This window comes from Ctenopharyngodon idella, chromosome 19 (assembly GCF_019924925.1).
Source record: "Ctenopharyngodon idella isolate HZGC_01 chromosome 19, HZGC01, whole genome shotgun sequence".
Lineage (NCBI taxonomy): Eukaryota > Metazoa > Chordata > Actinopteri > Cypriniformes > Xenocyprididae > Ctenopharyngodon > Ctenopharyngodon idella.
The window spans coordinates 12,501,912-12,745,704 of NC_067238.1; the positions used below are offsets into that span (position 1 = coordinate 12,501,912).

The window sequence follows — 243,793 nt, forward strand, 5'->3', positions numbered from 1 at the left end:
TATGTTATACAATACATTATGACATTTAATTAATAACAATTCATATATTACTTAAACTATTAATCATATAGACTCTTTATTAGTTGCTGATGCAGTAATCATTAATTAATGGTTAAACTCTTCATGTGTCATACATTAACTCATACATTATCTGTGCATTAGTTAAGCATGAATTAATACATATTAGTGCACCCGTATTGTAAAGTGTTACCTGCATTTTTATCCAAAGCGACTTACAAGAGAAGAACAAAGCAATTCCTCAAGGAACCAACAATGTAATATACAATGTTTTATTTGACAGCTAGATTAGAAAACAAGCTAGAAAAGAGAAAATGTCGAAAATATATTGTGTGTGTGTGTGTTGGTTTAAAGGTGTGGGGTGGTTAAGTGCTTGTGAAAGTGGTGTGTCTTCAGCTGCTTCTTGAAAGATGTTAGAAGCAGTTAGAAGCTCATTCCACCAGAGAGGAGCAGAGCGGGTGAAAGTTTTGGAGAGTGACTTTTTTCCTCATTGTAAAGGAACAACAAGGCATTGCTCACTCAGTGTCCTTAGCGAACAAGAGGGAGCGTAAACTTATAGGAGTGAATTGAGGTAGGGAGGTGCTGTTAAAGCCTTAAATTTGATTTTGGCCACAACTGGGAGCCAGTGGTGTGAGATCAGGAGGGGCGTGACATGGCTCTTAGGCTGGTTGAAGACCAGACGTGCTGCTGCATTCCTGATCATCTGCAGAGACTTAGATGCGCTGGCTGGAAGGCTTGCCAGTTGAGCGCTGCAATAGTCCAGTCTTGAAATGAGAAGAACTTGGACAAGAAGTTGTCACGTACTCTGACAAAAAGGATGTGGTTTTCCTGGTGTTGTAAAGATCAAACCTGCAAGACCGGACCGTTATTGAAATATGGTTGGAGAAATCAAACATCATCAAACACAACACCAAGGTTCCAAACAACCCCCGTGCTGCAATGCATTTCATGGGGGAAAATTAATAAAATGATTATGGAATTAAAACTTTTTTTTTTTTTTTAACAGAGCTAATGTAGGCAATGTCTTCCTCTTTTGCTGGCATCTTTTCCTCTCTGTCCTTCACAGAGACAAATCATAAAACTATTATGGTCCAGTCTTCTGTAGTAAGATAAAACAGACCTGCTACTGTGTGCGACCCACTAAGGCTGTTGGTTCAGACCAATATCTTTTATGCAGGCATAATTTTTTTGATCCAATCTTAAAATCGTTATGTCCACCCTTGCATGTATTAAAACACTGGGCTATTGATTTATAATGCATCTCTCATCAGTTCTCCTCTACAGGGGTGGGATGAATCTAATGGTGGATTCTGCACCTGAATGCAACACGAGTGTAATATCACTGTTCAGCTACTGCGGCTACAAATTATGTATGACTGCTCAAATATTTAGCACATGCTGCCCCTCACTTTAGTCAAACATTTTTGTAATATATTACATACTAGAATAAAAAAAAAAAAAAAAACGTAATCTAAATGATTGTTGCAAACTGCATGTATGCTATTATAAAGCATATCTTCATCATAATCTTTTTGTTTTCAATTAGCGCCATTCAACGCGAGTGCTGTGAAAAGAGCTATTTTACAAACACACAAAAAATGAATCATTCTCAAGTGATTGTATTATTAAAACAAGAGATGAATCACTTGATTTTGATGTTGATCCAAGTGTCATTTTTGCTCATAGTGATTTCAAGAAACCTCTAATTCTTGGCATTTAACTTTACCACACACTTAAAGAGATAGTTCACCCAAAAATGAAAATTTGCTGTTAATTTACTCACCCTCAGGCCATCCAAGATGTAGGTGACTTTTCTTTCTTCAGTAAAACAGTAAAGAAGATTTTTAGCTGAAACAGTGGTCCTCTGTGATTCATGTAATGGAAGTCAATGGGCGCCGTCACTTTGAGATTCCAGAATGTCGTGAACGTGCTCAGGACCATTTGCCAAGGCTGTTGATTAGAGGTAAAAATGTTGTAAATAATGTTTAGTTTCTTGCATAGACCAATTGTTTAACTCCTTAAAGGATTAGTTCACTTACAAATTCAAATTTCCTGATAATTTACTCACCCCCATGTCATCCAAGATGATTATGTCTTTCTTCACTCGAAAAGAAACTAAGATTTTTAGGAGAAAAACATTCCAGGATTTTTCTCCATATAGTGGACTTAAACAGTTACCAACGGGTTGAAGGTCCAAATTGCAGTTTCAGTGCAGCTTAAAAGGGCTCTACACAATCCCAGACAAGGAATATAGGTCTTATCTAGTGAAACAATGTCATTTTCTAAAAAAAAAAAAAACGTATATACTTTTTAACCACAAATGCTCGTCTTGCACTAGCTCTCTTCTTCTTCTAGAATTCTGGCAGTGTAGATGCTGTTAAGTGTATTACTGCCCTCCACAGGTCAAAGTTTGAACTAAATTCTCATATATACGGAGCCCTTCACATGACATGCAGAAAAAAAATAGTAGGCGAAATCGTGCGCACGCTTTACTAAAACGTTCCCTCAATTTACAAATCATGCGCATGATTTACTAATTCGTTTTAGCAAATTTTTTGCAAAATTAGCAAATCAAGGGAACGAAATAGTAAATCGTGTGCACGATTTAGCAAATCGAGGGAACAAATAAGTAAAGCGTGCACATGATTTACTTTTTTTTCCCTGCATGTCATGTGTGGGGCTCCATACATATACAATATGCTATTGCAAGTATTTAAGAATTAGTTCAAACTTTGACCTGTGGAGGGCAGTAATACACTTAGCAGCATCTATACTGCTGGAATTCTACAAGAAGAAGAAGAAGAAGAAGAAGAAGAGAGCTAGTGCAAGACGAGCATTTGTGGTTAAAAAGTAAATCATTTTTTATTTTTTTTAGAAAATGACAGATCGTTTCACTAGATAAGACCCTTATTCTTCATCTGAGATCATGTAGAGCTTTTCATGTTTTCAATTTTGAGTGAACTATCGCTTTAAGGTGCATCCCAATTTGCATACTTATGCACTATTCTATGACGTTAAGTAGTATGAATAGTGTGAGTAGAGTGTTCACAATAAAAATTCCAAATAAAAAAAGTACACTTTAAATACCCCAATAATGCACTTAATTAACTGAATAAACAAAGTGTGGAAATGTTGGACACTTCATGCACTCAAATATTGCAGTTTTAATTGCGTAGCAGAGGGGGAGGGGCTATCAGACTCCTATGTTGAATGACAAGATAACCTTATAAAATCCATACACTACATGAATGAGTAGTACAAGTGCATAGTGTATAGTGCGTCATTTGGTACGCAACTTCCAGAACACTCTAGAAACTGCATAGCAACACATATGCAATTGATTAGCAACACCCTGGCAACCAATCACAACACACTAGTGTTGTGGCAAGTTCTGCATAGACACAGAAAATGTGAATATCTTGATTGTTTTATATTACCTAACTATAGATTTGAATCTATTTTTCGTAACAAGTACTTCTGTTTGTTAAGTTACTATAATTATAATTAAACCCACATCTCCATAATGTGTTGTGTTCCAGCAATTAAATCCCATGAGCCTGGCACCTTCATCATCATTTCGGTAAACATGATTACCACATGATTCCTGCCCTTGGCTACACTTTCATCAGCCTCGGCTCTAAACAAACGTACTATCAGTTTAATTTAATTTATTTAGCACCTTGATTTTTCTCCTCATTTGCAGAATCTTATGCTTGCATCGACTTGAGCTAAATGTGCCACTACATGGACAAATGGCACTTTAGATAACACAGTATTTAGAGCTGTCAATCAAACGTTGCGATGGTGTTCAGGCCAACTGCAAGCGTTAGATAGCTCTCTGCCGAAAAAATTGGGTCACATCCAAACACTGTTGCAGAGCTCATGGCAACTAAAAGTTGATAGTATTCTCTGACTGTTGTTAGTTTCAGAAATAACTGTGGTAGATGTATAACTGAGAGACATGCATGTAGAAAAGATCATGGTAAAAACACTTAATCAACCTAACAAACACTGACCTCAATGAAACACTTAAAATGTCAGTGGGTCAATGAACACATTTTAGTATCCTTAAAATATGATAGATAATGTGATAATGCGAAAAAGGATAATGTGAATAAACTTTGATAAAGTCCACAGGATGTGACAGCTGTTTAGTGCTGCCAGCTCTTTCTATCTGTCTCATTATCACCTCTTAGCCTTTCAACAGTACCTGCCTGAGCTTTCAGCTTCAAAAACAGCTGTTAGCAAGGAGACTTAGCTTCCGCTCTCCTTCCCCTGTGAGTTTAACTGTTATTAGCTTCTGCTATTGTCCAGGGTTAAGAATTAATACCGTAATGGAGCTTTATTGGGCACATGTCCTCACCACAGTCCTCTAGGTCAAGGATAAATCATTCTCGGCTTTATAAGAGCAGTGGCTTCTCAACATTGACCATAAAGGGGACTTATAACTTTACTTTAATCAGAGCTAAAGCACTAGACAACCGGCTAGCACTTACTGAAATGAAAACATATGTTGCTCTCATCTGTAACAGCCTTTCCATGTGTGTCCATTTGCAGTTCTTGCGTCAGGGGACTGAAGCGCTATAATTTGTGTTTTTATCATTCCCAGGTCAGGGCAGTTGGCGCGGAGAAACAATGAAGCTAATTACAGAACAGTTTCAAGGACAAAATGTGCATCACTTTGTATTTGAGCCTGCTCTGAAGGAGGAAAAAATGCATTTTCTTAATCATTTTTTTGTCATTTTTATCAGCATAAAATATTTTAGTAAGAATGAAATTATATAATGACAATTACCTTTATTTTTCTCACCACACTGGCAATTTGTTTTTGTTAAAACACAAATCTGAAGAAAATTATGACATACCAAAGTAATAATTCTGACATAAAAAGTTGGAATTTACATACTAAGTCATAATTATGAGACGAAAAGTCAGAATAAGATAAAGAGTCAAAATTGACATACTGAGTCGAAATTATGCCTTAAAAAAGTCGAAGTTATGACATGCTAAATCGAAATATGACTTACATATTCAAAATACGACTTGCATAAATGAAATTATGACATACAAAACATACTTTTTATGTTATAATTTCGACTTTTATCTTGTAATTATGACTTTTTATGTCATTTAAAAATTTAATTGTGACTTTATCTCATAATTATTAGGGCTGGGTAAACAATATCGATTTCTCGATTTTAATCGATTCTCATTTTTACGAACCGATATCGATTCTTAAATCTTAAGAATCGATTAGTCTAGTCTGTTTTCAGTTGATGAATGAACAGAACATGTAGCGCGCCTCCCATCTAATAAATCGCAATAATCTTTGTGCTTTGTTACTTTTGATATGAAGCAAAGTCTCAGATTTCAAATGACGTCCATCTTATCATGAGATTCAAAAAATAAATCCCGTTTTGGCGCTGTTTAATGTGACGTGACAGATCGCTTTAGCGCCTCAGTTAAGGAGAAGCGGCAGCACGGAGCGCATGTGAACATCCTCTCCTCCGCTTTAATACCAGTTACAGCGCGAAATAAACACGACTAAACATCTGAAGGTATGTTAAAATATACAATACAACTTACCGAAATCCGTATCAGGTCTCGTGTAATAGCTCAATCAGTGTTTCAACCTCGGAAAGACGTCAATAAAACAGCTTGTAAACAATGTCACGTAACGTCATATTTACCTCAGAAAAACATATTCAATGACCATAAACTCATTAGTCAGTTAGAAAAGTGAACTCTAGAAAGCTAGAAAGCAGCATTCTGATAAATATAGCTATGCACCATTACATATTCATTATGATGTTCTTCAATATTTAATGCATGTTTGAAAAAAAAACAAAAAAAAAAACAAAAAAAACGAATTGGAGTAGAAACATGATTATGTCATTTTAAACTTTATTTATTATAAAAAAACAAAAAAACAATTGAATGTAATTTAAGTGTTTGTATATAAATAAGTTATGTATGTATGTATGTAAATAAGTTAATTTTAACCTTCATTATTATAGTAAAGTAGTACCAACTGACTCACATGTGTAGTTGAGAGATTTTTTTCCTCTAGAAAATTTGCCATGTATTGTAACAGATATACTACATCCAAAATAATCGATATCGGATGGAATCGAATCAAAATCGTAATCAAATCGAATCGCAAGCATGTGAATAGAAATCGAATCAAATCGTGAAAATTGTGTCAATACCCAGCCCTAATAATTATAACTAATATATAATATATATAAGTTATAATATATAAGTTACTCTAGGTATTTTGACTGGACAACAAGTTTACGAAATTTGTTTTGACTTATTTTTGCTTTGTTCTTGAATCTTTACAATTAGCAGTTATACCTTGAAACAAGCACTATTTGAGTGGCGATTTACTTCTCCAAGATCAGTCATACTGAAAAATACTTCATGAAAGCTTTTAACACATCTCTGTGACTGTGCTGCACTGAGCCATACTCTTAGTGATATCTTCCTGTTCCAGTCCTTTCAGAGGAGAAATCAGCAATTGTCTCACCTTTTATGAAACAAACAAAAGTCTCACGGTTAGTGAAATAGCACTTTCCGTGATTGAAGTCAAGGTTGCTAACTGTTTCCGGCACTTTCTTCTTCTTTGTTCCTAAGTGCCATTTACTGCTGCTTGTTCTCAATGCTTGTTCTCACTTCACTTTAATAAAACCAGGCTTTTAATAGCATTCACATTGAGAACATTGAGGCAAAGCTTAAATGAGATTAATGCTGTCTGTGTTTGCGCAAAACCCCAGAAGTCAATCAATGTGATGGGTTTGGTTTCTACATCTAGTGAGTCTATATGTAGCAAATTGAATTAATAATAGAGAGCAATCAGGGTAATACTTACAGGATAATTAATAAATTAGATGGTTGATGTTAAGGGCATGAGGTTGATGTAGCTTGCGTTGTCTTTGCTTGATTTATGCTATAATAAATGACTCAAAAATACAGAACTTTTAGAGAACTTCATAAAAGTTAAATATATTTTGTTATTTTTTAAGCTACTTGCAATCCAGCTGTTAGTTTCAGCTGAGGTCTGGGTTTGTATTTCTTCAATTCTACTGCCATCCACTGGCACCAGATAACTTTACAACATGAGATTTATTGGCACAGTTTTCAACTGAGGTGGATATTACAAATTTGTATTAGATCTTTGCATTAGGCCTTTTTTGTGACCCCAAAGTTCACACAAAAATGAAAATTCTTTCATCAGTCCAAACCTGTATTATTTTCTTTCTTCCAAAGAGCATGAAAGGAGAACTTTTTACTGGATAAATCTTTTCCATATAGTTATAAAAATGGCTTAAGAATGTAATGTAATGTAATTTATTTCTGTGACGTAAAGCTGAATTTTCAGTATCATTACTCCAGTTTTCAGTGTCACATGATCTTTCAGAAATCATTCTAATATGCTGATTTGCTGCTAAAGTAACATTACTTATTATTCATGTTAAAAAAAAGTTGTGCTAAAAATGTTGTGCTTCATTTTTTTCAGGATTATAAAAAATACACCGTTTTAGGTTTTAGGGGACAGCACTTAGTTTACTGTCTATTTTACAGTTCAAAACCATAGAATTTAAAGGTTTATATTGTAATAATTACGGTTCATAACTGTTTATTTTACACACTGTAAAAATTTTTCGTTAAATTTCTGGTAAAAACCTGTATTTCATTAACTGATATAATGTTAATTTACCACCCTATTGAAGCACTAATATCTGGTTTGTACCTTTGTAATACACTGACAACCACCAAACACAGTGATGATGAGAGTCACATGATAAATAAAAGCTCATCACAAGTAGCTTTTCCACAAGCTGCAGAAGGACAATACTAATGTATAGAAGGTGCACACAAACACTAAACACCATCATAGTAACACACATGAAATTTTAAAAATGCTATAAACATTAATTTAACAGCATTAGATGGAACATAAAACATAAAACTAATGTACATAACTGATTAGAAAAAACTAAGAAGAAACAGTTATTTCAACGAAAATACATCAAATGTGAAGTGTCACGCCGGGAATTGTGGGAATGTCATTTTAAGTTTTTTCACTGTAAATTATACAATGACTTATTTTTCACTTCCAAAAACTGTAAATTTAATGGTATTTTACCATAAAATTACATTAATGTACCATTAGATCTATTACAGTTATTCACCGTATATAGTACAGAAACTTTTTGTAAACCAATTAACTGTTTTTCACCGTATTTCTACAGTCTTTTACTGTTAAAATCACGATCATTTTTTATTGCAAGTTTGCGTGATATTCTGAGTTTGCATTTCACTGTTATTCATTTTGAGTAATACAGAATCTGTTTTTGTGCCAGTGAGATGAGTAAATGCCTGTGTCTGTCGACACATGGGAAAACAAAGTAACTTCACTCTAAAAAATGCTGGGTTGTTTCAACCCAAACTTGGGTAAAAAATGGACAAACCCAACTATTGGGTTAAATTTTTTATTAAATTTTTAATTTGAGTTGAAACAAGCACAACCCAGAGTGTTGCGTCGCTTATTTGAAATAGTAACTCAGATATTTTGTTGTAAATAAAAGTAAAAGTAATACATTACTTTACTAATTACTTGAAAAATAATCTGACTACTTAAAGGGATAGTTCACCCAAAAATGAAAATTTGATGTTTATCTGCTTACCCCCAGGGCGTCCAAGATGTAGGTGACTTTGTTTCTTCAGTAGAACACAAATGATGATTTTTAACTCCAACCGTTGCAGTCTGCAGTCGTATAATGCATGTCAATGGGAACTCCATCTATAAGAGTCAAAAAAACATGCACAGACAAATCCAAATTAAACCCTGCGGCTCGTGACGACACATTGATGTCCTAAGACACGAAACGATCGGTTTGTGCATGAAACCGAACAGTATTTATATCATTTTTTACCTCTAATACACCACTATGTCCAACTGCCTTGCGCACGGCATCCGGTGCGTGAAGTGTGTATGCGCTCTGGCATAGTTTAAAGGATTAGTCCACTTTCAAATAAAATTTTCCTGATAATTTACTCACCCCCGTGTCATCCAAGATGTTCATGTCTTTCTTTCTACGGTCGAAAAGAAATTAAGGTTTTTGATGAAAACATTCCAGGATTATTCTCTTTAAAGTGGACTTCAATGGTCTCTCCAAACAGCTGAAGGTCAAAATTACAGTTTCAGTGCAGCTTCAAAGGGCTTTAAACAATACCAGGCGAGAAATAAGGGTCTTATCTAGCGAAACGATCGGTCATTTTCTAAAAAATTCAAATGTATATGCTTTATAAATACAAATGATCGCCTTGCGAGTGCTTCCGCTTTCCGTATTCTTCAAAAAGCTTACGCTGTATATCCTACGTCTTTCCTATTCTACTTACGGAAAAAACAGAACTGGCGCCGCGGTCGTTCCGTAAGTTGAATAAGGAAGGTGCAGGACATACAGCGTAAGCTTTTTGAAGAATACGGAAAGCGGAAGCATAAAATTTTATTTGAAAGAGGACTGATCCTTTAAACTACGCCAGAGCGTGTACACATGCTGTGCGCAAGGCAGTTGGACATAGTGGTGTATTAGAGGTAAAAAATGATATAAATACTGTTCGGTTTCTCGCACAAACTGATCGTTTCATGCCTTAGGACATCAATGTGTCACATCACGAGCCGCAGGGTTTAATTTGGATTTGTCTGTGCATGTTTTTTTGACTCTTATAGATTGTGTTCCCATTGACATGCATTATATGACTGACAGACCGCAACGGTTGGAGTTAAAAATCATCATTTGTGTTCTACTGAAGAAACAAAGTCACCTACATCTTGGATGCCCTGGGGGTAAGCAGATAAACATCAAATTTTCATTTTTGGGTGAACTATCCCTTTAACTTGCGTTACTTGTAATGCATTACCCCAACACCGCTGATATAGATGTATATCTGGAGTCATTGATTCTGATTCATTAAACTAATTTATTGAAAAGATATGACTCAAAAATGATACGTTCACATGCTATGTATTAGCTGTTATCATATATTTTCAAATTACAGAAAAAAATCATACAGGTTTGTGAGTAAACAATGACAAAATGTTCATTTTTGGCTGAACGATCTCTTTAAAAACTAATTTAATCCTTTCTCTTTATGTGTCCGTACCATGGTGATCACCAAAGTAGAGTTTATCGATGAAAGCACGCTGTCACCTCCCAAACTATTAGATCAACACAAAGCTTCAATTCCAGAGCACAGTTAATGCAAGGACTTATTTGAGGGACATAATGCCATTAGCTGTGATAAAACTGCATCTCCTGCTAGTGCCATTCTCTTTCCCTGGCTTAGCTTTGATGAAGCCATAGAGCTGTTTATGGGTTGCTGTGGTCTAGCTGAAGGAGCTCAGGGTGAGGAAGGTGAGCTGAGATACTGTATGTAATTGCACATCATCAGATCAGAGTGCACCATTAGAGAGACATCAGTGCATTAGACCTTTAGAATATGTGTGCTGTTTTTAAGTGTGTGTGTGTTTGTTTGTGTAAGCAGGATAGAGACAAATGAAGAGGAAGGGTTGGTGAAGATTGACTCTTTTAACTGTTCCCATTGGTAAGATTGTTTCTTTAATACCTCAATTGTTTTTCCTTGACAGCAATGAGATTAAGCGGAGAGCAAATGGAGACTTTTTCCTCGCGTCTACTGCTTGTCAGATTTTTCTCCTGAGAAAAAGGCTCTAGTAATCTCATGTTTTCGAGGGTTTCTGAAGTGATCTCAAACAATATCACAAGCTGTGCTCAGAGGAGACTGAATTTTAAATGCATGGTCTGCTGAAAAAGTAATTTTGTCAAGTTTTAGGATTAGCATATAGCATAAGCATATGATATCACAGATAACAGACATGGCATAAGGGCCAAAAAGGAGTCCAATTTTAGTCTCATGAGCTATGAAAAAAGCAGGGTTGATAATGCCATATGGAAATTAGTATTGTGAGGCTGACTTATATCACCATTGCAGCACTATCCACCAATCGCACACACACACACACACACACACACACTTCATCAGCTCTATGCAGCAGTGTTTGAGTCATTGTTCCTCCAGCTCTCAGGTCAACATGAGAGAACCTCATTAGTGAGTGCCGTTCATAACCTATGAGAATTAATAAAGGGATTTCAAAGGCTAGAAAGTGAGGATGAGACCACGATGACTCCAGTGCCCCAATCATGGGTGTCACTTTGTTTTTAAAAGCGGTGGAGACAGTTGTGAGGTCACATCATGTTGAAGGATTATGAATATTCAGTTTTTCATAAACAATTTAACATAACCAGTTACTATTTTTGATAAATAGCTAATGCGAAGTGAAATGTAAACAATGGCCTTATCAGTGTAGAAAAAAATTATATGACAGCAAAGCCATGCTGTTCTTTTGAACTTCCAATTCATCAAAAATCCTGAAAAAAAAATAAATAATGGTTTCAAAAATATTAAATATTAAAAAATATTAAAATAAATGTTTCTTGAGCACCAAATCCGCATATTAGAATGATTTCTGAAGGATCATGTGACACTGAAGACTGGAGTAATGATGCTGAAAATTCAGCCACCACAGGAATAAATAAAACTATAGTCATTTATAGTCAAAAGAAAGTAGTCATTTTAAATTGTAATAATATTTCACAATACTATCATTCGTACTGTATTTTAGATTAAATAAATTCAGCCTAGGTCAGGATAGGAGACTTTAAAAAAAATCCTACCAACCCCAAATTATAATATACATATCATATTATGTATATTTGTATGTTTGTATATTTATAATAATACAAATCTACATAAAATAAATATTAATGGAAAAATGTTCAAAAAATCATTTAAACAGCAATTTCAATAACTCATTGAGTTGCTATTTCTGACATAAATTATGTTCTCATTACAGTGATTGAGGGATCAATCAAGCTTGTCAAGTAATTCAAGTGCTCAAATGAACTTGTGACATACTTAATTTGATAACTTCATTCTGCTAATGTTAGTCCTGGGATTTTAATGTCAGTGGAAAAACGCACCAGTAATGGATTGTCAGTTTTGACGCTTTGGATTGGATTTTCACTTTGAATTTGAGAGGTTTAGGATTGTAATTGGCCCTAATGTAACTTTTTCATTTGATTTCTTTTTCTTTTATTTTGTATTAGATCATTCCCTGCCATGGGATATTTTATAAAGTGGTGTGGGCATATCCTAACAATTTACAACAAAATATCTAAGTTACTTTTTCAAACAAGTAACGCAAGTTACTTTTTCTCATTTATTGACTGACACCTCTCCTGTCCCCATGTTAAGAGAAATAAAGTGCAGCGGCATTGTGTGTGCTGTGTAAACACGATTATTGTAGTTCTATACTAAATGCTGAAAGTTTTGTTTGAGCTGCGCCCTCTACTGTACAGGTATAAATTTGCATTTCCTTCAGCCTGAGTTTTATCCGCTTGTTAAGTCGTGACGTAAGGAACGCCATTTCTGGTTCCAAGACTCGACTTTTTTTTTACTTGAGAATGCCATTGCATCGGTCGTTTATGAGTGTTATTTATTCATATTAAATATTTAACATTTTAAAAAGTTAAACATTTAAAATACTTACAGTCTACACAACAGTCTCCATGCTCACAGCGTCATAGACATTAATATTTTAACGATTTATAAAAGATGAATCACTGTCTGGCCATCTGGGATTTTGGTATGGAGAAAGGTTATGATTATAATTTTTTGGTAGTATTACACCACATTGTGTGTGTATATTAGCACCGTTTGTTGTTTTCTTGTGGCATGAGATAGAGCGTTTGGACCCAGAAGCGCTGTCGCGTGACGTCAGACTTAACAACCGTATTCATTTCACTTTTGGCGTGACAGGGCCTTAACATTTGCCAAAAATAGAACTTTTTTTGTTGTTATTAAAAAACAAACAAGCAAGCCCAGCCCAGATGAGAAAAAGTAACGCAGAAGTAATGTTACGCATTACTTTTCATAAAAAGTAACTAAGTAACACACAATTAGTTACTTTTTTAGGGAGTAATGCACTGCATTACTTTTAAAAGCAACTTTCCCCAACACTGCTAAACTGACTCCTAAACTGAGTGACAGAGAAATAATCATAATAATGAACCACTATTGAGCTCAAATACAGTACTAGAGCCAGAACACCAACTCATTTGTTTGCCACAACATTCATCAGGCTGTCTCGCCATCTTTGTGCCTGTCTGTCTATCTCTGTCTTTCCCTTTGCTGCAATAAGCAACAAAAGATGATTGATCTGGCAGGCTCCCTGATGGCTGCCGGCACAGCGGCGGTATCACACGCTCAGTGGACGATGGCGGCGAGCTCTATTGTCTTACAGTGATGCGGCTAAATGAGTCTCTTTATCAAAGCCAAACGGCGGCTCAGGATTCGCTTAATTGAGACACACGACGATTGTCCAGAGCCAAACGCTGCGAAGCGCTATTGATCGCCGGCGTCTTGTTTATGTCACATTTGACTGAGCATGATCAATGCTGTCCCTGCATTGTAATTGATCACCGATAGCCAGTCACCTGTATTGATTGAGACTCATTCTAGCTGTCAGCCCTGGCGGGAGGAGAATTCTGCCTAGCTCTGGTCTTTATTCTTTCTGTCCAACCCCTGTTACGCCTATAGTCCTTTCACACTTAAAGGTGCATTAGGTGATTCTCTACACAAACATTTTTGTTATACTGGTTGAAAGTCTAATCATATACTCATAGCAATCACTATGCTAAATGGTCTAAATGTATTTTTATAAATATATATCATCTGTGGAAGGCGTAGGACCAGTGTTGCCAAGTCTGCGGTTTTCCTGGGCTACTTTTACAGTGTTGCGGCGGGTTGTTTTTCATGTCCGCGGGTTGAAGCGACCACAAATAACATGATATTTAGCTCCTGGAATGCGAATTTTACCAGGGGAACCCCACCAAAAACGTGGAATTTACCCCCCTGAAACGCGATTAGGCTAGTTTTGGGCTAATTTTGAGTAGCAATTGGGCGGGTTTTGTTGTGAAAACCTGGCAACCCATAGGACCATAAAATGTTCATCCAATCACTATATTCAGTCCGAATGAAGTAATATGATGTCCTGTTAACGTATGTTTTTACATACCCTCGCACACCCTGTTCATGCAGACATACGTCATCAGCGTGTTTCATGCTATGCAGAGTACAGACAGATGTCGGGTGTATATGAATATCTTCTTTCAGACGAACACAATCGGAGATATATTTAAAAATATCCTGGCTCTTCCAAGCTTTATAATGGTAGTGGATGGGGGGCATTATTTTGAAAAAATGCATCCATCCATCATAATTATAATCCATACGGCTCTAGGGGTTAATAAAGGCCTTCTGAAGCGGAGCGATTGGTTTTTGTAAGAAAAATGTCTACATTTAAAATTTATTAACTATAATAACTAGCTTCCAGCAGACGGCCGTACGCATCGATTTGCAGCGGAAAAGTAACCTCTGACCCAACGCATGACATAATGGTGAATGCGGTAACGCAGAGGAGAGAGCAAAACAAAACACCGGTCACGAATTAGAAGTCTAAAACGAGAAATTTTAAAGAGAAATGTCAGAGGATTTCGATATAAGAGAAGAGGAGCTTGAGTTTGTTACCCAGCCCTAATTATTTGAACCGCGAGAGGTGTCAAAGCTTACAATACTCCTACATCCTACATCCTATATCATACATCGCGTCAAGGGTTACTCTTGTGGCGCAAGTCGACGTGTGCAGTATGTGTATGGTCGTCTGGCGGAAACTAGTTATTTGAATTTATAAAGTTTTAAATATGGATATTTTCCTTACAAAAACCCATCACTTCGCTTCAGAAGGCCTTTATTAACCCCCTGGAGCATGTATGGATTATTTTGATGATAGACGGATGCTTTTTTCACCCCCCCCATTCAATACCATTGTAAAGCTTGGAAAAGGCAGGATATTTTTAAATATATCTCCAACTGTGTTCGTCTGAAAGAAGATAGTCATATACACCTAGGATGGCTTGAGGGTGAGTAAACCATGGGACAATTTTCATTTTTGGGTGAACTATCCTTTTAAGAAATGTGAAATGAGCAACTCAAATTCAATAATCAAACACCTAAGAATTTCAGAACAAGTAAATGGGGAGGACAATTTGTCAGTATATTTTTATCTGATATTTGTATGTGAAACTGTCATGAAATATTTGATTCCTCATGATATAAGCCCTTTAATTTTTATCCTCTAAGCTCTTCTTGGTTTTTCATTTAATTCTTCAGGACTCCAGCAGCTTTATTGAGTCCATCTGTGAAATTCTCTCCCTTTGGTCACTCATTCTTTCTCTCTCTCTCTTTGTGTGTGTGTGTGTAGACTAGTCCTAGTCCATCCATCTCTGTCTCACTCTTTCCATTCTGTCCACCATCATCCATCTTTCTCTCCCCATGTGCTATAGCTTTATCCTGCCAGTACCTCCTAATTCTTCTCTTTTCGCATGTCTTTTTTAAGCCTGGTCTCATTCGCTTTGGTAGGTATTTGTACATAAAGTGTACATTTTTCTTTACTTTCAAACAGATATTGAAATGTATTGTGTTCGTCTGTATATAGTATGCATCATAAATAAGCTGTATACTGAATTTGATATTTTAATATCAACGTTTTTTAACGTTAAGCGATTTAGAAGCTGTTTTTAATGATTGAAATACTACGGCAGGTGCTGTATATTGATCACAAGTGCCGGAAAATTGCATTTTATTCACTTTATTCACTTTTTTTTTTTTTGCTTTTGAGAGGTGATCTAAATATTTGTGTCTTGAAACAGATGGCAAATTGACAGGCCTGTGTTGCAGTTCTATAGACACTCCAGGTCTCTGCATCAGTCATGTGACTGCAAACTATGAATTGGCAGAATTAATGCGATTAATGGGTTTAATGTCAAATGAGGTAAACGCATTAATTGTTTTAAATATGATGGGGTTATCTCATTTATTGTAAAAACTAACCAACTAAACAGTGTTGGGGGTAATGCATTACAAGTAACTTAAGTTACGTAATCAGATTACTTTTTCAAGTAACTAGTAAAGTAACGCATTACTTTTTTAATTTACAACAAAATATCTAAGTTACTTTTTCAAATAAGTAACGCAAGTTACTTTTTCATATTTATTGACTGACAGTTCTCCTGTCCCCATGTGGAGAGAAATAAAGTGCAGAGGTGTTGTGTGCTGTGTGAACATGATGACTATTGTATTTCTAGACTAAATGCGAACATGCATTTACTCATCTCACTTGCATGAAAACATTTACTGATGACGTGTTTACTGGCGAGAGGCGGGACAATTTGTCACTCACATGAGATCGACCAATAGCAAACCACAACCATCCAATGATCCAGTCAGTTCCAAAGGACAAAATCAAGTCCCGCCCTACATTTTTTCACTTGGATATATTTCACAATAGGGAACAAATGACTATCGCAACTTCCGTTTCATGCTGACTTTAAAAAAATAGATGCTATTTAGTTTACACTGAGTATAAATAATGTTAAATACTATTTGCATAATGTATGAATAACAACAAATAGCATCTTGTTTTTCACTAAGTGGAAATAGTCATAGACTCTATTCATACAAACAGAAGTAAAAATAGAAATGTAAACAGAAGTAATAGGCTATTTGTACAAAAGGTCAAATTTAATCTAATTTATTTTTATGTTTTAGATGCTAATATTGAATGTTTTAGGTGTTATCCGCATGCACAAAATGTATGAGAGCTAAAGGCACACTTGAAATAGGAATGTCTGTGAATACAAATGAGATAACATTGTTTTTTTTTTTCTCTTTCTTTCCCATCTCTATTCTCTTCTGCCATTTCAAAATTATGACAAACACCAGTGTTCCCTCTCGGCTCCTTTTGCTGTACAATCCTCCATCAAACCTTCCCCTCATTTGCGCTCATACCTGTCTCTCTCCCGCCCCCTTTATGTGCAAGGCCAATTAAAGTCGATCCAGGCTTCCTCTCCGGCTCTCAAGGGTCACTCAGTAAGCACAGGTCATTCCCCCCCCCCTTCCCCATCTCTTTTAACATTTCTCTCTGTCTGTTTCAGTTTTCTCTCTCTGCATCACTCTCTCCATCAATGTCATATTTGTGGAATGTATTACAATAAACAAGACATGCTAATCAGTTGTTTTGTAGGATGTTTTCTATCATGTCAACCTGTCTCCTTCCTCTCCAGTGCTCCCAGTTAAAAGACAGACAAGAAGTTGCCATGGAAACACACAACAGATACAGCTTTCCATCTAGCGAGGTTGTAATTTGAAAATCAAGATGGGGTGATTCAAGGAGCCATAAATAGCATAATAGAAAGCATGAAAATAGACTGTTTAAATAGTGATTTTTTACATGACACTTCGGTGGAAATATTTAATTCCAAAAAAACTCACTTTATTGTTTTGCAATGAGCTGAATTTAATTAATCGCATATCGCAATAGATTTACAGTTGTGTTGATTCACTTCTTTTTGTATACATGAATGATCAGCCTGTGACAATAGAATCACAATATTGTGTTTTTACTGTATTTTTGACAAAATAAATACAGCCTTGGAAGAGACTTCTTTCAAAAACATTTAAAAAAATCATATAGACCTCAAGTGTATTAAATATAAATAGACAAACAAAATATATAGGATTGGAACATTTTTTGAACATGTCCAATCTAAGGGTTGTGGTTTATGTATTTTATTCTCCTATTCTGTAAATCTGAGTTTAGCTGTAAAGTGCAGTAAACAGTTTTAATTGAGGGAAAGTTCATTGAACTCATCTTCAGTGAACAGAACAGAAGGCCCGCCTTCTTTGATTTAAATGGCCATCTCAGTCATTTCGACATTGATGAGCGCTGTTAGTCCAGCCTAAAAATGCAACTTTTCTAATTATTTCTAATTAATGGGAGGCACTTGTCCCCCTCAGGATAGGGGATTTTGCACTAGAGGAACATTTTCATATTTCCTATAACTAGTGGCGGACGTATTGGCACTTTTTGGCGGAAGCACTCGCATTTGCACCGCAGGAACTGGGAACGATTTTAGTTATAGGAATGCCTTTTGGGGGAACTAAATTAGTTCCTACTGCAGAGTAGGGTCTAACCCAGCACAATAGGAAATATCAGTGGTGTAAGTGTATGTTGATTGGCCGACAACATGCCATTCGAAACACCAGCACCTGCCATTTTTAAAAAGCCATGTAAACACACGGTTTATATATACTTACTCCGCAAACATGGAAAACAGCGATAGATAGCATTTACCTGTCGCCTTTGTTTGTGACGTTGTGTTCTTTTCTCAGCCCTCCTTTCCATCTCATAACTTATATGTTTACATTTCATCCCTGTTAACATGAAAAAAAACAAAGAACCATCCCACAGTTGTTGACGTTATTGAATGACGTCACTGTCTGCCAGCTTATGTCACTTCAGAGTTCCTACTGTCGGTGCGAATGCAACCAGGAAAATTGCTCTAGGGGAACATTTAGTTGTCGGGGGACCGCCCTGGTGGCTAGTTCCTATAACTGAGTTCCCATATGTACCCGGTGTGAAAGCCTCTATTGTCTATGGTGCCCTGCTATGAATCAACCATCACTCTAATTAGACTTTAGCCAAACACGCACAAAATAGAAGAACCAAATTTTAAGAGTTTAACATCTATATACCTGGATGAACCATTTCACAAAAGACAGAAAATCTATGGTGTTACTTGGTAAGGATGTGAACAATATCACCTTGCTAGATGAAGAAAAACATGTTGTAGTACCAGAAAGAAGAGAGATCTCAGAGGTACATGGCTGCTTACAACTGCCTGAACAGAACCAAACCCTCAGCTGATGGATGTACTACTTTTCTGGTACATCAAATGAACAGTTATTGATAGAAGACACTTTGTAAGTGACTTGAAGTTTAGAAAACTTTAACCTTTTTGGTCTTGCTCAGAAGATAGACTTTGTTTAAAAACTATTTTCAGTTGTACCTTCAGCATTGTGCCACCCTGGAAGTGTAAGAATTCACAGCTCTTCCGTGTATGATGCAAGCTGAGATCAAGAAATGTTCTCACATCCTCCTCTCGAGCTCTCACTCCTCGAGCAAGACTAATCCCTACTGAACTCACAGAATTCCTTATATTCCAGGATCCCCTTGCACCCGGTAAAGCCCACATGCGCACACACATACCATCCCTCTAGTGGCACTAATCCTGCTCTTCTCCCGGTTTCATCTCTCTTCTCGTCTCGACTGTTTTTCAGATCTGTCACTACCAGAGCAAAACTAATCTTGCCCCCATCCACTTCCTGTGTTGTGCATCACTCTCTCTCTTCACCCTTATCTCTCAGCTTCCCTTTTCTTCTCTTCTGCACTCACAGTAGGAATGATGTTCCAGACCATGTGATTCACTCTTAAAAATAAAGGTTCCTTATTGACATCTATGATTCCACAAAGAACCTTTAACATCCATGGAATCTTTCCATTCCACAAAAGGTACTTTATAGTAGAAAAAGTTTCTTTAGAATTTTAAAATGTGGTTCTTTTAAGATACACTGAAATGTTCTTTGGGGAAGAGTGTATTTTCAGAGACATTCACCTTTATTGAGTCATAAATTTACATTTCCAGAAAACTCTATTGGTTAGGCCATGAACGACACCCTTTTTAAGCTTCAAAAGTTCTCAGAGAAACTGAGTGTAGGTTTACATATTAAAGCATTAGCCTTTACTCATAGATGTATATTAATCCTTCCACATGTGATAGTTGACCTAAACAGCTTAAGTATCTGTCATGCATTTGTCATCTTTGGCTAAACATCAAAGTAAACTCACCTCCACGTTTGTGACTTTTCTAAGCACCTCTCATCTCATCCTCAGAGTCTGCTTCCATCCAGCTGGTAATGAATTGGTGCCAGTCTATTGATGGTCAAACCACCTGAAAAGCCCCTGCGATTCACACTTTTCAGTTTGCTAGCCTAAAATTGGTGATTGTTTACAATGAATGACATTTGGTGCATTGTAACGGTGCTTGAAACTGTTTTACGTTTGGGTGCTTTTGGTGGTCTTGCTGATAAATGCAGAAAAAAAACCCATAACATTACATGACTATATTCACACTGACATAAATTTACTGTGGAGATATATATATATCAATGCTGAAAACAGATGTGCTACCTTATATTTTTGTGGAAATCGTGATTTCGTGAATAGAAAGTTCAAAACATCAGCATTTATTTGAAAAAGACATTTTATGTATGTCACTTTTGATCCATTAAAAGCATGCTTGCTAAATAAAAGTATTAATTTCTTTCAAACAAATACTTAGTATTATCTTATAATATGATTTAAGGATTTTTTTCTATAGAACATTTTTATAAATAATGCATTTAAATAGCTAATACTATAGCTACTTATTGAGCTAATATAAATAACTAGCCAAACAAATAAATAAATGCCCTAAAATAATGACTTGAGCAGCAACTTCCAGTGGGATCGGCTATAGTGTCCAGCAGGACAATGACCTGCTGACCTCCAGCAATTTAATGGCTGTCAGAGTAAATCTTTTAGACTCTTTTAGTAAGTAAGTAAAGCTTTGTTAGAGCATTATAGGACTATTTCAAAACACTGTTTACAATGTGCTTAAAGGATTAGTTCACTTTCAAATGAAATTTACCCCAAGCTTTACTCACCCTCAAGCCATCCTAGGTGTAACTATATGACTTTCTTCTTTCTGATGAACACAATCAGAGTTATATTAATAAATATCCTGATGCGCCCAAGCTTTATAATGGCAGTAAGCGATATCAACGAGTATGAGCTGAAGAAAGTGCCTCCATCCACATCCATCCATCATAAACATGTGCTCCTCATGGCTCCGGGGGGTTAATAAAGGCCTTCTGAAGCAAAGCGATGCATTTGTGTCAAATAAAAATCCATATTTAACAAGTTATGAAGTAAAATATCTAGCTTCCGCCAGACTGCCTTCCATATTTAACTTAGGAAGAAAGTGCAACACCTCTTGCAGTTCAAAAAGCTTACGCTACATCCTACGCCTTCACTATTCAACTTGCGGAAAAAGCTTATCTGATACGACGCCAGTTGTGTTTTTTTTCATAACTTGAATACGGAAGGTGGAAGCTAGATATTTTACACATCGACTCGCTTCAGAAGGCCTTTATTAACCCCCCCGGAGCCGTGTGGAGTACGTTCATGATGGATGGATGCAGTTTCTTCAGCTTCATACTCGTTGGTATCACTCACTGCCATTATAAAGCTCGGATACGTCAAGATATTTATTAACATAACTCCAATTGTGTTCATCAGAAAGAAGAAAGTCATTACACCTAGGATGGTTTGAGGGTGAGTAAAGCTTGGGGTAATTTTCATTTGAAAGTGAACTAATCCTTTAACAGATATAAAAATACACGCATAAAAATATATACATTTTAAATGCCACATTTTTCTTTTCCTGCTGTTTTGATCAATAACAGTGTGTTTTCAAACTATCTGATCCCCTGTAGCTCGTCTGCCCATACAATCTCTCTGCCTTTTAAGGTCTCGACTAATAGCACGTCTGTCCCCTCACTAATCACATGTGTTTTTATATGTCTGTGAAACTACATTTCTCTCTTTTTCCACCTTCTTTTCTCTCTAATGTTCTCTGAAGCCTTTCTTCTCTCTCCCACTCATCTTCTTTTGTGTCTCAGGCTCTCTGACAGGCCTCGGCGAGCGACGCTGGACCACGAGAGCTGCTTGTCAGCATCCTTCTCTAGCGAAAGTGGATATCGAAGCTGGCCACATAATTACAGGTCTTATCTTAGCCATTCACGGCCCCTCATACGCTGACAGCAAATGAAAAGGCCCCAATTAAGCAATTATCTTTAAAGGTGCTGCCTAATGCAGTCATCTGAGCAGCGGAGAGAGAACTGGAAGACTCGCTCGCCACCGCCATGCCTGATAACTAAATGTAGTGGAGCTAAGATGGGACTTTTTAATGAACACAAAAAGGGGGTAGACTGCCAGCCCCCTAAACCTGACAAATCTGTCAGGAGAGATACTAAATAGAGGCTACCAATGATGAGAACGCACACACATGCTCTGGTACAAAATCCAGTGCTACTAGCTGCTTTACAGTCTACATAGGCAGCTGCCCTTAAGGGGCTGTTCATACAGCACACATTCATATGTTTAAAAAAGCTGGAATGAGTGCAATGGAATGGAACAAAACAAGTTTTTTAAAGATGCTTTTTAAAAACTGTTTATAACTTCAATTCAATTCAATTCACATTTATTTGTATAGCGCTTTTCACGATACATATCGTTTCAAAGCAGCTTTACAGAGAATGCATATCAACATTACAATTTGGAGACTGCAGTTAGCTAATAATGTAATAATTTAGGCGATTAACATACAATCACTGTTAGCAATTTAATTGGAGGTAGAAGCAAAGAGCTCCTGGAAAAATGAATTACATATTAACAATAATTAGGATTTACAGAATGTGAATGTGCGTGTTGATCCAGATGTTGCATCTTCTGAAGTCATCGCAGGAGTTGGCGCCGTCTCTTCCAAAGTTTTAGTCATCTGAGGTCTTCTTAAGAGGCTGGATCCAAACTGAAACTGATGTACTCTCTAGTCACCTCGGGACGGGCGTCCCGAGGTAAAACAGAAAAGCAAATGGAGAATAATTAGCATAGCTGCTGTTCATAACATTAAGCAAAGATAGTCATGTGCAATTGATCTGATATGAGATGGATTATGTGAATGCTTGGCTGAAGAGATGTGTCTTTAATCTAGATTTAAACTGGGTGAGCGAGTCTGAGCCCCGAACATTATCAGGAAGGCTATTCCAGAGTTTAGGAGCCAAATGTGAAAACGCTCTCCCTCCTTTAGAGGACTTAGCTATCCTAGGTACAACCAGAAGTCCAGAGTTTTGTGATCTTAAAGAGCGTGAAGGATTGTAGGGCGATAAAAGGTCGGTTAAGTACACAGGAGCTAAACCATTTAGAGCCTTGTAGGTCATTAGCAGTACTTTATAATCGATACGGAACTTAATAGGTAACCAGTGAAGAGATGATAACTTGACTTGCGCGATGCTGTAAGATCTAATTTAATACATTTTAAAATAATCTGGTTTAATCACAAATATAGGGTAAAATTATACATGCTACTTAATTATTTCTCTTTTCAAAAAAAAAAAAAAAACATTTTAAGCATTATTACGTTATATTATTATTGCATTATTATTTGGTTAATTAATTTAAATTATTCAAATAATAATTTTTAAAAAGTTATTGCGTTTTTTTTTTTAAATAATCTGTTTTAATCACAAATTCAATGTAAATTATACATTTTATTTGAATATTTTATTAATAATTATTACTCTTTTCAAAAATATATTACATTTTAAATATTATTGTCTTATTATTACATTATTGGTTAAATAATGCATTTTAATTATTTAATTATTAATTTAAAATTTAATAATTTTGTTTTTGAAATAAACAATTTTAATTACAAATACTGGGTAAAATAATATAAATATTGGGTAAAATAAATTTTGAAATACTGAAGTATTAATTTTGTAAATAATAAAAATAATATAACTTTTTAAATATTTTAACCACACAGTAACCAGGCAATATTAAAATAATATATATTTTTAAATAATTATTTAAATCACACAAATGTTGTGTAAAATAATTTTAATTATTTCATTAATAAATTAAAAATAAAACAATAAAAGTTACATTATTAAAATAATCTGTTTTAATCACAAATTTCATTTATTTAATTTTTACTCTTGTAAATTAGATATATATATATCTTAACCACATAAATACTGCTAAATTAATTTTTTTCAGAAGTATTTTAATTGAAACTTTTTGGCATTGAATGAAATGTATGTTAACAGTAAACAGTTCTCTTACTTTTTCTTCGTTGAGTTTGATGTAGTGCATTTTGGGATTGCTTTTCTCTGTGAATTCTGCCTTTGAGTTTGGCCAGAACATATTTTAAAAGGCAGCATAATTTACTTTTGGAATATAAAGTAGGCAGCTCACAAAATTTTGAACAGACCTACAATTAGAGGCAAAAACTGTACTGTTGTGATATTTGACAGACACGTGTGATCAAAAGTGTAGATGCAGACAGTGAATTGAAAGGAAGCCATTAAGTGCACATTCAGACAAACAAAGACCCCCGCTCCTCTTGGCTCATGTCCCTGCATCTGACAGCAACGAGACACTAAATAGTTCTGTTGTTTTTGTTATTTTCTCTTTGCTCTTCCTCTCCCTCATCTTCTCTTCCTGCCTTTCACTGCCTGCCTGCTCATTATAGACATTTTCTCTCTAATTGATCCTCTCTCTCTCTTTCTCTCTTTTTTTTTTTTTTGTCTTTCTGCCTGCTGTATGTAGCTTCTAATGGTCAGCTGTGCTCCCAGTATCACACAACCCATGGCAACAACAATACGGTCTCTCTCTCTTTTTTTCAAACATAAATATATCCACCTTTTTTGTCACCCTCCTACTCGCTGTCTATTTTCTCTTTGCCACATAAATCCTCCCATCACCCCGTCAGCCCCTCTGTGCTCTTTCATCATTGGGCTGATGGCTGGTTTGCTGAGAGATGCATCTTTGATGTTAAGGGATCTGGTATGTTCTTCGTTTGTGTCTTCGTTTGTATCTGTTCTTGGACTACAGAGCACAGGATGTGAACAAGAAACAAACCTAGAGAAATGAGAGAATGAGCTCTACACATCACAAAATAATACTAATACTAATAATAGTAGTAGTATATTAGTCACAACATTAATATTCATGGTTTATGCTTCTTCTATTCTTTAACTTCATTATTGTTTTATATTGTGATGTTTGTAATCTTCTAGGACACAATGATTTTTTACATTGTGACATTTCCAGAACAATAATGGCACATTTTACCCTTCAATTCTATTTACTGTAGTGATGCTACTGTAATGTGGACATTTTTGTATTGTATTACAGTAAAATACTGTTTAGCAATTATTTTTTTAACCTTTGTGCTGTCTTAAAATCCCTATAACACCCCACACAGCAGGAGACTCCTAGGCGGATCTGCATTCAAGTCGCCAAACCCGTGTGACTGTCACATTCGTTTTGGCACCGCCCAGAGGATCAGCTCCGCCTCCGGGCGGTGCCGTAAATTCTAATGTCAATCAGCGGATCCTGAGCGGACCCATGTCGGATCCGTGGACGCGCACACGCTTTTACTGTAACGGTTGTATCAATTTGTGGGTCCCAAACGGACCCGCCGCGGAGGAAAGGTTTTAATTGTGGATGCGGAGCGGATGCGGAGCGGATGCAGCGCGGAGCCACGGCGGGTCCGCGATCCGCCTTCGTTGCAGATCCGTCACTGCGTGCAAGTGGACGCCGATACGGGTCCGTTCACGGATACGTTCCGGAAGCCGCGATACCTCCGTGGCCAATCCGCCGCAGAATACTTTTGTTGTGTGGCACCTTTGTTGTTCTCAATCAAAAATGGCCGGCCTTTTTTAAAAAAAAAAATGCTTGTATATCACTTATGCTATATTGTCACCAAATCTTGGATTCATTCTTTTTTGTTAACTTGTTTCCTTTCAATTAGGACAGGTTTTGTATTTCATTTTGGAACTGATTGATCGAAGGCCTTGTTGATCAGAGCTTATGCACCTCAGTTTTTGAGTGAAAAAAAGCATTATTTGTAGATAATTTTGTCAATATTCAATAAAATATGGGGGGAAAATGCACTGTTTATCTGTCACGATCACCAGCTGGAGTGGCCTTGATAGCCACCAGAGGGCATTCCACCACTGACTGTTGTCACTCCATCAAGGACTACATTACCCATAATCCTTTGCCCAGAACTCATCAGGCACTCATTGTTTTCAGCTGTGTCTCATTAGCCTGTTTAGCTCACCCTATATATACCTGGTTTAGGCATATATAGGGTGATGCATAACTGCATTTCTGAGCATTCTCTTCGTTTCATGTATTATTATTATTATTATTTTTTTTTATTTATTGCCTGTTATTCTTGGATTTCTCTGTCTCTTTATTTTGCCTGTACCCCTTTGACCATGTTTTATGTTTGGATTGTTTTGACCTCTTGCCTGATGTGGCTTACCCTTCTAATAAATACTGCGTTTGGATCCTCAACCTAGTGATGGGAGAAACTAAGCTTTTCACAGCTTTAAATTAATTGAACCAGTTGCTTCGCAAAATGATTCACTGTTCAAAGCGTTCAAAACACCACATGCTGGTGACCCCTCCTGGTCAAAACTGTAAATCCAACAAAAACTCATGCCAAACATGCATAAAAACAACTTTTACGAACCCATTGCAAATATATTGAAAATATAAAATATAAGATGCAATTAACTAATCATCTAATACCATTAAATATTAAGTGTCTGTATAATATGTATTCTTTTATCAATTTTCAGGGCTTTTTTTTTTTTGTTCTATTAACTATTAACTACTATTATTCCGTTTAATTATACAAATACGCCATTAAAACGTCTACAAATGTATAAAACTCATCAGAGATCAGGTAATAGACACTTTGACACTTAATACTCAGGTAATAGGCATAGACTTGTTCAACTTGTGGACACTGACTTGTGGACATTGACTAGGGGGCGATCTCAGTCAATCCGCATGATTCAATGGTTCACAGTGATCGCCCCCAGCAGTGAACCGTTGAAATTTCGAAACAGTTATGACATAACAAAGCCTCATTTACTGAAATCACATGACTTTGGCAGTTTGAAACACGCTCCAAAACAATGATTCGAAACAAAAGATTCATAAATGTTTCAAAGCTTCATGAAGCAGTGTTTCGAAGCACCCATCACTACCTCAACTGAACAGTACATGACATTATCATACTAGTGTGCTTTAATGTTTAACTAGGAAGTTTGCATTGAAATGATTTTATTTTGTACAAAATGGAACAGAGTCACACTTTAGGTGTGCCTGGTCAAAAACGACTGGCCGACTAGAATGAATGAATGAATCAATCAATGAATCAATCAATCAATCAATCAATCAATCAATCAATCAATCTCTTGTTCTGTTATGTTATCACCAAATATTGGATTCAATCTTTTTGTCACCTTGTTTTCTTTGAATTAGGACAGGTTTTATATTTATTTTTGAAACTAATTGATTGTAGGCCTCATTGATCTGAGGATAAAGTTCATCTCTGTGAGAAAGAAAGCCTGCAATACTTAAAATAGTTTGTTTGTGTTCATGAGCGTGTGTGTGTGTGTGTGTGTGTGTGTGTGTGTGTGTGTGTGTGAGCGCAGTAGCGTGAGTGTGCATGTATCCACGCATGCACAGGTCTGAGGCCTTTATCTTTGCAAGCACACATGTAAATATGTGAACATGATGAACATGCTCCAAAACACTAAATGTTTCTCTTATTTTTGATCTCCCCCATTCATTTTCAAAGGATGGTCATTAATGACCAATATTACTTTAGATCAATGAGGCCTACAGTCAATCAAAAATAAATACAAAACCTGTCCTAAGTTAAAGAAAACAAGTTGACAAAAAAGACTGAATCCAATATTTGGTGAATAAATCCCCTCCCCAAAAAATACAAAAATTATCCAAAAACTTTGGGGAGGTATTTATACCATGTTTGAGCAAAGTCAGTAAGTTGTAGCCCAATGCGATAACATTAACTAACACCTTCGGGAAAAAGAAAATCCGGGTCAAAATTACCAGAACACAACATAAACTCAATTACTTATCAATTAAAGCAAGGCAGTACAATAAATGCTACCATTTAAAATTCAGCTTTCCATCACAGCAATAAATTACATTTTCAAATATATTAAAATAGAATACACTTATTTTAAATTGTAATAATATTTTACAATATTACTGTTTTTACTATATTGTTGATTAAATAAAGGCAGCCTTGGTAAGCAAAAGAGACTTCTTTTAAAAACATTAAAACATTTTACAGACCCCATATATAACTATTTGCCCCAGGAGGATTCATTTTCAGATGCCCAGCAAGGTTTCTGTGTTTATAGATAAACTTGCTTCCTTGATATATTTTTCAATTTATTAAACATAAAGAGCTCAGTTTAGCAACAAGTATATGGTACAGTCATGCTGTGTATGGTCTCATCTCCGGCAGTTCATTAGCACACTTTGGTTAATTACGCTCAGTGTGGCACCTGTCGGGTGACAGTCTGAAGAAGATGATTCAATATAACCACCACACCGACTCAAGGCTGATCAATAGAGTGGTCTCCAAGTCCTTCCTGGTGTCATATCGAGGCCGGCGAAAGCTGTGCGGTCCTCCGGATCAATAGATACTCAACTCCATTTAAACACCTTTTTTAACCCACCGTCACAGTGTGATGCAGCCATTTGTGGAAATGAAATGACTTCTAGCAAGAGGGGCACCTTGTTCGACATAAAGAATGGTCAACCGCTTCGATCCATCGGAGTGAAATATTGTGTTGTAAGGAGGGCTTAATGACGAGCACTTTGAAAGGAAATCTGAAGCTAAATGCGTCAATAGATGTATTCACTGTCGAGAGAGATAGACGTTTACTTCGTAGTATCCATTACCCTGACACTTGGCTTATAAGTCTTCTCTGTGAACCTTTTCAGCCAATGTCTTTTAAAGCTAAAAGGGAAAGATCAGAGTAGTTATACATCCATTAGCTCTACATTTACATTTTAGCTTAAGCTTTATAATAAATATTAACTTAATAGGGCAACTTTTAAACTATATCTTGAATAATATGTCTGCATCATCAAGGTGCAATACAATGTGTGATATAATCTATTTTTATATTTGGTAATAAAGTCTGTAAAGTCTTTGAGTTGTAGGTATTCTGACAGAGTATCAGAGCTCCTCCATTAAGATTAATTTAGACATCAACAGGTCACAGGCCTTAGGATCAATAGACAGTTCTTTCTGCCTCACTCGTATATTTGTATAATAAAAGCAATCAAGTTATATTGTTTTGCTTTTATAACATAGTTTATAAATTAAAAATATAATTAAATATACATGTATTTATGTTTGATATAATTATTAAATTGTTAATAAAAGCATCAAAAATGACTAATTTTATGTTCAATACATTATACAATACAGTGCATGACTCCCTCTAGTGGTAAACTGTGTTATCAGTGAAAAGTCATAAAACCAAGCACTGCTCACAACAGTCAACTGCTTACTTTGTGAGGTTAGGCTGTCCTCTAATGGAAGAAACAAATGGCAGGCCAAAAGGTTCTAAAACAGAGGTCTCTAAACTGGGTCCTGGAGGGCCGCTGTCCTGCAAAGTTTAGCTCCAACCCCAGTTAAACACACCTGAACCAGCTAATCAAGGTCTCGTTAGGCATACAAGAAACTTTCAAGCAGGTGTGTAGGAGCTGGTTGGAGCTAAACTCTGCAGGACAGTGGTCCTCCAGGACCAAGTTTGGAGACCTCTGTTCTGAAACAACAGTAATTACTGCTGTGCGAGGAATGTGAGTCGCCCGTGGTGTGTCAACTGCGTGAGGAAAGTGAGTATATAGATCCACAGCCGGCCTATCAGTGGAAAACTCAGTAGCTGGCAATAGTTGAGTGACTTCCTGTGACAAGTCATTAGTGTTATTTTAAAATCTTCTGGTCTACTATATCCGTGGTGTAGCAGGACGTGCATGACGCTGTGAGTTAAAGGGATAGTTCACCCAAAAATGAAAATTTTGTCGTCATTTACCCACCCTCAAGTTGTTCTAAACCTGAGTTTCTTTCTTCTGTTGAACACAAAAGAAGATATTTAAAAAAATGTTGGTAACCAGACAGTTGACTGTAGCCAATGACATTCCATGGTAGGAAAAAAATACTACGAAGTCAATGGCTACCGTCAATTGTCTTGTTATCGACATTCTTCAAAATATCAAGACATTACCATGTGGAGTATGTACATGCTACAAAATGTGGATATTTGATGTCACTCATCTTTTTGATTGAGCATATAGACATTTCAAAGTAAGAGTTCCAATGTAATTTGAGCTTGTTTATAATTAAAAGTCTCACATTATGCAGAAAGTTTTTTCCCCTTTGTTATTGGTATTTTGGTTACACAGTAAAATGTATCTGCCATTTAATTCAAAGAAAACTCTTGTAGCTTCTGTCTGTTCTGACCGTGACAGGATGGAAAGACTAAAAAATATATTTATTTAACACATATTTCACTAGTATAGTATGTTTATTACAGTTATCACAGTTTTTTAATGTGCTCCTTGAGAAAAAAGTAGGTGTCATCAGATCTGTTGAAGATGCGGTTTCTGTTCATGTGCCAAGACATTTTAGAAATCCTGATCGGACATTGTTTTACGGCCATGTCCAGAGTAAAGAGTATGTATATTCACCGAGTATACATACAGTTAGGCTGATATTAAATGACTTAAACAGTGATAAAAGATTTTGGCCATACTGCCCATCTCTATGTCATTCATTCCCTGTGTGACTTGCACAGGCATGTCAGCGTTTCGTTTGGTAACACCACAAGGTGTCACTGTGGCCTCAAAAGCTTCAGCACTTGATTGCTATGTCTGAGGTAAAACACGCATATATATATATATATATATATATATATATATTAGTGGTTCAACGGATCACAAAACTCACGGTTCGGATCATATCACGGTTATTAAGTCACGGATCGGATCATTTTTCGAATCAGCACAAAAAAAAATAAAAAATTGGGGGGTGGGGGGTAACTTTGTATGTATATATATATATATATATATATATATGGAAAAAATAAACGTAGAAATTATTAAATTAAATAAATAAACGTGGAAAAAATACAATAATATTTAAATAAGGAAATAAAAGTATAAACACTAATTTATTTTATTTTTTGTTTAGAGTAAAATTTATAAGGAATACATAATGTTAACACGTTTTTCACTTTAAATCCCCTGAAAAAAACACCTGAAAGTTCCTTTTTATGTTTTTTTTTATTTTATTTTCAAAAACAAATATGAATAAAATTAAGCTAAAGACACCATTGAAAAACAAAAGGGCATAAATATTTAACTCATTCAGCATTTAAGGTTAATCATGCATTTGCCAGCATTGTGTTTGGCCAGCTATTTAACTTCTATTGCATGCTGAAAAAAATACACTAGTCGATTTTGTCCGGATTCACCAGTCACCATGCCTGTTTCCTCCACACACTACATTTCCCATGATCCTCCCTGGTCATCACCTTAACACCCTTTTTTATTTTTTATTTTTTCTTTAGTTAACAGGGACATTGCACATTAATAAAACATTTCTGTAAATGCACCAGAATTAGCCGAAGGCTATTTTTCATCTGTAGTCCCAGGACAGAATATATGGAAATATGTGGTTATACAGAAATATGTGGTTAAAATACATACTAGTAAAACAAATACATAACACACTACATAAAACCCATCTATCAATATAAAAAAACTCAATAAAATAAAAACAAAACTAAACAATAACAGGACAGCCAGCAGGTGTAAATTCTAATGTTGACAGAGCTGATTATTAATAAACCATTTCTTTACCTGAACTCTAAATAATTGATATGCATCTAATTCTCTTATAGTTGCTGGAATAGCATTCCATTGTCGTGCAGCTTTAACAGAGAAAGCAGACTGACTAAGATTACTTTGCCTGAGTGGTATAATACAATCTCCTCTCAGCGATAAGCAGTTGTTCTGATAGTAACTAACTGACTAAGAGGGGGAGAAGTTAAACCATAGATAATCTTATACATCAGGCATACATTTGCATAGCTAATCATATTTTCCCAACAAATGTGTACGTTTGTATAAAGACTCTAATGGTTTTAGAGTCACTGAACTCGCCTGAGACCAGGTTGTTAAACAATAAATAATGGGAGAAATAACCATTAAGAGTGCATAAACATCTTAGCTGCCTATAATGACATATTATAGTGACATATAATCTAAATGAAATCTGCATCTCCATAAAGTTGGTCAGCAGCAGGAAGCATGAAGTGCTCTAAAACTTCCTGGTATACGGCTACGTTGACCTTGGACCTCAGAAAACACAGTGGACCAACACCAGCAGATGACATGGCACCCCAAACCCTCACTGACTGTGGAAACTTTACACTGGACCTCAAGCAACGTGGATTGTGTGTCTCTCCTCTCTTCCTCCAGACTCTAGGACCCTGATTTCCAAAGGAAATGCAAAATTTACTTTCATCAGAGAACATAACTTTGGACCACTCAGCAGCAGTCCAGTCCTTTTTGTCTTTAGCCCAGGCGAGACGCTTCTGACGCTGTCTGTTGTTCAAGAGTGGCTTGACACGACAGCTGAAACCCATGTCTTGCATACGTCTGTGGGTAGTGGTTCTTGAAGCACTGACTCCAGCTGCAGTCCACTCTTTGTGAATCTCCCCCACATTTTTGAATGGGTTTTGTTTCACAATCCTCTCCAGGGTGCATCTCTAGTAAACCTGAAATTATAAAGATTAAACTTAACCTGCTTACAGACCTTTTTTACCTGAGCTTTGAATGTAAGTTTAGAATCAATCAATACTCCAAGGTATTTATATTGAGAAGCTAGCTGCAGCCTCACCCCAGACTCAAAAACATCTGGCTCATTACTGATACTGTTTGACACTGTTTTAGACACATTTAGATAAGTGTTATAGCTTCTCTTCCTTGCAAACGATAGCATGAAGAATGTGAATATTTAACCAAGTCAAAAACAAAAAAGGTAAGCAGGTATCCATATTCATTTCAAAATCAGCAGACGCAAAACGCTGTAAAAAGGCAAGGCGACAACTTTTAAAGTAAAAAAAATGATATAAGTTACGTAAACGATAAAAGCTCCTTGTGGTTTCTCTGTTTGATAGATTTGAGCAACCATAAACAACGCAAAACAAATTTTGAGTTTTTGATAGGATTCCTATATAGAAAAATCACTCCCTGCCCTCCAGACACATTCGCGCTGTAGCAATGACGTCATGTGCAAACAACCTATTGCACTGCGAGGAATAAGGAAGCTTCCTGAGCAGTATGAGCGGTGTATCCTTTGCAGAAGTCTTTCTCATTGAGAAACCTGACGCACGTATACATTCTCCTCCTTCATATCTGTCACAATAATTTAAATGTATGCTTACTTTTGCAGTTTAAATAAACTTTACATCTCACATTTCAACTGGGCATCTTGCGTTATTAAAGTGCCCCTATTATGGATTTTTGAAAATTACCTTTCATGTATTGTGTAACATAGCTCTAAGTGAATAAAAACATCCTGCAAAGTTTTAAATCTGAAAGTGCACCGTTTATAAAGTTACTTTCTCTCAAAAGTCACTGCAGTTGTTCTCCCTCCACCATGTTTAAAAGTTTATGGCCCGCCCATCTCAGGAATTTGGGTGTCAATTATTCCCGAACTTTTAAGGGTAAAAACGACATCAGAGGATGTTCATGTGCAGTTTTTACCTTTTAGGAAACTTTTACGATAATTCCGATAGCACGTGAAAGCAGCAGTAATCTATTCTAACCTGCTGATTCTAAGGAAAGTTAAAAGGTTAGTTTACCCAAAAAAGAAAATTCTGTCATCATTTACTCACCCCCAGGTTGTTCCAAAGCTGTATAAATTTCTTTTTTTCTGTTGAAAACAGAAGTTTGTAACCCGGTCGCTTTGGGCCACCATTGACTTCCATTGTATTTTTTATTTACTATGGAAGTCAATGGTGGCCCAAAGCAACCTGGTTACAAACTTTCCTTAAAATATCTTCCTTTGCATTCAGCAGTACAAAGAAATTTATGCAGGTTTGGAACAACCTGTGGGTGAGTAAATAATGACAGAATTTTCATTTTTGGGTGAACTATCCCTTTAATTCTCTGTCTATTTGTACATCATCCGTTGAAGATTCCCCCAGGGACTGTAATGTCACCCAATAGTCATATGTTTGACATCTAATTTCACTATTGTAAGACTTCATCTGTCTTAAAAAAAAAGGCAAAACCTATTGAGGGAACAATGAAAAAGAATTAAATAATGTGTATTAAAAACTATTTACAACAAATTGCATACATTCATGCTAAAACCACCACTGTCATACACCTGAAAACCTGTCCATGCATGTAGTGATACCACAGTCATACATGTTCTCCAGTATGTCATTATTTCCACCAGCTAAAGGGAATATAGTTTTTTTTTTTTTTTTTTTTAAATAGAAACATTGTAAGCATTTTTACAAAAACCAATATTTACATAACGTCATGCTAGTTTAGTACATAGCATATAGTCCTATACAAAATTAATGTTTAATCTTAGCAGTTAAGCTTACAGGACCTATGAGTAAATAGGTCCCTGAAGTAGCACTGTCCAGCAGTGTGGGAGAAATCACTTCTGAAGTCACACCTGCAGGGGAAGTATACAAAGTATACAATAATCTTTAAACTAAAGGTGTGTTTCTTAACATAGAGGTATGCCTTGACTAAACCATCATGGAGAAGATCAACCTATAGAACATATGACAACATTACATAATATCACTTGCTCATAATATCATTATCACTCACCTCCACAAACTCATGGTCTCTTCCGACCAATTCGATCAATTGTGTACCACAAATAATTTTTTATTTCAGCTTCACAGTCTGCCCTCAACACACTCTGCTTTGATGCAGCATCTGAAAGAGGAAACTCGAAGAATGAATTGGAAATAAGTTGGATGGTAGTCCTTCATATTCGCAACCGCTCTTGTACACTTTTAACATCAAATTGGCAGACATCACAGAGTTCACCAACTGATTTACAAATACAGACAAAACATAAGTAAATACAAACTTTCTTAGTATGTGGAAAGTGATCATGCAGCAGTTCGTTTACCTCGGATTACATCTGTTAAAATAAGCTTAGAGAAGGCCTTTTTATCTCCTCTCCCCTGCCAGTTGAACTCCATAGCCAGATCATCTGTTAGGACTTGCTGCATAATATTCTTAATCACATCCTTGGCCCCAAAACCTCCAAGCCTTGACAGATATTTTACCTGTAAAGAAAATGCTTTTAAATATTTTATTGAGTGTTGTTTATTAATGTCACGTCTTGATACTAAATACTTAAATACTTGATATTATTAGTCAAACAAGGCATTGAGTGGTCAAATATTTTGTCTGGGTTACAAAGGGGACAGGGCTTACACAGAGAGTGACCTCCACTGCCGTTCTGTGATAATATTGGATAACACTGGGAAAGCATGCCCACTGACTGGGAAGGGAAGGCTGTGGTAGCCACATTCTTCCCCGAAGGAGTTATGTGGAGAAGTACACATGGACTAACCCCGTAGGGCCATACTACATATGGAAGTACTGGGGTGACTCCAACCTGGTACAAGGTGGGTTCTCCCAAAGGGAAAGACACGGGCTTCCTTTAGAAGCACCAGTGGAATTTACAAATATGGGATCTCCGCAGGGTCACACATATTGTACTCAGCCTAAATCCGTTTCTTAAGGATGCAACGGGGTATAGGCCTAGCGCCAGATGCTCTGCCACGTCCGGCTGCCGATGGTGGTGGAGAGCTCAACAGGCTCTGCCTTGTAGGGACTCTCTCGAGCAATAAGTGCATATAGCGCAGCAAGCCGACACTAAGCCGGGCCTCTCCGTGTCTCTGACTGGTTGAGGTGATAACACAGGAGGTGACCGGCTCAACAAGAAGGCTATAGAATCTAACGAACGTGTTAGTTGTCGCCCAGCCCGCAGCTCTACAAATATCTGTTAGCGAGGTGCCACCAGGCAGTGCCAAGGAGGATGCAACACCTCTCGTAGAGTGAGCACGCAACCTGAGCGGGCAGGGTACGCCTTGTGCTTGATAAGCCAAGGCGATGGTGTCCACTATCCAGTGGGCCATCCTCTGCTTGGAGACAGCCTTTACTTTCTGCTGGCCTCCGTAAAAGACAAAGAGCTGATCTGAGGTCCTGAGGCTTAGAGTTCTGTCTATGTACAGTTGCAGAGCACGGACAGGACAGAGCAAAGCCAGGGCTGGGTCTACCTCCTCTGGGGGCAGTGCTTGCAGGCTCACTTCCTGGTCCCTGAAGGGAGTGGTAGGAACCTTGGGCACATAGCCAGGCTGGGGTCTCAGTACTATGTGGCCGTCAACCGGCCCGAATTCTAGGCACGATTCGTCGACCAAAAATGCCTGCAGGTCCCTTACCCTCTTCATAGAGGCCAAAGCAACCAGCAGCAAAGTCTTCATGGACAGAATCTTTAAGTCTGTTCACTGCATGGGCTCAAAGGGAGCATTCTGAAGTGTTCGAAGCACTAGAGCAAGGTCTCAAGAGGGTATGCAGGGAGGTTGAGGAGGAATTAACCATCTCTCCTTCATACGACCAGGTCGTGTTTCCCAACAGACTTGCCATCTATGTGGTCGTGATACACAGATATTGCAGCAGCATGAACTTTGAGGGAGGAGGGAGACAGCCTTTGCTCCAACCCTTGCTGCAAGAAGGAAAGCACGGCTCTAATCGAACATCTAAGGGGGTCTTTTCTGTGAGAACTCCACTCGACAAACCGGTTCCACTTCAAGGCGTAAGCACGTCTCATAGACGGTTCTCTTGTAAAAGTGATGGTGTTAAGTACCTCAGGGGATAAGTCAGCTAGAACCTCCGCGTCCTGTCCAGTAGGGACCAGACATGAAGTTTCCAGAGGTCTGGACGTGACTGCCAAAGATTGCCCAGCCTCTGAGAAAGAAGGTCTTTCCTCAGAGGAATGTGCCAGGGAGGGGCTGTCGTGAGGAGCATGAGCTAGAGGAACCAGGTCCTGTTGGGCCAATAGGGCGCAACTAACAAGACCTGCTCCTCTTCCTCCCTGACTTTGCACAAGGTCTGTGCAAGTAGGCTCACTGGGGGAAACGCACACTTGCGTAGCCAATGCATCTGTGCCGAGCGTTCTGGTCAAACAGGTCTACCTGAGCCTCTCCGAACTCTCTCCAAATCAGCTGGACCACCTGGGAGTGGAGTCGCCACTCTCCCATGAGCGCAGCTCAACACAGTTGAGCACACCCGAAGTGACCTCAGATGCTTCTGACTCCAAAAGAGGGGATGGCGGGAGAGTCACGACATGCGACGGGAGCGAAGACCACCTTGATGATTGATTTACGTAACAGTCGCAGTGTTGTCCGCACGGACCAGCATGTACTTGCCCTGTAACGGCCTCAGACAGATCAGTGCAAGATGTACTGCTAGCAAGTCAAGGCAGTTGATGTGCCAATGGAGTTGGGGGCCCGTCCACACCCCTGACACTGCATGTTGTACGTGGCACCCCAGCCGGTGGCAGAGGTATCTGTGAACACCACAGCATGTCGGGGCACCTGCTCTAGGGGCACTCCTGCCCGAAAAAACAAGGGGTCCGACCATGGGCTGAAGGCTTGACGGCACTCCGGAGTGATTGCCACTCGGTGCGTGCCACGTTGCCACACCAATTTCGGGACTCGGTCGTGAAGCCAGTGCAAAAGTGGTCTCATTTAAAAAAAACTGAGCAGGGTTACTGCAGCTGCGGTTGCCTTCATCGCACGAAGTGCGAAGTCCATTGTGGCACGAAGTTACTGAAGAACTTGCCCGCCATCAAGGGTGGTGAGGGAGGAGGAGCCACTGGAATGGTTTCGAGCAGTAACTGAAGTCTCGACCGCAACTCCGAGATCGTCATCTTTCCGCAGTGGGTGCATGACTCATCCACGAACGCTGCCTCAGTGTGCTCAACACCCAGACACGTGAGACAGTGATCGTGATTATCCCTCATCTCCAGGTAACAACCGCATCCAGAAACACACAAGTAGAATGTCATCTTTAAAAAGACGCAAGCTCTAATTGTGTAAGCTCTTTCAGGGACTTGATCTTTTTAAGTGCTGAAGCACGCATGGGAACGGTCGCAGCAACACAGACAGGGAAATGTGCAGCCTGTCATGTGCTTCCTTCTCTTTAAAGGGGCTCTCTTATTCTGACTGAATGGGAACGGAACTGTATATGTAGAATATTGCTCATTTGCACCATCTTGCACCAACTAGTTGAACAAGGAACCAGAGCTGGGTGATTGAGAACTTGAAATAGTTATCTGTGTTATGCTAATCCATAGAAAGTTATTAAAAGTTATTAATAATAATGCAGATTCATAATGAATCTGCTTTAAAATTATAACACTGTATTTAATGTCCATTTTATTTATTTATTTACTAAGTACCCATGGAATAAGCAGGATAATGTGTGTAATTATTGCAAAATAAACCATTTACAGGCATTACAGTTCAGAGTGTACATTACAGCTAAGTGTACATGATCACTTTCTTGAAGTGCTGTGTTGACTCACATATTTTTGGCGTGTTGTTGCATTACTGAGCTCCATTTCAGTCCTGACCACATCTTCAAAAGTTGTAAGAGGCAGATTTAGGCTTGTTTTAACATCTTTAGTGGGAAAGCTGGTACTGCTGGGGGATTCAGAAGCCATATTGTCTTTCAGTAGTTTCTTTAACATGGCAGAGTTTTCCTGAACCGTGCTCTTGATGTCTCTCAGCATTTGGAGGAGATCATCATTGTCTGTTGTGTAAGAAGAGTTGTGTTGTAATTACAAAAAAAAAAAAAAGAAAGAGAGAGAGAGAGAGAGAGAGAGAGAGAGAGAGAGAAAAGAAAAAAACTTCTCAAACTGATTACGATAAAAGAAGCTGACTCACCATCAGCTGACATTCTGGATGTAGATGGTGTAGGAAGAAGTGGATTTTTTGACATTTCTTGAGTGCTTTCAAATCTTTGTCTTTTTAGCATTCCAGGGAATCCAGTGGCTAATTGAAAAGATCTTTATTTGAAAATAAACAATATTTTAACTAAACGGTACAAATAAATTCTTTGACCTTTTAAAAATCCTTTAAACAAATTTTGTTTTTGGAAACAAAGTGCAAGTATCTGATACTTACCGCTCTTTCTGTTCTGTAATTTCTTTTTGCCCCTCTTTTGCCTTATCAAAAGAAACTGCAATAAGATAAATATTTTGTTATATTATTTGAGAACTTAATAAAAAAAAATTTACACAATTATTTTAAAATAGTGACCATTACCATATTCTTTGCGAAAGCTAATATTTAATTTCTCCCATGTTTTCCCTCCTGTTTCAGGTTTAACTCTGTTCTGAACAGCTTCCATGCACTTCTCTGGTGATTTGAATGGGGGCCAGTAACTTTGTTTCTTGTCTGTGCTCAACCAGTTTGATGCTACCACCATCACCTCATCTGAGTCATGCAAGGTAACAACTGCATACATGATCAGTCTAGTAAAGGGGGAAAGAACTATGTTTAGCTCTGATTGAAAAAAAAAAAAAAAAAAGCTTGATTTTTTTACTTAATACAAGACAACCTCATCTCAGTGCAGAAGGTTTTGGGAGTGATCATGACAGTAGCTGATTTTTGGGTACTCGACCCTTTGACTGAAACTAGTTGTTTTGCCAGAATAGTTGCAATGATGAGATTGTCAATGTTAAAAAAAAAAAGTGTTGACTATCATCATGTGGACTGTTCACAGTGTCATTAAAATGTTTATCAGAGCAGTTGAAAGCACCTCTGTGGATTCTGTCATAGAGTTTCTTTATGTATGGAATTAGATACTCAATGTTGTCTTTATAGAAGGAAACTTGGATGCCGTCTCGGTGTGTCTGACATTTGAAGAGAATGTACAGCTGACACAATGTCAACCTCACTGACCGAATTTGAGCTTTCTTCACCCAGTGATGAACCCGTCTCATCTGTCAAAAGGCCAATTTTTAGATTCAGCAATTGGAAAACTGATTGTGTCTGGGGATCTTTCTGAAAAAGTTTTGTGGAAACATTGTTGATCTCCAAGTACACAGGCCGATGGTCATGCATCTTTGAGTCTCTGAATTCATAACTTCTGACACGCCACATACATTCTTCTGGAAAAAAAAAAGTAATCCAGCCTGGACGCAATCATTTGACTGGAGTGTATAATCCTGCTTTACAGGGTTCTTCTCCAGATGTCTATTAGCTGAAGCTGTTTCATGAACTTATTCACACAACAACGCAGCTTTTTGTGGATTGGGTTGTCTTTCATCTCTTTTAAATGGATTTTGTTTCCTTTGTCGATAAATTGAAATTGAAAACTATGTTAAAATCTCCACCAATCACCAGCATATAACTTTTTTTAGTTGCTAAAATGTACAATATTGATGTATTGACAACATCTTAAATGTAAACATTATGCATTGTTTTTTTTTTGTTTTTTTATTTTATTGATTTATTTTAGACCCTTAACCCTACCCCATAACCACTTTTATTGAGTATAAAATGAATAAATAAAATGTAACAGGTACAGTTAAATGTACAGTATTGTTGCAGTATAGCATTAAATAGATATGTTTGAGAAGCTAATCTCACTCCTACCTCTAAACCTAACATTAAAGAATTTCTAAATGTAGTATAAAGGAAATGGATTGCATTCACAGTGCTCTCTGGCAGTATACAATAGTTTTGTTTGAGGTACATAGCTAAATTTCAGTTGTTAGTCACTGACAATCTTATTCCAATCTACTGTCTAAACATAAAAGTAATTGTATGTGTGGTAGATCCACACTTTACATAAAATCATTTTTGTAAAATATTTACAATTTGAAGGAAAAGTTACCTTTTATCTCAGGATAATGTGTGGGATGTCGATTCAGCTGTCAAGTCAAACAGAGTAAGATTTCAGAATAAGGTTATCTGATTCACCTTTGTGTGTTGTCAGGATTATGTTTTGTTCATAATGTTTTCTCCACCATGGCTCCTCCCTCCCTCCACTCCCCCAACTATTTTGCCTGCTCGTGACCATTCTTATCCTGGGGAAGGCCCCACCTTCACCTTCCCCGTCTCCGTTGTCGTGTTCTCTGTATGCAACAGTCACATGTTATAGGTGTGTTACAGGTGCGTTAAGTAAATGGAAAGATAAATTTTCTCCATTTTACATTTTATTTGAAATTATATTGCTCAGAATAATTGTAAAATCAGGTGTATGTATTTATTATGTATTTAATATGTATGTAGTATGTATTGATTGCTTGTGTTTCATTTTATTCCTTTATTTCTTTCATTTTTATTCCTTTCATTTTAATTTTTTAAATCCTGAAGTTTAGTTTTCTGAAAAGAATGGGAACAGGTTTAGGGGAAAAGTAAAGCAAAATACATTAAAGGATTAGTCCACTTTCTAAAATTTCCTGATAATTTACTCACCCCCATGTCATCCAAGATGTCCATGTCCTTCTTTCTTCAGTCGAAAAAGAAATTAAGGTTTTTGATGAAAACATTCCAGGATTATTCTCCTTATAGTGGACTTCAATTGGCCCCAAACGGTTGAAGGTCAAAATTACAGTTTCAGTGCAGCTTCAAAGGGCTTTAAACGATACCCGATGAGGAATAAGGGTCTTATCTAGTGAAACGATCAGTCATTTTAAAAAACAAAAATTAAAATGTGTATGCTTTATAAACACAAATGATCACCTTGCAAGTGCTTCCGCCAGACCGCACTTCCGTATTCTTCAAAAACCTTACGCTGTATGTCCTACACCTTCCCTGCTGTACTTACGGAACAAACGCGGCGCAAGTTCGTTGACCTTCAACCGTTTGGGGCCAATTGAAGTCCACTATAAGGAGAATAATCCTGGAATGTTTTCATCAAAAACCTTAATTTCTTTTCAACTGAAGAAAGAAGGACATGGACATCTTGGATGGAATGGGGGTGAATAAATTATCAGGAAATTTTAATTTGAAAGTGGACTAATCCTTTAAGTGAAAGCAAATTTTGCACTTTTAGGTCTGTTTGCCCTGGAGATGATCAAAGTTGCTGAATGGATGCATGCATATTAAACAATCAAATATCTTCATTATTGCATGTAAAGGCTTCAGGTCTGTTATCATTCAATGAACTGTTGTTATATTTCTGAGGTAACTGAGAATGTTATGAGAAAGAATATAATTATGAAACAATGATATCTTCAGGAAAAAGATTAAGAGTTTTTATCATTAGGACAATACATAGTGAATTCATTCACGTTTATAGAAAATTGGTTTGGTTCTATTCCTGTTCCCTCTCATAGTATCTAATTTCTGTATTTAGCTCCTGTTCCTGTGGCCTGGGTCCCTGCCTGGCTCCTTCTGCCCCTGGCTTCTCCCTCCTTTCACTCCCCCATTGACAGTTTTGACTGTTTTCATCCCTCTCCTGTTCCAAGTTGTGTTTGCTTAGTTTTCTTTGACCTCCTATGTTTCTCTGTTGTTGATTTAATAAAGAGTTTGTTTGCTAGATAGTCCTTTGTTGTGAGCTCTCTCTGTATACAACAGTTACAGGCATGGAATTATTTGTGCGTTCAGCAAATGGAAAGGTACATTTTCTCCTTTTTACATTATATTTAAATTATATTGCTCAGAACAGTTGTAAAATCAGTAGCATACACACTGTTGATGTGTACAGTATGTATTTATTTGCTTGTTTCATTTTATTTCATAATATTCTTTAATAATAAAGCTTACAAAGCTTTTACACTTTAGACTTATTTTCTAAATAAGTCTAAATAACTGTGACATAATTTTCTTCAGATTCACTGTTATTTATTAAATCCTGAACGTTTGTCTTCTGAAATAATAGGAACAGGTTTAGGGGGAAATTAAAGTGAAAAAACATGAAGTGAAAGCAAATAGTGCTCTTTGTAGGTCTGTAGGTAAAACTGAGATGCTCAGACTTGTTTAATTGTTGCATGCATATAAAACAATCAAAACATCTTCATTATTGCATGTAAAGGCCTGTCTGTTATTATTCAATGAACTGTTGTTATATTTCTGAGGTAACTGAGAATGTTATGAGAAGGAATATGATTCTGAAACAATATCTTTAGGACAGATTAAGAGTTTTTATCATTTGGTCAATAGGCTAGTGAATTGATTTACATGTATAGAAGCCTTAAAGTGCCCCAATTACGGATTTTTGAAAATTACCTTTCATGCAGTTTATAATGTAGCTGTATGTGAATGTAAACAGACCGCAAAGTTGTAAAGCTGAAAGTGCATCATAAAGCTGTCTCTCAAAAGAAAGAGTCAACTCTGAACCGCTTAAATAAGTCATTTTTAGTTCAAATCCCATTTCGCAAAGTTCACACATAGCAAGTTAACACATATGCATAATGCCCTCCTACGTTCTATAGAGAGATTTAAATTTTCTAAGACATTTTTTGTCAAGAACACAGTATGCATGGAGGCGTGAATCTTCATGAATAATGCCGTGATTCACACCTGAGAAGACAAAAGATTTGCATAATGACCTCTAATGACCTGCATATTAATGAGCCCTTTCAGTCAGGTAGGCTGTGAAAAAACTCTCTGTGATCATGCTGATAACAGGATTAATGTCCACTCTTGACAAAAAAAAAACATGATTTTTGTGATGCCTTAGTCTCACCCTCTGAACTTTTTTGTACCTCTGTCAAGGCGGTGGTGGTGAAGTTACAAGAGGTGAAGGCACGCTCAGCGGCTTTTTAATCATGCATACCTCACCGGTCTGAGTCTAAACCCAGACAGCCAGGGGGACATGGCTCGTCCTGTTCTTAGGATCATAGACAATGCCAGAAATCTAGCATTGCCTCTTGGGCCCCTCCTGCTCCAAGGAGCAGGTTGCGGAGAAGGCAAGAAGCTAGAAAGAAGAAGCAGGATCTAAGGGAAGTTATTCTCCATGTCTCAGGTAGAGTTTTTGTAGGTCGCCTCTCTTCCTGTGAGAGCTGTTGCATTTTGCATTGACCTCAAACTCCTTGCTTTACGGCTTTTTTGGGGGTACTTTTTAGATAAGGCTTCTTTTTTAGGGGCATTTTTATACTAGGGCCCTGGAGCTCCTTTTTTTTAGTGAAGGTTGATTGTGACACCCTTCCTATATACCTACTCTCTTTTAAGAATTGTTTGTAGGTTTTATAGTGGGTACTTTTCAGAACGAAAATTTTCCTATTGTGGCAAGCCATTTTTATGGTCACCACTCAATCTGAAGTCACTTTTCTGTTGAGCTTCAGCAAAGTTCATGATTTTCAAGTACAGTAGTCAACATTTGAAGTGGATCAAAAAAGTACATCAAAGTTGTCCTAAGAAGAAGGTTTTAGGACAACTTTGATGAAAGGTTTTGATCCACTTAAAATGTTGACTACTATAGTTGGCCTTCTTTAGTATGAGGCCTCCTTGATTAACCTTCCCTAAGGTTGAAGCGAAGTGGTTTCCTCTCATTTTGAGAGTGTATATGTCAAAACCTTCCGCTTCCCTGAGCTCCAGCTATATCATGACTTTAGCTGTGGCTTTTTGGCCGTCCTTACATCACCCTTTTATGCGTGTTGACTTTCTATCTTAGCCTCCGCTCTATCAAGATCTAGTATGCCTTGGTCTAGCGTCTGCCTTTCTTTAGGCTGTCTTGATACTTTATGGCAGTGTGCTGGCTTCATTTTTCTCAGTATTTTTTATATTTGAGGCTTTAGCTATGAGCTTCGGGTTTTGTTTTGTTTTTGTTTTTTTTTCGGGGATGTTTTTCTAGTGTTGGCCTGTGTTTATGCCACCTTGAGTTTCTACCTGTGGGAATGTGTCCTTATTTGAGAGTCGTTATATTGATGCCACCACTTTTTAAGCTTCAGGTTATTTTTCTGAACCTGCTGAACATACCAGCCTGTGTTTTGAATATTGGCAGGGATTCTGCATTCCGGATGAAGGTGAGGAGATCATTCCACCAGCAAGGAACAGTGAACGAAAATGTTGTGAAAAGCGATTTTGTGCCTCTCTGTGATGGTACAACGAGTCTTCACTCATCTATCGATCGCAGGCTTATGGTAGGGATGTAGATTCTTAAGAGCGAGTGGAAATAGGAGGGTGCTGAGCCTGTGGTAGATCTGTAAGCAAGCGTCAATGCCTTGAACTTGATGTGAGCAGCAAGTGGTAGCCAGTGAGAAGTGTGACATGGGCCCTTTTGGGCTCATTAAAGACAAGACGTTCTGCAGAAGAGTAAAAAATTAAGAGTAAAATTTAGAAGGAATACATAATGTTAACACTTGCTACCAGATTTTTCTCACATTAGATCCCTTAAAGATAACACCTGAAATTTCCTGTTTTTTTTTTTTTTGTTTTTTTTTCACAATCGAAAGATAAAAGGACATTATCATTTAATTAATTAAGCATTTAAAGCATATAACGTCAGGCATTTGTCAGCATTGTGTTTGGCCCTCTATTCAACTTCTGTTGCATGCTGAAAAGATATACTAGTCTATGCTGAAGTATACTGAAACTCTTTATAACAGATACTGGAGATCTCATATTAGTTGTTGAACTATAATGAGGGATGATATAGCAAAGAAGCACACTTGATTTTTATACTTTAATATTATGGTACAATGTAAATATACTAAAATTATATTTTCAGCACTTGTAGCACTGCAATTTTATTGCAATTAAATCTCTTGAATCAATTAACCATTTTCTCAAAACAGTTTATACACTCACACAACATATTCTCAGATGAATTTGACAGGAAAAATAAATATTGTTGATATGTTGATATTTTTGTTTTGAGAGCTAATGGTTTGAGATTCTCAGTATAACATCCATAACCACTGAGACGAAAAACAGCCTGCAAAACATGCTACTTACCTAAATCTACTCTAACTTGCTGATTCTAAGAAAAGTTATTTATTTGTACAGTCTGTGAATTTGTACATCATCAGTTGAAAATTACCCCGAGTATAGTAATGTCACCTAATAGTCACAATAGTTTGACATCTAATTTCACTATTGTAAGACTTCATTTGTCTAAAAAAGGGCAAAAGCAATGTAAATGTCATGTAATTATGGTTTATTCTAAAATAAAATTATTACATCTTATTGATGAAACATTGAAAAAGACAGAAATAGTCTATGTAGATTAAAAACTATTTACAACAAATTGCATACACTTGAGTTATTTGTTATTGATGAACGTATGTAAAACTACTATCTATACCTGAAAACCTGTCCATGCATGCAGTGATACACAGTCAAACACTTTCTCCAGTATTTAATTATTTCCTCCAGTAGCTAAAGACAAGTTAGCTAAAATAAATTAAAAAAAAAAAAAATGAAAAAAAAAAAAAAAAAACATTGTAAGCATTTCATCACAAGAACCAATATTTGGAGCACACAGTCATGCTAGTTTAGTACACCTAGCCTATAGTTCTATACAAAATTAATGTTTAATCTGTAAAAAGTTAAGCTTACATGACCTATGAGTAAATGTTCCAAAACTCAGTCGTCAACAAAAGGCACTCCAATCTCTGACTGGAAGGCTCTGTCCATCATTGAGAGAGAAGTCACTTCTGAAGTTAGACCTGGTATATATACAACGTATACAGTGATCATCATTTCTTAACATAGAGGTATGCCTAAACCATCATGGAGAAGATCAACCTATATAAAGTATGACACTATTACATAATATCTTGCTCATAATATCATTATCACTCACCTTCACAAACTCTTGGTCTCTTCCGACCAATTCGATCAATTCCGTGCCACAGATAATTTTTCAGTTCGGTTTCACAGTCTGCCCTCATTACACTGTGTTTTGATGCAGCATCTGAAAAAGAAATGTGTTGGATGGTAGTCTTTCATTCTCACAACTAGTTCTTAAAACCAAATTAGCAGACATCACAGAGTTTACCAAGTGATTGAATTTACAAACATAGGCTAAGTAAAATACAAATTTTCTTAGATTGTGGAAAGTGTTCATTCAGCAGTGAGTTTACCTCGGATTATATCTGTTAAAATAAGCCTAGAGAAGGCCTTTTTATCTCCTCTCCCCTGCCAGTTGAACTCCTTAGCCAGATCATCTGTTAGGACTTGCTGCATAATATTCTTAATCACATCCTTGGCCCCAAAACCTCCAAGCCTTGACAGATATTTTACCTATAAAGAAAACATGATTAAATATTTTATTAAGTGTTGTTTGTTGTTGCGAGTGGTTAAATATTTTGTGTAATGACCACAAAAGTGTATATAGCTCATTTGCACCATCTCTTCATGCATAATTTAGAAATCATGCAGTTTCACAATGTCAACACAAGGTGGCAGTACTAGATTTTAGGCCAGAGTGTCTCGATCACTAAACAGCCAGTGAGAAGTGGTCGAGTTCGGCATAGAGGTCTCAGGTACAAGCTGCAAATCTCTCTGTGATTAAATCAGTTTAAAGCCATTTGAAACAGCTCTGACTTAATCAACAACACTAACGTGCAAATCAGGAGAAACATTGAGCCGATCCAGTTAGAATACTTTTCGACCAACAATTCAACAACATTTCTCATGGATGTACTGTGGTAACACTAACTGTAACGTGGTATTTTGTTAGAAATGTAGGTTAATATCTCATTTTATTTTATTTTTAAATGTGGACATGTATTAAATAATAGTAAGAATGGCCAAATTACAGACTATTGTTTTGTCATAAACTTGCAGTTTTGTGCATTTGTATTTATATGTGTTTATAGACTAAATACCATAAAACAGGGGTGCCCAACCCCGTTCCTTTTAGATCTACTTACCTGCAAAGTTTAGCTCCAACCCTGATAAAACACACATAATTAAGCTAATTAAGATCTTCAGGAGCACTTGATAATAGAGTACCTCAGGGATGACGTGTTTTTGTAGGCCAACCTGGGCGCACGGGTTCCCTCGATCAAAAGCCTATGCATTTTTCCCATAGACTTTTGGAAAATCGCAAAAAAATAAGCTCTGTGTTTAACAAAGGGTTATGACACTTACACGTTTTGTTTATCAAGATAACCTTTACAAGTTAACACAACATTTATACATTTTCAAGCCTAAATAAAGTCGTCAGATATAAAAAGCGAACAGTAGGCTATAAACGGACTACAGCACACCATGGTCGCGGATCAACGTCACCACCACCAAGCTTCCTCACACTTTATTTAGAAAACAACTTTATTTAAAAACATGCTCGCTGATTATGATCTGCACTGTGTATGAATACTTATCCACTTTTTCATGAGAAATGCTGTCCAAATGTCCTGTTTGTCATGATGACGTCTAAAGTCCCCGCCAAAGGAAGTAGTCCCTTTTAGCAATTTGTTAGCAACTGCCATTTTCAGACACAATAAAGGTTTAAAAAATCACAAGCGGGTTATAACTGGTGTGTTTTATGTCATAGATCAAAATGTGAAAATATTTAGAGGCTTTGTTAACCACAGACCTCATTTCAGGCGATTTAGCAAAAACCCACTGACTTCGGGGCGATGGAACCGGAAGTCCTAAAATGCTAACTCGCTTCTGGGTTTTGCCTACAAAAACACGTCATCCCTGAGGTACTCTATTACACACAGGTGTGTTGAGCAGGGCTGGAGCTGAACTCTGCAGGAAGGTAGGCTACATTTACACTGCAAGTCTTAATGCACAGATCCGATCTTTTGACCCAGCTACAGTTAAGCTTTTGGCTTATAAGAAAAACAACAACACGGCGGTCTCTTTTAAATTAACCGGGCAAAGGTTGAAATTCAGCTGCTGAATGTATGTGTGCGCAATTTCTTTCTGGAAAAATAGATAACGTTAGACATAAAGTTCCCACCTCAATAATAAAGCTGCAAATTTTTAGTACGAGTGCATACAAGCACGTCTGCTTCATGATACAACATAAAAGCTAACTTTTAGTGAGCAAACGTGCCACCCTCGCCTTGTAATGGCTTGGAATTCCAATGGGAATCGGATAGGCGTGTTTACACGTTGGTCGCATGTCCAGAGATTGGATATGTATCAGATTTAAAACCACATTTGGAAGTGGCTCAGATCAGAATGCAAAAAAATCAATGCAATAATTTGACTGTGGAATGTATAATCCTGCTTTACAGGGTTCTTTCTTCTCCAGATGTCTGTTAGCTGAAGAGATTTCATGAACTTATTCACACAACAGTGCAGGATTGTGTACTGGGTTGTCTTTCACCTTTTTTGAATGGATTTTGTTATCTATGTCAATAAATGGCTTGAAAACTGTGTTGAAATCTCCACCAATCACCAGCAGCCCTGTGGTCATTGACTGCAGGTAACTTGAAAGTTTTTCAAGGGTTTTTGTGTCTGTTTCATGGTTATAAACACTAACGAGAGTGTACAGCTGACCTTCCAGTTTACATTTCAACACAACATATGTTCCACAGTTATCTTTTCCATCACTTATACATTCAAAGTCTAGTCTTTTTCTGACTAGTATGGCTGTTCCCTTTTGGGAGGTATACTTTGTGTAGATAACATGCCACTCATTTTTTAGACCTTCTATAATACGTTCATCTCCTACTCCAATGTGGGTCTCTTGAAAGAAAACAACATACTTACTGACTTACTGGTCTTACTGACCAAAGGTCCCTGTCAAAACAAAGAGTGATGGAGGGTAGGAACGTATTGTTTTGCATTCTGAGAGAATTACTGAGACTGAGTTTTAAACATTCTGGTGTCCCAAAAAATTTGTTTCCTATTGTTGTATTCCCTAACTTTGTAATTTTGAGTCGTAAGGCATAAATGTTATCATGTATTTTCCACAATTGCCAGTTTCTGTTTAACAAGGCATTAAGATTCTTATAGAACCCATGGTATAGTTTTTTTTTTTTCTACCATTTTATTGGTTTATTTTTGACCCTACCCCATGCCTCAAAATTTATTTTAAAATGAATAAATAAAATGTAACAGGTTCAGTAAAATGTACATAGTACAGTATTGTTATAGCATTAAATAGATATTTTTGAGAAGCTAATCCCAAACCTATCATTAAACAATTTCTAAATGTATACAGTATAAAGGAAATGCATTCACAGTGCTCTCTGGCAGTATACAGTAGTTTTGTATGAGGTACATAGCTAAATTTAAGTTGTTAGTCACTGACAATCTTATTCCAATCTACTGTCCAAACATAAAACTAATTGTATGTGTGGTAGATCCACACTTCACATAAAATGAAAAAGGAATTCTCACAAGACCACGTTGCAGAAATGGAAGGGGAAAAAAAACAACAACTAAATAATGTTTTTTTATGTTATAGCTCTTTTAATAATGGCTTTTTAAAACTCTACATGGGTGCCTTTCTTGCTTTATTAAATGTTTGTTAGATAAATTAAACAACAATACTATTGTGTATTTCTTTGGACTGTTTTGAGTCTATAAAAGAACAAAATACATTTTTAGACAACAACGTTTTAGAATTTTAGTTAACTTTAAGCATCATAATTTGAAGGAAAAGTTACCTTTTATCTCAGGATAACGTTTGGGACAGTAGACTGTTGTCGATTCAGCTGTCAAGTCAAGCAGAGTAAGATTTTAGAATAAGGTTATCTGATTCACCTTTGTGTGTTGTCGGGATGACATACACGCATTAAACCTTCGCCCAGGCCGTCGGATTCCGTTCATTGGGCCGATGGGGGGTTCCTTACAGCTTATTGGTGCGTTGAGCAAATGGAAAGAGAAATTTTCTCCTTTTTACATTTTATTTGATTTTATATTCCATAGAATAATTGTAAAATCAGTAGTATGTATTTACTATGTATGTAGTATGTATTTATTTGCATGTTTCATTTTATTCTATTATATTCTTTAGCAGAAGATTAAGAGTTTTTATCATTAGGTCAATATATAGTGACCATATCTGGATGAGGTTTTGATGCAAGAGTCACTGGCAGTTGTCCATTTTTATTTGTTTTTTTTTCTTTTAGTGAGTAGAAATGATAAATGTTTTTAAATAAAGATTGTTTGCTAGTTAACTGTACAAGATCATAGTTTTTTTAATAGTTTTTTTTTTTTTAATTCACCAAACCTCTCTGCTCTGTCTGATGAACATCAGCAGCAGTAATTTTATAAAAAAAAAATAAAAAATAAAAAATAAATAAATTTCAACAGACAAATGCAAAAGTATTTTGAGCTAATCTGCATAAGCAGAAGCAGAGATAATTGTGAGAATTATGGTGAGAATTTTTTACCGAGAAAATGTTTAGCTTTGAACTTTTGCCTCAAGCATCTTTTTAATAATTCTTTCGCATTAGTTTAAATTAGGCCTATAATTAAAAATAAAATTACAACACTAAACACATCAATGTCATTCTAAGAATATAGTGAATCTGTCATATTGATTGTTTATTAATAATAAAAAAAAAAAACATATTTTCTGGAGCTTGACAGCCACGGGTTAATTTTTGATATCAATTTTATCTTGATCAGTTCACTGTCTCCACTAACATTTTAGACTCTTTGGCTCCTTTGTAAGCCAATTTGCTGTATATGTACCATTTATATTGTTTGGCTAAGCCAAACATTTTAAATGGTACATATGCAGCTGCCAGGGTTATCATTTGTTTTGGTTTGGTTCTATTCCTGTTCCCTCTCATAGTATCTAATTTCTGTATTTAGCTCCTGTTAGTTCCAGCTCCCTGGTCTGTCCTCCCAGGCCTTCACCATGGCTCCTCCCTCCTGTGACTCCGCCATGGAACGTCTCGCTGGTTGTGGCCTGGGTCCCTGCCTGGCTCCTTCTGCTCCTGGATCCTCGCTCCACTCCCCCATTGACAGTTTTGACTGTTTTCATCCCTGTCCTGTTCCAAGTTGTGTTTGCTTAATTTTCTTCAACCCCCCATGTTTCTCTATTGTTGATTTAATAAAGAGTCTGTTTGCAAGATACTCCTTTGTTGTGAGCTCTCTCTGTATACAACAGTCACATGTTACGGGTGTTTTCCTTTTTACATTTTATTTGAATTTATATTGCACAGAATAATTTTAAAATCAGTAGTATACACACTGTTGATGTTTACAGCATGTATTTATTTGATTGTGTATTTTTTTAATAATATTCTTTAATAATAAAGCTTTTACAATTTAGACTTATTTTCTAAATAAGTCTAAATAACTGTGACATAATTTTCCTCAGCTTCACTGTTATTTATTAAATCCTGAACTTTTGTCTTCTGAAAATAATAGGAACAGGTTTAGGGCAAAATTAAAGTGAAAACACATGAAGTGAAAGCAAATGGTATAATGAATTGATTCATGTTTATAGAAGCCTTAACATTACCGATTCTGGGTGAGGTTTTGATGCATAAGTCACTGGCAGTTGTCCATTTTGTTTGGTTCATTTAGTGTGTAGAAATGGTAAAGTTCAAATAAAACTTGATTGCTAGTCACTGTAAAAATGATTTTATGGTAAAGTAAATACTACAGAAAAAACAAATGTAATTTTTATGAAAAAGTTAGTTCAGGCAAGAATTTAAAAAACGAAGTAGATTCTATATTAGTACTCAATTTAAGCATGTAGAAATTAAAGCGTAAATATCAACATTATAAAATTAAGTAAAACTACTCAACTTTTCTGATACTGGTGTTCCCATCATGCACTGGGCCTTGAATAATTAATTAAGTTGATTTTTCACTGTTTTCCAGCTGTTTTTACACTGTTTTATCATTGCTTTTGTGGTTATGTTTAGGAACTTGACATTTTATGACATTTGGAGTTCATGTTCTACTAAAAATGACACATTCACACTCAAAAACGAGCCACCGAATGTTACCGTCATTGTATATTGTGTATCAAGTATTGAGGTCTCGCCGCGTTACTTCTATTATGTGGATACGGGATCTGTCTGTTTGTTATTGGAGTGTGTTTTACTTGTAAAATGCTCCACTCTCTTCTGGTCTTTTCCTTGAGAGAAGAAGGACCGGCAGCTGCACCTAATGGTTCAGGTCTTACTCTTGCTGAGGCAGAGTAGAGACTAGATCATGGGGTTCTCAGCTGAAGCTTGTTAAAGAGTTGAAGGGGTGAAATTCCCTGCGACCTTCAACGGCTGACGGGAGAGAGCTGTGTGATTATGATGATGTGTTGTCTATGATATCATTAGATTCAGCAGTAGTTGCTCTTCTTGTTCTAAGCCAAACAACAGAGCAGGAGATGGCTGATAAGGATGAAGATGGTGAGCCTCCTGAATCCTCAAAGCCACCCTGTCCCCGTGTATGTACAGCTGTGTGAGATTATGGAATGCGCCTCTGGCAGACTGCGGCTGCCATTGGAGCAGGTTAAGAAAGAAACCGCTCGCAGATTGTTCGTCTAACGGTTCCTTTTTTGCCATAATCCTCCAGCCACTGTAAGCTTTCCATTCCTTCTTGATCTTCATACTGAGATTGAGAAGGCATGGAAGGACCTGTATTCAGCTCGCATTCATCAACATCAGCAGGTTAATTTGCTGGTGTTGATGGAGTGAGTATGAGTACGCGTCAATGACTCCTACTGACGAGATGGGTGCAACTATCTTGTGATATAGGTAGGCTCCAATGCTCTATATGCGGCAGCAGGTCAGGCGGGTGTTGCTTTACACACAATGTCTGTTTGTAAGCATATCAGTTAGACCTGCTGAAATTGGCTTGGTAGGTCTCTTTATGTTTTTATTCATAATCAGTTTCCTGTATAGGATGCAGACTAAGGGCCCTGAAGTTCCATTAGGTTGGCTGTAACAATATATTATTAGGGTAGTACTTTGTTTGTACCCTTTTCTGGATGTGTTGGCTTCAGATAATGAAGCCACCATTCATATGTATTCAGATGTCGGCTTTAACTAAGCTGCACTGTTAGCCACCTTTTGGTTAATTAGCTTTCTCCTCTGGTAAATGTTAGAGATTTGAGATTAGCTTTCACTAACTTCAGATAGATCTATGTTTAGCGTCGGCCTTACAGGCCGCCTGACATTGTGTGTTTGGGTTGAGCCTTGCTCCTCTGAGCTTTACTTAGAAATTTAGTATTCTCAGAGTTTGCCTCCTCTCAGTTGAGAGTCGTTGGTAGAGGGTGTTGTTTCTTAGCCCCAGGCAGATCTATGCTTATGTGTTGGCCTTATAGGTCCACAGCTATAGCTGGCCTAGGCTAGAACTAGGGTTTAGGCAGTCTGCTAGTAGCATTTTACGCCCTTTTTATACTACCCTTTTATGTGAGTGTAGTTCCCTTTCGGGAACCGTCACTCGTGACAGGTGTCCGAATGCCAAAGAATCACACCACTCCAATCCTATTGGCCGGCGACAGCCTATGACGTCATCATAGCGCAAACCCGGAAGTATAAAAGAGCACCTGGGGAAACAGTCAGTATCTTCTCATCTTTCGGGACTGTTCTGTCTATGCCATTGTTTTCTACACCGGTAAGGAATTACTCTACAACATGTCTGACAAACGTTTCAGGAAGTGTGCTGATCCTTGTCCTAGGTTTTTAACACCAGGCAGAGCGGCGGCTGAAATCATGGGGCTCACAGGTGGAGCTGGCTGAGGAATTTGAGAAGGGTATAAACCTGTCTCAAACCGAAGCGGCTGACGAGGACGTGCTCCTGGATGACGATGACGTTCTGTCTTTGACGTCATCGGATCCAGGAGCGAGGTGTCTTCTGGCGGCAAGCCCCAGAGAGCAGGAGATGGCTGTGGAGGAAGAAGCGGGTGAGTTATTGGAGGTTATAGAGCGCGCATCGGGCAGGCTGCAGCTGCCTTGGGAGCGCGTCAGGAAAGAGACCGTGCACGGCAGGCTTGACGAACGGTTTCTTTCTGACCATAACCCATTAACTCCGGTGAGCCCTCCATTCCTTCCCAATCTACACGTTGAGATCGAGAGGGCATGGAAGAACCCGTACTCGGCCCAGATCCATCGACATTAGCGGGCTAGTTTCGCTGATGTCGAGGGATTGAGCCAGCATGAGTATGTGTCGATGCCCCCTATTGACGAGACGTTTGCGAACTATCTCGCCACAGGGAGTGCACCGACACTAAGAGCTCCGGTCCTGCCATCCAAACTGTTGAAGGTGACATCACGTTTGAATGGCAGGGCATACACCGCTGCGGGTCAGGCTGGTGCAGCGTTGCACACGATGGCAGTGCTGCAAGCGTACCAGGCTGATTTGCTTAAGGATCTGGATCAGGGGCAGGGTTTGTCCCCTGAAGCGGTGGAGGAGCTGTGCCGCACCACGGATCTTGCTCTGAGGTTCCACCAAGCAGACGGCCACATCGATCGGCAGGTCGATGGCGGCCATGGTGGCCACAGAGCGACATCTGTGGCTGAACTGTGCGGACATCGGGGAGAAAGAGAAGAACTTTCTCCTCGATGCCCCGGTCTCGCCTACTGAGCTTTTCGGTACCTCCGTCGAGGCGGTGGTTGAAAAGTTCAGGGAGGCGAGGGCGAGCTCTGCAGCATTTAGATCATGCATCCGGCTCAGATCCGAATCTGGACCCAAACAGCCAGGAGGTCCGGGGCCGTCTCGAGTCAAGGCTCAGAGACAGGCCCAGTAGTCCAAAGTTGCCGCACGTGCGCCTCCTCCTCCCCGGAGTAAGTCGCAGAAGCGGCGGGATGCAAGGAGGAAGAAGCAGGACCTGAGGGAGGTGATCGAGCATAGGCGCCAGCACACCGGTGATCGATCTCCTCTCTCGTGGGGGCTTCAGTTTGCCCTCGCTCTTTCTTCTTCCTCCGCCTCCCGGAAGCATTGAAAACATCTATGTGCTCAGGCTTTTGACAGTCAGGCTGACGGTTGGGCCCATGATAAATATTTTTCTGAAGGCCCGCCTTCTGGCTTGATAGTGAAAAGTACTTTTAGGCTTAAAAGAACTTTGGATTTCATCCTTCTTCATGCAAGAAAATAAGGAGGAGAAATCTTCGTTCTATGAGCCACAGGAGGTAAGCTGGGTCTACATTTTTATTCTTATAAAAGCGTAGACCTTGCTTTTCCTGTATAGTTTTCCTGAGCATGTAGTCAGTAAATTTAGAAGGGGTTCTTTTGGGCAAAATAACTGAATTGCTACGTTGGCTAGTTTCTCATAGGTTTTAGCCTATTGTGTTAGAGTAGCTTCTCAGCTCAATACTGTTAAGTCGTCACTTCAGTTATTTGCACTCGTCACTTCAGTTATTTGTGTGCAGGTTAGCTTGTAGTGCTTAATTTTCTCCTCATTTCTGAAAGATTTAAAATTAAGCCCAGGCTTTGCTTGGCCCAGTAGGCCTTAGCTAGCAGCTAGGCTAGAGCTAGGTTTAGGTGTTTGTTTGTTACATCACCCTTATTATTACTATCCCTTGTAAGGTTGTATAGTTCCTAGTTCTGGCCTCCTCCTGAGGGAGTTGTTGGCCGTATGCCCATTTCCCCTTCGTTATTATGTAGGTGCTATGGTGAGGTTAACAGCTAAGGTTATAGGCTGTTATTATCCTTCCTGGAGCTGTTTTTCCTAGGTGGTAGGCCATTATCTTTGAGTAGATGAGTTATGCAGTGTTGCTAGGCCCCACTTTCTAGAACTTTGTCATGCCTTATAATGTCTTCCCGTGAGCCCCTTGAATTATATTCAAGTTTGAGCTACGGTGCTAGTGTTTTAGCCTCCGTTCTCAAGGGTTCAGCACAGATCTACAGATCTGTCTGGTGAAAGCATTTATCCTGTTTGGATGGCATGTATTACAAAGCATTTATTTTTGCTTTGGGTTCTAAGCCTTGGCCCTACATATATAAATATATGTGAGCTTACTCTAGTGCTGCCACAGGTTAGCACCTGTTCCTGTGATTAGCCTCTATCTAAGAACATGGTGTTTTGTTGTACTCTCCGGCTAGGGTTTGTGTTTCACTGAGTGCATCACCTGTTGGATTGCACACTCAGGTTGAGTGTAGAGAGTCTTATTCTGGTTAGAATTTAAGATGATCTCGGTTAGCTCCTAGTCGAACGTGACCACAGCAGCTGTTTTACATATACTGTAAAGATTGTTGGCTCCTTATTGTTAGCCTCCTTCTAAGTACAGCTTGTATCTCGGGTGCTGTTGGTATATGATCGCGAGTTTGCTCACGTATCTTAGCACTGCCTCAGGCTTATGCTCATGTTGTTTGAGGTGGTAGGCCTTGTAGGCCTCCCTTAGACCATGTTAGCATATTTATTGTACCATGTAATTTTTGGTACATTGCCTGTTGGAATGTGTAGGCTTAGCTCAGGTTGTTGTAGCTAGTTACCCACAATTATTTTGTTGGGTCTAGAGCTGGTCCCCTTTGAGCTTGGTCCCCATTGACCACTGGCTGGCGCCACATGTTGCTAAGAGTAGTAGGCCTTGCCAGGCCTCCTTTTCAGTTTTTCATGTTGGCACAGTTGGTTGGGTTCTATATGACTCATCACCATGGATAAGTCATGATTGCCATTAGCTGACGCCACGTGCATACAAGTCGTAGGCTTTATAGGCCTCTTGTGTATCATGTTGGAGTTGTATCATGATGGCTAAGTACTCCTCTCAATTTGAGAGTAAAAGGTGCTTTTACTGAGTACATTTATGAGTGGCTTGCCTCTCAGGGTAAGTTCTTGTATTAAACCGCTCTGCTGTTCGGTTTTTATGCATTTACTTCCTTGAGCATGGTCTCCTTTAGCTCTAGTTGAGCTAAGTAGTTACCTTGTTTATAACTTGGTTCTATTTTGCTCCTAGAACTTTAGTGGCCGCTAGCTGGCCCCGCGTGTGACAGGTAGGCCTTCTGGGCCTCCGTTAGGAACATGCTGGCATGTACCATTTACACTTCTTTACTAAGAAGAGTAAAGGGAATTTTATGCCTCTGGCTGGCCAGGGCTCCGGGTGACTTATTAACCTCCTTTGCAGTTCGGTTATTTGTCCCGCCTGGAGCTTGATAACACTGCCACGAGCTGATGCCACGTGTCTGCTGAGTTTATAGGCCCGCGGGGCCTTCTTTAGCGCATGATGGCGTATGTTGTACTCCTCTTGCTTTAAAGAGTAAAAGGTTCTTTTACCGAGTACACTGCTCGTTGGATTGTGTTGGATGGACTGTTTTATGGGCACTCACAGTTACTTAATCACATGGTGTGTCGTGCGCCCAGCATGTTAGGTTTCAGGTGAGTGGCCTTATAGGCCGCCCTTGGAATACCACCGTGAGGTTGAGTTTTCTGGTGTGATATGTAGTTCTTTATCTAGAACTTTAGTTATGTTGAAGGCCCCTTTCTGGCCTCCATGACTATGTGCCTACAGTATGGTCTATCTGTTAGGTGAGCTTCATACTTCCCTTTGGGTTGTCTGTGTAATTGTGCTTAGCTCCCTAAGCTGGTCATTGGTTGTAGACTTCTATGAAGTCTCCCGTTGAGATCAGCCCCAGGCTGGTTTGTGCTCCCCTGTATCAGGGTTTCTGGCGCACAGCCTCCTCAGTGCATTAGTAAGACACTGAGTAGATCCTAGGATGAGCAGGTTATACTCCCCTCAATATGAGGGTTTATAGCACTCAGCTGAGTTCTGCTCTCCAGGATGCCCATCTCTGCGCGTGGGTTTGAGTTGCTTACTGTTCATTCACAGTCGCTCTTACCTGCTCTCTTGTCTGAAGAATGCCTTATGGAGATTCTGTGTAACAGACAGGGTTGGCCTAGACTATGTTTGTCCTTCGCCAAATCAGTTCAGCCTCCCTGGTGGTGTGGAGGGTGACTTTGTTCCCCTCTAGTGACTGGCCAGGGTTCCTTTCGGTTTCCTGGCCACATTCCCTTTAAGGGACCACTATTCCACGGGAATGCTGGTCCCAGAAGCTTGAGCAGCCTTGGAAGGCTTTCTGCGGAAGGTCTCTTTTGGGCTCAGCTTGGGCTGTTGGCTGTAGGGAATGCTGTCACTGACAGCCTTGCGTGACCCGAGGGTGAGTTGCTCCCAGCGTTTCCCTGAAACTGCTGGACGTTTGTCTAGTCATTTGGCATGCACTCTCCTTCAGCATGGCAGAGTGGGTATTTCGTTCCCCATAGCGGTAAATGCAGAGTAGAGTTCCCTTTCGAAAGGGAACGTCTCAGGTTACGTATGTAACCATGGTTCCCTGAGAACAAGGAACGAGACTCTGCGTTGCCTTGCCATGATTCGGGCTGCCTGCTGAACAGTCCCTCAAGATGAGTAGGTACTGACTGTTTCCCCAGGCACTCTTTTATACTTCCGGGTTCGCGCTATGATGACGTCATAGGCTGTCGCCGGCCAATAGGATTGGAGTGGTGTGATTCTTTGGCATTCGGACACCTGTCACAAGTGACGGTTTTCCCCCATAGCGGTAAACGCAGAGTCTCATTCCCTGTTCTCAGGGAACCATGGTTACATACATAACCTGAGATGTTTTCCTAGTTCTGGCCTCCTCTTATCAGAGTTGTCAGGCCAAGGCCCATTGTCCCTTCGGTGTAGGTGCAAAATAGATAGCAGCTAAGGTAGCAGACTATTGCTAAGTCTCCCTGGTGCCGTTGTCTCAGGCGGTGTAGGCCCCCTTTTCACTATGTGAATAGAAACTTTGTTGCTGTGGCCCCGCTCCCCCCAGAACTATCTAGTGGTACTTTGACTTCAGTTTTTCCCCTGAACCCCTTGAACTATGTTCAAGCTTGAGTGATATGGTTGTAGCTTTTTATAAAATCTCCTGTTCCCTAGGGTTCAGTACAGATTGTATCTGTTTTTGGTGAGAATTTCTGATGTGAAGTACCCACCCTGTATTTTTCAGAGTTTGGATTAATAGTACTCCCTTGTTGTTCAAGGTTATTGTACTTTAATAGGTTAATTCTGGTTCCTGGCCTACACTTTGTGAGCTCAGTAACTCTAATACTGCCACAGGCTAGCACCCGAGTGTTCTGGAGTAGTAGGCCCGACTTTGGGCTCCTTTAGAGTATGGTGACGTAGTTTGTACTCCCCTTGCTGTAAGGGTAAAAAGTGTTTTTACTGAGTATATTGCCTGTTGGAATGTATAAGCTCAGGTTGAGTTTAATAAAGCTAACCTCACTACATAGTTTGGTTTTCATATATGGCTCCCTTAGAGCTTGAACACTGAAACACAGACAAAAATAACCAAAAGATATATACATTTAGTTTTTTGTTTAAGTAAGTCAAGTTTTTGCAGTAATATGACAATCTTACACATTTTTTCAATATATTTGTTATGTCCCCTGGTGGCATAGAGGTATGAGGAAGACGCACATAAAATTTAAACACAACCTATAATCTTGTTCTCCGGGGCGTACTGTGGGTGAGTGACACAAGGACAAGCGTGACAAAAAGTGGTTTGCTTTATTTACAAAAGAATATAAATTTACACAAATGGAAACACCAACCAAAATCCCTATTTACAGCTATATACAAAGAAAAGAAATAATAAATTGAAACAAGCCACAGAGAAAAAGGAAATGAGCAGCGCTAAACAAACGAAAAGAACGAAACCAAAACATTCACTAACTAATTCCCTGTCCTCTAAACTAACTTAAAACAAAGCCAGAAAATAAAGAAGTCTTCGGCGTTCACGCCATAACTAAAGCTTTGCTATCTATCAGAACAAAACTTACACAAGGTTGCACCCGCTCCTTCCCTAGTGTGTCTAAACAGAGTCAGTCCTGCATGTTTGTAAGATGTAAGTCACGTGACATACTTTCCTTTTCTTTATCTCTGGTCTGATGAAGTTTAGTTCAGATAAGACGTTCTCTGTATCAAACACCACAAGCAAGCAAGCAAGCAAGCGAACCACCACTAATCAGCAGCATTAAGCAAATGGCACAGCCAACAAACACTCCAAGCTCCCTCCTCTTCCATTCTCCACGGCGTCTTTTATCCTGAACCTGTCAATGATTGGATGTTCTACGAGATGACTCATCATGATGGACAGATTACTTGACCAATCACAGCTGAGAGCAGAAAAACAGGAAGAAACCAATAACAAAGGGGAGAAACACAGCAACTAATAACAAAAGGGGAGGGGACAACAATCCGAACACATAACAATATTTTTTTCCAGTTAGATGAAAGCTGAGGGATTCATGATCAAAAACTACAAAAGGTTCCAATGTCCCTTCTGTGGCGAATTGTCCATCGGTGCGGGAGAAGTCACATTAAAGATCTCAGGCCCAAGACCTGCAGTGAGAAGTATTTATACAAGATATAAAAATAATAATTAAACAAGATGGTCCCTATAGAGTTAGGCATTGTTAGGCACGATGAGAAGATCATCCTATAGGATGCATTTTTCAAGTAAATACATTACATTTTTCCACTCATTTGATTGGTGTTTTAAAACTTCTTTTGGAAAAAAATGCATTAGATATGGTTAAGAGTAGACAGCTAAACACTGAGCAGATTGTATTTCATACAAGCATCCAATATTGAATGATTTATTTTTAAATGGAAGTTAACTTAAAATTAAATAACAAAGAAAATTCCTGGACATATGTCAGGAGTCTGTCTGTATTTAAAAAAATAGTCCCATGAGTGCATTGACATACTATGTATCATCACTCACCTGCTTGTTCCCTTAGTCTTTTCCGAGCGAGTCGATCAGCTAGGTAACTCAGATATTTTTTAATTTCTGTTTCACAGTCGACCCTCATTACATTTCTTTTCAGTGCAGCCTCTGAAAAAGGAAACTTGATAAATGAATTGGAAACACTCAAGATGTCACAAATTAAGCCTCTGTGGCTCCCTCCCCTCTGTGGTGAGTTCTGAGTGTTTAGCATGGTAATGGCTATGACAATGTAGATGTGTTTGGTCTTGGTGGAATAGATCTGCTATGCTGCTGCTGCTTTATTGCTGCTGCTGCTGTTGATTATTGCTGTTGCTGCTGCTGCAGAGCAAGTACGAGACTTGCTACTGCCAATACATACACAACACGCTGCTGTGAGCAAGTAAGACATGCTGCTGCTGTACAATATAGCGTACATGAATTACCCGTAGCAGATCTATACAGGTGGGCTGGGGAAGGTGGAGGGTTTCTGAAGCACGCTGCACTGCTAAGGCAAAAGCTAACTTGTGTATTTAAAGATTGAGCACGCAAGCTCATTGGCTACTAATACAGCAGGAACCAATCATCTGTGTCCTATAGATAATGAGATGATTATGAGCAGGTTGAGTTGAAGGACCTATTAGCCTGCCCATTAGAGTTTCATGCCAGAACTTTGTATTTCACATTTCCATATTTCCAGTAATGTTGAATTACCAGTAGTACTCACTGTAAATGGTAACTTAATCACTACCACGGCCATGATAGATTCCGGGGCCGCCGCTAATCTTATTGATGCTGATTTTGCTGAATGTCACAACATTCCCCTAATCCCATGTGACTCTGTGTTGGCAGTGGCAGCGCTAGATGGGTGGCCCCTGGGGAAGGACCATGTTCACCACACCACAGGAGATCTTTCTCTTCAGATTGGAGCTTTGCATAAGGCAAACCATCCGTTTGTTCCTGATAAAATCACCACAGAACCCAGTCATTCTTGGTTTCTCCTGGCTCCAGCAACATAACCCTCAAATCTCTTGGTCAGAAAAGCAAATTACCCACTGGTCAGATTCTTGTCTGCTGAACTGCATGCAGCCCGTTTCCCCTAACCAAAACACCACCATCTCTATTGAAGAACAACCATCTGTCATTTCTGATTTCCCTCCAGTATATCATGATTTGACAGAGGCATTCAGTAAAGCCAAAACTTCTCAATTACCCCCTCATCATGACAACATCTGTGCAATAGAGCAGCTACCAGGAACCATGCCCCCTAGAGGCCAAATCTTTCCTCTTCTCCAGCATTAGTAGGCTTCTTCTTTGTGAGTAAGAAAGACGGCAGTTTAGGTCCCTGTATTGATTATCGACTTAATGAAACCTGAACTATGCAGTGCCTACAACCTGATCTGCATTCGTGAGGGGCCAGTAGTCCTTATATTCCAGGCCTTCATCAACAATGTTTTCCAAGACATGCTGAATCAATGGGTCATAGTTTATATTGACAACATTCTCATATACTCAAACCCTCTTGAAGACCATGTAAGACATGTTCACTCATGATCACGGTAAAAGAGCTCCAATGATTTCTCAGTTTTGCCAACTTTTGCAGACGTTTTATCAGAGGCTTCAGTACAATTGCAGCACCTTTGACATCCATGCTTAGGAAAGGGGGAAATCAACTACCATGGTCCATGGCAGCAACCAACTCCTTTCAACTGCTTAAAGAAGGTTTCACCACAGGTCCCACACTGCACCACCCTGACCCTGAACAGGAGGAATTTGTTGTTGAAATTGATGTGTCTAGCACTGGCATCGGAGCAGTTCTCTCGCAGAGACACGGTAATCCACCCAGATTATACCCCTGTGCGTACTATTCTCATAATCTTAACCCAGCAGAACAGAACTATGATGTGGGAAATCGAGAACTACTAACCATGAAAGTGGTTTTCGAAGAATGGCGTCATTGGCTGGAGGGAGCTAAACACCCTTTTCTGGTGCTAACAGATTACAACTTAGAATATCTGCGCTCCAAATGACTCAATCCAGGGCAGGCTAGGTTGGCATTATTCTTCACACGATTCAAGTTCACAATTACTTATCGGCCCGGTTCCAAGAATACCAAAGCTGACACTTTGTCCAGGTAGTTTGAATCTTCTACAGTTTCCCCTTCCAACAATTCCATCATTTCACCCACAATTGTTATAGCCCCATTCCAATGGGATATCATAACCAAGATCACTGAAGCCCAGGGTTCTGATCCATCACCACCACACTGTCCCCAAAATCTGACCTAAGTTCTAGCTACCTTACATGACAAGGTACTATAATTAAGTGGATACACAGTACACCAAGTTCTGGACATCCAGGCATCATCAATGCCACCGTTCAACTCCTCAATAACAATTTTTGGTCGCCATCACTGGAGTTGGATTACATTGCTTTTATTCAGAATTGTACCACTTGCCAAATGTCCAAATCCTCCCGTCAGGTTCCTGCCGGTCTGCTCCAGCCTTTACCCGTACCACAGCAACCGTGGTCACAAATAGCCATTGATTTCATCACCGACCTCCCCAATTCTCAGGATCATACAACCATTCTCACCATTATCGACCGTTTCTCTAAAGCCTTTTGCCTCATCCCCTTTCCCAAGTTGAATTCTGCCTTGGAAACTGCTGAACAATTATGCAATTGTGTGTTCCGTATTTATGGACATCCAGAGGACATTGTGTCAGATCGGGGACCCCAGTTTACTTCTTGTGTATGGTCAGCCTTTTGGAAAATCTCAATGTCAACATCAGCTTAACCTCCGGATACCATCCACAGTTTAATGGCCAGGTGGAACACCTCAATCAAGAACTCTTCCAGTTCCTCAGATCATACTGTCACCGTAACCAAACAGATTGGAGTCGATATTTGCTCTGGGCTGAGTACGCTCAAATTTCCATCCGTAAGCCTTCTACTGGACTAACTCCTTTCCAATGTCTGCTTAGCTATCTCTTCCACCCAATTACCGTATCTCATCCATGTTTCATGTCTCCCTGCTCAAGGCCGCTGGTGGTCCGAGAGGAGAGAAGAACTTAGAGGGAACTGGCAACCAGGGACCTCCACCCATCATCGTGGAAGGTGAGGAGGCTTACCAAGTGCATGAACTGCTAGATTCCAAACGCCGGGACAGAACTTTGCAATACCTTGTGGACTGGGACCTGTACCTGGCGCTGATTGCACTCGCACCTGAATCCAATCCCTGTAGACTATTTAGCCAGTACTCTCTCTCACATGATTTCTGTTTATGACCCTGGACTGTTTAACTTGTTATGATTCTCTGCTGCCTGCCTTTATTACTGTGACCTGTCTGCCTGGATTACGTTTATACTGTTTGCTGTCTGCCCTGATCTACTGCCTGGTTTATGATTACATCTCTGCTTTGCCCTGTTTATACCTGTCGTCGGTGATTGACCCTTGCCTGTTTGTTCTACGAGTATCTTTGTTAAAGGTGCCCTAGAATTTAAAATTGAATTTACCTTGGCATAGTTGAATAATAAGAGTTCTGTACCTGGAAATGACATATGTGAGCCCCAAACACCATTGTTTCCTCCTTCATATGTAAATCTCGTGCGTGAAAAACACCACAGAAAAACAGGTGAATCTCAACCTAACATCGACTGTGACGCAACAGTCGGGATCATTAATATGTACGCCCCCAATATTTGCATATACCATCCCATGTTTAAGGCAAGGCAGTATTAACGTCTGGAGCTGCACAGCCAAATCATCAGACATTCTGCAGGTATTGTAAAGCAAGCAAGCAAGGATAGTAGCGAAAATGGCAGATGGATCGATAATAACTGTTCATGATACATAATATCATGATATATTTAGTGATATTTGTAAATTGTCTTTCTAAATGTTTCGTTAGCATGTTGCTAATGAACTGTTAAATGTGGTTAAAGTTAACATTGTTTCTTACTGTATTCATGGAGACCAGAGCCATGTCGTTATTTTCGTTTTTAAACACTTAATTTTTTTTAAATGTAAACATCCACAAAATACTTACGTGATCTGATATGCTGCATCACAAACAGTTTGTAAAAATCCATTTTGAGAGTTATATTTGCTGTGTGAACAACTTCTGTAGTATTTATGCAATGATTAATAGAGTCGCAAGCTTGGGGGCGGGGAGCACGAGCATTTAAAGGTGTACATGCACAGAATCAGCACATTTTTAATCCCACCTTAAAACAGGCAGTTAAAACATGGTATAATAAAAAAATCTATGGGGTATTTGAGCTGAAACTTCACAGACACATTCTGGGGACACCTTAGACTTATTTTACATCTTGTGAAATACAGATTCTAGGGCACCTTTAATAAAGCTGCACAGGGATCCTAACTCAGTTGACTCAGCGTTACACAAGCATTTATTTGGGTCAAACTGGAGGTCTTAAATATGTTTTAAGCTTATTCCATTGAAGTTTTGATTTGAAATTGAAGACAAATGCAGAAATAATATAAATAAAACAAACATTTTAAGTATGTAGGGTGTGTTCATGCAGCAGTGAGTTTACCTCTGATTACATCTGTTAAAATAAGCTGAGATAAGGGTCTTTTCTCTCCTCTCCCCTGCCAGTTGAACTCCTTAGCCAGGTCATCTGCTAGGACTTGCTGCATAATATTCTTAATCACATCCTTGGCCCCAACACCTCCAAGCCCTGACAAATATTTTACCTGTGAAGAAAATAATGGGAATTTTATTTAGTTTTTATTGATGATTATTATTATTACAAATCTCTGCAATATTTGATTCTAATTGGTCAATCATGGCATTGAATGGTCAAATATTTTGTATACTGACAACTATACTGTTGTCTGCCTGGGCTATTGCTCTTAGAAGATTTAAGAAAGTAAGATAAACATTTTGACTCCAATCAATATTGTTTTCTTTTTCTTTATTTGATAAATAGTCATGGAACAAGTAGGGCATTGTACAATCAGTCTGTCATTATTGCAAAATAAACATCTTTGGGACATTTCCAGTAAGGTTTATTTTGTGATTTTGACCAGCTGAGTGTAAACTATCCCTTTAAATTGTTATAAACGCTGTGTTGACTCACATATTTTTTGTGTGTTTTTGCTTTTTTGAGCTGTCTTTCAATCCTGTCCACATCTTCAAAGGTTCTAAGAGGCAGATTGAGGTTTGTTTTGAAATTTTTATTGGGCAAGCTGGTACTGCTGGGGGCTTCAGAAACCGTATTGTCTTTCAGTAGTTTCTTTAACATAGAAGAGTTTTCCTGAACCGTGCTCCTGATGTCTCTCAGCATACAGAGGAGCTCCTCCTTATCTGTTGTGTAGAATGTTTTTTTCTGTAAGTACAGAAAAGAAAAAACAACACACTTTTCCAACTGATTTTGACAAAAGAAGCTGACTCACCATCAGCTGACATTCTGGAAGTAGATGCGGGTGGTACAGGAAGAAGCGGTTGTAAAGTTTCAAGTTTTTGTCTTTTTAGTGTTCCAATGAATCCAGTGGATAATAGAAATGACCTTTATTTGAAAATAAACAATGCATTTTTATTTCACCTTTTCATGGATCAAATCTTTTGAACAATGTTTTATCGGAAACAAAATGTTTATGTTTTTGCTACCGTTCTTTCTGTTCTTTAATTTCTTTTTGCCCTTCTATTGCCTTTTCGAAAGTACCTGCAATAAGATACATATTATTTAAAAACCTAATAGTACAAAATAATTGTAAAGGTACCTAAATTTTAAAAGTTATTTTAAAATTGTAATTGTTACCATGTTCTCTGTGAAAGCTAATATTTAATTTCTCCCATGGTTTCCCTCCTGTTTCAGGTTTACATTTTTTCTGAACTGCTTCCATGAACTTTTCTGTTGATTTGAATGGGGGCCAGAAACATTGTTTCTTGTCTGCACTCAACCAACTAGATGGAGCCACCATCACCTCATCTGAGTCTTGCAAGGTAACAACTGCATACATGATCTGCCTAGTAAAAAAGAGAACAAGAAAAAACAAGACAGTATATTTATTTATATATTTATAAATATTTCATAGTAAATTGGAAAGTTGACTGATCAAATCATCTTAAAGTTTTCATCTTGAAAGGATTTTTTTTTTTTTTCCAGAAAAAAAAAAAAAATCACAGTTTTTATTTTCCCATTAGCTGGGCTAGCCTTGTGTTGTTTAATCAGTAGATGTCTAGGTTAATTGTCTCACTGGCACAAATTTTGGCACAAGCAAATCAAACAAATGAGATCTTGGTCATCTTTATGATCCTCACCTTCCATTACTCTCCACTGAAATGTCGTCTTCCTCATTTATTATAGACAATAAATCACTCTCTTCACACATCCTATTGTCTTTACCCATTTTTAAGTATTTTTCTTGTGCTTCTTCCTCTGTGTTATTCACATTTGTTTCTGTTTCTGCCTCATTCTCAGACTCATTTCCTAAGCACTTTAATTGTTCATCATTAACATTTCCTCTGAATAATTCCACAGTGTCATATACTTCATTATCTCTGCTCTTCACAGCTGTCATTACATCCTCAAGGTCCTCAGGTTGGATGCAAACTATCACGCTTTCTCTGAAAACCTGAATATCATTTTTTATGTTTAAATGTTCAGCTACTGCAGAGGCAAAACATTTGAGAGCCAGGGTTATGAGAACTGAGGTCAAAGGACAACCCTGATCCAGCAGTTTGTCTCTCTCATGTGAAACATCTACAGATTCATTATCTTCATCTGCTGCATCTCTGAGAAGGTTTTTCACAATGAGGAAATCCTGATACAGACTTGGGTTTGCCTGTTTTTGCTCTTCTATCTCATCCTTAATACAAGACAAATGTATCTGAGTGCAGAGTGTTTTAGAAGTGATCATGACAGAAGCTGAAACTTTTGGTATTCGCTGCTTTGACTTAGACTCCAAGAAATCCTCTAGACGTCTTGCCAGAATAGTTGCGATGATGAGGTAGTCAACATTAAAAAAGTGTTGATTTTCATCATGTGGACTTTTCACAGTTTCATTAAAGTGTGTCTCAGAGCAGTTAAATGCACCTCTGTGGATTCTGTCATAGAGCTTCTTTATGAATGGAATTAGATACTGAATGTTGTCTTTATAGAAGGAAACTGGGATGCCGTCTGGTCTCGGTGTGTCTGACACTTGAAGAGAATGTACAGCTGACACAATGTCAACCTCACTGACCGAATGTGAGCTTTCTTTTCCTGTCTCTTCTGTCAAAAGATCCTTTTTTAGATTCCACCATTCGTGTATTAGGGGATCTTTCTGAAAAAGCATTGTGGGAACATTGTTGATCTCCAAGGACAGAGAACGATGGTCACGCATCTCTGAGTCTCTGATTTCACAACTTCTAACACGCCACATACATTCTTCTGGAACAAAGAAGTAATCCAGCCTGGATGCAATAATTTGACTGTGGAATGTATAATCCTGCTTTATAGGGTTCTTTCTTCTCCAGACATCAACTAGCTGAAGAGATTTTACAAACTTCTTCAGACAACAGCGCAGCTTTCTGTGGATTGGCCTGTCTGTCACCTTTTTTGAATTGTCTTTGTCGATAAATGGATTGAGAACTGTGTTGAAATCTCCACCAATCACCAGCAGCCCTGTGGTCATTGACTGAAGGTACCTTGAAATTTTATCAAGGGTTTTTACATCGGTATGATGGTTATAAACACTAACCATTGTGTACAGCTGACCTTCCAGTTTACATTTCAACACAACATAAGCTCCACAGTTATCTTTTTCATCACTTATACATTCAAAATCTAGTCTTTTCTTCACTAGTATGGCTGTTCCCTTGCTAGAGGAGGTATACTTTGTGTAGAAAACTTCCCACTCTTTTTTTAGGTCTTCTATAATATGTCCGTCTCCTTCTCCAATATGCGTCTCTTGTAAAAAAACAACATCAGCATTTTGTAGTTCTTGAAATTTGTATTCTTTTTTTTCTTTAAGTCCATTAACATTCCATGTAATGAAATTTATGGACTGAGTAGCCATCGACAGATCTGCTCTCACAGACCAGTAAGAGATCTTCTGCTTAGTTCCCTGTCAAAACAAAGAGTGATGGAAGGTATAGGAACTTTGTTTTATGACATCCAAGAATACAAATGTAAGTGTAGATTTCAAGAAAAGCACATTTAAAAGCCTAAGTACAACTCCAAACATATTGCTTTTCTTGCTTTTGTATTGGTTATTTCAGTGTATGTGTTTGACACCAATGTTGTCTGACAGGTTATAGCTGTTTCTCCCACAACTGCTGTGTGCTTCTAAACCATGTGTTGGATTCCTCTAGATCAGTGGTTCTCAATCTTTTTAGGGCCAGCGCCCCCCAAGTGAAGGTCCCTTACTGGCCCCCACCAAAAAAAAAAAATGGACCCTTATTAATAAATATAATAATTATTATTATCATCATCATTAAAAAGGCAAAGCAGTCCATTATAATCAGTGATACCGTCAGATGCCCTGTTCATTTTCTACTCCATGTGCTTGTGCCACCTCTGACAACAGGACAAATGGATTTGAAATATTCCCTTTAAAATGTCCTCAGATGCAGCCAGAGTAGACACAGAATGTTGCAGGCCATATTATTTTGCAATTAGTTACAAGTTTCAGCTTGCCTCATCAAACATCTTTGGTATAAGCTTGCCTTAATGCCAAAAATATTGCTTCCAGCGCCCCCTAGTGTTCTCCCAATGTCTCTATTGAGAAATGCTGTTCTTGATCATGACCAGTTTTGACACCAAACATAAAAATTTACTTATATAACTTTTGGTTATACATACTTATATAAACAATATTTTTATATCATACCCCATTTGAGTGCCCAATTGAGAGCTTTGTAAGAAAAGAAATCAGCGATGCAAACAGGTAAGGGGTAAAAAAAAAAAAAGACTAAAGAGAACATTGTGTGGGACGGGGGCATGCTCCGCACGGATTTTTTAAAAAGATATTTGCTTTACATGCTTATTTGTAGTTACTTAAAGGGATTATTTTATTACCTTATATGTCCAAAACTGTAATTGTATGTAAAACATATTGTTGCAACATTTTACCAAAATCAACATTTGGTCAAAATCTCATGTTATAAAAGATGAAGTGCTATGCAGGCTATACAATACTGATTAGACAGCAATACTGAGCTAAACTGCAAAATGTTTGCCCTCTCTCTTCGCCATTCTCAGACCTCAAATACATGAAATACTACCCTTGATAGACATTGTTTTTAAAGTACCCCCACCCCATAAAAACCCTTTCTTATTGGATCTATGCAAATCCCATAGGTGACTTGTTCTGATCTTTCGCAGTAAAGAGTTGTCACTGAAAGGTGAGGAGTTTGCATCTATGTAACTTTAAGCACCAGAATAATTTGAGGAAAGTTACCTTGTATCTCTCAGGATAAAACACTGCCGTCAGTTCAGTTGTCAGGTTGAACAAAGAGTAAGTCTTCTGACATTAGATTTGCTTATCGACTCACTCTTGGGCGTGGACTTCTCGGTAAATCGCAGTCAGTTGAACATCCTGTGTTTTAAAGGGATAGTTACGCAAATATGAAAGTTCTGTCATTATTGTTTCCCAAAATTTTAAAAATATTTTTGTACAACATCAACTGTCTCTTTTAATTTTTCTTTTTATTAAAGGTTTTTCTTCCCTTTTCATTTCCAATCTAAATCTATAGATCTATCTATAGTTGATGACTTTTAATAGGTTTATTTTCTAAATAAGTCTAATTAATTGTGTTTTTTTTTCAGTGCTAAAATTAGATTGATATTACTCCACAAAAAGAATAGTTTCATGTAACAGTGAAAGCACATGAAGTGAAAGATAATAAACAAATTGGCCTGGAGGCAAACTGAAAATTACCCACACAGAATTAGATGTCTGTACAGTATGTCTTCATTTTTGTAAAGATAAAGTGTTAAATCCCCAGTCTAGGGTCAGGGAAAAAAACATGAATAAAGTTTTCTTACACCCAAACTGCTCGAATTCTCTCCTTTTTATTTTTATGTTCAACACCACCATCACCATAAAACAAAGAAACAGCGAATAGGGTTGGGCCAAGGCCAAAATAACAAACCAACGGAAAGAAAGAAAGAAACCTTTTCTCAAAGAAAACGCTATTTAAATAAGCACTACACCAAATTTACTATATTAGCCACAACAACAATCACATCCAAATACACTCAGCCTCCCACACGAAAATGGGAGTCTAGTCTCTATCCCTTTTAAAACACTCAAAGTTCAATCTTAGCCAACCACGGCACACCCTAACGTGGATCGTGGATCGTAGGAACGTGATCTCACTTGAAATGATCTCGGATCTCTTCGGGACAAAGATTAAGAGATTTTATCATTAAGTCATTATGTCAGTGAATAATGATTCACGGGGTGGTTCACTGCTATTTCACTTTTTTAACTTTAGTTAGTGTGTAATGTTGCTGCTTGAGCATAAACAGTATCTGCAAAGTTACAGCGCTGAAACTTCAATGGAAATGGAGATATTGTACAATTCTCTGTTTAAGGACTACAACAAATGGCTGGTAGGGACTACAACAAGCTTCTTCCCGGGTTGGTGACATCACTAACCCTAGAATTTACATAAACCCCGCCCCCGAGAACACGCAACAAAGGGGGTGAGGCCATGTTTACAATACGTAACACAAATGCAATAGCATGTCATAAAAGCAAGATGACAAGTTATAACTGTAATTAAACTAAACTATATCTGTTCTATCTTCATGCAGCATATATTCTCTGGCTCTGTAGGCATTGTAAGAAAAAATGATGAGAACGTTGAAGATCTTGATGAAGAAGTTTATTGCAGCGTAGCAGTGACAAAGTACACGTAGATTCCACTCCACAAGAATGTGCTTGCCTGACACTTTGTCTGGAGCCTTAACTCAGAAAGTAAAGGACAGAACTGCAAATAAGTCAGAGAGGAAACAGGCACTACTTGAAGTTTTAGGTGTGATGTCAGTTCATTGGGGTAAAATAAATAAAATTAGTGCAAATCATGCACTTTACATTAATTTTATTTTTTATTTTGAAGAATAAGTTGTTTTCTTTCTAGGTTTATTTATTTATTTATTTATTTTAACTAGGTCTGGGGCCTATGCCAGGCCTGCTGTTTGTTTGTGCATGCAAGGGCAGCTAGAACATTTTTGGTTCTTAATGTGATTTTGCATTATATCATACATATGTTTTTAAACATGTAATATCACCCACTTAATTGATGTTTTAAGTCTACAGGTGGTATGGTATTTTTTTTATTATTATTTTTTTTTTCCCCCTTAATAGTTTTGTATAAGTGTTTATAAAATAGAAACATTTCAAGTCAATTTTACAGTGAAGATTTACATTTTTCAATTTCATTCATGGTGATAACACGAAAATGTAGCCAAGTGGAAGACTGCTGCCATCTACTGGAAACACTTCAAATAACTAAATTTCAACTAAAGCCATTTACAGTCAGATATCATTCCAGTTTATTTATTTATTTTGTGTGTAGAGTTATAGTGGGGAGGTTAGTCATCAAGTGTCATGCCATTTAAAAAATAACTTTTTTTTTTAAGCAAACATAATTTGGGGTCCTGAAATACCCCCAACACTGCAGAAGTGTTAAAATGACCATTACTATAAAATATAAAAGATAGGTCAGTAGGCAAGGAAAAGCATTTTTAATCACATGCTATGTTATATTAATCCTAACCGCAGAGGGTGCTGTTAATAATAAGCTATATATCTACTGTTGCTATAGACCAGGGGTGTCCAGTCCTGCTCCTGGAGGGCCACTGTCCTGCAGAGTTTAGCTCCAACCCCAATTAAACACACCTGAACCAGCAAATCAAGGTTTTTAGGCATACAGGAAACTTCCAGGCAGGTGTGTTGAGGTAAGTTGGAGCTAAAGGAGCTGCAGGACAGTGGCCCTCCAGAAACAAGTTTGGACACCCCTGCTATAGACAGTGAGACAGCTAATATATTAGAAACCATCTGGTAAGCGGAAACATCATCATTATCCTGTATGTATTTGCTTTAAGCTGATGTGGCTCCTCATGCTTTCTTATTGACCTATAACACCTGGACCTATTTACCATTTTCCCTGCAATAATATTTGAGACTGGAGTGTCCAAACACACACGTTTGTTTGACTATTAGACAGGACATTGTTTAGACTTGCATTGATTTTCTATCAGGTTAATTATATTTTCTATCACATAAACCAATTATTACCCCCTAAACGTACTTATCATAGACACGTGCAAAATGCTAGATTTAAAAAAAATAAAATAAGCAGATGTCGCTAAGGCGCACTGTGTTAAAAGCTTCGAGTAATGAACAGCTTTTTTCGGCACAATTTGATGAAAGCATCAAACGCTTCAGAAAGCCTCGGTTTCCCATCACTAGTAATAACTTGCAAGAGATACATCTGGTCAAGATGATAAATTTACTCAGGAGGAACCAGCAGCAAACAGTAGCCTACTCGTGATAACATCACAGGATCACAGGTGGATTCTATCCAGAGATTGTTGTATTATAGGGAGATGAGAGGGTCTGTATCTCTTACCATTGGAGAAAGCGTAACGGCTAACTTAATAACGTGCAGCACCTCTCAGCCTATCGTGTAATGTCCTCTGGTCTCCTTCCCTCCGTACCACCACAGCCGGAGCGTTAGCATTAGCCGTTACACCTTTTTGACTAAAGGTTGCAGGCTTGCCTTTCAGTTGCTTGGTAAGCCTGCAACCTTTAGCCAAAAAAGCGTAACGGCTAATGCTAATGCTCCGCCTCTGGCGGTACGCAGGGAAGGAGACCAGAGGCTTTTTGAATGGATGTCAATGGATGAGAGGCTTCACTATGCTGATTAAACAGCTTTTGTGGAGAAATAGCTAATCAATTAATCGACAGCCTGTTCGCTAATCTTCAGCATGTTTTACACTAAACACTAAACTTACATTGGGAACTATATGTAGATTTTAGCTTGATAAAAATGTATTTTTTTAAGAGAAGGCAGACTAGGGAATGTTGCGACTGATGTCACTGCCATTACACAATAGGCACGTGATTAAGTTAGCCATTACGCTTTCTCCAATGGTAAGAGATACAGACCCACTCATCTCCCTATAATATACAATCTCTGGCTTTATTCTATCTACCCCTAACATGTTCTTCTTTGCTACATTTAAGCCAAGTCAAACGCCATTTGATTGCCCCCTACAGGTCAATCCGCCACAGCTCACTCTATAACAAAAACACAGACATCTGATGCAGCTTTACTCACCGCCCGCGATCTGCAAATCCAACACTGAACTGGGACTTGTTTACAAAGCATTCATCACCGAAATCCTGGGAACAAACAAACATATGTGCACAACTCTGTTGCTGTCCCGGAAAAAAAAAACTTCATCCACTGTTCCCTTAATGCTGGGTTCTTTGGAAAGCTGAAAGGGGTAATCTTTCCCTCACAACCAAAAACACACTCCTTTGGTGACAAGTGCTGCGTCTCATTCGGAGGCTGCGTCCTCCGGAGGTCGCATTTGAAGGCTGCATACGTCATCAAGGATGTCATATTTAAGAAAAGTAACCGTAATAAAATGGACTGATATTCATTGTGCGGTGTAAAATACTGTAATTTCTTTCTTACTTTGCAATCTAACGGTTATTTTTCTTACCTTATCTTGCAACTCGGAGAGTGTAGGTTCAGCCTTCCCTTTCTTTGCGACCAGAGTGCACGCTGTGCACAAGAAAGACCATTCTCTTATTTTAGATGCTGAATTTCAGAGGGTTTCTGAAAGTGCGCTGCACTGCTAAGGCAAGTATTTGAAGGTTGAGCATGCAAGCTCATTGGCTACTGATACAGCAGGAACCAATCAGCTGTGCCCTATAGACCTTATGTAGCTCTGCCCCTTTTCAGCACTGCGCTCGTTGTCTTTTGACTTCCAGTTTGTATTTCCACAGAGATCTTATGTATTTATGAATGAACTGCTCGTTTTAAAATCTTCTCTGACATTTGTTAAGACATCTGCTTTAAACATTACAATGCTCATGATAACTTTCATTAACTCTACAACAGGTAAATCCACTTCACCAGCTAATTATTCTTTGACAGCAATGCTATAGGAATAAACAGAGCTACCGCAAAAACGGGAGTTCAAAGACAATTTTATAAAGATGGTGGCGCGCTTGTTTCTCTGGCGCATAAGGTCTATAGAGAGTGATATGATTGCAAGCTGTTTGAGTTAAGGACCTGCGGGATATAGAATTTCATGACAGAACTTTGTATTTAGAGACTAACCTAGACTGGGCACCATCCCTAGATCTGGACCACACAGGCATTACACACATAGGGTGCATCTCAATCAGCTCCCTTGTTCAGTAGTCAGGGCACTGATCAGGGAGTCGGACATTTTAGGGGCTGTCTCAATCACAAAATCCTTCCAGTGCACTGAAACATTCACGCCCTAAAAAGTCACACAGTGTACTGTAAAGACCTGGGAGCATCGATGCTTACTATGATTGAGATACACAGACATTGCACTCTCTGCAAGATGAAGTAAGTGGGAGCAAGTAAGGGGAAAAACACTGCAACCAGCTGAGACTATGGTCGTTCAGCTGTATACTATGGGCAGATGCTTTGCACAAAATTATGCCACAGTTTGTGGAGTCCTTTGGACACATAGTAGCAGTGATTATTGACTGTTTTGAGATTTTCACAGAAACCATCCAGTCTGGAAGCACATGCTTAAATGTTTTGTAGAACTCTAGTGTAGAAATGTGCTGATGTATTTGATGTATCTGATCTACAAAATTATAATTTTCAATTTATGCAACTTATAGTTTCTACATCCACTGTGTCCATCTGTTTAAGAATACATTTTGTGCTGATACTTTATCCTGTTCGCCCAGTCTTGCATTTACAAAAATGTACAAAGCATGTACTGAATCAATGACAGTTTATCCAAATAACGGTTCCTGGCATCTTTGTTGAGTGTATCTCAGTAAGGAATTCTCTTAGTTTTCTTGTGCTTCTACAGTTTATTGATTTAATTGTTAACTTCTAATCTCTTTCCTTCACTTCTCTGAATAACAATTCCTTCAAAATGGTGCCTCGGTGACGTCAAACATAATAAAAACACATGACTGACTTTTGTGCATTTTACCGATGCCCTGTGATGATCCCAATTACGTCAGAACCAGGTGGTTTTCTGACATTTGTAAATACATCAAGACACTGGAAATCTTGTAAAAAGATTTTTTTAAGTATAGCACATGAGTCATATGGATTACTTTTATTAATCTATTTATTTTTTATCCATTCAGCCTGTCTTGACTGACCTATAAAGTAAATGTATCTCTAATAAAGTGTCTTGAAAATAGGACAGCTACATTTTTGTACGTTTATTTTCTGTATCTCTATGCCTTCAGATATTCTCAATCCTTTCAGTCAGGAATGCACAGCTGCAGGAAGAAATGAATGCAGACACAAAGATCTATGGTCAAACTTCTTCAAAGTTTATTGTCAGTCTTTTAATGCATATTCATGCATCATGGAACAAGACTTACAAAGTATATTGGATAAACAAATGGACAGATTATCATAAGGCCTCCTTTCTACTTTTTTACCATAATTGTAAACGTTTTTACCCTCTGCAAGGTGCTTGAAAAGGGTAAAAAGTTTTGCCAGATAAGGCAAAGTGGATACCTTTTTTTCCATACTTCCCCGAATGGGATGCTCATACTTTTTCAGGCTCCTCATCATGTCCTGATCGTAGGCTTACATAGCAAAACAGAAGAGAGTAGAGAGGAAGTTTACATGTAACCTTAAAATTCCTGCAAACTGTGAGCCCATTTATTCTTACAGTTTTTAAATGTCATTTCCAAGTCTAGCTGTAAAACTGTTACAATGAAAACACAGCAACAAATCTATATACAATTTATGTTTCATGCAACCCTAAAATAAATCCCAAAGTTCAGAGAAATTTGATCAAAGTCAACAACTTAAAACAAAGTACATCTTCTACCAAACAAATGTATAGGGAAAAAAAATAAAACAACATGGACAAATAAATGTAAGTAAAGAGATAAAATATTTGTTGTGAAATTAAAGAAAACACATACTGAAAATGTGTTACACTTTATTTTTGTGTTTGTTTCTTCTGTTTTTCTTGGGCTTCTTTTTGCTTGATGCCCATCAGTCAGACAGTTGATCTGACAGTCTCTCCAGCTGTTCAATATATCCAGAGACATCTAGAAATGACAACGATTGAAATTAATTAATCAATACTTGACATTACAAAAGACTGTTTGTTCAAACTCTTGTTTCTGTGGTGTAATAGGATGACATTCTCTCTTACCCTCTCTGATTTTGCTGGTTTGTGATTGTAAGCGTTCAATTGCATTCTTTAGTTCTTTTTCAAGAGCATCCATTATGAGCAGCTTTACAAAGAAACAAGAGAAGATTATATTTGACTTTAGACATTGTACAGCTAAATACATGATCGTCTTTAATGAATTTGAGATCAGTACCTTTAAGGTATTCAACGTTTTAAGCACTTCCATTTTTGCTTTGTTGAACATGTCATGTTTTATCTCATCGACTGTGGTTATTAGCAGATCTTGCTTTTTCTTCATAGATCCGGTTCCAGTCACTGCTGCAGCTTCTAAAATAAGAAACACTCTGTATTCATTCATTTTCTTTCTCTTGAAGAACACATCAGAAACAGGAAATAAATCAATTCTTGGATGTGTGTTTCATGATTGAAATATTTATTCATGATTATTTTATTTAGTAAATCTACTTATTGAGTGGTTTCACAGACAGGGATTAGATCAAGCCAGGATTAGGCCAATTAGTTCAATTAGGACATTTAAGTAACTATTATAAACGTGCCTTGGAAAAAAAAAAAACACATTATTGGTGTGCATCTTGAGACAAAACAATAGCCCTGAAATATTTTAAGATATGCAAGTGCAAGTTGCTTTCAGTTAAAACAGCTCAAACATGAATTTTAGTCTGGAATAGGTTTAAGACTTGTCTGTGAAACCAGGGGTAAATTTTACCCCTTGGGACTTGGGACTAACTTGTCCCTCATATCTGATTGGCTGATTGAGATGTTGTTCCACGATCAACAAAGATGTTAATCCAGGAACATGTTGCACTTGGTGAAATCACATTCGCCATAAAGGTCTACTTTCAAGTATACTTCCAGTGTAACAGTATTGAGTTGCCAGTCAACGTCAGCATTTTTCATCATTTTCACAAAACTTTCATGGTCCCCAGAATATTTTGTTGAATGAATATCTGTACATACTGTGGCAGGTCTAGTAATGTTCTGCTTGCATGTTGTTGGTTAGTCTGCACATTGATCGCCCTATCAGCAGGCATCGGAAGTGTATATAAACTGGCTGGTTAGATGGAATAGCGTCACGAGTCATCTCCCCTTTCTTCCTATCACGTTAGTCGCCATTCAGGTATGCTGTGTGATTGTTGGCTGTATTGTCAGTGTTAAATTGTAGCTAATGTTCGCTTATTTTCAGAACGCCACGGTGATGATATCGGCATCTTTGTTTGTGTAAAGTCGGAGTTTTGGGTGAGACTGATTCAGGCACGTCCAGTATGAGTGATTGCCTTACACAGTATGAACCTGGGTTTATCTATGGCAAGCCGTTTTGGTTATTTTTGATATCAGGACTTACATTTCCACTAGTAACAATGTTAATTCTTGATATCAGCATTTCAATTCTTGATATCAGGAATTACATTTCCACTAGTAAAAACTAGAATTTTTGATATCTGTAATTGTATTTTCACTAGTGAAATATCTCCATAGGCTGCCATTCAAATTCAATTGTTGATATCAAGAATTGATTTCTTAGTTGAAATTCCAATTTCACATATCAGAAATACAATTCTTACTAGTAAAAATAATAATTTTTGATATCAATAATGACATTGTTACAAGTAAAAATGTTAATTTTGATATCAAGAATTCATTTGGCACTAGTTGAAATGTCAGTTCTTGATATAACAAAGTAATTAATGATATCAAATTATGATTTTTACTAGTAAGAATTGTATTTCTTATATGTGAAATTGGAATTTCAAATAGTAAGAAATAAATTCTTGATATCAACAATTGAATTTGAATGGCAGCCTATGGTGACATTTCACTAGTGAAAATACAATTACAGATTTTTCATTTGTATTATTGTCTTTATGGAGTGACTGTTCTTGCCAGTGGTATTGTGACAGTTCTAGGTCTAGTGGATAATCTAATTCTGTTTGTTACAGGAGCAGGGATTTACACTTGCACATTCTGTGTACAGTCGTCTGCTGGAAGCTAGTTATTTGAATTTATAAAGTTTTAAATATGGATATTTTTCTTACAAAATTGCATCAGTTCGCTTCAGATGGACTTTATTAACCCCCTGAAGTTGTATGGATTACTTTTTTTATGGATGGATGCATTATTTTTGGCTTCAAAATGCCTTCACAACCATTATTAACCTTGGAGGACTAAGGATATTTTTAAATATATCTCTGATTGTGTTCGTCTGAAAGAAGATGGATGGCTTGAGGGTGAGTAAATCATGGGATAATTTTCATTTTTGGGTGAACTATCCCTTTAATGCTAACATACCTTTATAGCAAGAAGTCATTTCATTCCGAATAGTTGTTTGTATTGATGAGTAGATGAGCTTCTTCATGTCAACAATTTTTCTATTGAGCAATGGAGTCAATTGTGTTTCCTTCTAAAAGAGGAAAAACACAAGAAAAGTCAGAAAAGTCTTGAAACATTAAGTCCCTGCTTACTTCAGTCCTGCATTAAACGTTGGTTTGTGTTTCATTGTTTACTGGGTTATAAAAACAGCCTGCTTAATTATAAGGAATGAAGATTCACACAGACTTCAACAGAAGTAAAGAAAGGCATAGAGGACCAGGGTCGGTGTATGAACCATTAGTGTCCCCAAGAGGACAACTGAACTCACCTCATTTTTAATGAAGTTCTCAATGTGATGCATGGGAGATGAGGGGTTAGCAGAGTCACTCTGGATGATACTAAACTTATCAATCTGTTCCTGCACTGACTTCCCTGTTGTTTCAGTCACACTAGAGCCAAAAGAAAACCATTTTTAAAACATTTTACAGAACATGGTTGTAATCCTTGATAATCTGATACAAGAATTACTGGAAGGAAATAGTGATGGAATGGCCAAATCCTCAACCATGCAATGTTTGCTTGCTATAGTTTATCCTATATGGCTGCCTGTCATATGAACAAAAGATTCAGAGGGGACTTGTGAGGTGAACAAATCATTTCTTTCCTGTACAGATAGTATGCTGCTGGTCTAAATGACCCATCAGGAGTACCAGTACAAACCCACTCATGTCTGGGGTCCTACACAGATGTCATGAAACAAACATAAGGATATAATGTTGATCCCTTAAAAAAAAAAACATTTGGTCTCAAATTAATCTAGCACAAATTATGTTACAAACAAAACTAAACCCAATCTGTATCTTCAGGGCATCATTCTCATTTGCTTGTTTACACTCAATCTACTGTTAGTCCACGTTTACAAGCTTTGCTCCAATTTATGCTCCAATATAATATTACTAATTTGTAAACAAAATGCCAACAATATAATTAACAGCAGTGTTACTTAAGATTACTTAAAAATATAAAATTAACTTGATCATGCTAATGCCCTAAAAACAACAGCAAGCATTGTAAATAGTTTTATTTACATATTAATCTAAGAATAGAAATGGATGGGTAAAACCAAACTTACGGAAAAATCTTAATGAAATCTTCATCAATGCATGTGTGCAAATGTTTGGCCAAAGTCTTGTTCAGGTCTAAAACTTCATCCCAATTTTTCGACCAATAGCATCCGTAGTTCTTGCACAAAGCTCCAAGGATTTTATGGAACCCCCTTCCATCTTTTTTCTGAGTAACAAAACAAAACAAAAAATACATGTTAAAAGGACACAAAAATGGTCATTATGCAAAACATTTGAATCACACTCACAGTTATTAATTCTGTTGTGGAAGCAACACATGATTTCACTGATTCGTCCACTCCCTTTGAGAGACACTGCTCCAGATCACTATAAATGCTGTCAAAATATTTGTCCAATTCATTTAGTGCCTTCATTAGGTTCTTCTCTAATTCCATGACTTTCATTTTCATCTAAAACACATCCATGTAAGAATTATGAATGAAAAGACATTGAGCAGTGAATTACAGAATAATACATATTGGTAGCATTCTAAATACACTAGCTCTGACTAAAATCTAAATACCATTTTCTTGTCTGTATCTCGCTGGCCACTTTGGATTAAGAGCAAAGTTCCCTTTGCTACTTTTACATAATCTCTGACCAGTTCTCGATTCATGCTCTTGTTAAGAGTCCTCAGTTCATCCTGCAGCTTAGGGATTTCTAGATATAAATATCATTTGGTCAGTGCATTATCTCATTTGGCATGAATAAAGTGGTCAAATGAAAGCAATAGACAGAAGATAGTTTACCTGTTTCACTAGATTCCAGATTTAAACTGGGGTCAAAGAATGCTTTGGAACTTACAGTAAAAACTTGAAACTGATTGTCAGAACTGAATATTTTCTAAAAAGAAAAAAGTAAAGTAATATTAATAAAATTAGAAGAAAACTATATATCATATTCTATATATAGTTGCATCATATACAGTTTTTGAAAACGTAATGGTAAGAATAGGTAAAAGCAGTACCTTAAGTTTAGATTTTTCAAACTTTTCTTTGACCTTCGTCTTGCCATTTTTATTTCTATGAAGTATGCATACTTTTTTCTGATCCTGAATGATAAAAAAAAAAAAAAAAAAAAAAATACACAATCTGTTCATAGGTTTATAGTAAAATCTGACTCAGTGGTTGATTATGTATCTCTTTTTACTCTCAGTAAATTATTACATTCATTAAATTGTAGTCACATGATATTAGCTCTCAGTGACATAAGTAAAATCAGCAAATGTATTCATAAACATCAGTACAAACTTACAAGGGAAACTGATAGCTAAAATTAGTGCTAGTCTATGAAAACAAAGGAGCAATACTACATAAATACAGCTAGTACAGTTCTTCTATACATTTAACAAACCTTGTCTTCTGGGATTTGATCTCTAGGAAGCCGTGTATATCTAAAAATGAATATTAAAAAGGTACAAAGTGTTCTGATTTGTTTCGTACAAAAGATACAGGATTATTACAATTAGACTTAGAATTATACCACTTCCCAGCCATTTACGTCCTTTATGTAATATTCACAAAATACCTAACATAGTTTTCTGGATCGATGTCATCAGTCTTTGTACAGATGAAGTTGATGCTTTTGCATTCTCCTCCTGGTCCCAGTTCTTCAGTGCAGTGCTTTAAAATCCCCCAAGGGCCACTGTCAGTGCTTGCTCGATTGATAGCACTAATAATCCACACAGAAGAGCACTCTCTTAGTTTCTACAGGATTTGAAATATTACAGTGAGTTAGGGGACATGTTCTAAGTGGCATAATATATTTCAACATTGTGTGGTTAATCTGGCAAACTGTTCATTTGAAAGGAGCATAGTAAAATATTTACAGATTTCCACAGATCATCTCTAATCTTATTGCAGTCTCCAGATCCAGGAATATCAACAAGCACAATGTGTTCCAGAAGTTCACGACAATCAGGAATCTTGATCTTCACACTCTTCACAAGCGGCCAGTACCAGTTACCGGAACTTGACTCACTGTGTTGTATGTAACTTGCAACCTCATCGATAAATTCATTGACCTGTTGAGAAAATAAATTGCTTTGTTTTACTTTGCTGAAAAGCAATTTTAGAATGCATTATACATATAATACATATAATGTATAATATAAACTGCCTGGCCAAAAAAAAAGTCACTCTTTGGATTTAAATAGGCAAATACTTGAGAGTCTATGACTGGATCATTGTTGCTGTGATTATTATGTTTCTAGCATGTTATATGTTTAGGAAAATTGACTAAAATGTTGGAAATAAATGTTGTGATGTTTTTTCCATCAAGAAGTGCATAAATTTTTGGTCAAGATCTTGTATTGACAATGCAAAAGGCGGGCACTGTGTAAAGTCTCCTCCAGCACATTTCAAAGACTTTCAATGAATTTAAGGTCTGGACTCAGAGGTGCCAATTTATGTGTGAAAATAATTCTTCATGTGCCCTCCCAACACTTTTTTCTCAGTTTGAGCCTGATGAATCTTTGCATTGTCATCCTGGAATATGGCCATGATACATCTTCTAACATGGTTGTTTAAGAAATGAAAAGCTACACATTCCATCAATAGGGTTAAAAGAACTGTTCCCAAACATATAACATGCTAGAAACATAATAATCACAGCAATAATGATCCAGTCATACACTCTGTGGTATTTTATTTATTTATTTATTTTTGGCCGGGCAGTGAATAATATGTTAAATATTAAACAGTCTCCTAAAACTTACATCACTTTTTGAGAAAGTTTCCTTATTAGTGGACAAAAAGTATTCAATCTCAGCAAATTTGGCATCATTCTTGAGCTCTTCTAATGTTTTCTCATCTGCATCATCTCCATACAGCGCAGTTATCTTTTCTACAGCAATTTCATACAATTCATCATCCCTGTCCTCACTTTCATCTGACAAAACACTGAAAAGATCTTTGAGCTCTTTTTCCCACTCCTGCAGAGGCACACAAAACAAAATACAGAGAAAAAATATGTATTCCCTACAGTCTGATTTATGTATATATTGATAAATCTTTAGAACTCTCATTAAAAGCATATTCAGATGAATACAAATGAGGAAACCTCTTTAGAGAAGAGTTCAATCTCTGCTATGTAGTTGGAGTCAGTCAGATTGGCTTCCACCTGAGTAACAACAGCTGTACAGGCACCAAAACAACCAGATGGCAGTAGATTCTTTTTCCCCAATATTGCACTTAATAGGGAGCTCTTTCCTTCTCCTGATGTTCCAAAAATCCCAATGGTTGCCTTCTTCCTGCTGCCTTTATCTATTTGATCTGAGTTTTTGGAGAATCTTTTCATAATTTGTCTCACCCCCTCCATGATCTCATCTGTGTGCCACAAAGAAGAGCCATGTTTCTAATTAAATAACATTTTTGTAAGCAACATAAATGGCAGATGTTTAATTATATTATAGTATAATGTTTTACTAGTGCATAGTATGTAATTATAATATAGTTTCAGTCATGTGGCATTTATGGCACAGGTACTTGACTCAAGATAGTGAGATGGTAAATATGGAGTTTCCCTGTTCTGTGTTGGTGTGGGTTTCCTCCAGGCACTCAGGACAGGTGAATTGGAGACTCTAAATTGTGTGAAGGTGTATGTCTATGTGTGTTAGCCCTGTGATGGACTGGCAGTCTGTCCAGGGTGTTTCTTTGGCCTGAGATTCTTGGATAGGCTCTAGCATTCCCATGATGCTATGTAGGACAAGCAGTTTGGATGAATGATGAATGACTCTGATACCTGTATAACCCTTTTAAGATGGTGTGTGTGTCTAAATTCTGCTGACCATTTATAGGCAACCAAGTGATTCCTTACAAGTAGCAGATAAGAGGTAGACAGATTCAGATTTTACTTGCCCATTGTCAGCGATGAGTTCATTGTCCAGTCAAGGGATTCACGCTTTCTTTTAGTACCTATCAGAGAATTCATTCTACTCATTATTTTTCCTCAATCACAGACTGTACAATAATCTTTCATTTCTAATAATTTGAATTTTTAATACCTTGTCTATTCATTGTGGGATGGATGGAAAGTCCTGGAGGGGAAAAACATGCATTCTTAATAAAGATGATCTTTTTTTTTTTTTCTTACCAATCTTTTAAGATTTTTTTCACCTTTTTAGTTTTGATTATAATTAATAATTATTTTATTACTTATAATTAAATATTAATTATAACTGATATAATTAATTGGCTCACCGTAAGAGGATGAGGAGGATTGTGATGGTACAGGAAGAAGTGGAGGTGTGTTCTTCTTCATCCCATGAAATGCTTCCATCTCTTCTTTTGGAGCTCCAGAAATGGCTGATCTGTTAAATACATTAAAAATGTAAATTAAAGCATTATGTATACAATGCATGTTTCACTAATTATGATGTCCTCAAACCATGTACAGAGCTACTGTCCAAAATCAACATACTTCATACAGTACTTCCATAAATAAATTCAAATGGGTAACAAGTTGTCACCTTTATTTATAGTGCTTTTATACAATACAGATTTTCAAAGCAGCTTCACAGAGATCAACAGGAAAATAGCAGAATCAATTATGTACACTCCATCACAGTTTAGCTCATTTTTTGCTGAGTGACACAATTTTTAGCCTCAATATTTCATGGTGCTATGAATGAGCCTATTTAGTTGAGTTAGGGAACATATCTCTACTCCAGCTCACCACTTTTGCTCTAAAACAAGAACTGTGAGTGACTTTACGCCTTTGTTTAAGGCATATTAATGCATATAGGAAAAGTCATAATCTAGCATGGATTTTAACCCAAGTACTTCAGGGGCCTCATTTATAAAATATTGCATAGAAATCCTACCTTTGACCTTACAGTCATTTCTCAAATGTGCGTATATATGATTCAGAAAACGAATGCACTCACAAAAAATGTGGGTACACCTCTCTTCCAGAAGTAAAATTTATAAATTGCAAATGATCTTCACAATGTGCACAGTGGAATGGTTTCAGATCAGAAAAAAGACACTAGTCAATGTCCAAATCCCTTACTTGAGAATGGAAAGCGGCAAGAATTGCTTAGTGTCCGTCTGCTCAGACCCTGACGTGGCGCTAAGCATTTTTCCATGTCAAAGACTGTTTTTATAAATATTAATGTTGGCGTGGATTTTAGCAGATGCACATACTCCAAGATCAAATCTGTGCATGCATGTTTTATAAATGAGGCCCCAGGTTTCTCTGTCCAAATGTCCTTTCATTCATTATCCTCACCTTACGTCGACTTCCAATGATTCATCTTCCTCAAAGATTTTAGACTTTAGATTCTCAGTCTCTTCATACACCTTAATCCCATTATCCCTTTCATCTGCTTTAGAGAAATTTTCTTCTGATTCTTCATCATTATTCCCAAATATGTCTGCATTCCATTTTTCCCAGTCCTCATCCTTACAATCATTTCCTATGAAGTTTAACTGTAGCAGTTCACCATTTCCTCTGGATAATATCTCTATTTCATATACTTCACTAGTATTGTTCTCCACAGTAGCTTTGACCATTTCTAGGTCCTCAGGTTGAAAGCAAACTATCACACTTTGTTTGAAAATAAAAACCCCAGACTTTTCTAAATGTCCAAATAACTGTGAAGCGTAGCTTTTTAGAGCCAACATTATGAGTCCTGGGGTCAAAGGGCAGCCCTGATGTAGAAGTTTGTATTTCTCAACTGAAAAATGTTCTTTTGCATCACTGAGGAGATTTTCTATAATGAGAAGATCCTGGTTCAGAGTCGGGTTTGACTGTTTTTGCTGTTCTAGCTCATCCTTAATATGACTCAAACTTATTAAAGCATAATGTGTTTTGGGAGTGATCATGACAGTTGCCGACTCTTTTGGTATCCGCCCCTTTGGAAGGGACTCAATGAATAGTTGCAATGATGAGGTAGTCAACGTTAAAAAAGTGTTGATTATCATCATGTGGACTTTTCACAGTTTCATTAAAGTATGTCTCAGAGCAGTTAAATCCACCTCTGTGGATTCTGTCATAGAGCATCTTTATGTATAAAATTAGATCCTTAATTTTGTCTTTGTAGGAGGATGCTAGGATGCCGTCTGGTCTCGGTGTGTCTGACACTTGAAGAGAATGCACAGCTGACACAATGTCAACTTCACTGACCGCATTTGAGCTTTCTTCCCCCATCGATGAACCCGTCTCATCTATCAAAAGGTCCTTTTTTAGATTCAGCCATTGGAAGATTGTTTGTATCTGGGGAACATTCTGAATAGGCATCGCAGGGATGTTGATCTCTAAAGACACAGGCCGATGGTCTTTGTTTTCATTTATCTTTGAGTCTCTTATTTCACAACTTCTGACACGCCACATACATTCTTCTGGAACAAAAAAGTAATCCAGCCTGGATGAAGGACAATCTTTTATGTAGAATGTATAATCCTGTTTTATGGGGTTCTTTCTTCTCCAGACATCAACCAGCTGAAGAGATTTCATGAAATTTTCCACAAATAACAGCAATTTACTATGAGTACTGTTTATTGTCAAATTGTTCCATTTTTTGTCGATAAATCTATTGAGAACGGTGTTGAAATCTCCACCAATCACCAGCAGCCCTGTGGTCATTGACTGAAGGTACCTTGAAAGTTTATCAAGGGTTTTTGTGTCTGTGTGATGATTATAAACACTAACAAGAGTGTACAGCTGACCTTCCAGTTTACATTTCAACACAACATACGCTCCACTGTTATCTTTTTCATCACTTATGTATTTGAAATCTAGTGTTTTCCTCACTAGTATGGCTGATCCCTTGCTAGAGGAGGTATACTTTGTGTAGAAAATATGCCACTCATCTTTATAGTCTTCTATAATATTTTCATCTCCTACTCCAATGTGCGTCTCTTGAAAGAAAATAACATCAGCATTTTGTAGTTCTTGAAATTTCTGATCTCTGTGTTGCTTAAGTCCATTAACATTCCACGTGATGAAGTTTATGGTCTGTGAAGCCATTGACAGATCTCTCACAGACCAAAGATCCTCAGCTTAGTAAGTTCCCTGTCGAAACAAAAAGTGATGGAGGGTAGGAACATTTTGTTTTGTATTCTGAGTGAATTACTGAGACTTTCATGGTAGAAATTTTTATCCAAATTCAATTCAATGCTTTGCATTCAAGGTTTACATTTTATCAGGTCATGCATTCCCTAGGACCTCATGACCTTGGCTACAATTATTATGCCCAGTTCCCTTTCAAGGAAAGAATGATGCTGTGGGAACGCTTTGCGTGATTGTGTCATGAAGCACATGTGAAATCAGTCCAAAGGTGTGACAAGATGTCAGAAGCGGGTGACGTCACAGCCAGGAAACTATAAAGCACGCTCAAACAGTGAAACGCTAGCTTCTGTGTCTTCAGTGGCGCTCTATGTGAATCATATGTCTAATTTGGTGTTGTATTGTCTTGTTACACAAGCAGTTATATATATCATGGTGAGCAAACAACATTTTAGATTGTGTGTTCCTCCCTACCCACGCTACATCAAAAGTGGGCATACACACAATCTACAACTTCCACTGCGGACGCTCCGCTCCCGCCTGGCGATCTTCAAGCAGGACACTCAGACTCGCATTCCTCTTGGTTCAGGTCCAGCTGCTGCTGAGGCACAGCGGCGATCTAGATCATGGGGATCGCAAATGGATTTAGCAGAGGGGTTAGAGACGGTTGGTATGGTAAAAGCTTTTCTTCATCCCAGACCAGGTTACATCCCTAAGGTCCCCAATAATGTGGCTAGATCTATTGTGCTGCAAGCTTTCTGTCCTCCACCCTTCAGAGATGCAGACCAGGAAAAGAATAATCTGCTGTGCCCAGTTCAGGCGTTGGATGCTTATGTCTACAGAGCTGCCCTGTGGCGGAACAGTTGTTCATTTGTTTTGGGTCTCCTCTTACAAAAAAGAACTGCAGTATAGTGAAGTACAACTGCAGTAAAACTGCAGTACAAAGTAGTATAACTGCAGTATAATTAAGCACAACCATAGATTTGCAGTATAATGAAGTATAATCACAGTACAACTGCAGTACATTGAAGTACAGCTGCAGTAAAATGAAGTACAACTGAAGGTATGCAATATAATGAAGTATAAATACAGTATAACTGCAGTTCAGTGATACTGAAATGCCTGTATTAACCTACCACTCATAGGCTACTACATTATTGCAGCTGTGGTTACACTACTACTGTCAGCAAGTAAAAGCTGTGGACCACTACCATGTAACATTAACCCATAAGCTAGTTTTTAAAAAGAGTTGTGTTAATCTAAATGGCATAAGATTTGGTGACTTTGTGGACACTTGCTGACAATTTAATTTGTCAAATAAAATCACTAAATCAGCCACAACACAGAACACAAGAACACAAAAATGAAGTGGCAACAATATAACCAATGCATAAAAGATGCAAAAGGTGTGCGTGTGTGTACATTTACATGGAGTTCTTACAATTCACTAAGGTAAACATACACAATGAAATTTTACTAAATTTGTACTAAGGATTCAACCATAAAAATTATTTTCCCAAAGCATTAATTTTCTCCTCCTCATATATTACACTGAGATAAGGTCACAATAAATCTGATCTAGTTCATATGTATTTGGTAAGGGCAAAATGACAAGCCCATATGGAGTACTGATCAGTGGAGTAGAGCGTCCCATCACAAACAAACCTCTGAACGTACGCGTCTTGATTTTTTTCTGTATGCATTCCAGAATTCTATAATAAGATACGATGAGACAGTTACTACCTCTTTCACATGACCATGCATGTAGATTTGAACAGGTTGTAATGGTCTGGGTGAACAGTTTCAGATGTTTTGATGAACGAGCGTGCTACTATTGACAAGCAAACAACCAGTAAGATCTTCAGCCAGGTTGCACTGCTCTCGGGTTCGGTTGCGTCATCGCCATGTGAGATCAGAACACATGCAAGATGAGTGCCGCGCCTGAGAGTGAGGAGATTGCTAATAAAAAAGGATATGTTAGCTCGTCAGTGTGGCAGTTTTTTGGTTTCTTTTCTTCCGACCAACATCAGAACACTGTTGTGTGTAAGCTTTGTAAAAAAAAAAAAAAAGCATCCCTGCCAAGCACGGAAACACAAGTAACTTATTTCATCACCTTAACCGCTTCCATCCTCTGGAAAACGCAGCATGTCGTCCATCTACCTCACCTCAACAAACAACCCACAAGCAGTCCACGATGGAGAGGTACTCTGCAACCGTGCCTTATGAGAAATCCTCCAAGCGATACAATGATATTACCCATGCAATAGTGTATTACATTGCCAAAGAAATGCAGCCATTCAGTGTGGTGGAGAAGTCAGGCTTCAAAAGACTTCTTGGCGTGGTTGATCAGCGCTATCGCAAGTATTTTACAAAGACTGCTATTCCACAACTGTATTCAGAGTGTAGGCAAGCAGTGGAGAAGGAACTGTCCACCATCTCATATTTTGCAACAACCGCAGACATCTGGACGAGTAGCACATAAGCTCAAGTGTGCTTTTCATCTACGGCGATTGGAATCTGAAGAGTAAGTGCTTGGAAACTGCACAGTGTATTTATAATAACATGAATATAAAATTCATTAGAAAAGCATAGTTAAAACAAATAGACAACAATTATGCACGTCCTTGCCTTAATTTTAATACTAAAATGATTTTAATCATTAAACTGAAATATTATTAATTTAAAATGTAATTTTTATTTATTTTATTTTTTTTACAGTTGCAGCATGGAAGGACAAAAGAGTTGAAAGGGCCATCGGTGTGTGTAAGAAAGTGGTGGCAGCATTTTCTTATTCATGGAAGAAAAAGAGAGATCTGGCAGCAGCTCAGGAAAAACTCAATCTCCCCAAACATCAGCTGGTCACAGAGTCACCCACCAGATGGGGCTCACGCCAGAAGATGGTTGCAAGAATGCTGGAACAACGAATGGTCATTGCTGAAGTCCTGGCTTCAGACAGAAGCATCCAACACCTGGTTCCAACATGGCATGACGTTGACGTCTTAGAATCTGTGCACGAAGCACTGAGTCCCTTACTGGAGTTCACAGATTTCCCTTTTCAGGGAGTCATATGTGACTGTGTCATATGTGAAGCCTGTTCTCCAGCTGCTGAGAACAAAATTACTGACTGTTAATGAACTGGACACACAGCTAACAAAAGACTTTAAGACCAAAATCATGGCATACCTTGACGAGAAATATGCCGACCAGGCCACTGATGACCTACTCGACATGGCTACTTTAGTTGACCCGAGATTCAAAGCTCAGTACATCAAGCCAAACAAGGTAGAAGCCATTAAAACACAGGCACTGGCTGAAATGATGGATGATGACCAAGGCCTACAACCCCAGGCAGAGACTCTGGTTGAAAACAGAAGCAGCAGGTGCAGAAGGAGGAGTAGCTGCTGAACCACAACCACCTCCACCACTGTGTATGAAGAAGCAACGAAAGTCTTTGGGTAGTTTCTTCAAAAAGCAAAGCCCTAGTGCAGATGCCTTACCTCTCACTGAAAGACAAAAAGTACAAAGTGAGCTGGAAAGCTACCTGATGTCTCCTGACGCTGACAGCGAGTCTGAACCGCTGGAGTGGTGGAGGCTACACGAGCACAACTTCCCGAATATGAGCAAGCTTGCAAACAAATACCTGTGCATCCCACCCACCAGCACCCCCTCTGAACGAATTTTTAGTACACGGGGTAATGTAGTGACGTGTACGAGGGCTGCATTAAAACCTGACAGAGTAAACCAACTTGTCTTCCTGGCTCACAATTTAAAATGAAGCTATGTACATGTGAATATTGATATTTGGTTGCTGCACTTAAAAACTGAGGTTGGTTTAATTATATTTTATCTTTTGTTTACAATTTTAGAGGTTTGTAATGTTATTACTTGTTACAGATGTTGATCTACCTACCTCAAGTTTGCCTTGATTGTTCTATGTTTACACTTTTACATTGCACACATTTTTTAACATTTTATTTAAGTTCAAGAGTTTCTTACTTTTTTATCTTAATATAAGACATAAAGAAGATATTTCTGTTTACATTTTATTTTGTTAAAACTAGTATAATTTTTTGTTTGCCTTAATAATGTGGATAAATAAAAAAAAAAAAGTGGTTAAATTAATATTTTTCTACTTGTTTTTTTTGTTTTTTTTTTAAAGGTGATAAATAATGTCAATAATTATTGATTCCGAACGATATGAAACATTATATCGTGATGCATTTTTTGGCTATATCGCCCAGCCCTACACCCAGAACACCCTAGCAACCACCAAGCAATGCCCTAGCAAACACCCAGAATATTTAAGCAAACGTCTAGCAATGCTTTAGTAACCACTCGGAACATCATAGCAACACCCTAACAACTACCCCAAGTACATTAGTAACTGCCTAGAAACACCATAGCAACCACCCAGGTTACCATAGCAACCACCCGAGTATATTAGCAACTGCCTAACAACACCCTAGCAGCCACCCCGGTTACCATAGCAACCACCTAGCAACCATCCAGGATATCCTAGCAACAACTCAGAACACCTTATCAACCGCAACTGCCAGGAACACTTAGCAAACGGGTGCCGAGTTTTGCCACTGCAAGCACCACTCACATTTTCTTCAGGGAATGTACAGTCTAATTATTATTATCATCCTCATTAAAAAGGCAAAGCAGCCCTTTATAATCAGTGATACTGTCAAGTGTGTTGACACATGTGCCACCCCTGACAACGGAATATACCCTTTGATGTGTCCTCGCATGCACCCATTGTAGACACAGTGTTAGAATGTTTCTTTTGCAAGTTGTTACAAGTTTCAGCTTGCCTTGTCGTAAATCTTACGCAAATTCTGAGCCAGCGTTGGGAGGTAGTACACGGAAGCTTGCACTGCATTCACTACGTCAACTGCGCATGACAACAGTTCAAATTGTTAAATAAAGTCGTTATTTTTGTTTTGTTTTTGCGCACCAAATGTATTCTCGTCACTTCATAACATTAAGGTTCAACCACTGTAGTCACACTGACTATTTTAACAATGTTTTTACCACCTTTCTGGACCTCAAAAGGTGCAATGCTATTGCTGCCTATGTGTGGTTCAGAGACCCTCGGATTTCATCAAAAATATCTTAATTTGTGTTCCGAAGATGAACAAAAGTCTTACTGCTGTGGAACGACATGAGGGTGAGTATTTAATGACAGAAATTTCATTTTTGAGTGAACTAACCCTTTAAGATCCTCTACCGATGAGTGACATTCTTGGAGGAAATAAAAACCAGATTTTTATTACTGGAAAATAGCGTTTTGCTTAGTGAGGTTTCTTAGCCCTCTAGCATTTCAAGAAATGATATGTAACCTACTTAAAATTAACCTAAAAGCAGAAAGAGAATAAGAGATTTTTAGTTTTATCTAATAATAAGGTTATTTTCAGTTGTCTTTTAACTGCATTTCATTATTGCCCAGCAGATGGCAGTAGTGGCGCTGCAGAGAGGTGAAACCAATAGTTATCAGTAGCGAAAAGGAAAAAGAAAAAAAAAAACGCGATGAACAGGAATGAACCACACTGATTTAAATTTAAAACATAAGGTTTTAGAGCTCTTTTACTAGTTTCTACACAGAAATTATCTTTTATACGGTATCACGAGGGAAGAGGCGTTTTAGTACTGACAAGGATTTGTGGATTTTTTTCTGTTTTCTCCGGTTGTTTTTTTGTATGCATGATTTGATACGGCCATTGGATTCACCGGCATTGGACAGACGGAGGTGCGGCGAAGGAGCAGAGTGTGCAAGGAGTCTTACCAGCAGGAACTGTTCCATTCGACGTGTTTTCGGCCACGTTCACACAGTCATTTTTCGGGATTGACAATCGCATTTACTTAACAGGTGTGAGTCTCGAAATGTCTCGTTCACACAGCAACTTTCAGTAGCGTTTGGAACACTGTCTGAGCGTCAAGCCGTACTCTCTTACTAGTAACCATGACGCCAGTGATCAAGGTAATATTAAAGATGGCGACGTCCATAAAACTGTAAAGTATTATCACTTTTCACATGACAAGAGACTAACTGAACCGCGAGTTCATCCATCAAAACTTCATTAACCAACAGCAGCATTTAAACACGCGCTAGCCGGAATATTTAACCGCTGCACACGCGTGTCACGTCCTTTGCAACATCTCGCGCATAACACGGCATTTGAAAAGAAACACAAAACTGACATGAGCCGCTCCGGTGGAGAACAGTGACTGGATCTAACACCTATGATGCACAGCTCACATCTCTGTCGCAGTAAGTTATTGAAGGTGAAACCACACACAAAACACCTTAGGAGAGCGGCTCTCTCGCACTATATGACGTGACAGACAACTAGTTGTCCAGTACGGTTCCGTTCACACAGCGCGAATATTCCGAGAATGCGGTTGTGAGTCCTGAAAATTTACAGGTGTGAGTTCGGTTATAGAATGCGGTTGTTACTCCCGTAAGTAACCGTACTGCGTGTGAACGCAACCGTATTAAGGACTCAAATAGGGCTGTGACGGTAGGCATGACAACCGCGCCACAGCGGTGGTGAAGTTGCCACCGCGGTCGAGGAGTGTCACCAGCGGTAATGTGACACATATACATACACACACACACACACATATATATATATATATATATATAAATTTTCCGTCATTGATGGATGTTTTTTTTTTTTTTTTTTTAGCAGTGACGGAAAAAATCTGCAGCCCGTCTGTTATTTTGAAAGATTATGTAGCTTGTAACTGTAATTCCCACCCCTGTCCAGTAGGTGGTGAGTGCGCTCCAGTGTGGCAGCAGAGCGCAAGTTCAGTCTCCAGAATAAAATGAAAACGACGCGCTTGATTACACAGACGAGCACCCAGTTTAAGTCAATTTTATAATAATAAAGTTACTTATGCTTACTTACATAATTAAGTTTTGTTATTTTTCTCGCTGACTATAAGTTTATGGTCAACGAATGGCTTTTCTGAGGTATAATGTTACGTGACATTGTTTGCAACACTGATTTAACTGACGTGATACAGATTTCGGTAAGCTACTGTATCTTTCAACATATTTTTTGATTTTCATTAATGTTTATTTCGTTCTGTACAGTAGTAAAGAGGAAAGGACGATCGCATTCACTCACAATCCGTGACAAGTGTTCAAGATGAAAACTGAAAAGTGACGCAGTCTTTAACTTTATTTTTCATAATATAAATAAATGCATAGCCTATGCCTATTGCTTATCCTGTAAGTTCGTGAATAAAAATGAAAATGTGGACAAAATCAGAAGCTATTAAATGTCTTATCATTAAAATATAAAAATTAAAATGACGGGTAATTATTGATTATGATGGATTTTTTTTTTTTACGATCCTGTCCATCAAAATGACGGTGAAACGCAAGTCTAACGCAACCTCTGATTTTATATATATATATATATATATATATATATATATATATATATATACATATTAAAACCAAACAACCCCGCCCCCCCTTCGGAGCCCACCACCGCAACACCGGCGATTTAAAAATTTGCCACCGTCACAGCCCTAGACTCAAATACAGGACTGACAACCGTATTCTGCTGCTTTGTGAACGTGGCCTTCATTTCATCTCACAGATAAGCGCTTGAGATCTCATCACACTTAAAAAAAAAAAAAAAAGAAAAGAAAAAAAACACACTACCCGGGTAGAACATTTTGTTTAATATTTTTGGGGTTTTTTTCTTTCTTTTTTTTCTCCCTGTGGTTCAAAAACAGACACGCATTAGGCCCATAGCGTGGTCTAAACCAATCAGAGATAGTGAAGTGCGGACCCTTCAATATGGCGGCCATGATTATTTTCACTCCGAAGTGCCATTTGGAGGGCGATATATCCCGTTTGGAACGCACCGTTTGTTCATCTCAAACGAGCCTACTTGCTCGTATGAGCAGCTCTCGCGATCTCACCTGAAAATGTTCGCCTGTATGGAGAAACTTTCGCGATACCGTCTGAGAAAGCGAGACGTGAGCAATCGATCTCAGATTAACAGATCTACTACAAACATTACTATAATAAAGAATCGATTTCAGGCTAACGGCTCTATTATAAACATTACATACATTACAAACTTTACTTTTAAAAGTAATGCATTACAATATTGCGTTACTCCCTATAAAAGTAACTAATTGCATTACATAGTTACTTTTTATGAAAAGTAATGCGTTACATTACTTTTGTGTTATTTTTTTTCCACCTGGGCTCGGCTTGCTTCTTTGTTTTTTAACAACAACAACAACAAAAAGTTCTAATTTTGGCAAATGTTTAGGCCCTTTCACACTAAAAGTGAAATGAATGTCAGCGCAGATAGCCTAGTGGTTAGTGTGCCGACATATAGTGCAAATGCGTTCACGGTGATTCCCGTCTCGAGGTCCTTTGCCGATCCCGACCCCCTCTCTCCACCCAATGCTTTCCTGTCTGCTCTCTACTGTCCTCTCCGAATAAAGGACAGTAGAGCCCATAAATATAACAAAAAAGCCCATAAATATAACTTTAAAAAAAAAGTGCAATGAATAAGCCTCAGGCTAAAGGAAATGCATATTTACGCCTGTACAGTAGATGGCACAGCTCAAACAAACCTTTCACCTGTGCTGCCATTCTGGATCACAAAAGAATAGGATACAGGAGAAGGAAGTTCCAACACTCATTTCTAAATTTAATCTAAAGTAATTTTTACTTATTAGTATGGTTGAACTGAATCATTGAAGGTTAGCAGCATAGACATTGGTTAATAAAGTGAGATTAAATACATAAAGTATATTTGTGTAATTTAATATTGTTAATTATTACAGGTTTGCATAAAATTCTGAGATTGCTTTTCACTGTTTTTATTCATTTTTAGGAATGCTGAATGTTTTCGTGCAAATGAGATTAATAAATGAATGTTCACATTTAGTCTAGAACTACAATAACCATCATGTTCACACAGCGCACACAACACCTCTGCTCTTTATTCTCTCAACATGGGGACAGGAGCTGTCAATAAATGTGAAAAAGTAACTCGTGTTACTTATTTGAAAAAGTAACTTAGATATTTTGTTATAAATTGAAAAAGTAATGAGTTACTTTACTAGTTACTTGAAAAAGTAATCTGATTACGTAACTCAAGTTACTTGTAATGCGTTACCCCCAACACTGGTAATGAATACTATGAAGACTATCCATTACATGTGTACGTTTGAAAATGCGTGTACTGCAGTCAGACAGAGAGGTGAGTAGCCTAAGCCAGATAAACAGAGTGGATGTAGCCGCGGATGATGAGAGAAGATGAAAAGAACGATTGACAACTTTTTCGGGCCTGATCCGTCCGAAAATCATAACCAATGCTCTGACACGGAGCCATCAACGTCCCAGGTTATGTCAAGCCCTGGTCCGGAGAAGGCATTAGATAATGAGCCACGTGCGATCCGAGCCAGAGCCCACTGAAATTAAAAGGGGGAGAGTACATTTCGGAGTAATGTAAATGTAAATATATAATATATAAAGAAATATAAAAAGAAATATATATATAAGTAATGTAAATGTAGCTATACATTTCGGAGTATTGTAAATGTAAAATATATATATATATATATAGTAATGTAATGTAAACATTTTCATACATGTCCATAAGACATTGAGCCATGAGATGTTCAGTTTGAAGCCCTTAAAACACTTCATTTAGATTTTCTTTTTATTTCATTTATCTTGAGATGTTTTAAGTTTAAATTTCAGCTCAGTTGAAGCACTTTAAGCACCAACACTTTTTCAGTAAGTTACCTTTCTTGTAGAATTGTGCTTCAAATAAAGAACTTTATGTTGACCAAATTGTTAGTTAATCATTTACAAGTCAATATTGCCTATATGGAAAGCGATTTAAAAAAAAAAAAAAAAAAACGTGTAAAACTGCGGTGTTAAATGCGATGCGGTCGAAAATTTGGGTGCACCTAACTTTTGTGCTGGTGCACCTAAGAAAAAAAGTTAGGTGCACCAGTGCAACCAGTGCAAAAAGTTAGTCTAGAGCCCTGTACTACTGTGTTTTCAACTGAATACATTGTAACAGAAGAAAAAAAGTAATTTTTGGATTATGGTTTATTGTTAAATAAATGCCAGCTATATCTATCTATCTATCTATCTATCTATATATATATATATATATATATATAAGTGCGCAGTTGCTTGCAGAAAAATAAAGTCATGAAGTAAAAAAAGACAATTGAAGAAAAATAAATAAAATTGAATAGACCTAGGGAAACAAATAACTTATTGTGCAGAACTTTAACTGGTCAAGAAATGTGCAATTATAACAACAGGAAAAAGATATTGAAATGCAGTCTAGAATGTTGATTAAGTAATACTTCAAATGGAATTTGAGAACATATAAGTATAATACCAGATCGTTTAAGTCATTAAGAGCCTGTATTGTATTATACAAGCCAGAACAAAGCAGATAACTGAAGCATAAAATATCTCAATAACTATACCTCCCATAAACTGTAACACATTCTAAAATAGAACTATAAACCATGTCAAGACAAGCAAGATGAACACACAGACAAATAGAGATTATCTTTTTGTGGTTTGTTTTGAACAAAAGAAAGAAAAAATCAATTCAAGACTTTTTTTTTAACTACAGACACAACATGGTTAACACAGCTTAATTAACTCTTAAGGTTTAGTTAAGCTGTAGAATTTAGCTAGGCTAAGCACCAGAATAATTTGAGGAAAGAGTTACCTTGTATCTCTCAGGATAAATCACTCATTTCAGCTGTCAGGTTGAACAGAGATCAAGACTTCTGACGTTAGATTTTCTTATAGACTCACTCTTGGGCGTGGACTTCTTGGTAAATCGCAGTGTCTGTCAATTGAAAATTCTGTACTTTAAGGGATAGTTTGCGCAAAAATATAAGTTGTCATCATTGTTTTTAACCAAACATTCTTTAAAATATTTTTGTATAACATCAACTGGCTCTTTTAATTTTTCTATCTAAAGTAGAAATGGCTGTCCAAATAAGTCTAATTAATTGTGTCTTTTTCAGCTCTAGAATTAGGCTGCTATTCCACGAAAGGAATATTTTCATGTAACAGCGAACATTAAAGTGAAAGCACATGAAGTGAAAGATAATAAACACAGTGCTCTTAAATCTTTTGGCCTGGAGACAAACTGAAAATAATCCAAACAGAGCTGGATGTCTGTACAGTATGTCTTCATTAGATCTTCATTATTGTAAAGATAAAGTGTTAAATCCCCAGTCTAGGGTCAGGGAAAATAATATAAATAAAGTTTTCTTACACCAAAACTGCTCGACTTCTCTCTTTTTTATTATTATATTCAACACCACCATCACCATAAAACAAAACAAAAAAAACGCAAATTGGCAAATTTAACAAAAGAAAAAAAAGAAAACAAAACCTTTTCTCAAAGAAACTATTTACAGAGGACACTACACTGAATTTACTTTATTAGCCACAACAACAACCACAGCCAACTACACTCTCCTCAGCCTCCCACATGAAATTGAGTATCTCTGTCACTTTTAAAAGATGCAAAGTTCAATCTCAGCCAACCGCAGCATGTTCATAAGGCGGGGGGCAACATGCAAGAATGACAGAGAGAGAGACAAACATCAGCAACAGAATACTTATCTCAGATTATGTTATCTCAAGGTCTACTCTGATCACTACCGTACCCCCTAGGCCTATGGTCCAGATAACAACCAAACCAACCTGGATGTGGTGGGTTAGCCTTTCGTTCAGTGCACCACAACTGGCTCTTCGCACTCAGATGACAGCTATGCCTAAGAATAAAAAAAAATACAGTTCAAAGCTTACCCTCTTCTCTTCGGAGTATGTATTCCAAGGTAGGAAGGTATTAAGGCATGTCCGAATCCAATGTTAGCTTCACTTCCTGTCCCCTGAGATACCTTCATCTGATCAATTTTTGAAGGCAGCATAGATGTATCCTTCGCTGCCTTTGAAATCCCACAATCCTATCCCAGATACCATGTAATCGTTGAAACAATGTTGAGTCAAGTAATATTATTGATTCAACATTACAAAGTGATATTTTTTCAACATCACTTTTGCACCCTCAGCTACAATGTTACACTGTGGTTTGATCAATGTTATGTTGATTCTAAATCTTTTTTTTTCTTTTTTTTGAAACATTAAAAAAACCCTGAAATGTCAACATAAAATAATGTTCTGAATAATATTAATATTTCACCTAAACTTTAATGGTATGTCAACAAATTTCTGACCATTTCAAAATTTTGGGAAAACCTTTAAAAGCATAAATGACACCTTTCCAGCAATTGAGTCAGTTTCTTTTATTTGACAGTTTAACACAATTAATGACAAAGAGATAGAAAATTTAATTCTTTAAGAGTGGGGCAAAAAGGACAATAGCATTACAACCTTTAAAAATAGCATTACTTTCAGAAGTCTTATGTCATAAATACGAGTTTTCAAAATATGGCTTGCATCAGACTACTGCCTACTACTCCCAGGTCAGGTGATAATCCTATCAACTACAACTCATCAATAGGCTTGTTCAACTTCATGCGGCGCTGCAAAAATTGGCAAAGATTAATTTTCAGCACACTACGGAAAGCATGAAGTGTCCGACCTGACGGTCGTCTATGTACTCCTCCCCTGCCTGCAACCTTCAGATCTCGATAGCCGGTGGCAGGCTAGTGTAGTTCATCTCGAACAAGCCTAATGTGATATCAATGTCACATTTATCAAGACGGTGCTCTTTTTTTTTTTTTAATTGTCCATCCTCATCTGCCTTCATTCCTATTAAAGGAAAGAAGGCAAGGTGCTCTGCAAGTAATAAATGCAATTCATGGGCTATGTGTAAAGTATGATATTCTTGCTCACGTTCATGTCACTTGCACTTCAAGAAATGTTTTCGGAAAATCAATAAATAGGAAATTGCTAATAAATATTACTAAAGCAAGATGCATGCACTTTTTTAGAATTTAGAAAAAAATGTATCTTATTAGATTCAGTAACAATAAATCAAATGTGAATGATTGGGAAACAACCACTAGTGTTCTGCAAAGATACATACCTGCAGGATCTTGTGGTCATTAACTACAAATCACTGTTGTGCTGTTGGCTTTCATCAAATTATCAATGCTGATCCAACACACTATAAGCATTGAAATGTCAATCTCAACCAAAATGATGGTCTGAATCAAAACTCAACATTGTATAAATGTCACCATGCTATCTGGGTATCCATTCCATTCATGACAGTTGAGCTAGAAAAAGAAAGATGGCATCTGAAAGTTGCCAGAAAGTCAGTTTGTGTGTAAATGTACATTTTTGACTGTTTTCCACTTCTGAATTCATTTCTAGCAAAAAAATTACTACTGTAGTAAATAAATATTTGTTTAGTTCTCACTGTTACACTGCCTCAATAGTTCGTGAGGTGCCAGTTTTCGGATGCAGCCCATGTGACTTCTGGGGGTTGTGATCTGTAGCTGGCTTCCGCTTGCTGCTTGCTTGTATGCTCTTGCTTTAACATATTTCCTGCATGCGTTGTTACATTACTTGAGTCAATTGCTTTATTTACTTGCATCAACACATTTCCTGTTTGTGTCAATGGCATACACACATTTTTTATTGTACATTTTATCAGATTTCTACCTTTCTAACTGTCTTCATTTTTGGTATTTACACATAACAATGCTTCTGTTTCCCAGAACCCATTTTTCACCCACACACATGCACACAGGATGTGGTACAGACTACATTTGAGTGAACAGCCTGTTCTTTTTTTTTTTATGTCACCTCATGTAACCTTCATGGCCCCTAGAGAATTTCCAAAATCTATAATTTTCTGCTTTTTGTTATATCATTTCTTATATCATTATTTAAATCTTTGTCTAATTGTTTAGAAGAGAACACTCCATTTGTCTTGACAAGACTATTTTATAAAGATTAAGCCTATAGGTATCAACTTGGGTTTGCATGTTTTCTTCAAGCCATGTTCTCTCGCCCTCAGTGCAGCTTCATTAAGTCCAATCGGTTAATCAGGAAGAAAGTTGAGTTCTGCCCTTTTCTTTTCTTTTCATTTTTTTAATGTTCTACCCAAGAGGCAACCTCCCCCAGTTTCTCTTGAAGCCAATATCAGACGATCGGTCATTTTCTAAAAAAATACAAATGTATATGCTTTATAAACACAAATGATCGCCTTGCAAGTGCTTCCGCCTTCTACTTACGGAAAAAACGGAACTGGTGCTGCGTTCATTCCGTAAGTTGAATAGGGAAGGCGTAGGACATACACCGTAAGCTTTTTGAAGAATACGGAAGGCGGAATGGTGGAAGCACTTGCAAGGCGATCATTTGTGTTCATAAAGCATATAGAGTTCTTTTTTTTTTTTAGAAAATGACCGATCGTTTCACTAGATAAGACCCTTATTCTATATTCTTATTCTTATTCCTTAGTCTAGTATCGTTTAAAGCCCTTTGAAGCTGCACTGAAACTAATTTTGACCTTCAACCGTTTGGAGTCCATTGAAGTCCACTATAAGGAGAAAAATCCTGGAATGTTTTCATCAAAAACCCTAATTTCTTTTCGACTGAAGAAAGAAAGAAATGAACATCTTGGATGACATGAGGGTGAGTAAATTATCAGGAAATTTTCATTCAGAAGTGAACTAATCCTTTAATGGTGTAGCACAGGGGTGTCCAAAGTCAGTCCTGGAAGGGCCACTGTCCTGCAGAGTTTAGCTCCAACTTGCCTCAACCACCTGGAAGTTTCTAGTATCCCTAGTAAAACCTTGATGAGCTGGTTCGGGTGTGTTTAATTGGGGTTGGAGCTAAACTCTGCAGGACAGTGGCCCTCCAGGAGCAGGATTGGACACCCCTGGTGTAGCACTTTGATATCCTATTTTGCTTCATGTGCTTGACCTTTATTGGCCCAATCAGAAACTCTAGAGGTAGAACTTTTATTAAACGTGCCAGAGGTTCTGGGTTGAAATCTGCCCTCATATAACTTTTTTTCCCTTCCTCATTAAAACCAAAGATGTTCATCAGTGATTGTATATCTAAAGCAGGGAGGGACACGTTTATGTTTGTTTGTTTTTTGTATTAGATACATGATGTTTAGATGAGATGTTTCAAAAAGTGGTAGGGACAACATCGACCCTTGTAAAAAGTGGGGACATATCCCACCCCCACCCCACCCACAAATTACGCCTATGTTCATATTATTTTAACTATTATTGTTGTTGGTATGGGGTTACGTTTCTGCCACAATTCTGCGTGTGCAAGATCATATTTTGAGCACGCAAAAGGGCATTTCGCATGCACGTGAACTGAGTTTTGCGGAGAAATGTTGTTCTCGCAAATAAAAAAGTATTTCGAGCGAACGAAAAATTAATTTTGCATTTAAAAGAAGTTTATTTGGATGTGCGCGGACGTTCTCTTTCGCGTGTGAAACGTTTCACTTGCTTGGTCTCCTGATACCCATGCTGAGTGCTCTCTAATCGCCGACGGCTCGCTTGCTCAACACAACAGAGCATTTCAATATGCCATAATTCCAGCCAAACAGAGATGAGGCTGCTACATTCTGATTGGCTGGCTTGACAACCAGTCACAAGACTCTCTGCTTTACCGACAGAGGAAGAGGAAAAATACATGGTGGAAGAGACGTTTGTTCAACGGCTTGAGCACTATCAAAGTCCCTTTAAGACTATATAAAGTCTTTGACACTATTTATTTTCAAGTTCAAATGTCTACCACTCGATGTAGCTTATTTTTAATCAAAATCATAACGTATTATTACATAATGGCATGTCCCAGTGTTTCCTACACCTAAGTTAACTAGTAAATTAGTCTAACTTCTTACTGATCTGCAGGTTATGTAATTAGTGGAATTCAATAGTGACTGAGCTGGGGTCTCTAATGTTACATGCTTTCAGAAATGAAGATGGACAGACTTTTCCCCTTTTAATTAGATAAGTGTGTAAGCAAGTTACAAAACTTGCCTCTGGATATTTAAAAATAAAACACATCAGATAAACGCAGAAATGCAATGTAATAACGGTATAGTAATTATCAGAATACTTCATATTCTTGAAATTATTTAAACAAAAACATTCACAACCGAGATGTTCTGTTAAAAAAAAAAAAAAAAAAAAACTATTAGCTAGCTAAAAAATAAAGACTGGATTAGTAATCTTACTATTTAGGTTTTAGCTGTCATTCTGTACTCGCTGTACATCGACACAAAACCATCAGTGGTTGACTTTTTAATGTTGTGTTCATATTTTAATGAAGTTATTACATTTACCTAATTTGCCAGTAAACCAGTTTTATTGATTGCAATAAAGAAAAAGCTATTGGGACTGTTTAAAAATGACATGTCTGTAATTACACACGCACACACATTTTTTTCCAGCACTTCTTCACACTGCACTTTTCATTCTATTGACTTCCATTCAAACGCATGCGAATGCATCAGACCAAAAACGCAAACTTGTGTGAAAAGTTTCGCATTTCGCTGCGTTCCAAAGTTCAAGTTTGGTGAACTCTGACCTGCTAATTCCAGTGCTTTGTTGTCGGCATGAACAGCAATCATGGAGGACACCAGGTTTATTCCTGCATATTTATTGGGAAAATCTTATTAAAACCAAAACTATATTTAGTGTCCCATTCAATGACAACCATATAAACTTAATGCTATCTAGATAGTCCGCTTGCTGACGATTCTGGAATTTTGGTCAAATACGACTATTTTCACTGTGTATAAAACATACAATGCACTTCAAATGATTATTCATATACTGTATGTAAATATGCACTACATTAATGATAAGATGAGACAATCTAACTGTTGTTGGAAAACAAACTAAGAAATCATGCCAGTCACTGGCATTATTCTCCCCTCCACCATGTTTAAAGTTTATGGCCCGCCCATCTTGAAAATTTGTGTGTCAAAATTATTCCCAAACTTCCCAATTGTAAACACAACATCAAAGGGCGTTCATGTACAATTTTTACCTAAGAAAACTTATGTTTACGATAATTCCAATAGCACGTGAAGGCAGCATTAATCTATTCTAACCTGCTTATTTTTAAGAAAAGATCATTCTTTGTACAGTCTATGAATGTGTACATCATCAGTTGAAGATTCCCCCGAGAAATGTATGTCACCCAATAGTCACATGTTTGACATCTAATTTCACTTATGTAAGACTTTATCTTTCTAAAAAAAAAAAAGGCAATATGCAAGGTAAATATGTGTAATTATGGTTTATTCTGATCAAAATCATTATCTTATTTGGTGGAACATTAAAAGACAGAAATAGCCCATGTAGATTAAACTATTTACAACAAATTGCATACATTTGAGTTATTTGTTATTGATGAACATACATGCTAAAACCACTACTATTATACATTATCACAGTCAAACACAGTATTTAATTATTTCCTCCAGTTAGCTAAATAGAAATTAGAGTTAGCTAAAAAATTAAAAACATGTAAGCATTTCATTACAAGAGCCAATATTTGGAGCACACAATGTCATGCTAGTTTAGTACACATATAGTTCTATACAAAATGTATGTTTTATCTGTAATCAGCTTACATGATCTATGAGTAAATGTTCCAAAACTCAGTCATCAATCAATCTCTGAATGGAAGGCTCTGTCCATAATTGACAGAGAAGTCACTTCTCAAGTCACCCCTGCAGGGAAAGGAGGTATACAAAGTATACAATTATCATTAAACAACTGAAGTGGGTTTCTTAACATAGATGCCTTGACTAAACCATCATAGAAGATCAACCTATAGAAAGTCTAATAATATTACATATAACTTGCTCACAATATCATTACCACTCACCTTCACAAACTCTTGGTCTCTTCCGACCGATTTGATTAATTCTGTGCCACAGATAAGCTTTTATTTCAGCTTCACAGTCTGCCCTCAACACACTCTGCTTTGATGCAGCATCTGAGAGAGGAAACTCGAAGAATTAATTGGAAATATGTGGGATGGTAGTCCTTCATACTCGTGAGTCGCAACCACTCTTGTACACTTTTAAGATTAAATTGGTAGACATCACAGAGTTCACCAAGTGGTTGAATTTACAAATACAGACAAAACATAAGTAAATACAAACTTTCTTGGTATGTGGGAAGTGTTCATGCAGCAGTGAGTTTACCTCGGATTACATCTGTTAAAATAAGCCTAGAGAAGGCCTTTTTCTCTCCTCTCCCCTGCCAGTTGAACTCCTTAGCCAGATCATCTGTTAGGACTTGCTGCATAATATTCTTAATCACATCCTTGGCCCCAAAACCTCCAAGCCTTGACAGATATTTTAACTGTAAAAAAAATACTTTTAAATATTTAATTAAATGTTTTAAATTAAATTGAAAACATTTTGTGCAATGACTACAAAACTATACAGTATATGTAGAATATAGCTCATTTGCACCATCTTACACCAACTAGTTGATCAAGGAACCAGAGCTGGGTGATTGAGAACTTGAAATAGTTGTGTTATGCTAATCAATAGAAAGAGATAATAATTAAGTTTAATAATATTATAACACTGTAGTTAATGTCCATGTATTTAATGTATTTAATTTTAGAGTGTACATTACAGCTAACTGTATATCATCCCTTTCTTGAAATGCTGTGTTGACTCACATATTTTTGCCGTGTTGTTGCATTAGTGAGCTCCATTTCAGTCCTGACCACATCTTCAAAGGTTCTAAGAGGCAGATTTGGGCTTGTTTTAATATCTTTATTGGGCAAGCTGGTACTGCTGGGGGATTCAGAGGCCGTATTCTCTTTCAGTAGTTTCTTTAACATGGCAGAGTTTTCCTGAACCGTGCTCTTGATGTCTCTCAGCATTTGGAGGAGATCGTCCTTGTCTGTTGTGTAAGATGAGTTGTGTTGTAATTACAAAAATAGAGAAAAGAAAAAACTCAAACTGATTATGACAAAAGAAGCTGACTCACCGTCAGCTGGCATTCTGGATGTAGATGGTGTAGGAAGAGGTCTTTGTCTTTGTAGTATTCCAGGGAATCCAGTGGCTAATAGAAAAGATCTTTATTTGAAAATAAACAATGCTTTAACAAAATGGTAGTAATTAATCCTTTGACCTTATAATAGGTAAACTCCTTTAAACAAATCTTGGTTTTGGAACAAAGTGCGAGTATCTGTTACTTACCGTTCTTTCTGTTCTGTAATTTCTTTTTGCCCCTCTTTTGCCTTATCAAAAGAGACTGCAATAAGAAAAATATTTTATGATATTATTTGAGAACTTAATAAAAAAAATCCTAAATTTAAACAATTATATTAAAATAGTGACCATTACCAGATTCCTTGTGAAAGCTAATATTCAGTTTCTCCCATGTTTTCCCTCCTGTTTCAGGTTTAACTCTGTTCTGAACAGCTTCCATGCACTTCTCTGGTGATTTGAATGGGGGCCAGTAACTTTGTTTCTTGTCTGTGCTCAACCAGTGTGATGGTGCCACCATCACCTCATCTGAGTCTTGCAAGGTAACAACTGCATACATTGTCTGTCTAGAGAAGGGGGAAAAGAATTATGTTTAGCTCTAATTGAAAAAAAAAATGCTTGATTTTATAGTAAATTGAAAAGTTAACCAAACAAATCATCATAAAGTCATGGGAATGATGAAATTCTGACAAAATACACAGAAACAACCAATTCACAGTATTTTTTCTTCTTCATTTTTTGGACTACCTCAGTTGCACAAATTATGGCACAAGCTAAATCTCTACACTGAATGTAAATGCATGTATATTATTAATAACAAATCAGCAAATGAGAGCTCATGATCCTCACCTTCCATCACCCTCTATCAAAATGTCTTTTTCCTCATTTATAATAGACCAAATATCACGCTCTTCACACAATCTCCTCTCTGTATTGCCTTTGTCTGTTTTAGACCAACTGGCTTCTGATTTTTCCTCTGTGTTATGAACAAGTGTTTCCTCCTTCCTTTTATTCCAATCCTCATCCTTAGACTCATTTCCCAAGCACTTTAATTGTTTACCATTAACATTTCCTTTGGATAATTCCTTAATGTAGTACACTTCATTATCTCTGTTTCTCACAGCAGCTATTACTTCCTCAAGGTCCTCAGGTTGGATGCAAAGTATCACACTTTCTTTGAAAACCAGAATATCATTCTGTTTTAAATGCCCAGTTAATGCAGAAACAAAGCATTTCAGAGCCAGTGTAATGAGAACTGGGGTCAAAGGGCAGCCCTGATCCAGCAGTTTGTCTCTCTCAATTAAAACTTCTACAGATTCAGTATCTGCTTCTGGTGCATCTCTGAGAAGGTTTTTCACAATAAGGAAATCTTGATACAGAGTCGGGTTTTATCCTTAAGGCAACCTCATCTCAGTGCAGAAGGTTTTGGGAGTGATCATTACAGTAGCTGATTTTTTTGGTACTCGACCCTTTGACTGAGACTCCAAGAAATAATCTAACTGTTAAAAAAGTGTTGGCTATCATCATATGGACTTTTCAGTTTCATTAAAGTGTTTCTCAGAGCAGTTGAAAGCACCTCTGTGGATTCTGTCATAGAGTGTCTTTATATATGGAATTAGATCCTGAATGTTGTCTTTATAGAAGGAAACTGGGATGCTGTCTTTATAGAAGGAAACTTGGATGCCGTCTTTATAAAAGGAAACTGGGATGCCGTCTGGTCTCGGTGTGTCTGACACTTGAAGAGAATGTACAGCTGACACAATGTCAACCTCACTGACCGCATGTGAGCTTTCTTCACACAGTGATGAACCCATCTCATCTGTCAAAAGATCTAAAAAATTAGTTTCCTATTGTTGTATTCCCTGTCTTTGTAATTTTGAGTCGTGAGTAAGGAAAAAAAGTTATCATGTATCTGTATTTCCCACAATTGCCACTTTCTGCTTAACAAGGTGTTAAGATTCTAACAGAACCCATGGTATAGTTTTTTTATTTTTTTCCTACCATTTTATTGATTTATTTTAGACCCTAAACCCTACGCAATCCCTCAACATAACCACTTTTATTGAGTATAAAATGAATAAATAAAATGTAACAGGTTCAGTAAAATATACATGGTACAGTATTGTTGCATTATAACATTAAATAGATATTTTTGAGAAGCTAATCCCACTCCTACCTCTAAACCTAACATTAAACAATTTTTTAATTTATACAGTATAAAGGAAATGCATTCACAGTGCTCTCTGGCAGTATACAGTATTTTTGTATGAGGTACATAGCTAAATTTAAGTTGTTAGTCACTGATAATCTTATTCCAGTCTACTGTCCAAATATAAAAGTAATTGTATGTGTGGTAGATCCACACTTTACATAAAATACTTTACGTAAAATAAAAAGGAATTCTCACAAGATCACGTTGCAGAAATGGAAGGAAAAAAACAACAACTAAATAATGGTTTTTAATGTTATAGCTCTTTTAATAATAGCTTTTTTAAAACTCTACATGGGTGCCTTCCTTGCTTTGTTAAATGTTTGAGAGATAAATTAAACAACAATACTATTGTGTATTTCTTTGGACTGTTGTGAGTCTATAAAAGGACAAAATACATTTTTAGACAACTACGTTTTAGAATTTTAGTTAACTTTAAGCATCATAATAATTTGAAGGAAATGTTACCTTTTATCTCAGAATAATGTGTGGGACAGTAGACTGACGTTGATTCAGCTGTCAAGTCAAGCAGAGTAAGATTTCAGAATAAGGTTATCTGGTTCACCTTTGTGTGTTGTCAGGATTATGTTTTGTTCATAATGTTTTCTCCACCATGGCTCCTCCCTCCCTCCACTCCCCCATGGACTGTTTTGCTCCTGAATGTTCTCCGTCTCCGTTGTCGTGTTCTCTGTATACAACAGTCACATGTTACAGGTGTGGACTTATTCATGCATTAAGCAAATGGAATGAGAATAAGAATAATTGTAAAATCAGTAGTATGTATTTATTATGTATGTAGTATGTATTTATTTGCATGTGTTTTATTTTATTCTATAATATTCTTTAGCACAAAAATTAAGAGTTTTTATCATTAGGTCAATATATAGTGACCATATCAGGATGAGGTTTTGATGCAAGAGTCACTGGCAGTTGTCCATTTTTGTTTGGTTTTTCGTTTAGTGTGTAGAAATGATAAATGTTAAAATAAAACTTGATTGCTAGTTATCTGTACAATGGTTAATTTACCAAACCTCTCGGCTCTGTTTGATGAACATCGGCAGCAGTAGTTTTGTTATTGACTCACATATGGAAATGTTAATAAGGGGACACAAGAGTTTGCATATTGTTTACATTTCTCCTTTGCATGTTACCTTTTATATCTCTGTGTTTGCTCTTAGGCGAGGTTGCATGAATGACAATCACAACAAACTGCATTTCTGTTTGCCACCACCCTGTATTATTAAATCACATGGAAATTAAGCAAGTCCAAATTCGCAAAGCTGTGATAATATTTAACTATTAATATTTATTTAAAGACTATTTAGATGCCTTTAGATGGGACTTTATACCTAACCCTAACCCTATTCTAAGAATAGTTAATCAGCCATATTGATCATGTTTATTAATAAAATAGTTTTTCTGGAGCTTGACAACCACAGGCTACGGCCGTCTTTGATAGAGCAGCATGATTGTCTCATGTTCATAGTTTTACTTTAGAAATACTTTGTCCTTATTTCTTGGCCCCACCCTAACAGTGTCCAGGTGTGTCCTATTAGTTTGTAAATGATGAGGGCAAAGTCACTTCTATATTTATAGCAGGGATAGGCAACATCGGTCCTGGAGTCACGCTGTCCTGCAGACTTTAGCTCCAGCCATGAAAAAAAATCACCTGCCTGTAGCCTTGAGGCTCATGCCATGTCGTAATTACCACAATTAGGCTACATGTAAATTTTAACTTGTAAAAAGCATTTTCGTCATCGTAGAGCTCTTAATTACAGCTGGTAAGATGGGAATTGTCTCAGAGCTCCAACTTAGGTGTTGACAGTGGTGCCATAGAAACACATAATTCCCAGTCCGAGGACGTGAACAGCTCCCAATATAAAGTCACATGTTGTCATCTTGAGACTACAGTAATCATGACATGGCGGGAATGCAGCATTAGCAATCCTGAAAACATTCATTAGCTTTTTCAGGTGTGTTTTATTTGGGTTAGAACTTGGAGCTAAACTCTGCAGGACAGCAGCACTCCAGGTAGGGTTGCCAACTGTTCCCTACACAATTTATGGTAACACTTTAGTATAGGGAACACATATAAACTATTAACTATGACTTTTCCCTCAATAAACTCCTAATTTATTGCTTATTAATAGTTGGTAAGGTAGTTAAGTTTAGGTATTCGTTAGGATTAAGAATGTAGAATAAGGTCATGCAGAATAAGGCATTAATATTTGCTTAATAAGTACTAATAAATAGCCAATATTCTAGTAATATGCATGCTAATAAGCAACTAGTTAAAAACAAAAAAGCTAAAATAAAGTGTTACCGTATTTATTTACCCTTATTAGTTATTAAAGAATTATCCTACTTCATATAGTTCATGTCCAGCACAACCACCTGTAAATGGACATGAGAGAGCGGGAAGGGGTGTACAGGCTAAAGTGACAACTCATAGTAATCGCACGCCTCATTAAAAAAAAAAAAAAAAAAAAAAGATAATATTTATTCATTATAATAGCTATATAGGCTAGGACACCTTGACAGCTTCTTGTGTTTCAGAGGAAGGGACATTTTTTGTTAGCAAATTTTTATTTGTATAAGTGTTTTTGACCCTCTGGATTTTATGAGGATGTACAGCTATGCCTTTTGTGTGTATTACACAATAAAATACCAGTATTATTATACTGTACAATACTGGTAATAGTTTTGCAACCTGTAATTGTTTAGAATTTTGGGTCCCACTTTATATTAGGTGGCCTTAACTACTATGTAAATTTAAATTACTCATTTGATACAGTGCACTTATTGTGTACATGTTTTTACGTTGTAGTTATATATATATTTTTTTTTAATTTCACTGTTGACACTTTCCTTCCTATCACCAGTAGATGTCAGTATAATGTCTAAAATCACAGTGATTTTGCCAGCAAAAAAGAAAAAGAAAGAAAGAAAGAAAGAAAGAAAGAAAGAAAGAAAGAAAGAAAGAAAGAAAAGCATGGGCAGAGGAGAAATAATCTGTAATATTGGTTTATTTTAAATGGAGTCATGTAATTTAACAAACATTGTAAGACAAAAATAGCCAAAAGATGTATACATTTAGGTTTTTTTTGTTTTAGTATTAAGAAAGTCAAGTTTTTGCAGTAATATGACATTTTTCTCTCTCCTCTTTTTAGGTAGGTTTAATAGTTTTCAGGTACAGAAATAAAGTAAACAAATGTAAAATAGCACTGTATATTCTTCACTGTATAAATTAAATACATATTAATCCTTCTTTATTGTAACAGACTTTATTGTGATTAATGTTCTAATTTATTTTTAAAATCGGCCGATAAATATCGGCGCATCCCTAATATATATATATATATATATATATATATATATATATATAATATATATACAGGGGCGCCTGCAGGATTTTATCTCAGGGTACGCACAGAACTAGTACCCGACACACCCTTGAACCTAGACCACTACGAAGTTCAAATCCATTTACTAACATTTTAAATAGCCTATATAACAAAAAATATATTACATTGTCATATGTTCTGTCCTATAGCCGGTAAAACAATAAAATAACAGCACAATTTACTTGCCTTAAACAACTCAGAAGGTAATATTAGTATTATTATAATTATTGTTTTTTGTTGTTACATTTAATTTATTGCCACACTTTAATATGTGAATTATATTATCAGAAAACTGAACTCATTTAACGTCGTCAGGCTTTTTTATTTGTGCTTAATGGGTAAAACAATGGAGCTGCGCACTCGGGTTTATGGCTGTTGTACATTTTACCCGTCACAAGATGGCACTGTTTCTCTTAATGCTCTGAAACTTTTCCCGAAACATTCAGAGAAAAGCTTCAAATATTTAAGGTTTCATTTCTCCATCCCTACTCAGTAGTTTTAGGCCTTTTGCAAATGTTTCAATCAAGTTTAGCTGTTTTAGAGAGCGTTTAAACATGTTGAGCTTGTTTGTTAAATCTATAGTAATATTTTTTATGTGTGGAAAAGGTGACGAAACTAAACTATCCAATCAGATTTCTTCACCCATATCCCCCACGCCCACCCATGCACGCACATAAACACATTTGACTTCACAACACACAAAGGCACACCTTTATTTATTCTCATTCTCTCTTGCTTTCTTAATGTCATAAGTGTACACAGAAAGATTTTAATAATCAATGTGTGTGTGTGTGTGTGTGTGTGTGTGTGTGTGTGTGTGTGTGTGTGTGTGTGTGTATCCAGTTAGATAAAAGCTGAGGGATTCATGATCAAAACTAAAAGTCATCCAAAAGGTTCCATTGTACTCCCATCTTTGGCTGGTTGTCCGTCAGTGAGGGAGAAGCCACATTAAAGATCTCAGGCTCAGGACCTGCAGTGAAGAAGTGTAAATACAAGATATAAAAATGATAAATAAACGAGGTGGTTTCTATAGAGTTAGGCATTGGCTAAAAGAAGACCATGATAAGATCACCCTATAGCATGCATTTCTCAGGCAAATACATTACACTTTCCCAGCCATTTGATTGGTGTTTTAAAACGTCTTTTGGAAAAAATAAGTGTAATATGCATTAGATGTGGTTCAGAGTAGACGGCTAAACACTGAGCAGATTGTATTTCATATAAGCATCCGATATTGAATGATTTATTTTTAAATGGAAGTTAACTTAAAATCAAATAACAAAGGAAATTCCCGAACATATGTCAGGAGTCCATCTGTATTTAAAAAATAGTCCCATGAGTGCATTGACATACTGTCTATCATCACCCACCTGCTTGTTCTCTTTGTCTCTTCCGAGTGAGTCGATCAGCTAGGTAACTCAGATATTTTTTAATTTCTGTTTCACAGTCGACCCTCATTACATCTCTTTTCACTGCAGCCTCTGAAAAAGGAAACTTGATAAATGAATTGGAAATACTCAAGCTGTCACAAATCAAGCCTCCAGAGGGCGCCATCACCTGACTACTGTTTCCTCACAGACTTCATTCTCTGCTGCCTGCCTTTATTACTGTGACCTGTCTGCCTGGATTACATTTATACTGTTTGCTGTCTGCCCTGATCTACTGCCTGGTTTACGATTACGTCTCTGCTTTCCCCTGTTTATACCTGTCGTCGGTGATTGACCCTTGCCTGTTTGTTCTATGAGCATCTCTGTTAATAAAGCTGTGCATGGATCCTAACTCAGTTGACTCACAACTCAGTTGCAATCACAATCCCCATTAAAATTATTTTGTCCATACTGAACAGGCCTGTTAGGGACAAATAGGTCAAACTGGAGGTCTTTAAATATGCTTTAAGCTTAGTCCATTGAAATTTTGATTTGAAAGTGAAGACAAATGCAGACATAAATAAAAACAGACATTTTAAGTATGTAGGGTGTGTTCATGCAGCAGTGAGTTTACCTCTGATTACATCTGTTAAAATAAGCTGAGATAAGGGTCTTTTCTCTCCTCTCCCCTGCCAGTTGAACTCCTTAGCCAGGTCATCTGCTAGGACTTGCTGCATAATATTCTTAATCACATCCTTGGCCCCAAAACCTCCAAGACTTGACAAATATTTTACCTGTGAAGAAAATAGTGGGAATTATTTATTATTATAAATATGCAATATTTGATTCTAATTGGTCAATCATTGAATGGTCAAATATTTTGTATACTGACCACTATACTGCTGTCTGCCTGGGCTATTGCTTTTAGAAGATTTAAGAAAGTAAGATAATAAACATTTTGACTCAAATCAATATTTTGTGGAACAAGTAGGGCATTGTACAGTCAGTCTGTCATTATTGCAAAATAAACGTCTTTGGGACATTTCCAGTAAGGTTTATTTTTTGATATTGACCACAGTATCCCTTTAAATTGTTTAAATTGGTATAAACGCTGTGCTGACTCACATATTTGTTGCGTGCTTTTGCATTTTTGAGCTCTCTTTCAATCCTGTCCACATCTTCAAAGGTTCTAAGAGGCAGATTGAGGTTTGTTTTGAAATTTTTAGTGGGCAAGCTGGTACTGCTGGGGGCTTCAGAAACCGTATTGTCTTTCAGTAGTTTCTTTAACATAGAAGAGTTTTCCTGAACCGTGCTCTTGATGTCTCTCAGCACACAGAGGAGCTCCTCCTTATCTGTTGTGTAGAATGTTTTTTTCTGTAAGTACAGAAAAGAAAAAACAACACACTTTTCCAACTGATTTTGACAAAAGAAGCTGACTCACCATCAGCTGACATTCTGGAAGTAGATGCGGGTGGTACAGGAAGAAGCGGTTGTAAAGTTTCAAGTTTTTGTCTTTTTAGTGTTCCAATGAATCCAGTGGATAATAGATATGACCTTTATTTGAAAATAAACAATGCATTTTTATTTCACCTTTTCATGGATCAAATCTTTTGCACAAATTTTTTATTGGAAACAAAATGTTTCTGTTTTTGCTACCGTTCTTTCTGTTCTTTAATTCCTTTTTGCCCTTCTATTGCCTTTTCGAAAGTACCTGCAATAAGATACATATTATTTAAAAACCTAATAGTACAAAATAATTGTAAAGGTACCTAAATTTTAAAAGTTATTTTAAAATTGTAATTGTTACCATGTTCTCTGTGAAAGCTAATATTTAATTTCTCCCATGGTTTCCCTCCTGTTTCAGGTTTACATTTTTTCTGAACTGCTTCCATGAACTTTTCTGTTGATTTGAATGGGGGCCAGAAACATTGTTTCTTGTCTGCACTCAACCAACTAGATGGAGCCACCATCACCTCATCTGAGTCTTGCAAGGTAACAACTGCATACATGATCTGCCTAGTAAAAAAGAGAACAAGAAAAAACAAGACAGGATATTTATCCTTGATTGAAAAATAAATATTTCATAATAAATTAGAAAGTTGACCGATCAAATCATCTTAAAAGGATTTTTTTTTTTTTCTGAAGAAAAAAAATTCACAGGTATTATTTTCCCATTAGCTAGGCTAGCCTTGTGTTGTTTAATCAGTAGATGTCTAGGTTAGTCCCCTCACTGGCACACATTTTGGCACAAGCAAAATTTCTATATTGAATGCAGTATAACAAATCAGCAAATGAGATCTTGGTCATCTTCATGATCCTCACCTTCCATTACTCTCCATTGAAATGTCTTCTTCCTCACTTATTATAGACAATAAATCACTCTCTTCACACACCCTATTGCCTCTACCCATTTTTAAGTATTTTTCTTGTGCTTCTTCCTCTGTGTTATTCACATTTGTTTCTGTTTCTGCCTCATTCTCAGACTCATTTTCCAAGCACTTTAATTGTTCATCATTAACATTTCCTCTGAATAATTCCACAGTGTCATATACTTCATTATCTCTGCTCTTCACAGCTGTCATTACATCCTCAAGGTCCTCAGGTTGGATGCAAACTATAACGCTTTCTCTGAAAACCTGAATATCATTTTTTATTTTTAAATGGCCAGCTAATTTAGAGGCAAAACATTTGAGAGCCAGGGTTATGAGAACTGAGGTCAAAGGACAGCCCTGATCCAGCAGTTTGTCTCTCTCATCTGAAACATCTACAGATTCATTATCTACATCTGCTGCATCTCTGAGAAGGTTTTTCACAATGAGGAAATCCTGATACAGATTTGGGTTTGTGCGTTTTTGCTCTTCTATCTCATCCTTAATACAAGACAAATGTATCTGAGTGCAGAGTGTTTTAGAAGTGATCATGACAGAAGCTGAAACTTTTGGTATTCGCTGCTTAGACTCCAAGAAATCATCTAGACGTCTTGCCAGAATAGTTGCGATGATGAGGTAGTCAGCGTTGAAAAAGTGTTGATTTTCGTCATGTGGACTTTTCACAGTTTCATTAAAGTGTGTCTCAGAGCAGTTGAAAGCACCTCTGTGGATTCTGTCATAGAGCATCTTTATGTATGGAATTAGATCCTGAATGTTGTCTTTATAGAAGGAAACTGGGATGCCGTCTGGTCTCGGTGTGTCTGACACTTGAAGAGAATGTACAGCTGACACAATGTCAACTTCACTGACCGCATGTGAGCTTTCTTCACCCAGTGATGAACCCATCTCATCCGTCAAAAGATCTTTTTTTAAATTCCACCATTCGTGTATCTGGGGAACTTTCTGAAAAAGCATTGTGGGAACATTGTTGATCTCCAAGGACAGAGAACGATGGTCACGCATCTCTGAGTCTCTGATTTCACAACTTCTGACACGCCACATACATTCTTCTGGAACAAAGAAGTAATCCAGCCTGGACACAACTTGACTGTGGAATGTATAATCCTGCTTTATGGGGTTCTTTCTTCTCCAGACATCAACTAGCTGAAGAGATTTTATAAACTTCTTCAGACAACAGCGCAGCTTTCTGTGGATTGGCCTGTCTGTCACCTTTTTGGAATTGTCTTTGTCTATAAATGGATTGAGAACTGTGTTGAAATCTCCACCAATCACCAGCAGCCCTGTGGTCATTGACTGAAGGTACCTTGAAAGTTTATCAAGGGTTTTTACATCAGTATGATGGTTATAAACACTAACCATTGTGTACAGCTGACCTTCCAGTTTACATTTCAACACAACATAAGCTCCACAGTTATCTTTTTCATCACTTATACATTCAAAATCTAGTCTTTTCTTCACTAGTATGGCTGTTCCCTTGCTAGAGGAGGTATACTTTGTGTAGAAAACTTCCCACTCCTTTTTTAGGTCTTCTATAATATGTCTGTCTCCTTCTCCAATATGCGTCTCTTGTAAAAAAACAACATCAGCATTTTGTAGTTCTTGAAATTTGTATTCTTTTTTTTCTTTAAGTCCATTAACATTCCATGTAATGAAATTTATGGACTGAGTAGCCATCGACAGATCTGCTCTCACAGACCAGTGAGATCTTCTGCTTAGTTCCCTGTCAAAACAAAGAGTGATGGAAGGTATAGGAACTTTGTTTTATGACACACCCAAAAATACAAATTTGAGTGTAAATTTCAAGGAAAGCACGACATTTAGAAGCCTAAGTACAACTCCAAACATATTGCTTTACTTGCTTTTGTATTGGTTATTTTTTTGACACCAATGTTGTTTGATAGGTTATAGCTGTTTCTCCCACAACTGCTGTGTGCTTCTAAACCATGTGTTGAAATCCTTAAGATCAGTGGTTCTCAATCTTTTTAGGGCCAGCGCCCCCCAAGTGCAGGTCCATTACGGGCCCCCACCAAATAATGGGCCTTTATTATTAATAAATATAATTATTATTATTATCATCCTCATTAAAAAGGCAAAGCAGTTCATTATAATCAGTGATACTGTCTACCCTTGATGCAGATGCCCTGTTCATTTTCTACTCCATGTGCTTGTGCCACCTCTGACAACAGGACAAATGGATTTGAAATATTCCCTTTGAAATGTCCTTGGATGCACCCAGTGTAGACACAGAATGTTACGGGCCATATTCTTTTGCAAGTAATTACAAGTTTCAGCTTGTCTCATCAAACATCTTTGGTATAAACTTGCCTTAATACCAAAAATATTGCTTCCAGCGCCCCCCAGTGTTCTCTCAATGTCTCTTTTGAGAAATGCTGTTCTTGATCATGACCAGTTTTGACACGAAACGAAACCAAAAGAAAATTTTGGTAAAATGTTGCAACAATATGTAATTTTTTTTTTTTTTTTTTTCACTACAGACATAAAATGGTTAACACAGCTTAATTAACTCTTAAGGTTTAGTTAAGTTTTAGAATTTAGCTAACTTCAGGGATGCAAACAGGTAAGGGTAAAAAAGGTGATAACATTGTTTATTTATTTTTTTACTACCTTATATGTCCAAAACTGTAATTTTTCATACACACAAAAAAAATAAATAAAAAAAAAATAAAAATTACATATTGTTGCAACATTTTACCAAAATCAACATTTGGTCAAAATCTCATGTTATAGCTGAAGTGCTATGCAGGCTATTAAAGTCAATATTGGCTGATTAGACGGCAATACTGAGCTAAACTGCAAACTGTTTGCACTCTATCTTCACCGTTCTCACATCTCAGACCTTAAAATACATAAAATATCACCCTTAATAGACATAGTTTTTAAAGTAAAGAGTAAAAGAAACACTGTACAGTACTTATTGAAAAAAACAGTTCTTTATTTACCCTAGTAAGTACTCATCCTCACCCGATAAAAACACTTTCTCAATGGATCTATACAAATCCCATAGGTGACCTGTTTTGATCTCAAAAAGGTGAGTCGTCACTGAAAGGTGAGGACTTTGCATCTATATAACTTTAAGCACCAGAATAATTGGAGGAAAGAATTACCTTGTATCTCTCAGGATAAAACACTGCCGTCAGTTCAGTTGTCAGGTTGAACAAAGAGTAAGTCTTCTGACGTTAGATTTGCTTATCGACTCACTCTTGGGCGTGTACTTCTTGGTAAATCGCAGTTTCAATTAAACAGCCTGTGTTTTAAAGGGATAGTTTACACAAAAATGAAAGTTCTGTCAACATTGTTTCCCAACATTCTTAAAAATATTTTTGTATAACATCAATTGTCTCTTTTTATTTTTCTCTTTATTAAAGCCTTTTCCTTATTTCCAATCTAAATCTATAGATTTATCTATAGTTGATGACTTTTAATAGGTTTATTTTCCAAATAAGTCTAATTAATTGTGTTTTTGTCAGCACTAGATTTAGGCTGTTTTTACTCTTTTACAAAAAGAATAGTTTCATGTAACAGGGAACATTAAAGTGAAAGCAAATGAAATGAAAGCTAATAAACAAATTGTTCTTAGATCTGTTGCCTGGAGGCAAACTGAATATTTTCCACACAGAGTTGGATGTCTGTATAGTATGTCTTCATTAGATCTTCATTATTGTAAAGATAAAGTGTTACATCCCCAGTCTAGGGTCAGGGAAAATAACAAAGTTTTATTTACACCCAAACTGCTCAAATTCTCTCCTTTTCATTTTTATGTTCAACACCACCATCACCATAAAACAAAGAAACAAACTGGCTTCAGGGTTGGGCCAAGGCCAAAATAACAAATCAACAAGAAAGAAAGAAAGAAAGAAAAAGAAAACACTTTTTACAGAAGCACACCAAATTTACTATATTAGCCACAACAACAATCACATCCAAATACACTCTCCTCCTCAGCCTCCCGCACGAAAATGGGCGTCTCTATCACTTTTAAAACATGCAAAGTTCAATCTCAGCCAACCGCCGTGCACCCTACCGGCACGTTCATAAGGCGGGGCAACCAGAGGGAGAGGGGGGAGAAGAAGAGAGGAAGAGACAAACAACAGCAACAGAATACATCTCGTGACGTAACAACAGGCTTCAGATATGTTGTCATTCGAACTGATGTCACATTTTTAAAGTAACTGAGATGGTACTGAGGAGGAACATGATCTCTGAAACAATTGAAATGTTCTCTGATTTCTTCGGGACAAAGATTAAGAGATTTTATCATTAAGTCAATATGTCAGTGAATAATGATTCACATTTAAGCATTTGCATTTGTCCTAAGTTGTAGTTGTACATTTTGTTGTGTATATGTGCACTTCCAGGTATACATTTTATGTTGGTGTGCTTATAAATGTTTAAATAAAACTTGATTGCTTGTTAAACATGTTCAGATTTTGGAGGATCTCGTTTGAGGAACATTATATGAACATCATTAACAGGAGTCATTTTGTTGACTCATAGCATACAAATGTGTCAAAGGGGTCATGAACTGCGTTGGTTTATTGTTTTATAATGTTTTCTGGGGTGCACTTATAATGTTAGTATGCTTTTTACATCCAAAATTGTCATGATTTATAAATAAAAGGCATTTTTATCCCTCTGGTTTGAACGCTCCGTTTTAAGGGGCTACATGTTGTGAGACTTCAGTGTAAACGCCCACTGCTGTGATTGGCTAACATCTTTCCATTTGAAATAGCCAAGTATTACTCTCTTTTAACGCGTTTTTACTATTACAGCTCTCAAAGTTAACTAATCGTGAAAAGTGTTGCATTACATTTAGATCTATGGCATTATATTTAGATAGTGGCATGAAAGGTTGCAGAGATGAACATTGTAGCCGATCACAGACATGTTGAGCGCATGAAAGCAGTGATCTCGTCATTTCAACTCAATTTCTGTACACTAACAAATGCTTTCATCTTCACTAACAGTGCAAACGCAATATAACTAAAAGATTTGTTAAATAAAACGGGAGTTTTGCGCGCCAGTCACTGATAAACTCGTGCTGTTTGATTGACAGCTTCAGCGCGCGCTGCTCCAACGATTGCAAAGGGAGCTTTCTTTGATCGCTTTCTTTATATAATGTAATCACTGTTAAACAGATTACAGATCATTCTACAAAGAGAAACAACGCAAGTTGACGTTTAGTCAAGGGTTTGATTTACTGACACACAGACAAAGAGACTGTACATGAATCATTACATATCAGATCAGACATTAGAATTAACACAGTTACTTACATGTTGTTGCGTTACTGTCGAGTCCAGGCACTGCACAATATTTTGTAATCCTTAACGGCATGCTTATTGCTTGGTAGCTCGAACTGGTTTAGCACCACATAGGCCTATGTTACTTAGGCTACCTATTCTATTGCATGTCATGCATGAATTGGTGGGCAGGGCTAAACAGGCAGTGATGATGTAGGCGTTGATCTTCTTCTGCAGAGGCGGTGTTACGAGATTTTCGGTTTCTGAGATTTTCGGTTTCCGAAGGCGGTGCATACATGAATATTAATGAGTTCCCATTCAGTCGGTCACATTCGACGTACGTCGGACAGACCGATGAATAGGAATCTCGGTAGAGAGGCCAGTCTGCTTCGAGCGTAACTAAACGAGCCAATGCACATTGGCATGCAATCATATGCATCAGCTGCTCGCCTCGCAGCGCGGGTATTTCATGAGCATCTTCAGCTTTTCGCTTCGGAGCCGAACATATGTGTGTGTGTTTCTGCAAGCAAGTGTCTTCTAGACGAGTCCAGCTCTTCATACTGCTCTTTTTCTCAGTGCGGGCGGACAGCATAGCAGCGGGGTCGAGTCCTCTCTTTCTTTTGATTATTCCTTTTTTTTTCTTTATTGAGAAAAGCTGTTCCCAGCTGTAAAGGCTGTTTTCATGGCTGGTAACTGTGTGCTTTTGAGCGCTGAATAGCTGTTCTCACAGCTGGTAAGAGCATCGTCTTCAAAGGGAGGAGAGCACACGACAGGCTGCACACAATCCCTGTCTGTGTTGCCGCGGCCGTTCCCCTGCGTGCTTCAGCACTTTTAAAGAGCAAGTCCCTAAAAGAGCTTACACAAGTAGAGCTTGCATCTTTTTATAGAGGACATTCTACTTGTGTGTTTCTGGATGCGGTTGTTACCTGGCACAGAGGGATGGTCACGATCGCTGCATCACGTGTCTGGGCTTAAAGCACGCTGAGGCAACTACGTGGATGAGTCATGTACCCATTGTGGGAAGATGACCGCCTCAGAGTTGCGGTCGAGACTCCAGTTCCTGCAAAGGGGCGGAGTCCCAGTGCCGCTGCCTCGTTCCAATCCTCCTCCGAGGGTTGCTTCGGGTAGTGGCGCTGGTGATCTGAGGATTACAGTGAGCGTGCTTCCTTCGGGGAACCGACCCCCTAGAAACCCTCACTCCTCCTGCACTCCGCAGCCAGTAGAGCTGCCGGGGGAGCGCGGTGGGCTATCTCAGAGGTGTGCACCATCCATATCCTTCGGAGCTCCCCCTGATGACCGGATGTCAATAGCTGCATCGGAGGGTGAGCCAGATTTTTCTGGAGATGACGAGTCGGCGCAGTTGCCTCCTTTGGGAACGGTGTCCGTGCCCGATTTCGGATCTGGAGATGATGGCTATGCTTTCCCGGGCCGCCAACAGAGTCGGGCTCGTGTGGAACCCTCCACCATGTCCCGAGCCCTCACAGTTGGACGATTGGTATCTCGGGGTGGTGCGTGCTGGTTCTCAGCCACCCACCCCGGTTCCTTTCTTCCCGGAGGTGCATGAAGAGCTCACCGGTACGTAGACAGCACCTTTTACTGCCCGAAACCGTTCCGGTGGGTCCTCCTCCCTCACCACCCTTGATGGCGGTACGGCTAAGGGTTATACGCGCATACCCCCTGTGGAACGGGCCATTGCTATGCAACTGTGCCCTAACTCCACCTGGCGGGGGGAGCCGTCTCTCCCTTCCCGGGCCTGTAAGCACTCGTCAGATCTTACTGGCAAGGCTTACCAGGCCGGCGGGGAAGCCGCTTCCGCCTTACACGCTATGGCGTTGTTGCAGGTCCATCAGGCCAAGGCACTGAAGGACCTGCACGAGGGTGGTCACGATCCACAAGTTCTCCAGGAACTTTGTGCCACGACAGACCTCGCAGACCCGCAGCAGCAGCCTCCATCCAAGCGGTGCCGTGGAGCCAGTCGCAAGCGGGGTGCCCAGCCCGTCCAGGCCCCCGCCAAGAAGGATGGTAAAGCCAAGAGCAAGAGGCTCTAGGATGGGCGACCCAGAGATGGTTGGGACTGCTCTTCAGGAGATGGCAACCGCACCGCTCATTCCCCCGGAGGAGGGCTGGGTGGTAAATCCTTTGTTTCATTTTGTTTCTGTTCCGCCAAATTTTCAAAAAAAGAGCAGTTTCCTTCCTCTCCACTCTCATCCCCCTCTTCTATCGCCAGCGGGCAGCAGCGTATGGTTCGAGAAGGCAACCAAAGCCTCTCCTGCACCCTCTGTCCAACCGTGGAACCAGGTAGGTGTTGCACAGCACACCCTCACCCCGCTTCGGGCCGCCTCGCAGAGAGAGCCTCCCGAACCACGTCCCTGTGTTCCACCTCGCTGCCCCACTGTGGGTACGCCTACAGTCCCTTTGATCCCGCTTGTACAGTCTCTGCGAGCCTGGTTAGCGCCCCCCAGTCAGGCTCGCTGGCTCATTCGGACCATCAGGCTCAGCTATGCCATTCAGTTCGCCCGGCGTCCCCCCCAAGTTCAGGGGCATCCACTTCACTGCAGTGAAGTCTTGCATGCGGAGATCGCGGTCCTACTGGCGAAGGACACGATAGAGCCGGTCCCTCCAAACGATATGAGGTCAGGATTCTACAGTCCCTACTTCATTGTACCCAAGAAAAGCAGTGGGTTACGACCGATCTTGGACCTGCGAGTTTTGAATCGGAGCCTCCACAAGCCTCCTTCGGGCTGGCCCTGTCTCCCTGTGTCTTCACGAAAGTCGTGGAGGGAGCCCTTGTTTCCATGAGAGAACAGGGTGTTCACGTCCTCAACTATCTCGACGACTGGCTTATTCTAGCTCAGTCTCAGGATTAGTTGTGCGAACACAGGGACCTGGTGCTCAGTCACCTCAGCCAGTTGGGCCTTCAGGTCACTCCGGAATGCCGCCAAGCCTTCAGCCCGTGGTCGGACCCCCTTGTTTTTTCGGGCAGGAGTGCCCCTAGAGCAGGTGTCCCGGCATGCTGTGGTGTTCACAGATGCCTCTGCCACCGGCTGGGGTGCCACGTACAATGGGCATGCAGTATCAGGGGTGTGGACGGGCCCCCAACTGCGTTGGCACATCAACTGCCTCGAGTTGCTAGCAGTATGCCTGAAAGGGCCGTTACAGGGCAAGCATGTGCTGGTCCGCACGGACAACACTGCGACTGTTGCGTACATCAACCGTCAAGGTGGTCTACGCTCCCGTCTCATGTCGCAACTTGCCCACCATCTCATCCTTTGGAGTCAGAAGAATCTGAGGTCGCTTCACGCCATTCATGTCCCTGGTGTGCTCAACCGTGTGGCCGACGAGCTCTCACGAGCTGCGCTGCCGGGAGAATGGCGACTCCACCCCCAGGTGGTCCAGCTGATTTGATCTGCTAGTTGCGCCCTATTGGCCCAACCAGACCTGGTTCCCGGAACTCTCGCTCCTTGCGACAGCCCCTCCCTGGCACATCCCTCTGAGGAAAGACCTTCTTTCTCAGAGACGGGGCACACTTTGGCACCCGCGGAGGTTCTAGGTGACTTACCCCCCGAGGTACTTAACACCATCACTTCGGCACGTGCACCATCTACGAGACATGCTTACACCTTGAAGTGGAACCTGTTCGTCAAGTGGTGCTCTTCTCGCCGAGAAGACCCCCGAAGATGTTCGATCAGAGTCGTGCTTTCATTCTTGCAGCAAGGGTTGGAGCATAGGCTGTCCCCCTCCACCCTCAAAGTTCATGCCCCCGCAATTTCCGCATACCACGACCACATCGATGGCAAGTCTGTTGGTAAGCACGACCTGGTCGTCAGGTTCCTTAGGGGCGCAAGACGATTAAATCCTCCTCGACCCCCCCTCCATACCCTCTTGGGACCTTGCTCTGGTGCTTCGAGCACTCCAGAATGCTCCCTTTGAGCCCTTGCAGTCAGCAGACAAAATCGTGCCTAGAGTTCGGGCCGGGCGAAGGCCACGTGGTACTGAGACCCTGGCCTAGCTATGTGCCCAAGGTTCCTACCACTCCCTTCAGGGACCAGGTAGTGAGCCTGCAAGCGCTGCCCCCGGAGGAGGCAGACCCAGCCCTGGCTTTGCTCTGTCCAGTTCGCGCTTTGCGACTGTACGTAGACAGAACTCAAAGCTTCAGGACCTCAGACCAGCTTTTTGTCTGTTACGGAAGCCAGCAGAAGGGAAAGGCTGTCTCCAAGCAGAGGATGGCCCAAGACAGATACTTCGTATAACAGCAGAACACCTTCATCTACAATGAGTTCAGCTCGTTGTGCTCTTCCTTTGTACCCTGCAATGTAACAGCTGATAGGCCTATATAAATGTGTCTGTGTGGACATAATATATTTGTAACCTATAGACTACTGGTGTGATGATACATGTGTTAGCTTACCTGTTCTGACTAACATTCTCTGACACCACAAGGTTTAATTTTTCAATTTCACAATAAAACCAAGCATCCCAGAACACCTGAATGAGTTGAAGTAGATTATACCGTTTTCATATTACAAATAAATGGGAAAATAAATAAATAACATATTGTTAAAAAACATGCAGCTGCCATTTCAATGATGTATTGCTATGTTCTTCTGTTACCTCACCTTATGAAGATTTAAAACTGGGTCATCCCCCATGGAAATGAAAGAAATAATGTCCAAAATCAGTGGCCTAATAAAGATTTTTGCAACCTTTTGTTATTCTCTGCCATGCATTGTTTTGACCATGTGTGAGTTGTGTACCTGGATATACAATGATGATCAGTGATATAAATGGACAATTTATTTTGATACACAAACATTCATTATTTGGCATATATTCAGGTTGAACGGGAAACTTTTCCCCAGTCATCTCAATGGCAAAAAGTGTCCCAATCAACCTGAATTCACTGGTCATTAATGTTTATAAACATGCTTGTTCTTCATGGGGTTTTAATTAGGGGCACATTTGGCCTCATGAAAATTTGAAAGACAAAAAAAAGCATTTAAATCTCAAAACATATAACATTGTGTGAGACAGTAATGACATTTTGTTTTTGTACAAAAAGATGTGCATGGACTTGCCAACAACAAATTTTAGCTACTGTAGCAGTCCCTTTAATATATGGAAATATGACACATAAGAAAGATATTCTCAGATCAAAAAAATACATTTTTAGTCTTAAAGATTTTGACATTTTTACCACTCTTTGAATTTTAATGACTTTTTTTATTTAGTTAAAACTATTTTTATAACAACAAAACGTTATCTTTTTACAGACAGTGGCCCCCAAATAATTTGAACAAATGCAATCACTAGTTTTTTTAGTTTTTAAAAAAATGAATTTCACAAGAATGAAGTGTATTCAACAAGGATTAATTAAAAAGAATTTTGTAAAAAAAAATAATTAAAAAAAATTTTAAAAAAGAAGGAAAAAAGACATTTCTAATGTTACAAAATATTTCTATTTCAATTCTGTTCTTCAAACTTGCTGTTCTGTGAATCAACAGGCACTGTATCATGGTTTCCTGTTTTCAGCACTGATAATAGTAGCTAAGAATGTTTCTTGAGCAGCAAGAAGTTAAAGGCAGTGATGTACTTAATGATAACAACTAATAAAATACCGAGTTTTAAAACATCGCAAAGGAAGAGCACAACGAGCTGAACTCATTGTAGATTGATTGCAGATTTGATCTAACATTGCAGATTTGATCTAACATTGCTATTGAATTTATATTTAATTATAAATAAATTGTTCTTTGTTTGTTTGTATTTTACTTTGAAAGTATCATTTTGATGACAAAGTGCAGAACAAGGACTGGTGACAGATCTGGCAGAATTGTCTTCTTTGTTATTCACTTCTTGTGTGTATATTTAGCTTTCCCATTTGTTCTGTTATTTGAGTAAGGTGGAAAGAATTGTTAACACCTACTGCATTATCATAAGAAAACTGGTTTGGTAGACCATGATACTCTAAAACTTTAGTCAAACAAGGAGAGATCATTTAACAGTCAGATCACACCTAGGACACATTAAGTTAAGTCAACTTTATTTATATAGCTCTTAATAAGATTTTCTCAAAGCAGCTTCACAACTTCTAAATCAACGAAATGGTGTGATTTATAAGTCCAGTCTGCATCAATAGTATAGGCTTGCAGAGGGGCAGAAAATTTCCAGAAACTCTAAATGGGAAGTTAAGCTGAGGAATTTTGGCTATTTTCCAAGTTGGACACTTAACAAGAATTTACAGGAATTAAAAGGGGATTAATTGGAACTTCGAGGTAATTTATACAAACTTTATCATATACAAACATCATTTTTTTTTTTTTTTTACTGTACCCAGCATAATCGTGTAGTTTTGGGGATCTGTCGGTTGTAGGTTAACTGCTGAAACTGTTGTGAATAGACATACAATTTATGACCTTATAGGACCAGTTGGTTAAATGACTAAAGAAGTGAAATTAGTTCTAAGATAAAGGTTAGCTTTTTTTTTTTTTGGTCACAGACCAGTTATACACAGATTATGTTCAGTCTTGTACTGTAGTGTGTACTTGGCTTATTCAGCTTTCTGCCGCCTGACTTGTTCATCAGAAAAGTGTTTGAGCATAGAGCAGTGCTCAAGGATGTTCGAAGGCATTATACTTGTGTTGACCACAAATGTACACTAACTTATTAAATTAGTGTCATTTTTTCCAGGATTGTTTTTCTTTCAAAGTTCTTTTAAAAAATCTATAGCTCCCAAAATTTGAACTGTAGTATATATACATTTTATTTTAAAGGGGCTACATATACAATTCAGATTGACATATAGCCTCTTTAAAATAAAATAATATTAAATTAATACATTGACATTTTTTATTTTAAGACATTTTGTTCGCTTTTTGGTACTATGTTGAGTTGCCACTGAACATCTGTGAAGTAGTGTGCTGTGTGCATATGATTGAGGAATGTGCACGGTAGAAATTCAACTGAATTTGCAATAAATCTGGTTGTTTATGCTGCCAGATTTCAACTACATTTAAGTTCGGTTATAGGCTGACCTACAAATTCCAAGCTGTCTTGTACTTCCTTCAGGCCACTTTGCCATAAAGGCCAGATCAGTGGAGTGTTGCAGTGATGGTTGTTCTTCTTCAAGTTTTGACCTTTATTAGTAGGCCTTTTCTGTTTGTTGAGTTTTACTGATATTAGGGGTGAAAAAAAAGTTGATGTTCCTACAATTAATCAGTGGGAGACACTGCTTATGATTTATGGGGATTAAAAAAAAGGAGTGGGTGGATTTGCCAACACACATTTATGTCCAAACACCATACAAAAGTGAAAATGCATAATAGGTCCCCTTTAATTAATTCTAAGAAAATGATTTTTTCATGGCCACAGAAAAAATAATTCTTTCTTAACATTTACAGTGCTTAGAGTGTGTAACAAGATTATGATAATTTAAGTGACAGTTATTTGCAGGCAGGGAGTCAGAACCAAATATGTATTGAGCACAAGTTTATTAACCAAATCACAAACACATAGCTTAGACTAAACAAACACAGACATACAATTTACACATACATAGGAAATGAGAGAGTGGAAATGAATTTGAACTATAGCATAACAGGGGAAAGAAGCTTTGAAAAGAGACATTTAACGAACTGGAAGAACCATCAGTTTCTCACTTATAAAGCACCTTTGTTAACAAAGGGGTTCACACCTTAATACTAAATCAGTGTTCAAATGTACGATACTTGCAAATTGCCTTAGCTGTTGAGGAGCATCCGAATCTGCAGGCTAAGAAATTCTTGATGGTTCGGTCCGATGGTGTTGAAGTTGCAATCGATTTCTCCTGCAATAAATGAAGAAACGATGACAAACTTGCATGGTTAGTTTGACTCTTGTAGTAGGAAAGAGTTCTTTCTCTCTTCTAGGTAAGCACATGGCTGGGGTGCAGGTCGAGGCCTGCCATCCTGGCAGGCCAACAGGCAGCACTCAGCAGATGCAGAATGTCGGTCGGAGGATTCAAGAGAGTGAGGCGGAGCTGTGCGTTGCTCTTTAAAGTCTGGGAGAAGTCACACCTCTTAGGGTTAACCTGACCAATGAGAAGCGGGAAATTCCTCTGTGGGGGTTTTATGGCTTTTTGTGTTTCTAGCAGAGCACTTGCCTATATAACTGGCTGGGTTGAAACTATTAAAGGGGACATCGGATGCCAATTTTCCACAAGTTAGTATGATTCTTTAGGGTCTTCATGAAAAGTCTATAACATACTTTGATTAAAATTTCTGAATGTTTGTGTAAAAAACCACTGTTTTTACTGTCAAAAACAGCTCTGTTCACAGCGAGCCGTTTCGGTGCATGTCCCTTTAAATGATAATGAGCTACTGTTCACCCCACTCCTATCTTCCGTGGGCGTGTTGTAAACTACTTGGCAGGTATTGCATTGAACTCACCATTCTTATTTATGCAGTTATAAATGCTCAAAAACGATTAAAATACATTTGAAAATTACTTGTTAGTCATTAACTAACACCTTTATAAACCTTATTGTAGTCTTACCATGTTATCTTTACATAAAATGTGCACAGTTTGTAATAAGACAATCACTTAAATGTATTGTTCATTATAAACGTGCAGTTATGAATTACAGTGAGAAGGTTTTAAATAGAAATTACGACATGTATGTTTGTTCGACATTATTATTTTGATAATGAACAAGCTGTGATGTCACGTTTGCAGTGCTTTGTTGTGTGTGCGTGAGGCGCCGCACAATCAAACAGCAGTCTTTGCAAGGGACTTGCTAATCGTCATGGCAGCGGTTCGTGGCCAGGTCAGATTACATCAGGGTTTGTTGTCGTTTGTTGGAAAATCATACCACACTGCTCAGACATTCCCCGACCCAACAAACGGCGATTCACCAGTCGGGTGAAAACAAACTCCGACCAACGGCAACAGACGCCGACAGGGGTATCACACTAGCTGCGTCTAGGGTGACCACCCGTCCCGCTTTGCGTTGTACCGCACAGCATTTTGACTCCTTGTCCTAATATTAAATTCAATAATGTTTAAAAATATTTGTTAAATGCTGTAAAATATTTACCTTCTTATATTTATATTGTTTTATTTTTGTAATGTAATGTGCTTTTGTAAAGTCACACTAATGTTATAACAGGCATATTGTTTTGAACTGCTTTTACAGTGGTCACTATTAATCGTGTAAAGGTTTTTTGGTGAATTGTATTTAAACCAGAGCAAAAATCCTAATAATAAAACTAAATCATAATTATTAATGTAATAATAGCCTTTAAGGAACCCACAACAATTAAAAACAAAAACATTCAAAAATGTATTGTCTCTGTTTTTTAAATAGATAATAACAAATTAGATTTTGGTGATATTTTGACCACCCAAATAGGAAATGTACCCAGTTTCCATTTCAGAAATCTGGTCACCTAATTCAAAAATAGTTATCTGCATGATGCCTGCTGCCTTTAGGGTCAGTGATGTTGAATTTAAATTACATGTAAAATAAAGACATGTTATGTTACATTGTGATGTAATGGTGTTTTCTGGAAGGGACTAAAGAACAAAGTAATTTTATCAGCTGAAAAGGCAGAAAACAAATGTTGTTATTAAGTTAGATAGACATTATATAACAGCTTCAGGTTGTGTTTTAGTGTTGGTAACATGTCCCACATTGTCCCACACAAACTTAGTAATTGTCCCACATTTGGTTTGTTTGATGGTGGTCACCCTAGCTGCGTCTCATTTTGGAGGCTGCGTCCTGATCCAACAAACTCCAACAGACATGTTTGTTGGCATTTATCTGTGCGGTGTGAACTGGCCTTTAAAGGGTTAGTTCACCCAAAAATGAAAAAATGAAAAAATGCGCCAATTCAGTGTGTGTCCCCTTTAAATGCTCGCGCTCCCCGCCCCAAGCTCGCAACTCTATAATACATTGCATAAACAAAGTTCACACAGCTAATATAACCCTCAAAATGGATCTTTACAAAGTGTTCGTCATGCAGCATATCAGATCATGTAAGTATGTGTTTATTTGGATGTTTACATTTGATTCTGAATGAGTTTGATAGTATGATGCGGCTAAAGGGGCTGAAGCTAACATTACACTGTTGGAGAGATTTATAAAGAATGAAGTGTTTATGAATTATACAGACTGCAAGTGTTTAATAATGTTTTGTCATTTATTACTCACATTACTCATGCCGTTCCAGACCCGTAAGACCTTCGTTAATCTTCGGAACGCAAATTGATATATTTTTGTTGAAATCCGATAGCTCCGTGAGGCCTGCATAAGGAGCAATGACATTTCCTCTCTCAAGATCCATAAAGGTACTAAAAACATATTTAAATCAGTTCATGTGAGTACAGTGGTTCAATATTAATATTATAAGGCAACGAGAATATTTTTGGTGCGCCAAAAAAACCAAAATAATAACTTATATAGTGATGGCCGATTTCAAAACACACCTTCAGGAAGCTTCGGAGCGTTATGAATCAGCGTGTCGAATCCGCAGTTCGGAGCGCCAAAGTCACGTGATTTCAGCGGTTTGACACGCGATCCGAATCATGATTCGATATACTGATTCATAACGCTCTGAACCTTCCTGAAGCAGTGTTTTGAAATTGGCCATCACTAAATAAGTCGTTATTTAGTTTTTGGCGCACCAAAAATATTCTCGTCACTTTAGGAAATGTCATTGTTGACTATGGAGGCCTCACTGAGTCATCGGATTTCAACCAAAATATCTTAATTTGTGCTCCGAAGATCAACGAAGGTCTTACGGGTGTAAAACGGCACAAGGGTGAGTAATTAATGACAGAATTTTCATTTTTGGGTGAACTAACCCTTTAACTTAACCGCATTCGTTGTGGAACTTGCTAACTAGCACATTATTAGGAAAGGCGATTTGCAAAGATTCATAAAAAAATCTGTAACGTTAGTCACGTCTTCCGGAGACACTGATCCATCCTTGAGGAACTTTTTAGCAAAACAAACTTTTTTGCTAACTACAAACTCATAGACCCCAAACTTGGTATAGGTGAGGTTACATTAACCATTGGTTCTTATAATAAAATATGCATAAAACAAAATACCATTACAAACGACACTACACAAGACAGCTATAACCATACACACAATGTCATGGGATGCATGTTCATTTATAGATCAGTTCATCTATAACTTAATGCAGGAAAGTCTGTTTTGAGGACTATGGGTTTTTCCTATGGCCTCTGTTGGCTGCATCGTTCAGAGCAGCTTCTGCATTTTTTAAAGTCGTAAAAATCAGTCTTATCAGATGGTGTCCATGGTAACTGAGGTCCTTGCCCAAGCTGGTCCTTTTGGGGATGGGTCCGCAGACCCCAGAGTAAGTTTTAAAGATTATTTGTTAAATATGACAAATAATTGTGTCTGATTTGTTTCAGTCATTACACATAATAATCTTCATTTTTTTATTTAAAGGAATAGTTCACTTCTGAATTAAAATTTCCTCATAATTTACTCACCTCCATGTCATCCAAGATGTTCACTGAATGTCTTTCTTTCTTCAGTCGAAAAGAAATTAATGTTTTTGAGGAAAACATTCCAGGATTTTTTTCCATATAGTGGACTTCAGGGGCTATAACAGGTTGAAGGTCCAAATTGCAGTTTCAGTGCAGCTTCAAAGTGCTTTACACAATCCAAGATGAGGAATAAGGGTCTTATCTAGCGAAACGATCTGTCATTTTCTAAAACAAAAAATAAAAATGTACACACTTTTTAACCACAAATGCTCATCTTGCACTGCTCTGCAATCCGCCGTGCATGACGTAATCACGTTAGATAGGTCATGTGTGACGTAAGTGAAGAGAGGAGCCGAGAGGAGTTTAATGGAGGATGAATGGAGTCACAAATGTCTAGCTTTAACACTGTTTCTTTGACCGCAACCTGAGAGAATTAACATTCAGCCTTAGTTTGTTTGCTTAATAAGAGTTGGACCAGTTCAGCAAGAATGAGGTGATTGTGGTACTTGCGTTTGGATGCTCTTGTGAGTGCATGTTCCCTTTATGAAGTAGTTGCTGTAAGGAATCTTGGCAGCGCTGATTGGCTAGTGGTCAGTCTGGGGATGAATGGATGGTTGGTTAGCTTTGCAGGATGGAGCCTCATGTGTCAGTTGCCGGGTTACACATTGCTGCACAATGAAGTTTCTCTGTGTCTCGATGAGTTGCTGGAAGCAATGGACTTTGCAAGGGTTTTCTTCTGCAAGGTTCGACAAAGGCTCGTACAGAAGAGTTGATGAGTCTTGAGTGAGCTCTTGAAGAGCATGTAAACGTGTAAGTAGGACAATGGTAGAAGTCTGCATGAATCAACGCAAAAAACAAGGCAAAGTCAGACTTCTTATCATTGGGTTTTAACACTCTGGGGTCAGGAAACACACCGGCGCGTTTTGCTGGGTTTTTTCACATAGCAGCAAAATCAACTTAAAGGTGCCCTAGAACCCTTTTTCACAAGATGTAATATAAGTCTAAGGTGTCCCCTGAATGTGTCTGTGAAGTTTCAGTTCAAAATACCCCATAGATTTTTTATTATTTAATTTTTTAACTGCCTATTTTGGGGCATAATTAAAAATGCGCCGATTCAGTGTGTGTCCCCTTTAAATGCTCGCGCTCCCCGCCCCAAGCTCGCAACTCTATAATACATTGCATAAACAAAGTTCACACAGCTAATATAACCCTCAAAATGGATCTTTACAAAGTGTTCGTCATGCAGCATATCAGATCATGTAAGTATGTGTTTATTTGGATGTTTACATTTGATTCTGAATGAGTTTGATAGTATGATGCGGCTAAAGGGGCTAAAGCTAACATTACACTGTTGGAGAGATTTATAAAGAATGAAGTGTTTATGAATTATACAGACTGCAAGTGTTTAATAATGAAAATAACGACATGGTTCTTGTCTCTGTGAATACAGTAAGAAACAATGGTAACTTTAACCACATTTAACAGTACATTAGCAACATGCTAATGAAACATTTAGAAAGACAATTTACAAATATCACTAAAAATATCATGATATCATGGATCATGTCAGTTATTATTGCTCCATCTGCCATTTTTCACTATTGTCATTGTTGCTTACCTGCATAAAGTCTGTTGACTCGGCTGTGCAGCTCCAGACGTTAATACTGGCTTGTCTAATGCCTTGAACATGGGCTGGCATATGCTAAATTTGGGGGCGTACATATTAATGATCCCGACTGTTGCATCACAGTCTGTGTTATGTTGAGATTCGCCTGTTCTTCAAAGGTCTTTTCCACAAATCAAATTTAAATTAGAAGGAGGAATCAATGGTGTTTGAAACTCACTGTATGTCATTTCCATGTACAGAATTCCAATTATTTAACTATGCCGAGGTAAATTCAATTTTAAATTCTAGGGCACCTTTAAAATACAGACAAAAGTAATAGATCAATTGAAACTATAGAATGTCTTCTTTTATTTGTATACACTCACAGTAAAAATAAATTGTTGTGCTTTTTGCAAAATAAAGAAAACTAACACGATGCGCGAGCTGCAGTCTCTTTCTTAATGAAGTCCATTCTGATAGTCCTCCGAAAATGAACTGTAACTTAGTGAATACTAATGACACAAAAATTAGACATATGTCTAAAGAAATGTTAAAATGTCAGGTTGTAAATCATGTAAGTCAAATCGAAAACAAATATTCTCTATTTATGTAATCTGTATGAAAATAGAGACATGTCAGATGTTGGCGAGCCAGCTCATTATCCACTAATTCGGCCACGCCCATGGAGCGGGCACGTTATTCAGACGCAAATTATGAGGCAATACATGCAACAGAGTGAACGCCCACGTCAGCTCAGAAAAACACATCAAGTTTAGTCAGTTTCATGTACTTTTCATCGTTTTGAGATGCAGCGAGGAATAATTTTAAAAGGATTTGTCTCAGAGGATGCGCATAAAAAAATGAAAGGCGGTAAAGAGTGCAGCGCGTTTCTGTGAAGGAGAGTTGTGAGAGTGCGAATGATGGAGCACAACGTCATGTAGTAATTTAATGTTTATGTATTTTAAAGCACTGAATCGCTATAGAATTGACCTATTATTGACCGAAATTAACGATTCACGATTCAAAAAACATGTTTCAAGATCGATGCATATGCATCGTCAGGATTTGTAATCGATGCATCGAGAAAACGAGTGAATCTTTACACCCCTAGTAGCTGGGTAGAGGTGTCTTAGAGAGTATCACTGTTAGGGCCTGTGGTGATTTGGGTCTTGGGACATCTCCCCAAGTCTCTGTTTCCTGATAAGGTTGTGGATTTATGCATTAAGGTCACAAAGGTGTTACTTAGCCATTTGGTCTTGAAGTTTGTACAACAAAGGAGGGTCTTTTTTATTGATCAGCTCTGATTTCTCTATTATGGGTGGGTTGTAAGTAGTTACTTAAAAAGTAGAAAAATATATGCTATAACATTTGAGTTTCTAAGCTACTTTAGTGATAAATCATAGGACAGTATTGATAACGGGTTTCTGCTCTCCTCTCTGTGCGCAAGATCTTCACATGATGTGCAGCTACTGTCTTTTTTTTACAGTCTATGGTCTGTATGAGTGTTTGTGTGCCATGAGTACGGTAGCTCTATATAATAATACATATCCGATTGTCTAAAATCACTTGAATGTCCAAACTGACATGCCTTAAAACACATGGAATTGACAAAGTTTATTGAAGTCTGTGTGTGTTGACTTTGCATTTGTTTTCGCCTCTGTGTTGCTTCCATGCCATTGACTGCGGAGTCACGTGATTACACAAGCGGTTGTATGTGTTTAAAGGGGAAATATTAACAAGATTAAAAAAACAAAATAACCGACGAATTTCGGTTCAGATTCAGTTCATGCAAGAAACTGGAAATCTTGTTTAAAAAAATGACAATGTTATTTAAATTTTTAAAATGGAGATTTTTATTTTTTTGGGCAATCAGCCTGTCTTGACTGTTGTCTTTGAAAAAGCAGCTTGGGTAGTTGGGATTTAGCTTACCTCGAGTAAATACAATGTTTTTTAAAAGTAGATTGTATATTTTTACATTTTGGATTTATTATTATTTGTTATATATTGAATTTATGTTTTTAAAAAAGATGCCACTGATTGTGACACCATATCAAGATCTTGCATGCCTAAAGCAACAATGAATGTTTGAACAGATCAATTATGATAGATGTAAGAATAATGTTTAATAATGTTTGACATCATAAATGTATAAAGAACAGAGAACAAGAAATGTGTAAACATCCAATCTATAAAGTAAATCTCCAATAAAAGTTTCTTGAAAATAGGACAGCTACATTTTTTGTTTAGATTATTTTCTGTATCTTTTAATGCATATTCATGTATCATGAAACAAAGACTTACAAAGCATATTGGATAAACAAATGGACAGATTATCATAAGGTCTATTATAAGGAAAGCTATTATTATATTGTCAGATTATCATAATACATCATGTAACCTTAAAATTCCTGCAAGCTGAGAGCCTATTTATTCTTACAGTTTTTAAATATCTTGCTGTAAAACAGTTGGAATGAAAACAGAGCAACAAACCAATATGTAATTTATTTCATGCAACCCTAAAATAAATCCCAAAGTTCAGAGAAATTTGATAAAAGTTAACAACTTAAGATAAAGTACATCTTCCACCAAACAAATGTAAAGAAAAAAATAAAACAACATGGACAAATAAATATAAGTAAAGAAATAAAATATTTGTTGTAAAACTAAATAAAACACATACTGAAATTGTTACACTTTATTTTTATATGTTTGTTTCTTCTGTTTTTCTTGGGCTTCTTATTGCTTGATTCCCATCAGTCAGACAGTTGATCAGACAGTCTCTCCAGCTGTTCAATATATCCAGAGACATCTAGAAATGACAACAATTGAGAATAATTAGTCAATACTTGACATTGCAAAAGATTGTTTGTTCAAACTCTTGTTTCTGTGGTGTAATAGGATGACACTCTCTCTTACCCTCTCTTATGATTTTGCTGGTTTGTGATTGTGAGCGCTCTATTGCTTTCTTTAGTTTTTTTTCAAGAGCATCCATTATGTGCAGCTTTACAAAGAAATAAGAGATTATATTTGACTTTAGACATTGTACAACTAAATACATGATCATCTTTAATGAATCTGAGATCAGTACCTTTAAGTTATTCAACTTTTTAAGCACTTTCATTTTTGCTTTGTTGAACATGTCATGTTTTATCTCATCGACTGTGGTTATTAGCAGATCTTGCCTTCTCTTCATGGATCCGGTTCCAGTCACTGCTGCAGCTTCTAAAACAAGAAACACTCTGTATTCATTCATTTTCTCTCTCATGAAGAACACATCAGAACAAGGAAATAAATCAATTCTTGGATGTGTGTTTCATGAATGAAATGTAATTTGTTACATGCTGGGTGTTTTTATTATTTATTTATTTATTTATTTTTTATTAACCCTTACAAAAATTAAGTAAAATTAAAGTTCATTTTATTTAGTATAGTTACTTTTGGAGTGGTTTCACTGTAACCCTGTTCCCTGAAAAAGCGGGAACAAGAAGCTGCGCTTTATTCAGCGCTATGGGAAACGTCTTTAACAGTGACCAGCTGTGAATATGTGTATAAAACGTCAATAAAATTGACCTAGATTTTCGATAGCCTTGATCGTGATGTCATCAGAATGCGCCGTGTCAGAGGCTATAATTAGATGAACCACAGGTGTGTCTGCAGGATATTTGGACATCCCAGTGCGGCAATGAAGCACAGCTTCTCGTTCCCGCTTTTTCAGGGAACAGGGTTAGAGTAAAGTAACCCGGGGCACTCCCTTACAAAAGCTACAGCTGCACTTTCTCCTGCGCTATGGGAATGAGAATACCCACGCCGCCACACTGTGTGTCCGGACCCCCCGGCTGTGAAGTGAAGTCACAATAACGCAGAGAGTCTCAGACACTAGCTTTGTGATGTTGACTCAAGGACACGAGAGCCCGGAGTAACATGAACATCCTAACTATAAAACCTTATGAATGTGTGCGGAGAGGACCAACCCGCTGCATCACAAACATGTTGCAAAGGGGCGCCCCCCCTCAAAGCTTTATAAGAGGCAACCCCCCTGGTAGAATGAGCCCTGATGCATACTGGCGAAGCTTGATCGCACACGTCATAGGCAAGGGCAATAGCATCCCTCAACTGACATGTTTTGTTTCATGGCGGCCACCCCCCATTACAGCCCCCATGACGAATAGTTGCTCTGACTTACGCCACTGGCTAGTGCGGTGGACGTAGGCCTGAAGAGCATGGACGGGATACAGTCTGTGAAGTCTCTCCTGATCCGGTGTAGTGAACGGCGGAGGGCAGAAGGCTTCGAGAGTGACCGGATGCAAGGTCGAGAAAGGTACCTTCAGCAAATAGTCAGGATGAGGATGCAAAATTGCTTTCATCATTCCTGGGGCAAAGTCTAAGCAGGATGGCACGATGGACAGAGCCTGCATGTCCCCATTTCTTTTCAGAGAAGTTATAGCCATAAGAAAAACCATTTTCAGAGTTAACAGCTTGTCAGTAACTGACTCTAATGGTTCAAACAGGGTCTCAACCAGGCCCTCTAGGACAGGGGTTCCCAAACTTTTCAGCCCACGACCCCCAAAATAACGGTGCCAGTGACTCGAGACCCCCACTATCGTCGGAGGTGGTTAAAGTATACAAACGTTGCGTGCAACAACGCACACACACTAATAGGCCTATCCAAACACAAGCATAATTGAAACACAAAAGAACACAACAGTCAAACCATAATATTATATTTATTATTAATTTAATTCATTTAATTTACGGAATAAAATTGATGAACTGCAAGTCACTGTACATGTTCACCACGCATACAGAGAGGCCTGCATTTTGGCCTTTACAGAGACTTGGCTGAAAGCTCAAGACAGCGACTATTCATGGCTTTGGGACTCCTCTGCGAACCGATCGAGATTCAGTGATTACAGGTAAAAGTCAAGGAGGCGGTGTTTGTCTATACATTAATGAAAGGTGGTGCAATTCAATTATCGTAAGAGAAACACTGTGCACCCAAGACATTGAACTGCTTTCTGTGTCATTACGGCCATTTTACTTGCCTCAAGAATTTCCTCAAATCTTTCTTACGGTGGTGTATATTCACCCTAAAGCAAATGAGGCTAAATTGAAGGAGACTGTTGAACATATTGTTTCTAAGTTGCAAAATGTTTCCCCTGATGCCCCTAATTTTATCATGGGGGATTTTAACCATTGCTCTTTGAAACATACTTTGCGAAATTTTCAACAGTATGTTACCTATGCAACACGTGTTATGGTTCCATCAGAGGTGTGTACAAGTCCATTAGTAATCCACCCTTGGGACTGTCTGACCATAACACTGTGTTTTTAATTCCTGTGTATAAAACAGTTTTAAAAAAATATAAGGCTGAAAACAAATCTATCAGGAAGTGGTCTGTGGATTCATCTTTAGCATTGCAAGGATGTTTTGATTGTACAAACTGGGAGGTTTTTGAAAACTCATGTTCTGATATCGATGAATTAACAGATATTGTAAGTAGTTACATAATTTTTTGTGAGGATATGCTTATCCCCCAAAAAACTGTACGAACATTTGCTAATACAAAGCCATTGATAACTAAATCTATAAAGTACCTTATAATTGAAAGAAATAAGGCATTTCATGCAGGTGACTTGGAAAGGAAGCATGATTTGCAAAAACAAATAAAGTGTGAAATAAGGAGGGCCAAAAATAAGTATAAGGAGAAAGTAGAGGAGGATCTTAGAAGAAGCAGACTTGGCTCTGCCTGGGAGAGTATGCATACTATAACTGGATCCAAGAGTAAAAGTAATGTCCCCATAAAATTGGTTGGTTATCAATCCGATATACAATTGGCACAAGAATTAAATACTTTTTATACTAGATTTAATGTGGAGGATTTTACTAGTGAAATGATTGTGCTTAGGAATGAGACTATATGTAATATGGAGTGCAAATTTTTTAATCAGCAGGATGTTATAAACACTTTTAAAAAGTGTAAGGTGGGAAAATCCTCTGGACCAGATAAGATTGGGGGATGTTTATTAAAGACGTGTGCAGATCAGTTGGGTCCTGTTTTTTATAATATATTCCAAAAGTCGCTCTATCTTCAAAAAATTCCTAAGTTGTGGAAAGAAGCTATAGTTGTGCCTGTAGGGAAGACAAGTTATCCTAAGACTTTAAATGATTTTAGACCTGTTGCTCTGACATCATTGGTGATGAAATGTTTTGAAAAAATTGTCAGGGATGAACTTCTACTGAAAACCCAAAGTCTTTTAAATCCATTGCAGTTTGCTTACCAGGCCAGAAGGGGAGTAGAGGATGCCTCATCTACCCTGTTAAACATGATTATGAAACACCTGGAGGGAAGTAAAACCCATGTTAGACTGCTTTTTGTAGATTTTTCATCAGCTTTTAATACTATTCAGCCCCATGTTTTAATAAAGAAATTAATTTCAGAGTTTAAATTAGAATTTAAGATAGTCGGGTGGTTATTAGATTTTTTTAAGTGATAGAGTGCAGAGAGTGAGAGTAAACAGCACCTTATCAGACACCCTTATCACGTCTATAGGTTTTCCTCAAGGATGTGTTCTTTCACCCTTACTCTATATCCTATATACGAATGATTGTGTGAGTAGACACAAAGACAGGTTCATTTTAAAATTTGCTGATGATACTGTTATTGTTAGTTTGCTGACTAAGGATGAGAATTGCCATGATCCAGTGGTGAATGATATTATGACATGGTGTGACAGTGCCTTTTTGCAAGTAAATATAAAAAAGACCAAAGATATGGTAATTGATTTTAGATCCAGTTCTTCATCTCCACAACCAACTAGAGTAAAATGTCAAATGGTGGAATGGGCCAGCAGTTACAAGTACCTTGGGCTTATCATTGATAATAAGTTGCGTTTTGATACTCATGTTGAAGCTGTATGCAAAAAAGGCCAGCAAAGGTTACACTGTCTTCAGAGGCTCTATACTTTTAATATTAGTAGGAGTCTTATGACCATGTATTATAAATCTTATATTGAATCTGTACTTTGCTTTTCTATATGCTGTTGGTATGGCAATGTAAATGTTTAACATAGAAACTCACTGAATGGCATTGTCAACCATGGTAGTAAGATTATTGGCATTAAGCAGACTGGGTTATCAAATAGTTTTGAACGGTTCGTCCTACAGAAAGCTAGAGCTATTCTTGCAGATTGTACTCATCCACTGTTCCATGAGTTTAAAATGCTTCCTTCTGGTATACGTTATAGTATGCCTAAACTTAACAGCAATCAGTATAGAAATTCTTTTATTCCCACTGCTATAAGATTTTTAAATTTGTAGGATGTTATAATTTTGTGTTTGTTGGTTGTGTTTTGTTTGTGTTTTGGTACGATGTTTATAAATTTTATGCTGCACAAAAAAAAAATATAATAATATTATAATAAACTTGAACCCTTGAACCCTTGAATTTCACGACTCTCAGCTCTTGGTATTTCTGGTACTGCTCTATCCTGGTTCATTTCTTACCTGTCTGAACATCAGCATTACATCTCTATTCACCAAGCCAAGTCCACTACTGCCCCTGTTTCTCATGGTGTTCCCCAGGGTTCTGTTCTTGGGCCTTTACTGTTCACCATCTACATGCTCCATACATCTCCTTTTCTCATCAACTCCATATCTGCTTGTATTAGTGATATTAATGCTTGGATGACCAGTAACTTTCTCAAACTCAACACAGATAAAACAGATCTACTAATTGTTGGTTCACCGAAATCTGTATCTTGTTTCTGTCTTGACAGTGTAAACATTGCAGGAGTGTTGATTCAACCTTCCACCTCTGTTAAAAACCTGGGTATAATCTTTGACTCATCACTCTCCTTTCTTCCACATATCTCTTCACTTACTAAGTCTGCCTTCTTTCTCCTCCGTAATTTTGCACGTTTATGTCCCTTCTTACATACCAATGATGCTGCGACACTGGTTCACGCCTTCATTACTTCCAGACTCGACTATTGTAATTAGTCAATTAATAAGCTCCAATACATTCAAAACTCTGCAGCTAGGGTTCTCACTTATTCAAAGAAATCTTCTCACATTACTCCCATTCTACACAGACTCCATTGGCTACCTGTTCGTTTTCGAATTCAATACAAAATACTCCATCACATTCAAAGCACTTCATGGTCTTGGACCCTCCCATTCCCCTTGGGCTGAACGACCACTTAAGACCGCTCCCCAGCCAGTCAGGGAGGCATCTGTCGTTAGCAACCCGCGATGACACGGTGCCTTTAGAGTGGGACCCAAGGCGAGGAACCGGGGTCTGAGCCACATAGATAGGGTACAAAGCCCGTGGCGTGTAACCCTTATTTGCCTTAGGGGTTTGGCTCTTGGATGAAAACCCCTGGATTTGAGCCACAACTGAAACGGTCTCATATGCAGCAGGCCCATAGAAATCACAGAGGATGCTGATGCCATGAGACATAACATTCTTTGATATATTATATTCATTCATTACACACAGACTGATATTTATGATATTTCAAATGTTTATTTCTTTTAATTTTGATGATTATAACTGACAACTAAGGAAAATCCCAAATTCAGTATCTCAGAAAATTAGAAGACACACTCTAATCAGCTAATTAACTCAAAACACCTGCAAAGGCCTTTAAATGGTCTCTCAGTCTAGTTCTGTAGGCTACACAATCATGGGGAAGACTGCTGACTTGACAGTTGTCCAAAAGACGACCATTGACACCTTGCACAAGGAGAGCAAGACACAAAAGGTCATTGCAAAAGAGGCTGGCTGTTCACAGAGCTCTGTGTCCAAGCACATTAATAGAGAGGCGAAGGGAAGGAAAAGATGTGGTAGAAAAAAGTGTACAAGCAATAGGGATAACCGCACCCTGGAGAGGATTGTGAAACAAAACCCATTCAAAAATGTGGGGGAGATTCACAAAGACTGGACTGCAGCTGGAGTCAGCGCTTCAAGAACCACTACGCACAGACGTATGCAAGACATGGGTTTCAGCTGTCGTATTCCTTGTGTCAAGCCACTCTTGAACAACAGACAGCGTCAGAAGCGTCTCGCCTGGGCTAAAGACAAAAAGGACTGGACTGCTGCTGAGTGGTCCAAAGTTATGTTCTCTGATGAAAGTACATTTTGCATTTCCTTTGAAAATCAGGGTCCCAGAGTCTGGAGGAAGAGAGGAGAGGCACACAATCCACGTTGCTTGAGGTCCAGTGTAAAGTTTCCACAGTCAGTGATGGTTTGGGGTGCCATGTCATCTGCTGGTGTTGGTCCACTGTGTTTTCTGAGGTCCAAGGTCAACGCAGCCGTATACCAGGAAGTTTTAGAGCACTTCATGCTTCCTGCTGCTGACCAACTTTATGGAGATGCAGATTTCATTTTCCAACAGGACTTGGCACCTGCACACAGTGCCAAAGCTACCAGTACCTGGTTTAAGGACCATGGTATCCCTGTTCTTAATTGGCCAGCAAACTCGCCTGACCTTAACCCCATAGAAAATCTATGGGGTATTGTGAAGAGGAAGATGCGATATGCCAGACCCAACAATGCAGAAGAGCTGAAGGCCACTATCAGAGCAACCTGGGCTCTCATAACACCTGAGCAGTGCCACAGACTGATCGACTCCATGCCACGCCGCATTGCTGCAGTAATTCAGGAAAAAGGAGCCCCAACTAAGTATTGAGTGCTGTACATGCTCATACTTTTCATGTTCATATTTTTCAGTTGGCCAAGATTTCTAAAAATCCTTTCTTTGTATTGGTCTTAAGTAATATTCTAATTTTCTGAGATACTGAATTTGGGATTTTCCTTAGTTGTCAGTTATAATCATCAAAATTAAAAGAAATAAACATTTGAAATATATCAGTCTGTGTGTAATGAATGAATATAATATACAAGTTTCACTTTTTGAATGGAATTAGTGAAATAAATCAACTTTTTGATGATATTCTAATTATATGACCAGCACCTGTATATAATATATACAGTATACGTGTGTTCAATTTTCACTTGCAAGCTGAGTTGAAAGAGAAACAAAGGGAGAGAAAGTTCTGTGCACTGCCTATCAAATCTAACTCCTAGCAAAGGGTTGAAGGAAGAAAAGAGTTTGATAAGAGCTTGTTTCACACTTCACAGTATGGCCTCTGAAGACAAAAGACCTGCAGATGCACCTGTGGTTCATCTAATTGTAGCCTCTGATGCGGCACATTCTGATGATGTCATGATCAAGGCTATCGAAAATCTAGGTCAATTTAATTGACGTTTTATACACATATTCACAGCTGGTCACTGCTAAAGACGTTTCCCATAGCGTGTAGCTTTTGAAAGGGAACACCTTTTATTCTAGCTTCATGCTTTTTTAATCAATACTTAAATGTGGGTAAATATAATTGAAAAAAAAAACAACCTTTTGTCCAAAAAGGTGAGAAAAAAAGGTTTTTTACAAAGACGTCCAGATGGGATTCAGAACGATGATCAAAACATAGATCATAGCCACCATCAGCACCATCCGTACACACATGGAATGATACCTTAGGGGACTCACTCCCGCATTTGAATGTCAAATTGTCACTCCTAAAACTTTACAGTGTATACGTGGAAAAATACTTTAGATGCTGCACCTATATCCCACTTTCCTTTATTGCTGCAACCAGCACATATTTATAGCAGTATATTTAAGTGTAATTTTGAGTATATTTCTGAGAAGTACATAAAAAGTACACAAAGTATGGTTTCTTATTTTTTGTTTAAAAGAATAAGAGAGACAAGATACTAATAGCACACTCACACTCAAGCCATCCTAGGTGTATATGACTATCTCACAATCGGAGATAAATTTAAAAATATCCTTAGTCCTCCAAGGTTTATAATGGTTTTGAATCGGGGGCCACGTTTTGAAGTCAAAAATAATGCATCCATCCATAAAAAAAGTAATCCATACGACTCCAGGGGGTTAATAAAGGTCTTCTGAAGCGAAGAGATGCATTTTTGTAAGAAAAATATCCATATTTAAAACTTTTTGAATTCAAATAACTAACTTTCGGCGGACGACCGTACACAGAATGTGCAAGTCGACTTGAGGCAATCCTCTGACGCGATGTATGACGCAGGATGTAGTAGTATTGTAAGTTTAGATGCCTATCGCAGTTAAAAAAAAAAAAAGGGCTGTGCAACTAATTTTAACTCCTCTTCTCTTATATCGAAATCCTCTGACATTTCTCTTTAAAAATTATCATTGATTTGACGGTCAAAAGGATACTCTTCCGCCGCAAATCGCTAGTTATTTGAATTTATAAAGTTTTAAATATGGATATTTTTCTAACAAAAACGCAGCGCTTTGCTTCAGAAGGCCTATATTAACCCCCTGAAGTCATATGGATTACTTTTTTTATGGATGGATGCATTATTTTTGCCTTCTAAATGCGGCCCCCCATTCACAACCATTATAAACCTTGGAGGACTAAGGATATTTTTTAAATATATCTCCGATTGTGTTCATCTGAAAGAAGACAGTCATAGGATGGCTTGAGGGTGAGTAAATCATGGGATAATTTTCATTTTTGGGTGAACTATCCGTTTAATTCTAGCATACCTTCATAGCAAGAAGCCATTTTATTTTGAATGGTTATTTGTATTGATGAGTAGATGAGCTTCTTCATGTCAACAATGTCTCCACTGAGCAATGTAGTCAATTTTGTTTCCTTCCAAAAGAGGAAAAACACAAGAAAAGTCAGAAAAGTCTTGAAACATGAAGTCCCTGCTTATTTCAGACCTGCAATAAAATTTGGTTTGTTGTATTCCAGTGCTTACTGTGTTATAAAAACAGCCTGCTTAATTATAAGGAATGAAGATTCACATAGATTTAAAATAAAGAAAGTCATAGAGGACCAGGGTCAGCAAACAACCCATTAATGTCCCCAAGAGGACAACTGAACTCACCTCAGTTTTAATGAAGTCCTCAAAGTGTTGCATGGGAGATGAGGGGTTAGCAGAGTCACTCTGGATGATACTAAACTTATTAATCTGTTCCTGCACTGACATCCCTGTTGTTTCAGTAACACTAGAGCCAAAAGAAAACCATTTTTAAAACATTTTACAGAACATGGTTGTAATCCTTAATAATCTTATACAAGAATTACTGGAAGGAAACAGTAATGGGAATGGCCAAATCCAAAACCATGCAATGTTTGCTTTACATTGCTATAGTTTATCCTATGTGGCTGTCATATGAACAAAAGATTCAGAGGGGACTTGTGAGGTAAGCAAATCATTTCTTTTTTACTGCACAGAGTGTATGTGGCTGGTCTAAATAACCCATCACTAGAAGGAATACCAGTACAAACCCACTCATATTTTGGGTCCTGCACAGATGTGATGAAACAAACAAGGATATAATGTTGTTCCCTTAACAAAACATTTGGCCTCAAACTAATCAAACTGGGCACAAATTATCTGTCACAAACTAAACCCATTGTTGAGAGCGCATTATTGTAATGTATGTAATGTTATGCGCGAGCGTGATTCTCTCCACTCGCGTGCAGATTTCCTTTGCTTTTGCACAAAACTTGACATGCGTACTCATATACAGTGCTCTCTTATGAACTGCCTCTCCTCTCAGTCCATTATGGCGTGCGCGCTCAAACTGTGTCCTGCACGCTCACGAAACTCTCCATGCTCTTGCACTAGAAATTAATTTGCTTCTGGATTAAACGCTGTCAAAAGTTATCAACCAGTATAGAATAGAAGAATAGAAGACTGATCGATGATAATGCTACGTAAATGGTGTGGGAATCTTATTGGCTGAGAGTGAACTGCACCTGGAATTCTTTTGACAAAGATGGATATTTCATTTCTTTACAGTTTAATAATATTAATCAACTAACCCCCATTTATCTAAACAAACTGTGGTGAAATGCAGTTATTGCTGTGGGTTGCTGCTGTCTGGTTGACCACACCCCCTAGGTAATTATTTGTAATAGAGACAGAGCGCAACACGTCATAATCTGAAAACCACGCCCACCAGGTGGAAAAACAATCCAACAATCTTCCTTGTCATTTCTGACTTATAACAAAAAACAGAACAATGTCTAAAAGCTGCTGTGTGACAAGCTGTACAGCAAACAAGCTAAAAAACCCCAAACCAAAAACCCAGAAGTTTTATAAGCTGTCGACCCAAAAAAATGAGCGTTTAAGGACACAAAAGTGGATACAGGTAATTGAGATAGAGCGCAACATGTTATATTACTCTGAGAACTATGCCCACTGGAGGGGAACGTAATCAATGACAGGAAATATAATATATAAAACTGACATTTGGATATTTGACTTATCATTGACTAAATGTTTACTGCACACATAGGCATACTGAGGCATACTTAGTGTCAGGATCCCAAAATTTACCCATTCTCCCTGCTGATGCTTCACTTCTTATTGCCTGTATCCACTTTTTTCTCCTTAAAGGGGGGTTACAATGCTATTTCATGCATTCTGACTTATTTACACTGTTAAAGAGTTGGATTCTCATGCTAAACATGGCCAAAGTTTTAAAACATGAGTTGGACGTATGACGGAGTATTTCTGTGCCAAAAATACTATTCCAAATCCTCATAAATTTCGGGATCTTTTTTTTGAGTATGTGCCTGTGTGACATCAGAAAGGTCAGAATTCCTTATACGGGCATTTCTCCCGGAAGAGCGCGCACGCACACATTGACCAGAGCTACAGAGCAAGAGCACACCCATCAACGCGTGGTTGTCGGCAGCGCTGCACAGGACTTCCTTGAGAAAGATTTGTCACTTTGTTTTTAGACCACGAAATCAACAATGTCACCAAAGAAGTGTGTTTTTGGTTGTGAAGGAAAGATAACCTTGCTTCCCAAAGAACCCAGTGTTCAGTGGAGCTGAGAATTTTGTGCTCACGCATTACATTGATGCACTCTCGATATTTTTTATTAAAATAACCATAGAAACTGATAGTTTCAATCACTTTTTATTGGTTAAAATGAATGGAGAGTATCTCGTATTTTTCTGTGGCTGCTCGAGCCCTCAGGATTGGCGCTTATGGTTTATATGCAAGGCCCAGTTCGGCGCTGGATTTACAGATCGTTTGTATGGCGTTATTTTACTGTCTAATGTCGAGAGCACATTATGTGACATACATGTAATGTGCAAGCGCGAATCTCTCCACTTGCACACGGATTTCCTTTGCTCTCGCACAAAACTGGATGCGCGCTCTCAAATATACATGCTCTCTTATGAACTGTCTCTCCTCTCGCTCAGATATTGCATGTGCACGCTCAAACTGTGTCCTGCAAGCTCGTGAATCTCTCCGTGCTCTTGCAGAAATTAATTTGCTTATGGATTAAACGCTGTCAACAGTGATCAACCAATCAGAAGAGATGACTGATCGATGACAATGCTAAGTGGAATCTTATTGGCTGAGAGTGAACTGCGCCTGGAATTCTTTTGACAAAGATAGATATTTAATTTCTTCACAATTTAATAATATTAATCAAATGTAACCTAGTCTAACTGCATCATATTACAGGTCAAACCCAATTTATCTAAACAAACAAACAAAAAGGTTCTTAAAGTTATTGTGGTCGTACGTTTTGTGTTGAAATTTATATATAAAAAAAAATAGGTAACATTTTACAATAAAGTTTTTATTTGTTAACATTAGTTAATGTTTTATCTAACATGAACTAACAATGTGCTATACATTACTGTAATTATTAATCTTTGTTAACTTTAGTTAAAAATACAGCTGTTTGTTAGTTCACAGTGCATTTACTAATGTTAACAATTACAACTTTTGATTTTAATAATGTATTAGTAAATATTGAAATGAACATTAACAAAGATTAATAAATGCAGTTCATTCTTAGTTAATGTTAACTAATGTAGTTAACTAATGTTAATGAAATCTTATTGTAAAGTATTACCAAAAAATATCTTCTGATTGAAACCTCTGAAATTACAATCATACCGGAATATTTAAACCTGCTTTTGCATTGCCGCTGAAAGCAGTGGTCATGTAAGCTATATGTTTTAAACAGCTTCACAAAGTGTTTTCAACAACACACTATTGCTACTTCTGTGTGGCAAACATTAAATAATAACGCAAGTATTGCAATAACAATTTATAGACTGAATATACACAGATTTCAGCAATCAAAATGAGTAAATGACCTTTGAAACTAATGTTATTACACTGTTCTGCCAGTAGGTGGCAACCAGTGGCTGTTAAAATGCATTTCATTGATGATTATCAAAATCATTCATTCAAGAGATTCGATTAAAAACACTGGACGAAACAAGTCTTCATTAATTTCAAATGATTTTGTTATGAATTCATTTAAATTAATAAATATTTTAATAGGCTAATTTATAACATTTTACACATTTCTAAATAGACTGATTTATAACATTAAATTAGTTGTTTAATCTTTTGTTTTAAATTAATGTTTAATTTAATGTTTTGATATTGGCTAATATGTTGGATAAATCGTTCATTGGGGTTTGACCTGTAATGTGATGCAGTTAGATAAACAAGCTTATTAATATAGAAATCATCCAAGTGCCCCATTCCAAGCCATTTCTAAGATAGGCCTACATCTGATTAATATTATTAAATATTATTAAATTGTACAGAATTTAAATATCCATCTTTGTCTTAAGAATTCCCGGCGCAGTTCACTCTCAGCCAATAAGATTCCACGTAGCATTTTCATCGATCAGTCATCTATTCTGATTGGTTGATAACTTTTGACAGTGTTTAATCCAGAAGCGAATTAATTTCTAGTGCAAGAGCTCGGAGAGTTTCGTAAGCACGCAGAACACAGTTTAAGCGCGCACACATAATATTGGAGCGAGAGGAGAGACAGTTCATAAGAGAGCACTGTATATTTAAGAGCGCACGTCTTTTGTGCGAGAGCAAAGGAAATCCAAGTGGAGACTATAATGCGCTCTCGACATTTGTCGCTGTAGATCTGTATCTTCTGGGCATCATTCTTATTTGCTGGTTTACATGCAATCTACTGTTGGTCCATGTTTACAAGCTTTGCTCCAGTTTATGCTCCAATATAATGTGAATCATTTGTAAACAAAGTACCAACAATATAATTAACAGCAATGTTAATTAAAAGTATTTTTTAAAAAAATACTTGATCATGATAATGCCCTAAAAATCAACAAGCATTGAAAATAGTTTACATTTTATTCTAAGACTGGAAATAGAATGTTAAAAACCAAACTTACGGAAAAATCTTACTGAAATCTTCATCAATGCATTCATGCAAATGTTTGGCCAATGTCTTGTTCAGGTCTAAAACTGTATTCCGATTTTTTGACGAATAGCATCCGTCGTTCTTGCACAAAGCTCCAAGGGTTTTATGAAACCCCCTTCCATCTTTATTCTGAGTAACAACAAAAAAAAAACATGTTAAAAGGACAAGAAAATGGTGATTAGGCATAACATTTGAATCATACTCACGGGTGCTATCAATTTCTTTGTGGAAGCAACACATGATTTCTCTGATTCATCCACTCCCTTTGAGAGACACTGCTCCAGATCACTATAAATGCTGTCAAAATATTTGCCCAGTTCATTTAGTGACATCTTTAGGTTTTCCTCTAATTCCACAACTTTCATTTCCATCTAAAACACATCCATACAATTATGAATGAAAGGACATCGAGCAGCGATTTACAGAATAATAATATTAGCAGCATTCTAAATACACTCTAATTCTAGTAATTCTTTTTCTGACTCGTACCATTTTCTTGTCTACATCCAGCTGGCCACTTTGAATTAAGAGCAAAGTTCCCTTTGCCTCATTGACATAATCTCTGACCAGTTCTCGATTCATGCTCTTGTTAAGAGTCCTCAGTTCATCCTGCAGTTTAGGAATTTCTAGATATAAAGACAAGGATGTGATTTGGACTCATTTGGTCAGTGCTTTATTTCACTTTATAAAATATTTAAACCAGTTTAATTAAAAAAAATATGAATAAAAATAATGAATAAAGTGGAAGCATTAGTCAGAAGATAGTTTACCTGTTTCACAAGATTCCAGATTTAAACTGGGGTCGAAGAATGCTTTGGAACTTACAGTAAAAACTTGAAACTGATCATCAGTACTGAATATTTTCTAAAAAGAAAAAAAGTAATGTTAATAAAATTAGAAGAAAACCATATATTGTATAGTATAAAATGTCATATCGAATATATAGTTTTTGAAAAAGTAATGGTAACAATGAAAATTAGGTTAAAAAAAAAAATACTACCTTAAGTTTAGATTTTTTAAACTTTTTTTTGACCTTCATCTTGGCATTTTCATTTCTATCAAGTATGTTTACTTTTTTCTGATCCTGAATGATTAAAAACAACACACACACACACACACACACACACACATAAGCTGTACACAGGTTTATAGTAAAATCTGATTCAGTGGTTGATTCAGTGGCTCTTTTTACTCTCAGTAAATTATTACATTCATTAAATTGCAGTCACAGCGAAATTAACTCTCAGTGACATAAGTAAAACCAGCAAATTTACTCAGAGCCATAAGTACAAACTTACAGAGGAAACTTATAGCTAAAATTAGTATGAAAACAAAGGAGCAATACTACATAAATACAGCTAGTACACTTCTTCTATACATTTAACAAACCTTGTCTTCTGGGATTTGGTCTGTAGGAAGCTGTGCACATCTAAAAAGGAATATTAAAAAGTTACAAACTGTTCAGATTTCTTTCTCGCAAAAGATACAAGATTATTAAAATTAGGCTTAGAATTATACCACTTCCCAGCCATTCACTTTAATATTCACAAAATACCTAACATAGTTTTCTGGATCGATGTCATCAGTCTTTGTACAGATGAAGTTGATGCTTTTGCATTCTCCTCCTGGTCCCAGTTCTTCAGTGCAGTGCTTTAAAATCCCCCAGGGGGCACTGTCAGTGATTGCTCGATTGATAGCACTAATAATCCACACAGAAGAGCACTCTCTTAGTTTCTACAGGATTTGAAATATAGCAGTGAGTTAGGGGACATGTTCTTAGTGGCATAATATATTTCTTGTGTGGTTAATCTGGCAAACTGTTCATTAGAAAGGAGCGTAATTAAAATTTACAGATTTCCACAGATCATCTCTAATCTTATTGCAGTCTCCAGATCCAGGAATATCAACAAGCACAATGTGTTCCAGGAGTTCACGACAATCGGGAATCTTGATCTTCACACTCTTCACAAGCGGCCAGTACCAGCCACCGGAACTTGACTCACTGTGTTGTATGTAACTTGCAACATACTTGGCAAATTCAGAGACCTGTTGAGATAATAAATTGCTTTGTTTTACTTTGCTGAAAAGCAAATTATCAATGCATTATACATTTAATATGTTAAATATTAAAGTCTCTTAAAACTTACATCACTTTTTGAGAAACTGTTTGATTTTTCCTTATTAGTGGACAAAAAGGATTCAATCTTAGCAAATTTGGCATCATTCTTGAGCTCTTCTAATGTTTTCTCGTCTGCATCATTACCATACACCGCATTGATCTTTTCTACAGCAATTTCATACAATTCATCATCCCTGTCCTCACTTTCATCCGACAAAACACTGAAAAGATCTTTGAGCTCTTTATCCCACTCCTGCAGAGGCACACAAAACACAATATAGGAAAAAAAATATGGCTTTGTTCCATTCCCTACAGTCTGATTTATTTACATATTTATGAAGAAATCTCATTAAAAGCATATTCAGATTAATACAAATGAGGAAACCTCTTTAGAGAAGAGTTCAATCTCTGTTATGTAGTTGGAGTCAGTCAGATTGGCTTCCACCTGAGTAACAACAGCTGTACAGGCACCAAAACAACCAGATGGCAGAAGATCCTTTTTCCCCAATATTGCACTTAATAGGGAGCTCTTTCCTTCTCCTGATGTTCCAGAAATACCAATGGTTGCCTTCTTCCTGTTGCCTTTATCTATTTGATCTGAGTTTTTGGTGAATCTTTTCATAATTTGCCTCACATTCTCCATGATCATATCTGTGCAGAACAAAGAGCCATGTTTCTGATTAAATAACATTTTTGTAAGCAACATAAGTGACAGATGTTTAATTCTATTATAGCAGATGAGTGGTTCCCAACCTTTTTTTTTACTCCAAGCCCCCCCCCCCCCCCCCCCCCCTCCTCTCTCCATATTCACAAAAACATTTGTATTCTTGTATTATTACTTTTCAACTCCATGTTATTATTTTTAAACAATAGAAATTCAGGAAAGGTTTAATCATTCAGTGTTCTTTTTTGCAAACATTCTTTACAACTTAAAATACTTGCTCTTCTCAGTTATACAGTAAGCTAACTTAAAGGGGACCTATTATGCCCCATTTTACAAGATGTAAAATAAGTCTCTGATGTCCCCAGAGTGTGTATGTGAAGTTTTAGCTCAAAATACCCCACGGATAATTTATATAGCATGTTAAAATTGCCACTTTTAGTGGTTGAGCAAAAACGCGTCGTTTCAGTGTGGTCTCTTTAAATGCAAATGAGCTGCTGAGCTTGGCCTAAGAGGGCGGAGCTTCAAGAGCTCGTTCTCCCCCTGTCAGGATTCAGTCACGACGCACTATAATGTCAGCAACTGCGAATATATGCTGCATGGAGATAGAACAGGTATAGTTTAGTTCAGTTACGGTTATAACTTATATTGCCTTCTTGTTTTTTCCACTATATTAGTACAAGCCTGTTGAACCGTCCGAATGATGGCCAAAACTATACAGATGAGTTTTATGACGTTTATTGTATTTCACACAAAAGATGAAGCGTCCGTTTTCACTCTAGAAAATCACTTTAAGAGCTTAATAAAACACTGCAAGTGCGCATTAAAATATTATCCATAAACTCTCTCTTATCCTTGTATTGTCACCAACATACACAGCGAAGTATACAGAAACACTCGTTACAACTAACAGTAAACAAATATATAAAGACCTTATGCCTTTTGGGTGGTGCTTAATAAACTTTATACCCGTAAATAAACTCAGATGAACTGTAATAAAGTTCTCTCACCTTCATTACTGCCATATAGTTTCACTCTGGAGACTGTAAGCTGGATCACGAACAGTTTTTACTTGTATATCCTTGAGTAGCACATTTTTAGCACAGTCTCTCGTTCACAAAGCAGTCCGGTGTGAAATGATTCGCGCAGACATAAACGAATTTCGGCAGAACTGAGGGAGCATTTTCCTGGAAAACTAAGTTAATCCACCTCGTTTTCAGCAGCTCAGATTTTGGGAGTAAATGGAGAGAGCTATGTGGATTAATCCACGCAGCTACACCTAAAACAAGTGTTGGGGAAGCTACTCTGAAACTAGTTTGGCAAGCTACAAGCTACTCATAAGTTAAAGTAGTTAAACTACAGTCAAGCTACCCTTCTGAAAAAGTAGTTAGCTACACTACAATTTACTAACAAAAAGTAGCCAGCTACATTGAAACTACTTTGATTTTTTTTTTTTTTTTTTTTAAATGACATAGCCTATTACATATAACTGAATAACTGTTAATGAAGAATGTTTAAGTAAAATGTTTGGGGTTTAAAACAACGCAATGCACTACAATTATGATTTCAAAGCGTACTGTTTTATTTTGTAAAATATATCAAAACATACAATACTCAAATGAAGCCTATTATCTCACACTGTCAAAGTGCAAAATTGCTACAAATGTCACACCAGTGCAGTTCTACGCACCTCAGCACCCTCAAACGGAAGCAAGAGCATGAGCACCCTCAGTTGATACTGTAATAATATCATATTATTATTGCCAATGCGTATTTGTGTTTGCACTGGAGAATTTCAAATGTTTCTATTTACAACATGATTTTGCAGCGGTGAGCAACATAGCCAATCATAGACATAGCTGTTGACCTCTTGAACGCAATGGCCAATCAGGGGTGTTTAAGTTAGTTAGATTCCGGTCACCGGAAGAAACGCCAGAGTTTTTATTCAGCACCGAGTTTGCATGCTTGCGAAGCCTCTCATTAACAAAGTGTAGACACGATGTAATAGACTCATTGTGCAGTGCAGACAGCTATAACGGAGATGAGTTACAACTTTTTAGTGATTATAAAGGAAGCGCTCTTTGCATGCTTTATATAATACATTCAGAATTTTGATACGTTTTTTTTTTTCAAGCTACAAGAGGACCAACGACCAATTTCACTCTGCAGTTTCAGAAGTGATATCTACATATAAATGCAGGATTCACACTCAATATTGATACCATAACCATAACACGGGACAAAAATATGCAATAATAATAATAATAATAAGCAATGTAAATACAGACTACAAAAACATTTGAATTTTTGTATCAATATTTTTGAAATTCTATTCCAATTATTTGTAAAAAATAATGACTTAAAAAAATCTTAAATGTCTCACTGTATACATTGCTATTCTTGTTTTGGTGGAGACATTACATCTGCACTTTACTATAGCATCCTGACTAATTTCAGAAGCACCCTCAGTGATTTGATTCTGGAACCGGACCTGCACCCATGCAAGGACAAAATATACAGTTGAGGCCAAAATTATTAGCCCCCCAGGAATTTTGGAACATTTTCCTAAAGATCTTTCCAATGTTTGCAGCATTGATAAAAATTGATATAATCAAACATTCACCAGTGCTATTTAGTAGCTTTTGGTACATTTTGGAATATAAAATACATTTTTAGGCTTGCTTTATATCAAATATAGTGAAAATGGGGTGGTCAAAAATATTAGCCCCCATGTGAATTTTTGCTTTCAAAACACACCTAATTAATCAAACAGCTTTCAAACCACACCTGTGCAGTCAATTGGCTTCCTAACAACACCTGAGCATTCAATCAGCATAAAAGGACTCCAAGGAACAGGGCACTTCAACACATTATTGGGAGAGACTACTTTTACTCACCATGCCAAAGACAAAGGAAATCAGTCTTCAGCTCAGAAAGAAGATAGTGGAGGCTCATGATAAGGGGGAAGGCTATACTGCCATTTCCAAGCGTTTCACAGTGTCTAGAACCGCTGTACGTTGCATCATTGCCAAGTACAAGGAGACAAATTCTGTAAGAAACAAACCTGGGCGTGGTTGTAAGCGCAAGATTTCAAGAACTCTGGAGAGGAAAATAGTCAGAGATGTCAGCAAGATGCCCCGGACATCTGCCAAGATGATTGTTGCTGACCTGGCCTCTTCTGGAGTTGATGTTTCAAGGAACACAGTTGTGAGGGCTCTTCATCGTGGTGGGCTTCAGGGCCATCGTCCCAGAAGAACCCCTTTACTCAAACAGCGGCACATCACAGCCAGACTGAGGTTTGCCCGTGAACATTTGAATGGTAAAGACGAGTTTTGGGAGTCTGTGCTTTGGTCTGATGAGACTAAACTGGAACTGTTTGGGCACATGGATGTTGCTTATGTTTGGCGAAGAAAGGGTGAGGCCTTCAACCCTAAGAACACAGTTCCCACAGTTAAACATGGTGGTGGGAGCATCATGCTATGGGGCTGTTTTGCAGCCTCAGGCTCAGGGAGCCTTGTTCGGGTGCATGGCATCATGAAAAAAGAAAATTATTTTGACATTTTGAGGGATAATATGCAGAAATCTGCTCGTAGTCTAGCCTTAGGTCGTCGCTGGGTCTTCCAACAAGACAATGACCCAAAGCATACATCGAAATTGGTCCAACAGTTCCTGAAGGATACCAAAACCAAGGTCCTGGAGTGGCCCGCACAGAGCCCAGACCTCAATCCTATTGAGAATCTGTGGCGAGTGCTCAAAGTGAATGTCCATGCTCGGAAACCACGTAATTGGAGCAATTTGCAATGGAAGAATGGGCTAAAATCCCTCAGGAGACCTGTGCCAACCTAGTAAAGAACTACTCTAAGAGGATTGTTGTCAGTTGTGGCTCAGAAAGGGTACACTATTGACTATTAATGACCAGGGGGCTAATAATTTTGGACGTTTCATTTTTGCCCTTTCTTGTTTCAACTCACTATTTCAATTAAATATCCTAATCAAACTTAGGGGACATTTTGTCTGTTATTTTGGAAACAAATACACTATAAAACACTTGTTGTTAATGGTCATTTCCATGGAGAAATCAAGAGTTTTGTCTAATTTCATAAGGGGGGCTAATAATTTTGGCCTCAACTGTATGCAACTTAAATTGGATACACAGAAAAATGCAGGTTAAACTCACAGCACATGTAGTGATAAAGCTTTGAGACGCGAATCATGTGCTTCTTGCGTGAAATAGTGCATTTCATTCTGAAACCCGTGCAACCTATTTTATTAGATCAGGCTTTGCACTAAGATATATCGCGATTTTGTTTACTGTTCAATTGACAGATGCTTTGCCAATGCAATGATGCAAAACACCGCGTTAGTGATCTTAGATTCATTATAAAACTGTGGCGGGTCACCAGACTCTCCACACTGTAATAAAATAGTTTGCATAGGCTACATTTGATATAGACTGCAATAAAGCAGGACAGTCAATTTAAAAGGCTGTTATTCACCTGTAGCCTATGTGCTTGAAGTCGACACAGACAGCGTTTTAATCATCAGACGATCTCTTCTCGATTAACTGTAAAGCCACAAGATGCGTGATATAAATAGATGGCGGCAATGCACGATTTTAGTTCGTGATCTGAAGACGCTGTGTGGCTTCAATGAATTGCAGGCTCGTCAGAATGCAAAACGGAATGTAGCTTGTAGCTTTTGGTCATGCTACACCGCTACTTGCTGGTAAAAGTAGTTAACTACTGTAAAAGCTACTCTGTTTTAAAAGTAGCTCACTGTAACTACTGACAAGCTACTGAAAAATGTAGTTAAACTAGTAGCATCACTACATGTAGTTAACTACTCCCCAACACTGCCTAAAATGCTTGAGAGACATTCTCCTCAGTGCGGTAATGGCCGACTCACTGTGAATGCGCTTAGGGCGGTTCTGTGTTCAAACAGTAGTGTCTGTCAACATTTGTGGGCGGGGCCTCTGGCTTTTGTGACGTCACACTGCCAGGGATCTGGAAACGGCTTGTTCTGAGACACTGCTTATGATTTATGGGGATAAAAAAAAAGGAGTGGGTGGATTTTTATCACTATAGGGTGGTTGTGTACACCAACTGCCAACACACATTTATGTTCAAACTCCATGCAAAAGTGAATTTTGCATAATAGGTCCCCTTTAAATAAGCACAAGTCAACCTGCCATACCAAGCAAGACCACGGGGTGACGCCAAAGGACCGGATCCATTTGGAATTATCACACCAAAATATAAATGAGATATAAAAACCATTCGGAATGTGTGGAAACTCAGCGATCTGAAGGCTGGTCAATGTCATCAGTGAACAGCTCCTCTGTCAGAACAAGCAATCGTGTCTATGTTTGAAGCGTGTAATGCACATCATAATAACATAAACACTCCTCACAAACGTCTCCAAAACACGCTTCCTCAGCGAGCATCCGTTATAAAACACACAGTAGTATATTAATTTTGACAACTATGTGAATATATTCCATAATTTTTAACTGTGTTCATGCAGAAATATGTTATAGTGATCAGTGATCCGAGAGCTTACATACACGGTTTGTTTGCGCATCAATAATAATGGACTTGCAGATCCCTAATGTGCGACTTATGGCGCGGACTCCGTGCCAAAATCAAGCGTCTGAACGACCGAACGATCGATCGAACGTCAAACCGAACGTCTATCCGAACGTCTTGTACTTTGAGCATCTAACTGAGCGGGTGACCCACGTGACGACCTGACGTGACGCCAGCGTCTTGAAATTAACTGGTTTTTAACCATGTAAGGAGCCAAGCTGATGTGTAAAGACTATAAACGGACATTACAGGCAAGAAAGTATGTGTTTTACTAGCATGTAACTGTAAAAACATCCTAGTCTTAATTTGACCCATATAATCATGTTGTCACAGACACACCAGGCTCTACACTCACACAGACACAGCGCACGTCATCCCCTGAGTACTAACCACACACACCTGTCACCAATCAGCACCCTCATCACCAGCACTACTAAAGATGCAGCATCACACTCAGTCACTGTCCGGTCTCATTAATGCAAAGACTTACCTCTCTGCTTACCTTAAAGGACTCCTACGAAGATACTCACCTGTCTCCAGCGTGCTTCCTTTGTTCCCTCGTGTTCTCTTCCTCTCCTGTGAGTTACTCTGTGTCTGATCTGCTTCAAGTCTGCCAGCTTCCCAAATTCCCTGCAAACACAAGACAAGTATCAGCTCTACGATCACATCTGCCATCTACTTCACCAGTTCTCACTCACCTGCACTCTGTCTGCCATCCTGGTTGTTCAATAAACGTTTTACTATTCCATCAGTGTCTCTGTCCCCTTCCTGCAGTCCCTTCCAGGAACTCGTCGATGTACTCCGAAGAACACTCTCCGGCACTTCCCCGGCATCCACACCAGCGCACACTTCCGGATTCCCCGCTGCCGCTCCCTCACCACCTGCGCCAGTCCCATGGCCAAATCGGCGCCCTTCTCTGGCTCGGCGGAGGACTGCAACGGATTCCTCCTTCAGTGTTCGCTGGTCCTGGAGATGCAACCGCACTTATACCCCGATGATCACGCTAAAGTGGCATTCATAATCTCTCAACTCGACGGTAAGGCGCTCCGCTGGGCGGAACCGCTCTGGACTCCGATTGAATCCGATTACCCAGTCTCTCTCCAGTTTCATCAATCACTTTAAAGAAGTTTTTGGAAAACCTAACTGGGATTCATCGATTGGTGAGAGATTATATCAATTGAAACAAGGTTCAATATCTTCTCCATGCTCTAAAGAAGTTCCTGTCTGTGCTACATCTGTTGAAAATCCCCTAGAAAATCGCTCCACAGACATCCAAAAATGTTACTCCCACTTCAGTGATGTCTTCTGTTCCAAGAAAGCCTCCACGCTGCCTCCCCACCGGCCATGGGACTGCGCCATAGATCTGCTTCCCGGTGAGCCAGTGCCCAGAGGAAAAATCTATTTACTGTCCATCCCGGAGGAGAAGGCCATGGAGGAATACATCAAAGAGGCTCTGTCACAAGGCTACATACACCCGTCTACTTCCCCTGCTGCTTCCAGTTTCTTTTTTGTGGCGAAGAAGGACGGAGGCTTGCGGCCCTGCATAGATTATAGAGCTCTCAACAAGATAACAGTTAAGTTCAGATATCCACTTCCTCTCGTCCCCTTGGCATTGGAACACCTCCGAGGTGCCACGGTGTTCACCAAGTTGGACCTCCGCAGCACGTATAACCTCATCCGGATACGTGAGGGGGACGAATGGAAGATGGCTTTTGTGACCCCTACTGGCCACTATGAATATCTAGCCATGCCGTATGGACTTGTCAACGCTCCCTCCATATTCCAGGACTTCATCCACGAGGTGTTCCGGGAGTTTCTGCACAAATCAGTCCTGGTATACATCGATGACATCCTGATATACTCCCGGAGCTTGGCCGACCATCGCCGCCACGTTGCGGAGGTCCTGCAACGCCTGAGGGCTTTCAACCTGTTCCTAAAGGCCAAAAAATGCACCTTCCACCAGCCCTCAGTGCAGTTCCTTGGCTACAACATTGACCGCAGTGGCATCAAGATGGACGAGAGGAAGGTTTCCGCCATCGGAGACTGGCCCATTCCCACGACAGTAAAAGAACTCCAGAGGTTCCTTGGATTTCCCAATTTCTACCGCCGTTTCATCCAAGGTTACAGTATCATCACCACCCCCCTCACGGACCTCCTGCACAGAAAGCCCAAGTCTCTGTCCTGGACTTTAGCCGCCACTCAAGCTTTCGACAAGCTCAAGACAGCCTTCACCTCCGCTCCCCTCCTGGTTCATCCAGATCCAGAAAAACCCTTCGTTGTGGAAGTTGATGCCTCCACCACAGGAGTGGGAGCGGTCCTATCCCAGCAGCAGGGGAGCCCAAGTAGACTACACCCATGTGCCTTCTTCTCCCGCAAGCTCAACCCGGCGGAAGTCAACTACAACATCGGCAACAGGGAGCTACTTGCCATCAAGCTCGCCTTGGAGGAATGGAGGCATTGGCTCGAAGGAGCCCAACATCCATTTACCGTCCTCACAGATCATAAAAACCTGGAATATCTACGAGATGCCAAGAGATTGAACCCTCGTCAAGCGAGATGGGCTCTTTTCTTCACCAGGTTTAATTTCTCCATCTTTTACCGCCCAGGATCCAAGAACGTAAAAGCTGACGCTCTCTCTCGCATCTATGGTTCTGATGATAACCCTGAGAACCCAGAGCCCATCCTCCCCGAAAAACTCTTTGTCAATCCCATAGTCTGGTCTGAAGAAACTCTTCCCGAGTCCAATGCCTCCGGCGCACTCTCCTCATCCACTCATCACACTCGTCACTGGGCACTGGCCACCCTGGGGTCAATGAAACCTTCTCGTTGTTGAAACAACGCTTCTGGTGGCCCAACATGGCAGCTGATGTAAGAAGGTACGTACAGGAATGTGCCATTGCCAAAAGTCCACGCCATCTTCCCTCCGGCAAACTACAGCCTCTGCCCGTTCCGAATCGCCCCTGGTCACACCTAGGAGTTTGGTCACACCACAGTTCATTTCCAGAGTCTGGAAATCATTCTTCAACCTCCTAGGTGTGACCGTAAGCCTTTCCTCCGGCTACCATCCCCAGACGAATGGGCAGACTGAGCGGAAGATACAGGACATCGGCCGCTTCCTGCGTACCTTCTGTCACGGCCACCAGGACTCCTGGAACCAGTTCCTGAGTTGGGCCGAGTAAGCACAGAACTCGCTTCGTCAGCCAACCACCGGACTCACTCCGTTCCAGTGCGTGCTCGGGTACCACCCCTCACTGTTCCCCTGGACTGGGGAACCATCGGATGTTCCAGCAGTCGACTACTGGTTCCGGGAGAGGGTTTGGGACTCAGCACATCATCAACTCCAGCGAGCCCTACGCAGGCGCAGGTTGACAGCCGACCTTCGCCGCTCCGATGCACCCAACTACCAGCCAGAACAGAAGGTTTGGCTGTCAACGCGGGAAATCAGGATGCGCCTGCCCTGTAGGAAGCTGAGTCCCAGATTCACTGGCCCCTTCACCATCAAGTGTCACAGGCGCAGCGGACACGCACGCAGGAATACAACCTGGGGTGCGCTTCCTAAAAGCATCGCAAGTTCCGTCATTACTTACATAGTTCAACGATTTGGTGTTTTCCGAAACCATAGTTCAAACGGACATTCACAAACTGCATCGCAAACTTGTGTGGTTGGAACGACGGCTCTCGAGCTGTGGTTAGAAGCATAGTTTCTTGTTTTTATGACATGTGGACTTAATAAATCGTTATCTTGAGCAAAATAAGCAAGCTGACATTAAGTACAATGTATATATTTTATTTTGAAAATATAGCCTACAAATGTGATTCATATATTTTAGTTTGTCAAGAGATTTAAAGCACCGTTTTTGAAGAGTGCGCATGTGCGTATGTGCTCTAGTACATCAGAACAAGCATTTGATTTAATCTGGAAATAAAGCAAAATAACTGAGGAAAATGAGAATTAGTCCTCAGATGCCATGTCCGTAATTTATAGCAGAAATTCTAGCATTAATTCGATCTCAAACGGATTTATTTAAAGAACTTATTACTCCACCACCTGCATGACGTCATCCACCAACGTGGTTGAACGACAAGTTTGAGACAATACAGTTTCGGGAAACAGTCGTGACTAGCTAGTTGATTTGTTCAACGATGCATCGTATTATGGTAGTGAAGCAGCGAGTTACATCGTTGTTCGGGAAACACACCCCAGCCTGAATTCACCCTATATGATGTTATTCCGCTAGGTGGCGACAAGTGGGAGCAATGACACTTCCTCTATCAAGATCCATAAAGAAACTAAAAACACATCTAAATCAGTTCATGTGAGTACAGTGGTTCAATATTAATATTATAAAGCGACGAGAATATTTTTGGTGCGCCAAAAAAACAAAATAACGACTTATTTAGTGATGGCCGATTTCAAAACACTGCTTCATGAAGCATCGGATCATAAATGAATCAGTGTGTCGAATCTGCTGTTCGGAGCGCCAAAGTCATGTGATTTCAGCCGTTTGGCAGTTTGACACTCGATCCGATTCATGAATCGATACACTGATTCATTTATGATCCGATGCTTCCTGAAGCAGTGTTTTGAAATCGGCCATCACTAAATAAGTCGTTATTTTGTTTGTAAATATTCTTGTCACTTTATAATATTAATATTGAACTACTGTACTCACATGAACTGATTTAGATGTGTTTTTAGTACCTTTATGGATCTTGAGAGAGGAAGTGTCATTGCTCCCTATGAAGGCCTCACGGAGCCATCGGATTTCAACAAAAATATCTTAATTTGTATTCCGAAGATCAGCGAAGGTCTTACGGGTGTGGAACGGCATGAGGGTAAGTAATAAATGACAGAATTTTCATTTTTGGGTGAACTAACCCTTTAATAAAATGTGAAAGTGAACCTTAATGTAAAAGTGGAAACCTGTCAACCATTTATTAATGAGTTATAAACATTAATAACATGTGAAAATGAACCTTAATGTAAAGTGGAAAACTGTGAACCATTTATTAATGAGTTATAAACATTAATAACCTGTGAAAATGAACCTTAATGTAAAGTGGAAACCCTTGAACCATTTATTAATAAGTTTCAAAAATTAATAACCTGTGAAAGTGAATCTTAATGTAAAGGGAACACATGTGAATCATGTATTTATTAAAGGTGCCGTAGAATGGAAAATTGAATTTACCTTGGCATAGTTGAATAACAAGAGTACATGGAAATGACATACAGTGAGTCTCAAACACCATTGTTTCCTAATATAACGGGATCATTAATATGCACGCTCCTAATATTTGCAAATGCAATTAGTTTGTATATTATATGTATAATCGCTGTGTTAGTTTGTATTTATATTAAACAAATAACCGCTCCGGCGCTCCCGCTTCTGTCGTTTAACGTTACTGTGTGGATGGCCATCATTAATAAATGGTTCACAGGTTTCCACTTTACATTAAGGTTCCCTTTCACGGTTTATTAATGTTTATAAGTCATTAATAAATGGTTCACAGGTTTCCACTTTACATTAAGGTTCACTTTCATAGGCTATTAATGTTTATAAGTCATTAATAAATGGTTCACAGGTTTCCGCTTTACATTAAGGTTCACTTTCACAGGTTATTAATGTTTATAACTCATTAATAAATGGTTCACATGTGTTCACTTTACATTAAGGTTCACTTCCACAGGTTATTAATGTTCATAAGTCATTAATAAATGGTTCACAGGTTTCCACTTTACATTAAGGTTCACTTTCACGGTTTGTTAATGTTTATAAGTCATTAATAAATGGTTCACAGGTTTCCACTTTACATTAAGGTTCACTTTCACAGGTTTATTAATGTTTATAACTCATTAATAAATGATTGACAGGTTTCCACTTTACATTAAGGTTCACTTTCATAGGTTATTCATGTTTATAAGTCATTAATAAATGGTTCACAGTTTTCCACTTTACATTAAGGTTCACTTTCACAGGTTATTTATGTTTATAAGTCATTAATAAATGGTTCACAGGTTTCCACTTTACATTAAGGTTCACTTTCACAGGTTATTAATGTTTATAACTCATTAATAAATAGTTCACAGGTTTCCACTTTACATTAAGGTTCACTTTCATAGGTTATTAATGTTTATAACTCATTAATAAATGGTTCACAGGTTTCCACTTTACATTAAGGTTCAGTTTCACAGTTTGTTAATGTTTATAACTCATTAATAAATGGTTCACAGGTTTCCACTTTACATTAAGGTTCACTTTCAGAGGTTATTAATGTTTGTAAGTCATTAATAAATGGTTCACAGGTTTCCACTTTACATTAAGGTTCACTTTCACAGGTTATTAATGTTTATAACTCATTAATAAATAGTTCACAGGTTTCCACTTTACATTAAGGTTCACTTTCATAGGCTATTAATGTTTATAAGTCATTAATAAATGGTTCACAGGTTTCCACTTTACATTAAGGTTCACTTTCATAGGCTATTAATGTTTATAAGTCATTAATAAATGGTTCACAGGTTTCCGCTTTACATTAAGGTTCACTTTCACAGGTTATTAATGTTTATAACTCATTAATAAATGGTTCACATGTGTTCACTTTACATTAAGGTTCACTTCCACAGGTTATTAATGTTCATAAGTCATTAATAAATGGTTCACAGGTTTCCACTTTACATTAAGGTTCACTTTCACGGTTTGTTAATGTTTATAAGTCATTAATAAATGGTTCACAGGTTTCCACTTTACATTAAGGTTCACTTTCACAGGTTTATTAATGTTTATAACTCATTAATAAATGATTGACAGGTTTCCACTTTACATTAAGGTTCACTTTCATAGGTTATTCATGTTTATAAGTCATTAATAAATGGTTCACAGGTTTCCACTTTACATTAAGGTTCACTTTCACAGGTTATTTATGTTTATAAGTCATTAATAAATGGTTCACAGGTTTCCACTTTACATTAAGGTTCACTTTCACAGGTTATTAATGTTTATAACTCATTAATAAATAGTTCACAGGTTTCCACTTTACATTAAGGTTCACTTTCATAGGTTATTAATGTTTATAACTCATTAATAAATGGTTCACAGGTTTCCACTTTACATTAAGGTTCACTTTCACAGGTTATTAATGTTTATAACTCATGAATAAAATGGTTCACAAGTGTCCATCCTACATTAGGGTTCATAAGTAACTAATACTGGGATTACATTTTTCATCAAGTTATGGTTATCTTTTTTTTTTTTTTTTTTTTTCAAAATAAAGTTGGAATTTCATCTTAAAAAAAAAACAAAATAGGCATGTCCTTTTTGGAGAATATCATGGGTAAGACAGAAACCTTCTGGTAAGCAACATAGTAAGAAAAGTGGCAGTCATGAGATATTAATAAGAAAAGCACAAATACAACACCCTTCAGTCTAATAATTTTTGCTGCATCATGAAATAAACCAGGAATCTGGTTTTGTGTTAGGTAAATAAGTGTTAATAAATACATTTATTAAGCATTTATAACATGTGAGTTAAAAACGGCTCACTATTTGGCAGGTATTGCATTAAAGTCGCCCTTTTTAGTCATGCAGTTATAACTGCATTATTAATGATTTATAATGCATTTGTAAATGACTTATTAATCATTAACAAACACCTTTATAAACCCTTTACAAAGGGAACCTTAATGTAAAGTGTTACCATATTTTCTAAAAGGCATGCCTCAATATTGACTTTTGAGGGGTACATGCCTTTAAATCAACCAAATCAATCCCAGTTTTTATTTATGTGTGTAGATAGATAATTTTACAGATAATTTTGTCACAAAATTGTTAAACATTCATTCAAAAACATAAAGGCTCTCCTGAGGCTTCACATGATATCACCTGGATATTCTGTTGATTTCATGGGAAAAAAAGCATAAAGAGACTGGTCTGATGGTATACTGTAGTAGGCAATTACAATAATTAACAATTTATTATTATAATTTATTATTATTATTTAGAGTATCTTGCATGGACTGTGAACATTGTACAGCAGGCAATAAAATTAACAATAAAAACAAGTTAGAATGATAATATAGGTCAGGTGTATTGTCTGTAATGTCCAGGATTCAGTATTTAGGTATAAAATATCTTTATTTAGTGCCTGTAATGTCCATTTATAGTCTTTACACATCAGCTTGGCTCCCTACATGGGTAAAAACCAGTTAATTTTAAGACGCTGCCGTCACGTCAGGTCGTCACGTGGGTCGACCCGCTCAGTTAGATGCTCAAAGTACAAGATGTTCGGATAGACGTTCGGTTTGACATTCGATCGGTCGGTCATTCGGAAGCTTGATTTTGGCACGGAGTCTGCGCCATACGACTCCTGTATGTCACTGTAATCATCTTTATCTTCATTACAATTATCATCCATCAAAACTTCTTAGCTTAACTGGATGTTTAGCATGTTTAGTTAGACTTATACTCTGATGTTTCATTAGAGTAATGTATTTTGTTACATTGGTGGGATATAAAGAACGCCCGTCACTTTAAGAGTTTGGAATGCATAATGACGTTGAAGCTAGAATGCTAGAATGTTTTTCACGCAGTTCAGTGATGTGAGGGAAGTTGTGAGAACAATAAAAAGTAAAATAAGTCCAAGTACGAGTCATCATTACAGACAGAACAATTGGCAACGAGGATAGCTGATGATTTCCCCATGCTGTCGTTATTTCCCCCGAGCCCCTTTTTGCCCCATCCTGGTGAGCCTACAGTCCCTCGGGAGCAATGGAAAACGGCGTTTGAAACATACCTGCTAGCAACGGGTCTCGTATGGCGTTATTTTACTGACAAATGTCAAGAGCACATTATTGTGACGCGAGAGCACAATGCGCGAGCGCAAATCTCTCCGCTCACGCGTGGATTTCCTTTGCTCTCGCACAAAACTGGACCAAAACATTAAACATTAATTTAAAACAAAAGAAACAACTAATTTAATGTTATTTGGCCTAGGGCAGGATGATTAATCGAAAAGTAATCGAAACCGAAATTCAGAACCTCTAACCGACGTAATTTTCCCATGTCGGTTATTTTGGTTTTTTTTAATCCTATTAATACTTCACACTTTAAAACATACTAGCGCGTGTTGCCACCTGACTCCGCCCCGTCCAGTCAACATGCAGAGATGCGCGCGAGCGGTGAGCCGTGCGTCTTCACTAAATTTGCCAGTTGTATGTGTATTACGGTTTGTGTATTAGCCTACGGTTTGCCAGTTTGGACATTCAAGCGATTTGGATGTGTATTATTATATCAAGCTACCGTGCTCGCGCAGCTGCATTGTGGCACGAACACTCATACAAACAGTAGCTGCACAAAACGTGAAGATCACACGCACTGAGGAACAGAAACTAGTTGTCAGCACCGTCCTGTGATTTATCACTAAAATCGCTTAGAAACTCAAAAGTTATTATAGCATATATTTTTCTACTTTTGAAGTAACTATTTACAACCCACAGCTTCACAATTAGTAGAGAGACGGTATGACTAATTCACACACGCAATCGCTCTCATTACATACTGATATTGTGCTAATTTATCTTTATCTGATTTAGCAGAAATCTGTAAGAAATGTTAGGAACCATAGATAAAATAACTGCTGAAAGTGAGCTGTTATGTCAGATCACTCTTTCAAAAGGAAAAAATATCCCACCTTTAAAGTCGGCATGAAATCAAAATCGACCCTATTTACTTTGTTAGTGCATATTACTAGTCTTGTGGTGAACAATTAATCCGTGCAAGTTAATACACAGAAAAAAATTGTTTGTCGCGGTAATCTTTAATCAAAATCTGAAAAGTTACTTCCGGTCTGGAATAGCATTCCTTTCCTGATGATGTCAGTTTGACAGCTTGGGTTGAAACACTTAAACCACTCCCCTGCAACCGTTAGTCTGCTATGAGCCAGAGATAGAGAGGAGGAGCGCTAGAGTGAAACCCTGTCCTGTATTCAATATTCCGTTTCATTTGGAAATACGTCACAACACTGGAGAAAAGACGTTTGCAACTTCTGGTTCACACAGACTTTAATAGTCAAGCATATTTACAGTACAAACCTTGTAAGTGAACTATGAGGGCAAAAAAACAAACAAAATAATCGTTCATTAATCGTAATTGAGGTAAAATGTTACTAATCGAGGTTTTGATTTTCGGTCATAATCGCCCAGCCCTAATTTGGCCACATGTCACTTCACTTTCACTTTTTCACATTTCTTTTTAAATCAGTCTATTTAGAAATGTGTAAAATGTTATAAATTAGCCTATTAAAAATTAATTTAAATGACTTAATTACAAAATCGTTTGAATTTAATGAAGACATGTTTCGTCCAGTGTTTTTAAACAAATCTCTTGAATTAATGATTCTGATCCATCAAATATATTTTAACAGTCACTGGTTGTCACCTACTGGCAGAACAGTGTAATAACATTAGTTTCAAAGGTAATTTTCTCATTTTTATTGCTGAAATCAGCGTATATTCGGACTATAAATTGTTATTGCAATACTTGCGTTATTATTTAATGTTTCAACACAGAAGTAGCAATAGTGTGTTGTTGAAAACACTTTGTAAAGCTGTTTAAAACATATAGCTTACATGGCCACTGCTTTCAGCGGCAATGCAAAAGCAGGTTTAAATATTCCGGTACGATCGTAATTTCAAAGGTTTAATAGACATAACCAAACAGACGCAAGCAGTACATAAAGTATTGAATGAAAATGTCTGAAACATCTGTGTATGTGTCAAATACTGCATTTATTTCACTTCAGCTGTGATAAAGTATGCAAATGCAGCGCAAGCATCATACGGGAAGCAGAAAGTGTCCAACTTCACGTCTCCGTTTTTAACTTTTTAAATCCAGCCACAGCCGATGTCAAACACACCTCTTGAGAAGCTGCGCTGGCTGACTCAGCCTGCTGCTCTTGAATCGCTCTTGCTGTAGTTTGAAGCTATATGTCACAGTCACATGGCGTCAGCGCTGTCTCAAGTCGGACAAAATTTCAGCCGCTGATTGGTCTGTACAGCGCTGCATGAAGTCGAACAAGCCTAAAGCCTCCTTTACTGAAATCACATGACTTTCACGTTCCGAACCACTGATTCAAAACAAAAGATTCTTAAGCTGCGAAGCTTCATGAAGCAGTGTTTTGAAATCGGCCATCACTAGATATTGTTGAATAAAGCCGTTATTTAGTTTTTTTGGCACACAAAAAGTATTCTCATTGCTTCATAACATTATGGTTGAACCACTGTAGTCACATGAACTGTTTTAAATACGTTTTTAGTACCTATCTAGGCATTTGAATGTGTAAATTACCTTGCTGTCAATGCAGGCCTCACTGAGCCATCAGATTTTATCAAAAAGAACCAAGGTCTTATGGGTGTGGAACGTCATGAGGGTGAGTAATTAATGACAGAATTTTTATTTTTGGGTGAACTAACCCTTTAAGTTATCTGGCAGCCCCCCTGGAGGATCACTGAGGCCACAGGTTAACCACTGTAGTAGATGTTTTACTAGTGCATACTATGTCATTCTAATACAGTTGCAAGAAAAAGTATGTGAATAACTTGCAGAATCTGTGAAAATGTGAATAATTTTAATAAAATAAGAGAGATCATACAAAATGCATGTTATTTTTTATTTAGTACTGTCCTGAGTAAGATATTTTACATAAAAGATGTTTGCATTTAGTTCACAAGACAAAAAAAAAAAGCTGAATTTATTAAAATGGCCCCATTCAAAAGTTTGTGAACCATTGATTCTTAATACTGTGTGTGGTTACCTGGATGATCCACGACTGTTTTTTTTGTTTTGTGATGGTTGTTCATGAGTCCCTTGTTTGTCCTGAGCAGTTAAACTGAGCTCTGTTCTTCAGAAAAATATCTTACTCATGACAGTACTAAATAAAAAATAACATTCATTTTGTATGATCCCTCTTATTTTATTAAAATTATTCACATTTTTACAGATTCTGCAAGTGGTTGACTCAAAATGGTGAGATGGTAAATATTGAGTTTGCTTGTTCTGTGTTGGTGTGGGTTTTCTCCAGGCACTCTGGTTTCTCTCACAATCAAAAGACTTGTAGGACAGGTGAACTGGAGACTCTAAATTGTGTGAAGGTGTATGTTTCTGTACATTAGCCCTGTGATGGACGGCCTGAGTTGCTGGGATAGGCTCTAGCATCCCTGTGACACTACATAGGGCAAGCGGTTTGGTTTGGATGAATGTGATACCTGTATGACCCTTTTAAGTTAGTGTGTGTCTAAATTCTGCAGACCATTTATAGGCAACCAAGTTATTAGTTACAAGTGGCAGATAAGAGGTGGACAGATTCAGATTTTACTTGCCTGTTGTCAGCGGTGACTCTATACTCGAGTCGGATGATTCATGATCACGCTTTCTTTTAGTACCTATGAGAGAATTCATTCCACTCATTATTTTTCCTTAATAACAGACTGTACAATGATCTTTAATTTTTATACCTTGGCTAGTCATTGTGGGATGGATGGAAAATCCTGAAGGGGAAAAACCATACATTCTTATTAAAGATCTATTGTTTTTTCTTACCAATTTTTTAAGAACATTTTTTATTTTATTTTTTTTTTTTTTTTACTTTTTTTAGTTTTGATTATAACTAATTATTATATTAGTTATAATTAATTAATTAATTAATTGGCTTACCCTCAGAGGAAGATTGTAATGGTACAGGAAGAAGAGGAGGTGTATTCTTCATCCAGTTAAATGCTTCCATCTCTTCTTTTGGTTGTCCAGAAATGGCTGATCTACTAAACATATGGTATTTCCATATGTTAATTCAGATAAGTCACCTTTTTCTATAGTGCTTTTATACAATATAGATTGTCAAAGCAGCTTCACAGAGATCAACAAGAAAATGGTAGAATCAGTTATGTACACTCCATCACAGTTTGTCTCATAATGCTTTTTTTTTTTTTGCTGGGTGATAATAGTTATAGCCTAAATGTTTCATGGTGCTAAAAATGAGTCTCTTTTTTAAAGGGAGTTAGGGAACATTTCTTTGCTCCAGCTGACCAACTTTTGCTCCTGAGTAAAACACAATAACTGTGAGTCACTTTGAAATGTTGAAATGAAATTTCCTAATCTTCATCAAAGTATGTTTAAAGCATATTATGTATATGGAAGAAGTCAGAATTTAGCAAGGATTTTAACCCATGTTCTCAGTGTACTTCAGGTTTCTCTGTCCAAATGTCCATGTACTTTCATTCATTATCCTCACCTTACATCGACTTCCATTGATTCATCTTCCTCATAGATTTCAGACTTATATTCAATCTCTTCATACACCTTACTCCCATCATCCCCTTCATCTGCTTTAGAGCAATTTTCTTCTGATTCTTCGCCATTATTCCCAAATATGTCTGTGTCCCATTTTTCCGAGTCCTCATCCTTACAATCATTTCCTATGCAGTTTAATTGTAGCAGTTCACCATTTCCTCTGGATAATATCTCTATTTCATATACTTCATTAGTATTGTTCTCCACAGTAGCTTTGACCATTTCTAGGTCCTCAGGCTGAAAGCAAACTATCACACTTTGTTTGGAAATAAAAACCCCAGACTTTTCTAAATGTCCAAATAACTGTGAAGCGTAGCTTTTTAGAGCCAACATTATGAGTCCTGGGGTCAAAGGGCAGCCCTGATGTAGAAGTTTGTATTTCTCAACTGAAAAATGTTCTTTTGCATCACTGAGGAGATTTTCTATAATGAGGAGATCCTGGTTCAGAGTCGGGTTTGACTGTTTTTGCTGTTCTAACTCATCCTTAATATGACTCAAACTTATTAAAGCATAATGTGTTTTGGGAGTGATCATGACAGTTGCCGACTCTTTTGGTATCCGCCCCTTTGGAAGGGACTCAATGACATCATCTAGATGTCTTGCCAGAACAGTTGCAATGATGAGGAAGTCAACATTAAAAAAGTGTTGACTATCATCATGTGGACTTTTCACAGTTTCATTAAAGTGTTTCTCAGAGCAGTTAAATCCACCTCTGTGGATTCTGTCATAGAGTGTCTTTATGTATGGAATTAAATCCTGAATGTTGTCTTTATAGAAGGAAACTGGAATTCCATCTGGTCTCGGTGTGTCTGACACTTGAAGAGAATGTACAGCTGACACAATCTCAACTTCACTGACCGCATTTTTCTGCGGGTTTTCTTCCCCCATCGATGAACCCATCTCATCTGTCAAAAGATCCTTTTTTAGATTCAGCCATTGGAAGATTGTTTGTATCTGGGGAACATTCTGAATAGGCATCGCAGGGACGTTGATCTCTAAAGACACAGGCCGATGGTCTTTGTTTTCATTTATCTTTGAGTCTCTTATTTCACAACTTCTGACACGCCACATACATTCTTCTGGAACAAATAAGTAATCCAGCCTGGATGAAGGACAATCTTTTATGTAGAATGTATAATCCTGTTTTATGGGGTTCTTTCTTCTCCAGACATCAACCAGCTGAAGAGATTTCATGAAATTCTCCACAAATAACAGCAATTTATTATGAGTACTGTTTATTGTCAACTTGTTCCATTTTTTGTCAATAAATCTATTGAGAACTGTGTTGAAATCTCCACCAATCACCAGCAGCCCTGTGGTCATTGACTGAAGGTACCTTGAAAGTTTATCAAGGGTTTTTGTGTCTGTGTGATGATTATAAACACTAACAAGAGTGTACGCCTGACCTTCCAGTATACATTTCAACACAACATATGCTCCCCTGTTATGTTTTTCATCACTTATGTATTTGAAATCTAGTGTTTTCCTCACTAGTATGGCTGATCCCTTGCTAGAGGAGGTATACTTTGTGTAAAAAATATGCCACTTATCTTTATAGTCTTCTATAATATTTTCATCTCCTACTCCAATGTGTGTCTCTTGAAAGAAAATAACATCAGAATTTTGTAGTTCTTGAAATTTCTGATTTCTGTGTTGCTTAAGTCCATTAACATTCCAAGTGATGAAGTTTATGGTCTGTGATGCCATTGACAGATTTGCTCTCACAAAGATCAAAGATCGTCAGCTTAGTTCCCTATCAAAACAAAAAAGTGATGGAGGGTAGGAACATTTTGTGTTGCATTTTGAGTGAATTACTGAGACATTTTTAGTAGTAACAATAGTAGACATTTTTATCCAAATTGATTTCAATGCTTTTTGGCTGAATTTAATTTCAGTACTTGGTTTGGCCAGCGGTGTTGTGTAACACTTGTTAGACAGGTTATCATGTATCTGCTTCTCCCCCAACTGCACCTTCTTAATCAGGTTAGATTCTTACAGAGCAGGTTTCATAATGTCAATAAACTAGTGTTACTTCTTGAAAACTAAGCATCAAGAAAGCATAAATAAAATTTGTTCAAAAATTGTCAAGCTTTCACTCTCTCTTGTCATGGTATAAATGCCTAAACCAATCTAAAACAACCAAGGAATAGGAGATTTTAACATTTAACACACACGAGTTCCTTGAATTTCTTGCATTTATACAAATACATAAAATCTTTAAACAAATACATCAAATTATAGATGATGATGTCAAATACTTGTTTGACAAATCATATAGAAATAGTAATATGTATTTCTGTGGATTGTTTTGAAAACCTGAATAGTATAAAAGAAGTTCTGACATAAACTAACTTTCAAAATTATAGCTAACCTAAAGCACCATAATAATTTGAAGGAAAATTTACCTTTAATCTCTCAGGATAATGTCTGTGGGACAGAACACTGCTGTCGATTTAGCTGTCACATGTCCAGGTAAGAATTCTGACGTTAGATCTGATTCACCTGTGGGTGTGGACATCATGTTGTCATAACCAAAGAGAAAAAAGATAATTAGAAAGGGACAAATTTCTCCTTTGTGATTTTATTTCACTTTACACTGCATTAAATAATTGTAAAATCAATAGCATATATTTACTTGTTCTGAGTACTAATACTGAGAACTTTTTTTTGGTCTATCTACGGTATGCAAGTATAAAAACACAAGAGTTTGCATATTGTTTGCACTTCTCTTTTTCTTGTCCTTTTAGAGCTCTGTGTTTGCCCTTAGGCTGAGGTTGAGTACACAAAGTTCCCTTTCGATACGGAACAAGTACTGCATGTGGGGAAAAACACCTTTTTTCCTTGATACTGAAGCTTTATTCAACAACACAGTGCAACTGCATAGCCATTGATTCAAACTGGAAAACTTTTTGAACCAATGACGGCGCGGCGGAGCTGCGTGAGCCTGTGGTGATGCAGTGCCCCAAAGCCCGCCAAAATGGGTGGGGCATCTGGCTATATAAGTAAGCATTTTGCCATAGAATTTTAGATCTTTCTCCTTCAGCGACGACGACGCTTCTCGTCCCGCCCCTCGCGCCCTCCCGTTCTGTTCCTCCCACGAGCCTGCGAGGAAGAAACAGCGGGGCAAAGGGGCTCAGCGCTCGGAGACGAGTGATCTCACACCGGCTCAGCCCCCGCGTGCCGCACTCTCTCCGCCCAGAGAGTCTTCTCCCGTCCTGTTCTCCCACCCTGAACAGCGTCCCTCGGTTGAGGCGAGCGACCTCATTTCATTCAGCGGTTCTGAATGACAGCATAACTTCTGAAATGGAGGAATGGGTCGGCGACTCCAAAGACCCCACCCACCTGCCGTCTCTAGAGCCCATCGACGCCAGGGCAGGAATGGACGCCGAGTTATTCTGCGTCCCCTCCAAGGCTGTTGAGGAACTCGACCTCGAGTGGGCTCCCCCTGAAGAGCCAACGCGCAGCAGACTGGACGAATGGTTCCTGTGGGGACGCTGCCAGGCCCCTCGCCAGTGCTCTGCACCGTTCTTCTCTGAAGTACACGACGAACTAACCAAGTCGTGGCGCGCCCCCCTACTTAGCCCGCTTACGCACGACCACCTCTGCAGCTCTCGCCACCGTGGATGGCTCTCAGGAGAAGGGCTATGAGCAGATGCCACCCCTGGACGAGGCATTGGCTGCTCACCTCTGCCCTCCCACAGCTGTGGGATGGAAGAATAAACGGGCCCCAACCAAGCCCTGCAGGACGACCTCTGCTCTAGCTGGTAGGGCGTACTCGTCCTCAGGCAAAGCTGCCTCTGCGCTCCACACCATGGCCATTCTCCAGGTGTTCCAGGCCAAACTCCTCCGTTCTCTGGATGAGTCTGGAACTGACGCTCCTGCCTTCCGAGCAGCGCCACGGATTTGGCCTTGCGTGCCACGAAGGCAACAGCCCAGGCCATCGGGCGGTCAATGGCCAGCCTTGTAGTATTAGAACGCCATCTCTGGCTAAATTTGACAGAGATTAAGGAGATCGACAAAGTGGCCTTCCTCGAAGCCCTGTGACACTTCCATAAAAGAGAAAACATTTTTCAATTAATGTTTTGATTATTTATTTGTTTATATTTTTGGTAAACTATGTGTATGTAAACCATTTTCTGTGGGGGCAGGGGATGTGTTACACTGAATGGGAATGTGTTGGGGGAAGGAAGGACTCTTATTGTAAAAGGCCTCTGGGTAAGGAAGTGGGGGGCGGCCATTTTGAGGGAAGTTGTAGCTCATGGGGTGGCATGCTGGAAAGACAGGCCAACAAAGGTGCTGGAAAATGGCAGGCTCTCACCTGTGCGAGTGCAATGGACTAAGTTTGATCTGGCACCCTGACTGAAGGATTGCCTGGTGATTTTAGAGGCCTTTTATCAGTGGACTATCAACTATTCTCCTTCTGGGATCATTTGAGGATTATTTTTTCCTCTTCAGTGGTTTGCCTTAGGAATCCAGAAATCCCGGAGAAGTTAATGTGGGTGAGACTGTTGGTTTTTTTTGGCTTTTTCTCTCCATCACATTTTTCCTTTTTTGCTGGGATTATCTTGTTTTTTTGGACTGCTTTTTTGGACTGTTTTTTTGGATTGTTTTTTTTTTGTTCTGAACTCTGGTATTTGGTTCTATGGGACTTTATAGGTCTCATTCAAGGCACCTTTTGACTCATGGACTCAATTCATTTTATTCTTTGAGTTGTGAGGGTTGTATGTGTTCTGAATGATGTTTGCTAATACATGCATTGATCAATGGGAGTCTTATGCTTTGTACATGCTTTATTAAATGGAGAACATTAAGGTATACAGACCAATACTAACCTAATAGAACCCCGTGGTAACAATGAGACTTAGAGAAAGAAAAGTTTAATTTGTTACAGCCCGTCTCTCCTGTCGCCGTAGAGGGCTTCACCGAGCACTTCACTTCACCGCTGCACAGAAGTCGTCCCAAGCCATGCGACACTTCCTGCCCAAGCGCTCCAGCTCAGCCACTGCCTCGAGTCGCCCCAGGCCTGCGCCGACTCACTGTTGTTGCGCCCACGCCAAACGCCGTTCTCATGGCGAACAAATTAAAAAACATACATTTTCAAAAAGAGAGCAAATTTCCTCTTCCATACTCGTCGGTGCACAGGCCCCAACACAGCAGTCTGTCAACCGACCTAATCCAACCCCTTGTCATGCGGGCCGAGGCTTGGCAGGCCATCCCCGGAGTGTCAAGCTGGGTGTTGGGGATAATAAATCGAGGTTACTCGCTGCAGTTCACCCGAAGACCCCCGTGCTTCAGCGGAGTGGTTCTCACTTTGGTAAAACCAGACGACGTTCATGTCCTTCGCGCCAAAGTGATGACTCTGTTAGGAAAGGGAGCCATAGAAATTGCCCCCTGAGAGAGCAAATCGGGTTTTTACAGCCGATATTTCCTCGTCCCCAAGAAGGATGGCGGTCTCAGACCCATCCTAGACCTCAGACTCCTGAACCACTCCCTCATGAGACGGAAGTTCAGGATGTTAACGTTGAAGCAGATCCTCATGCAGATTTGCCTCAGGGACTGGTTCTTCTCACTGGACCTGAAAGACGTGTACTTTCACATCCAGATAGCCCCCCATCACAGACGATTCTTGAGTATTCGAGGCAGATGGGGCTCACATTGGCCCAGTAGCAGGATGAGCTAGCACATCACAGATCCGTGCTCCTCAGCCACTTGGAGTGCCTAGGACTCCGGGTCAATTTTGCCAAGAGCTCACTGCTCCCCAGCCAACGTATCTCATTCCTGGTTGCAGTTTTCGACTCAGCCCTTATAAGGGCCACAGTCTTGCCAGAGCATGCTCTGGCCATTCAGCAGCTCACGGCTTCAATCAGGATCAGAAACTGTCTCCCTCTGAAGTTTTTCCAAAGGATGCTAGGGCTAATGGCTTCCGCCTCCCCGGTTTTGCAGCTCGGCCTCCTGCGAATGTAGCCTCTGCAATACTGGCTAAACCTTCAGGTCCTACCTTGGCGGCTCTGTGCGAGGGCAGACCAGCCTTCGGCTCGTGGTCGAGCGAGGAAAGCCATCTACACATCAAATAAAGTTTGATCATTTTGACTCAAGACTGCTTCAAACTGTGCAAACTAGCCGAAAACCGTGTGATCATTCATACACAAAACATAAAACTGACATGATTGCGAGAGACAATAGTGTAGGCTACATCAATCGGTTCACCTGACTGGGGAAAACATGCAATTTTAAGGGTGCCCTAGAACCCTTTTTCACAAGATGTAATATAAGTCTAAGGTGTCCCCTGAATGTGTCTGTGAAGTTTCAGCTCAAAATACCCCATAGATTTTTTATTATTCGATTTTTAACTGCCTATTTTGGAACATAATTAAAAATGCGCCGATTCTGTGCGTGTCCCTTTAAATGCTCGCACTCCCCGCCCCCAAGCTCGCAACTCTATAATACATTGCATAAACAAAGTTCACACAGCTAACAGTTAATATAACCCTCAAAATGGATCTTTGCAAAGTGTTCGTCATGCAGCATATCAGATCATGTAAGTACAGTATTTATTTGGATGTTTACATTTGATTCTGAATGAGTTTGATAGTATGATGCGGCTAACGGGGCCAAAGCTAACATTACACTGTTGGAGAGATTTATAAAGAATGAAGTTGTGTTTATGAATTATACAGACTGCAAGTGTTTAATAATGAAAATAACGACATGGCTCTGGTCTCCGTGAATACAGTAAGAAACAATGGTAACTTTAACCACATTTAACAGTACATTAGCAACATTTTAACGAAACATTTAGAAAGACAATTTACAAATATCACTAAAAATATCATGATATCATGGATCATGTCAGTTATTATTGCTCCATCTGCCATTTTTCGTTATTGTCCTTGCTTGCTTACCTGCATAAAGTCTGATTCAGCTGTGCAGCTCCAGACGTTAATACTGGCTTGTCTAATGCCTTGAACATGGGCTGGCATATGCTAAATTTGGGGGCGTACATATTAATGATCCCGACTGTTGTGTCACAGTCGGTGTTATGTTGAGATTCGCCTGTTCTTCAGAGGTCTTTTGCACAAATCAAATTTACATAAAAAGGAGGAAACAATGGTGTTTGAGACTCACTGTATGTCATTTCCATGTACAGAACTCTAATTATTTAACTATGGTAAATTCAATTTTCAATTCTAGGGCACCTTTAAACTGTTTTATGATAAACATTAATATTTGTCAATGTATTTTAGCAACCAGTTCTGTTAGAAGGAAAATCATGGTCTCTAAATTGATTCATGAACAACGCACATGCTTGTCAACATGAGAAATATAGATTGCCTCGATTTTGCCGGGTGGACTAAAAGCAGACTGCATATAGCCTATCCAATTCAGAGCTAAATTGTGACTACAGATAGACCATGTCATGAAATGACACTTACATCTTGTAGATATCATTGACATTGCAAACATGATGGGATATCAACCATCTCATGCACTTCCTGTCCAAAAAATACAATAAATCAGGATTGACTATAGGTGGGCTACAAATAGCCGGTCTAACGAGCTAAATCGTGGCTACGCACAGCCTACGCATAGAACATGTCAAAGATATGAAACCAAACACCTTGTAATCACTGTTGACTTTGCTTACATGATGGAATATCATACATCTCGCAAGTTATTTTGGTAAAAACGACATGTAACCAAATTAAAGATTATTTTGGCTAAAAGTGGGTTCAATGGATTTTACATGTGCTTCATGACACAATGACAAAGAGGCGTTCCCACAGTGTTGAAGACTTCCAATGCAGCATCTCGTTCCCTTCTCAGGGAACCATGGTGTCACATCTACACGTCACATGAACTGTCAGTTTGTTTGTTTTTCTTCTGTCACATGCTTCTTTGTTTCAGTTTCCCGCCACAATCTGTTTCCATGGACACCAATCATTATCATCACAGCTGTTAGTCATTTGAGTTCATTAGTATGTGTATATCAGTTCAGTTCTGTCAGTGTGTCTTTGTTGGGTCTCGTTTGTAGTAAGTAATGTGTTGGTTTGTGTTCTGATCTGGATTCTGTATTTCTCCCTGTGGATTATCAAGTAAAGACTTGATTAACTTTACTCTTCCTCGTCGTGTGTTTGATACACCACCATTACGTAACAGAAGACCCGACCTCAACAGTAGCGGTGTGTTTGTGTCATCAGCGTTTTGTTTCTCTTGTGTGGTTTTTTTTTTTTTTTTTTTCTCCTCCTATACCATGGACTCCTTTTTAGCAGTGCAACTGCTTTGCCTTGAGCAGAAGGACCGCTCCCTCGAGGCACATTTAGAGGATTTTATCCGTCTAGTACCATCTACAACTTTCCCGGACCGCAGCCTCTGCAGCTTCCTATATGCCGGCCTCAACACCGCCACCAAAGCGCTGCTGTCTGGGGAAGGGCCTCGAGGGAGTTTCATGGAATACGTCGAGTGGGTGCTGGTGTCCTGTGATTCGCCGCTCACAGTGGACATCATCAGCGATGACACCAGCCCCACTAGCTACCCAGTGCCCAGCCAACAACACCTTGACTGTGGGGATCGACAACCCAAGCTCACCGCAGGCAACGAGAGCCACTCCGCCCACGACGTACAAGCCAGCGCACACAAGAGCAACTGAGCTGAACATTGCCACGGAGCCTGAGCGATGCGTGCCTGACCAGGTGTGTGAGCCAGCTACCTCAACCATCACTGAGGGAGTCTTAGTGGAGTTCAACAGGATGGAAAGAAGCCTCGCTCGCTTGTGTATATTTTCCTTCCTTGTAATGAAGTGTTACTTTAATTTAAATAATCACTAAATAAAAGCAAAAAATAGTCTGAGTTTTCTTTTAAACTCACTAGGCCACAATCACCTTCAATGTAAGAGTTATTGACTTTTAACCTATACAATAGTCAAACCCAATGGTTATTCAAGTTAGAAAACACCTGTAATTTTTTGTAAACCCCACGTGAGTTTTCTTTAAGCAAATGGTCACTGTTAAACAGTCACACTTGAAAAAAAACAAAAACAATGAAATTTCACATTAGAAACACTTACGTGAAACGTCTCTTTAGGTGCACATTCACAGTTCACATTGGGTTCTGTAGTTCAAATGAACTCTCAAAGTTCACGGTTCATTAGAGCAAAATATCAACAAAAAAAAAAAAATAACTTGGGGAAAAAAAACAGTCCATAGAAAAATTATTCGAGATGCGTGGTCTCTACGTAGCGTGCGTTGAAATAAACTTGTAATTGAATCACTCAGCCTCAATGAAACATCCCCAAAAAAATGAAAAGGCATCAAGATGAGTCAAACCCCCCCAAATGAATCAAACTGAGATGAATCTATCAGCAATGTCAATGGATGGCAGGGTTACACAAAATAGTCTTAAACTTGAATCTTCTCAAAAACTACGTCCCGCACGAACGGCAATGTACAGCCGTTCTCAGTCCTCATGCGCGATGACAAGTGCAAAACAAACAAATAACGTGTGACCAGTTCGGTTGAATCGTTAGTTCGTAAGGCTGCTTCTCAATTAAAATGTAAAGAGAGCAAAACACCGCAAAAACGTGACAAATCTCTTCAATCGTCGTCAATCAAGGAAAAACTGTACTTTAGAAGCACTTACAGTCCTCGTTGCCTTCACAAAGCATTACTGCGTCACTCCAGCAGTCCAATGCAATGCAATCCACAGAGCAAAACGACACAAAAACTCCAATGATGAAATGCGGGATACAGTTCACAAAAACACTTGATGTTCTCGTCCTTTAGTCGACTAAAGCCCCGATTAACACTATCGAACGAGCTTCTCGAACACGACACATCACTCACTTTCTTTTTGTAACACTCTCAAACACAGCGCGCCGCTCCTCTCTCTCTCTCGCAGTGCGCCCCGAACACCGAAAATCAGTCCACCCGTCAAAATAAAAGTCCCCAAAATAATAATAAAAAATAAAAAAAGATATCTACCCGTTACATTTGGTTCCGTCCAGCCCTGAACTGTCCGTCTCCCCGCTGGCTCCGTCCAGCCCTGAACTGTCCGTCTCCCCGCTGGTTCCGTCCAGCCCAGAACTGTCCATTTTCCCCACTGGTTCCGTCCAACCCTGTGTCTCCTGTGTTCCCTCCTAGCCTCCCTCATCCACTACCTCTCCAATATACTATGGACTTTGTTTTTTGGACTTTCCTCTGCTCTACAGTTTTTGCCCCAGTCCCCAATTATTCCTGTTGTCCAATCATCGATGCCTCCCATCAGTCCCTCAGCGCCTCCTCTCAGTGTTGAGTCTACACCTCGGGTCCTCCGGGAGTCATCTCTTCATGGCTGTGAGAAGCCCTTAGCTCCGCCCTCTGCCTCTGCAAGCTCCAGTCCTCCTCGATCTGTCGTCCCAACTCCTGCGCCTACACTCCTTCCTCCCTCGATGTTGGCAGAGACCATCGGACTTTCAGCCTCGCAGGACTCAGTACGTCAGCTCCATCTAGGTCGGGCATCGCTACACCTACGCCACAGACTTACGGGCCGGTCGCTGCTCTCCGGCCCTCCACCCCTTTGTCTTCGGCCAGCTCCTCCCTCCCTCAGGCTCCACCTCCGCCCTCGGTCGCTCCTGCTCGACTTCAGCCCTCCGGATCTCTACCACCATCTCGGGGGGTCGTCACTGCGGCTACGTCGCGGCCGTCTAGATCTTCGGAGTCCCTCCACTACATCGGCTCTCTGGCTTCACGGTGGGCTCCATCATCGGTGTCTCCGCCGTCTCCGGTCGTCCCCATGGTGGCGCCAGTGAACACATCTCCATGGCTCCTCCCTCCTGCGCCACCACCAGTCTCAGTTGTGGCCTGGGTCAGCATACAACATCTGCCTCTGCTCAAGGCTCCACCTTGGATCACTTCACCATTTTCTCCACCCTGGACTTTTATTTCCTGCCTCCTCCCGGTAGGCCATCCACCTCCTAAACCGCCTCCTACATCATCATCTGCATCTCTTCTTCATCTCCATTTCCTCTCCACGGCGCGAGGACGCGCCTTTCCGGGAGGGGGTGATATGTCACATGAACTGTCAGTTTGTTTGTTTTTCCTGTCACGTGCTTCTTTGTTTCAGTTTCCCGCCACAATCTGTTTCCATGGACACCAATCATTATCATCACAGCTGTTAGTCATTTGAGTTCATTAGTATGTGTATATCAGTTCAGTTCTGTCAGTGTGTCTTTGTCGGGTCTCGTTTATAGTAAGTAATGTGTTGGTTTGTGTTCTGATCTGGATTCTGTATTTCTCCCTGTGGATTATCAAGTAAAGACTTGTTTAACTTTACTCTTCCTCGTCGTGTGTTTGATACACCACCATTACATAACACATGGTTACATTTTACAAATGCTAGGAATGTGGCTTTTTAGTGACAGATTTCTATCAAATAGCACACAGATGTTTTTTTTTTTTTTTTTTAATTATGCAAACAGACAATTACAATATTTACAGAAAAGAAATAAATGCAAAATACAAAGACCAACAAAACATACATAACAGCCAGTATGATTTGGGCGTGTGTGTGTGTGGGAGTGGAAATATATGAATAAAGGAGCATGTAGGAAAGTACAACAGACATAACCAGAGTTAAGAAAAAATATATATCAAAGAGGAAAAATAAATAAATAAATAAATAAATAAAAAATAATAAAAAAATAAAAATTTGACAATAATAATGATGAAGATAATAATAGTATCACACGCAAAAAATGAGGAAGGTGACAATAGCAGCAGTAATAGCAGTATTAATAATAATAATAATAATAACAATAATAATAATAATAATAATGATGATAAATCCAATTAATAAGAAATGACAAATAGTAATAATAGTATTAGCAGTAGTAGCAATGATAAACATTAACAAATATACTCATTTCATCCGGAATGAGGGGGAGGTTAAAGGATCAGGAAGAGGAAAAATAAAGATAACAGTAATAGCAATAATGATAATAATATTAATAATGGTAATATTGATACAGCCATTAATAGTAATGATAATAGTAGTAGTTGCAATGGCAGTGATAATAATAATAATAATAATAATAGTATTAATAATGGTAATATTGATACAGCTATTAATAATAAGATATTATAAAGCTGCCTCTATTCCCCTCATGGCCATGGCATAGGATAGACCCCCGTCAGTGTCATGTTGCAACGAGCTATCAAGGTGCGGGGCCGAGGGTCCCAAAATCCATACCCATCCCCAGCCGTCCCACACATGCCACGCTTACCCTGTCTGTGTTTTTTTTTTTTTTTTTTTAATAAATATGGCTGCTTTCATTGTTATACTCATGATATGTTTATGTCAGCTAGTGTATAATGCATTAAAAAAGCATGGCGTGCAGCATGGAACCAGCCCAAGGCCCCTGGCCCCACATCACACCCACCCACAACTAATCAAAACCGCACATGTCAGGGACTAGTATGCCACAGCCAACCAGGGTCCAGAAACAGCAAAAAAAAAAAAAAAAAAAAAAGAAGAGAGAGAGAGAGAGATTTAAATATAATCTTATAAGTATTTTATTTATATTTGACATTAGTCGGTGTTGCTACCTCTTCCTGACCCCCCTCCCCCCAATCATGTGTGAATATTGATGGTGTATCATTGAGGATGGCTTCAGACAAAGAAGGTCAGTGGATTCATGACTGTAGGAAGTTAAAGAGAGATGACCAAGAAGGGTGTAATTCTGATGTATTATTTTGAGTGGAGGTAGACAAGTTTTCCATGGAGATGCACTCTATTAGTAAATTTTTCCAAGTTGTAATGTGTATGGTGTTCCTTGATTTCCAGTTCATGAGGGTAGTTTTCTTGGCGATAGTTAGAGCCACTAGGAGTAATTGACTGTTTGTACTGTTTAAATTGATTATGGATATGTCACCTAATATACAGAGGGAGGGAGACAGCGGGATGTGACATCCCATAAGGTTAGATAGTGAGTCAGTAACGTTTTCCCAGAATTTTTTAACTGAGGTGCAATCCCAAATAGCGTGTAAATAGGTGTCTGGAGTGTTTTGTGTGCAATGTGAGCATGTTTCTGAAGAAAAACCCATTTTAAATAATTTCCGTCCAGTTAGGTGAAATCTATGAAGTACTTTATACTGTATAAGTTGTAAGTTGGCGTTTTTTGTCATGAAGTAGATATTTGTACAGATTTGTGTCCAGAAAGCGGCATTTGGGAGCAATGGATAAGTCTGATTTCCATTTTGCATTGGGTAGGCTTAATGTATTGTCTGATTTGGATATTATTTTATATATTTTGGAGAGTAGTTTTTTTGGGGAGGTTATATTAATTAGCTCTGAGATTGGAGGGGGAAGGTCTAGATTAATTGTCTGAGTGTCGATTTTTGATTGAATAGATGATTTGATTTGTAAATATTCCAAAAAACAATTACTCCCAATGCCGTATTTCTGGACCAAGTGGGAAAATGGTGCCAAGTTGTTATTAAGCAGGATGTGTTGAAGTTGTGTGATGCCCTTATCTGCCCCTGTGCGTAAGTTGAGTGGCTTCTTGTTAACTATAAAATCTGGGTTATTCCAGATCGGGGTGTATTTAGATGGTGCAAGAGGGGTGTTCGTGATTTGATGAAATTTCCACCAGGCTGTCAGAGCTGCGGCTATTGTTGGTGTTTTAAAATAGTGATGCTTTTTGATTGTCTGATTATAGAAAGGTAATTCTGAAATGTTAATGTCTTTACAAATTGACTGTTTAACATCTTGCCATGTGCTTTCTGAAGGGTTTGGGTGAATCCATTTGTATATATTTTGGAGCTGATTGGCCAAAAAGTAGTGGTAGAAATGTGGTGCTTCCAGTCCTCCTTGTGTTTTTGGTTTCTGTAGTGTAGTTAATTTAATTCTTGGGGTCTTATTTTTCCAATAGAATTTAGTGACGATTGAATCTAGTGATTTAAACCAGGTGAGGGTGTGTAGTGCTGGAGTCATTGTAAATAAATAGTTTAATTTAGGGAGTATAGTCATTTTAATTACTGATATTCTGCCCATAATGGATAGTGGTAAATTCATCCAGCGATGAAGGTCATCATTTATTGTTTTAAGTAATGGAGTAAAGTTGAGTCCAAACAGCTCTGACAGCCTGGGGGAAACATTAATACCTAAGTATGTGATATAGTTGGTGCACAAAGGAATAGGTGGTGTCTGGGATGCCACATCCAAGCTGTTGGAATGTAATGAGAGTATGGCAGATTTACTCCAGTTGATCGAGTATTCAGAGATATTTGAGAATGAATCAATGAGTTTAATCGTTTCTTGTAATAATGATGGGGGGTCTTGTAAATATAGTAATATATCATCAGCGTAAAGACTAATTTTGTGGTGCATGTTTAGTGTTTGAATTCTTTTAATCTAGCTGTTTTGACGGATAGCTGCTGCTAGTGGCTCAATGAAAATGGTGAATAATGAAGGGAAGAGTGGGCATCCTTGTCTAGTCCCCCGTTGCAGTGTGAAGATATGTGATGTTAGTCCATTGGTGATGACAGTGGCTGAAGGTGATGTATACAGAATTTTGATCCAATTAATGAATGACTCCCCAAAACCAAACCTCTCTAATGTGGAAAACAGGAATTTCCAATTGACCCTATCAAAAGCTTTTTCTGCATCGAGAGTAACTATGATGGTTTTGGTTTTCTGAGTTGATGAATAATGCATTAAGTTAAAAAGTCTGCGTGTGTTGTTGGATGAAAGTCTACCTTTGATGAAACCGGTTTGATCTGGATGGATTATAAATGGTGTGACTTTTTCTATTCTATGTGCTAGTGCTTTGGCTATGATTTTAATGTCTACATTGATTAGGGAAATCGGACGATAACTTGACGGTAATGTTGGGTCTTTATTTGGTTTAAGAAGGAGTGAAATTGTGGCTGTGTTCATATTATCTGGGAGTTTTGATTTTTGTTTTGATTCAGTAATCATACGGATGAAGAGTGGTGATAAAATGGACCAAAAGTGTTTGTAGAACTCAGCAGGGAATCCGTCGGGGCCTGGTGCTTTATTGTTTGGCATGAGTTTGAGGGCATTAAAAAGTTCATGTTCTGATAAGGGAGATTCCAGAGTATTTATTTGATGTTTACTGAGTTGAGGTAAGTTGATATTGTTGAGAAATGAGTCAATGTCTTTCTGATCTGGGTCTTTATTGGAGGAATATAATTTACTGTAAAAATTTTGAAAGATTTTATTTATTTCTTCTGGTGAGTTGGTGGATTTCCCTGCTGTGTCTGTAATCAGTGGTATTGTAGCTTTTTCCTTATTTTGTTTGATTTGATTTGCCAAATATTTACCAGATTTGTTACTATGATATTTGTTAGCCTATGAATTAGGAATTGTGTATGTTTATTGATTAATTCATTCAATTTGAGTTTATATTTTCTTAATGAATCCTGTGTTTCTTCTGTTGGGTTATTTATGTTAATGTCTTCTAGTTGTTTAATTTTTTGTTCCAATTCTACTTGTTGATCCTTTTCTTTCCTTTTTTTGTAAACGGAGAATGAAATTATTTTTCCTCTTAGTACGGCTTTCCCTGTTTCCCACAGAAGAGATGGAGATGTTTCCGGGGAGTCATTCATCTCTAGAAAGCATGCCCACTCTCTTTTGAAATAACTGTCAAAATCATGGTCTTTCAGAAGAGATGTGTTAAATCGCCATCTGGTAGTGGGTTTATGTTGACTAGTTGTGTTCCATTTTAATGTTACCGGGGCATGATCACTAATGACTATTGGATGGATCTTTGATTCAGAAATATTTGATATGATAGAATTACTGGTGAGAAAGAAGTCAATGCGGGAATATGAATGGTGTACTGGTGAGAAAAATGAGTATTCTTTGCTGTTAGGATGCTGTAGACGCCAACTATCGCCAAGACCAAAATCACTCATGAACTGTTTTATGGTTTCTGCAGATTTCCAAATGCGTTTATTGCTTAAACTATTACATCTATCTATTGTTGGATCTAGAACTGTATTGAAATCACCTGCAATTATGACTGGACAATTAGAAAAATTTGAAATTGAGGAGAAAAAGGTCTGGAAAAAGGATGGGTCATCTGTGTTTGGGCCATATAAGTTGCCAATTGTGACTGGGCTATTATTAATGGAGATGTTTATGATAATGAAACGTCCTTCAGGGTCTGTAATGGTGGTATTATGAACAAAAGAGATTTTTTTATTTATTAGAATGCATACTCCTCTTTGTTTTGTGTTGTAGTGAGCAGAGAATAAATGACTGTAATTTGATGATTTAATTTTGTTATAATCTGATTCTGATAAATGCGTTTCTTGCAGGGGACATATGTCAGCTTGTAGTTTATTTAAATGACTAAAAACTTTGACCTTCTTTGTCTGAGAACCAAATCCACAAACGTTCCAGGTTACAAAGGTGATAGATGACATGTTTTAGTGAAAAATAGACAAATGTACATGTATGGGCCTGTTAGTACTGTATATGTATACATGTGAGTGTATGTACTCGAGTGGGTGTAGTAGTGTATACAGGTGCTGGTCATATAATTAAAAAAAATTAACTTTTTCACGATATTCTATTGTAAATTATTTTAAAAAATGAAACTTTCATATATTCTAGATTCCCTACATGTAAAGTAAAACATTTCAAAAGTTTTTTTTTTTAAATTTGTTGATTAGAGCATACAGCTCATGAAAGTCCAAAATCCAGTATCTCAAAATATTAGAATATTTACATTTGAGTTTCATTAAATGACCATCCCTACAGTATAAATTCCAGGTATCTTTTGTTCTTTGAAACCACACTAATGGGGAAGACTGCTGACTTGGCAATGGTCCAGGAGACAATCATTGACACCCTCCACAAAGAGAGTAAGTCACAGAAGGTCATTACTGAATGGGGTGGCTGTTTACAGAGTGTATATCAAAGCATATTAAATGCAAAGTTGACTGGAAGGAAGAAATTGGGTAGGCAAAGGTGCACAAGCAACAGGGATGACCGCAAGCTTGAGAATACTGTCAAGTAAAGCCGATTCAAACACTTGGGAGAGCTTCACAATGAGTAGAATGAAGCCGGAGTCAGCGCATCAAGAGTCACCACACTCAGACATCTTCAGGAAAAGGACTACCAAGCCACTTCTGAACCAGAGACAACGTCAGAAGCATCTTACCTGGGCTAAGGAGAAAAAGAACTGGACAGTGAACAGTGGTCAAAAGTCCTCTTTTCAGATAAAAGTAAATTTTGCATTTCATGTTGAAATCATGGTCCCAGAGTATGAAGGAAGACTGGAGAGGCACAGAATCCAAGCTGCTTGAAGTCTAGTGTGAAGTTTCTGAAGTCAATAATGATTTGGGGGGCCGTGACGTCTGCTGGTGTTGGTCCATTGTGTTTTATCAAGTGCAGAGTCAATGCAGCCATCTTCCAGGAGATTTTGGAGCACTTTATGCTTACATCTGCTGACAAGCTTTATGGAGATGCTGATTTCCTTTTCCAGCAGGACTTTAGCACCTGCCCACAGTGCAAAAACCACTTCCAAGTGGTTTGCTGACCATGATATTACTGTGCTTTATTGGCCAGCCAATATGCCTGACCTGAATCTATGGGATATTTTCAAGAGAAAGATGAGAAACAGTCGATCCAACAATATACAGATGATCTGAAGGCTCAATAGTGCCTCAGCAGTGCCACAGGCTGATCACTTCCAGGCCACACTTCACTGATGCTGTAATTTGTGCTAGGAGCAAGTCATTTGCTGTAATATGTCCTGCCGATCAAGTATTGAGTGCACAAAAGAACATACTTTAAAGAACTTGAACTTTTCTGTTTTGCAAATCCATTTTTTGATTGATCTTAGGAAATATTCTAATATTTTGAAATACTGGATTTTGGACTTTCATGAGCTGTACGCTCTAATCATCAAAATTTAAAAAAAAAACTTTTGAAATGTTTTACTTTACATGTAGGGAATCTAGAATATATGAAAGTTTCATTTTTAAAAAATAATTTATAATAAAAAAATGAACTTTTTGATGATATTCTAATTATATGACCAGCACCTGTATGTGTGTGTGCATAACAATGCAATGTTGTTGGCAGACTAACAAAAATACAGAAACACAACTGACAGAGTATACACAGCAGAACAGCAACAACAAAACAGAAACCATTAAATACAAACATATGGTGGAACATGGGAAGGGGGACACGAGACCTAGGTGCAAAAGTAGGAGCACATCTAATAGATTAACGAAAGAAAGAAAGAAGTGAGTGTGTTTAGTTCAGTTTATGATTATGGCAGTTATTGACTCAGGAATAGAAGTGAAGTGTTCAGAAAAGCCAGGGAGTAATGTCCTTATCGCGATATAGTTGTCCATCTATGTATAATTTGTCCACTGTAATGATTGCCTTTTTTCCTTCATTTATTTTTTGTTTTCGGATTGGAAAGAGTTGTTTCCGGCGTTCGAGAATGTCCTTTGGATATTGTTCATTGAGTCCATAGTTTGTGCCTTTGAGTTGTCTGCCTTGCCTCTGAACCAGTTCTTTGTGTTTATAGTGTTCGAATTTTGCGATGATCGCTCGTGGTCGGTTGTTGTTTTTGGATCTGATACGGTGAACACGGTGAAAGGTGATGCTCTGTACTGTTTCCGCTGGTAATTTGAGTTGTTTTATCATGAAGTCCTTGACTGATTTTTCGGGGTCGTCTGGAGTTTGTTCCGGGATGCCTGTAAAAACTAAATTGTCCCTCATGCTGCGCGATTGCAAGTCCAAAATGTTTTCTTTCATGGTTTTATTTTCGGCGACAACGGAAGTGAGTTGAATGGTAAGTGCTTGAACGGAGTCCTTTAAAAAGTTATTTTCTTTAGTGAGAGTGTCTATCTGTTCTTGGCTGAATTCTAAACTGTGCCGCAATTCCTGGAATTCCTTGTGTATGACTTCTATAAGTGCAATCCTTGTATCAAGTCCGGTGAGTTTATTTTCAATTGAGAGCAAAATGTCGCTTACCTCAGTGCAGCACGGCGGTTTGGGTGATGTGGATGGTGTTGTACTTGGGCTGAAAGGTGAATCGGGATGAGGTCTCTTGGAGTTTGGAGTGGGGTTACCTTTACTTTTTTTGTTGTGATCTGGTTTGTCCCTGTTCATGGTGCAGCAGAATGTGTTGTAGTGCGCGTCGATATATTCTTCGAGATGATCCAGATTGTATAATATTATAATCCGGTTTTGAAACGGAGAAAAAAGACGAAATGAGAGAAGTGTGGAAAGGGGGGGGAAATCGAGAGAAAAAAAAACAAAACAAAACGAAATGTTGTAGGTATTTCAGTTGGAGTTGTTTTTACAATCTAGCAGACGGGAGCCGCCATCTTAGATCTCGCACCAGGTCTCGTGAGGTCTCGCGTTACTCACAAAGCACAACATTTAAAAGCCTAAGTACAACTCCAAACATATTGCTTTACTTGCTTTTGTATAGGTTATTTCAGTGTATGTGTTTGACACCAATGTTGTTTGACAGGTTATAGCTGTTTCTCCCACAACTACTGTGTGCTTCTAAATCGTGTGTTGGATTCCTCTAGATCAGTGGTTCTCAATCTTTTTAGGGCCAGCGCCCCCCAAGTGCAGGTCCCATACCGGCCCCCACCAAAAAATGGGCCTTTATTATTAATAAATATAATTATTATTATTATCATCATCATCATTAAAAAGGCAAGGCAGTCCATTATAATCAGTGATACTGTCTCCCCTTGATGCAGATGCCCTGTTCATTTTCTACTCCATGCGCTTGTGCCACCTCTGACAACAGGACAAATGGATTTGCAATATTCCCTTTGAAATGTCCTCGGATGCACCCAGTGTGAACACAAAATGTTGCAGGCCATATTCTTTTGCAAGTAATTACAAATTTCAGCTTGCCTCATCAAACATCTTTGGTATAAACTTGCCTTAATGCCAAAAATATTGCTTCCAGCGCCCCCCAGTGTTCTCTCAATGTCTCTATTGAGAAATGCTGTTCTTGATCATGACCAGTTTTGACATGAAACGAAACCAAAAGAAAATCAATTCAAGACCTTTTTTTTTTTTTTTTTTTTTTACTACAGACATAAAATGGTTAACACAACTTAATTAACTCTTAAAGTTTAGTTAAGTTGTAGAATTTAGCTAACTTCAGGGATGCAAACAGGTAAGGGTAAAAAGGTGAGAACATTGTTGTTTATTTATTTTTTATTAACCTTATATGTCCAAAACTGTAATTTTTCACACACACACACACACACACACACACACACACACACAAATTAACATATTGTTGCAACATTTCACCAAAATCTACATTTGGTCAAAATCTCATGTTATAGCTGAAGTGCTATGCAGGCTATTAAACACAATATTGGCTGATTAGACGGCAATACTGAGCTAAACTGCAAACTGTTTGCACTCTATCTTCACCGTTCCCACATCTCAGACCTTAAATACATATTACCCTTAATAGACATAGTTTTTAAAGTAAAGAGTAAAGGAAACACTGTACAGTACTTATTAACAACCAGTTCTTGATTTACAGTTGTAAGTACTCATCCCCACCTGATAAAAACACTTTCTCAATGGATCTATACAAATCCCATAGGTGACCTGTTTTGATCTCAAAAAGGTGAGTCGTCACTGAAAGTGACTTCAAGCGTAGCTTTAAGCACCAGAATAATTGGAGGAAAGAATTACCTTGTATCTCTCAGGATAAAACACTGCCGTCAGTTCAGTTGTCAGGTTGAACAAAGAGTAAGTCTTCTGACGTTGGATTTGCTTATCGACTCACTCCTGGGCGTGGACTTCTTGGTAAATCGCAGTTTCAATTAAACAGCCTGTGTTTTAAAGGGATAGTTTACGCCAAAATGAAAGTTCTGTCATCATTGTTTCCCAACATTCTTAATAATATTTTTGTATAACATCAACTGTCTCTTTTAATTTTTCTCTTTATTAAAGGTTTTTCCTTTTCATTTCCAATCTAAATCTATAGATTTATCTGATGACTTTTAATAGGATTATTTTCCAAATAAGTCTAATTAATTGTGTTTTTTTCAGCACTAGAATTAGGCTGCTTTTACTCCACGAAAATAATAGTTTCATGTAACAGGGAACATTAAAGTGAAAGCACATGAAGTGAAAGCTAATATACAAATTGTTCTTAGATCTGCCTGGAGGCAAACTGAAAATTTTCCACACAGAGTTGGATGTCTGTACAGTATGTCTTCATTAGATCTTCATTATTGTAAAGATAAAGTGTTACATCCCCAGTTTAGGGTCAGAGAAAATAACATAAAGTTTTATTTACACCCAAACTGCTCAAATTCTCTCCTTTTCATTTTTATGTTCAACACCACCATCACCATAAAACAAAAAAAACAACAGCAAATTGGCTTCAGGCCAAAGGCCAAAATAACAAATCAACAAAAAAAAAAAAAAAAAAAAATGAAAGAAAGAAAGAAAGAAAGAAAATACTATTTACAGAAGCACACCAAATTTACTATATTAGCCATAACAACAATCACATCCAAATACACTCTCCTCCTCAGCCTCCCACACGAAAATGGGCGTCTCTATCACTTTTAAAACACGCAAAGTTCAATCTCAGCCAACCGCGGTCACCCTACCAGCACGTTCATAAGGAAGGGCAACCTGTGAGAATGAGAGAGAGGGAGAGAGGAGGAGAGGAAGAGAGGGAGAGACAAACAACAGCAACAGAATACATCTCGTGATGTAATAACAGGCTTCAGATATGTTGTCATTCAAGGAAGGAACTGATGTCACATTTTTAAAGTAACTGAGATGGTACTGAGGAAGAACATGATCTCTGAAACAATTGAAATGATCTCTGATTTCTTCGGGACAAAGATTAAGAGATTTTGTCATTAAGTCAATATGTCAGTGAATAATGATTCACATTTAAGCATTTGCATTTGTGCTAAGTTGTACTAAATGTAGGCCTACATTTTGTTGTGTATATGTGCACCTCCAGGTATTCATTTTATGTTGGTGTGCTTATAAATGTTTAAATAAAACTTGATTGCTTATTAAACATGTTCATATTTTGGAGGATGTCTCTGTTTGAGGAACATTATGAACATCATTAACAGGAGTCATTTTGTTAACTCACATAGCATACAAATGTGTTAAAACAGTAAAATAATAGTTCACTCTAAAAAATGCTGGGTTAAAAACAACCCAAGTTGGGTCAAATATGGACAAACCCAGCAGGTTGGGTTAAAGGGCACCTATTATGCCCTCTTTCATAAGATGTAATATAAGTCTCTGGTCTGGTCAAGTGTCTGTGAAGTTTCAGCTTTGACATATTTGTATTCATAACTTGTGTGAATTGCATGTTTTACTTAGAGATCTATCGGTTATAGGTTAACTGCTGAAACTGTTGTGAATAGACTTTATACACTTTATGACCTTATAGGACCAGTTGGCTAAATGACTAAAGAAGTGAAAATAGTTCTAAGATAAAGGTTAGCTTTTTTTTTTTTTTTTTTTTGGTCAAAGACGAGTTATACACAGATTAGGTTCAGTCTTGTACTGTAGTGTGTACTTGGCTTATTCAGCTTTCTGCTGCCTGACTTTTTAATCAGAAAAGTGTTTGAGTATAGAGCGGTACTCAAGGATGTTCTAAGGCATTATTCTTGTGCTGACCACAAATGTACACTGACTTATTAAATTAGTGTCATTTTTTCCAGGATTGTTTTTCTTTCAAAGTTCTTTTAAAAAATCTATAGCTCCCAAACTTTTGAACTGTAGTGTATATACATTTTATTTTAAAGGGGCTACATATACAATTCAGATTGACATATAGCCTCTTTAAAATAAAATAAATAATATTAAATGAATACATTGACATTTTTGATTTTAAGACATTTTGTTCGCTTTTTTAGTAGTGTGCTGTGTGCATGTGATTGAAGAATGTGCAGGGTAGAAATTCAACTGAATTTGCATTAAATCTGGTTGTTTTTACCAAGATTATGCTGCAAGATTTCAACTACATTTAAGTTCTGTTATAGGCTGACCTGCAAATTCCAAGCTGTCTTGTACTTCCTTCTGGCCACTTTGCCATAAAGGCCAGATCAGTGGAGTGTTGCAGTGATGGTTGCTCTTCTACAAGTTTTGACCTTTATTGGTAGGCCTTTTCTGTTTGTTGAGTTTTACTGATATTAGGGGTGAAAAAAGTCAATGTACAATAACAGAACAGTATGCAACCATTCATTGAATAACGTCGTACAAGTTTACAAATTTTTAAAGACACTATGCACTGAAAAAAAATATTTTTGCTGCTTGTTCAAATTACTTAATTAAAATAAGCTAAAGCAACACAATTCCTACACATTTTGTCCTAACTTAATTCCATCATGTTTAATCCACGTAAATATATCTAGTCTTGAAGTTTACTTAATCCGTTTGTGTTGGGATTACATGAATTAATTTTGTTCCATTAACTGAAAATGGGCGGTGCTTGTTAGTTCCCAGCATGCATTGCATATGGCTGGATAAAGAGAGAAAATGTTTAAAAATTTGATGTTATTTTATGTGTTTTGCAGTACGATGAAAACAGGGGATGCTTGATAGTGTTTAATAGTGTTCAGTGTTCACTTATATTGCTATTATTAGAATGTTTTAAATTTCACTGGCTTACCATTGTAGAGAAGAGTGGGGCATTTGCTTAGGCTGTGGACTGGTGCTTCAAATTCAATTTCAGCAATGTACTGAAAGCTAACATTTAACATGCTAGTGTGTGCACTATTGTTAGCTAATAGGCTGTTGACTATTTAGTTCAGTCTAATGGTACAAGGGGACTCCCGCTCCCTGAGAACCAAGGAACGTGAGTCTGGATCTCAACACTGCGATAGTCATGTTCCCACCATGAGAACATGAACTATCCACAAAAACTGCTTCAGCATGCTGAACGCCCAGACATGTGACACAGCGATTGTGACTGTCAGCAGGGGCCAGGGAACGACCACATCCAGTAACGCACGGATGAAATGACATCTTGAAAAAGACGCAGTGTGTAAGCTATTTTAGAAAGGGAAAACTCACAAACCTTGTCCGGATAAACAATAGACTTACTGTGAAAACAGCATTTGAGAGCTCTGTATAAGTTCACGGCCGCCGCTGTAAAGTGCTGTCACACCAACACTGCTGACAAAGAAGAGGCTTCCAAAGACTTGACTTCACACTGTAAAGGTAATCTTTTTAGCAGGAACACAATGCTTGGCTCTGAAGCGAAAGACAGTGCGAGTGCGAGTGCGAGTGCACCCGCTTCTAAATTTATACCCGCTCGCGGGGGCGGTGCGTGTGACGCAAAGCTCACACGCCAGTGTCCATAGGCTCATTTAGTTACACTCGAAGGTGATAGGGCTCTCATGCGATATCCCAATTCGTCAGTTCACTTCTGACGTACGTCGAACGTGACCAACTGAAAGGGAACTGTGACAGGTTTCTTCCACACCGTCTAGTAACTCATTTGAAAAAAGCAAAAAGTCAATCCTGGATCTCTTAGATAAATCCAAGTTATTCCAAGTGAACTGGATTTGATGTGGATTTTTTTTTTTAATCTCCATACGTCACAACAGTTTAAATGCAGACAGAGATTATTCAATTCTTCATACTGTAAGTGCCTCTTAAGGATCTTTGAGGTTGACAGTCTTTGGTGGGGTCACTTATGCAGTTCCAGTCGCCCCCAAAAATCAGTTTAGCATTAATGAAGGAATTCAGTAAAGCATTTATCTGTTCTTCAAATTCCGCAAAAATGAGTGTTTCAATGACTGTTAGTATGACTATATATATTACCCAAAATGAAAATATCCTTCATAAATTCAATAACTAAAATAATCCATCTTCCTGAATCATGAACTACATTTTTAAGGATATTTCTCTGAAAGGAGCCCTTTAATATGGCAACACCGGCCGATTTTCCATAAGCCATCCAGAAACAATATTGTTTCCCCACTGATTTTTTCCAGAAATTAAAATCTGATGCAAAAGCATGTGTTTCTTGTAGAAAATAAAAATCTGCCTTGAAAGTTTTACAAAATAAAAATACAGCTTTCCTCTTAATCTGTTCTCATAAACTCCTCACATTAAGTAAATAAAATGACAGAGACAAGTTGAAAAGTAGAACGAAAAGTTGACTCAGGAAAAAAAAAACTGAGTTTTAGGTAGAACAAAGAAACAAAATGATTTTCTACACCTTTTGAGTACTAATTGGGACAAGCAAACATGAGTTTAAAAATGATTAACGTTAAAAAACGTTAGGTATAACAGCACATCACTAAATGTAATTTAGAATACAACTGAACTTCTCAAAAAAAGCACATAGTTTTCTTCAACATCAAGTCCGATCTATTATTACATTCTTATTTCCTTACCCTCGATGATGGCTTTGATTCTGACGAAGAAGGCTTTTCTCCCTTGCTTTCAAGAGCTTGTGTTAGCACATAGTACTGTTAGCACAGCAGCGCCGATTACCTCACGCAGACTCACTGAAAATGTCAGAAACTGTTTAGCCTTTTATGTTCAAACTGGAGTCATACAATGACGGAGAGACTCAAGAAGAAGTGATAACATGTAGAATGCAACTGGACGTTTCTGAATGGTTAGTTGCTTAATTTATGTAGCTGACGTGGGATTGCAATAACATGGCCTCACCCCCTTTGTTGCGTGTTGTTGGGGGCAGGGTTTATGTAAATTTTAGGGTTAGTGATGTCACTAACCCGGGAAGAAGCTCGTTGTAGTCCCTACCAGCCGTTTGTTGCAGTCCTTAAAAATCGATTTCTTTAAAAAAAATATCTCTCTTTGCTTTGAACTTTGAGCATCCTAACTTTGCAGATGTTGTTTATGCTCAAGCAGCAGCTTTACACACTAACTAAATTTAAAAAATGAAATCATAGTCAACCACCCCTTTAACTTCTTTGTTTTAAGGAATTCCGAATTTTTCGCACATTTACATACCTTTTCTTTAGTCGATCTGGATGTAAATCTTGTTATCACCGGTCGAGTTTTGCCATCCTCTCTCCGTCCGATCCTATGGCTTACATCAATTTGGGAGCGAAAATTCTCCTCGAGGTCTTGAATGACTGCCTTGCAGATGTCAATCACACACTGTTTAACGTCTTCTCCTTCCTGTTCTGGCAGACCATACAGCCTCAGGTTCCATCTTCTGTGATGGTGTTCCATTTCGTTCAATCTGTCTTCAAGGCCTGTTATTCTCTTCTGATGATCATCACCTGTCTCGCTAACCGTTGTTATTTCTGTTTTCATGTTTTGCACTTCTTTGAAGAGAAACTCTGATCATTCTTTTAAAGCTTGCAGTGGTTTCTGCATTTTTCTTTTTTGACCTGCAAGATTGTCTGCATTCTCTTTTATTTTTTTCAGCCATAAGCCCTTATCTTACAACTCAGAGAGTATAGGTTCAGCTTTCCCTTTCTTTGCGGCCAGAGTGCACGCTGTGCACAAGAAAGACCATTCTCTTATTTTAGATGCTGAATTTCAGAGGGTTTCTGAAAGTGCGCTGCAATGCTAAGGCAAGTATTTAAAGGTTGAGCATGCAATCTCATTGGCTAATGATACAGCAGGAACCAATCAGCTGTGCCCTATAGAGAGTGATATGATTGCAAGCAGTTTGAGTTAAGGACCTATTAGCCTGTGCAATCTAGAATTTCATGACAGAACTTGTATATGGAGACTGACCATGCTGGGCACCATCCCTACATCTGGACCACACAGGCATTACACACACAGGGTGCATCTCAATTAGCTCCCTTGTTCAGTAGTCAGGGCACTGATCAGGAAGTCGGACATTTTAGGGGCTGTCTCAATCACAAAATCCTTCCAGTGCACTGAAACGTTCACTCCCTAAAAAGTCACACAGTGTACTGTAAAGACCTGGGAGCATCGATGCTCACGATTGAGATACAGACATTGCACTCTCTGCAAGATGAAGTAAGCGGGAGCAAGTAAGGGGAAAAACACTGCAACCAGCTTAGACTATGGTCGTTCAGCTGTATACTATAAGCAGACAGAGATTCTTCGCACAAAATTGTGCCTCGCCAGTTTGTGGAGTCCTTTGGACACATAGTAGCAGTGATTATTGACTGTTTTGAGATTTTCACAGAAACCATCCGGTGTGAAATCACATGCTCAAATATTTTGTAGAACAGTGTAGAAATGTGCTGATGTATTTAATATATCTGATCTACAAAATTATATACAGTATAATTTTCAATTTATGCAACTTATAGTTTCTACTTCCACTGTGTCCATCTATTTAAGAATACATTTTGTGCTGATGCTTTATCCTGTTTGCCCAGTCTTGCATTAACAATAATGCATGTACTGAATCGATGACAGTTTATCCAAATAACGGTTCCTGGCATCTTTGTTAAGTGTATCTCAGTATGGTATTCTCTCAGTTTTCTTGTGCTTCTACAGTTTATCGATTTTATCAATTTGTTAACTTCTAATCTCTTTACTTCACTTCTCTGAATAACAATACCTTCAAAATGGTGCCTCGGTGACGTCAAACATAATAAAAACACATGACTGACATTTGTACATTTTTACTGATGCCCTGTGATGATCCCAATTAAGTCAGAACCAGTCAATACCATTCTGAAACCTATAAAAAAATTTATTTCCATTTCTTTCTGACTTTAATGCTTTGGTGCTTTTCTGACATTTGTAAATACATCAAGAAACTGGAAATCTGTTTTTGAAAAAATGTTATTTACATTCTCAAAATGGAGATTTTTTAAGTATAGCGCATGAGCCATATGGATTAATTTTTATTAATCTATTTATTTTTTATCCATTCAGCCTGTCTTGACTGATCTATAAAGTAAATGTATCTCCAATAAAGTGTCTTGAAAATAGGACAGCTATTTTTGTTAGATTATTTTCTGTATTTCTGTGCCTTCAGATATTCTCAATCCTTTCAGTCAGGAATGCACAGCTGCAGGAAGAAATGAATGCAGACACAAAGATCTATGGTCAAACTTCTTCAAAGTTTATTGTCAGATTCTGATTTATACTTTAAATGAATATGTTTTTATATCTTTTAATGCATATTCATGTATCATATAACAAAGACTTACAAAGTATATTGGATAAACAAATGGACAGATTATCATAAGGCCTTCTTTCTACTTTTACCATAATTGTAAATGTGTTTACCCCTTGCAAGGTGCTTGAAAAGGGTAAAAACAAATACAAAAGGTTTGCCAGATAAGGCAAAGTGGATACATTTTTTTCCACACTTTTCTGAAAACAACAGATGTTTCCCAAATGGGATGCTCATACTTTTTCAGGCTCCTCGTCATGTCCTAATCTTAGGCTTACACAGCAAAAGCAAAAGTAGAGAAGTGAGATGCAGTTTACATCATGTAACCTTAAAATTCCTGCAAGCTGAGCCTATTTTATTCTTACAGTTTTTAAATTTCATTTCCAAGTCTTTCTGTAAAACAGTTACAATGAAAACAGAGCAACAAATCAATATACAATTTGTTTCATGCAGCCCTAAAATAAATCCCAAAGTTCAGAGAAATTTGATAAAAGTAAACAACTTAAGATAAAGTACATCTTCCACCAAACAAATGTATAGAAAAAAATAAAACAACATGGACAAATACATTTAAGTAAAGAAATAAAATATTTGTTGTAAAACTAAAGAAAACACATACTGAAAATGTGTTACACTTTATTTGTATGTGTTTGTTTCTTCTGTTTTTCTTGGGCTTCTTTTTGCTTGATGCCCATCAGTCAGACAGTTGATCTGACAGTCTCTCCAGCTGTTCAATATATCCAGAGACATCTAGACAACGATGGAGAATAATTAGTCAGTACTTGACATTGCAAAAGATTATTTGTTTAAACTCTTGTTTCTGTGGTGTAATAGGATGACATTCTCTCTTACCCTCTCTGATTTTGCTGGTTTGTGATTGTGAGCATTTTATTGCTTTCTTCAGTTCTTTTTCAAGAGCATCCATTATGTGCAGCTTTACAAAGAAACAAGGGAAGATTATATTTGACTTTAGACATTGTACAACTAAATACATGATTGTCTTTAATGAATTTGAGATCAGTACCTTTAAGTTATTAAACTTTTTAAGCACTTCCATTTTTGCCTTGTTGAACATGACAGATTTTATCTCATCGACTGTGGTTATTAGCAGATCTTGCCTTCTCTTCATGGATCCGGTTCCAGTCACTGCTGCAGCTTCTAAAATAAGAAACACTCTGTATTCCTTCATTTTCTTTCTCATGAAGAACACATCAGAACAAGGAAATAAATCAATTCTTGGATGTGTGTTTCATGAATGAAATGTAATTTGTTACATGCTGGGTGTTTTTTTTTTTAACTCTTTTAATTCGGACGTAAACATGGAAGCCTGCACTGTGCTCACTACGTCAACAGTTAAAATCGTTAAATAAAGTCATTATATTTATTTTGTTTTTGCGCACAAAAAGTATTCTTGTCGCTTCATAACATTAAGGTTAAACCACTGTAGTCACATGGACTATTTTAATGATGTCTGTAATACCTTTCTGGACCTCAAAAGTGTAATGATGTTGCTGCCATGTGTAGTTTAGAAACCCTCGGATTTCATTAAAAATATCTTAATTTGTATTCCGAAGATGAACAAAGGTATTACGGGTTTGGGATGACATGAGGGTAAGTCCTTAATGATAGAAATTTCATTTTTGGGTGAATTAACCCTTTAAATGCAGTTGTCGCTCCTGAAACTTAACAGTGTGTGGTCTAAGAAAAATAGCTGCTGCATTTAGATCCGGCTAACTTTTCTTTATTGCTGCAACCAGCATGTGACATCAAGTACACTTAAGTGTAATTTTAAGTATATGTCTGAGAAGTACATAAAAGGTAGACTGAAAGTATGGTTTCTTATTTTTTTTTGTTCAAGAGAATTATACTAATAGCACACTTAAAAGATGTATTTGTTATGCAATAAATAAAAAGTACAATTTATATTAAAATAGTTTGTGATAAACTGGAACTTAATGCTAGCATACCTTCATAGCAAGAAGCCATTTTTTTCTCAATAGCTGTTTGCATTGATGAGTAGATGAGCTTCTTCATGTCAACAATGTCTCTACTGAGCAATGCCTTCAGTTTGGTTTCCTTCCAAAACAGGAAAACACAAGAAAAGTCATAAAAGTCTTGAAACATTAGTGTCTGCTTATTTCCATCCTGCATTAAAAGTTGGTTTGTATTTCAGTGCTTACTGGGTTATAAAAACAGCCTCCTTAATTATAAGGAATGAGGATTCACATACGTAGACTTAGTATACGTAGTATGACACATTAGTGTCCTCAAGAGGACAAATGAACTCACCTCAATTTTAATGAAGTTCTGAATGTTATCGATGGGAGATGAGGGGTTAGCAGAGTCACTCTGGATAATACTGAACTTATCAATCTGTTCCTGCACTGACTTCCCTGTTTTTCCAGTCACACTAGAAAAGAACACGCCAAAAGAAAATTTTTAAAAACCTTTTACAGAACATGGTTGTAATCCTTAATAATCTGATACAAGAATTAAGGAAATAGTGATGGGAATAGCCAAATTCCCAAACATGCAATGTTTGCTTCACATTGCTATAGTTTATCCTATGTGGCTGTCATATGAACAAAATATTCAGAGGGGACTTTTTGAGGTATAAGCAACTTTTTTTCCTGTACAGAGTGTATGCGACTGGTCTAATTGATCCATCACTAGAAGGAGTACCAGTACAAACCCAGTCATATTTTGGGTCCTGCACAGATTTCATAAAACAAACATAAGGATATAATGTTGTTCCCTTAACAAAACATTTGGCCTCAAACTAATCAAACTGGGCACATATTATCTGTCACAAACTAAACTCAATCTGTATCTTCTGGGCATCAGTCTCATTTGCTGGTTTACATGCAATCTACAGTTGGTCCACGTTTACAAGCTTTGCTCCAGTTTATGCTCCAATATAATGTGAATAATTTGTAAACAAAATGCCAACAATATCATTAACAGCAATGTTAATTGAAAGTACTTAAAAGAAAAAAATACTTGATCATGATAATGCCCTAAAAATCAACAACAAGCATTGAAAATAGTTTTCTTTACATTTTTACTAAGACTGGAAATGGAAAGATACAACCAAACTTACGAAAAAATCTTATTGAAATCTTTATTAATCCCTTCATGCAAATGTTCGGCCAATGTCTTGTTCAGGTCTAAAATTTTATCCCAATTTTTCGACCAATAGCATCCATAGTTCTTGCACAAAGCTCCAAGGATTTTATGGAACCCCCTTCCATCTTTATTCTGAGTAAAAAAACAAAACAAACGGGGGGAAAAAATGTGTTAAAAGGACAAGAAAATGGTGATTATGCAAAACATTTGAATCACACTCACTGTTATCAATTTCTTTGTGGAAGCAACACATGATTTCTCTGATTCATCCACTCCCTTTGAGAGACACTGCTCCAGATCACTATAAATGCTGTCAAAATATTTGTCCAGTTCATTTAGTGCCTTCATTAGGTTCTTCTCTAATTCCATGACTTTCATTTCCATCTAAAACACATCCATACAAGAGCAGTGAATTACAGAAGAATACATACTGGCAGCATTCTAAATACACTCTAATTCTAGTCATTCTAATTCTGACTCATACCGTTTTCTTGTCTGTATCCAGCTGGCCACTTTGGATTAAGAGCAAAGTTCCCTTTGCTTCATTGACATAATCTCTGACCAGTCCTCGATTAATGGTCTTGTTAAGAGTCCTCAGTTCATCCTGTAGCTTAGGGATTTCTAGATATAAATACAAGGATGTGATTTGGACTCATTTGGTCAGTGCTTTATCTCACTTTATAAAATATTTAAACTTCAGATTTATTAAAAAAAAAAATATACAAGCAACAGTTTGACGTGATTATTTTTTGTCATAAATAAAGTGGTAAATGAAAGCAATAGACAGAAGATAGTTTACCTGTTTCACTAGATTCCAGATTTAAATCGTGGTCAAAGAATGCTTTGGAACTTACAGTAAAAACTTGAAACTGATTGTCAGTACTGAATATTTTCTAAAAAAGAAAAAAAGTAAAGTAATGTTAATTAGAAGAAAACCATATATACCATATATTCCATATATTCTATCATATATTCTATCATATATTTAATAAACCATATATTCTATCATATATAATGTCATATCGTATATATAGTTTTTGAAAAAATTAATGTAACAAAAATTAATGTAACAAACTATATATAGTTTTTGAAAAAAATTAATGTAACAAATTAATGTTTCATGTTTTTGGATTATTTAATCCAAAAACATGAAACATGAGGGCTATAAATACACAAGACTAATGATAAAGCAGGAAACACCTGTGAACAATCAAGACAATGACCCAATCAGAAAACAGAACAAAGAAACCACATGACTAAAACAACCAATGACAACAGTGGCTTCAAAGTACCACGAGAGCAATTCGAAAGCAGCCGGCTGAGTCAGCCAGTGCATTTTCTCAAGAGCAGCTGCACGAGCTCTGATGACGATACAGCTGTTCCATGATTGGCCGGATTCACCGCATGACAATGATCATGTGTGTTTCATGCTTATTCTCACACCTTCAGATCCACTAATGCTCAAAAATCTGTATTTTTATAACAGTTAAAGCGGCTACTCTCGTCGATCGGTTGCATTCAGCCGCAGCCGATGTCGAACACACCTAACATGACACATTCACAAGGAGAGCACATGGCAAGATCACATGAGGAGCAAGGGAATCACATGGTCCATGGAGCAGTGGTGAGCCAAGCTCCGCATCCACTGGAGCTTTGTACCCATAGTCCCCCCAAAAAAATTATTTAGTGGAAACATGAGTGATCATGGCATGACTTGACTCTGGCATAACATTCATGACTTTGAGAGGCTCTGGTGTGGCGGCCATGATGTGGAGAGGCTCTGGCATGGTGGCCATGATGTAGAGAGGCTTTTGAGTGGTAGCCATGATGTGAAACTCAGGAACGGCTTCTGTGGTCGCATCATGGCAGACGTGAAGCTCAGGGGTGGGAGTGGATGCATGTGTGGCCCATACAGACAGGATTGTCGTGGCCACAATTGTAAGTGCTGCACACTCTAGAGACTCTGGCGTGGCGGCCATCTCGGCTGAGGGCTCAGGCATGGCAGCCATCTTGTGAAGAGACTCAGGCGTGGCAGGCATGACTTGAGCAGGCTCAGGCATGGCAGCCATCTTGTGAAGAGACTCAGGCGTGGCAGGCATGACTTGAGCAGGCTCAGGCATGGCAGCCATCTTGTGAAGAGACTCAGGCGTGGCAGGCATGACTTGAGCAGGCTCAGACTTGGCAGGCATGATGTGAAGAAGCTCAGGCTTGGCAGGCATGACCTGAACAGTCTCTGGCTGGGCAGGCATGACATGAACAGTCTCTAGCCTGGCAGGAATGATGTGAAGAAACTCTGGCTTGGCAGCCATCTTGGCTGAAGTCTCTGTTATGGCAGCCATCTTGTCAGAAGACAAAGGCGTGGTAGCTATCTTGTTAAGAGACTCAGACGTGGCAGGCATGACGTGAAGAAACTCAGGCTTTTTGTAGGCATGACATGAACAGGTTCTGGCTTGGCAGACATGACGTGAACAGGCTCTGGCTTGGCAGACATGACATGAATAGGTACTGATCTTGCAGCCATTACATGAACAGGCCTTGGTGTGGATAACTACAGACATGGCGGTCGGGACGTGGAAACTCTCTGAGGTGCGGGCTGTGGTGTGCGCTGCAGGATTGTGGAGCCCCTCGTCCACAATCCCCACAGTAAACGAGGAACCGCTCAGCAGAAGGGCATGGTCGATATATTCCTCCAAGGACCAGTGAATTTTTCCCCTCTGGCAACTTGAAACAAATTGGTTCATTTAGCCCCATCCTAAAAATGTTCTTTAGCGCCACGTCATTAAAATCAGTTGAGAAAGTTCAAGAAAATCCTCGACATAGTCCTCGATAGCCAGATTGCCTTGACGAAGGCACAGGAGACAAACTGCTGGGTTCATTGTTACAGGTCTAGCTTTCTGTAACAAATCCACTGCAGGCAATTTGAAGCGAACCCATGTGCAGTTTATTTAATCCAAAAACATGAACAAATACAAGATAAACAGACTTGACTTGACCTGACCTGACCTAGTGATGGGCGATTTCGAAACACTGCTTCATGAAGCTTCGAAACCTTTATGAATCTGTTGTTTCGAATCAGTGGTTCGGAGCATATCAAAGTCACGTGATTTCAGAAGCATGCCAAAGTCACGTGATTTCAGAAAAGGAGCTTCGTTACATCATAACTGTTTCAAACGTTTCTAAATTTCAGTGGTTCACTGCTGGGGGGTGATCTCTGTGAAACCATGAATCATTTACCTGATCTCTGATCAGTTTTATACATTTGTAGATGCATTAATTATACATAAGTATAATTAAAAGGAATAATAGTAGTTAATAGTTTCTTATTAGCCTGTTTAGCTGAGCCATCCATGGAACAAACAAAACAAGCCCTGAAAATTGATAAAAGAACATATTATACAGACACTTGATGTTTAATCTTATTAAATGATTAGTTAATTGCATTTGATAGATTTTCAATTTTCAGACTTTCAATAAAACATTTGCAATGGGTTTGTAAAAGGTGTTTTTATGCATGGAGTTTTTGTTGCATTTTCACTGTTCTGACCAGCAGGGGTCACCAGCGTGTGGCATTTCGAACACTTCGAAACAGTGAATCGTTTTGCAAAGCAATTGGTTCAAATGATTCAGACTAGCTTTGAAAAGCTTCATTTCTCCCATCACTAACCTGGCCTGACCTGACCTGACCATGAACCAAACTCACCTACAAGTGGGTTACACAGAACAAAGCTAGACAAGACAACAATAAAACATGAGGGCTATATATACAGGTGCTGGTCATATAATTAGAATATCATCGAAAAGTTGATTTATTTCACTAATTCCATTCAAAAAGTGAAACTTGTATATTATATTCATTCATTACACACAGACTGATATATTTCAAATGTTTATTTCTTTTAATTTTGATGATTATAACTGACAACTAAGGAAAATCCCAAATTCAGTATCTCAGAAAATTAGAATATTACTTAAGACCAATACAAAGAAAGGATTTTTAGAAATCTTGGCCAACTGAAAAGTATGAACATGAAAAGTATGTGCATGTACAGCACTCAATACTTAGTTGGGGCTCCTTTTGCCTGAATTACTGCAACAATGCGGCGTGGCATGGAGTCGATCAGTCTGTGGCACTGCTCAGGTGTTATAAGAGACCAGGTTGCTCTGATAGTGGCCTTCAGCTCTTCTGCTTTGTTGGGTCTGGCATATCGCATCTTCCTCTTCACAATACCCCATAGATTTTCTATGGGGTTAAGGTCAGGCGAGTTTGCTGGCCAATTAAGAACAGGGATACCATGGTCCTTAAACCAGGTACTGGTAGCTTTGGCACTGTGTGCAGGTGCCAAGTCCTGTTGGAAAATGAAATCTGCATCTCCATAAAGTTGGTCAGCAGCAGGAAGCATGAAGTGCTCTAAAACTTCCTGGTATACGGCTGCGTTGACCTTGGACCTCAGAAAACACAGTGGACCAACACCAGCAGATGACATGGCACCCCAAACCATCACTGACTGTGGAAACTTTACGCTGGACCTCAAGCAACGTGCATTGTGTGCCTCTCCTCTCTTCCTCCAGACTCTGGGACCCTGATTTCCAAAGGAAATGCAAAATTTACTTTCATCAGAGAACATAACTTTGGACCACTCAGCAGCAGTCCAGTCCTTTTTGTCTTTAGCCCAGGCGAGACGCTTCTGACACTGTCTGTTGTTCAAGAGTGGCTTGACACAAGGAATGCGACAGCTGAAACCCATGTCTTGCATACGTCTGTGCGTAGTGGTTCTTGAAGCACTGACTCCAGCTGCAGTCCACTCTTTGTGAATCTCCCCCACATTTTTGAATGGGTTTTGTTTCACAATCCTCTCCAGGGTGCGGTTATCCCTATTGCTTGTACACTTTTTTCTACCACATCTTTTCCTTCCCTTCGCCTCTCTATTAATGTGCTTGGACACAGAGCTCTGTGAACAGCCAGCCTCTTTTGCAATGACCTTTTGTGTCTTGCCCTCCTTGTGCAAGGTGTCAATGGTCGTCTTTTGGACAACTGTCAAGTCAGCAGTCTTCCCCATGATTGTGTTGCCTACAGAACTAGACTGAGAGACCATTTAAAAGCCTTTGCAGGTGTTTTGAGTTAATTAGCTGATTAGAGTGTGGCACCAGGTGTCTTCAATATTGAACCTTTTCACAATATTCTAATTTTCTGAGATACTGAATTTGGGATTTTCCTTAGTTGTCAGTTATAATCATCAAAATTAAATGAAATAAACATTTGAAATATATCCGTCTGTGTGTAATGAATGAATATAATATACAAGTTTCACTTTTTGAATGGAATTTGTGAAATAAATCAACTTTTTGATGATATTCTAATTATATGACCAGCACCTGTATATACACAAGACTAACGATAAAACAGGGAACACCTGTGAACAATCAAGACAATGACCCAATCAGAAAACAGAACAAAGTAACCACATGACTATAACAACCAATGACAACATAACACATTCACAAGGCGAGCACATGGCAAGATCACATGAGGAGCAAGGGAATCACATGACAACAGGAAGCACTTGGCAAACATAACAAAGCAATGAAACATAGCATGAAACATGAACATGATACCCAAAAAAAGACTGCAAAAGTAATACCTTAAGTTTAGATTTTTCAAACTTTTCTTTGACCTTCATCTTGGCATGTTCATTTCTATGAAGTATGCATACTTTTTTCTGATCCTGAATGATTAAAAACAACACACACACACACACACACACACACACACACACGCACACAAGCATGTTTATAGTAAAATCTGATTCAGTGGTAGATTATGTACTATCTATTTTTCCTCAGTAAATTATTACATATACTAAATTGTAATCACAGTGATATTAGGTCTCAGTGACATAAGTAAAATCAGCAAATGTATTCATAACCATCAGTACAAACTTATAGGGGAAACTAAAATTAGTACTAGTCTATGAAAACAAAGGAGCAATACTACATAACTACAGCTAGTACAGTTCTTCTATACATTTAACAAACCTTGTCATCTGAGATTTTGTCACCAAAAAGCCGTGCAGATCTAAAAAGGAATATTAAAAAGTTATAAAGTGTTCTGATCTGTTTCACACAAAAGATACAAGATTATTAGAATTAGGCTTAGAATTATACCACTTCGCAAAATACCTAACATAGGCTCCTGCATCGATGTCATCAGTCTTTGTACAGATGAAGTTAATGCTTTTACATTCTCCTCCTGGTCCCAGTTCTTCAGTGCAGTGCTTTAAAATCCCCCAAGGGCCACTGTCAGTGCTTGCTCGATCAATAGCACTAATAATCCACACAGAAGAGCACTCTCTCAGTTTCTACAGGATTTGAAATATAACAGTGAGGGGACATGTTCTTAGTAGCATAATATATTTATTGTTTGGTTAATCTGGCAAACTGTTTATTTGAAAGAAGCGTAGTTAATATTTACAGATTTCCACAGATCATCTCTAATCTTATTGCAGTCTCCAGATCCAGGAAGATCAACAAGCACAATGTGTTCCAGGAGTTCACGACAATCTGGAATCTTGATCGTCACACTCTTCACAAGCGGCCAGTACCAGCCACCGGAACTTGACTCACTGTGTTGTATGTAACTTGCAACATCATTGATAAATTCAGAGACCTGTTGAGATAATAAATTGCTTTGTTTTACTTCGCTGAAAAGCAAATTAAGAATGCGTTATACATTTAATATGTTAAATATTAAACAGTCTCCCAAAACTTACATCACTTTTTGAGAAACTGTTTGGTTTTTCCTTATTAGTGCACAAAAAGGATTCAATCTCAGTAAATTTGTCATCATTCTTGAGCTCTTCTAATGTTTTCTTGTCTGCATCAGCTCCATACAGCACAGTGATCTTTTCTACAGCAATTTCAGCAAAGTCATCATTCCTGTCCTCACTTTCATCTGACAAAACTCTGAAAAGATCTTTGAGCTCATTCTCCCACTCCTGCAGAGGCACACAAAACACAATTTAGAGAAAATGATGGCTTTGTTCCATTCCCCACAGTCTGATTTATTTACATATTTATAAAGAACTCATTAAAAGCATAGTCAGATGAATGTAAATGAGGAAACCTCTTTAGAGAAGAGTTCAATCTCTGCTATGTAGTTGGAGTCAGTCAGATTGGCTTCCACCTGAGTAACAACGGCTGTACAGGCACCAAAACAACCAGATGGCAGAAGATACTTTTTCCCTAATATTGCACTTAATAGGGAGCTCTTCCCTTCTCCTGATGTTCCAAAAATCCCAATGGTTGCCTTCTTCCTGCTGCCTTTATCTATTTGATCTAAGTTTTTGGTGAATCCTTTCATAATTTGCTTTACATTATCCATGATCATATCTGTATGGAACAAAGAAGAGCCGTGTTTCTGATTAAATAACATTTTTGTAAGCAACGTAAGTGACAGATGTATAATTCTATTTTTTAAAATGTTTTACTAGTGCATAGTATGTAATTATAATATATAGTGTTCAGTCATGTGGCATTTATGGCACGGGTGCTTGACTCATGGGGAGATGGTAAATATGGAGTTTGCCTGTTGTGTTGGTGTGGGTTTCCTCCGGGCACTCCAGTTTCCACCACAATCAAAAGACTTGCAGGACAGGTGAAATGGAGACTCTAAATTATGTGAAGGTGTATGTCAGTGCGTGTTAGCCCTGTGATGGACTGGCAGTCTGTCCAGGGTGTTTCTTTGTCTACATCCCCATGATGCTACGTAGGAAGCTACAACATCACATTGTGTGTCTAAATTCTGCTGACCATGTATAGACAACCAAGTGATTAGTTACAAGTGGCAGATAAGAGGTGGACAGATTCAGATTTTACTTGCCTGTTGTCAGCGGTGACTCTATGATTGATTCACGCTTTCTTTTAGTACCTATCAGAGAATTCATTCTACTCATTATTTTTCCTCAATCACAGAATGTACAATGATCTTTAATTTTTATACCTTGACTAGTCATTGTGGCATGGATGGAAAGTCCTGGAGGGGAAAGAACATGCATTCTTATTAAAGATCTATTGTTTAAGTATTGTTTTTTTGTTGTTTTTTTGTTTTTGTTTTCTTACCAATCTTTGAAGAACATTTTTTTTTTTTCAACTTTTTAATTCTGATTATAACTAATTGTTAAATTAGTTATAATTAATTCATTAATTGGCTCACCATCAGAGGAAGAGGAAGATTGTGATGGTACAGGAAGAAGTGGAGGTGTGTTCTTCTTCATCCCATGAAATGCTTCCATCTCTTCTTTTGGTGGTCCAGAAATGGCTGATCTACTAAATATAGTAAAAATAAATAAATAAAAGTTAATAAAAGCATTAATTATATAATGTACAGCTTTACTAAGTATGATGTCCTCAAAATATGTACAGAACTACTGTCCCAAATCAACAGATACTGCATATGGTATTTCCATATTCAGATAAGTCACCTTTTTCTGTTGCTTTATACAATACAGACTGTCAAAGCAGTAGTAATAGTAGAATCAATTATGTACACTCCATCACAATTTGTCTCATAATGCTAGACACACTTTTTTTTTTTCTAACTAGGTGATAATAGTTATAGCCTAAATGTTTCAAGGTGCTATGAATGAGTCTCTTTAAGTTAGGAAACATTTCTCTGCTCCAGCTCATCACTTTTGCTCCTGAGCAAAACACAATAACTGTGAGTCACTTTGGAATGACAGTATTTCCTAATCTTCATCAAAGCATGTTATATTATGTATATGGGAAAAGTCAGAATTTAGCAAGGATTTTAACCCATGTCCTCAGAGTACTTCAGGTTTCTCTGTCCAAATGTCCAAGTCATTTCATTCATTATCCTCACCTTTCATCGACTTCCATTGATTCATCTTCCTCATAAATTTTAGACTCAAATTCGATCTCTTCATACACCTTACTCCCATCATCCTTTTCATCTGCTTCAGAGCAATTTTCTTCTGATTCTTCGTCATTATTCCCAAATATGTCTGTATCCCATTTTTCCCAGTCCTCATCCTTACAATCATGTCCTAAGGAATTTAATTGTAGCAGTTCACCATTTCCTCTGGATAATATCTCCATTTCATATACTTCATTAGTATTGTTCTCCACAGTAGCTTTGACCATTTCTAGGTCCTCAGGTTGAAAGCAAACTATCACACTTTGTTTGAAAATAAAAACCCCAGACTTTTCTAAATGTCCAAATAACTGTGAAGCGTAGCTTTTTAGAGCCAACGTTATGAGTCCTGGGGTCAAAGGGCAGCCCTGATGTAGAAGTTTGTATTTCTCAACTGAAAAATGTTCTTTTGCATCACTGAGGAGATTTTCTATAATGAGGAGATCCTGGCTCAGAGTCGGGTTTGACCGCTTTTGCTGTTCTAGCTCATCCTTAATATGACTCAAACTTATTAAAGCATAATGTGTTTTAGGAGTGATCAAGACAGTTGCCGACTCTTTTGGTATCCGCCCCTTTGGAAGGGACTCAATGACATCATCTAGGTGTCTTGCCAGAATAGTTGCAATGATGAGGAAGTCAACATTAAAAAAGTGTTGATTATCATCATGTGGACTTTTCACAGTTTCATTAAAGTATGTCTCAGAGCAGTTAAATCCACCTCTGTGGATTCTGTCATAGAGCATCTTTATGTATGGAATTAAATCCTGAATTTTGTCTTTATAGAAGGAAACTGGAATGCCGTCTGGTCTCGATGTGTCTGACACTTGAAGAGAATGCACAGCTGACACAATGTCAACTTCACTGACCGCATTTGAGCTTTCTTCACCCATAGATGAACCCATCTCATCTGTCAAAAGGTCCTTTTTTAGATTCAGCCATTGGAAGATTGTTTGTATCTGGGGAACATTCTGAATAGGCATCACAGAGATGTTGATCTCTAAAGACACAGGCCGATGGTCTTTGTTTTCATTTATTTCTAAGTCTCTTATTTCACAACTTCTGACACACCACATACATTCTTCTGGAACAAAGAAGTAATCTAGCCTGGACGAGGGACAATCTTTTATGCAGAATGTATAATCCTGTTTTATGGGGTTCTTTCTTCTCCAGACATCAACCAGCTGAAGAGATTTCATGAAATTCTCTACAAATAACAGCAATTTACTATGAGTACTGTTTATTGTCAACGTGTTCCATTTTTTGTCAATAAATCTATTGAGAACTGTGTTGAAATCTCCACCAATCACCAGCAGCCCTGTGGTCATTGACTGAAGGTACCTTGAAAGTTTATCAAGGGTTTTTGTGTCTGTGTGATGATTATAAACACTAACAAGAGTGTACAGCTGACCTTCCAGTTTACATTTCAACACAACATACGCTCCACTGTTATCTTTTTCATCACTTATGTATTTGAAATCTAGTGTTTTCCTCACTAGTATGGCTGATCCCTTGCTGAAGGTGGTATACTTTGTGTAAAAAATATGCCACTTATCTTTATAGTCTTCTATAATATTTTCATCTCCTACTCCAATGTGCGTCTCTTGAAAGAAAATAACATCAGAATTTTGTAGTTCTTGAAATTTCTGATCTCTGTGTCGCTTAAGTCCATTAACATTCCAAGTGATGAAGTTTATGGTGTGTAAAGCCATTGACAAATCTGCTCTCACAGACCAAAGATCCTCAGCTTAGTAAGTTCCCTATCAAAACAAAAAGTGATGGAGGGTAGGAACATTTTGTGCTGCATTTTGAGTGAATTACTGAGACATTTTTAGTAGTAACATTAGTAGACATTTTTATCCAAATTGATTTCAATGCTTTGATTTCAATGCTTTTTGGCTGAATTTAATTTCAGTACTTGGTTTGGCCAGCAGTGTTGTGTAACACTTGTTAGGCAGGTTATCATGTATCTGCTTCTCTCCAACTGCACCTTCTTAATCAGGTTATTCTTACAGAGCAGCTTGCATAATATCAATAAACCAGTGTTACTTCTTGAAAACTAAGCATCAAGAAAGCATAAATAGAATTTGTTCAAAAATTGTCAAGCTTTCACTGTCTCTTGTCATGGTATAAATGCCTAAACCAATCTAAAACAACCAAGGAATAGGAGATTTTAACACTTAACACCCACATGAGTTCATTGAATTTCTTGCATTTATACAAATACATAAAATCTTTAAACAAATACATCAAATTATAGATAATGATGTCAAATACTTGTTTGACAAATCAGACAGAAATAGTAATATGTATTTCTGTGGATTGTTTTGAAAACCTGAAATAATATAAAAGAAGTTCTGACATAAACTAAATTTCAGAATTATAGCTAACCTAAAGAACCATAATAATTTTAAGGAAAATTTACCTTTTATCTCTCGGGATAATGTCTGTGGGACAGAACACTGCCGTCGATTCAGCTGTCACATGTCCAGGTAAGAATTCTGACGTTAGATCTGATTCACCTGTGGGTGTGGACATCTTGTTGTCATAAGCAAAGAGAAAAAAGAGAATTAGAAAGGGACAAATTTCTCCTTTGTGATTTTATTTCACTTTGCATTGCATTGAATAATTGTAAAATCAGTAGCATATATTTACTTGTTCTGAGTACTAAATGTACTGAGAACTTTTTTATGGTCCATCTATGGCATGCAAGTATATAAATCCGGAAACACAAGAGTTTGCATATTGTTTGCATTTCTCTTTTGCTTGTCCTTTTAGAGCTCTGTGTTTGCCCTTTGGCTGAGGTTGAGTACATGAAGATCATGATAAACTGCATTTCGTTTGACACTTCCCCCTACTGTTTAAAACCAATGTAGCATAATCAATTCCAAAATAGATGTGATGACTTAACTTAATGTTAGATTACTAAAGACTATTTTATAAAGATTATTAGCTTATGGTGCTCTCATGATTAGATGCACTTTATGCTTAATGTTTGGCACTAAAAGGCAACCATGTAAGAGAATATTTTGAACTGAACTATATATAGTAACTGTCACAGTTCCCTTTCGAAAGGGAACTTCAACTCTGCGTTTACCACTATGGGGAACCGTCACTCGTGACAGGTGTCCGAATGCCAAAGAATCACACCACTCCAATCCTATTGGCCGGCGACAGCCTATGACGTCATCATAGCGCGAACCCGGAGTATAAAGGGAGCGCCTGAGGAAGCAGTCGACATCTTCTCGTCTTTCGGGACTGTTCTGTCTATGCCATTGTTTTCAACACCGGTAAAGAATTACTCTATATATGCCTTGTGATTTGAGCCCCGTGTGTGCTGAGGCAATACGGCGGCTGTAATCGTAGCGAGCGCTCCTCTGGCTGCTGGGTATGTGTAGCCGCTGTGTTTTTGGGATTTGGGATTTGGGCTCAGATTTGGATCTGAGCCAGACAGACGGGAGGAGGAAGAAGCCAGAGTGAGATGGGTGACCGATTGTAAACACCATTGCGTTTGTAATCGATCCCCCAGCTATTTAAAGGGCGATTTATATCTACCCTCTCTTCTTCTTCTTTCACCTCCTATATGTTTTATATCATGCTCAGGTGCGTCTTTTACAGTTAGGCTGACGGCTGGGCCTTTGGTAATATTTTTTTCTAAAGGCTGCCATCTGGCTTGATAGTGAAAGTGCTTTTAGGCTTAAAAGAACTTTTTGATTTCATCCTTCATGTATAAAAATAAGGAGGGAAAATCTTCGTTCTACGAGCCGCAGGAAGGTAAGCTGGGTCTATATTTTTGTATATAAAAAATGTAGACCTTGTTTTTCCTGTATAGCTTTCCTGAGCATGTAGTCAGTAAAGTTTGAAGGGGTTCTTTTGGGCAAAATAACTGTAGCATTAGGTTGCCTGTTGGAATGTGTAGGCTTAGCTCAGGTTGTGTAGTTAGTTATCCACAATTGGCTTGTTGGGTCTAGAGCTGGTCCCCTTTGAGCTTGGTCCCTATTTATGACCACTGGCTGGCGCCACATGGTGCTAAAAGCCAGGCCAGGCCTCCTTTTCAGTTTTTATGTTGGCCCAGCTGGTTTGGTTATATTTAGACTCATTTCCATGGTTGAGTCTTGTTTGCTGACTCACACCGCCATCGGCCACTCCCACTGCTGTAGAGTAGGCCCTAGGTCAGGCCTCTCATAGAGCACTGTGGCGCAGTGTGTACTCCTCTTATCCAAGTGTTAAGGTGTCTTATCGAGTACTTGGCCTACTGGCTGGTTTAGTCATGAAGCTACCACTGGCTGATGCCATGTGTTCATGGAGGTTGAAGGCCCTACAAGGGCCTCCTTTCAGTTTGCATGTTGGCACAGTTGTGTGTTGGTTTCTATGTGACTCATCACCATGGATGGGTCGTGATTGCCACTAGCTGATGCCACGTGTTTCGAGTTGTAGGCCTTTGTAGGCCTCCTATGTATCATGCTGGAGCTTGGCTGTGTGCTCCTCTCGTTTAGAGAGTAAAAGGTGCTTTTACTGAGTACATGTTCTGAGTGGCTTGCCTCACAGGGTGAGTTCTTGTGTTAAAACCAGCTGGTTGTTCGGTTTTATGCATTTACTTCCTTGAGCATGGTCTCCTTTAGCTCTGGTTGAGCTAAGTAGTTACCTTGTTTTTAACTCAGTTCTATTTTGCTCCTAGAACTTTAGTGGCCGCTAGCTGACGCCGCGTGTGACAGGTAGGCAATCGGGGCCTCCTTTTGGGAACATGCTGGCATGTACCTTTTACATTTCTTTTATATTCTTTACTGAAGACAGTAAAAGGGACTTTATGTCGCTGGCTGGCCAGGGCTCCGGTTGACTTATTAACCTCCCTTGTGGTCGGTTTGTTCTGCCTGGAGCTTGATAACACTGCCACGAGCTGATGCCACGTGTCTGCTGAGGTTATAGGCCCATGGGGCCTTCTTTAGCACGTGATGGCGTACGCTGTACTCCTCTTGCTTAAAGAGTAAAAAGGTTCTTTACCGAGTACACTGCTCGCTGGATTGTGTTGGATGGACTGTTTTGTGGGCACTCACAGCTACTTAATTACATGGTTGATCGTGCGCCCAGCATGTTATGTTTTCAGGTGAGTGGCCTTATGGGCCACCCTGGAATACCGCCATGCGGTTTGAGTTTCTGCTGTGATATTTAGTTCTTCTTCTAGAACTTTAGTTATGTTGAAGGCCCTTTTTTTTCCCGGCCTCCATGACTATGTGCCTACAGTATGGTCTGTCTGTTAGGTTGAGCTTCGTACTTCCCTTTGGGTTGACTGTGTAATTGTGCTTAGCTCCCTAAGCTGGTCATTGGTTGTAGACTTCTATGAAGTCTCCCGTTGAGACCAGCCTTAGGCTGGTTTGTGCTCCCCTGTACCAGGGTTTTTCTAGCGCACGGTCTCCTCAGTGCTTTAATCAGACACTGAGTAGATCCTAGGATGAGCGGATTATACTCCCCTCAATACGAGGGTTTATAGCGCTCAGCTGAGTTCTGCTCTCCAGGACGCCTATCATGTACCTTTTGTGTTTCTTTTACATTCTTTACTGAAGACAGTAAAAGGGACTTTATGTCGCTGGCTGGCCAGGGCTCCGGCTGACTCATTAACCTCCTTTGTAGTCGGTTTGTTCTGCCTGGAGCTTGATAACACTGCCACGAGCTGATGCCACGTGTCTGCTGAGGTTATAGGCCCATGGGGCCTTCTTTAGCGCGTGATGGCGTACGCTGTACTCCTCTTGCTTAAAGAGTAAAAGGTTCTTTACCGAGTACACTGCTCATTGGATTGTGTTGGACGGACTGTTTCGTGGGCACTCACAGCTACTTAATTACTTGGTTGGTTGTGCACCCAGCGTGCGATTTTCAGGTGAGTGGCCTTATGGGCCATCCTGGAATACCACCATACCATTTGAGTTTCTGTGTGATATTTAGTTCGTTTTTAAGAACTTTAGTTATGTTGAAGGCCCTTTTTCCGGCCTCCATGACTATGTGCCTACAGTATGGTCTGTCTGTTAGGTTGAGCTTCGTACTTCCCTTTGGGGTGACTGTGTAATTGTGCTTAGCTCCCTAAGCTGGTCATTGGTTGTAGACTTCTATGAAGTCTCCCGTTGAGACCAGCCCTAGGCTGGTTTGTGCTCCCCTGTACCAGGGTTTTTCTAGCGCACAACCTCCTCAGTGCTTTAATCGGACACTGAGTAGATCCTAGGATGAGCGGATTATACTCCCCTCAATATGAGGGTTTATAGCGCTCAGCTGAGTTCTGCTCTCCAGGACGCCCTTCTCTGCATGTGGGTTTGAGTTGCTCACTGCTCTTTCGCAGTCGCTCTTACCTGCTCTCTTCCCTGAAGAATGCGCTTTGGAGATTCTGTGTATCAGACAGGGCTGGCCCAGACTAAGTTTGGCTTTCGCCAGATTAGTACGGCCTCCTTGGTGGCGCTGAGGGTGACTTTGTTCCCCTCTAGTGACTGGCCAGGGTTCCTTTTGGTTTCCTGGCCACATTCCCTTTAAGGGACCACTTTCCACGGAATGCTGGTCCCAGATGCTTTGAGCAGCCTTGGAAGGCTTTCTGCGGAAGGCCTCTTTTAGGCTCAGCTTGGGCTGTTGGCCGTAGGGAATGCTGTCACTGACAGCCTTGCGTGACCCGAAGGGGAGTTGCTCCCGGCATTTCTCTGGAACTGCCGGACGTTTGTCTGGTCATTTGGCATGCACTCTCCTTTAGCATGGCGGAGTGGGTATATCGTTCCCCATAGCGGTAAACGCAGAGTTGAAGTTCCCTTTCGAAAGGGAACGTCTCAGGTTACGTATGTAACCATGGTTCCCTGAGAACAGGGAACGAGACTCTGCGTTGCCCTGCCATGCTTCGGGCTGCCTGCTGAACAGTCCCTCAAGACGAGTAGGTGTCGACAGCTTCCTCAGGCGCTCCCTTTATACACCGGGTTCGCGCTATGATGACGTCATAGGCCGTCGCCGGCCAATAGGATTGGCGTGGTGTGATTCTTTGGCATTCGGACACCTGTCACGAGTGACGGTTCCCCATAGCGGTAAACGCAGAGTCTCGTTCCCTGTTCTCAGGGAACCATGGTTACATACGTAACCTGAGACGTTTTCAGTGTTGTCTGGTCTCATTTATGTGATGGTTGTGTTTGCTTGCCTGCCTATGTTTGGATTTACCTGTGGATATTATTAAAGACTGTCTTGGATCTTCATCTTCTTCGTCATATGTGTTAATGCAGCCAGACCATCAGGGGCGCAGGAGACATTTTGGGGAACAAGTGGGGGGGAACAAATTGTAAGCAAAAGCCCAGATAGTAAGATCAGATTTAAGCACTGGGACCATTTTGGGGATTTCCGCCTGGATTTGGCGTACCCAAAATCTTGGTGTCATTTTACAGGAAGCCTTTGAAGTTACATAAAACACTCCTAAAAGTGATTAAAAAAAATTATAGTATATATTGTATATAGTTTACCTAAATAAAAAGTCTCCCCATACCATTTACAGTAGTATAAATCCAATATCGCATTTATTTTACAGAAAACCCTTTGAAAATACATAAAACACTGCTGAAAGTGATATATTTTGTCTGTTCTATAATAAACAAACAAACAAACAAATAAGGCGTTTTATGATTTTGATCAGTTTTATTCTTTCAGGAGGCACGAGACTATATTACAATCTAGAACATCCTCTAGATTTGTATAATTCCTTATATGTGCATCATTTTTTTGTCACCTGTGTTGAGCATCACCTCAGCATCACCCGTCTCCTGGTGATGTGATGCCAGCTGCTGCTGCTGCTCACTAATCTTCAACAGCAACTGAAACTTTGAAAGAAATTACTGTTTATATACACAGTTTTTGCACTGTAATAATACCCATTTCACAATATCAAAATGTAGATTTACTGAAATGGAAATTCTATTCAAGTTTGCATACTTGCAGACAGCTGTACAGTGTGCAAGTAGCCTTGCCATATCCCAAACGTATAGTTTTGACATTTTTTTTTTTTTTTTGGTCAAATAATAGTTTATCATATTGGTTGCTGTTCTTTCACATTTTAAAATAATAATTCAATCAAAAATGAGTATAAGCATTGTAAATGCAGTAATACAGTTTATACCAAACGCAGAGTCCTCTTCTCTCGTGCGTCCTCCCCACTGTGTCACTGGCCGAGGCAATAATCACTTTAGTTTCGCTTTCAAAGATCTCTTTTATCGATGCCATCGATGCTTTTCCATTGATAGATGTGATTATCGAAATCAAAACAGTCCATAAACTATAAATCCTCACGAAAACTCACAAATACTTCAGTCAAGCCAGCTCGCGCGTCAACCTGAACTGAATGTGAGAGATCAGCCTGTGTCAAATTGACATGTCCTCAGAAAACGTTTTGATCGATGGTTTGGAGATTGCGTGTTTCTTCGAGAGCGCATTTCCTGTTCTGCACATCCGCGACAAAACAGTTGATTATTTACGAAAGAAAGCTCAAAGAAAATGGTCTCATTTGAAAGAAAATATCCTAAGCTAGTTTGTAGCTTTTTTGATACTGTTTTAGTTTGATACTGACTTAAGCAGCCCTTATCAAAAGTGCGGGGGTCAATTTCTGTCTTTTTAAAACTGCAGGGGTCCTGACCCCCCTGTCCCCCATGCCAACAGCGCGCCTGCGTGTAATCATTCATACACAAAATATAAAACTGACATGATTGCGAAAGACAATAGTGTACATCAATCGGTTCACCTGACTGTGGGGAAAACATGCGATTTTAAATTGTTTTATGATAAACATTAATATCTGTCAATGTATTTTAGCAAGCAGTTCTGTTAGAAGGAAAATCATGGTCTCTAAATTGATTCATGAACAACGCACGCGCTTGTCAACATGAGAAATATAGGTCTAATCCATAACCTTTTGCAATACGGAGTATAAAGTTGTATAAAGTTTAGTAAAATGTTGATAAATTGTGCATTCTTACCATACTGGTATCCCAGATTTCAATATTTGGTAGATTAAATGCTTGCTTGAGGTCTGTGTGAAAAGTTTTAAAGCAGTCTTCTGTGCCGCTTTCAGACCGGTCACATCCGTAACGTTGTTTTTTCCTCATAAATGCGAACACGGAAAATGAAATAAAATTATTATTTTATGCTCTGTGGAGAGCCAACCCTTCTTCATTCGGTGGGCAGTATTACTTATGGTTTGCGCAGTGTAATTCACAGAATTCCTAAAATAGACTATATGTTGACACCTAAAACTTGGTGACTTTTTTGTCACGTCCGTAACACTGTATATTTCCCTCATCTAAAATATAAAACGATTGTATAGACTGACATTTTTCTAATGTCTGGACTCCTTTAGTAAGGGATTATGAATATATAAATAGACGGTTCAATATGTTATTAAATGCATTCTTTGAAAGTTTATGTTTCAAGTTTTGACTCCAAATGTCACGTCCATAACGCTGGAATTGCCCCTTATTAAACACACTTATATCACATTTTTAAACCACAATAAACAGGAGAGAAGAGAAACACACTTACCCGCAACAGTGTCAGCCATTTCTGTTGAACTATGGTAGGGGCACAAGGACAAAATAATAAATGTCTGCAATGCATTAACCACCATTTAATTTAGTTTATCCTCTAATAGAGACCCTAGGGGATGACGTGTTTTTGCCAGGAAAAGGAATTGGAATAATCATAGCCACTTTTCCACCGTCGGGCCGAACAGTTCTTAGAATGGTAAGGAACGGTTCCGGTTGTGTTTCCACCTGAGCCTGGTTCGGCACGGCACGATTACAAACCGTTCTCGGCACGGTTGGCTACCAGTTTCTCTGTAGCTGCTATGTTGCTTGCGTTCTATGTCGGTGACGTCAAATGGTTGTACTCTGCTCTATTGACACTGTCATATTGCTATTTTTAATGCAACACAACTCGGAATATAATATACGATGCCACATTGTGCAGCTTTTGGTTGTAATTTGTAGTCGATGAGTCACGAGAAGCGATGTAAGTCTTTACTGCTTTACTAGCAATAAGAGGAGAAAAGAATGGGAAGTTGTGCAGAATGTGGACGAATAAAACTTCCTAACTGCGTCTTTGTTCTCTTCACTTTAGCCCTGATGACTGGGGCTTTTTATCTGTATGTTTTGGTGCAACGGTAATCTAGTAACGCATACAGGTCTTAATATCCGCGGGGTTCCTTTTAAAACCTGATTAGCCTTTTCAATTTGAGCCAGAGCGCAAAATTAGTGGGGATGAAAACATCGAAGACGTGCAATGTCTCTGTGGCTATTCGAACTACTGTTGTATGATTGATGTGTTAAAATCGTCTGATCACCTGAATGCATTACACACAGTTAGTTAAACATGCTGAGAAGATGCTGCTGTTTATGCGATCACAGATATCCTGTGCATCACACCACACACAAGCTTTGAGGCAGTCTGTCTCAATCAAGATGTGTTATAGGCTTACCTTTGTCAGTCTCCACAACAGGTGCAGCATTTGGTTAAAGCATACACTTATATCCATCGGCAACTATAAGCTCTTTCAGCTGTGGTCTTCTAAAAGCCTCAAAGGCACCAGGGCTTGTGAAGAGAACAAAAACGCGGATCTTTAGGAAGTTTTATTCGTCCACATTCTTCACAACTTCCCATTCCCATAAATCTTTCATGGGTTTTCTACTACATATTTCAGTAAGAGACATCATTTACATTATATTAAGCCATACAAGTCTTAACACCAGGGGTTCCCTTTAAAAACATGCTTGCTGATTATGATCTGCACTATGTATGAATACTTATCCACTTTTTCATGAGAAATGCTGTCCAAATGTCCTGTTTGTCATGATGACGTCTAAAGTCCCTGCCAAAGGAAGTAGTCCCTTTTAGCAATTTGTTAGCAACCACCGTTTTTAAGACACAATAAAGGTTTAAAAAAAATCACAAGCGGGTTATAACTGGTGTGTTTTATGTCATAGATCAAAACGTGAAAATATTTAGAGGCTTTGTTAACCACAGACCTTATTTCAGGTGATTTAGCAAAAACCCATTCAAAAAACCCATAGACTTTGGGGCGATGGAACCGGAAGTCCTAAAATGCTAACTCGCTTCAACAACACGTCATCCCTGAGGTACTCTATTTAGTGGTCTCAACTGCCGGCCCGCGGGCCATTTACAGCCCCCCCTCCCCCTCCACCCAGCCCGCAACTAATCTCAATAATAAAACATAATCCGGCCCGCTAAAGTATAATTATTATTATTATTATTATTCTCAAGTTGTCTCATACCATATTCCATATGCAAAGAAAAAGTCGCCGTTCTAAGGAGCCATTCACATATCGCGTCACACAAGCGGCCGCGCCGCTTTCTCCTTCTTTCCAAAGCGCTTTCGCTCCCATGGCGTCTGTCGTTGCTATGCAACCATGAACCACGCTCTCCACTATAACGAGGAAGTTTCAGCAAAAGAAAAATTGATTTCTAGTCCTTGCATTAGCTCTACTACTAGATATCTTTATGGAGATGAGAAATAAAAACCTGCCCTGTACAGCTATGATCAGCTGTTTGGCTGAGCTTTCGAAATGGAGCTATGGGAGAAAGTCAAAAACAATCCGGAAAAGACCATCAGTTTTCTGAGTAATAAAGCACCTTTGCTAACAAAGGTGGTTCACAAATTAGCACTAAATCGCTGTTTAGTGTTCAAATGTACGATACTTGCAAAATGCCTTTACTCTGTTGAGGAGCATCCGGTCTGCAGGCTGAGGAGAAATCCTTGATGGTTTGGTCCGAAGTCGTAATCAATATCTTCTGCGTTGGATGAAGGTATATGAAACAACTTAAGCTGTTAATTTGACTCTTGTAGTAGGAAAGATGAGCAGAGTTGTTTTGAAGAAACTATTAAAGATTCTTGTAATACTGATATGTTGGACAGGTATCAATATATCATATACACAATCATTTAAATCTTCAAAGTACAAACTCATAGACACCAAACTTGGTATAGGTTAGTTTACGTTAACCATTGATTCTTATCATAAAATATGCATAAAACAGATATCATACACACAACAGTTATAATAATGTCATGGGATGCATGTTCATTTATAACGTGGTGGTCGGCCTCTTCCATGAGGGGCAGGTCTATCTGGACGAGTAGCGTTGTAAGGGTGGACCTCCTACAGGGGTTCAGGCTGTAGGGTTGCCGAGCGACTAAAGAAACGTTATCAGCAAGATGGCAGAAAACTGTACATTTCTTGTCTATAACCACCCACTGCAACTTATACCAATGACGGAAATAAGCGCAGTTATAATAGCAAAATATGTGGGAGAGCATTGCTACAGTGTGACAATATTGTATTGCAATAGGGAGCACATTAATGTCAATACTAAATCAAAACAAGTTAGCACATCATTTGTAATAGAAAGGGTTTAATGACAATATCTGATTATGGTTAAACTTAAAATAATTACAAAATAGATGTATGAGATGATAAAATCATATACCATTAATCGTACCCAGCATGTATGTCAAAAGTTACCTGAGAGATAGAGAGAGAGAGAGAGTGAAAGAGAAAGAGAGAGAAAGAGAGAGAGAGAGGGCCAGAGAGAATGCCCAAGAAAAGCCAAGAATCAAAGAGCCGGAGCAACAGTTACAATCTTCTTTTATCCCTTCCTTGACCATGTGACTGAAACCCAAATGTGAGACATTCAAACTGACCAATCAGAAGATTAAAACTTCCCCCACTGTACTAAAGGTGTGACAATTTGTAGACCAGGTGAGTGAACGGAGAATATGCAGGTGAATGAGGAAGATAACTGAACGATACTGTCCTTTTTGTTGCAGGGATGGCGAGCTGACGGATAACTGATGATGGAAGAAGACACAGGAGAACTCACACAAGACGAGGAACAACGAAAAAGACTTGGGAATACACTGGAGACAGGTAAGTAACATGAAGGAGTCCTTGAGGTGAGCATGAAGGTAAGTCTAAATGCTAACAAGACCGGACGATGACTGTGTGAGTGCGTGTGTCTTTTATGCTGCTGGTGATTGTCGTGCTGATGAGGTGCAGGTGTGCGTGATCAGTATTCTGTGATTGGGTGATGGTGGAGCCTGGCATGTCTGTGACAGTCCCTAGGACTCATCTAATTGTTATGGTTTTCACTGACATTTAAGGGCTGTGTTGTGGTAGTTTCTGGGTCAACCATCTGGATATGGACTGGATTCCGGCTGACTACGGTAACCATAGATGCCATTCCTCTTTCAATATAACACACGATAGGTGTTATGGGAAGTTACCGATTCCGGTTGACCTAATCAATGCAGTCTAACAATCCCTTAAGGGATTTGAATTATAAAAATGTGATAGTGTGTTATGTGTATGCTATAAGAGATGGGTCTTTAATCAATATTTAAATTGACAGAGTGTGTCTGCCTCCCGAACAAGGCTATGAAGACTCCAGACTTTGGGTGCTAAATAGGAAAACAAACTACCACCCGCAGTCGATTTTGATATTCTAGGTATTGTCAACTTTACCAGAATTTTGAGAGCACAATGAACATGAAGGACTATAATATGATAAGAGCTTGCTCAAGTACTGAGGAGCTAAACCATTAAGAGCTTTATAAATAATTAGCAATATTTTAAAATGTATACAATGTTTAGGGTTTCCAATGCAGTGTTGACAGAACTGGGCTAAAATGGTCATACTTCTTGTCTCTCGTATGAATTTATGTAATTTATGTAAACCTGCAGGGTAACCACCTTGAGGTCATGAATGTGTAGTGGTTTTGGACTAGCCTCACACAAGGGCACTACAAATGTAATATTTTGTATTAATATTAATATTGAGTCAGATGATTCATTCCAATATTTTGGGGCACCAGCCAAGGACTCTCACCTTGACAATAAAGAACAATCATGGAAGATTGTTGACTGAATTAGAATTTTATAAATTAGAGGAAGTTTGCATCTGACCAATCTGAAGGATTTGTGAGATATCATTAACTTGTAGAGCCTCTTACTGTATTATCAACACAAGAAAGACACAAGTGTAATAAATGGATTTTATTAACAAAAGGATAGACAAGAGTAACTAAGAACTACTGAATGGATAAAGTGCAAAAAGATTGATAAATGCAAGTGAATGAGTAGGATGTTACTATGGCAGTTACAAGTTAATCTTATGGAAAGATAAACTGTAGTTTCTCTAGAAGAAATAAGGTAAACCTTATTCTGAATTCAACAAATAAACCGAGAGATTATTTGTTATCAACTAATATCAGCTATACAAGATCTAATGCAAATTAGATAATCATATAGGTATTATCTAGGTATTATCAACTTTACTATCTACTGACAATATACACTAATGCCAAGGTCTCTGGAAAGAGGTTTGGTAAATGATACTTACGTCTGCCTGGTCGTGAATCCGACATAATAATAATAATTCCTTACATTTATATAGCGCTTTTCTGGGTACTCAAAGCACTTTACATACGGAAGGGGGAATCTCCTCAACCACCACCAATGTGCAGCATCCACCTGGATGATGCGGCGGCAGCCATATTGCGCTAGAACGCCCACCACACACCAGCTTATTGGTGGAGAGGAGACAGAGTGATGAAGCCAATCAGTATATGGGGATGATTAGGAGGCCATGATGGACAGAGGCCAATGGGCAAATTTAGCCAGGATGTCGGGGTTACACCCCTACTCTTTTTCGAAGGACATCTTTCACTTGTTGAGCTGGGCAGCGTTGCAGTGGGAAGAAAGGAGTTGGAATCCGTTTCACAGCCTTGAACATGAAGTACTTGTGAACGTTGAACTACTGGAGCACAGAGAAGGTCCTTTTCCCAGAACATGCTGAAGAAGAAGCCTTGAAGGTTCTGATGTCTGTGCAGACAATCCTTATTCTCTGGAACACACAGACGGAAGGATCTTTAGATTCTGAAGTCGGTGCAGATCCGGGCAGTCTGGAACATGCAGATCTGGAGGATCTCTGATGTTAGGATTTTGAAGTTATTGTACTGCACCCCATCTTTCCGCCTCCCTTTAGTTCTTCAGACCAGGAAAAGTTCAATCTGCTTTGCCCTGTGAGGGCCTTAGATGCCTATGTCCACAGAGCTGCCCTGTGGTATAAATCTGATCAATTCTGTGTGCTTCGGGCCACCCAGGAAAGGGTGCCCAGCATCTAAGCAGAGGATGAGCAAGTGGATAGTTAAGGCTATCTCTCTTGCATACGAGGCGGTGGGCCAGCCTTCACCTTTGGTGGTTCGAGCCCACTCAACCAGAAGTATGGCTGCATCTAAAGCTTTAATATCAGGAGTCTCTCTCCAGGATGTCTGTGATGCTGCCGGATGGTCTTCTCCACACACCTTTGCTAAGTTTTACAACCTAGATTTGGTTTGCACTCCTGGGACCAGTGTGCTCTCATCCTAGTGTGCATGACAGGTTTCACACAAACAGGCACTTGTCAGTATGGCAGCGTGGGTATAAACGTTCCCACGCCTTTAAAGACTTCCGACGCAGCGCAAGCGCAAGTTCCCTCGAAAGGGAACGTCTCAGGTTACGCATGTAACCATGGTTCCCTGAGAAGGGAACAAGATGCTGCGTCTTGTGTAACTTGTGCCGCTTCGTCTGTGTGTTTCTACATCTGTGTGTTACTTGACAATCATTTTGCTAAACTACATTGCTTGGCGGAAGGATTATAATTTATTGTCAATAAATTTAAATTTTGTTGCTGTGTGTTTATTTTGCTAGCTATGTAGTAACCATTTTATAAAAGCTGTGGTTTACAGTGATTTTAGAAAAGCTAAAGAGCTCCCCTGTTCTAAATTAGCTGTTCTAAAATCACTGTAAACCACAGCTTTTTGGGGCTTATTGTTTTAATAGAAGAAAAGATTCAATTTATAGAACCTTAAAGGGTTTGGTCAGGCACTTCATATATATATATATATATGTATATATATATATATATATATATGTGCTTAGAATGTTATGGGTGGATGATTTAAGTATCAAAGCCAATATCGCTGTAATAACAATGATTCATGTACAATATTATATTCATGTACACATTTTGTGTGCTTTCTAAGCACAAAATTGGCGATTAAAGACATTTTACATTTATTTTTGTAAGCAATCATTATAAACAGCAAAGATATCTGTTTTTATTATTTATTGACAATTAAATCAAAGTCTAAATTTCAATAAAATAAAAAATAAAAAACGTAATGATTTAATACAATAATAGTCTAAAGCACTTAAAGAGTAAACTGAACATTCCTTACCTATAAAGGCACCAGTAGGTTTAACTTTATACCCAAGTAGCATTCTTAGCATAGATTGTTTATGTCTTTAACAACATATTTGCAATTACTTAAAGCCAAATACAAAAAAAAAAAAAAGAAAAAAGAAAAAAAGCCACATTTATTTATTCAAGTGAAATAACTGATGTTTATGATGTTTATTTTTCTGCTGTTACCTGTTCACCACAGCTCTTTCTGTTTGAATTGAGTGCTGTGAGTGTCTGTGACTGCAGTGTTTCAGCATTTCTGCTCATGCTCAGGTGAGTGGAAGGCAAAATGTCTTACAGTTGTTCCAAGCCATCACAAATATTTGCTAACACAGATTTAAGACTTCAAAACTTATGAAATGCATTTACTTTCATTCTAAAAAAGATGAAGAAATTTCAAAGATTAAAGACGTACACGAGATAAGAATAAAACTACATTCTTTACACTATCAATGTAAAAAAAAAAAAAAAAAAATCTGTTTTGTATTATTGCATAAAAAAAAAAACCCTTGCTTCATTCCCATCTAAATGCATCACCCATGAAGGGTCTTGAAAATAGGACAGCTGCACTTTTAAATGGCATTTCCATTCCGTGCTGTAAACTATTGCAATAAATAAAAGGTTGTAAAAAAGGGCAATAAATCAATACACAGTTTGTGTATCATGCAGTTTTCACCGTAAAATAAAGCCCAAGGTTCAGAGAAATGTGATGAAATTTAAAATACCAATACATTGATGCGATAATGTAAAACTAATGAAAACATTTACTGAAAAGTTGTTACATATGTTCATCTGTTATTTCTACTACTTCTCTTGTGCCTTTTATTGCTTGATGACCTCAGTTTGACAGTTGCTCTGCAAGTCTGTCCAGCTGTTCGATCTCTCTTGAGACATCTAAAGACAGATGTTACATATTAGGGAGTGATTAAGATTAATTAGTCAACACTTCACATACCAAAATATTATTTTTTTAAACTCTTGTCTCTGTGGTAAAATAGGATGACATTCTCTCTTACCCATCAATTTGATATGGCTGGTTTGTGACAGTGAGAGTTTCATTGATTTCTTTAGTTCTGATTCAAGAGCATCCTTTATGTCCATCTTTACAAAGAAACAAGAGAAGATTCTGCTTGACTTTAGTCATTGTACAACTAAATACATCATTGTGTTAATAAATATGATATCAGTACCTTTAAATCATTGAACTTTTCAAGCACTTCAGTTTTTGCCTTGTTGAACATGTCATATTATATCTCATCAACTGTGGTTATTAGCAGTTCTTGCCTTTTCTTCATGGATCCGATTCCAGTCACTGCTGCAGCTTCTAAAACAAGAAACACTCGGTTTTCTTTCTTATAAAGACACAGAAAAAGAAAATGTGTTTATAATAAAACTGCTAACACTGCTAATCTATAGTTTGTAGCATTTTGCATCGGTAGCTTGTGAATAAGTGATGATCAAATGATTTAGTAAATCAGAGCCACAACAATGAGGATGTGACACCACTTTATTACAGCGGCTGACTCACACGACATCTGCGTGATGTGAACGGGTGAGGAGCACGCTAGGTCAGTCCTCGTAGGGGCTGAATGTGTTTATTGTGGCACATTCATCTAGCTTAAGCTCTGATCCTGCTTGGCACTCTTCAGAGAGGGATGAGAGTAAAGACAGCCATCTGGAGGCAAAACGTAAGTCCCTGCAAGTCAGCTGTTTAAGGGCCCTGAGCAGGCAGATTCTATCAAAAAAATTATTTTTCTGTCAGATTTTGTGGCAGCGTGGCAACTACTGCAGTGTCTCTCAGTGGGGTCTGAATACCATAAAGAAAAGTTACAGGATTCATTTCTTTCACATTTCATTTTGTATCACTCTACTTGTCTGTATTTGCATGTTCCAAACAGACTGTCAGATTTTTCAGTGACAAACTAGTCACATAGCTTGTTTCTGTTTCTCTTTTTCATCACGGCTTTGTGTTTGATTGTTTCAAATTGCTTCCTTTTACTTTATATACAATGCGCTAGTGATTAGAATAATTGTTTTGCAAGCCCATATTGGCGACTATTAATATAAACAGTTAGTGATTTATTTGTAACTTTTAATGGTAGCTTACGTTCATAGCAAGAAGACATTTCGTTCTCAATAGCTGTTTGGATTGTTGAGTAGATGTGCTTCTTTGTACCAACAACGTCTCTTTTGAGCGATGCCTTCAGGTTAGTTTCCTTTCAAAACAGGGGAAAACACAAAGTCAAAAAAGTGTCAAAACACAGAGTGGCTAAAGTTTTTTTTTTTTCTATCACTGTCCCTGCTTACTTTAGTAATGAGGATTGAGGGCATTGACTTCAAAGGAAGTGAAGACAGAGAGACCCAGGGTCGCATTAGGACCCCCAAGTGCCCACAAGAGGACAACTGAACCAAACTTACCTCTGTTTTGATGAAGTTCTGAATGTGATGTAATATGGGAGATACAGGGTAAGCAGAGTCACTCTGGATGATACTGAACTTGTCAATCTGTTCTTGCACTGACTTCCCTGTTGTTCCAGTCACGCTGAAGCCAAGAGAAAACAAAATACAGTTTAATTTCACGAGTTCACACTTACAGTCAGACAGAATGAATGGTATGTGTATTTGCCGTGCTGTTCGAGGAGACAAGCTCGGTATTTGGCCCGAACCCAGAGTACTCCCCCTATATTTCAGGTTAGGAAAGTAACCAGGTGAGTGTGAGGGGACGGTGTGGTGTAGGGATGCTGAAAAACTGTCGAGGTATGGGTGAGTCGACTGTTTTTATATATAGGCCTCCACTCATGCTGATAGGGTAGATATGTTGATTACTGATTGTTGATTGTTGATTAGATAGATTATTTGAATGTGCTCCTCCTGAACTTTGTTAATAAAACGTCATTTAAAAACAGTTTACAGTATATTGTTGTAATGATATAATCTAATATAAAAATCACCAGATAACCAGTATAAACCCAATTATATATTTACTATGTGAAACAAAGCTTTTGGCCTCATATTAATCTGGAATTGACAGCATGTCAGCAGTGATTCATTCACTCAACAGATTCATTCAAATTGTGGATTCATTCAGTAAAGAAACAGTGCTGTGTTGCTCCAAAAAGAACAATATTCACAATGTTGTGTTTAAAACTCACTCAATATTAACTTTTTGTTTATTGAACTGTTGTATAAATCAATATCACATTTGCAATTGTGATGATATTCAGGAAAAACAATACTCTTCACTTCTCTAATAATCTGTTGAGAAAGCAACCTTAGATATTCCAAAGTATTCATGTCTTACAAACATTTAAGTTCAGAATTTTCACATCTAAGCTCAAAATGGGGGGTGACAGTTAACAGGTTAAACTGAATAATAAAACAGAACTTACGGGAAAATCAGATTGAAATATTCATTAATATATTCATGAATGTGTTTGGCCAATTGCTTGTTCAGATCTAGGATTACATCCCAATTTTTCGACCAGTAGCATCCGCCGTTCTTGCACAAAGCTTGAAGGATTTTATGGAATCCTCTTTTATCCATATTCTGACAAAACATAAATACCAATGCCATTAAAAGGGGAAAATGGTGATTCATTTTGCACAACATTAAAATCACACTTACAGGGGATATCATTGCTTTTGTGGAAGCAACGCATAATTGCACTGATTCTTCCACTCCCTTTGAGAGACACTGCTCCAGATCACTATAAATTGTGTCAAAACGACTGTCCAATTCCTTCAGTGCCTTCATTAGGTTCTTCTCTAATTCCCTGTAGACTTTGACTTTTGTCTCAACCTGAAACATCCACACAACAGCAGTGAATTACAGGATAATGTATAATGGCAGCATTCTGAAGACATGTATATGAAATATCAACAATTCAGACTCATACCGTTTTCTTGTCTGTATCCAGCTGGACACTTTGGATCAAGGATAAAACTCCTTTTGCTTCATTGACATAATCTCTGGTCAGTTCTCTGTTAATGTTCTTGTTAAGAGTCCTCAGATCATCCTGCAGCTTTGGGATTTCTAGAAGAGTGTGATTTTGGTCAGTCCTTTGACTGAATTGCTTGTAAAATAATTTTAGATGTTGTGAGTACACAACAATTTGGCATTTAGTTCATGTATGGATTTTTTTTGAATAATAAATAATGTGGTAGTTTGGTAAACAGGATAGTTTACCTGTTTCACTAGGTTCCAGATTTAAATTGTGGTCGAAGAAGGCATTGGAACTTACAGTGAAGACATTAAGAAAATTACCATCAGTGCTGAATCTTTTCTAAAAATAAAAATAAATAATTATAATAATAAAAATATTTCATGTTTATTTTTATTATTATTACCAGAAATTATTAAAAATGGTAAGATTGAAGAAAATACCTTGATTTCGGAATTTTCAAACTTTTCTTTGACTCTTGTCTTGGCATGTTCATTTCTATGAAGTATGCACACTTTTTTCTGATCCTTATAAGAATGATAAAAACATCAATAGATTAATGTAATGTATAATAATATAATACCGGTGTGAAATTTAATTCAATGTTCAATGATTGATTATACAAGCTGTATATCAGTACTCAATGTACTCAAACTAGCTGTATATGTAAAAGCAGCTTGAAACTTTTTACATCAAGTCCGCTCAGAGCTGGAACACACTTTACTTATTACACTCAAGAATATTTTAAGTTATTTTGTGGACTATGAAATGGCAGTTTTCTAAAGGTACTTATTTTACTTAATCTCAATAAACAGTTCTTTTGGTACAAACATTCAAGGAAGACTTACATAAAGGAGAAACATATGATATACTACAGTTCAATTTTTTCCAAACCTTGTCTCCTGAGAATTGGTCTCTAGTAAGCCGAGTAGATCTAAAAAGAAAAATGTAAAAGTCACAAAGTGTTGTTGTTTTGATATTCTGATCTTTGTTTTGTCCAAAATAGCTGTGACAAACAGAAGTTATGTAAAGGGGTACTTTTGTGAGATTTCAGCAAATTCCTGTCAGACTGAATTAGTCCACCATCCAGACCCTCAACCATTCTCTAAAACAGGGGTGTCCAAACTTGGTCCTGGAGGGCCACTGTCCTGCAGAGTTTAGCATCAGCTTGCCTCAACACACTGGCCTGGAAGTTTATGCTTAGTAAAACCTTGATTATTCAGGTGTATTTAATTGGGGTTGGAGCTGAACTCTGCAGGACAGTGGCCCTCCAGGAGCACGATTGGACAGCCCTGCTCCAAAACATGTCAGAAAACCTACAAAAGCAAATGCAAAAAGCAAAATGATTGAAATGTTTCCTGATTGGCTTAAAAAATGGCCCACGGTGATTTTTTTTTTTTTTTTTTTTGTGGTTTTGCAGAGACACAGAGACCAGTTGATTTATCTTTAATACCTACTTCAGTGACATCTGCCAATATTAATCACGGCACCTTTAATGGCAAAGAGAATCTAATTCTAACCTTATGTAGGCTGTTGGATTGATATCATCCGTCTTTGTACAGATGAAGTTGATGCTTTTGCATTCTCCTCCTGGTCCCAGTTCTTCAATGCAGTGCTTTAAAATCCCCCAGGGGTCTTTGTCAGTGCTTGCTCGATTAATAGCACTTACAATCCACACAAAAGAGCACTCGCTCAGCTTCTACAAGATTGGAAATAGTGAGTTGGATGACATGCTATTAGTAGCATAATAGATTGTGTGTTTATATATATATATATATATATATATATATATACATACAGTGTTAGGGGTAATGCATTACGTAATCAGAATACTTTTTTGATGTAACTAAAGGAATGCATTACTTTATAAATGTACAGATTAATATTAAAAGTTACATTAAATGTTCAGTGTAACTACAATAATGAAATAAAATAACAAAACGGAAGTAAAGCGCGGCAGCCCCTCACAAATAACTGTAGCATAAAAACATAATAAAACAACATAAATATCCCAGGACCCTATCTCGTCCTTAACTGTCGTCACTCCTCCACTGCTTCTTTTATCCTTCCAGAGTTCGCTCCGTGAGACTTGCTCCGTTCCCAAGGTCTCGGTCCCGCCTTGCATTACAGCTCATTACTTTTCAGTTTAATTAATTTGCTTAAATATTTTGTAAACTACTGAATTAAAATTTTCTCTCTTTTCCATAACAGTCACTTAGACCTGCACACTTATGTGTGCACAGGGACAAAAAAAAAAAAATAAATAAATATATATATATATATATATATATATATATATATATCCAAAAATACTGAAAACACATTCCTTTCTACTTTGAGTAAAAAGTTGTACAGTAGGTAATATAACTCGTAATGTTTTTTTTGTTATTATTTAATTTTTTTTTTTTTTTTTTTGGCATACATAGCTCTAGGGGTCAGGAAATATTCTAAGTGGTCAAAATAAAATAATATCCTTAATGTGTTTTTAAAATAATTAAAGGTGTATGTAAAGCAAGCAATTTTGCATTTAAAAGATGTCTAATAGCCATCCAAACACAGCCCTGACATCTAGGCTAAAACAATGCAAAATCAGTGAAAATTTTATAGACTTCTAACCATAGCCACCTATGCATAAAACGTCAAAGAAAAGAAACCAAACACCTTGTAATCACTGTTGACTTTGCATACATGATGGAATATCATACATCTCCCAAGTTATTTTGGTAAAAATGACATGTAACCAAATTCAAGGTTATTTTGGCTAGAAATGGGAGCTTTAGCAGAAGTTCTACCCGGAAGACTCTAATGCATGTCATTGTTCATTATCTAACCAATCATTACACGTCACCTGAGTATAAGTTCTGTTCCCACCCACTATTGTGTTTGCAGATACCAACGCCGGCGTTCACCCCCATCCTCCTCACCACCACTAGGTCGGTCCCTGTCCATACATCCGGGGTAGGCATGCCCCTGCCTTCATCTTCAGGCAGGATCTGCAATCGCCTGCTACCCTCCGAATTGTACTATGGACGGGGCCTACGCCAAAGAACTTTATCATCATCTATTCAATATTTGAATACAAGCTGTTAAATAAATCTTTTCAAATGTTTCTTTGCCTCCTGAGTCTTTCTGGTAGAAGTGGGTTACTCATAGACAGATTATATCGGGTCTATAGTTAAGTGAGATAGTGAAATGACGGCTATTGCTTGCTGGGATGTAGGCTATGTTGTTGAATACATTACTGCAAAAACTAACTAAAAACACATGTAAGGCCTGGAAGAGAGCGAGCCTCAGCCAGGTGAGAAAAAGTAACGCAAAAGTAACATAACACATTACTTAAAAGTAGCTAAGTAATGTAATTTTTAAATTTTTATGGAGTACCGCACTATTGTAACGCATTAGGCTACTTTTAAAGGGGTCATGACATGGATTTTTTATTTTGTTATGTTCCTTGAGGTTTACTTATAAGGTTAATAAATGAAAAAAAAAAAAAAAAATCTAATATATATGCAGAAAAATGATTGTTTTTAATCTTTATTCTAACCCTCCTGAAATTATCTGTTTTAAGTCAGTCTGACTCCTTCATTCATGACACATGATTTTGTCATGTATGACTCATACATTCATGAAAAACAAATATATATATATATATATATATATATATATATATATATTAAGTCGCTTGTTAAGTCGTGACGTAAGGAACGCCGTTTCTGGGTCCAAGCCTCAACTCGTTTCACTTGTAAATGCCATTGACGGCCGTTTATGAGCGCTATTTATTCATAATAAACATCAAACATTTTAAAAAGTTAAACATTTTAAATACTTACAGTCTACACAACAGTCCCCATGCTCACAGCGTCACAGACATTAATATTTTAACAATTTATAAAAGAATCACTGGCCATCTGGAATTTTGGTATGGAGATAAAGGTTATGATTATAATTTTTTTGTAGTATTACACCACATTGTGTGTGTATATTAGCACCGTTTGTTGTTTTTCTTGTGGTATGAGATAGAGCCAAAGCCACTGGAAGGCAAGCCTGCAACCTTTAGCCAAAAAAGCGTAACGGCTAATGCTAAAGCTCCGCCCCTGGCGGTACGCAGGGAAGGAGACCAGAGGCTGTTTTTTGAATGGATGTCAATGGATGAGAGGCTTCACTATGCTGATTAAACAGCTTTTGTGGGGAAATAGCTAATCATTTAATTAATCAACAGCCTGTTTGCTAATCTTCAGCATATTTTACACTAAACAATACTTTCGTTGGGAACTATATGTAGATTTTAGCTCGATAAAAATGTATTTTTTCAAGAGAAGGCAAATGGAATGGGAATGGGAATGTTGCGACTGATGTCACTGCCATTACACGATAGGCTGAGAGGTGCCGCACATGATTAAGTTAGCTATTACGCTTTCTCCAATGGTAAGAGATACTGAGAGATAATGGTAATATATAATAAATATTAATAAAGCAAGATGCTTTGTTGAAATATGTGAGATGTAAAGTTTATTTAAACTGCAAAAGTAAAGCATACATTTAAAGTATTGTGACAGATATGTAGGGGGAGGAGAATGTATATGTGCGTCAGGTTTCTTGATGAGAAAGTTTTCCACAAAGGTACACCTGTCTGTGTATCCTCGCTCATGATTCCTCAGGAAGCTTCCTCACTCCTCGTTCCTCGCGGTGCAATTAGAGAATAGAGGGTATGCATGTGACGTCACCGTCGACCGTTATGACTGCGGTCACGCCCACTGAGTGGCAAAAGACTGAGTGGCAGCATTGGTTTTCAGCGTGAATGCCGTGAAAAACACACAAAACACATCCAAAATGCGAAAGAGCTTTGCGATTGACTGTACAAATAGCTTTGACACAAAATCTGAGGTATATTTTTACAGACTGCTGAAAGCTACAGAAAAAAGAAGCAAATAGGTCACCGCAATTCACAGAAACAGCTGGACTCCAGGCAAAGAAATATGTTTTGCAGTTATCATTTGGATTTTGGGGTAAAATCATACCCTATACATTGTATTGTTATATATTGTGTTGACAACTCATCAATTAAATATTTACCATCTTATATTCTGCATAATTGGGTGTTTTTAAATAAACACTGACAAAAACTATACAAGTTTTAGGGCTGGACGATATGACGATATATAAAATATAATATAATATAATATAATATAATATAATATAATATAATATAATATAATATAATATAATATATGCTTTATGTGTATCCCCGGCATTGAAATCAGGCACATATAAATGTCAGGAAACACGATTCCTGGCTGCATGTCAATATCCATGGATTAGGATTTTTTGACATGTCATAAGGAACACTTTCGAGCCCAACCTTTAGTGTAATCGTTTGTATTACTTGCGTTTTCGCAGTTTCCCCTATTAAATCCAGTCATGCAGCAGGTTCTTTTGCCACTCAGTCCAGCTGAGGGAGCACATTCTGGCGGGAAAGTGACGTCTATGCATACCCTCTATTGAGATGTCCTTCAAGATGGCTGAGTTTGATCAGTTTCCGGGTCATAGGATGGAGGACGGAGGAGCGAGGAAACGAGGAGCCGGCCAGAGGGATATTGAAAAGCACCCAGGGAGTCACAGCACGCAAAGGCAGTGCTCCGCATTGAAAAGTTCAAAGCACCGAGATATTGATGCGCAGTGTAATATATCTATGGCTATACAGTAGTTCTTTGAGCCTTTTCTTTTAACAGTTTTAAGTTTCAGTTACTGTGCGCATGAAGAACAATTATAGTGCTCTCTACTCCAGTGTTGTGATCTAACAGACACCCGGGAGAAAGAAACAGCAATAAACTCCAGCTAGATAAAGTCCTTTTATGCAAAACCGCAGACCTTTATCTACAGATCAAGTATAATAATAGGAACATTGAATCATCTTGAAGAGGGTTTTATCGTGTTGACTGTCGTAACCGAACACGACGCGCAGTTTGAACGCTGAATGGAGAATGACTGACAGCCGCAGCAGAGGGAAGCATTCACGTGAACTTTAATTTAAAAATTTAAATATTGATCTGTACCTCATATTAAACTATGGAATGGATTCAGAAAACGTAGAATATAGTGCAGAAAAAAACCTTATGGTGCTTTATATTGTTTTTGTGCCTTTTGTGTGGTATAACAAAATAGTATACACACAAAATAACCGATTTGGATCGGGTCTCGTCTGGCCGACCTGATCCAGCAAAAAATTGCAGTATCGGAGCGATACCGATACTGAATATCATATCAGCGCACCCCTAGTACAAAGACAAAAAAATCAAGGCAAATTTGATTTCTCATGTCATGACCCCTTTAAAAGTAACTTTCCCCAACACTGTATGTATAGTTAACAAAAGGTTCATTGAAAAAGAGTGCAGTAATATACATACAGATTTCCACTTGTCATCTCTTAACTTGTTGCAGTCTCCAGTTCCAGGAATATCAACAAGCACAATGTGTTCCAGGATTTCGTGACTATCTGGAACCTTAAATGTCACACTCTTCACAAGCGGCCAGTACCAGCCACCAGGACTGGACTCACTGTGCAGAATGTAAGATGCAACCTCATTAGCAAATTCTGAGACCTGTTGAGAAAAAAATTTATGTTAAGGATATTCATATACAAATTCATTTAATGTTATGAACCATCAGGTGTTAAATATTAAAACATATTTAGGCTACTTACATCATTGTTTGAGACTGTTTTCTTACTGATAGACAAAAAGATTTCAATCTCAGCAAATTTGTCATCTTTCTTGAGCTCTTCTAATGTCTTCTTATCTGCATCTTCTCCATACAGTGCAGTGATCTTTTCTACAGCAATGTCGAACACGTCCTGATTCCTGTCCTCACTTTCATCCGATAAAACTCTGAAAAGATCTTCGAGCTCTTTCTCCCACTCCTGCAGAGGTACAATATAGAAAACAAGGCTTTATTTCCTTCCAGTCTGATTTATTTACATATTTATAAAGAACTATTTTCTTTAAATGCTTTAAAAGCATAGTAAAATGAATACAAATGAGGAAACCTCTTTAGAGAAGAGTTCAATCTCTGCTATGTAGTTGGAGTCAGTCAGATTGGCTTCCACCTGAGTAACAACAGCTGTACAGGCACCAAAACAACCAGATGGCAGAAGATCCTTTTTCCCCAAGACTGCACTTAACAGGGAGCTCTTCCCTTCACCTGATTTTCCAAATATCCCAATGGTTGCTTTCTTCCTGCTGACATTATTCATTTTATTTATCTTTGAAATGATGTCTCCTTGCATAATGATTTTGTAGACTAAGTTGTCAGTGACTCTTTTCATGATTTGCTTTGCCTTCAACATGATCTCCATATCTGCACAATGAAGAAGAGAATCACAATGGGGATTATTTAAAGGGATAGTTCACCCAAAAATGAAAATGATCCCATGATTTACTCACCCTCAAGTCATCCTAGGTGTATATGACTATTTTCTTTTAGACGAACACAATCGGATCGCCTTTGCACACTGAGTCCGAAATTTTTGTGTTTTTTCGTATTCGTGATACTAAAAATTCGTCACGCACAGAAATCTTGCAAACTGAGTTCAATGCTTAGGCTATTAATGAATCCGTTGCGAAAAAATTCGCAAAACAATACAAAATGGAGTCTTCAAGCAGTGAGCATGATTTAGTTGTCCACTCTCTTCTTAAAAAGAGAAAAAGAAAGAGGAAATATTGGGTCCATCCAATCCCGAGATTGCTTAGAGAGGAAGGAGAGTTCCACTTCATCAAGGAGATGTCAGTGCCTCAGTTTGATGCGAAATGCGAAAAACGCAGAAAATCACGGATGCGAAAAACGCAGAAAATCAAACCTGATCCGAATGTTTTTATGACGGATGAAAGTTTTGGAGGCAGTGTGTAAACGTGATTGACACAATGTGAGGTTGTATTTATTTTTTAACGTGTGAAAATTTCAGACACGAATTTCAGACTCAGTGTGCAAAAACCTTTAGTCCTCCAAGGTTTATAATGGTTGAATGGGTCCCCAGATTTTGAAGACAAAAAAAAATTAATCCATATGACTCCAGGGGGTTAATAAAGGCGTTACATTCCGCGACGTAGTACACAATGCCATGACGTACTCTAAACGTTATAGCGTAGGACATAGCGTAGTGTAGAAGAGCATTGTGTACTACACTGCTGAAGTTAACGCTTTTTTGGACGTATGTCGAATGCGAATGGCTGTCGCACCAGAAGCTTGTTATTTTACTTTATAAAGTTTTAAACAAACACATCGATTCGCTTCAGAAGGCCTTTATGGATTTTAATGGATGGATGCATTTTTATTTATTTTTTTTCGGCAGCCATTCACAACCATTATAAACTTTGGAGAACTAAGGGTACTTTTAAATATATCTCTGATTGTGTTTGTCTGAAAGAAGATTATTTATACCTATGCTTGAGGGTGAGTAAATCATGGGATAATTTTCATTTTTGGGTTAACTATCCCTTTAAAGCATTCATTAAAGAAAGAAAATGTGTGCATACCTTCTAGGCAACGAAGTGATTAGTTATTCTAGTAGTACAAGATTAAGGGACAAATTAATATTTTACTTGCCTGTTGTCAGCAGTGACTTTACGTTCGAGTCAGATGATTCGTGATCACGCTTTCTTTTAGTACCTATGAGAGAATTCATTCCACTTATTTTGCCTCAATCACTGGCTGTAAAGCAAACACACAGTCATTTTTTTTTTTATTTGAAAAACATTTTTACCTTGGCTAGCCATTGTGAGATCGATGGATCCTGGAGAGGGAAAAACACTCTGATCAAGCACATGGTGTAGATTTGTTTTTAACCAATTTTATGTACCCCACTGTTAACATGTTGCTTTTTATATCAGAAATAGAACATTATTTAGCCTACATTTATTATTTATAGATTTTATCTAGTTATAGTGCAAGGATTCTTTATTCAACTTACAGTTACAAGGGAGACCTGTGATGAATCTAAAATGTTTTGCTTCAACATTGTTTCTTTATCAAACATTATCAAATTTTTAGCTTACATTTATTTATTTTATTACAGACACAGCATTAGCACAACTCTAAATTAACTAAAAAAATAGACATTAACTAACAATTAGGTTTTCAAATTTTAGCAAAATTTGAGAACTAGAATAAATTGAGGTAAGTGTTACCTTGTATTTCTCAGAATAATGTCTGTGGAAGAAGACACTGCCGTCGATTCAGCTATTAAGTCGAGCTCTGAACTATGACTAAGACAGTTCTGACGTTAATTCTGCCTGTACAGACTCAGCTTTTGGGTGTGGACTTCTTGCTAAACATTCCAATATCAAATGAAACACACTGTTTGCTAAGCGGGGATAAGATTAAAAAATATATATATATAGTCTCAAGTTTTATTTGAGTTCATATTGCACTAAAATTTAATATTTATTATATCTTTATTTATAATGAGCTTTAGTCCACAAAAATAATTTATACAATACAAGATCTCAGGAATAATGAAAGTAAAAAGCACATGAAGTGAAAGCAATAGAAAGGCACAATGTTCTATTTGCCCTGCAGGCCAGATGAAAATCTATATCTAAAGACTAGGCTTCAAAGACAAATATAAAGGATTCAGGTCTGTTAGGTAAATGAGAATGTACTGAGACACAATATGAACTTTTGTTTTGTCTATGTGCATCTCCAGATTTGTAACTATCTACAGTAGGTCACTCAACTCCTTGCAGTTAGAGACAAATAGACATATAATATTCCCTCTCTAGGCTATATTATCTCAGGGCTTACTTATTCTGGTCACTACCGTACCTCCCTAAACCTACGGTCCAGATAACTACCCAGGTGGGGTGAGTTATTCTCGCATTCAGTGCACCACATCCATGCCTTCTATGCACCCTCACGGGTCACGAACCACTCTATGGTGATGTTGGCATACCCTGGTACCCCCTAATGGATTCTTATTCGACAGCAATGAACAGCGGGACAATATTATGTGGGTCTTTCTCATTTTATTATTTCTTGCAGAGGAAAAAGCACCTTGCATTACAGTTTTGTAAAAATGCTTACACACAGATTTTGAAACTATGGCTCCATTTCTCAAAACTCTACACATAAAACCACAAAACACACACACAACATGCAACACATACCTTGCAAAAGCAAACACTTCATGCAAAACTATTTTAACTTTTCTAAAAATGGTATTTTTGTGTAGTAACTCTAAATACAAATATAAAATAATAGCCACATACATGCAAAACTACTCATGGATGTGAACGATGTAAAACACTACTATCTAGTGTCTTTTGCTTGTTCAGAGTGCAGTGGAGTATACAGGAGTTTGTCATAGCACTTACACATACAGAGGTGGAGAAAGTACACAACTTTACTTGTGTGAAAGTACAGAAGTACTTGCTTTTAAAAGTATCAAAAATAAATTTCTTTTTTTATTGTTGCATTGTTGTATGTAATACTACAATACTTCATGCCTATATGGAATA

The 243,793-nt window shown here is 38.1% G+C and overlaps 6 protein-coding genes and 3 long non-coding RNA genes across 35 annotated transcripts; 3 read left to right on the forward strand and 6 right to left on the reverse strand.

Moving 5' to 3' along the window:
* Positions 1-29,480: 29,480 nt before the first annotated feature.
* LOC127500728 (uncharacterized) lies at positions 29,481-51,762 on the forward strand. The gene is made up of 3 exons (XR_007926407.1): positions 29,481-29,632; positions 39,235-39,362; positions 51,541-51,762. It is a non-coding gene; the product is annotated as an uncharacterized LOC127500728 (long non-coding RNA).
* On the reverse strand, positions 33,968-39,379 carry LOC127500721 (uncharacterized). The gene is made up of 7 exons (XM_051872136.1): positions 39,178-39,379; positions 39,037-39,091; positions 38,797-38,918; positions 38,436-38,662; positions 34,968-35,127; positions 34,658-34,768; positions 33,968-34,496 (listed from the first exon to the last, which is right to left on the reverse strand). Exons 1-6 carry the CDS (start codon positions 39,377-39,379, stop codon positions 34,668-34,670), a joined length of 867 nt encoding a protein of 288 aa, XP_051728096.1. The 3' UTR covers positions 33,968-34,496; positions 34,658-34,667.
* Positions 51,763-60,145: 8,383 nt separating the features above from the next.
* Positions 60,146-99,068, reverse strand: LOC127500711 (nuclear GTPase SLIP-GC-like). Of its 5 annotated transcripts, XM_051872103.1 has the most exons (20): positions 98,926-98,985; positions 86,399-88,183; positions 85,369-85,478; positions 85,173-85,205; positions 85,027-85,083; positions 84,230-84,495; positions 83,886-84,101; positions 82,998-83,192; positions 82,697-82,875; positions 82,523-82,562; positions 82,137-82,220; positions 81,919-82,012; positions 81,693-81,829; positions 81,418-81,579; positions 81,178-81,335; positions 80,374-80,494; positions 80,025-80,136; positions 77,911-78,044; positions 77,739-77,820; positions 76,876-77,631 (listed from the first exon to the last, which is right to left on the reverse strand). In XM_051872103.1, exons 2-20 carry the CDS (start codon positions 87,094-87,096, stop codon positions 77,576-77,578), a joined length of 2,934 nt encoding a protein of 977 aa, XP_051728063.1. In that variant the 5' UTR covers positions 87,097-88,183; positions 98,926-98,985; the 3' UTR covers positions 76,876-77,575. The 5 variants fall into 5 exon arrangements, with proteins under 5 accessions (XP_051728068.1, XP_051728066.1, XP_051728065.1 ...); XM_051872104.1 differs by lacking the exon at positions 86,399-88,183 and having other exon boundaries at positions 98,926-99,068; XM_051872108.1 differs by lacking the exons at positions 76,876-77,631; positions 77,739-77,820; positions 77,911-78,044; ... (14 more) ...; positions 85,369-85,478; positions 86,399-88,183 and adding exons at positions 60,146-60,998; positions 61,384-61,494; positions 65,922-66,081; ... (2 more) ...; positions 66,998-67,052; positions 67,149-67,357 and having other exon boundaries at positions 98,926-98,941.
* Positions 99,069-105,443: 6,375 nt separating this feature from the next.
* LOC127500722 (uncharacterized) lies at positions 105,444-109,986 on the reverse strand. Of its 2 annotated transcripts, none has more exons than XM_051872137.1 (8): positions 109,856-109,986; positions 107,536-107,744; positions 107,389-107,443; positions 107,177-107,265; positions 106,863-107,089; positions 106,375-106,534; positions 106,053-106,163; positions 105,444-105,894 (listed from the first exon to the last, which is right to left on the reverse strand). In XM_051872137.1, exons 2-8 carry the CDS (start codon positions 107,735-107,737, stop codon positions 105,884-105,886), a joined length of 855 nt encoding a protein of 284 aa, XP_051728097.1. In that variant the 5' UTR covers positions 107,738-107,744; positions 109,856-109,986; the 3' UTR covers positions 105,444-105,883. The 2 variants fall into 2 exon arrangements, with proteins under 2 accessions (XP_051728097.1, XP_051728098.1); XM_051872138.1 differs by lacking the exon at positions 109,856-109,986 and adding an exon at positions 108,028-109,822.
* Positions 109,987-113,479: 3,493 nt separating this feature from the next.
* Positions 113,480-119,855, reverse strand: LOC127500713 (uncharacterized). 3 transcript variants are annotated; one of them, XM_051872111.1, is made up of 8 exons: positions 119,674-119,855; positions 115,966-116,174; positions 115,815-115,869; positions 115,600-115,712; positions 115,284-115,510; positions 114,793-114,952; positions 114,162-114,272; positions 113,480-113,761 (listed from the first exon to the last, which is right to left on the reverse strand). In XM_051872111.1, exons 2-8 carry the CDS (start codon positions 116,165-116,167, stop codon positions 113,667-113,669), a joined length of 963 nt encoding a protein of 320 aa, XP_051728071.1. In that variant the 5' UTR covers positions 116,168-116,174; positions 119,674-119,855; the 3' UTR covers positions 113,480-113,666. The 3 variants fall into 3 exon arrangements, with proteins under 3 accessions (XP_051728071.1, XP_051728069.1, XP_051728070.1); XM_051872109.1 differs by lacking the exon at positions 119,674-119,855 and adding an exon at positions 116,481-118,222; XM_051872110.1 differs by lacking the exons at positions 113,480-113,761; positions 114,162-114,272; positions 114,793-114,952; ... (1 more) ...; positions 115,600-115,712; positions 119,674-119,855 and adding an exon at positions 116,481-118,222 and having other exon boundaries at positions 115,793-115,869.
* Positions 118,271-192,990, forward strand: LOC127500729 (uncharacterized). Its single transcript, XR_007926408.1, has 2 exons — positions 118,271-118,417; positions 192,372-192,990. It is a non-coding gene; the product is annotated as an uncharacterized LOC127500729 (long non-coding RNA).
* Positions 137,010-222,884, reverse strand: LOC127500708 (nuclear GTPase SLIP-GC-like). 16 transcript variants are annotated; one of them, XM_051872080.1, is made up of 21 exons: positions 222,589-222,852; positions 215,477-215,589; positions 213,004-214,811; positions 212,338-212,450; positions 212,125-212,157; positions 212,005-212,052; positions 153,709-153,974; positions 153,352-153,576; positions 153,056-153,250; positions 152,760-152,938; positions 152,594-152,633; positions 152,205-152,288; positions 151,975-152,068; positions 151,694-151,830; positions 151,411-151,575; positions 151,176-151,333; positions 146,857-146,977; positions 146,510-146,618; positions 138,000-138,133; positions 137,828-137,912; positions 137,010-137,720 (listed from the first exon to the last, which is right to left on the reverse strand). In XM_051872080.1, exons 3-21 carry the CDS (start codon positions 214,761-214,763, stop codon positions 137,665-137,667), a joined length of 4,002 nt encoding a protein of 1,333 aa, XP_051728040.1. In that variant the 5' UTR covers positions 214,764-214,811; positions 215,477-215,589; positions 222,589-222,852; the 3' UTR covers positions 137,010-137,664. The 16 variants fall into 16 exon arrangements, 15 of the variants coding, with proteins under 15 accessions (XP_051728040.1, XP_051728038.1, XP_051728044.1 ...); XM_051872078.1 differs by lacking the exons at positions 212,005-212,052; positions 212,125-212,157; positions 212,338-212,450; ... (1 more) ...; positions 215,477-215,589; positions 222,589-222,852 and adding exons at positions 171,946-172,008; positions 172,081-172,113; positions 172,280-172,383; ... (1 more) ...; positions 175,318-175,414; positions 193,616-194,020; XM_051872084.1 differs by lacking the exon at positions 213,004-214,811 and having other exon boundaries at positions 222,589-222,848.
* Positions 164,628-166,832, forward strand: LOC127500727 (uncharacterized). The gene is made up of 2 exons (XR_007926406.1): positions 164,628-165,732; positions 165,877-166,832. It is a non-coding gene; the product is annotated as an uncharacterized LOC127500727 (long non-coding RNA).
* A 7,173-nt stretch (positions 222,885-230,057) lies between the features above and the next one.
* On the reverse strand, positions 230,058-241,962 carry nuggc.1 (nuclear GTPase, germinal center associated, tandem duplicate 1). Of its 5 annotated transcripts, XM_051872118.1 has the most exons (17): positions 241,884-241,962; positions 240,328-240,638; positions 239,986-240,201; positions 239,690-239,884; positions 234,806-234,984; positions 234,180-234,219; positions 233,729-233,812; positions 233,531-233,627; positions 233,241-233,377; positions 232,970-233,143; positions 232,734-232,891; positions 231,763-231,886; positions 231,452-231,560; positions 230,873-231,019; positions 230,535-230,668; positions 230,361-230,445; positions 230,058-230,238 (listed from the first exon to the last, which is right to left on the reverse strand). In XM_051872118.1, exons 1-14 carry the CDS (start codon positions 241,960-241,962, stop codon positions 230,958-230,960), a joined length of 1,965 nt encoding a protein of 654 aa, XP_051728078.1. In that variant the 3' UTR covers positions 230,058-230,238; positions 230,361-230,445; positions 230,535-230,668; positions 230,873-230,957. The 5 variants fall into 5 exon arrangements, with proteins under 5 accessions (XP_051728078.1, XP_051728077.1, XP_051728075.1 ...); XM_051872117.1 differs by lacking the exon at positions 230,873-231,019; XM_051872115.1 differs by lacking the exon at positions 230,873-231,019 and having other exon boundaries at positions 230,535-230,696.
* Positions 241,963-243,793: the final 1,831 nt, after the last annotated feature.

Bases quoted from the DNA above. Each gene is read 5' to 3' on its own strand.
- nuggc.1 (XM_051872115.1), bottom strand. From the start codon at position 241,962: ATGAATTCTCTCATAGGTACTAAAAGAAAGCGTGATCACGAATCATCT. The intron at 239,885-239,985 runs GTAAGTAGCCTA...TTTTCTCAACAG, and splicing joins AAACAGTCTCAAACAATGAT to GTCTCAGAATTTGCTAATGA. The intron at 231,887-232,733 runs GTAAGTTCTGTT...TCTTGGCTTCAG, and splicing joins TATTTCAATCTGATTTTCCC to CGTGACTGGAACAACAGGGA.
- LOC127500721 (XM_051872136.1), bottom strand. From the start codon at position 39,379: ATGTATGCAGTTGTTACCTTGCATGACTCAGATGAGGTGATGGTGGTA. The intron at 39,092-39,177 runs GTAATGGTCACT...ATCTTATTGCAG, and splicing joins TAGCTTTCGCAAAGAATATG to TTTCTTTTGATAAGGCAAAA. The intron at 34,769-34,967 runs GTAAACGAACTG...TTCCTCTTTCAG, and splicing joins TTTAACAGATGTAATCCGAG to ATGCTGCATCAAAGCAGAGT.
- LOC127500708 (XM_051872078.1), bottom strand. From the start codon at position 174,619: ATGGCATCACAGACCATAAACTTCATCACTTGGAATGTTAATGGACTT. The intron at 153,577-153,708 runs GTTTCCTCATTT...GTGCCTCTGCAG, and splicing joins TTGAACTCTTCTCTAAAGAG to GAGTGGGATAAAGAGCTCAA. The intron at 151,831-151,974 runs GTAAACTATCTT...CTTTATATCTAG, and splicing joins TCTGGAATCTTGTGAAACAG to AAATTCCTAAACTGCAGGAT.
- LOC127500711 (XM_051872103.1), bottom strand. From the start codon at position 87,096: ATGATGATAATCAACACTTTTTTAACGTTGACTACCTCATCATTGCAA. The intron at 84,102-84,229 runs GTTTCCTCATTT...GTGCCTCTGCAG, and splicing joins TTGAACTCTTCTCTAAAGAG to GAGTGGGAAAAAGAGCTCAA. The intron at 81,830-81,918 runs GTAAACTATCTT...ATTTATATCTAG, and splicing joins TCTGGAATCTAGTGAAACAG to AAATCCCTAAGCTGCAGGAT.
- LOC127500713 (XM_051872109.1), bottom strand. From the start codon at position 118,222: ATGGCTACTCAGTCCATAAATTTCATTACATGGAATGTTAATGGACTT. The intron at 116,175-116,480 runs GTGAGGATCATG...CTTTTTTACTAG, and splicing joins TCAATGGAGAGTAATGGAAG to GCAGATCATGTATGCAGTTG. The intron at 115,511-115,599 runs GTGAGTCAGCTT...TCTACACAACAG, and splicing joins TTCCAGAATGTCAGCTGATG to ATAAGGAGGAGCTCCTCTGT.
- LOC127500722 (XM_051872137.1), bottom strand. From the start codon at position 107,737: ATGTATGCAGTTGTTACCTTGCAAGACTCAGATGAGGTGATGGTGGCA. The intron at 107,444-107,535 runs GTAATGGTCACT...TTCTTATTGCAG, and splicing joins TAGCTTTCACAAGGAATCTG to TCTCTTTTGATAAGGCAAAA. The intron at 106,164-106,374 runs GTAAACTCACTG...TTCCTCTCTCAG, and splicing joins TTTAACAGATGTAATCCGAG to ATGCTGCATCAAAGCAGAGT.